Source organism: Cherax quadricarinatus, chromosome 15 (genome assembly GCF_038502225.1).
Source record: "Cherax quadricarinatus isolate ZL_2023a chromosome 15, ASM3850222v1, whole genome shotgun sequence".
Taxonomy (NCBI): Eukaryota; Metazoa; Arthropoda; class Malacostraca; order Decapoda; family Parastacidae; genus Cherax; species Cherax quadricarinatus.
In genome coordinates this window covers 9,232,650-9,450,149 of record NC_091306.1, presented here as the reverse complement: position 1 = coordinate 9,450,149, position 217,500 = coordinate 9,232,650, and the positions used below count along the sequence as shown (strand labels likewise).

At 42.7% G+C, this 217,500-nt stretch overlaps 7 protein-coding genes and 1 non-coding gene across 12 annotated transcripts in view; 4 read left to right on the top strand and 4 right to left on the bottom strand.

Moving 5' to 3' along the window:
• The window catches only part of LOC128692109 (uncharacterized), a 219,840-nt gene extending 162,958 nt beyond the window's left edge, over positions 1–56,882 (top strand). For both annotated transcript variants that reach the window (XM_070085132.1, XM_070085131.1), the window contains 19 exons: positions 33,462–33,707; positions 34,096–34,162; positions 34,733–34,841; positions 35,084–35,128; positions 39,665–39,806; positions 41,720–41,920; positions 42,755–43,101; positions 43,499–43,612; positions 44,839–44,976; positions 47,292–47,486; positions 48,410–48,626; positions 48,932–49,111; positions 49,678–49,896; positions 50,306–50,503; positions 50,621–50,732; positions 51,385–51,518; positions 52,853–53,097; positions 53,796–53,992; positions 54,819–56,882. In XM_070085132.1, the coding sequence (XP_069941233.1) occupies positions 33,462–33,707; positions 34,096–34,162; positions 34,733–34,841; positions 35,084–35,128; positions 39,665–39,806; positions 41,720–41,920; positions 42,755–43,101; positions 43,499–43,612; positions 44,839–44,976; positions 47,292–47,486; positions 48,410–48,626; positions 48,932–49,111; positions 49,678–49,896; positions 50,306–50,503; positions 50,621–50,732; positions 51,385–51,518; positions 52,853–53,097; positions 53,796–53,992; positions 54,819–55,000 (3,288 nt within the window). In that variant the 3' untranslated portion in view covers positions 55,001–56,882. The remainder of the gene's footprint in view (positions 1–33,461; positions 33,708–34,095; positions 34,163–34,732; positions 34,842–35,083; positions 35,129–39,664; positions 39,807–41,719; positions 41,921–42,754; positions 43,102–43,498; positions 43,613–44,838; positions 44,977–47,291; positions 47,487–48,409; positions 48,627–48,931; positions 49,112–49,677; positions 49,897–50,305; positions 50,504–50,620; positions 50,733–51,384; positions 51,519–52,852; positions 53,098–53,795; positions 53,993–54,818) is intronic.
• A 3,181-nt stretch (positions 56,883–60,063) lies between these two features.
• On the bottom strand, positions 60,064–62,720 carry LOC138852747 (uncharacterized). Its single transcript, XM_070085366.1, has 3 exons — positions 62,631–62,720; positions 61,769–61,856; positions 60,064–60,823 (listed from the first exon to the last, which is right to left on the bottom strand). Exons 1-3 carry the CDS (start codon positions 62,636–62,638, stop codon positions 60,611–60,613), a joined length of 309 nt encoding a protein of 102 aa, XP_069941467.1. The 5' UTR covers positions 62,639–62,720; the 3' UTR covers positions 60,064–60,610.
• Positions 62,721–94,209: 31,489 nt separating this feature from the next.
• LOC138852739 (uncharacterized) lies at positions 94,210–94,872 on the top strand (the record flags this gene model as incomplete). The annotated part of the gene is made up of 1 exon (XM_070085352.1): positions 94,210–94,872. A coding segment is annotated over exon 1 (663 nt), but the record flags the coding sequence as incomplete, so codon positions are not given.
• Positions 94,873–95,241: 369 nt separating this feature from the next.
• Positions 95,242–103,674, top strand: LOC138852738 (mucin-2-like; the record flags this gene model as incomplete). The annotated part of the gene is made up of 3 exons (XM_070085351.1): positions 95,242–95,263; positions 99,239–100,570; positions 103,028–103,674. Coding segments are annotated over exons 1-3 (2,001 nt in total), but the record flags the coding sequence as incomplete, so codon positions are not given.
• Positions 103,675–104,709: 1,035 nt separating this feature from the next.
• Positions 104,710–123,307, top strand: LOC138852737 (mucin-2-like; the record flags this gene model as incomplete). The annotated part of the gene is made up of 6 exons (XM_070085350.1): positions 104,710–105,674; positions 107,019–107,545; positions 107,947–108,053; positions 109,567–109,673; positions 116,107–116,243; positions 123,288–123,307. Coding segments are annotated over 6 exons (1,863 nt in total), but the record flags the coding sequence as incomplete, so codon positions are not given.
• Positions 123,308–130,739: 7,432 nt separating this feature from the next.
• Positions 130,740–183,967, bottom strand: LOC128692016 (transforming growth factor beta regulator 1). Of its 2 annotated transcripts, none has more exons than XM_070085129.1 (11): positions 183,699–183,967; positions 178,064–178,165; positions 175,917–176,058; positions 175,006–175,160; positions 173,549–173,686; positions 172,837–172,946; positions 164,647–164,815; positions 158,216–158,361; positions 151,252–151,374; positions 143,492–143,621; positions 130,740–131,016 (listed from the first exon to the last, which is right to left on the bottom strand). In XM_070085129.1, exons 2-11 carry the CDS (start codon positions 178,160–178,162, stop codon positions 130,897–130,899), a joined length of 1,332 nt encoding a protein of 443 aa, XP_069941230.1. In that variant the 5' UTR covers positions 178,163–178,165; positions 183,699–183,967; the 3' UTR covers positions 130,740–130,896. The 2 variants fall into 2 exon arrangements, with proteins under 2 accessions (XP_069941230.1, XP_069941231.1); XM_070085130.1 differs by lacking the exon at positions 130,740–131,016 and adding an exon at positions 131,041–131,146.
• A 4,718-nt stretch (positions 183,968–188,685) lies between these two features.
• TRNAR-CCU (transfer RNA arginine (anticodon CCU)) lies at positions 188,686–188,758 on the bottom strand. Its single transcript has one exon. It is a non-coding gene; the product is annotated as a tRNA-Arg (tRNA).
• Positions 188,759–208,853: 20,095 nt separating this feature from the next.
• LOC128692110 (single Ig IL-1-related receptor) overlaps positions 208,854–217,500 on the bottom strand; it is a 48,561-nt gene continuing 39,914 nt past the window's right edge. For all 3 annotated transcript variants that reach the window (XM_070085126.1, XM_053781109.2, XM_070085127.1), the window contains exons 10-11: positions 215,704–216,138; positions 208,854–215,303 (exon numbers count right to left, since the gene is read on the bottom strand). In XM_070085126.1, coding sequence (XP_069941227.1) covers positions 215,148–215,303; positions 215,704–216,138 — 591 coding nt within the window. In that variant the 3' untranslated portion in view covers positions 208,854–215,147. The remainder of the gene's footprint in view (positions 215,304–215,703; positions 216,139–217,500) is intronic.

Genomic DNA, 217,500 nt, shown 5'->3' with positions numbered 1-217,500 from the left:
CCCACTACTCTCACATCACCACCACTACTCTCACATTACCACCACTATCACATCACCACCACTACTCTCACATCACCACTACTCTCACATCACCATCACTACTCTCACATCACCACCACTACTCTCACATTACCACCACTATCACATCACCACCACTACTCTCACATCACCACTACTCTCACATCACCATCACTACTCTCACATCACCACCACTACTCTCACATCACCATCACTACTCTCACATCACCACCACTACTCTCACATCACCATCACTACTCTCACATCACCACCACTACTCTCACATCACCACCACTACTCTCACATCACCATCACTACTCTCACATCACCATCACTATTCTCACATCACCATCACTACTCTCACATCACCATCACTACTCTCACATCACCACCACTACTCTCACATCACCATCACTACTCTCACATCACCATCACTACTCTCACATCACCACCACTACTCTCACATCACCATCACTACTCTCACATCACCACCACTACTCTCACATCACCATCACTACTCTCACATCACCACCACTACTCTCACATCACCATCACTACTCTCACATCACCACCACTGCTCTCACATCACCACCACTACTCTCACATCACCACCACTACTCTCACATCACCACCACTACTCTCACATCACCATCACTACTCTCACATCACCATCACTACTCTCACATCACCACCACTACTCTCACATCACCACCACTACTCTCACATCACCACCACTACTCTCACATCACCATCACTACTCTCACATCACCACCACTACTCTCACATCACCATCACTACTCTCACATCACCACCACTACTCTCACATCACCACCACTACTCTCACATCACCACCACTACTCTCACATCACCACCACTACTCTCACATCACCATCACTACTCTCACATCACCATCACTATTCTCACATCACCATCACTACTCTCACATCACCACCACTATTCTCACATGTTGATAAATGAGACACTTGTGCAACATGTGGGTATCTTTATTCTGGAAACATTTAACCAACCAGTGGCTCCTTCAGTCCAGTGTACAGAACGGTAGAAGATGAGGAGGAGTTAGAGGTAATCAGTCCCTCAGCCTGGAGCCGATGTGTTCAGTCCATCAGTTTTGACAAAAAGCGCAGCATATTGGTAAGATTTATGAGGAATCAGGGTAAGTGTTTCCTGACGCGGGTCTTAGTCATATGTTGATCCGCCACTGAAGCTTTCGGTCATCTGACCGAGGCTTTCAGCTGGCTTACCGGTCCACCCCTTTAAAAAACATGGTCATGATTATAACGATTAGATAAAGTATATCTGTGTGAATAGGTTATATAAGATTTCGTTCGGATTTTCAACCCGGGAGAGTTAGCCACCCAAGATCACCCAAGAACGGCAGTGAGTCATCAAGGACTGTCTGTCTTATTTTCATTGTGGTCCTCAATCTTGTCCTCCAGGATGCGACCCACACCAGTCAACTAACACCCAGGTACCTACTTGCTTGCTAGGTGAACGGTGATAACAAGTGTAAGGAAACACGCTCAATGCTTCCACCCTTGCCGAAGATCGAACCAGGGACACTGTACTCACCTAATTGTGGTTGCAGGGATCGAGACTCAGCTACTGGCCCCGCCTCTTCACCGACCGCTACTAGGTCCTATCTCCCCCTGCTCCATGAGCTTTATCATACCTCGTCTTAAAACTATGTATAGTTCCTGCCTCCACTACATCGCTTGCCAGACTGTTCCACTTTCTAACTACTCTATGACTGAAGAAATACTTCCTAACATCCCTTTGGCTCATCTGAGTCTTCAGTTTCCAATTGTGACCCCTTGTTTCTGTGTCCCCTCTCTGGAACATCCTGTCTCTGTCCACCTTGTCTATTCCACGCAGTATTTTGTATGTCGTTATCATGTCTCCCCTGACCCTCCTGTCCTCCAGTGTTGTCAGACCGATTTCCCTTAACTTTCCTTCACAGGACATTCCCCTTAGTTCTGGAACTAGCCTTGTTGCAAACCTTTGCACTTTCTCTAATTTCTTGACGTGTTTGACCAGGTGTGGGTTCCAAATTGGTGCTGCGTACTCCAGTATGGGCCTGACGTACACACTGTATAAAGTCTTGAACGATTCCTTACTAAGGTACCGGAATGCTATTCTCAGGTTTGCCAGGCGCCCATATGCCGCAGCAGTTATCTGGTTAATGTGTGCTTCTGGCGATGTACTCGGTATTATATTCACTCCTAGGTCTTTCTCCTTGAGTGAGGTTTGCAGCCTTTGGCCTCCTAGCCTATACTCTGTCTGCGGTCTTTGCCCTCCTCCGATCTTCATGACTTCGCATTGTGGCGCGTGTTGCCTACCAGGCCACGGTTGCAGCATATTCGCATAGATGGGGCTTATATACTGCAGACAGATAAGGTGGAACAGTGGAGGGCGGAGTCACCAGTGGAAAAATCCAGTAGTGGAAGTAGGTCGTGCCTATAGGTTAGGTAAGCTGTGAGGAATTCCCTTCATCAGCATCTTGTGATTAGTTAATTACCGTAGTTACCCTCTTATACTCTAAGAAAGAAAATGTTGGAGCGATGAAGGGAGGACTAACTTAGTATATGTATATTTTATTGTAAACAATAAATTAATGATAATTCTGAGGAAGTGGAGGATTATTATTTATTATAATCATTGGGAAGTGCTAAATCCGTAGAGATTATACAGCGCATGTAGGGGGATGGATGGTAGTCAGACTTAATACAGAGAACTGAAGAATAGATCGGTGGTCTGGTGGCTAAAGCTCCCGCTTCACACACGGAGGGCCCGTGTTCGATTCCCGGCGGGTGGAAATTCCGACACGTTTCCTTACACCTATTGTCCAGTTCACCTAGCAGCAAATAGGTACCTGGGTGTTAGTCGACTGGTGTGGGTCGCATCCTGGGGGACAAGATTAAGGACCCCAATGGAAATAAGTTAGACAGTCCTCGATGACGAACTGACGTTCTTGGATTATCCTGGGTGGCTAACCCTCCGGGGTTAAAAATCCGAACGAAATCTTATCTTATCTTCCCTAGGTCAAGAGCCCCTCACCAGCGTCAAGGTACCTCCCCAGGGAGGCGAGGAAGTGGAGATATAGAAAAGGACGGAGGGGGATAGAGAAAGTGGGAAGGAACAGACAAGGAGAGGGAGGTTATGGATTGGTAGGGAGGAGAGAGGTCTTATCTGAGAGAGGAAGGGAAGAGTAACTGTCGGGGGAGGGAAAGAAATAATAATAATAATAATAATAATAATTATAATAATATTATCTTTATTCACTACAAGTACATGTACAAGGTATACAGTCCTGGCTGACATCAGTTTTGTCCCAGGATGCGACCCACACCAGTTGACTAACACCCAGATACCCATTTTATGCTGATGGGTGAACATAGACAACCGGTGTTTACCTGGAGTTTACCTGAAGAGAGTTCCGGGGGTCTACGTTACAAAGGAAACACGTCCGATGTTTCCACCCCTTCGCCGGGAATCGAACCCGGACCCCTCACCGTGTGAAGCGAGAGAGCTTTTGCCACCAGGCCACGGAATAAGTAAGTAAGTTTATTCAGGTATACACAAATACAGTTACATAGAATTATCATACATAGCAGCATATGTGTAGAGAACCTAGGATAACCCAAAAAAAGTCAGACAGAGTGACTTATTTCCATTGGGGTCCTTTTACCTTATTATTATAATATAAAGGTTATAATATTTTCTTATTATTCTATAATGAAGATAACATCTTATTATCATATTAAAAAGACTATCTACTACACGAGGGTCATTAAGACTATCTACCATACGAGGGTCATTACTAGGAATAAGGTAAAATTTACACGTATGTTAGCTAAAAAATAAAAAATCATTCCCCTCCCTTTCTGTAGCTACATACATCAGACACCTTTTGGCACTCTTCTTGAACTGGTTCATGCTATGACTGGCTTTGACATGTGCAGGCAGTCTGTTCCATTCCTTTATTGCTGTACAATAAAAGGTGTTTGAAGCCTGGCCACTGACTGTGGGTACTACAAAGTTGTGTTCTCTCCCCCTAGTACTATGATTGCTTTGGTTCCCAACCTTGACAAAATTGACAGCAAGATATTCTGGACACTGTTTGTGAGCAATTTTATAAACATGATTTAGCTTCAGTTTTACTCTGTCTTCAACATTCAGCATATCCAACTGCTGTAATTCATCCTGGCCTACATGTTCTCTTGGTCCCAGCCCCAGGATGAATCTTACGATTTTGTTCTGGGTGATTTGCAGTCTATCTTTCAGTTTTTTTGTCAAGGCAGAGTACCATGAAGAGCAAGCGTAATCCATATGTCATTGTATAAGGGCTAGACATAGGGTCCTGCGAGCCTCAGTAGGTAGACACTGTGCTTGTCTATACAGGAACTTCAGTCTGGCATTCGCTTTCTTTACTACACTGTTCCCTATCAGTTCTCTTGACATGCATGGGTCAAAGGGGATTCCCAGATATTTTACTGATGAAACCAAAGTGATGGGCTCCCCATTACACTGGACATTAAAATTATTTACCCTTCTCAGTTTATGTTTCGTGCCAAAGAGAATGGCTTCAGTTTTTCCCGAGGTGTAATGATAGTTTGTTGTCTACTAACCATTTGCTGCAGAACTCCAGTTCCAGTGTTAAAACATTAGCTATATCTTGTGGGTCTTTGCCTGATACTAACAGAGCACTGTCATCTGCATACAGTAGGAGTTTGCACTTGACACTGATAGGCATGTCATTGACATAACACAAAAATAATAAGGGACCCAGAATACTACCTTGGGGAACTCCACATGTTATCGGCAGGGGTTCTGATTCCGTTTTGTTGATTTTGACAATTTGTCTCCTGTTGCTAAGGTAGGACTTAACCCTTTCAGGGTCCGTCCCGTAGATCTACGGCTTTACGTTCAGGGTCCAAACCGTAGATCTACGCCATGAGCTCAGCTCACTCTGATAAACTGTGAGTGGTACATTTGGGCCTAGATATGAGAGAATACATCTATGTGGTATGTGTGCACCACATAAAACAGATCCTGCAGCACACTGTGTATAATGAGAGAAAAAAAATGAAATCATGATTTTTCGATTAAAACAGCAACTTTGCAGTGTTTTTTCGTATGTTTTTTATAGTTGTATTTGCGATTTCTTGGTCTCATTTGATAGAATGGAAGACATATTACAGAAATAGAGATGATTTTGATTGGTTTTAGCACGGGAAATGGCTTGAAACTGAGCTCAAAATAGCGGAAATGTTAAATTTTTGCCGATATTCAAGAGTAAACAAACGACCTCACACATCTAATACACGTCAGCTGGTGGGTCTAATATACATTCACAAATATGGTGATGATATTTATACAATTATTACAGTATTGCATAACAGTAAATCTTCTATTTTTTGGTGTGAATAAAAATTCATTATGTGAATAAAAAATCAAAATGGAATTTATTTGTAAAGCCTCAAAACATAACTAATGAACAGAGGAAATGTTAGTTTAGTGCCAGGAATGCCTACATTGTTCATTCTGGACCCTATTTTGAAATTGGAATATTTTGAACTTTGTGTTAAATTGGCCAAATTAACAATTTCCGATCACTTTATTTTGTAGTTGAAACAGTTGACTTGGCGATTTCTTGTGCTCAATCGATAGAATAGAAGTAATACTAGTGAAATAGCTAAGAATTTGGTTGATTGGAATAATGTAATTGGCCTAAAATGGGAGTCAAAGTCGGCAAAATCGCCGATTCGTAAATATCGCTGACACATCAAAATTCGCGAGAGCATAATTTCGTCAATTTTCCACCAAATTTCGTACTTTTTGTTTTATTACCTTCACAAAAAGATTCTCTACGATTTCATAAGAAAAAATAACAAATTTTTTTTTTTTAAATTCTTGGACACTGGTGCGTGACTCCAGATTTGGGCCTTGGACCCTGAAAGGGTTAAACCAGTCTACAGAACCTATACCGATAGCTTGAAGTTTCTTACATAATATATTGTGGTTGACAGTATCTAAGGCCTTTTGCAGGTCTAAGGTTATCATACCTATGAAGTTCCCCTTTGACATTTCAGTTCTCAGGTAATCCATCAGATTAATTAGGGAGGTGTCGGTTGAGTAGGATCTTCTAAAGCCCGATTGATAGATATGGAGAATGTTGTTGTCATTAAGGTATTTAACTACTTGACAGTACACCGCCCTCTTTAGAATTTTAGATATTATACTGAGTATACTAACAGGCCTATAGGTGCTGACATCAGACCTACTATTTTTCTTGAAGATAGGGGTAACTCTGGCCTCCTTGAACCCCTCCGGTACGGTATTAGTGGTGATGGACAAATTTATTATGTGAGCAATGGTGACTGACAATTCAGAAGCACCATCTTTTAGGAACTTAGACGGGATGTTATCAGGGCCTGTGCTCTTAGTTGGGTTTAACCTGCTTAGTTTTTTTTGGAATAAAGTCATGAGATACACTTACTAATTGACAACTGTTTGGAGTTACCCTTTTATTGGTATAGTATGTTTGAAACTTATCAGAGTCTGTGTTAAAGGTATTTGATGCAGCTGGTAGTTTACTTACTAGTGTTGATGCAACAGATGTGTAGTAGGAATTAAAACATTTTGCCACCTTAGATGTTTTGTGGCATACCTCGTTATCGATAGTGAGTACTATGTTAGACCTATCTACTGGCTTATCGCTATACCCCAACTGTTTTACTTGTTGCCAGAGCTTTCTGGGGTTATGCTTATACTCTTTAATTTTTGAGCAATAGTGCTTTGCCTTTGCTCCTTTTATAAGTCTTCGTATTCTGTTCCTCACCCTTTGGAATTCATTTAGTGCTGCAATATCCTGTCTGTTTGCTTTAAATCTTTTTAGCAGCTGGTCTCTGAATTTCATATTACCTAATATCTCAGTAGTCATCCAGGGTTCAGTTCTCCTAACCTCTTTAACTGGTGCAATATTATCAAGGATGGTAGTGAACATTGTTTTGAATTTTCCCCAGGCATCATTGACGTCCGTGCAACTTGTTATCTCTGTCCAGTCATAATTGTGTAGCCTATTTACCAGTGTTTCTTTACTGTAGTTTCTAGTTGACCTCATTTTTATTGTCCTGTGTAGGCCTATCCTATCCCTAGTGATTTTCCTGGTGCAGTAAATGATGAAATGATCACTAAGACCTGTGGTAATGACGCCTGACTGACTAATGTTCTCAGCGGGGTTACAAAGTATGTGGTCAATTAGGGTGGCTGAGAACTCTGTGATCCGGGTTGGTGTATATTAATTAGTTGAGTGTAACTATTTAAACCTAGAATTTGCTTATACCTTTTGCATAGCCCGTTATTTTGCTGCTGAAAACAGATATTGAAGTCGCCCAGTATTATTGTCTCGCAATTGTTTTCAAGTCCGGACAATTCTCTGGAAAAATCTTCTAAGAACTGGTCCTGGGTAGGAGGGCGGTTTGGTCTTGGGAAGCAGCACTTCAAACCATAGAATCTCCAGTTTATTGTTATTTAAATCAGGTCTTGGGTTGTAAGCTAAGTCATTTCTAATGTAGGCACATACTCCACCACCCTTACTGTTCCTATCTAAGCGTTTTATATTGTAACCTTCTATTTTGACCTCGTCGTCAGTCACCGTATCATCCAACCAGGATTCAGAGATGGTTATAACTGCCGCCCTAATTTTGTTAGCTAGAATCCTAATCTCTGCCAATTTAGGAAGAAGTGATCTTGCATTGACATGAATAAAGTGAAGGCCTGTTTTCATAGAACAATTATGATCATCAATATATGGCAATGGGTCATTTGTATTAAAATTAGGTAAATCAATGTCATCACTGCTAAAGGGTAACTGTGCCAAAGTGCATTTGTTACACACAAAATGAATTCTTGCACTGTTACTATAATTGTACATACATCCATCATGCACCCACCCCTTACACATTTTACATAAGGTGCTTTTTCTGTTTTTCATGCGTACTCTAGTACAGTGTATGCACCTGTTTAGTAGTGTTTGAGATAATAATGGGTGTATTGTCTCACATTGACCTATGTATGCATTACATATAGAGTTAAGGTTATCATTCCTAGCTACTAGACCGTCATTATCACCGTCATTTATCTGTCTGTTTTGCCTCTGCACAATAGTTTGAGGTCCTGCATTAATTTAGATATCACCACTTAAGAGCGCTACAATAAGAGCTGTGTGCCACTGTTTTTGTTTGGGTATGCTGTGTTGCCATACCTTGCGGCGATAGTGACATTTACTTTTCTGGTAGGATGGCAACTGTTGGGCTTTTACTGTCCAGGGTGCTGTTACTCCATTCACCTTTTCCAGCCCCCATGACCGATTTCTTTCTTCATGGAATTGAAGAAGAAAGATAAATATAATTATGGCAGCCTGTACCCCCCTAATGCCTGCCATTTTCACTCTTCGCTCTTTTACTCATATACAATAATATTTATTTCTCTTTTCCAGTCCCTAGTACACTTAGTATCTGCTTTAGCAATCACCACTGAATTACTAGTAAAATTTCTTCTTCAGAACCCTCTTCACTGCTCACTTTTCCCTTAACTTCACACACTCCCTTCAGGTAACCCCTTATTACACACTCCCCTTCCCACCTCGCTTCACAGTCCGGCTTCACCAATTAACTTCTAACTCCTTTCCATTCTGGTAGACCAGAAAGGTTTAATCAATGGTTTTATCCTTCCAAATCCCCCTCAATTCCATTTATCGGGGGTTGTGTCGTGCTGTTGACTGCCTGACCTGGTCTGCTGACTCTGCCATTTTTAAAACACTGAGGGGAGTAACCCACCTACAACCTGACTTTCCTTAAGTTTATAGATATATTTGGCGTTTTCTGCTATGATTCTCTCACTGTACACTGGTCAGCTGAATATAGGTCAGCTACTAAAACATTAACCTTGACTGTTTAACTATTCACTTCTTTCCCACGACTGTCACTGAGGGATAACCGTCCTATAACCTTGGAGTTTTGTACTGTTGATTTGACGATATCCCCTGTGTTTCCCTCTCGTTAGCACTGGTACAGGTGATATGATGGTGGTACAGGTAAGGAGGGAAGAGGTAAGAGGAAGAGATAAGGAGGGAAGGATAACTATGAAAGAGGAAGAGAAGTAACACTAACAAGCTTCAACACGGCAGTAATAACCACAAACCTCAACCTGTGTTTCCTTCTGAGTCACCCTCACATATTCTCCTTGTTTTTTCCCTCACTTCCCATTTGTTTTATGTTCTATTTCCTCTCTCCTCCTCCAGTTAGCCATTATCTGGTCTCTTAGTTTCCTTATCCCTCTTACGACCATCTTTAATTTATGCATTATTTCCTTCTCATTTCCTTCTCATTCATTCTATTTTGACTCTACCTTCCCCCCCCCAGCCTTCCTCTCACTTCCACTTCTCGTCTGTTCCATTTCTCTCTTTCCTCCTCAATTATTTCTTTTACTTCAGATTTCCATTCCTCACATCCTCATATCACATTCTCGCTTCGTCTTAATCTCAGTGTCAGACTTCGCTAAGTAACCAGACAAAGTGACATTTTCATTCGTGTTATTCTTCCCGTCTTCGTTCCTCACTTCTCTTCCTTTCAAACACATTACATCTATCCCTTCGTTTCAGAGAGAGAGAGAGAGAGAGAGAGAGAGAGAGAGAGAGAGAGAGAGACAGACAGACAGACAGACAGACAGAGAGAGAGACAGACAGACAGACAGACAGAGAGAGAGAGAGAGAGAGAGAGAGAGAGAGAGAGAGAGAGAGAGATCGTTGACAACGCTCTCGCCTCACATATTGGGTAATTGTGGTTGAGTACCCGGTACGGGTGGAAACGTTGGGGCGTTGACAACACCTGTTGTCCCTGTTTGATCAGGCTCTGAGCCAACGCGGGGGCGTTGACCCCCGAAACCCTCTCCAGGTAACTGTAGCACACGTGTCTTATCATTTCCATTGCTCTTCTTTTTAACGACAAAGAGATGTCGGCGGCCGTAATGGTATGCTTTAAGAGCAGCGTTCTCGAGGTGGTCCACGCGAGCGTTCTCGAGGTGGTCCACGCGAGCGTTCTCGAGGTGGTCCACGAGAGCGTTCTCGAGGTGGTCAACGCGAGCGTTCTCGAGGTGGTCCACGCGAGCGTTCTCGAGGTGGTCCACGCGAGCGTTCTCGAGGTGGTCCACGCGAGCGTTCTCGAGGTGGTCCACGCGAGCGTTCTCGAGGTGGTCCACGCGAGTCATCGTCGTGGAGAACCACGGCAACGACGGCTATTGTACCACAAGACCAACAAGACCAACCAATTTTCTTTTGACTGGCTTTTTTGGGACCAAAAGTCCATCGATCATTCGTTTCTCAGTTGAATTCCAAATAAAATAAGTTCTTGCAAGAAATAAATGTTCTGTATTATTATTATTATTATTATTATTATTATTATTATTATTATTATTATTATTATTATTATTATTATTATTATTATTATTATTATTAACTTCATGACGTAATCTGGCTTGCTGCTTGCTAATAATAAAAAATATAATAAGAGAGAGAGAGAGAGAGAGACAGACAGACAGAGAGACAGAGAGAGAGACAGAGAGAGAGAGAGAGACAGAGAGACAGAGAGAATATTTCACGAGTATGGCAGCGTAAGAGAGGAGACAGAGCAGAGTGTGGTGTAGTTCCGGGAGTTAAGGCGACAATTGCATACTGAAGTCACTCAAAGTCACCTCTAGGGACGGGGAGAAATATAATCATTATATGAGTCATTTCGTACTTGGAAAATACAAGGAAATCCTTGTAGTGAGCATGATATATGTACGTACTTGTGCGTTCACCCGCAGGAGCTGGCGTGCGTGCGTGTCCGTGCATGTACTTGCGTGGTACTCGCTTGTTTGTGGTTACAGAGGTTGAACCTCAGCTCCTAGCCCCACCCGCTGCTGGGTTCACTCTCTCCTGACTGCGTCAGCCCAGTCATACCTATTCTTAAAGCTGTGTATGGACTCTGCCTCTACCACTTCGCTGTCTGGGTCGTTCCACTTCCTAACACCACTGTGACTCATCTGTGATTTTAACTTCCGGTTGTGCCGTCGTGTACCTGAGACCCGCCTCTCAAACATACTTTCCCGCTCCATCCTGTCAGTTCCTCTCGGTATTTTGTACATCGTAATCATGTCACCTCTGGTCCCTTTGCCCTTTGATGCTACCAGGTTTAGAACCTTTAGTCTCTCCTTACAACTTACACCAATTATCTTCAGGACTAGTTTAGTTACAAACCTTTGTACTTTTCCATCGTACGTTTACGTGCTCGCAGGTGTTTATACAAGCAAACCACTACATCGAGAAGCCCCCACAAAGTTTGCAACAAAACTAGTCCTGGAGTTGAGGGATTTGAGCTATGAGGAGATATTACAGGAACGTAATTCAACGACCTGATGAGAGAGAATGAGCAGGAAAAACAACATTACTGCACATAAGAGTGAAGATTTGACACAGATGAGCCACAGAGATGTTAAAAAATATGTCCTCAATCTCATGGTGGTAAATAATGGAAGGCAAACATCACGCACAGTTTCAAGAACACGTATGATTAGGCCTGAGAGGCCAGGAATCAAAAATGCTGGCTGATCGAAACTTAAGAGTTGGCGTCAGGAGCTGAGACTCGACCCCCTAGTATTAGTACTAAGAACTGCGCTTCCCTGACATACATAAACTCCGCTGGATAAAATAGATACTTGAGGCACATGCAGAAGTTATAATTAATGTTTACATTAAATTATTATATATATTTAACTAAAGATTATCATGTCACACACACACACACACACACACACACACACACACACACACACACACACACACGTAGTGGAGGCAGGAACCATACACAGTTTTAAGACGAGGTTTGATAAAGCTCATGGAGCGATGGGGAGGCAGAGAGAGGGCCCAGTAGCAACCGGTGAAGAGGCGGGGCCAGGAGCTAAGACTCGACCCCTGCAACCACAAATAGGTGAGTAAATAGGTGAGTACACACATACATACACGCACACACACATATATACACACACTCAGACACACACACACAATATATATATATATATATATATATATATATATATATATATATATATATATATATATATATATATATATATATATATATATATATATATATATAATTATATATATATATATATATATATATATATATATATATATATATATATATATATATATATATATATATATGTATATATATATATATATATATATATGTCGTGCCGAATAGGCAGAACTTGCGATCTTGGCTTAAATAGCAACGCTCATCTTGCCATATAGGATAAGCGAAATTTTGTGTATGCAATAATTTCGACAAAATCATTCTGAACCTAACGAAAAAAATATATTTCACTGTGTTTGTTTAGTATTAAATTATTGTAAACAAATCTAAAATATATTTAGTAAGGTTACGCTAAAATAAATTGTTCTTGTTATAATAAGGTTAGGTAAGTTTTCTAAGATTCTTTTGGTGCAAATTATTTTTTTTACATTAACATTAATTAAAAAAATATATCTTTAAACGTGTAAGAGAAAATTTCAGAAAGGACTTAATTTTAAATGAGTTCTTGCTAATTGACCAGTTTTACATATTCGGCACGATATATATATATATATATATATATATATATATATATATATATATATATATATATATATATATATATATATATATATATATATATATATATATATATATATATATATATATATATATATATATATATATATGCGTATATGAATATTTTATAATGCCAGAGAAAAACTGACCTGGAGAAAAACTCAAGGTTGTCTGTTTATCTGGATGAGGAGAGAAGAAATATACTGTACATAAGAGTAGAAAGAGTAGATGGTTCCTCGAAGAGTCTGGGATGGAGTCTTAGTGTGTGGATCTCACTGCCCAGACAGTTTCTCGGGTCCTCAGGCTGCTCTGATGAAGTCTCAGGGTAGGACTGAGGACGTGTGGTTGTGAAGGAGTCTGGGACCTGCAGGGTTATGTTCAGTAAAAGAACACAAGTACAACTAATGTGGCATTTTACTGTGGTAACGTTTCGCTCTCCAGGAGCTTTGTCAAGCTGTTGCAGACAATACAGGGACACAGACAGGTATTTATATTGGTACAGAGCGAAGTAGTATTACTGTGGTGATAATCTAACAGCAACTATGTGATGGTGGGCTTTATTGTTTTGGGGAGAATTCTTGTTAATACTTCAGATATGATGAAGCTGCCTTTATTCTGTTTAATTGTTAGAAACAACGATTAATGATGATTCAAAGGCATTTACGTCTGCGGAAATTGGGTTCTTAAATCACTAGGCAGGCGTCGTTAAATTTCATTAGGTGGTTGTTGGAATTCCGGTGTTGTACGCAGGCATTGTTCAAGTTATCGTTTCTAAATGTATTAATGTGTTCATTGAGATATGTTTCAAGGTTTCTTGCTGTTTCACTTACGTATATTCTATCACAACCTCCACAGGGGATAGTATAAACCTCCCTGCGTTGATTGGTTCAATGTTTTTTCTCAATTTCGTCCTAGTCAAATCTTTTATGGGAGTACGTTATGTGATGGCGACTCTTGTGTTAGCTTGTGCGAGTACTTTAGAGACTTGTTTCAGACCATGTAACAATGCTCTTCTCCAGACTGAGGGACTGACCACCTCAAAACTTCTAGGGTAATAGACTGATTACATCGTCTTCTCACCTCTTCTGCTTCTATCAACTTTTCTGTACTCGACTGAAGAAGCCTACTGTGTAGGCGAAACGTTTCGAAATAAAGATACCTAACTGTTGCGTATGTGTCTTACGTAACAAAATACTACTTTAGAGACGTTCAGTGCAACCTGGCTGTAGGGAAGGATTATAATTTTGTTAGGAGTGGTGTTAATGAGTGGAGAATTGTTCTGAACGACTCTCTTCTTGCAGTCTTTGATGAAAAAGGAAGGAAAATATAGCTCAGTGAAGGTTTGGTGAATGTACATTCCTCGTCAAGAAACTCTGGACTGCAAATTCGGTATGCTCTTAGGAAAAATCCGATGATGATGCCTCTTTTGGTCTTAGTATCTTGACTGAAACAGAAGTATGTGAGATCGTTTTCGTTGGTGGCTTCCTGTAAACTTGAAACCTTAGAGTGTTATCTACTTTGTAAATGAGGACGTCTAGAAAGGGTAACTTGTCATTGCACTCTTCTTCAAGTGTAAACCGGATAGCTGGTTCAGCTGCGATGAGGCTTCCCTGAAGATTCCACACCTCAAAACGTTTGGGAGTTATTATTAGGACGTCGTCCACATAACGTAACCAAGTGACGCTGGTGGGGATAATGTTGACGAAGCTGATCGCTTCGTCAACAATTTTCCTTTCGAAATGTTAAGTTCGGTTTTTCTTCAGTTAACGCCGCTTCAGAGCCTTCGTAGTCTTTTAGTACCCTAAACACATCTTATGCCAAGTATATAGAGTATATAGCACCAGCATAAAGCCCACACCTGGTCAATCACGTTCAAAAGCTAAGTAGTCAAGAGATTTACGGCAAGAATACTTCCTAAAATAAGAAGGCTGACTCACTTATAAAGATAAATTAAATAAACCTTAGAATACAAAAAGAGAACCAGAAGAGACATTATCGTGAGGTACAGAATACTCAAAGCCCCTGATTGGGAGGACTGGGAAACCTTGAAAATGCATAGACTATTTGCAGAATAACACTATTAGGAAGTAACAAGGAAATGTGTTAAAGAGGATCCAGGAAATAGTAACTTAGGGTATTCAGGAAGGGGCGGACCTGCACGAGGAAGTGGTGAAGGTGGACTTCACCAACTAAGATGGAGATACAGTGCAGATATAATTTGGTATAAACACTGGTAGAGGATACCGTCAAGTGGCTTCAAGAGACTCGTCAGCAAGTACTAGGACATGTTTGTTTACCTGGAGTCTCTTCCGGAGGTCACCGCCTCCCAGCGGTCCGGCCCTAGACCAGACATTACGATCCTGGACCTGCGATCAAGGTCCCAGAACCGTAACGTTATTTTCTAAATAAACACACCTAAGAGTTTGCTTAAGTATCTTTTTAAGTCTAGATACAATGTAACCATACTTTAGACCAATCCTAGAACACCCAGGATGACCGTGGAAGCCACACTTAGAAAAGCGCTGAAATAACTAGAAAAAAATATAGAGGCTCATCAGCAAACTGAAACGGAAAAACTTCATAGGCTGTCTCTTATGTCCATAGAAAAAACGAAGAGACAGAAGAGACTTGATGAGGAGATAAAATGAAAAAAAGTTGCGTCGGAGCATGGATAAGGTGGATTAATTAAGACAGAAGGGCTTGCCAAGTATGGGGCTGTAGGCATGCTGCAGTGTTCCTCCTTTCTTATTTTTTTATGTAAGATCAGGAGTTTGAGGCAGTCAGTCTTTCAGCCTGGAGTCGATGTGATCAGTCCATCGTATCACAGAGTAAATTGCTGGTTAACAGAAATACCGACAATATGTTAGGTAAAAGGACACAAGTGCAAGGAATATGACAGTTTATCGTGACAACGTTTTTCTCTCCAGGAGCTTTGTTAAGCTGTTACAAATACAGGGACACAGAGAGGTATATACATATAGATACAGAGTGAGGTGCAAAACATAATACAATTGTTGTAGGTAGTAGTAGTAGTACTTGTGGTGGTGGTGGTAGTAGTAGTGGTATTTGTTTCGGTAGTAAAACGTGTCTAATATGTGCCAGTAGGTCTGCTGCAGTGTTCCTTCATTCTTATGTACTTATTTTTATTTAGGCGATGCCAGATAAGTTTATTTATACACATTTTTCAGCTATTTCACTTGAATTCAACTGAAGGATAACCTTGGGAGAGTTGAAGTGGGCAGGAAGAGGGAGAGACAAACAAGATGAGAGAAACAAGTAACGTGATAAGGGAGAGAGAGCGAGAGAGAGAGAGAGAGAGAGAGAGAGAGAGAGAGAGAGAGAGAGAGAGAGAGAGAGAGAGAGAGAGAGAGAGAGAGAGAGAGAGAGAGAGAGGACAGGGAGATGAAGAACAATTTAACTCTAGTATCAACATTGATATTCAACTCTTAGCTTGTGCTTGATTTAATGGTTTCAACTTAGTCTGTATTATTAATCTTGTTACCGTATCCATTTCTAAATTAAAATTTTGAACCTTTTTTCTTCAGTTCAGATCGCGAATTAGAGGAAGCTTCTAGGGAATGAGAAGCAATCAGACTTGATCCGAGGGACGAGACTCGTTCCAATAACTGTGACAGGATTCTAGGCTAGACTTTTCACCCCCTGGTCCACCAGGCTTGTTGACACTGACATTCTTTGTATTATTAAGAGCTACTCACCCACACCGAGGGAGAAGAAACAGGAGTGTTGCAACCAAGTTGTGGCAGGAATGTTCTGTGGATGTTAATAGCTCTTTTGTTTACTTCTACTTTGTGAAGGTCACTTTCCGGGCTTCTGAGACCCTCAGGCCCCTCAGTGACTACTAGAAGTCAGAGCGTTTTATTCTTCAGTCCAGATCTCGTAAGCAAAGATCAGATACGATTGTCCACAATGTTCCTAAAATCTAGATAGAAGTTAGACAGTTCTTTTCCTCAGACAGCCATGCGAGTCCTCTGCTGTCTGTCTTTCCCATGTATTTCCACGTACTCGCATGTACTTTCACGTATCAGAGTTCGACTCACGTTGCTTATTCTGCGATAAACTTTCAATCGCTTTACATTAATATCTTGCTTACTTGGTCTAGTTGGCAAGGATCGTTCTGGCAAATATGTTGAGAAATGTCAGCAGTGATGGACCATGATATTGAGCAATACCATCAGTGATGGACCATGATACTGACCAATAGCAGCAGTGATGGACCATGATATTGCCCAATAGCAGCAGAGATGGACCATGATACTGACCAATAGCAGCAGTGATGAACCATGATACTGACCAATAGCAGCAGTGATGGACCATGATACTGACCAATAGCAGCAGTGATGGACCATGATATTGACCAATAGCAGCAGTGATGGACCATAATATTGACCAATACCATCAGTGATGGACCATGATATTGACCAATACCATCAGTGATGGACCATGATACTGACCAATACCATCAGTGATGGGCAGTATTACTGACCAATACCATAAGTGATGCTTAAATTAAACAAGATAAACAATGCTAATCTGCGAAGGAAAATCGCAAGAAAGTATAACAAGAGAAGTACGTCACCAGCAGACCAGTTGATGGGACGGAAGGAAAACGTCAGTTTCAGAAGACATCAGTCAAGACGTCTTGACAACGTTGTCAACAACAACTTTCATCACTGATGGAAATGGAAATCTTGAGTTAATCCCCTCTTGTACACACACCTAAAATAGTACTTTTAAAAAATGCTCCCACAAACCGCCTTCGAGAATGTTTATATGCAACCATAATACTTTTAATATTCCCACAAAAAATCTTTATATTATGTCCACAAAAGAATGTATGATTAACATCTTGTGACATGCAAAGAATACGTTATAATGTATTCGGTGTATGTCACACTCCCATATAGGCTGCCTCCCAACTAGCGAACCAGGTGGTAAGGGTTTAACGATCAATAAAGTACCTGTCGTTAAATCAGTACCTTGGTTCATTGACCAATCACAGGCAAGCCCGCCAAAGCTGAAGAAACGTCGTTCACTTGCGGTAAGCATTGGCAGACTTGCTTACCTGCTGGTTGAGTACGGTGCATTCTCTCTGGCTTCTGCTTTGCCATCTGTCACCGTGGTGTACACTTATTCTATGTGTACATATTGTACATAGTATACATACCTGTATATAGTGGGAGAAGGCAAAATATACATAATCTTCTGCTGAGTTTGCTCCAGTTCCCATTACGGCCAGGTCTCACAGGTCATTCATTACCCGTGTTCGTAATACACTCCATACAAACCGTACTACCAGAGGTACTTATATCCTAACATTAGTCTAGCAGTAACATCTTGCAATATACTACTGACCTTGTTACCATCTCCTTAGATGTAATGTTTGACATGACGCATTTTGTAATGATCGTGGCCACAATACATGGACTAAACGTGCCGCAACACAGTAACTAAAAGCTAACCGTTACAAAACGTTTCGACTAAAAAGAACAACACTAGAAGGATTTGTTGCAACATGAGAGGCCACTTCCTGTGAGCCGGACGAACGTTCTGACAGAATTGACGAACTCGAGTGTTGAACCCCACCCTCGGCGACCACAGATGTTGTGAGGCCAGGGAAGACAGCAACAGCAACAACAAAAATAGCAGAAGCCACAGCAACAACGGCATGAGCAGCAGCAACAATAACAACAGCAACGGTATGAGCAGCTGCAACAACAGCAGGAACGGTATGAGTAGCAGCAGCAACAACAGCAACCGTATGAGCAGTGGCAACAACGGTATGAGCAGCAGCAACAACAACAGCAGGAACGGTATGAGTAGCAGCAGCAACAACAGCAACCGTATGAGCAGCGGCAACAACAGCAGCAACGGTATGAGCAGCAGCAGCAACGGAATGAGCAGCAGAAGCAACAACAGCAACGGTATGAGCAGCAGCAGCAGCAGCAACAGCAATGGTATGAGCAGCAACAGCAACGGTATGAGCAGCAGCAGAAACGGAACGGTATGAGCAGCAGCAGCAACAACAGCAACGGTATGAGCAGCAGCAGCAACAACAGCAACGGTATGAGTAGCAGCAGCAACAACAGCAACGGTATGAGTAGCAGCAGCAACAACAGCAACGGTATGAGTAGCAGCAGCAACAACAACAACGGTATGAGCAGCAGCAGCAACAACAGCAACGGTGTGAGTAGCAGCAGCAACAACAACAACGGTATGAGCAGCAGCAGCAGCAATAACAGCAACGGTATGAGTAGCAGCAGCAACAACAACAACGGTATGAGCAGCAGCAGCAACAACAACAACGGTATGAGTAGCAGCAGCAACAACAGCAACGGTATGAGTAGCAGCAACAACAGCAACGGTATGAGTAGCAGCAACAACAACAGCAACGGTATGAGCAGCAGCAGCAACAACAGCAACGGTATGAGCAGCAGCAGCAACAACAGCAACGGTATGAGCAGCAGCAACAACAACAGCAACGGTATGAGCAGCAGCAGCAACTAAGGCAGCAGCATAGCGGCAGCAATAAGATCATTATCATCATCAGCAGCAGCAATAGAACCACAAGCAGCACTACCACCAGCAGCTGCATCATCAGTAACTGTAACACTATCAGCAACATCATCATCCTTAGCAACAGCAAATAACATTAGCAGCAACAGGAATCGTAGCAGCAACAGGAACAGTAGCAACAACCGAAGCAATAGCAGCAACAGCAGGAGCAGTAACAGCAACAGGAAGCAGTAGCAGGAACAGAAGCAGTAGTACCACCAGAAGCAGCAGGAACAGCATGAGCAGTAGTAGCAACAGGAACAGTAGCAGCAACGGAAGCAATAGCAACAGCAACGGAAGCAGTAGCAAAACGGAAGCAGTAGCAGCAACAGAAGCAGTAGCAGCAACGGAAGCAGTAGCAGCAAGGGAAGCAATAGCAACAACAGAAGGAGCAGCAGCAGCAACGGAAGCAATAGCAACAACAGCAGCAACAGACGCAATAGCAACAACAGGAGCAGTAGTAGCAACGAAAGCAATATCAACAACAGGAGCAGTAGCAACAACGGAAGCAACCGGGTCGTTATTTTGAGATGAACAGCAACCATGGGTAAAAGATGTGTCTTTTCCGAAGTGGTGACTCTTCTGGTGCTCTGACTGATCTACCTGGGGCGACAGGTGGTGAGGTAAACACTGCGTTTGCGAGGAATATTTTTTTCGATGTTTCGCCGAAGACTGGATTTCTCAAGAGTACAAAAACTCTCAGATACACGACTCTGAAGATGCACCACTCTGAAGTCAGACTAAAGAAAGGTCACAAGTGAAGTCATGGAGAGAGAGAGAGAGAGAGCGAGAGAGAGAGAGAGAGAGAGAGAGAGAGAGAGAGAGAGAGAGAGAGAGAGAGAGAGAGAGAGAGAGAGAGAGAGAGAGAGAGAGAGAGAGAGAGAGAGAGAAAGACAGGTTGAACAATATACATAGCTGATGTCGATGTGTGGATGGGAGGGAGGAAGGGGGGGAGGTCGAGGGGTCCAGTACAGTATGAGTGATAGGACCGGCCTGTGTGTACATTCCCTTGTTTTGTTTGATAATGTCACTTAAATAAATAATGGCTGCCTCCAGAACCCCCTTTTCCTCCGGATACAACTACAGTGCTGCTCCATGGTTCATGACGTGAGTTTGGTGAACGACGGACGCGTTATTGATATCTTCCATCCTGTAAACAACTGTGTTCTTGTAGGCGACTCTGAAGGTCACTTCCTATTTCATCAATGTAAACCTTACTGAAAGATGTAAACTCCTGAAGCAGTAGAGCTCTTGGGTCTGCTAGGTCTGGTGTCGTTAGTGGTTCTATTGGTTTCGACAGCAATGTCCATGATGGTTATTCGAAAGATGAGGGGGTGGGGTGAAGGGGGTGACAGTGGTGGTAACCTGTCCACTGAGGATGACAAGGCGAGGATCAGTGTTGTTGTTTTCAGTGGGAGTTTTGTGGATGAGTAAGGCTTACTTTTTCGTAGGGGTGGATGATGTGTAGTGGAAGCTTAAGGGCTGTGAAGGTGTCCTCAGTGTATTTCTGTTCCTCCTCGAAAAATGATTTAATATGAACCCTTTCTGGATGTCATTGAGTTAGGTGTTAGTTCAAACAGAAATATGGCCCAGCAATGGGTTTACCGCTCAGCACCTTCCAGACCAACCTCTACCTCGAGCACCAGAGAAATTGCTTTAAGATCATTCCTCTCAACAACACATAACTGAGGTGTGTTGATGACATCTTGGTCATTGTCCCTCGATGCTTTCATCTTCACCAGTAAACTCGGCGGAACCCACAATAGAGTTTACTCTTGAAGAAGAAAAGAATAACTCATTACCCTTTCTTGTTGTCTTTCTCGTCAAGGAAGGAAACACTTCCAAGGTTTATCGAAAATCCACCAATTAAGATGATTTAGTACACCATTTTTTGCCCTTGAACTAAAAGAGGAGTCATAGCTTTTTTTTTCCTTCATGCTCTGGGGCTTACTAAGAAAGAATTTCTTTAGGAGAGACAGAAATATAATGAGGATACCTTCACAGCTCTTAACTTCTCACTGCATTTCATATGTTTCTGCAAAAAGAAAGTCTTACTTATCAACATCATTCATATTGAAAATGCCAACACTGATCATCGTCTTGTCCCCCCCAGAGGTCAGGTTACGTCCATCATCACCTCTCTTTCTCTCCCATCTTTCAGTCATCATGGACATTGCTGTGGTAGTCAGAAAAATACCAAAAACATCCCAAAACCTTGCAGATAGATGAGTACCACTGCTGCAGGGAATTCCAGCATTCCACGTGGAAGATGTAGTAATGTTTCCATTGGTGAGACAGACAGTGAATTCTAGACTTGACTGAATGAACGCAAACATGCTTACAGGACAGACGATATCAACAACACCTGCCTGGTTCACAGCAATCGACGCTCACACATTGTGAACTATGGGGCAGCACTATAGTTTTACCAGGAGGAAAACAACAAATGCAAGAATCTGAAAGCAGCCTCTATTTATTTGTCTGACACTGTTGTACAATACATAAATAACGCAAATAACGACCCATCATTTCCTCCAGAGGTCCTGTCTCTTATGTTCTTGCCTCTTGGTTGGGCAAAACTCTCACTCCTTTTCTTGGTTCCCTTTCTCTTGCTCACCTCCATCATTCCCAAGACTTCAAATGAACGTGTTTGGTCACATCCGACTTGTAATTTGCTAAGTTTTGACGGTGAGTCCCTCTTCATGATGTTTTCGGTTTTCTCAGAGTGAAGGCCAGTCATGGGCTACTTCATCTCCTATACTCACTTATGTTTTCTTTTTATTTTATTCGTCTTTGTGTGGCCTTGAACTCGTTTTCCTTTCAAGGTAAATTTTATTCACAAACCTTTGGTGTTGCTATGGGCTCTCCTCTATTTCCTGTTATTGCTAGCCTTTAAATAGAGTATTTCGAAACTGGTCTACTTCTTACCATTGTTGTGCGCTCTACCCTCTGGCTTAGCTATATTGATGATGTTTTTGCTAATCTTAGGCCACATGACTCGAGTCTCTTCCAACCTTTTCTCGATACTCTTAACAATCTTGCTCCTTCCATCAAGTTCAAAGTTGAATGGGAATGTAACTCTTTGCTTCCTTATCTTGGCGTACATGTTCTTCCCTCGACGACAGGCTTTTCTTTTTCCGTTGATCGCAAGCCAATGCACAGTGACATGTACATTCACCATATATCTTACCATACTCCCTCTGTTTCTCTTCCTCCTCGCCCTCCGAGTCTGTGACCCTCATTTTCTCGACTCAGAAATTGCCATTTTTTTGCAGCTCGTTTTCTCACCTTGGCTGTCCTTTCTATTTCATAAAATTTACCTATTCTTATGCTAAACTGATTTTCTTCTCTCCCAAACTTCCTTCTTCCTTGAAATCTCATATTCTTTGCCTTCCCTACATCTCCAGTCTTCTTAATCTTAGCATCACTCTCTGTCTTTTAGATACCAAACTAACATTCTTAATTTCAAGTTAGTTTATATTTATCCTGCCACTGAAGTTTCCGATGGTTACTCCATTTCCTGCTCCTATCCCAGTACTTTGGTAAAACTGGCCTCTCTCTTTCTGACGGACTTAAGGAGCATAAAAGAAGTGTTTGACTTGCTCACACTAATAATGCTCTTTTTCTGTCATGCTACAGATAAAAACAAATCCCCAGTCCATAAACAAGCACCAGAATGTAAAGAGGAAATGTCTAGGTGGCAGCTGTCACGCGGCTTTCGTCCGAGTCGACCGTGGTATTACAAACACACTAGGGGAGACGTCCCGAAACGTTTCGCGGTGGCCCAGACATTCGTAGAGGATGTGTGTATTTCCCAACCACTTTGTTGCGGTGTGTGTTCTCAGTTGGTATTAGAGAGATGCTCCTCACGCCAGGAGTTCAGTATCTCTCTGGCCCTGAGTGAAACATCAGCTCCTTTCCCGCTATCAGTCGAGTGATATTGTTTTTCCTGGAACTTGTATCTCTTTACTTAGCCCAATGGAGCAAATTATCATCGGCAGAGAGTTGCAGGAGTCCCGCATGGCCATCTTTGGCAGCTACCAACCCAGGCGCCACAAAAATGTTCATATAGACACCAGTGTGTTGAGGAGCACCTTCTACAGGTCCCCCAGCAAGAGAAACACGAGGAGGCGCAGTAGGAAGACCTTACACAGGACCTGCGGGCTGATCATGAGAGATGAAATGGACTTCATTGTGGTCGAGCAGGAGAAGCCACTCTTTCTCAGTGTCAAAGAACTCGTGAAATTCGACGGCGACGACGACGACGACGACGACAACAACAACAGCAACGACGATGAAAGCGACAAGAGTTTACGAAGCAGTTTAAGCAGCGGGTTTTTTGAGGGTAGCGATAACCACAGCAGGAGAAGCAGCAGCAGCACCGTCAGCAACGCCGTACTTGCATTCTTCGAATGTCAGGTATTTCTTTCATGTATATCAAGGTGGAACAGAATACACCGATGATGCTGTTTGTTGTTGCTTTATGGAACTGACAGTAGAATGTACAGTGGTAATAACTTACACACTGACTATATCATACAACTCAAGAATACATAGATTTCAATAAGCATAAATATACAAAGTGAATACAAGAGTCAAAGTTTATATTTGTATAGTTATGTATAAAAATTAAAACAAATATATAAGAGAAAACATAAAAGGTGAATAGATAACAACCCACAACCAGAGTCTGATAGATATTAGGAATAAAAAAAAATGCGGCAACCACCACCACCACCACCACCACCACCACCTCCCGTTCAATCATTACTTTTACCACCCTCACCTCTACCACCACAACCACCACCACCAGCACTACCAACATCACCACTCCTACCATTACCACCACCACTACCAACACCACCACTACCACCACCACCACCATTACCATCACCACTACCATCACCACTACCACCACCAGCACCACAACCAAAAACATCACCACTACCACCACAACCCCCCACTACCACTACAGCGAACACCAACATCACCACCACACCCACCACCACACCCACCACCACACCCACCACCACCACTACCACCACCAACACCACCACTACCACCACTACCACCACTACCACCACTACCACCACTACCACCACTACCACCACTACCACCACTGCCACTACCAACACCACCACTACTGCCAACACCACCACTACCATCACTACTAACACCACCACCACCTACCGTTTAGCCATTACCTTCACTACCCTCACCTCTGTCACCACAACCCCAGCCACCATCACCACCACTACCACCACAACCCCCACCACCATCACCACCACTACCACCACCACCACCACCACCACCACCACCACCACCACCACCACCACCACCACCACCACCACCACCACCACCACCACCACCACTACTACTACCACAACCACCACCACCATCACCACCACTACCACCACAACCACCACCACCATCACCACCACTACCACCACAACCACCACCACCATCACCACCACTACCACCACAACCCCCACCACCATCACCACCACTACCACCACAACTCCCACCACCATCACCACCACTACCACCACAACCACCATCACCACCATCACCACCACTACCACCACAACCACCACCATCACCACCACTACCACTACAACAATGACCACCGCCACCACCACTACCACCACCATCACCACCACTACCACCACAACCCCCACCACCACTACCACCACAACCACCACCACCACCATCACCACCATCACCACCATCACCACCACTACCACGACAACCACCACCACCATCATCACCACTACCACCACAACCACCACAACCACCACCACCACCATCACCACCTTCACCACCACTACCACCACCACCATCACCACCATCACCACCACTACCACCACAACCACCACCACCACTACCATCACCACCACTACCACCACAACACCCACCACCACCACCACTACCACCATCACCACCACTACCACCACCATCACCACCACTACGTGTCTGCTTTTCATTGTAACATCGCCAGCGTAGATGTCAAGGGATCAGGTACTACTGCAGTAGATCATATGAGAATCACGGTAGTAGTAGTAGTAGTAGTACCAGTAGTAGTACTACTACTAGTGGTAGTAGTAGCAGCAGCAGCAGCAGTAGTACTAGTAGTAGTAGTATTAGCAGTATTAGTAGTAGTAGCAGCAGTAGTAGTAGTAATAGTAGTACCAGCAGTAGTAGTAGTAGAAATAGTAGTAGTAATAATAGTAGTAGCAGTGGTGATGGTGGTGGTTCACTGCACTAGACAGAGTCAGAGGGCCCCAGCATTGCTATGATTGCTCTCTTTACAAGACCACTAAATTCACCCACAACCTCCCTTAGACCAGACCAACTCAACACGCATATGCCACTATCCCAGAGAGTAACTATAACCTCCTCTATCCCAGGGGATACCTACAACCTCCACAACCCCAGGGGTAGCTACTACTACCTCAAAGGGTAGTCGCAAGTACCCACTGGAGGACGGGTCGAAAGTAACGTCTGCGTCTGAATCTTTTCTACGTTAATTTGCGACGTGACGTAATGTTTATCTCTCGTATGTGACGGTATTATGTGACGGTGACACCACACACGTAACTAATGTGTGACTTTATCATGTGAAAGTGGCATATAATGATATCATGTGACAGCAATAGGTCATGGTGCCTTGTTATGGTCACGGAAGCCTGATTATGTCATTGCCTCGTGATTCATCTTTCTGTTGGGCTGTTGTTGTTCGCTATCAAGTGGTCGATCCGGCTGTTTCTGATGGCTCTCGTTGTTTGCTTGTTGTCTTGCGACTCTGCCATTGCTGTTGCTGCCATTCTTCGCTGTCATGTGTAGCTGATGTCTGCGTTAGCTTCCATCGCTTGCAAGTGATTGATGGTTCAGTTGCTCCTGTTGTTTGCTATCTTGTACGTTTCAGCTGGCTGCCATTTTTCACTGTCCTGTGGTCTTTATCGTCTGTTGGCTGTCGTTGTTCACTCACGTTGCTCTGTTGTTTTCTGTTGGTAGTCATTGCTCATTCACAGACCTCTGTTGTTGGTCTTGTAACTCTGAAGTTTGTTTGAAGTTTACAATTAAAAATAATTCAGTTAACCGAAAGGTGATATTAATGTGCAGAGAGAGAGAGAGAGAGAGAGAGAGAGAGAGAGAGAGAGAGAGAGAGAGAGAGAGACAGAGTGCCTAGTACAGTGTAAATGGCCCTCTCTATGGAAAGAGGCAAATGTAGTCCCTGTTCACAAAAAGAAGAGCAGAGCAGAAATCAGCAACTACAGACCAGTGTCACTCCTGTCAATCACTGGTAAGATCCTTGAGACAATAATCTCAAGACAAATGACAGAGTTTTTTGACTACCACTCACTACTTTGTGATCGTCAATATGGCTTCAGGAAAGGTTATTCTGCTGCTGATCTGTTGTTAAACCTCTCCACTAAGTGGCACCAGTCACTGGATGAATCCAAAGTCAGCTGTGTGGTAGCACTGGACATTGCTGGCGCTTTCGACCGGGTGTGGCACCAGGGCCTCTTAGCAAAACTTCAAGCACTGGGAATTGAAGGCTCTACGCTATGTCTCCTCAGTGATTACCTTCATGGTAGATCTCTAAGTGTAATTCTCAATGGAATGGAATCAGCAAGACATCCTATTGGGGCAAGTGTTCCACAAGGAAGCGTGCTGGGTCCATTGTTATGGAATGTCTACTTCAACGACCTTCTTCATCTCATCCCAGAATCACATGCATATGCAGACGACTGTACACTGACATTCACTTATCCAAGAGAAAAAATGCCAGCTGCTCTAAGCTACATCAATCACCAGCTGAGAGCTATATCAGCTTGGGGAAATAGATGGCAAGTAACATTTGCACCTGAGAAAACGCAAATGATGATCGTCTCTAGGCACCATGATGGTAATGCTGGTGCAGTAGTAAGGATGAATGGGAGGATGTTGGCACCTGGAGAAGAAGTTGATATCCTTGGGGTGAAATTTGACTCCAAACTAACCATGAAGAACCATGTTGTAAATCTTGCAAACAAGGCAGCCAGGAAGCTTACAGCACTTCGCCGTATCTCCCATCTGCTTGACAGTAGGGGTTGCAAGATCCTGTACGAGGCACAAGTACGCTCACACCTTGAGTATGCTCCACTTTCTTGGTTTGCCTGCCCCCCCTCTCATCTGCGACTGCTTGACAGAGTAGAGAACAGAGCAAGACGTCTCATCTCTCGCCTGGACCCATCCTGGATAGATCTGTCATTTCAGCAGAGCCTTCAACATAGGAGGGATGTGGGTGGCCTTACTGTTATGTACAAGGCCAATATTGTCAAAATACCACACTTGGATCCACTTCGAGGACAGCGTGAAACAAGCTTTTACGCCACAAGACGGGCAGAAAGCAGCAACTTCACTCTGGCTGTACCCTTCTCCAGAACATCACTCCATCTGAGATCATACATACCCAGGATGACTCGAGTATGGAACACATTCGTACAACATAATGATGTCAACGAGATAAAGTCAGTTGATCAAATGAAAATGCTGGCCCACAGATGGCTCCAACTTCATCCTGTTTCCTACTTGTATGTCTCATAACAATAAAAATGCTTTCAAATGAGCTGATGTAGGTAACAGCTCTTAGCTTGCCAATGAAGTTAGGAATCCTTAACCTGTAAATAGCTGTCAATAAAGCTAGGGATCCTTAACCTTGTCAAACCCTGTGTAAAAAGAGAGAGAGAGAGAGAGAGAGAGAGAGAGAGAGAGAGAGAGAGAGAGAGAGAGAGAGAGAGAGAGAGAGAGAGAGAGAGAGAGAGAGAGAAGAAAGAATGTTTAAATGTTTATTGGGAGTTTGAGCTAAGACAAAAAAAAAAAATGCGCCTAAACCGGTCTCAGAGCTAGGCACATGAACCTACAGTATTGAATTCAGGAACGAGCCACCAACTGGAACCTTGACGCCATGGATAACATAGCCGCCAGTTGCTAGTTTTAACACAGAACTCGGCTACAACTGTTCATTACGGTTATTTCCAAACTACTGATGACAGTGGGACAAGAGCTAATTCTGACACCCAAGACATGCAGGATTTACGTATGAATGGCTTCTCTCTCACTCTCCCTTCGTTTTCTTTTGTACTTCAGCCATATTTTAAAACCAATCCTGCTCATCTGACAACCATTTTTACTCAAGTTTTTATACACACATTATGCAGTTATCATGGTTGCATTCTATTGTTACATTATGAAAAAAAGGAACTAGCTTGGTTTCTCTGTCATATTTACGCAGGATGGCTTTGATACACCTGATAGTGATATCTGTCAACCTGTGCTGGGTGACTTCGCAGGATGTTAAGAATGCCTTCAGTTTACGGTGGGTTCAGTAGCTGCGGCACCTTTAAAAATAATCGTCTCAGTAATATAAAGTTGACATCATCGATTTTGTTTATTGTTTACTTTCAATTTCATATTGAATTTATTGCAAGAATCCACTGCAAATGTAAGGCGAAAAGTCTTGTTTAAAAAGACATATCTTTCAGAGCCGGTAAAGACCTTGATAAAGCTGACGAAGACTGATAGAGCTCAGTTTTGAGATTCATAAAACCATGGTTTCATAAAGCTCTTTAGCGAAGGAAATGTTGCTGGGATAAAGTCTGTGTTTCTTTACAATGGTTATCCGCCTCTTATGAGAGAGTTTTCCCAGCCTGACCTGCACCAAGGTAGCGTCAGTAATATCATCGCGGGGCAGTGTGAGAGTTGCAAGGTCACTTCGTGGTTACGTAAAAACACGAAAACGTAATGTATGGGGCGATGCCCAGATGCGGGCAGTAACAGGGAGGCCACCAGTCATCCTTGTCCATGGTCCTCATTGTTCGTGCTGACACTAGACAAGTTACGAGTCTCTGTCTACACTCCACCCTCTGTCTACACTCCACACCCTTCTCCTTCATCTTATTTTTTCTCCATTATCTCATGCACGAAGCAATTATTCTGTTTTTACAAAGTTCACTTTACTCGCAGAGACATTATTTACGTTCGTCAACCATAGCTGTCAACCACTAGGTTGATAGCTATGGTTGCTGGTGTCTTAAGTGGTAGCGCAATCGACTCGTAGGTGAAGATACCTGGGTCTGTACGTAGCATTAAGTAGACAACTGAATGCTGACCAGTTGGCGTGTGTCGCACTAGCTCTTCTTCATGGTATGATGGTGTCCCGCAGCATGCCACCCACAACAGTTGGTTACCGCCCAGATACAGTGGCAGTAGGTGTAAGGAAGCTTCATTATAAGTCTCCCAGGCCGGGAATCGAACCATTGTCATTATGCTTGCAAGACATAACAGCGCTACTGGCCAACTTTGTTCAGTATTTAGGTACCACGTCATTTGTGATGCTACCTTGCATCTTCATTCCTTTAGCTAATGGTTAATAAATGGTTAATAATGATTCATAAATGGGTAATAATGGTTAACAAATGGTTAATAATTATTCATAAATGGTTAATAAATGGTTGATAATGGTTAATAGTAGTTAAGGGTTAATGAAACTGAGTCAATATTATTTGGGTAAAGAAATCTGATGAGAGAAATCAATGTAGGATAGGGAAGGTGTCGCGAGAAACTGAGACTGGCAAATCTAAACGTCAGGAGTTGACTTCCTCTTCTCCGATCAAACCTGATTACCTCTCCGTTCCCAAGGCTCTGTATGACCTTTATAGGTCACACACACACACACACACACACACACACACACACACACACACACACACACACACACACACACACGATCAGTGAAGAGGCGGGGCCAGGAGCTGAGTCTCGACCCCTGCAACCACAATTAGGTGAGTACACACACACACACACACAGGCTAAGGAAGGAATGAGGAGAGACAACAAGAAATGACCGTGAAGTATGTGAGGAACTCAACAAGAGATTCAAATAAGTGTTCACAGAGGAGACAGAAGGGGCTCCAGAAAGACGGAGAGGTGGGGTACACCACCATGTGCTGGACACAGTGCACACAACCGAGGAAGAAGTGAAGAGGCTTCTGAGTGAGCTAGATACCTCAAAGGCAATGGGGCCAGATAACATCTCTCCATGGGTCCTGAGAGAGGGAGCAGAGGCGCTATGTGTACCCTTAACAACAATATTCAATACATCTATCGAAACAGGGAGATTGCCTGAGGCATGGAAGACAGCAAATGTAGTCCCAATCTTTAAAAAAAGGAGACAGACATGAAGCACTAAACTACAGACCAGTGTCACTGACATGTATAGTATGCAAAGTCATGGAGAAGATTGTCAGGAGAAGAGTGGTGAAACACCTAGAAAGGAATAATCTCATCAACAGCACCCAACATGGTTTCAGGGACGGGAAATCCTGTGTCACAAACCTACTGGAGTTCTATGACAAGGTAACAGCAGTAAGACAAGAGAGAGAGAGGGGTGGGTGGATTGCATTTTCTTGGACTGCAAGAAGGCGTTTGACACAGTACCACACAAGAGATTAGTGCAAAAATTGGAGGACCAAGCAGGGATAACAGGGAAGGCACTACAATGGATCAGGGAATATTTGTCAGGAAGACAGCAGCGAGTAATGGTACGTGGCGAGGTGTCAGAGTGGGCACCTGTGACCATCGGGGTCCCACAGGGGTCAGTCCTAGGACCAGTGCTGTTTCTGGTATTTGTGAACGACATGACAGAAGGAATAAACTCTGAGGTGTCACTGTTTGCAGATGACGTGAAGTTGATGAGAAGAATTCACTCGATCGAAGACCAGGCAGAACTGCAAAGGGATCTGGACAGGCTGCAGACCTGGTCCAGCAATTGGCTCCTGGAGTTCAATCCCACCAAGTGCAAAGTCATGAAGATTGGGGAAGGGCAAAGAAGACCGCAGACGGAGTACAGTCTAGGGGGCCAGAGACTACAAACCTCACTCAAGGAAAAAGATCTTGGGGTGAGTATAACACCAGGCACATCTCCTGAAGCGCACATCAATCAAATAACTGCTGCAGCATATGGGCGCCTAGCAAACCTCAGAACAGCATTCCGACATCTTAATAAGGAATCGTTCAGGACCCTGTACACCGTGTACGTTAGGCCCATATTGGAGTATGCGGCACCAGTTTGGAACCCACACCTAGCCAAGCACGTAAAGAAACTAGAGAAAGTGCAAAGGTTTGCAACAAGACTAGTCCCAGAGCTAAGAGGTATGTCCTACGAGGAGAGGTTAAGGGAAATCAACCTGACGACACTGGAGGACAGGAGAGATAGGGGGGACATGATAACGACATACAAAATACTGAGAGGAATTGACAAGGTGGACAAAGACAGGATGTTCCAGAGATTGGACACAGTAACCAGGGGACACAGTTGGAAGTTGAAGACACAGATGAATCACAGGGATGTTAGGAATTATTTCTTCAGCCACAGAGTAGTCAGTAAGTGGAATAGTTTGGGAAGCGATGTAGTGGAGGCAGGATCCATACATAGCTTTAAGCAGAGGTATGATAAAGCTCACGGTTCAGGGAGAGTGACCTAGTAGCGATCAGTGAAGAGGCGGGGCCAGGAGCTCGGACTCGACCCCCGCAACCTCAACTAGGTGAGTACAACTAGGTGAGTACACACACACACACACACACACACACACACACACACACACACACACACACATACACACACACACACACACACACACACACACACACACACACACACACACACACACACACACACACACATACACACACACACACACACACACACACACACACACACACACACACACACACACACACACACACACATACACACACACACACACACATACACACACACACACACACACACAGTGAAGAGGCGGGGCCAGGAGCTCGGACTCGACCCCCGCAACCTCAACTAGGTGAGTACAACTAGGTGAGTACACACACACACATACACACACACACACACACACACACACACACACACACACACACACACACACACACACACACACACACACACACACACACACACACACACACACACACACACACACACACACACATACACACACACACACACACACACACACACACACACACACACACACACACACATACACACACACACACACACACACACACACACACACACACACACACATACACACACACACACACACACACACACACAGAGACACACACACACACACACACACTCACACACACACACACACACACACACACACACACACACACACACACACACACACACACACACACACACACACACACACACACACACACACACACACACACACACACACACACACACACACACACACACACACACACACACACACACACACACACACACACACACACACACACACACACACACATACACACATACACACACACACACACACACACACACACACACACACACACACACACACACACACACACACACACACACACACACACACACACACACACACATACACACACACACACACACACACACACACACACACACACACACACACACACACACACACACACACACACACACACACACACACACACACACACACACACACACACACACACACACACACACACACACACACACACACACACACACACACACACACACACACACACACACACACATACACACACACACACACACACACACACACACACACACACACACACACACACACACACACACACACACACACACACACACACACACACACATACACACACACACATACACACACACACACACACACACACACACACACACACACACACACACACACACACACACACACATACACACACACACACACACACACACACACACATACACACACACACATACACACACACACACACACACACACACACACACACACACACACACACACACACATACACACACACACACACACATACACACACACACACACACACACACACACACACACACACATAAATACTACAGTTGAAACTTGAAATCAAGCCCTGGGGAATCCCTAGCTGACAGGAAACTAAGTTCTCTCTCTCTCTCTCTCTCTCTCTCTCTCTCCTTATGTATTACCTCTTTGTATATTTTGTAAATGCAGTGATTGGAAATAAGGAATCTAAATCTAATTTTTTCTTGCTCACCAACAGACAGAAGAGCTGCTGACCGATGTTCTGTACTCAGTCCACTTCCTGATGGGGTGCTCGGGTGAGGGTGTGTGGGCGGTAGGTGGGCCTGCGGTCACCGCCGCAGCCGCAACCGGTAGCCAGACCGCTGCAGACTCTTCTAACCGCACCAGCGTCTCCCTCGACCAGGTCCTGCACGTTTTACAAGAAGCCTTTCAGGTCAATGAGGAGGCAATAGAACGTCTCACTCAGGAAATTCAAAGGAAGCCTGTGAGTATCAGTGTGTGTGTGTGTGTGTGTAACACTGGAACGCATTAATGTTTGGAAGCTCATCCTGGCTTGTTGGTCCGGGAGTTGCCCTGATAAATACCTAGGCTCAAATAACTTTCAGTTTTTACTTACCTTTAAGCCTTATATACGTAGTTTATTGGTTAATGGGGTTTAAAGCCTATCAATTACACGAGGGTTATTCAGGCTGAACGTGACCTACTCACCATCAGTCAAGCAAATACATTAACTCCCAAAATAGGGTTGACTGGTGGTGAGTTGACTGGTGGTGAAGAGGCCACATACAACCTTAATAACTCTTATGCAGGAATTAACTTTCCGTGTTTCATTTTCTTGACCATGTAGTGATGGTACTTTACCTCCTCTGCAGGCACCTGAGGTCAACCTCCACCTAAGTGTCAAAGAAGCAAATGATCTACGACCGAAAACTGTTAAAGGTAAGCTATTGTATGTTTCTCTCACGTTGCTCTCATGCATTATTTCAGCAACTTCAGGGATTACATCAACAACTTCGTGCATTACTTCATCAACTTCATGCATTACTTCAGCAACTTCATGCATTATTTTAATTTAAAACTTCATGAATTACTTTAATAACTTTATGCATTACTTCAACAACTTCATGCATTACTTCAATAACTTCATGCATTACTTAAACAACTTCATGCATTACTTCAAAAGCCTCATATTTAGAGATTTACAGGTAGCCTATATATTAGAAATTATACATTTTCTTCCGTCCTGGATAATTTTTCATTGGTAATATCTAGAAAATTATTCAGCAAGGTCTGAAACATTGTCTGTTTTCCATTTTTAATATGTGGGGTAATTATGAATCAGTATAATGTTTCTTTTTCAAACCGTTTTTTTTCCTAATATATAGTTCATCGCGACTCTTTCAGTAAAAAAATCATCGAGTTTTTTTTAAATGAGATCTAACTTACACTTCGCTTTAATTCCTTATACTCTACTATGTTTTAATGTTATTGTGTTTACTCTCCCGTCAGGAACAACCAATTCCTATGTAACCATAGCCATTCCAAATTCGCGAGAGTCGCACAGAACGAGGCTAGAGAGGGACACTCTCAGTCCCAGGTGGAACCAAGACTTCATCTTGTGAGTACCAGCATCTTTACTCCTTATAGTTGTTCACTATTAAGCATCATCATTCAGCATTATGTATTATCATTCATTATGACTGGTCATCTTCTACATTCATTATTTCTTTTATTGTATTCATCATCAGTGGATATAAGCAAAATATTCCATCAATATTACCAAAATAATTGAACAAAAAGTATTATAACCAGTCTTCTGGAGCTCCAATTGTATAACAGCTTCTGAAATTTTCTTTCCAGACGAGTAAATAATCTGCAGAAAGACGTCCTACACCTGGAAGTGATGTATGTATTGGAAAATATCATAATCTTGCGTAATAAATTTTGAGATAAAGCTTTTGAACTTGAAAGAGAGAGAGAGAGAGAGAGAGAGAGAGAGAGAGAGAGAGAGAGAGAGAGAGAGAGAGAGAGAGAGATACCATATCTGAACTTAAATAAGATAGACTAACTTGGATTAAATTTTGCCTCAAAAACGGATGGTTTATTCTGCACCCCATGTCCATCCTATGGATGGACGCACGTGAACATATAGAAGCACTAAACACCTAGGAAGTAGACCCCAAAAAGGGTTACCATGAGTACATTTAAACACATGTATCTATAATTTATATTTCATCTGTTATAAGTAGATTTATGACATTTGTTAAAAATGCCTGGTATCATATTTTCATTAGAAAGATATCTTGACATATCACGTAGGTTATTTCTCAGTAAGTAGACAATGAAGCATATTGTTTTTAAGAAAGTAATCATAAGGATGACCACATACTTTTCATTTAGCTTGATTATCATCTGTGCGCCCGCCAAACTTAACAAAAATACTTGTAACTAAGCTAGAGCCTGGCTACGACATCAGCATGTCTGTCGCAAATGTGCTTCTCGACGTTCATCTTATTATAGCGAGTTATAGATCTTCTCAGGCTTGTTAGGTAAAAGACACGTATGCACTGGTCACGTCATTCATTAAGGAAGTGTTTCACAGTAAATGGCATCTTCAGTCCAAGTCTACAGGAAGCCACATATATGAATGATTTAGTATATTTACTCCCATCATGACAGCAGGTAATGAGAGGCGTTGTGATTTTAATAGGGCTATTAGGATCTGCCTACAATACTTACAAGAATGTGGAGATCTTAAATAGGCCTTCCTACAGTTTCACTTCCCTCTACACTACACCAACGACTGCAGAAAGTCATGCGCATCCTTAACATGTGACAGACGGACATATGAAAAGGCCAGAATCTTGGTTAAACGATTGATACACAGCATTAACACCGCCACTGGATATATCACTGCGCCATGGAACACCACAAAGGTCATTGTTTTAGAAATGAAGAAGTCACTTGTTTCTTTAATAAATATCTTGACCAGTGCACTCATGTCTTGTACCAGTAAGTTGTTGGTATCACCGTACCATTTGCACCTTTCTCAGGGTCCAAACTGTATTTTTTTGATATTCGGATACATTATTTATTTCTCTTCTAATATTACTTCTAGTACTGGACGGAGTTGCTGAACACCACAAATGAGGTAGTTGAAGTTCTATCAATAAAGATCGAGAACCAAAACCTAGTCATTGTGGTTGTATACAAGCCACCAGATGCAACCTCACAACAGTTCAAGGAACAGCTACTAAAAATCGATTACTGTTTGGAAAACCTTCCAGCTCCATCCCCAAACATCTTACTGCTTGGTGATTTCAACCTAAGGCATACAAAATGGAAGAATGTAGCAAATAATGTTATAGCTGAAACAATCCCCGGAGGTAGCGCAGATGAAAGGTCACACACACATGAGCTACTAAGTCTCTGCGAAAAACACACCTTAAGCCAGCATATAGTGGAGCCAACAAGACTAGAAAACACACTTGACCTTATCTTCACAAATAATGAGGACCTGATAAGAGACATAAGAATATCAAAAACAGCTAATCCCGATCACAATCTAATCGAAGTCCAGACGTACATGCATAGGGGTCCTGAACAGCAGAATGCATGTACCTGTGAAGGTGTCTTCACAAAATACAATTTCAACAACAAGAACATCAACTGGGACCAGGTAAACCATGTCCTAAACGAAACATGTTGGGAAGATGTCTTAAATGACATGGATCCAAACCAGTGCCTTGAAAGGATCAACTTCCTGGTAGCCGAAGCATGTTCTAGGCATATTCCCCTAAGAAAGAAAAAGAGCAGGAGTAAACTGGAGAGAAAAAGACGCTCCCTCTACAGAAGACGACGAAGAGTCACTGAGCTCCTCAGGAGTGCTAGAATATCTGATACACGAAAGGAGGCGCTGACCAGGGAAGTGGAAACTATCGAACTTAAGCTAAATGACTCTTACAGGAACCAGGAGAGGCAGGAGGAGCTTAAAGCTATTAGTGAAATTGAAAGAAATTCAAAATATTTCTTTTCATATGCCAAAAACAAGGCAAATACCACATCTAGTATCGGGCCCTTACTCAGACAGGATGGGACTTACACAGATGACAACAAGGAAATGAGTGAAATATTGAAATCCCAGTACGACTCTGTGTTTAGTGAACCACTAATCGGTCTGAGGATCGACGACCCAAATGATTTCTTCATGAATGAGCCTCAAAACTCCATAAATGTATGCCAGATTTCCGACATTACCCTAACTCCGATAGATTTCGAAAAAGCCATTGACAACATGCCTATGCACTCAGCCCCGGGCCCAGACTCGTGGAACTCTGTTTTCATTAAGAACTGCAAGAAACCCCTCTCGCGTGCCCTAAGTACACTATGGAGGAGGAGCTTGGACATGGGTGAAATTCCACAGTCACTTAAAACAACAGATATAGCCCCACTCCATAAAGGTGGCAGCAAAGCATTAGCTAAGAACTATAGACCAATAGCTCTGACGTCCCACATCATAAAAATCTTTGAAAGAGTGCTAAGAAGCAGGATTGCAAATCACCTGGATTCCCAAAATCTGCACAATCCAGGGCAACATGGGTTCAGGGCAGGTCGCTCCTGCCTCTCACAACTACTGGATCACTATGACATGGCCTTGGATGCACTGGAAGAAAATCAGAATGCAGATGTAATATACACAGACTTTGCAAAAGCATTTGACAAATGCGATCATGGCGTAATAGCCCATAAAATACGTGCTAAAGGAATAACTGGGAAAGTGGGGAGATGGATCTTCAACTTCCTAACAAATCGAACACAAAGAGTAGTGGTCAACAGAGTTAAATCGGAGGCTGCCATAGTGAAGAGCTCTGTTCCACAAGGCACAGTACTCGCCCCCATCTTATTCCTTATCCTCATATCAGACATAAACAGAGATATACACCACAGCACCGTATCATCCTTTGCGGATGATACTAGGATCTGCATGAGGCTGTCATCTGCTGAGGACGCGGTTAACCTCCAAGAAGATATAAACAAAGTTTTCCAGTGGGCAACGGTAAACAATATGATGTTCAATGAGGACAAATTCCAACTACTCCGTTATGGAAAACTGGAGGAGATAATAACTAGAACAGAGTATACTACTGACTCCGGCCATACAGTAGAGCGGAAAAATAATGTAAGGGACCTGGGAGTAGAAATGTCTGAGGATCTCACTTTCAAGGATCACAACAGTGCCACGATCGCACGTGCAAAGAAAATGATAGGATGGATAATGAGAACTTTCAAAACGAGAGATGCCAAGCCCATGATGATCCTTTTCAAATCACTTGTTCTCTCTAGGCTGGAATACTGCTGTACATTAACATCTCCATTCAAAGCAGGTGAAATCGCAGATCTAGAGAGTGTACAGAGATCCTTTACTGCACGTATAAGTTCTGTCAAGCACCTTAACTACTGGGAACGCTTGGAAGCACTTGACTTGTACTCGTTGGAACGCAGGAGGGAGAGATATATCATAATCTACACTTGGAAAATCTTGGAAGGAATGGTCCCAAATCTGCACACAGAAATCACTCCCTACGAAAGTAAAAGACTGGGCAGGCGATGCAAAATGCCCCCAATAAAAAGTAGGGGCGCCATTGGTAAACTAAGGGAAAACACCATAAGTGTCCGGGGCCCAAAACTGTTCAACAGCCTCCCATCAAGCATTAGGGGAATTGCCAATAAACCCCTGGCTGCTTTCAAGAGAGAGCTGGACAGATACCTAAAGTTAGTGCCGGATCAGCCGGGCTGTGGCTCGTACGTTGGACTGCGTGCGGCCAGCAGTAACAGCCTAGTTGATCAGGCCCTGATCCATCGGGAGGCCTGGTCATGGACCGGGCCGCGGGGGCGTTGATCCCCGGAATAACCTCCAGGTAACCTCCAGACAAACCAAGGAAAAAATGTATAATTATTTTTAGTTACACTCATCCATTACGTTTCTTTTGTAAATATAGCTAGCATTTGTACTGACAGTGTAATTCGTTCCGGCATACACTACGGGCATCCCCATAACGTGACTATAATACAAAATACATTAGCCGCATACAGCGGGTATTTACACCATAAAATCCTTGATTTAGAATTGGGTAGTCGTACACTGCGGGTATTTCCCTATGTAACCCGCATATAGAAAACGGAAGTCACACATTACGGTATTCTTACAATGTAACTCACGTATGGAATCAGGTAGCGCACACCACAGGTATTCCCACCATGCTATACTCATACAGAATAGGAAAAGTGTGCACTGCTGGTGTTCCCTCAATATAACTGCCATATACAGTAGAACATAGCAGCTGCACATTATCGTTGCATCTAGTGTTGTTAAGAAGAAAGTTTTTAAACATTTGTAATCATGCAATTTTCTTAGCGTAACGTGTTTATGCTCATGTTCAGGCACGAACACGACTCCGTGGGTGTGAAACAGCTGACGGCGGTGAGGGACATCAGAGCCTTCGGTCGACTGGTTAAAGGCACCACAGCCCAGGCTCAACACCAAGCCTCGCATCTCCTCGGTCAGGTCCAGATCAACATCAAGGTCAGTTGAGGATACATCATGCCCCCTTGCCTATCACAAACTCAGACCATAGTATTCTTTCTGTCACACGCGCACATCATGGTCCTCTGTATGTCTTCGTCAAATTTCTTAAGTACTAAAACTAGGTCTTACAGTGATCTTTTGTTATTCATTAGTTACTCTACAAGGATCATTAAGGCTACATCTCACCTGTAGACCGAAAGTCAAAAATTATTTAATCCCATATATATATATGCACACACACAATTGCCGACAAGCTATAAAAAACAGTACAGAACGACCACTAGGGTATGGAAAGTACTAACTCTTGGCCTTTCACACCGTTGCCAGTGTCTCTTCAGGGGTTGCAGTAGGAACATGCATGGGGTCTACCTTGGGTATCTCGCCAGTTAGAAGCCTCCACTTCTGACCCACAATATACCGTATAACATCATAGGTCAGCACTATATGATACTACTAATAAAATATAATAAGAGCTGGGAAAAATCTTTCCTCACGCTCTCACTTTACTGTAACTAACATTAATTCTCAACCAGGGGTAAATTTACTCCTTGGGGGTAAAAAATTACATGGTAAGGGGTAAATGCTTGATGTACCTGATAATTGAATAATAATTCAATTAAATTTCATTTTGTAAAATGTGTGTGTGCGTGTGCGTGTGAGTGTGTGCGTGCGTGTGTGCGTGTACGTGTGCGTGTACGTGTGAGTGCGTGTGCGTGTGCGTGTGTGTGTGCGTGTGTGTGTGTGTGTGTGTGTTTGTGTGTGTGTGTATGTGTGTGTGTGTGTGTGTGTGTGTGTGTGTGTGTGTGTGTGTGTGTGTGTGTGTGTGTGTGTGTGTTGCGAATGTATATTGTTATTTTCGTGCAAAACCTGAATAATTTATTTTTTTCTGACCTCGTTTTTCTGTCCGTTTATGATGGCGATAAATTTTTTGTATGGAAGTGAGGGCGTAAATGAAGAAATACATCAAGCCGAGGGAGTTAATGATGGAGGAAAAGTTGAGAATCCCTGTACTTAGAACATTTAAAAGCAGGAGTGGGTCTCCTAGGCTAACCAGAATTACCTTCGTCTGCTGGGTACCTAATTACCATACGTATGGGGCAAGCTCCCTCACATTCTAAATAGGTATATAAAGATAATACACAAAATACACGCCAGGGGTGAATGAGGTTATACAAGGAGTGAAGGGATAATCACTCGGGACTAACAATACAAATATTTACTTATAAATAGAATACAGATCTATACACACATAAAATTAAACTGTTTAGTACGAATGTTTATGCTAGTTATAATATTACAGTACACCCAGTGACACATAAATGAAAGTATTACTAGAAGGTGGAGATAATACAAAGCAACCAGACTATTCTATTCACCAAATAATAAGCGTTCAGAATCTACAGTTTCCACTCCATCAGCCTAGCCAGGCCACTCGACTGAAAATTTATTCCTCTGTACTGACTTTTATGCTGCCCTATTAAACTAACTGTAGATCCCCCCTTCATTCTATTTACGTGGAAGTGTTACCATGCAGAATCATAAGAGCGAAAATCAAGATCAGTGATCTTCACATCCTGTTCATAGAGGCTGGAATCCCTTGACAGAAATAAGATGCGAGGACCAGCAACTCTGAAAGACACACGTGTTCTCACAAGCAAGATGTCACATCCTCTAGTGTAAATTTGGCTACGAGAACAAATACTGAGAATTTTCTTCCATGATACACATTGCTCTCGGTATTTCGAGGGAGATGCACTTATTTTTTTTTTTTAATTTTAACTTATCTGTCAATTAGTACGTTGGTTAGTTGGGTTTAATAAAGCTTATCCAGGACACTAAGCTGTATGTAACCTGTCCACTACCAGTCAAGGATAACTGAAATAATCTTATTTGTGTTACTGTTAACTCAGGATGTGAGTGAGCGGGGCCTCAACGGATGGTATCCCTTAGAGAAGAAGAGCGAGGGAGAGGTTGCTAAGGATCGAGGAAGCTTACATCTTGTAGGCTCTGTCTCCTCCACAGCTCATCTTGAGAACAAAACTCGACAGTCTTATGATTCATTGTTGGCTCGTCTTGTTCACCATCATGTGAACACAGCTACAAACAAAGAGGTGAGCTTCTACTAAGTAAGAAAGTGAATTACTTTATAATACTTTGGTCTGGGATGAGCTTGTATTAGTTTTTAATTATTTTACATGAATTAACAAGCCCTACAAGTAGTTTATTGCATCATTTTACAAATATAAAATAAGTCGTGTAACTGAGTTGTTAATTGAAAATTTAATGAAAAAAGACAAATCCTTTTCGTTCTTCTATGCAAGACGACAAATTCCTCTCTTTGTCATAAATATGGGTAAAATATTTCAGCGAATCGGGATCGACACCATGCCCAGCCCTTCTAGGGTAGGGTAGGTGCCTGAGCCGGAGCTTGCAGCTCACAAGCCTGTCATTCCCATTAGCCCCCTTGGGGCGGGGATGGCAGACCAGAGAGGCCTAGCTTGTGGCTTGGCCTGGGGACAGTTGGTCCCAAAGATGAGGAGGTATTCGTGCCTCCTCCCATGGAAGACTTAGGTCTCAGACACTTCCAAGACAGGGAGCCAAGGCCGGGCCACCACTTGGAAAAGGCCCGGGCCGGGAGAATACCGGCGAATCTTTAATAATAATCAGCGAATCTGTTAAAATATTTTAGACGGGACATATCTACTGGACTCGACCGTTCAGGGAAGTAGGGGAGGAATGAGTATAGTTCCTTTATGCCGATGAAAGTCTCTTTGATCCAAGGAATTGGAAGGTTTCTCTCTTTCTTTGAATTACACCAGATTATCTCTCATTCCTCAAGTTCTGTATCACCCCTAAAGTAATGGGGCTTCCATGTGAAGAAAACGATACTAATGTCGTATTTATTCAACAGTTATGTCATACTTTTCGTTTCTGTGGTCCTTCAGGGGGACGAGTGGGTGTCACCTTGGAATGGTGTACTCAGTGGCAGTGCAACTGCAGCCTTGGCTCAGTACGCCATAATGTTGGGCTTTAACGATGAAACGATCCAGTTATCGAGGTGGTTGGTGGGCAGCCGTGTTTCCACGGTGGATGCTGCCTGGAGCCTCTCCCAGCTTCACCGGGTGCAGGCAGCCCTGGCCAAGAGTGCTTACCAAGGCAAAGACCTCGATGATCTGCGGTTGTCTTTCTCAAGCTTCGTGAGAGCCAGTGCTGAACGTATCAAAGACCTGCACGCCTCATTTCCACCATCGTCCGGAGTTTTGGCCAAACATCAGCTCACCTACACAATAAAGTGAGCAATAATTAGTAATATTTCAGAACTGCTAAGAAAACATTTGCAACTAAGTGCTGGTTGCAATTAAACTTTTATTTAGGTATTGCCTAACATATAGCTTTTCTTAACATTTACCTTGAAAGCACACATATGTTATTGGCATATATATTTTTACGTAGATTTAGCTTAGTATGAAGTCAGACAGCATGGCATTTCATTGGTTCCACAAGATTTCAATTATTATTATTATTATTATTATTATTATTATTATTATTATTATTATTATTATTATTATTATTTTATACTGTGCAAACCTCGTTTGCTATTATCAGGATCACTCAGTTTTGTATAGAGGACTTTTTTAAAAGAAGTAAATTAGTGATAAGCTTTTATTTAGTGTTGATATGAATTTCAGGGCTTTGCACAGTATGCAGAACCACAGTGAAAGCCGAGCACTGCTGGATGAGATGGAGCTTCCTCACCTACACGAGTTGGTCACCTCCAGCCTCGCAACTCACACCAAGACCTGGTGAGTCCAAGTCATGTTCACCTGGTGGGACATGTTAAAATCGAAATAGTTCCTTGCACTAACTACGAAAGCGAATTTATTTCTTGTAGTAAAACTATGCATTAGTGTTGGTTTTTCTGTATTTCTAGAAATAATCAGGAAAAAAATATATTTTCGAAAGAATTCTCTTTAAAATACAGGGTTAGAGGATGTATTCACCGAAAGTCTTTATTTAGCCTTTAGTGTGTGTGTGTACTCACCTAATTGTGGTTGCAGGGGTCGATACTCAGCTCCTGGTCCCGCCTCTTCACTAATCGCTACTAGGCCCTCTCTGTCTGTCTGTCTCTCTCTCTCTCTGCTTCCTGAGCTTTGTCATACCTCGTCTTAAAGCTATGTATGGTTCCTGCCTCCACTACATCACTTGTTAGGCTATTCCACTTCCTGACGACTCTATGACTGAAGAAACACTCCCTGTGACTCATCTGAATCTTCAGCTTCCAATTGTGACCCCTTGTTTCTGTCTCCCCTCTCTGGAACATCCTGCATCTGTCCACCTTATCTATTCCACGCAGTATTTTGTATGTCGTTATCATGTCTCCCCTGGCCCTCCTGTCCTCCAGTGTCGTCAGTCCGATTTCCCTCAACCTTTCTTCGTAGGACATACCCATGAGCTCCGGAACTAGGCTTGTTGCAAACGTTTATACTTTCTCTAATTTCTTGTGTGTGTGTGTGTGTGTGTGTGTGTGTGTGTGTGTGTGTGTGTGTGTGTGTGTGTGTGTGTGTGTGTGTGTGTGTGTGTGTGTGTCAGTGTCACTTGTCGTGTGTGTGTGTGTGTGTGTGTGTGTGTGTGTGTCCTAGGCACATGTCGTGTGTGTGTGTGTGTGTGTGTGTGTGTGTGTGTGTGTGTGTGTGTGTGTGTGTGTGTGTGTGTGTGTCCTAGGCACATGTCGTGTGTGTGTGTGTGTGTGTGTGTGTGTGTGTGTGTGTGTGTGTGTGTGTGTGTGTGTGTGTGTGTGTGTGTGTGTGTGTGTGTGTGTGTGTGTGTGTCACTGATTTTTTTTTTTAGGTTGACAGCATTTTTAGTGTGGAGTGAATTCCTCGTTAAATGACCCAGGTGCATTCGATGAACTTTAACAACAAAAGATTTTTCATAACGTCTAGAGATATTGCAAAATATTACACATCTTGTAGATATTAAGAGCAAAACTTACTTTAGCTGCTAACACGTGATGTGTGTATGGTGCCAGGTGGAAGACAATGGTTGAGGAACAACTTTCTGCGAAGAGGACCTCGGACGAGCAGATCGCAGGAGTCATCAACATTGTTGCTGAGTCCAACACCTTCCTCACTCACGCTGCCAACTTCTACAACAGCATCTTCTTAAAGTGAGGACGGCGTATAAAACCTACATTATGTTATGGTATATATTGACATAAGAGAACACACAGCGAGACAACAAAAGACGAGCATTTGACATATTCTTCCTTTGAGGCCCTCTTCAGCAGACTGAAGAGAGCCAAAATGTTCAGTGAAAACGTTCAGTACTCATATTGTAGAGCAATGACACTTAGATACAGAGTTTTATCGAGACATCTGACTTGAAAAGACCAGTGTGTAGTCAGTAACGATATCCACAACAGTTAAGAATTATTTGCTCCACCTTTCCTCTATGCGTGCGCGTGCGCTGAATAACCCGTACTGGTTTAGAGCTTGATGCTGGTGAAGAGCTCTTGTCTCGAAGTTTAGAGCTTTCCTTCCCTTGGATTAAACCTGACTGAGGTTTTCCCAAACACTGTAGGTCTCTTGTACATATAAAAATACCCCCTGAATTATTATTATTATTATTAAAGATTAGCCGGTATTCTCCCGGCCCGGGCCTTTTCCAGGTGGTGGCCCGGCCTTGGCTCCCTCTTTAGGGAGTGTCCGAGACCTAAGCCTCCCATGGGAGGAGGCACAAGTACCTCCTCATCTTCGGGACCAACTGTCCCCAGGCCTAGCCACAAGCTAGGCCTCTCTGGTCTACCATCCCCGCCCCAAGGGGGTTAATGGGAATGACAGGCTTTTGAGCTGTAAGCTCGGGCTCAGGCACCTACCCTACCCTAGAAGGGCTAGGCATGGTGTCGATCACCCCCTGAATATAATAATTCCCCCTGAATATAATAATTCCTCCTGAATATAATAATACCCCTTGAATATAATAATTTCTCCAGAATACAATAATTCCCCTTGAATATAATAATTCCCCTTGAATATAATAATTCCCCCTGAATATAATAATTCTCCCTGAATATAATAATTCTCCCTGAATATAATAATACCCCTGAATATAATAATTCCTCCTGAATATAATAATTCCCCCTGAATATAATAACAACGACTCGGGAACCCGTAATTACCTACTCTCAGTCTTTTTATATTGTGTCCGTCTAAGGGTTACGTGAAACAAAGAAATAATGAAAAAAATAGAGAGGATAATGCATAAGCAGTGAAAAAATAAATGAATTAAAAATGAAAGATGAGAAGGCAATATAGTATACTAATTCTTAAGACGGTAGCAGCAGCTTTAAACAAGTTGCCACCTCTGTCACTTAACAGGTTTATTGGATCGACACCATGCCTAACCCTTCTAGGGTAGGGTAGGTGCCTGAGCCCGAGCCTTTAGCTCATAAGACTGTCATTCCCATTAGCCCCTTTGGGGTGGGGATGGTAGACCAGAGAGGCCTAGCTTGTGGCTAGGCCTGGGGACAGTTGGTCCTACAGATGAGGAGGTACTTGTGCCTCTTCCCATGGGAGACTTAGGTCTCAGACACTCCCTAAAGAGGGAGCCAAGGCCGGGCCACCACTTGGAAAAGGCCCGGGCCGGGAGAATACCGGCTAATCTTTAATAATAATAATAATAATAATAAGGTTTATTGCTCAGTATATGGTAAGTGATTTTTTGAGATACAGGTTTACAATCACTTAGACTTCAACACTTAACTTGGTCAGATCATAAATGAAAATAATGTCACTCTTCGACACTGAAGTAAAACGAACATTCTGGAACAAACATTATTTCTCTCTAAAATACATCACTAGATAATCTAAATGAAAAACTGCATCAACTTTCAAAATAATATAATGTTTAATAAGGTGCATGTTACCAATAATATAACAGTTTGTGAGTCGACTGACAGGTATTAAATATGGCGATACTACCATAGTTAGCTACATATATTTACAGTAAAAAAAACACTACTAAACCACTACAGAGGTAATTTACACTGTAACAGCAAATATAACGTAAATGAACTACTGGTGCAGACAACTTCATAGGTATGGGGGGTTAAAGGTGGTGATTTCATTGAAAAACATACGTGCGTGTCTGGCACGAAACTTTTGGCAAACATATAATATCGTACAAAACAGTGTACGTTAAAAAAAAAAAGAGGTAGTAGGCTTGGTAATCTACCGCGCTGCACACCTCAAGGAAGGTTCCTTGATGTTGATCTAGGGAATTGGATCTGTGCTCCGGTTCCCTGAATTAATCTTGGAATACCATCCACATCCCCTCCCCCCCCCACAGGCGCTGCATAATCCTGCGGGTTTAGCGCTCCCCCTTGATTATAATAATAATAATAATAATACCGCGCTGCATTGTCGATATAACATCCTTTGCAGGATTATGTATCCGCTGACGAAAGATAATTTCTTCCCCTAGGGAGATGAACATCCCGTACATGCAGACAACGTACTTAGTGGTGAGCAAGAGAGTAAACCCTTGTGTGCGACCACTAGTTCTTAACATTTACAACCGCATGCCACCCATGCAGGAAGCTTGTGATAACTCCCAGTATGCCCTGGAAGTGGGCACGTCCCTGTGGCAGCTCTACAGAAATCTTAGTCTCTTGCACAAGTAAGTTCTCATTTGGGTGAATTTTCATAACTTTCTCCAGCGCCACAAACCCACATAACGGATGTTGTTTCTTTTATCTGCATTATTCTTTCCCGTCCATTACTGCCAGATGCCTCTACATCCTGTCAAACTTTGAAATGATAGCTTAGTGGGACTACCACTACCGACGGTCCCGGGATCATTCCCTAGCTGCTGGATAGTCCCTGACTACCCAGCAGGAAATAGGTACCTGAGTGTTTGATGACAGTCGTGGGTAGCATTCTATGGGATGACAGTATACTCGAGATAGGGCCAGGCTTTACGATTAGGTGAGGTAGGATAAAAACTCATCCTATTAGTATAAATGAACTGAGGTAGGATAACAGCTCAGCCTTTAAATGAGCTGAAGCAGGATAACAGCTCCTAGCCATTAAATGATCTAAGGCAGGATAACATATTTTTGCCTGTAAATGAGCCTTCGCTTATAAATTCAACTAAAATAAAAATCACTGATCTTAACCCGATTTTCTCCACATCGTTATAAATGTTCCTCCAGATGATAAGACTATTAAACATTGAATATTTATTTAACATTGGAGGTGCATGTATATAAGTGTAAATACAGTATTTATTCCTTTATCTATTAGTAAATGCCTAGTAGGAATGCTCAGGAGTATATACACAAAGAGGTATATGTCTCAGTGTATGTACACCGAGTTCACCTTATTCAGTGTTTTAGGGATTAGAATAAAATATCCTTGACTGGTGGGTGTACAGGTGAGATTCAGTCTTAATCCCAGTGTAGTCAATTAGGCTTTAAGCCAAATGTACAACTGAAAATTTTGCCGCCGAAAATGGCTGGTTTATTTTGCACCCATAACCTCCATGTGGACAGTAGAATCAAGGAATGCCTAAAACTTTTTTTTTTTTCTGATTGGCTACAGGTTGGGTGAGTCACTGCCTGCTGAGGTTCGAGTAGACTCAGGTGTTCGGGAGTACCACAGATGGTTCTCACGAGGGGTAATGAGGTGGCTGGAACTGGCCGTCTGTCGCGCACTGGATCTCATCAGAAGGGCCGTTGATCTGGACCGTTTCGAGCCTGTGGATGCCTTTTGCAACTTCAGTTCCTCAGCAACTGATACCATTGATATATTTCATGGTGTAAGTATATGTTTCTGTTCTCCTACATATGTGCCGCTACTTTTTTAATCAGTCTCCTGTGCGGAACTCTGTGAAGGCTTTATTGAAGTTCATATGCACAATATTGCATTCTTTATCTTGATATACCTCACACACAACTTGTGTGTGTATACTCACCTATTTGTGGTTGCAGAGTCAGCTCCTGGCCCCGTGTATGTGTGTTATATAATCATTATATCGACTTTCTTTGATTTAAATGGTGGATTAACTAACTGAGAGAGAGAAAGAGACGTTTTTCCACACGTTATATCTTGTTTGTTACGCAGGTGAAGGTGTGGTGGTTGAAGCTGGCGTGGCCGGACCCAGAGAACAGTGCCCTCCTGCTGGCTAAGATGCTCGAAGATATCTGCTCTTGTGGGATAACCTACTCTGACCTCCTCAGGAATAAAGTGGACTCTATGTACTGTAGACAAGACAATTCCAGTCGCATCTTCATCACCCCGCAGGTACACCATCATTCCCTGCTTCCGAAAGTAATTTGATATAACATTTTTATGGCACATCCGCTATGACCCTTAAGATTTAAGCGCTTTAATTTGAATTTAATAATTTACTCCACGTTTGCAAATGTCTTTGTTTGCTTCTCTTTTTATTAAATAATTTTAGGCACTTTATTTTTGTGAATTTACGAGATTGAAAATTGCTCAAAAATTTATTACTATACAGCCACTGTTGGAATATATTGGAAAAAACTAGTAAAATGGATTGCTTCAATTTCATTAGCAAAGATACGTGGCAGTTATATAAATAATTTATTAATGCATAACACAAAGAAACTAACTCATCATTTTAAAAACCCATTTGTTCAAGCATATTAATTAAAATTTCACTTACAGTGCAATTAAACAAGAGTTGATAGCAACGCTATGGTTCTCACAGGGTGACAACACAACAAACACAGCATGAACACTATATATTTCGCCCACAAACTAAAGCCTTCTTTTGTGTATGTTAAACTGCCTTGATTGCCTTTTTGCTTTTATATTAAGAAACATATTTTTTTCCTCCTCAGATCTGCATAGGGCTTAACAACATCGAACGAGTAAGAAGGGAACTCACTGGTCTTCCTAGCCACTTCGGCTTCGATTCTCTGCTGGAGGATATTAAAAACACCGGGAGTGGCAATGGAGCCGCAGCCCAACTTGAGTCCACCGTTGAGAGACTAATCTTCAACGCAGCGGAAAATATGGAAACTAAAGTCAACGAATTTATCGAGACCGTGATAGAAAGGGTAAGCTATTGATGAGACCGCATAGATGTTATTTATTGGCCCTGAGATGAAGAATGTGTATACATGCCACAAAACAATTTGAAACATGAAATACTTTAATAGGCAAATTAACCCCCAAGAAAGAGAAAAAAAAATCGAATCATTTTTGTATTGCATCAATGACATTCTTAAGACACATGAACGTACTTGAAATATGTTTTTCCTTTCACTGTAGTTAATTTCAATATAGTTGTATGTGTTACTGATTATTTCGTCATTGAAGTGTTCCTCATAAATGCAGCTGTAGTTATCCTTGCAGTGTTTTGTTCTTGTATGTAGTGGAGGTATCTGTATGTACTGGAGGTATCTTTATGTAGTAAATATACCTTTATATAGTGGATGTACCTTTGATGGCACCTTTCTCGAGCAGATGAGACCAACGCTGGACAAGGCAGTGAATGAGGCTTGTGATGTGCAGAGTGCAGCACCATTCCTGGAGGAGATGCTGGACCCTGCCATGGGGCTTCTCCGTGCTCACCTTCACTCATCTAACTTCAACAGGTTCATGTGGCGCGTGTGGGAAACTATTATTGAAATCTTCCACGAGACTGTTAAGAAAAGTACTGAGGTAAAAGTCTTAAAAAATTCATCTTGAAGAATTGTGGTTTAAAGCATTATGCATGTGATCCATACACCAGATTTAACTTTGATTTTATTGTAGAGTGTTCTATTATAATTTTTTCAGAGAAGAAGAGCACATTACTTTGGCGGAGTACACAGTATTCTGAAGGCAACGCTGAAGTTCTTCACACCAGATAATGGAAATGGCTTAGATGAGAAGGCAGCTGAAACTCCTGGTAAGCAATTTAACATTAATGTAATGAGACAGAAACACGACTTACTACATAATTTTCACATGACACATTGATCTCGGACTGCATTTTCACTATCTCCAGCCTCGTCGATATAACATTCAAAGACAATATCCCACAAGAATACATTTTCCTTTTTGCTTCCATTAACAAGCATTTTTCTTTCCGAAGATTTCTCAACACCTGCTACTTTGTATCCTTGTTTTATTGTATGATTCACTTCGTCTGTCATAGACCCATTAACCAGCGCATCACTTACAAGCATCTTGCCAAATTCACATTCTCAGTACCCTTCCCTTCCTGTCTAATCTCCAATATTTTATTCTTTAAACTTGTACTTTCATCACCATTTTCCCTTTTACAGTGTAAAACTTTTTTTCTGAAGCTTCCCGAAAGAGCATCATCAGCAAACAACCGTAAGGGTTCTTTCTTACTTTCATATCACATTCTTAACCAACACTTATATCAGATTCTCACTAACACTCTAATGCTTGCTTCTGTTTTTAAAACCCCATTCCTTTTCTTTTTCTCTACAAACTTTAACCTGAGCCATACCGTTCGTCTGTGAAAGTGAAATATTTTTACCTGCAGCTGAATTAAAGTCACACATTAATCCTTTAACTCTTCTCGTTAACAGAATACACGGATCTCATGGAGTTACTAGAGAGCCTCAGAATGTCTACAGAGGCTCTTATCTCTAAGTATTACCAAGAACGCTATGAAGAGCAGATGGAAGACATTCTGCCATGCAAAGCTCAGCTTGTTGCAAAGGTAAGATCACACTTTTTGTGTAGTAAGCAGGCGAATGACTGCCCACAATTTAAGGGAAATGGAGACGAATGGATTCACTTAGGACATCTTTAATGAAAACGTTTCGGTCCTTGAACCTTGATCACCTTGTAGTGATCGTGGTCCAAGGTCTGAAACACTTTCAGTAAAAGTGTCCAGAGCTAATGCATGTGTCTCTCCAGTTCCCTCGTACTTGTTGTGTACTTGTGTTACAAGAGTAATGACAGGACATGTATAAATAAGAAGTATACCTTACTTCTAAATCCATTCAAATTTTAATCACTGCATTGTATGTACAGCAGAAATATACCAAAAAATTCATAAATAACAATACGACACATTTCAAGGTTTCTGAAATGTAATTAACATTTTAATATAAATAAATTCATATGCTTCACAAGGAGTAGGAAAAAGTATATTATCTAATATTATATTTGTGATATTTTCGTTAATATCTAGAACGAAAATATCTTGCGTTATATTTACTTAGGTATGTAGGTAGGGTGTATGGAGGGAGGGGGTAAAGAAGGTTTTGTGGGCGAGGGGCTTGGACTTCCAGCAAGCGTGCGGGAACGTGTTAGATAGGAGTGAATGGAGACGAATGGTTTTTGGGACCTGACGAGCTGTTGGAGTGTGAAGGGATTCAGGGAAACTGGTTATTTTTATATAGCCGGATGAGTACTGGAAATGGGAAGTACAATATCTGCACTTTAAAGGAGGGGTTTGGGATATTGGCAGTTTGGAGGGATATATTACATATCTTTATATATGCTTCTAAACTGTTGTATCTGGTTGCCTCTGCAAAGACAGTGATTATGTATGAGTGAGGTAAAAGTGTTGAATGTTGATGAAAGTATTCTCTTTATGGGGATTTTCCTTCTTTTTGGGTCACCCTGCCTCGGTGGGAGATGGCCGACTTGTAGAAAAAAAATATGTAGGTAGGATGTAACAACTGCTCTATAGACCACAGTGCTCATTGGAAAGGAGTTTTGATTGGCTACCCATGCTACAAACTACCTGCTCATGTGTTTGATTGCTGGGCGTGTGTTAAGCTGTACAAGTCACCCGGCGTTGTATCTGGAGAACCACCTCTCTCTTACAGCTACTGGTCGAGGCAGCATCTCTTTACTCTGTTCTCCCTAGATCGTGTTATTTAAACTGTTTGGTAGTGTGTTTTTGTTAGTGAGCCAGAACATACATTTCATAACTCTGTGCAGTCTTTTCTACTTTCCATACAGTGTGTGTATGTGTGTGTGTGTGTGTGTGTTTCTGTATGTATGTATGTATGTTTTATTGATATGTTATATTTCCTTTAGATGTTATTCACTCGTCCTGGAAAGCTGATTGTGGAGGTGATCATGGCTCGAGACATCGTAGTGGAGAGTGACACCTGCAGCATCAGCTCCCGCGGGGGATCACATGGTGCTTATCACAACCAGTCTGTCGATTCCTACATCAAGGTGCAGCTGGTGCCGCAGGAGTGGTTCCCTACTGCTGGTGAGCGCAAGACGAGGACGCAGCGTAAGCAGGACCCAGCTGTCTACGATGAAACCTTCGAGTAGTGAGTATTGTCTTCCCTATCCTTTATACTCGAGGGGACACACTTTCAAGATGTAACTCAAACATATTTAATAAATAGCTGAAGTATGACATAGCTGATGGGTGGCAGAAAAAAGCCAAATAAACAAAAGATCTTTTATTAATAAGAGATTTAATCTACGTGAGGCTTTAACATGTACTTGATAAAGCCTCATGTACTATACAAGATCGTACTGTAAAGGTCTTATTATACTGTACATATGTCATTTTACCTCCCATAATAACAGTCATAAACATAATGCTTTATATTATTTTAAGAATTTTGCTTTACATTATTTTAGTATGTTGTTTAAAGAGTTTTATTGGGCAGGTCGTCATATATGAGGACCTGCCCAACAAAGGGTTTAAACTGCTTCAGGCTTCATGAATAAAAGTCACAGTAGAATTCCTGGAATAGTTCACCACTAACCTGCCATTTGGCACTGCAAACTGAACATTTCTCTCCTTCCTGAACTATTATCATTTATAAATTGATAATGGTTCAGGATGGACTGAAAGGTCATCTATTATACTTTTCCAATTTGAAAGTCACTTGTGAAACCTAAGTGTTCATAACAAGCTAAAAGAAATAATAGATTAAAATTATAATCTTGTGGAATTGTTAATTATAAATTTTAGTCTGTCTGCAACAAATTTTCCAAGGGTTATTTTTGCTTTCAGTGACATGAACAGTACTGACGATGGTGTCCGCGCTGGCTTCCTCTTGCTCACCCTCAAAGATTACAACCTGGGTCGCTCCAACACCTTCTTAGGGGAAGCTCTCGTACCCCTGGCAGACCTTCCATGTGTGGACTCCTCGGAAGTGTACACAGTCCAGAATACTCGCCTCAAGATGACCACTCCAGGCCTAGACATAGGTACGTCGAAGAATGTGTTAAAAATACCATGGATGAAACAATTTTCCGCTAATCCTAAATATGGAGAAGAAATGTTAAAGAATGTTTTGGTCCATTCTCGATCATTATTGTTCAGGATGAGCCATTTTCAAGGCAATGAATCATGAAGTATTGGGAAATTAAACGGCTAGAACAATTGGAGAAATTAACTGAATTTCTTATTGAGTTTTATATATATATATATATATATATATATATATATATATATATATATATATATATATATATATATATATATATATATATATATATATATATATATGTCGTGCCGAATAGGCAGAACTTGCGATCTTGGCTTAAATATCAACGCTCATCTTGCCATATAGGACAAGTTAAAATTTGTGTATGCAATAATTTCGCCAAAATCATTCTGAACCTAACGAAAAAAAATGTTTCACTGTGTTTGTTTAGTATTAAATTACTGTAAACAAATCTTAAATATATTTAGTTGGGTTAAGCTAAAATAAATTGCTCTTGTTATAATAAGGTTAGGTAAGTTTTCTAAGATTCTTTTGGTGCAAAATTAAAATTTTTTACATTAACATTAATGAAAAAAATGCATCTTTAAACGTATAAGAGAAAATTTTAGAAAGGACTTAATTTTAAATGAGTTCATGCTAATTGACCAGTTTTACATATTCGGCACGACATATATATATATATATATATATATATATATATATATATATATATATATATATATATATATATATATATATATATATATATATATATATATATATATATATTGTTAAACATAAATTTATATATACTTCTTTTCATGCAGGATACAAATCCCTGAGAGCATTGCAGTTCAGGACGGCAGACAAAGTTGCTTCGACATTCCTCAAGAAAATTTCAAAACGACTAGTAGATCCCAAATCCAAAATGAATACATCACTTCGACCAGACGAGGAGAAATCGAGATCGAAGAGTCCCACCCTAAGAGACAGACTGAAGTTTTCTTGAGGCTAAAGTGATATACGTTACACAGAATACCATGAGGTAATAGACGCTTCCCCAGTATAGGGAAGTTAGCAACGACTCAAGTTCGGATCCTCATAGTGGAATCTGAAACCAGGGCAGAGGCATTAAATCATAGCAGAAGGGGATCTGAATGTCTTGAAGAGTAACACTGTCACTAATGATTGGCGTTGGTCTGCTTGAGTTACCTCACAAAATCAAACATTTTATAACCCCTTGGATTTAGAATAAAGTGGCTCTTATTGAAAGTTGAGCTTCAAAATACGGTGTAAAATTTTTTAACACTGATTTTTGTATACGTAAATCCATTTTTTTACAAAATGCCCAAATTTTCTAAGCTTTCCTGTATGTCTATAAACAGAGGTGTGAGAACAGAGGTGAGCAGACAGGTGTGAGCAGCAGCTCTGAATAAGAGTGTACAATACTCAGGCTTGTACCCTTGCGTATAACTTAACATTAAGATGATTATCTTATCTTCTCTAGTCTCTCAGTATTACAAGAAAACCTGTTTATCCAAGAACACGTTTCTCTTACCATGATATAGGCAGAGAAGATATTTCCCGAGTGCTGTGTCATGTTTATAGATTTTTTTTTGTATAACATACATCAAATATTTTTCATAATGCATCACATTTAGAATTTCATTCTTGTATATATGTATATATATATATATATATATATATATATATATATATATATATATATATATATATATATATATATATATATATATATATATATATATATATATATATATATATATATATATATATATATATGTATATTAATAATAATAATAATGATTGGAAAGAGTACCACATCCTTACTTCAAACACTCAGCTAAGTTTGTTCCAGTAGGCTCTCAAACCAGGGAAAGTAGTTACAGGTTTATAAACAATATCTTGTGTCAAAAGAAGGACTTCTTCGCAAAATAACGTTTTAAAATGGCAGATTTAAACAAAAGGTTTCGATTTGAATATTTGTTTTTAAAGACTCTCTCCTGGGACTGTTCTTCCCGGGTGTAAATATGTATATTTTTTTAGTTGGTCATTGCATATATATATATATATATATATATATATATATATATATATATATATATATATATATATATATATATATATACACACAAACACTGATCTCTGGCTGAAGGAGACTCGAACCTACGAACCTTGGAGAAAGGTACGCAGTGCTTTACCAATCTACCCACACTGGACCAATACCTTGGAGTCCAGTTCACGCTAGACTTTGATCCAAGGCAGCCAGCTTTCAGGCTTACAGCTTTTCATCCCATCCCCTGCATGCATCAGCCTTACTAGAGATATTAACAATGCTGATGCATGCAGGGGATGAGATGAAAAGCTGTAAGCCTTCTCCCTGAAAGCTGGCTGCCTTGGATCAAAGTCTAGCGCAAGCTGGACTCCAAGGTATTGGTCCAGTGTGGGTAGATTGGTAAAGCACTGCGTACCTTGTTCCAAGGTTCGTAGGTTCGAGTCTCCTTCAGCCAGAGATCAGTGTTTGTGTATATTTCGCCTGCTCTTGCGAATTCCTTGCATATATATATATATATATATATATATATATATATATATATATATATATATATATATATATATATTAACATGAGCTTTAAGTCGTATGAGAATCTCACTTAGCAATTTTTTTTGTGACGTGCGCCTGGATGAGCATTGTCGTGAAGGTTTATCGCACTGGGCGATCTGTGCTTTATAATACTCTTTAGTATTCTAGGTGTTGAACTAGTCATATTGGTCCCAGATGCTCTGTGAATACATATCTGACTTATTTTAATGCTAAATATAACTCATTGTTTTATATGCTGTAAAAAATAAATATTTATGATATATAATGCGTGTTTTCTTGCAGCCTAAATCACTGGAACATAATTATATTTAAATTCTTTTGCAAATCTTTCGTCTGACCAATTCTGCCTTCATCAAGAACATCAGATTATAAAAACATATAAAAAATGCACTTATGACTTGAAAACATCCAGAATGTAGACATTATATATATTATTTTCAAAGTTCCAGTCCAGCTGATCAGTTTCTCTCATTCTCATGACAAATATTTCCATGACCACTTTAACAGCACATCACATGGCCATACTGCAAGTGCATGACAGTCTAAAAACCTACACTCGCCCATTAATTAAGCTCACTGGTTTCTGATGGATGTTCAAGACCGGAGTCTTGCAAAACCATCTTAACATCCACCTACGACCTACACACCTTCACAATGAATCTTCGCCTGTGCTAAGAGCCAAACTTTTCAACAACCTATCATCCGCTTCTTCGGTAATACCTTTTATACCACAACACAGAGAAGAAAAGACACAAGTTGCAGAACAAGCCTTTTTATTATTTGTTTCGCTCTACACGGAGCGAAACATCTTGTATTACAGCTTTTATGTTTCTTCACTGTTGTGGGTAGTACGTCATCAGGGGCACTACTACGCCGTCTTCTAGCTTCCTCGCTAGTTATTCCCTGCGCATTATAATCATAACTAAGCGCTAAACCCATAAGGATCCTAACAGCGCTGCTATTCTCTGCATAATATCCACACCACACACACTAGACCGGGCGCCATGATTTTTCTTATTCTTTTTATTCTTTTGCATTTTTCTATTCATGAGGAAACGCTAAACCCTCAGGTGTTATTCGAAGCCTTGGGAATGGCAGGTAGATCAGGTTTGATCCAAGAAAAGAGAGGATAGCTACAGTTCTTGGATCAAGAGCCCTTCAACAGCATCAAGGTCTCCTCAGCGACGGGTTATATATACACGACAGCGCTGGCACTGCTAGATACAAATTCCTCTTTTTTTTTTTTTGCTTTTATTGACAAATTTTGTTATTACCACACATAAATATTCACTCCAGGTACTCTCTCTCTCTCTCTCTCTCTCTCTCTCTCTCTCTCTCTTTCTCCTGTTATTCATCTCAACTTTCATAGATGCGTCTGTCTACAAACTTTCAATATCTAAACGCACTTATTTCCTCCATTCTAACTAATCTACTCAACTCCATTTTTTCCTTTCCCTGAACATGTATTTACTCTCATCTCCTTGCTCTAATTATTTGTGTATTTTTTTTAGCACGCTCTTTCAGACTTCTCCATTAGTTTCTCCAACTTTATGTTTTGATCCCCCATTCCCCCCCCCCCCCGCAAGAAAAAACAAACACTTCATCATCAGCCCACAGCAACTGCGATAACTTCCTTATTTTAAATAAGCCTGACACTGTTGCAGTTACTTATTTTACAATAATTTCTATAAATAAATCGCTGAAAGTATTATTTCACTTTTTTTTTCAACTGGTAGAATGGTTCACTCTGCCTGTTGAATATAGAGAAATCACACTAAAGATCGCTCGGTCGCTAACTCACTCAGCTCACACTCTGAGGTCCGGGGTTCGAATCTCCTCCGGTACTGCTGGAAAATATTAGGGACGTGTTTCGATAAGACACCTGCTGTCCCTGTCCCTGTTCACCCATCAGTTTAAAATGGGTACCTGGATGTTAGTCGACTGGTGTGGGTCGCATCCTGGGACAAAACTGACCTAATTTGCCCTAAATGCTCAACATGACAAGCGGCTAGAATTGTATACCTTGTACATGTACTTGTAGTAAAATAAATATATTATTATACTTAGTTTGGTTCTAACTTTGCTAGCTATATTCTTGGTATTTTCTGTATTTATGTAGCTCATTTACTTATATATTTATCAAACTCCTTGTTAATTAAGCTGGAGAGAACACAGTGAAATATAATTGGATTATTATTGGGTACAGGCGGTGGTCATTTTTTTTTTTTTTGTCAGGAAACAAGACAATTGTCTAACCAAACAATACCACGGGTGGGGTTTGAACCCGCTGTCAGGGAGTCTCAAAACTCCAGACCGTCGTGTTAACCACTGGGCCAGCTAGCTTGGACGAACCTTATTGAAGGTAGCTGGCCCATTGGCTAACACGACGGTCTGGAGTTTTGAGACTCCTTGACCGCAGGTTCAAACCCCACCCGTGGTATGGTTTGTTTGCAATCGTGTTATTACGATTTCGTGAGCCAAGACAATTACTCGTTAAGTGGTTAATCATTCGCTGGTCTGCCGTTGCCAAGACTTCACCCGTGTTTATACAGCAAAGCTTCGCTACACAGTAATAACCTAACTACAGTCAGTAATATAGAGATACGCTATACTCCTGTCGACTATTATATAAGAGGTAATTAAAAGGCTATCAACTACACAGGTCATTAAATGGAAATCAAGGTAAACTCTTAGCATATATTGTCATGGTTTGAGGCAGACATGATATACTGTCATGTCTGACCGTATCTGTCAACATATTCCCAATTTCATAAAATAATATCGTGTTATTGATGATATACAGTACTGACACGTTGATGAATAAGATACATGTGCAACACTTTGGTATCTTTATTGCCAGAACGTTTCGCTTGCACAACAGGCTTCTTCATTTAAATACAGGAAAACACTGGAGACAGTACAGGTGACGGCGGTCAGTCCGCTTACCAAGGCTGACGGACTAATCACGTTAAAACTACTGTTTCTACTGTCTTCAGGCTGGTGGTGCTATACTACGTAGTGGAAGCACCTTAAGAAGAAAAGCGAAAAAAGTAAGTTGAGCAGAAATGTGATTGTACCTGAGCAATTGTGTGTTCTTGGGAATACTTAAGTCTTCATTATTTCATCGCCAGTTATCAAGTGCTCAAGACTGAAATTTTTCGTTTAGGAAACATCGGATTAGTAATTTTAATAATTTTCTATCATGATTTTTTTTTTGGCTGAATCAGGTGAAAGAATTTATTTTCTGTCATACAGTATCGACTTAAATTAAGATTTTAACAACTTTTTAAATACCCTTACCTTTGAGGCTGTCAGTTATTTAGACATATAGGACAAGTATACTCATACATACTCCTTTCAGTGTATATAACCAATGGAGAAAAAAAAATGGGGAGGGGATTAACTAAATAGTTGAAGGTAGACTAAATTCAGGAAAAAGATACACACACAATTGATGTTTTATTAACTTTAGCCAAAAATATTTAGTACTAGTGAGAGAAAATACACATTTTTAAAGCATTAATAGAACATTAGTTCTGCCAGAATAAATAAATTTTGAAATAATAACCTTCCTATACAACCGTTCAAAATAGAATATAATAAATGTTAGTACAGGTGATTACACCTCTTCCATACTAATGTCCCTCAAAAATCATCGACACCATGCCTAACCACCATGCTTTTAGCTCATAAGACTGTCATTCCCATTTGCTCCCTTGGGGCGGGGATGGCAGACCAGAGAGGCCTAGCTTGTGGCTAGGCCTGGGGACAGTTGGTCCCAAAGATGAGGAGGTACTTGTGCCTCCTCCCATGGGAGACTTCGGTCTCAGACACTCCCTAGAGAGGGAGCCAAGGCCGGGCCACCACTTGGAAAAGGCCCGGGCCGGGAGAATACCGGCTAATCTTTAATAATAATAATAATAATAATAACTAATGTCCTATTCACAAACCAGTTCATTTAAAAGTGATCTAAGGCTGCTGTAGCTGTTCCTTTTACATCACGACGTGTGCACGGTAAAGAGCCTTTCCTGGACTGCTGAGGATCTGATACCCAAAGCTTGAAGTGCTAGGCGTTGAGCTAGGTAATCTGTAAATGGAGCTGTTGCTGCTGAGCGAACCGGGGACACTGCTGGAGGAATCCCAGGGCACTTTGCAGTAACATCGCTGACCATCTATTGAATGTTGTCGAATGACGAAGCCAGGTTTCTGTAGCAGGAAATGAACATTGAATCATACGTTCTCAACTAGTCACAATGTAGAGTGAATGACTTACGTACAGTGGATATCTTTATTAGCAACGTTTCGCCCACGTAGAGGCTATGTGAAAGCTCCTACCTGAACGAAACGTTGCCATTAATAAAGGTATCAACTGCATCTGTCACTTCCTATGCACTGCAGGTATTTACTAACCACTGCGGATCCAGTTTCACTATTCCGTGGCTGGGACAATTCACAACTAACACTAGAGTTAGAAATGTAAACTAGACGACGTTTCGGTCCGTCCTGGACTTTGTAATGGTCCAGCACGAACGAAAGACTAATCTAATTTAGAGTTTTAACTTGTGTATATCACGCGGGAGCTCCCCAAATAAGTTAGTTCTCACTTGTGAGATGAATAAACCAGTGCTTCTGCATTTCCTTAAACACATGAACTACTTACACACATGACAGTGTCAGGTTTTATTCGTCAGGAAAATAAAACAGTGCCTCCTGACACGGGTCTTAATCTGTTGCTCCCATAAGACAGCTTTCATCTGTAGCCTAACTGAAGATTTTGAATGCATATATTTGTCTTCACTGATATTTCAAAGAAATGTAAAAGAAAGGTAATGGATATATCCTTATTAAAATTTCTTATCCAATAAGTAGAAGTGGGTTCTAAACTGTTTTGATTTTTTATTAATATATTATTATTTAAGTAGCGTTAAAACGAAGGCGTGTGTAATGTTATTGCATATTCCCTGGAATACTGTCTCAGAGCTGTACTCACCTGTATGTGGTTGCAGAGATCGAATCACAGCTCCTGGTCTCGAGTCACAGCTTTGTGTGTGTGTGTGTGTGTGTGTGTGTGTGTGTGTGTGTGTGTGTGTGTGTGTGATTGTGTGTGTGTGTGTGTGTGTGTGTGTGTAAGGAATACCTTCATGTACGTACCAGATCAGCAGCCCAGATCTGGTAGCGATCAGTATGGATGAAATCTGCAGTGCCACCCACCACCGCCAGGGTCATCATCAGTGCCATCCTGAGAACACACACAAAAAACTTCGCAACTTCAGATGTATTACTATTCTTGTTGCATTCATGGCGGAGGGCTAAAGCCACAAGGGTCACCCACGGTCTGGAAAGGAAGGGAGACAGTATCACTCCAGCAACTCCTTGACATTCCTCCCTCTCTCCTTGAAGGAAACTGCTGAAGGAACTTTTTTTTTTAACACGGGTTCAACATTTGCAGAGATGGCAATTAACTAGTTAACTTTGAATTAGTTAGGATGGTTAATGGGGTTTAAAACCTCTCGACCAAACGAGGGTCTTAAAGGCTACATGCATAACTAGAGAAATAGCTGTAGGAATGTGCCAGCTGTCTGTATTTTTCACTTCCACTCTCCTTCTTTTTTTCACTTCAAGCTAAAAGTTCTCGAGTCAGCTGTAGTTCATGATCCCATTTCGAACTCTTCACGGGACTGGTGGAATAATTTCTTCCTGACCCTAACTTGGTTAGTCCACCTGACCTTGCTCCACCTGACTTTGTTCCTGGACGTGGGTCAGTAGCTTGTGTATATTCTGTATCTTCTGTGCACACTTCTGTATCCTTTGCACACTTCTGTATCTTTTGTCTGCTAAAGAGGACTTCAGCTGTGGTGTGTGCGTTCATGCGCGCGCACCTACACACGTACATACATCAAGAGTCTACACGTATGTTGGCAATACCTACCTTTGAACAAGGAAACTCTGGCTATGAAAAATTGCTATCCTCTCCCTCTACATCATGGAGTACTATAATACGCTTGGAACTCACCTGTACATCGTGGCGTACCGTAGTACCGTGGTCTTGTGCTGGACACGACCACCGGACAGCGACCAAACTCCCACCCAGCCACGCTGCCAGGCTGACCATCACTGCCACCTGGTAAACCATAAAACTCAACAAGGCGCGCGCACACGCACAGGTGTTTGCAGTTTTTCACAATTTAAAAAAAATTGTTGTAATGATATACCTTTTAAACACCAGTTAAGCATTAACATCTTCACCTCACGTGATTAATGAGTTATAGCGTTGCGGCTTTGTATGTTACAATTTATTCGGCGTATGTCACACTCCCATATAGGCTGCCTCCCAACCAGCGAACCAGGTGCTAAGGGTTTAACGATCGATAGGGTATCCGTCGTTAAATCAGTACCTTGGTTCATTGACCAATCACAGGCAAGCCCGCCAAAGCTGAAGAAACGTGGTTCACTTGCGGAACATATTGACAGATTTACCTACCTGCTGGTTGAATACGGTGCACTCTCTCTGGCTTCTGCTTTGCTATTTATCACTGTGGTGTACACTTATTATTCTATCTGTACATACTGTACCTAGTGTACATACCTGTACATAGTGGGTTAAAGCAAATTACGCATTATAGTCTACTGCTGAGTTTTTTGCTCCAATTCCCATTATGACCAGGTCTCGCAAGGAATTCATTACCTGTATTTGTAATAGGCGTATATGTACACTGGTGCACATGTACACTGATATCGACTTTCCTGATACTTCATATTAGTACTCTTTCAATTTATCCCGCGACAGGATACAATAATATCATCCCATGACGACCCTATTACTGCATACAGTCGTAAAAAAATGTTTCACGTGAAATCTAAAACATAACAGGTAAGTTTGTGACTCATTAGCGTCAAGCCTCACTGTATTAAAGTCAAATCGTTGTATTAAATATACAACCAATAAAACTTAAATACATTTGAAATTTACCTGCTCAATGTGACCGGTGATCCTGCCTGTTGCTTATTATGGACCAATCTGGCTGACATGATAGTGTTGCACGTGTATCTCCTGCAATGTTGACTCTGTTTCTTTCTCTGGATTTTAAACTTGTCAGAGAAGAAAATCTAGTTTACACGTGGAATTAGTCGTAACAAAAAGCTACACCAACACACTCATCTTAAGAGTGGGTATTCTTTAATACCCTGATCAAAAATGAAGAAGTTAATGCCTGTTTCTGAGTCATGACGTACTGACACATTGTGAGATGAAGCACAGTATCGTGTTCAGGTATCGGGTTCAAACCTACACAACATATTTGGGAATCTCAAAGGAGAATGCATTTTTTTTAACCAGTGCTGTTCCCACAAATCTTCAAACTTCTCCTCCAGAAAAATGAACAAAATTTTCAGACAAAGCAGAAAGAGACAACTTCGTAGTAACTTTAATTCTATTCAGACCTCCTGTGACGCGATTTTTTTCAATGTTTTACGAAAGTGTTTGGAACATATAAGTCTGGCGCTGAACCAGATGTCAGGCATGCCACATAAATAATTATTTTTAAAATGCTCTTTAAGTGCTGGACCATTTTTTTTCTTTGTAGTTAATCTAGACATTGAGAAAAAAGTTTGGTAAATGACAACATCACTAATTAATTGTCTGTGATACCCAGTGAAAAGTATCTCACTACCCAATATTGGATCCCGAACTGTATTTTGAAAAACCTTACCGTAGTTGACATGCTCGGGGTATTTAAACTACGCTATCAAAAATCAGTTGATTTTGAGTTATGTTACCTGTATACCTGGCTTGTGAGACCAGAGGAAATTTCCATTATGGAAAAACAAATTTCGAGTTGGGATTCTTCAGGATTTCTGTGATCAAATGAAGGGCCTTTCCTGTTATTCCTACTTGCTGTTGCAGTTTGTGGACCAGCATCTAATGTAGTTCACTGTCAAATGCTGTATTAAGAAATTGCAGTCAATGTGGAAATTTTTTGATAATTTTCCTAAATTCAGCATGTGTATTAAAATGTGATGCTGATTTGACCCTTCAAGAAATTTTGTGTGAAGGAGGTAGTGCAGCGGCCGCGGAGTGATACAGAGGAGGATGCCATAGTGAATTAAGGTGTGAGCACTGGTCTGTTAATACTGAAATTTAATCTGGCGTCATCGAGGCCATTAGTGGGTCTTTCGGCCCGAATTTGTAATAGGAACCAGTGTTAATGTCCCCTGCTGAAGAATTAGGACAGGAAATTTCCGGGACCTCCGAATTGTGTGTGGATGATGGTAATACCCTTTACACCTCATGCAGGAAATGTCTCACAGTCAACTCATCTTTTTTTTTTTTTTTTCATTCTTGGCTCCTGTATGTTATATAACTTCAGTAGATTTGTGAGCCAAGATTTTTTTCCTTCTCTAAGTTCGTGTTTTTCGTCGTTTAATCCTCTCATCTTGAGGTCCACCACCACTCCCCTTTATTTAATGTCTTTCATACTCTTCGCTTTTCCAGAATTAAACTTTGGAACCTGGTCCATTGTCCGAATTATAAAGTAGCAGCTCGAAGAGAGGGAGACTGTGCCTAATTCCTTCTCAAGTGTAAACGGAAAGGAAGGCTCGACCTGGTTTACTCTGGTAGAGGGAATGGAATTCAAATTTTGTAGGCGTTACGATGAGTATATCATCAACGTAACGAAGCCAAGAGACTGAGGGAATGAAAGATAAGAAATCGTTCGATTTCACTATGTTCTATGTAGAGATTCGCCGGAACAGCACTCAGTGGGGACCTATAGACAGGCCGGAAATCTGTTGAGAATCTTAAAAAGAAAAGAAGTGAAAACCACCACATACTTTACTGAGGTCTCCCCTTAAGGGAGGTTCCTTGACGCTGGTGAGGGGCTCTTGATCTAGGAAATTGAATCTGTGATCCAATTCCCTAAATTGAGCCTGAATATCTTCCATCCTCCCCCCTCCCCACATGTGCTGTATAGTCCTATAGGTTTAGCATTCCCCATGATAATAATAATAATAATAATTCACTGAGGTCTGCAAAGTCGCTAGCAAGAAGGAAATTAAGACATCAGGACACAATAAAGTAATAATTCTAAGTGACTTTAATTTTAGCCAAATTAGCTGGAATTTTTTGACTGGTAATTTAGTTCAACGACTCAAAATTACCAGTTTAGAGTCCTGGTTAGCAGAAATTTAAGCCTAGGCTGCAGTGCATAAGCGTTCGTAATAAAGCTAGAAAGTGGGTCCCACTTACCTGTGATGAATCCATCAACTGCTACACCTCTTTTGGATCCAGTACACAGGTGCCTTTGTTGCAGATTGATCAAGGCTTTGGGACTGAACACCTACTAAGGCTAAGGGATTGATTGCCTTATCTTCTACTGTGTCCGGTTTATAAAGCTACAGGTTAGCGAAACAATATTAGTAAAGAGGATTGTCCTCATCGCTCTTGGGCCGTGTGGACAGGCTGCGCAGTCGCTCCTGAATCAGCTGGTTTTCTGCACAGTTTTCCTCAGTACTTTCATAATGGCGGAAGGTGGACACCGACGTGTTAACACTGTTTGTCTTGAACTTGTGAAGGGATCGCTGAATAGTCAGTACACCCATCTTTTGCTGACGGCGATATTAAGAGACAAGTATGGCATAGCAAATGAGGAGCACTATGGCGTGTCGTTGAATGGTAGTTCAAGGCTTTTCATCAAATTCCGGCAGAGCAGCACCTATGAAAATATGGTGGCCAAGTACCAGGATGTGGTTAAGCCGGTTAACCCTGGTGTTAATGGATCAAGGTGCGTAATGATCCTTTTGAAGCTGATGAGAGTGATTTAAGGAACGTTTTTGGGCGTTATGGTGCGATACATTTGGCGACATTGGGACGTTGGTGTGATGGACCGCTTGTTGGTATGCCGGAAGGGTCTTTGTCCCTTAAAATGTCCCTAAAGCTCCCTATACCATCGTACGTGGTGATGGAGGACTTCTGTACTCAAGTCTTCGTTACGTACACGGGTCAGAGGCATACGTGTCGACTATGTGGGACATATGACCACATCGTGGCGCAATGTCCTACGCGACGAGGTAGATCAACGAATGATGCAACGAAGCAGCAAACATACGCTATGGCAACGCAGCGTGAGTCTCTGGCATGGGAGACATGGAGTGAGGAGGTAGAGAGGGAGACAGAGTTGTCTTCTACATTTGTGACCCTACCTGGAGTTGGAGAGGACGTAGGCTTGGTATCATGTGGGAGTTCGATACGTGGATAGGGTAAAGTAATACTCACGTAGGCTGGTAGTACGTATAATTACCTATCTCCTTGCTCACTCTCGTATAACTGACTGGCCGCCCACAGTACCCATATGTGAGGGGGTCTTTGAATACTGCTGTGGTCAGCACAATATGAATACAGACAGTGACTCAGGCAGAGACGGTTGGTAGTGAGTCAACTACTGGTACACTGGTTACTGGTAACTAGTTACTACTACTGAGATTGGTGTCGGCGATGGGTGAGGAGGATTCTGCAATTGCTCAGGATGTGATGGAGGCATCCATTCAGGAGGGTCTGCATGAATTGCTGGACATTTCGGCGTCTGCGATGACCCATGCTGGGCTGGAAAACGAGGGTGTAGAGGCAAGGGCAGGAGGCCCCAACGTGCAGGTCGCGTGTGTGGAAGCAGAGAAGGTTGTAGTAGTGGACGTCCACAGGGATACCAGTCTAGAGGAGGATATGGTTGCAGATCGTAGCTCTCCCAAGAGAGCTGCTGTGATAACCGATAGTGATGACGTTTTGACTCCTGGGCAAAGGTCTGGAGAAAAAGCATGGTACGATGTGCCCCGTAGGGGTACGGGTGGAACAAAGAGTGTTGAGCATGTGAAAGGGGAAGGCACGGGGGGGTGTGGGGGGGAGAGGGGGGTGCTTGTCTAGGATCTAAGAGTATTAAGGTGTCTAAAGGCAAGCCTCCATTAAATCCTTCAAGTGTATTACTTTAAATATTAACGGGTTGAAGTCAGTAGATAAATGTAAGAGTCTGGAGGTATTTTTAAAGAGATATGCACCTGACGTCATGTTCCTGCAAGAACACAATTATAAATCATTGGGAGAGTTAATGATTGATGGATACAATGTGTACATGGGTTGTTCTGCACGATTGAAAGGTGGTGTGGCATTGTTAATTAAAGAAGCTAGCCCGTTTTCTCTGCAAAGATTTGAGGTGGGGGAGGAGGGGCGGGTGGTTCGGGTGGATGGCGCATGGGGTGGGGTTCAAGTGGGTTTCATAGGGGTGTACGGGTCTGCGGAAGGAGACATGGGTGTCAAAAATAGGTTCTTTAGGGATGTCCTTGTTTACCATTTAAGATCGCTGCCAGTCGTAACGATTCTAGGAAGTGATTGGAACTGTATTGTTTGCCGTAAGGACGTAGAACCTAGAGGAAGGGTTTTTTTCTCAGGGTATTTAGGGGATCTGTTGCGAGGTGTGAATGTAGTGGACGTGGGAGGGGAGGAGGTGGGTGGGGTCATGCATCCGTTCATTAGGCGCGATTATGCGGCGAGGCTGGATCGAATCTATGTTTCTCGGGGGGTGAGGGTAAGCAGCGTTTGTGCATTGATTGTGAGCTTCTCTGCTCATAGAGGGGTTCTGGTAGACTTGGATTGGGAGGGATTGCCAAAGCGTTTCAGGGGTTATTAGAAGTTGAATGTTGGGTTATTGCACAAAGGGGATGGGAGGGAATCTTTTGAGAGTGCTTGGGGGAGATGGTGGGCAGATGGTTGGGGGGGGGTAGACATCCTTGAGTGGTGGGACACTGTCAGTAAGGGGAAGGTGAGGGATTTTTATCAGAAGCAGGGAAAGGAAGAGTGGAGATATTAATATGGTGTTTCACATTACCTTGAAGGTCAACTGCAGGAATGCTATATGGGAGAGGGGGTGAGTATCCAGTGGTTGAGATTGAGGGTTTAAAACAACTGATTAGGGACATTCAAAATCGTGAATTTGATGCGGTATGAATAGTGGGAGGAATCGATGAGGTTTTATGGGGCGACTGTCCTTCGGCATATGTCTTGAGAGAGCAGGGAAAACGTCGCAGGGTGACGGAAATAATGAGCTTGAGTGTTCAGGAGCAAATGGAGGGGTATCGTCAGGGGCAGGTGCTCATGTCAACAGAGGGTATGGGTTGCTACGTGGATGCATGGTATGAGATGCATGGCAAAAGAGTGGGGGTTAATGATGAGGTGCTAGGGGAAATGGGTGAATGGGTATGTTGTAATCTAGAGCATAAGGATCGGATGAATCTGAGTGGACCTATAAGCGAGGAGGAGGTTAGAATGGCAGTGGAGGGTATGAGTGTGGGAAAATCGCCGGGGATTGATGGTATTCCTTGTGATTTTTATAAGGAAAACTGGGAATGTTTGCGTGAATTTTTAGTGGTTTTATTTAATGCTATGAAAACCAAAGGTAGATTGGGGGAACAGCAACGTACGGGTGTGGTGGTCATGGTTCCGAAAAAGAAGTCTTGTGATTACGTACACGATTATTGATCGATATCTTTAATGTGTGGTGATTACAAGATCTTTGCTAAAATGTTAGGGAACAGGATGAAACGAGTTCTTGACAAAGTTTTGGATGAGGGTCAATATGGTGTGCCTGGGTGATCAATGTGTGTGGGGCAAGGGATCATACGTAGGTTTATAGACGAAAGTGGGGGGGCAAATAAAGGTGGGGTATTAGCATTGGATTGGCATGCGGCATATGACTGTGTGGAGCATGAGCCGCTGTGGAAGTTAATGCAGTGGCAAGGGTTTGGGAGGGAAATCGTCAGTTGGGCAAAGGTGTTGTATGAACAGGCCATGGTATGGGTGCAGGTAAATGGTAGGCTAGGAAAACTAGTTAGGATGGAAAGGGGCTTGAGGCAAGGGTGCCCTGTGTCACAGCTTCTCTTTGCGTTGATTCAGGATCCGTTCTATAGGGCTGTGCGAGGGAATGTAAGGGAGGGAGTGAAGAGAGATGAAGTGGCTGTGGAACCAGGGATCGTGGGTTATGTGGATGATACCACGGTTCTATTTAGAAGGTCAAAGGATTTACGAAAGGTGGGTGAATTGGTGAAGCGTTTTGGAAGGGCAACAGGGATGACTGTTAATAGGGAAAAGTCTATGCTTATGAGGGTGGGGGATGGCGTGGGTGGGGCTCTAGGACAGGAAGAAGGCTGGCCCCTGGTGTGTCAAATTAAGGTGTGTGGGGTTGTTCATATGGGAAATCTTCAGGAGGCGAGGGAGGCGAATTCGAGAGAAGCTGTGGATAGGGTTCTGGGTAGATTGGCGGGATTGCACACAGGAGGTCTGACGTTACATCAGCGTGCTATTGTGGTGAATGTGCTTTTGTATGGTACGCTGTGGCATGTGGTAGGTATTTATCCCTTGAATACGTGCGATGAGAAGCATCTGTTGAAGCGTGTATATCGATATATTTGGGGTTCGGGATGTGACTGGTTATCGAGAGATGTGTGTCTTCCGGCATGCCGGGGAGGGCTGGGGTTAATGGCGTTGCATCAAAGGATGTTGGGCATGTATGTTAAACAGTTATTTGAGGAAGGGTAGGGTTGCAGGCACAGGTTTGGCATGGGTTCGAAGGGATTTGGAGTGTTGGATGACGGGTAGAGATGTCCAGATGTGTGAGTGAATGTTGACCCACGCAGGGTCAAGATAGGACGACTGGCTCAGGTGGGTGGTATGGAGGTGGTTGCTAAGGTTGAAGGTATATATCCGATGTGCGTGGAGTGATATATGGGGCCGTTTAAAAGGGTTACGATTGAAGGCAGTGGTAAGGGAGGTAATGTTTAAATTTCTCCACAATATATTGCCGTCTGGAGAAGTGTTGGCAAATAGGCGTGTGCAGGAGGGTGGGGAGTGTTGTGTGTGTGGCGACATTGACACTGTCTTTCATGCGGTATTTTTTTGTGCGAGGTTGGAACCAGTGAGGGAGTAGTTTAGTAGGGTTTTACGTATGGTGGGTGGAGGTGGAATTAGTGTTTTAAGAGCGTTAAGCTTAGATGTGGGGGGTGGGGGTGCCGGTGCAGAACACAATGGGTTATCTAGTCACAGACTTTGTGTATACGTCATGGGTTTACAGACATGTGTCAGTAAGGGAGAGAATCAGGGCACTGGCAGCGATATTTTATGGGACGCAACGGAGAAATAAGGACATCACTGGGAACAGGTGGCATTTAACCTTTTCGGAGGGACATCGTAGCTTCCGCGTCAGGGACTTATGGGCGTTGCAAGCTTAAGGGGTAAAATGAAGCTGGCTTCTTGAGGTATGCGTGGGCGTGAGTGATGCTTTTGATAAATAAAAGTGTGGTGTACGGTGTGATAGTTCAGTAAGCTTGGTCAGTTTCAGAAGACTGCTTAGTTAAGGTTAATGAGATATAATGCTGTAATGATATAATAATTAGTTAAGCATTTGAGACTGTTCAGAGATTACTTCCAACAAAATTCACTGAAATGTATCAATTCAGCCATGCGTTAGTAAGAGTCCAGTTATTTTGTAATAATGAATATTTCAATATGAGTATGTTGTGACTTTTCTCGTGTACTGCATAAAGTTTTTGAGGAGATACATTACAAATTCATTATTTTAAAAATAATTGGATTTCTCCTAATATAAATAGACTTAACCATTATGTGGAATCTGCTGTGAGTAATTCGTCTGTGATCAAAAGGTTCCAAGATTATACATATGCTGTATAAATTTTGCAGTTGACGATTTATATGATCATGTAATTTGTATAAAGCTTATTTTTGTTATGGAGTAATGTTTTAGGATAATTACCAGAGTTTGTTTTTAAGTAAAATCTCATAAACAGTTGCATGTCTATCTAAAAGTTACATAAATTAATGTTTGATCACTGCTGTGATCATTAAGTGTGCGAATGATGTGGATGTATTTATAGATGGGTTTTAATGGGGGGGGGCTCCCCCCCCCCAACAGTTTTGTGTGTATGTGTCAGATATTTTATCATTTGGTATAATGTGTGTCAGTGAATGGTATGTATGTATTTTGCGTGTTTGTTATACATTCTTATTTTGTATTGGGTTTTCAAATTTTTTCTGCACTTATGATATGATTCTTAGTAATCTTGTTCAGATCCTGTATTGTGGTGTTATTTAATATTTTACAAAACCTTGTAATTTATAATGTTTTAAATAAAATATAAAAAAAAAATATTAGTAAATATAGTACCTATATATTACATATATCTTAGTCATTAGACTTTAGGATGACCTTGGCTGATCGCGACCTAATTATTCACACTTGTCAGCCAGGGCCATACACGTCTTGTGTGTAGGAGTTAACGATGAAAAGTTGTTTATGTATAAATTTTCACCTGTTACAAAAATTCTTGTTCAGCACCTGGGTCTCCCATACCTGGTACGTTAGTGAACTGGCTGCTATCAACGAGTGACTTGTTGAACTTCTTCAGTAAGACCTGGAGTACGTCTGCACCGGCCCAGTGAGGCTGAAGTATCCTGGCGACGCAGACGAAGGTATCTCTTCTGTCAAGACTCCACGGTGACGCAGACGAAGGAATCTCCTGTCAAACCACTTCGGGCAGCAAGATGAGGTAATTGTCTCAAGATTGCAAAAAAACTGAGAAAACGTGACTGTAATTTACCGACGGTCTTGAGTCATAGTAACATACCAACGTTCACTCAGGACGCTCCCAACAAGATATTTCAACAGTTAGAGAGTTCGGCTTACAACTGAAAGGACATGGGTTCGATTACCGGGTTGGGTGATCCGTTTGTGCCAGTCTCCTTGTGTATGCTGCTCTTGTTCACCTAGCAGTCCATAGGTTTCCGGGAGTTAGTCAGCTGTTGTGGGATGCATTCAGAGGGAGGACCCAGTTTTCGCCCTCCTGAGCCATCCTGAGTTAATACCAACAAGAACGTCTTCATCTTCGATCAATCGTCCCTTCAAATGACAAAATATTTGAAGTATACTGCTGGTTTAAATTACATAGAAACTCAACTTGTAAATCAAATTTCATTTTTTTTTTTTTTACAGAAACGTAACTTTATTAGTAAGATTCAGTATCATTTTACGATGGAAAGTCGTCAGTGTTCCCATGCTTCATACCTCTGATCGCACATCTGCATATTCCGAAGGTCATTTTTACAATATATTCTGTATATATTGAATATTTTAGGTGACTGCATTCATTAACTCGCGTACAGTCCGTGTTAGATGATATATTGCTAAAAAAAATGTAGTCACATGTCATTTCACCAAAAAAATATGCTGAAGCCAAGTAAATTTATTGGAAAATTGCCACAGTTTGATAAGCAACGATATGCTGAACGCACAGCAGAAGCAGACTCATGTTCTTGAGTATTTACTTTACTAACAGGCAAAGAATAAATTAATAGAGTAATATTATATTCAAATAATTATTAGTACAGCTTTGCATGACGACCTGGAAACAGTGAAGAAGATAATTTTATCGGTTATATATATAGTGAATGGTGTGTGAACTGTATAAACGAAGAATTAACAGGTTTATATCCTTTATATGCAGCATATGTAGGCAGAACATACAATATACTAAGCAAACATAACGTTATACCTCTTGGGCTCAAATTCTCGCCCAAATTTTATTTGTGTGGCAGGTGGAGAGAGGCTCTGATTGCCTTCAAAATTTCAACACTGGCGTACATTTAATGGGGTACATGGATGCCATTTTCCCACTCTGATCTTGAAATGATGTACTATTAATTTACATTATTACATTACTTTATCTTAATGCAGGTGAGGGGCTCTTGATTTTGCGCTCTCCTCTGATTAAAATATAAAAAGTGTGAACGGCATCAATCTTCAATGGCTGATGCAGCGTGTGAAATGGATGGGATGATTTATGGGTGTAAGCTGTGTTGGCACAAATTTGGCTCGATTCTTTGTAATAATGGGAAAATGCATCTTCTGATGAGCTTTAAACTTTTGGTGTTGATGTATTTTTCTCGTGATGTTAGGCTGTGTAAGTTATGATGAGCCAATTTGATTAGTCAAAGAGATTTCTGTGAAATAACTGGAGAATGTCTCTTCCGATCAGAAATAAGTCAGTGAAGTTATTTAGTGTTCCTGGGTAAATCAAATTAATGTTCTTTTATGTGCCTATAACATCTATGTGCTCCTCAGACCATTGTTATTTTTTTTTTTAAATTAAGCCAGCAATCTTACATAAAGCTTGCTGGCATATGCACTGTAAAGGCGGGCCCTGCTTATACAGCAGGTTAGGTTCTGGTTTACTGCTGTAAAGTGAAACATGGCCTTTTTTTCACTTTCAAATGCATATAAAAGCCCGATAACATGTTTACACTGTCATATATTAAGTGAGCAATAGACTTAGGCCTAAAAAATGCATATTTTCTTCCTTAACTTATAGTAAGTAGTGAATATATTTCTTGTAGGAAATCTGAATACATGAAGAATGAGTTAATTGAAAACTGCTGTATTAGCAAAACGGTGTAAAGCGAAGTGCTGAAAAGTGGGGCTCTCCTGTAATTACTTTTTCAAAAGGATGACGGCCAATCTTCCTGGGAGAAAAGTCTGGAATGATTTTGGCGTGTAGGTCATTTTTTTTATCGCGGGGTGGGGGACGCCTGGAAAAATTTAATTACTGTTTTTTCAAGTGATGTGTCTGAGTGTCCATTTGATTAGCTTTAACCCTTCCAAGCCGATAACTTAATACAACTTCTGAGCTTCCTCAAGCTTGTACATACTAGGATAATGGTCTGTTCGGTCTCTTTGAAAGGGTTGAATTGAATCTAGGCTGCGTAATATCCTAATCCGTCATTTTTACTGAAAAAAATTGACTATTGGTTTTCTTATGATGAATTGTGAATGCCACTGCTCATTTCCTTTATATCTTCAAAGAGAAAGGAGGGAAGGGAGGGTGAGAAAGCTACAAGTCTCATTTTTTTTCACATTAATGATTAAGAGGACGATGACCACTCCTGTACTGGCGAGACTACAATAAGTTTTGTTGGTGACAGCAGTGTATTGGTGGTGGTGTTGGTGGTGCTGTGTTGGGGTGCAGCTGCTGCCACCACCTGGGAGGAAACATACCAAGCATGGGCTGCAGATCTGGTCAGTAAAACTTGCTTTGTATGTAAATATAAAAAAAAATACGTATATAATATCAAATAAAAAATGCTGATGTATGGGTTACAACATAGATGTAAGAAAGGATAAAAAAGTAAACTTGTAACGGAGATTAAATTGAAATTTTATTTGGAAATACAATGAGCTGAACTCCGTACGGTATCCAAAGGGCCCAGAGTTCAAAAACAAATGTGGTGTGGTTCACTTAGGTTCCATAAAGACAGTGTAAGGTTCACAACTGCCAACACTAATACTTTTATCTGATTCCTGACACCACAGGTGGCTAGTTACATTAATTCATATATATCCTCGACCCAGAACGGCTAAGAGAGCAAGCATCATTAAGATGCCCATTTAACAATCTTGTGTAGAATCCCAGTATCACATCAGTTTTGTGGTGAGACATTATAATTTGCCAGACGACCTAATCACTTTAAATTGAATTGTAGACTGAGAGTTTTTCAATGCGCGTTATACCAGTTTTTAAAGGTACTTGTCTATAGACACTTCCTTGCTTTTTTTTTTTTTTTTGTTTGGTACGTTTGTGTGTGTGTGTGTGTGTGTGTGTGTGTGTGTGTGTGTGTGTGTGTGTGTGTGTGTGTGTGTGTGAGAGAGAGAGAGAGAGAGAGAGAGAGAGAGAGAGAGAGAGAAAGAAAGAAAGAAATTATGATGAATTGAAATCTCTTAGCGCTGGTACTAGGTTAAGTCATGCTAACAACTACACTACGAGTGGGAATGCAGGTTGATTCTGCACTGTTCCTTCTACTTCCACATTGCTACATTCAAACAATGTCATTTTTCTTGCCTTAAAACTTATATTTATATACGTATTTAAATACTCCTAATAACATTAAGTGATAGTTTTAGGCCATGAAGCAAATGACTGGAACAGAAGAAACATAGGTAGAAACATATGTTTATTTCAGTTTCGTCTGAAGGCCCTCTTCAGCAGATGAAGATGGTCTCCTTGTTTCATTTTTATATCAGTGGTTTTTTACACTTCACAGGTCAGGTTTTATGACAAATAAAACAGAGAAAATTAGCTATATAAGCTGGCGGTAATTAATCCAATATATATATATATATATATATATATATATATATATATATATATATATATATATATATATATATATATATATATATATATATATTTTGTTCTGTTACGGTGTACTGGGTCCTGCTGGGTTGGTGGTGCACATGGCGGTGTGACGGCGGTGGGCGGCGGTGTAGAAGCCAGGGTTCATGATAGAAGTGCGGAGGAACGGCAACGAGCGCTGCCACTGCAAGGTTCCTGTCAACTCCTCCTACAGTAAGTGTAGTTGACACTTTTGCCACATTGTTCGTGACTCTAAAACTTCCCCGAAAAATGTAAAACTGGGGTGAACACCTCATAAGAAATCTTAAAATATAATTTAACCTGAAGCTGATTAAAAAAGAGAATATTCGGAAAATGTTATTCCCTCATGAAATTATTATTATAACAATAAAATATACGGAAAATTATAATATAAATTCCTATTTTAAGTCCACAATCACAAAATGCAAGAAGGTTATTGTGTTGGCAGTGGGGAGAAGAATAGATAAATTAGACATGTATCAAGCCAGTGTCTGATACATGATATAAACTCGTCACTGTGACAAAAATCACGCCATTAAAAACCCACCCGAGTGGTCAAGCCACTTCAATCCAAATTTTGATTTTTATGATGTACAGGGATAATGTAGTTTAAATGTAATAAAACATTGTTAAGCACAAAAGAAAGCCACTAGTATGCAAATGCATTTCGGGCAACCATTTTTGAAACCTTTCTTTGCCTTTTATCCAGAACTTTTTTTTCTCTGCCAACTAGCTGGATGTTCCTCACTTTTAGTCTCGTTGTCTCAGCTGTACTAGGCTCCACCTGCAGTATGTTTGTCGAACTGAGCACATGTACTATGGGAACCAGAGACTTTTTAAATCACCAGCTAGACACCAGCTACGTTATAAGTCTATCATAGACTTGAGAAAACCTTGAAATTCCAAGTGAAACCTTGCCTTGGATATGCTGAATGTTGAAGACAGAGTAAAACAACTGAAGTTTAATCATATTTATAAAATTGCTCACAAACAGTGTCCAGAATATCTTTCTGCCAGTTTTGTCAAGGTTGGGACCAAAGTAATCATAGTAATAGGGGGAGAGAACACAACTTTGTAGTACCCACAGTCAGTGGCCAGACTTCAAACATCTTTTATTGTACAGCAATAAAGGAATGGAACAGACTGCCCGCACATGTCAAAGCCAGTTATAGCATGAACCAGTTCAAGAAGAGTGCCAAAAGGTGTCTGATGAATGTAGCTACAGAAAGGGAGGGGAATTATTTTTTGTTTTTTTAGGTAACACAAGTGTAATTTTACCTTATTCCTAGTAATGACCCTCGTATTGCAGGTTTAATGACCCTCGTGTAGTAGTCTTAATGACCCTCGTGTAGTAGATAGTCTTTTTAGTTTCTTAATAAGATGTTATCTCCACTATAGAATAATAATAATATGTTATAACCTTTATATTATAATAATAAGATAAAAGGACCCCAATGGAAATAAGTCACTCTGACTTTTTTTGGGTTATCCCAGGTTATCCCAGGTTCACTACACATATACTGCTATGTATGATAATCTAAGTAACTGTATTTGTGTATACCTGAATAAACTTACTTACTTACTTGCCTAGTGTCCAAACTTGCTTATCTATCTTAATTAAACTGTTGACCTCATCAACTTCTGTCCGTTTACAGGCACGACTGTCAGCACTACCAAGCCGGCTACTGCTACCACCACCACCACCACCACCACCACCACCACCACCACCACCACCACCACCACCACCACCACCACCACCACCACCACTACCACCACTACCACTCTCACGCCAAGACAATCAAGCAACAGTACAAATGAAGAAACCACCACAAGCTTACCATCCACTACTACAACTGTCACACCCACTACAGCCACAACCACGCCAGAGACCGCTACAGCAACACCAACTACCATTATAAATACCACATCCACACCAACCACTGCTATACCAAGCACTACAATCACACTAAATGTCTCTACAACTACACCAAATCCAAGAAACAGTACAATTATCCATGCAGTTACAACTACAACCTCACCAGACACAACTACAACCACAACAGCAACCATATCAACCATTACAATTGTCAGAACCACGCTCACTACAACTACACCATATCCTACAACAACATCAGTCACTACATCTACCACAACCACACCCATCACCTCCACACCTATCACACCCACCGCCATTACACCTACCACAACCTCACCAACCAATACCACTACAACTACCGCAACCACACCAACCACCACCACTATATTTACAGCAACCCTACCAACCTCTACAGCTACCACACCCATATCCCCCACCGTCACATCGTCACCTACCATACCCAATACCACTACATTTACCCCAACTACACCAGAGAACACCACTACAACTACCGCAACCATACCTAATACTATACCTACAACAACCACACTCACCACCACCACTGCACCTACCACAACTACATTCACTACCACCACCACCACGACACCTACCTCGGCCACATACAACATCACCATTTCTACCACAGCCACACACACTACCACTACAGCTATCACAAACACACCAACCAACATTACTACAACTACCACAATCACACCAACCAACACTACTACAACTATCACAACACCACCCACCACCACTACAAATATCTCAACCACACCTGCTACAACCTCATCCACCATCATTACAACCACACCAACCACCACTACACCTACCACAGCCACACCAACCAATACTACTACCGCAACCACATCAACCAACACCACTACATCTACCGCAACCACTTCAACCAACACCACTACATCTACCGCAACCACGCCAACCACCACAACTACCCCACTTACCACCCCACCTACCACAGCCACACTCACCACCACCACACCTAAAACAACCTCACCTACCACCACCACTACAACTACCGCAACCATAGTTACCACTACAACTATTGCATCCCTACCATCCTCTACACCTACCACAACCATATCCACCACCATTACCTCGTCACCTATCACACCCGCCACCACTACACTTAACGCAACCACACCAGCCACCAACACTACAGCCACCGCAGCTATACTTACCACTACACCTACCACAACCACACTCACCACCACTAAACCTACAACATCTACACTCACCACCAATACACCTACCACAATCACACTCACCATCACCACACCTACCACAGCCACCCTCACCACCACCACCACCACCACACTTACCTCAACCTCACTCACTACCACTATACCTACCACAACTACACAAACCATCACTACACCTACCACCACTACATCGATCACAAGCACCCCTACCACCAATAACACAACCACACAAACCACCACCACTACACCTGCTACAACGACTCCCACACCCACCACAACTACACCCACCACTACACCTGCCACAACCATAACCGTCACCACCACTACATCTGCAACACCCACCATCACCAGTACACCTACAACACCCATCACCATCACTAGACCTGCAACACCCGCCACCACGACACCTGCAACACCCGCCACCACGACACCTACACCAACCACACCAACCACCAGCACCACACTTACCACAACCACATCCACCATCACCACTACTACCACAATTACACCCACCACCACTACACCTACAACAACCACACCAACCAATATTACAACTACCGCAACCTCACCAACCACCACCACTACAACTACCACAGCCATACTGACCACTACAACTATTACAACCCTACGATCCTCTACACCTACTACAACCATATCCTCCACCATTAAATCGTCACCAACAACACCCACCACCACTACACTTACCGCAACCACACCAGCCAACACCACTACAACTATCGTAACGACACTAACTACCATCACTACAACCACTGCATCCCCACCAACCACCACCACTACAATCGCCGCAACCATACGTACCACTAAACTTACTGCAACCACACTCACTACCAATACACCTACCACAATGACAATCACCAGCACTACACCTACCATAATCACACTCTCCACTACACCTACAACAACTATACTCACCACCAATACCCCAACCACACCCTCACTCACCACCACTACACCTACCACAACCACACCAACCAACACTACTGCAACTACCACACCAACCAATACCACGATAACTATCACAACCGCACCAACCACAATTACTACAACTACCGCAACCATTCCTACCACTTCAACTACAGCAACCACATCCACTATCATCATCTCCTCGCCTACACCTTCTACACCTACCACACCCACCACCACTACCCCTACCACAACCACACACGCCCCCACTAAATCTACCACAACCATACTTACCACTTTAACTACAGCAACTGTATCAACCTCTGCAATTACAACAAGCACATTAAAAAAAATCACTTCTTCACCTACCAGATCCATAACCACTACATCTGTCACTACCACACCCACCACCATTGTATCTACCACAACCATACCCACCACCACACCTACCCCAGCTACACGCACCGTCACCACTTCTAGCACAACACCCACCACTACGATACCTACAACAATTAAATCAACAAAATCCACTACAGCTAAAGTAACCATACTAACCAACACCACTACAACTATTGCAACCACATCAACTAACTCCACTACACCTACCGCAACCACACCAGCCACCACCACTACAAACACCGCAACCACACCGACCACTGCCAGTACACCTACCTCAATCACACCAACCAATACCAATACATCTACCACAATTACAGCAACCACACAAACCACTACAACTACTGCAACCACACAAACCACTACAACTGTCACAACCACATCGAATACCATCAACCCTTCACCTACCACCTTTACACCTACCACACCCACCACCGCTACACCTACCACAACCACTACTACACCTTCCACAATCACAACCATATCCACCACCATCACCTTTTCACCTACACCACCCAACACCACTACACCTAATACAACCACCAATACCCCTACCACAATCGTATCCACCATCGTTACTACATCTACCACAACCACACCCACCACCATCTTTACACCCACAAGAACCACACCCATCAAAACCACTTCACCTACTACACCCACATCCATCATCACTATATCTACCACAACCATACAAAGCACCACACATAGTTCAGCCGCAGTCACCGTCACCACTATCACTACTGCAACCGCACCAACCAACGCCACTATCACTACTGCAACCGCACCAACCAACGCCACCATCACTACTGCAACCGCACCAACCAACGCCACTATCACTACTGCAACCGCACCAACCAACGCCACTATCACTACTGCAACCGCACCAACCAACACCACTATCACTACTGCAACCGCACCAACCAACACCACTATCACTACTGCAACCGCACCAACCAACGCCACCATCACTACTGCAACCGCACCAACCAACACCACTATCACTACTGCAACCGCACCAACCAACGCCACTATCACTACTGCAACCGCACCAACCAACACCACTATCACTACTGCAACCGCACCAACCAACGCCACTATCACTACTGCAACCGCACCAACCAACGCCACTATCACTACTGCAACCGCACCAACCAACACCACTATCACTACTGCAACCGCACCAACCAACACCACTATCACTACTGCAACCGCACCAACCAACGCCACTATCACTACTGCAACCGCACCAACCAACACCACTATCACTACTGCAACCGCACCAACCAACGCCACTATCACTACTGCAACCGCACCAACCAACACCACTATCACTACTGCAACCGCACCAACCAACGCCACTATCACTACTGCAACCGCACCAACCAACACCACTATCACTACTGCTACCGCACCAACCAACGCCACTATCACTACTGCAACCGCACTAACCAACACCACTATCACTACTGCAACCGCACCAACCAACGCCACTATCACTACTGCAACCGCACCAACCAACACCACTATCACTACTGCAACCGCACCAACCAACACCACTATCACTACTGCAACCGCACCAACCAACACCACTACAGCAACTACACCAACTAAGAGCAATACAGCAACTACCCCAACCAACAGCACTACACCCACACTCACCCCCTCTACAAATACCGCCACCACGCCAACCACCACTATCACACTTACCACAACTACAATCATTACCACCACACAAACAATCACCCCTACCACCACAACCACATCCACCACCAGTACACTTACCACAAGCACCACAACCACATCCACCACCAGTACACTTACCACAACCACCCCAACCAACACCACTACAACTACCATACCAACCAACACCACTGCTATTACCACAATCATATCAACCACTGGAACTACGGCAACCATACCAGCCTCTGCAACTACCACAACCACATCCATAACCATCACCTCTTCACCTACCACATCCACAATCCCTACACCTACCCCAACTCCACCCACCACCACTACTACACCTGAAACAACCACACCCACAACCACCACTATACCTTCCATAACTATCTCTGCAGCTATCACACCCACAACCACCTCAATCCCCACGACAGTAACCGCACAAACCATCCCCACTACACCTACCATAATGATATTCGCCTCCACTACACCTACAACAACCACACCCATCACCTCCACACTTACCTCCACTAGAACTACCACCACATCACCTACCGCCACAACACTAACCACCACTACACCAACCATAACCACGCCTACCACCAGTACAACACCACCCAGCACTACCACCAACACCACCGTTTCACCAGCAACAAGCACTCCCACACCCACCACCACTACACCTTCCAAATCCACAGCAACCACCACCGCTACACCTTCCCCAACCACACCCACCACCACTACACGTTCCAAAACTACAGCAACCACCACCGCTACACCTTCCCCAACCACACCCACCACCAACCCTACACCTTCCACAACCACACTCACAACCACCATTACACCTGCAACACCCACCACAACCACCATTATACCTGCAACACCCACCACAACCACCATTGCACCTGCAACACCCACCACTACGACTCCTGCAACACCCACATCCTCCACTACCACTACATTTGCAGCATCCGCCACCACCTGTATAACTACCGCAGCTATGAAAGCCACTACAACTACCATAAACACATCTACTCCCATCACCTCTTCACCTGCCCCACCCACCACCACTACACCTACCACAACCACCAATGCTATACCTACCACAACCACCCCAGCCAATATCACTACACCTGCGACAACCACCACCACTACATCTACTACAGCGACGCCCACCACCACACCTACTACAACCACGCCCATCACCTCCGCACCTACCACCATTACAACTACCACACTCACACTTACGACGACTGTATCTACAACACCAGGTACCACTACACTTATCACCACCAAACCTACCACCAGTGCAACTACCACGACAAAACCTACCACCACTATTACACCTACCATAACCACGCCTACCACTAATACCACACCCACCACCACTACGCCTGCCACAACCACACCCACCACCACTACACCTGCCCCGACCACACCCGCCATCACTACACCTGCCACAACCACACCCACCACCACTACACCTGCCACAACCACACCCACCACCACTACACCTGCCACAACCACACCCACCACCACTACACCTGCCACAACCACACCCACCACCACTACACCTGCCACAACCACACCCACCACCACTACACCTGCCACAACCACACCCACCACCACTACACCTGCCATAACCACACCAACCACCACTACACCTGCCCTAACCACACCCGCCATCACTACACCTGCCACAACCACACTCACCACTACGTCTGCAACAACTACCACTACAACCACTACGCCTGCAACACCCACCACTACCACTACGCCTGCAACACCCACCAGTACTACCACAACACCTGCAACACCCACCTCTTCTACCACCAGGCCTGCAACACACACCACTACTACCACTACGCCTGTAGCACCTACCACTACAATCACTACGCATGCAACACCAACCACTATTACCAGTACGCCTGCAACACCTACCTCTACAACCACTACGCCTGCAACATCCACCACTGCTACCACTACTCCTGTAACACCTACCACTACAACCACTACGCTTGTAACACCCACCATTACTACCAGAACGCCTGCAACACCTACCTCTACAACCAATACGCCTGCAACACTCACCACTACTACCACTACGCCTGCAACACCCAACACCACTACCACTACTCCTGCAACACCTACCACTACTACCACTACGCCTGCAACACCCACCACTACTACCACTACGTCTCCAACACCTACCACTACTACCACTACGCCTGCAACACCCACCACTACTACCACTACGCCTTCAACACCTATCACTACTACCACTACGCCTTCAACACCCATCACTATTACCACAACGCCTGCAACACCCACCACTACTACCACTACGCCTACAACACTTACCACTACTACGACTACGCCTGCAACACCCACCACTACTACCACTACGCCTGCAACACGCATCATTACTACCACTACGCCTGCAACTCCTACCATTATTGCAACTACGCTTTCAACACCAACTACTACTACCACTACGCCTGCAACACCCACCACTACGTCTGCAACACTCACCAATACTACAACTACGCCTGCAACACTCACAACTACTACCACTACAGCTGCAACACCCACCAATACTACAACTACGCCTGCAACACCCACAACTACTACCACCACAGCTGCAACACCCACCACTACTACCACTACACCTGCAACACTCACCACTACAACCACTACGCTTGCAACTCCCACCACTACCACAACTACGTCTGCAACACCCACCACTACTACTATGTTTCCAACACCCACCACTACTACCATTACACCAGCAACACCCACAACTATTACTACTTCTGCAACACCCACCACTACTGCCACTACACCTGCAACATCCACCACTACTACCACTACTCCTGCAACACCCACTACTACCACTACGCCTGCAGCACCAACCACTACTACTACTACTACGCATGCAACACCCACCACTACTGCCACTACGCATGCAACACCCACCACTACTACAACTACGCCTGCAACATCCACCACTACTACCACTACGCCTGCAATACCCACCACTACCACTACGCCTGCAACACCCACCTCTACTACCACCACGCCTGCAACACACACCACTACTACCACTACGCCTGTAGCACCTACCACTACAACCACTACGCATGCAACACCAACCACTATTACCAGTACGCCTGCAACACCTACCTCTACAACCACTACGCCTGCAACACCCACCACTGCTACCACTACGCCTGTAACACCTACCACTACAACCAATACGCTTGTAACACCCACCACTACTACCACTACGCCTGCAACACCCAACACCACTACCACTACGCCTGCAACACCCACCACTACTACCACTACGCCTGCAACACCCACCACTACTACCACTACGTCTGCAACACCCACCACTACTACCACTACGCCTGCAACACCCACCACTACTACCACTACGCCTGCAACACCCACCACTACTACGACTACGCCTGCAACTCCTACCACTATTACAACTACGCCTTCAACACCAACTACTACTACCACTACGTCTGCAACACCCACCAATACTACAACTACGCCTGCAACACCCACAACTACTACCACTACACCTGCAACACCCACCACTACTACAACTACGCCTGCAACACCCACTACTACTACTACTTCTGTAACACCCACCACTACTACCACTACACCTACAACACCCGCCACTACTACCACAACGCCTGCAATACCCACCACTACTACCACAACGCCTGCAACACCCACCACTACTACCACTACGCATGCAACAACCACCACTACTACAACTACGCCTACAACATCCACCACTACTACAACTACATCTGCAACATACACCACTACTACCACTACCCCTGCAACACCCACCACTACTACCACTACGCCTGCAACAATTACCAATGATACCACAACACCTGCAACACCCACCACTACCACAACTACGCCTGCAACACCCACCACTACCAAAACTACCCCTGCAACACTCACCACTACTACCACTACGCCTGCAACAATTACCAATGATACAACAACGCCTGCAACACCCACCACTACCACAACTACGCCTGCAACACCAACCACTACTACAACAACGCCTGCAACACCAACCACTACCACAACTACACCTGCAACACCAACCACTACTACCACAACGCCCGCAACACTCACCACTACTACCACTACGCCTGCAACAATTACCAATGATACCACAACGCCTGCAACACTCACCACTACAACCACTACGCTTGCAACTCCCACCACTACCACAACTACGTCTGCAACACCCACCACTACTACCATTACACCAGCAACACCCACAACTATTACTACTATTGCAACACCCACCACTACTGCCACTACGCCTGCAACATCCACCACTACTACCACTACGCATGCAACACCCACCACTACTGCCACTACGCCTGCAACACCCACCACTACTACAACTACGCCTGCAACACCCACCACTACTACCACTACGCCTGCAACACCCACCACTACCACTACGCCTGCAACACCCACCTCTACTACCACCACGCCTGCAACACACACCACTACTACCACTACGCCTGTAGAACCTACCACTACAACCACTACGCTTGCAACACCAACCACTATTACCAGTACGCCTGCAACACCTACCTCTACAACCACTACACCTGCAACACCCACCACTGCTACCACTACGCCTGTAACACCTACCACTTCAACCACTACTCTTGTAACACCAACCACTACTACCAGAACGCCTGCAACACCTGCCTCTACAACCAATACGCCTGCAACACCCACCACTACTACCACTACGCCTGCAACACCCAACACCACTACCACTACGCCTGCAACACCTACCACTACTACCACTACGCCTGCAACACCCACCACTACTACCACTGCGTCTCCAACACCTACCACTGCTACCACTACGCCTGCAACACCCACCACTACTACCACTACGCCTCCAACACCTACGACTACTACCACTACGCCTGCAACACCCACCACTACTACCACTACGCCTTCAACACCCATCACTATTACCACAACGCCTGCAACACCCACCAATACTACCACTACGCCTTCAACACTTACTACTACTATGACTACGCCTGCAACACCCACCACTACTACCACTACACCTGCAACACTCACCACTATAACCACTACGCTTGCAACTCCCACCACTACCACAACTACGTCTGCAGCACCCAACACTACTATTATGTTTTCAACACCCACCACTACTACCATTACACCAGCAACACCCACAACTATTACTACTTCTGCAACACCCACCACTACTACAACTACGCCTGCAACATACACCACTACTGCCACTACACCTGCAACATCCACCACTACTACCACTACGCATGCAACACCCACTACTACCACTACGCCTGCAACACCCACCACTACTACCACTACGCCTGCAACACCCACCACTACTACCACTACGCCTGCAACACCCACTACTACTACGCCTGCAACTCCTTCCACTACTACCACTGCGCCCGTAACACCCACCACTACTACCACTACGCCAGCACCACCCACCACTGCGTCTGTAACTCCTACCACTACGTCTGTAACTCCTTCCACTACGTCTGTAACTCCTACCACTACGTCTGTAACTCCTACCACTACTACCACTACGCCTGCAACACCCACCACTACTACCACTACGCCTGCAACACCTACCACTGCAACCACTACGACTGCAACACCCACTACTACTACTACCACGCCTGCAAAACCCACAACTACTGCCACAACACCTGCAACACCTACGACTATTTCAACTACGCCTGCAACACTCATCTCTACTACCACTATGCCTGCAACACCAACCACTACAACCACTACGCCTGCAACAACCACAATTAATACCACTACGCCTGCAACACCCACCACTACTACCACTACGCCAGCAACACCCTCCACTACTACCACTACGACTGTAACTAATACCACTACTACCACTACGCCTGCAACACCGACCGCTACCACAACGACGCCTGCAGTACCTACAATTACAACCACTACATCTACAACACCCACCACTACTACCACTACGCCAGCACCACCCGCCACTACGTCTGTATCTCCTACCACTACGTCTGTAACTCCTACAACTACTACCACTACGCCTGCAACACCCACCACTACTACCACTACGCCTGCAACACCTACCACTGCAACCGCTACGACTGCAACACCCACCACCACTACTACTACTACCACGCCTGCAACACCCACAACTACTGCCACAACACCTGCAACACCTACGACTATTTCAACTACGCCTGCAACACTCATCTCTACTACCACTATGCCTGCAACACCAACCACTACAACCACTACGCCTGCAACAACCACCATTAATACCACTACGCCTGCAACACCCATCACTACTACCACTACGCCAGCAACACCCTCCACTACTACCACTACGACTGTAACTAATGCTACTACTACCACTACGCTTGCAACACCGACCGCTTCCACAACTACGCCTGCAGTACCTACCATTGCAACCACTACATTTACAACACCCAACACTACTACCACTACGCCTGCAACTCCTACCACTACTGCCACTACGCCTGCAACACCCACCACCACCACTACTACTACTACGCCTGCAACACCTACAACTACTGCCACAACGCCTGCAACACCTACGACTATTACAACTACGCCTGCAACACTCATCTCAGCTACCACTACGCTTGCAACACCAACCACTACAACCACTACACCTGCAACACCCACCATTAATACAACTACCCCTGCAGCACCCACCACTGCAACCACTACGCCTGCAACACCCACCACTACTACCACTACGCCTGCAACACCCACCACTACTACTATGTCTGCAACACCCACCACTACTACCATTACACCAGAAACACCCTCAACTATTACTACTTCTGCAACAAACACCACTACTGCCACTACACCTGCAACACCCACCACTACTACCACTACGCCTGCAACATCCACTACTACCACTACGCCTGCAACACCCACCACTACTAATACTAATACTAGGCCTGCAACACCCACCACTACTACCACTACGCCTGCAACACCCACTACTACCACTACGCCTGCAACACCCACCAATACTAATACTAGGCCTGCAACACCCACCACTACTAATACTAGGCATGCAACACCCACTAATACTACTACTATTACTACGCCTGCAACTCCTTCCACTACTACCATTACGCCCGTAACACCCACCACTACTTCCACTACGTCTGTAACTCCTACCACTACGTCTGTAACTCCTACCACTACGTCTGTAACTCCTACCACTACTACCACTACGCCTGCAACACCCACCACTACTACCACTACGCCTGCAACACCCACCACCACTACTACTACCACGCCTGCAACACCCACAACACCTGCAACACCTACGATTATTACAACTACGCCTGCAACACTCATCTCAGCTACCACTACGTTTGCAACACCAACCACTACAACCACTGCACCTGCAACACCAACCATTAATACAACTACCCCTGCAACACCCACCACCACTACCACTACGCCTGCAACACCCATCACTACTACAACTACGCCTCCAACACTCATCACTGCTACCACTACGCCTGCAACACCCACCACTACAACCACTACGCCTGCAACACCCACCACTACTACCACTACGCCTGCAACACCCACAACTACTACTATGTCTGCAACACCCACTACAACTACCACTACACCAACAACACCCACCACCACTACTACCACTACACCAGCAACACCCACCACTATTACTACTTCTGCAAAACCCACCACTACTGCCACTACACTTGCAACACCCACCACTATTACCCCTACGCCTGCAACACCCACCACCACTTCCACTACGCCTGCAACACCCACCACTACTAATGCTAGGCCTGCAACACCCACTACTACTACTACTACTACTACTACTACTACTACTACTACTACTGTGCCTGCAACACCCACCACTACTACCACTGCGTCTGTAACACCCACCACTACTACCACTACGCCTGCAACACCCACTACTACATCCACTACGCCCGTAACACCCACCACTACTACCACTACGTCTGCAACTCCTACCACTACTACCATTACGCCTGCATCACCCACCACTACTACCACTACGCCTGCAACAACTACCACTACAACCACTACGTTTGCAACACTCACCACTACTACAGCTACGCCTGCAACACCCACTACTACTACATCTGCAACACCCACTGCTACTACCACTACACCTGCAACACCCACCACTACTACCACTACGCCTGCAACAACTACCACTACAACCACTACGCCTGCAACACACACCACTACTTCCTCTATACCTTCAACACCCACCACTACTACCACTACGCCTGCAACACCTACCACTGCAACCACAACGCCTGCAGCACCCACCACCACTACTGCAACTACGCCTGCAACATCTAACATTACAAACACTACGCCTACAACACCCACCACTACTACCACTACTCTAGCAACACCTACCACTACTACCACTACGCCTACAACTCCTACCACTACTACCACTGCGCCTGCAACACCCACCACTACTACCACTTCGCTTGCAACAACTACCGCTGCAACCACTACGCCTGCAACACCTACCACTATTACTACTTCTGCAACACCCACCACTATTACCACTACGCCTGCAACACCCACCACTACTACAACTACGTCTGCAACACCCACCACTACTACTATGTCTGCAACACCCACCACTGCTACCATTACACCAGAAACACCCACCACTACTACAACTACGCCTGCAACACCCTCCACTATTACTACTTCTGCAACAAACACCACTACTACCACTACGTCTGCAACACCCACTACCACCACTACGCTTGCAACACCCACTACTACCACTACTCCTGCAACACCCACCACTACTAATACTAGGCCTGCAACACCCACCACTACTAATACTAGGCCTGCAACACCCACTACTACTACTACTACTACTACTACGCCTGCAACTCCTTCCACTACTACCACTACGCCCGTAACACCCACCACTACGCCAGCACCACCCACCACTACTACCGCTACGTCTGTAACTCCTACCACTACGTCTGTAAATCCTACCACTACTACCAATACGCCTGCAACACCCACCACCACCACTACTACTACTACGCCTGCAACACCCATAACTACTGCCACAACACCTGCAACACCTACGACTATTTCAACTACGCCTGCAACACTCGTCTCTACTACCACTATGCCTGCAACACCAACCACTACAACCACTACGCCTGCAACAACCACCAATAATACCACTACGCCTGCAACACCCATCACTACTACCACTACGCCAGCAACACCCACCACTACTACCACTACGTCTGCAACTAATACCACTACTACCACTAAGCCTGCAACACCGACCACTACTACAACTACGCCTGCAACACCTACCATTACAACCACTACATCTACAACACCCAACACTTCTACCACTACGCCTGCAATTCCTACCACTACTGCCACTACGCCTGCAACACCCACCACCACTACTACTACTACGCCTGCAACACCTACAACTTCTGCCACAACGCCTGCGACACCTACGACTATTACAACTACGCCTGCAACACCAACCACTACAACCACTACACCTGCAACACCCACCATTAATACAACTACGCCTGCAACACCCACCCCCACTACCACTACGCCTGCAACACTCCACTGCCCCACTACCTACTACGCCTGCAACACCCACCACTACTACCACTACGCCTGCAACACCCACCCCCACTACCACTACGCCTGCAATACCCCCCACAACTACCACTACGCCTGCAACACCCACCATTACTACTATGTCTGCAATACCCCCCACAACTACCACTACACCAGCAACACCCACCACTATTACTACTTCTGCAAAACCCACCACTACTGCCACTACACCTGCAACACCCACCACTATTACCCCTACGCCTACAACACCCACCACCACTTCCACTACGCCTGCAACACCCACCACTACTAATACTACGCCTGCAACACCCACTACTACTACTACTACTATGCCTGCAACACCCATCACTACTGCCACAACGCCTGCAACACCTACGACTATTACAACTTCGCCTGCAACACTCATCACTACAACCACTACGCCCGTAACACCCACCACTACTACCACTACGTCTGCAACTCCTACCACTACTACCATTACGCCTGCATCACCCACCACTGCTACCACTACGCCTGCAACAACTACCACTGCAACCATTACGTTTGCAACACCCACCACTACTACAGCTACGCCTGCAACACCCACTACTGCTACATCTGCAACACCCACTGCTACTACCACTACACCTGCAACACCCACCACTACTACCACTACGCCTGCAACAACTACCACTACAACCACTACGCCTGCAACACCCACCACTACTTCAAATACGCCTACAACACCCACCACTACTACTACTTCTGCAACACACACCACTACTTCCTCTATACCTTCAACACCCGCCACTACTACCACTACGCCTGCAACACCTACCGCTGCAACCACTACGCCTGCAACACCCACCACCACTACTACTACTACTACGCCTGCAACACCGACCACTACTGCAACTACGCCTGCAACACCTTACATTACAACCACTATGCCTACATCACCCACCACTACTACCACTACGCTAGCAACACCTACCACTACTACCACTACGCCTGCATCACCAAACACTACAACCACTACTCCTGCAACCCCCACCACTAATACCACTAAGCCTGCAATACCCACCACTACTACCACTACGCCTGCAACACCCACCACTACTACCACTACGTCTGCAACTAATACCACTACTACCACTACGCTTGCAACACCGACCACTACTACAGCTACGCCTGCAACACCTACCAATACAACCACTACGCCTGCAACACCCACCACTACAACCACTGCGCCTGCAACACCCACCGCCACGATTACTTCTACGCCAGCAACACCCACAACTACTGCCACAACACCTGCAACACCTGCGACTATTACAACTTCGCCTGCAACACTCATCTCTTCTACCACTACGCCTGCAACACCAAACACTACAACCACTACGCCTGGAACCCCCACCACTAATGCCACTAAGCCTGCAACACCCACCACTACTACCACTACGCCTGCAACACCCACCACTACTATCACTACGCCTGCAACACACACCACTACTACCACTACGCCAGCAACACTCGCCACTACTACCACTACGTCTGCAACTAATACCACTACTACCACTACGCCTGCAACACCCACCACTAATACCACTACGCCTGCAACCCCCACCACTAACACTACGCCTGCAACACCCACGACTACTAGCACTACGCCTGCAACACCCACCACTACTACCACTACGCCTGCAACACCCACCACTACTACCACTACGCCAGCAACACCCACCACTACTACCACTACGCCAGCAACACCCACCACTTCTACCACTACGCCTGCAACTCCTACCACTATTACCACTGCGCCTGCAACACCCACCACTACTACCACTACGCCAGCAACACCCACCACTTCTACCACTACGCCTGCAACTCCTACCACTATTACCACTGCGCCTGCAACACCCACCACTACTACCACTACGCCTGCAACACCCACCACCACTACTACTACTACGCCTGCAACACCCACAACTACTGCCACGACGCCTGCAACACCCACCAGTACTACCACTACGTCCACAACTAATACCACTACTACCACTACGCCTGCAACACCGACCATTACTACAACTACGTCTGCAACACCTACCATTACAACCACTACGCCTACAACACCCACCACTACTACCACTACGCCTGCAACTCCTACCACTACTACCACTGCGCCTGCAACACCCTCCACTACTACCACTACACCTGCAACACCCACCATCACCACAGCCACTACGCCTGCAACACCCACCTCTACTACCACTACGCCAGCACCAACCACCCCTACTACCACAAGTCCTGCAACACTTATCACTACTCCCACAACGCCTGCAGCACCCACCACTACTACCTCAATGTCTGCAACACCCACTACTACTACCACAACGCTTGCAAAACCTACTGCTAACACCACAACGCCTGAAACACATACCATTTCTACCACAACGCCTGCAACACCCATCACTTCTATGATAATGCCTGCAACACCCACCACTACCTCTTCTACTACCCCTTCAACACCCACCACTACCTCTACTACTACCCCTTCAACACCCACCACTACCTCTTCTACTACCCCTTCAACACTCACCACTACCTCTACTACTACCCCTTCAACACCCACCACTACCTCTTCTACTACCCCTTCAACACCCACCACTACCTCTACTACTACCCCTTCAACACCCACCACTACCTCTTCTACTACCCCTTCAACACCCACCACTACCTCTACTACTACTACCCCTTCAACACTCACCACTACCTCTTCTACTACCCCTTCAACACCCACCACTACCTCTGCTACTACTACCCCTTCAACACCCACCACTACCTCTTCTACTACCCCTTCAACACTCACCACTACCTCTGCTACTACTACCCCTTCAACACCCACCACTACCTCTACTACTACCCCTTCAACACCCACCACTACCTCTTCTACTACCCCTTCAACACCCACCACTACCTCTTCTACTACCCCTTCAACACCCACCACTACCTCTTCTACTACCCCTTCAACACCCACCACTACCTCTTCTACTACCCCTTCAACACCCACCACTACCTCTTCTACTACCCCTTCAACACCCACCACTACCTCTACTACTACCCCTTCAACACCCACCACTACCTCTTCTACTACCCCTTCAACACCCACCACTACCTCTACTACTACTACCCCTTCAACACCCACCACTATTACCCCTTCAACATCCACCACTACTACCACAACGCTTGGAACAACAACTACTACTACCACAACGCCTGCAACACCCACTATTACTACTACTACAATGCCTGCAACACCTACTACTACAACCACAATTCCTGCAACACCCACCTCTATTATCGCAACGCCTGCAACACCCACCACTACTACCACAACGCCTGCAACACCCACCACTACTAACGCAACGCCTGCATCACACACTACTGCTATCACAACGCCTACAACACCCTCCGCTAATACCACTACGCCTGCAACACCCATCACAAGTACCACTATGCCTGCAACACCCATCACAAGTACCACTATGCCTGCAACACTTACCTCTACGCCTGCAACACCCACCACTACTACCACAACGTCTGCAACACCCACTACTACTACTTCCATAACGCCTGTAACACACGCCTCAGCCACTACATCTGAAACTCCCACCAAAACCACACCCACTGTCACACGTACCACAACCACACCCACCACTGCAACCATACCATCCAACACCACTACAACTGCCAAAACCACACTACCCATCACTTCTATAACTACTGAAACCACAACAACTACCACAACCTTACAAACCACAACCACACCTATCGTAACTATAACAACCACAACCTCACCAACCACACCCACAGCAACCGTAACCCTAACAACCATTATAACTACCACAATCACATCTACCACTGTCACCTCTATACCAACCACCTCCACTCCCACCACTACATCTCCCACAAACACACCCACCATCACCACTGCATCTACCACAACCACAACTACTATCACAACATCTACCACAACCCCATCCACCACTACATCTACCACAACCACAACCACCATTACATTTACCCTAACCCTACACACCACTACACCTACCTCAACCCCACCCACCACCACCAGTACATCTACAACAACACCCATCACCTCTACATCGACCACAAGCACGCCCGCTATCACCATTACATCTTCTACAACCACACCCACTACCACCACTACATCTACCACAACCACACCCGCTACCACCACTACATCTACAACTACACCCACCACCACCACTACATCTACACCACCACCATCACTACATCTACACCACCACCATCACTACATCTACACCACCACCATCACTACATCTACACCACCACCATCACTACATCTACACCACCACCATCACTACATCTACACCACCACCATCACTACATCTACACCACCACCATCACTACATCTACACCACCACCATCACTACATCTACACCACCACCATCACTACATCTACAACCACACCCGCCATCATCACCACATCTACTGCAACACCCACCTCCACTACATTTACAACCACAATCACCACTACTATATCTACCACAACCACACCCACCATCACCACTACATCTACCACAACCACAACAACCATTACATCTACCACAACCCAACACACCACTACATCTACAACTACACCCACCACCACTACATCTACAACCACACCCGCCATCAGCACTACATCTACCTCAACCCCACCCACCACCACCACTACATCTACAACCGTCTCCACCATCGCCTCTACATCTACCACAAGCACGCTCCCTGTTACCATTACATCTTCAACAACCACACCCGTTATCACCACTACATTTACAACCACACTCATCACCACATCTACGACAACCCCACCCACCACCACTACATCTACCACAACCCCATCTACCACCACTACATCTATATCAACCCCACCCACCACCACCACTACATCTACGACCACACCCACTATCACCTCTACATCTACCACAAGGACGCCCCCTATCACCATCACTACATCTACCACAACCACAACCACCTCCACCACTACCACTACCACAGCCACACCCACTACCACCTCAACATCTACCAAAACCAGACCCACCATCACAACCACATCTACCGCAACCACACCCACCACCACATCTACCACAACCACACCCACCACCACCATTACATCTATTACAACCACACCCATCACCACCACTATATCAACCATAACCACACCCACCACCACCATTACATCTACCACAACCAAACTCACCACTACATCTACCATAACCACTGCCACCACTACATCTACCACACCCTCTACCATTACATCTACCACACCCTCTACCACCACTACATCTACCACACCTACCTCTACTACATCTACCACACCGTCTACCACCACTACATCTACCACACCCTCTACCACTACTACATCTACCACACCCATCACCACCACTACATCTACCACACCCTCTACCACTAATACATCTGCCACACCTTCTACCACTACTACATCTACCACACCCACCACCACCACTACATCTACCACACCCTCTACCACTACTACATCGATCACACCCACCACCACCACTACATCTACTACACCCACCGCCACCACTACACATATCATACCCACCACTATTACTTCCACAACCACACCCACCACAACACCTACGACATCCACACTGACAAGCACATTCACCACCACTACACTTACAATAACCACAAGCACCACTACCGTTGCACGTAACACAACCCCACCTAGCATAACCACTACACCTACCACACCCACTACCACCATTACTACCACACCCACACCCACAGCCACTACCGCTACCACAACCACACCCACTACCACCACTACTCCTACCACAACCACACCGATCACGGCTGCAAGTACCACAATCGCACCTATCACCGCTACACCTACCACAATTGCACCATTAAACACCACTGCAACTGCCAGAACACTACTCACCACGTCTGTAACTACCGCAACCATATCACCAACTGCCATTATAAATACCACAAACACAACTACCGTAAAAATAACAACCACTATACCTACCACAACCATATCTTCCACTATCACCTCAATACCTACCACACCCACCACCACCACTACATCTACACCCACATCCAACATCACCACTACTTCTACCTCAACCACACCCATCATCACCACTACATCTACCACAACCCCACCAACCACTACATCTACCACAACCACACCCACCATTACCACTACATTTACCACAACCCCACCCACCATCAGCACTACATCTACCTCAACCACACCCATCATCACCACTACATCTACCACAACCACACCAACCACTACATCTAACACAACCACACCCACGATCATCACTACATCTACCACAACCCCACTCACCACTACATCTACAACCACAACCACCACCACCACTACATCTACAACAACCACACCCACTATCACCATTATATCTATTACAACCACACCCACCATCATCACCACCACTACATCTACCACAACCCCATCCACCACCACCACTACATTTACAACCGCACCCACCACCATCACTACTACGTATACTACATCCTCACCCACTATCACCACTACATCTACTGCATCACCCACATTTAGTATATTTACAACCACACCCACCATCACCATCACCACTACAACTAACACAACCACACTCATCAATACGACCACTACAAGTACCTCAACCACACCCACCACCACTACACCTACCACAACCACACAATCCAACACCACTACAAATGCTAAAACCACACTACCCACCACTATTATAACTACCACAACCACAACAACCACACCCACAACTACCGTAACCATAAGAACCACTATAAATACCACAACCACATCTACCACTGTCACCTCTATACTAACCACCTCCACCCCCACCACTATATCCACCACAACCACACCCACCTCTACCACTACATCTACCACAACTACATCCACTATCACCACTACATCTACCACAACCACACCCACCACCACCACTACTTCTGCCACAACTACATCCTCTATCACCACTACATCTACCACAACAACACACACCACCACTTCTTCTACCACTACCACACTCACCATCACCACTACATATACCACAACCACCATCGCCACTACATCTACTACACCCACTACCACCACTACATCTACTACACCCACTGCCACCATTAAATCTACCACACCCTCTACCACCACTACATCTACTACACCCACTCCCACCACAACACCTACGACATCCACATTCACAAGCACATTCACCACCACTACACCTACCACAACGACACTCAACAGTACCACCACTACAAGTACCACAACCACACCTACCACCACTACAAGTACCACAACCACACGCAGCACCACTATACCTACCACAACCATACAATCCAACACCACTACAACTGCCAAAACCACACTACCCATCTCTTCTATAACTACTGAAACCACAACTACCACAACCTCACCAACCACAACAGCAACTATAACAACCACAACCTCACCAACCACAACCACAACAATCATAACCATAACAACCACTGTAACTACCACAATCACATCTACCACTGTCAACTCTATACCAACCACCTCTACCCCCACCACTACATCTCCCACAACCACACCCACCATCACTAATACATCTACCACAACCATACCCACCACCATCACTACATCTACCACAACCACATTTGCATCTACTCCAACCCTATACACCACTACATCTACAACTACACCCACCACCACCATCACTACATTTACTACTACACTCCCCATCACCACTACATCTACCTCAACCCCACCCACGACCACCAGTACATCTACAACAACACCTACCATTACCTCTACATCGACAACTAGCACGCCCGCTATCACCATTACATCTTCGACAACCACACCCACTATCACCACTACATATACCACAACCACACCCACTACCACCACTACATCTACAACTACACCCACCACCACTACATCTACTACTACACCCGCCATCACCACTACATCTACCTCAGCTCCACACGCCACTACATCCACAACCACACCACCCATCACCTCTACTTCTACCACAAGCGCGCCCCCTATTACAATTACATCTTCTACAACCACACCAACTACCACCACTACATCTACCATAACAACACCCACTACCACCACTACATCTACAACTACACCCACCACCACCACCACTACATCATCTACTACATCCGCCATCACCACTACATCTACAACAACCCCACACACCACTACTTCCACAACCACACCAGCCATCACCTCTACTTCTACCACAAGCACGCCCCCTATTACCATTACATCTTCTACAACCACACCACCTACCACCACTACATCCACTACAACCACACCCACTGTGACCCCTACATCTACTAAAACACCCACCTCCACTACATTTACAATCACACTCACCACCACTACATCTACCACAACCACATCCACTACCCCCACTACATCTACAACTACACCCACCACCACCACAACTTCTGCAACCACACCCGCCATCAGCACTACATCTACCTCAACCCCACCCACCACCACCACTACATCTACAACCATCCCCACCATCACCTCTACATCTACCACAAGCACGCTTTCTATCACCATTACATCTTCCACAACCACACCCGTTATCACCACTACATTTACAACCACACTCGCCACCACATCTACCACAACCCCACCCACCACCACTACATCTACGGCAACTCCACCCACCACCACTATATCTACCACAACCCCACCCACCACCACCACTACATCTACAACCATCCCCACCATCACCTCTACATCTACCACAAGCACGCTCCCTATCACCATTACATCTTCTACAACCACTCCCGTTATCACCACTACATATACTGCAATACCCACCTTCACTACATTTACAACCACACTCTCCACCACTACATCTACCACAACCTCACCCACCACCACCACTACATCTACAACCATACCCACCATCACCTCTACATCTACCACAAGGACGCCCCCTATCACCATTACATCTTCTACAACCACCACCACAACATCTACCCCAACCACACCCACTTCCACCACTACATCTACCACAACCACACCCACTGTCACCACTACATCTACCACAACCACACCCACTACCACCACTACATCTACCCCGACCACACCCACTACCACCGCTACATCTACCACAACCAGACCCACAATCACCACCACATCTACTACAACCACACCCATCACCACCACTACATCTTCCACAACCAAGCCCACAACTACATCTACCATACCCACTGCCATCACTACATCTACCACATCCTCTACCATTACTACATCGACCACACCTTCTACCACCACTACATCTGCCACACCCTCTACCACCACTACATCTACCACACCCTCTACCACTACTAAATCTACCACACCCTCTACCGCTACATCTACCACACTCTCTACCACTACTACATCTACCACACCCACAACCACCACTACATCTACCACACCCACAACCACCACTACATCTACCACACCCTCTACCACTACTACTTCTATCACACCCACCACCACCACTACGTCTACTACACCCACCGCCACCACTACATCTACTTCAGTCACACCCACTACCACGACACCTACCACACCCACCACTACTACTTCCACAACCACACCCACCACAACACATTCGACATCCACATTGACAAGCACATTCACCACCACTACACTTATCATAACCACAAGCACCACTACCGTTGCACGTAACACAACCCCACCTAGCATAACCACTACACCTACCACACCCACTACCACCACTACTCCTACCACACCCACAACCACCACCACTACATTTACCACAACCACACCCACTACCACCGCTACTCCTACCACAACTACACCCACCACCACTACAACTACCACAACGACACCCACCACTACCACTACATCTACCACAACCACATCCACCACCACCATTACATCTACCACACCCACCACCACTACAATTACCACAACCACTCCCTCTACCACCACTACATCTACCACAACCACACCCACCATCACCACTTCTCTATTCACCATCACCACTACATATACCACTACCGCACCTTCCATCACCACTACATCTACTACACCCACTACCACCACTACATCTACCACACCCACTGCCACCACTAAATCTACCACACCCTCTACCACCACTACATCTACCACACCCTCTACCACCACTACATCTACCACACCCTCTACCACCACTACATCTACCACACCTTCTACCACTACTACATCTACCACCCCCTCTACCACAACTACATCTACCACACCCTCTACCATTACTAAATCTACCACACTCTCTACCACTACTACATCTACCACACCCACAACCACCACTACATCTACCACACCCTCTACCACTACTACTTCTATCACACCCACCACCACCACTACGTCTACTACACCCACCGCCACCACTACATATACTTCAGTCACACCCACTACCACGACACCTGCCACACCCACCACTACTACTTCCACAACCACACCCACCACAACACCTACGACATCCACACTGACAAGCACATTCACCACCACTACACTTACCATAACCACAAGCACCACTACCGTTGCACGTAACACAACCCCACCTAGCATAACCACTACACCTAGCACACCCACTACCACCACTACTCCTACCACAACCACAACCACCACCACAACCACCACCACTACATCTACCACAACCATACCCACTACAACCGTTACTCCTACCACAACTACACCCACCACCTCTACAACTACCACAACGACACCCACCACTACCACTACATCTACCACAACCACATCCACCACCACCATTACATCTACCACACTCACCACCACTACAATTACCACAACCACTCTCTCTATCACCACTACATCTACCACCACCACCACTACTTCTACCACTACCCCACTCACCATCACCACTACATATACCACAACCGCACCCACCATCACCACTACATCTACTACACCCACTACATCTACCACAGCCACTGCCACTACTAAATCTACCACCACTACATCTACCACACCCTCTACCACCACTACATCTACCACACCCTCTACCACCACTACATCTACCACACCTTCTACCACTACTGCATCTACCACACCCTCTACCACCACTACATCTACCACACCCTCTACCACTACTAAATCTACCACACCCTCTACCACTACTACTTCTACCACACTCACCACCACCACTACGTCTACTACACCCACCGCCACCACTACATCTACTTCAGTCACACCCACTACGACGACACCTACCACACCCACCACTACTACTTCCACAACCACACCCACCACAACACCTACGACATCCACACTGACAAGCACATTCACCACCACTACACTTACCATAACCACAAGCACCACTACCGTTGCACGTAACACAACCCCACCTAGCATAACTACTACACCTAGCACACCCACTACCACCACTACTCCTACCACAACCACAACCACCACCACTACAGCTACCACAACCATACCCACTACCACCGCTACTCCTACCACAACTACACCCACCACCTCTACAACTACCACAACGACACCCACCACTACCACTACATCTACCACAACCACATCCACCACCACCATTACATCTACCACACCCACCACCACTACAATTACCACAACCACTCCCTCTACCACCACTACATCTTCCACAACCACACCCACCACCACCACTACTTCTACCACTACCCCACTCACCATCACCACTACATATACCACAACCGCACTCACCATCACCACTGCATCTACTATACCCACTACATCTACCACAGCCACTGCCACCACTAAATCTACCACACCCTCTACCACCACTACATCTACCACACCCTCTACCACCACTACATCTACCACACCTTCTACAACTACTACATCTACCACACCCACTACCACCACTACATCTACCACACCCTCTACCACTACTAAATCTACCACACCCTCTACCACTACTACATCTACCACACCCACAACCACCACTACATCTACCACACCCTCTACCACTACTACTTCTATCACACCCACCACCACCACTACGTCTACTACACCCACCGCCACCACTACATCTACTTCAGTCACACCCACTACCACGACACCTACCACACCCACCACTACTACTTCCACAACCACACCCACCACAACACCTACGACATCCACATTGACAAGCACATTCACCACCACTACACTTACCATAACCACAAGCACCACTACCGTTGCACGTAACACAACCCCACCTAGCATAACCACTACACCTACCACACCCACTACCACCACTACAATTACCACAACCACTCCCTCTACCACCACTACATCTGCCACAACCACACCCACCACCACCACTACTTCTACCACTACCCCACTCACCATCACCACTACATATACCACAACCGCACCCACCATCGCCACTACATCTACCACACCCACTGCCACCACTAAATCTACCACACCCTCTAGCACCACTACATCTATCACACTCACCACTACCACAACACCTACGACATCCACGTTCACAAGCACATTCACCACCACTACACCTACCACAACGACACTCTTCAGTACCACCACTACAAGTACCACAATCACATCTACCACCCCTACAACTACCACAACCACACCCAGCACCACTATACCTACCACAACCATACCATCCAACACCACTACAACTGCCAAAACCACACTACCCATCTCTTCTATAACTACTGAAACCACAACAACTACCACAACGTCACCAACCACAACCACAACAGCCATAACCATAACAACCATTATAACCATAACAACCACAATCATATCTACCACTGTCACCTCTATTCCAACCACCTCCACCCCCACCACTACATCTCCCACAACCCCACCCACCACCACCAGTACATCTACAACAATACCCACCATTATCTCTACATCGACCACAAGCACGCCCGCTATCACCATTGCATCTTATACAACCACACCCACTACCACCACTACATCTACCACAACCACACCCACTACCACCACTACAACTACACCCACAACCACCACCACTACATCTACTACAACCACACCCGCCATCATCACCACATCTACTGTAACACCCACTTCCACTACATTTAAAACCTCACTCACCACCACTACAACTACCACAACCCCACCCACCACCACTACATATACCACAACCACACTCACTACCACTACTACATCTACACCCACCACCACCACCACTACATCTACTACAACCACACCCGCCATCACCACTACGTCTACTGCAAAGCCCACCTCCACCACAATTACAACCATACTCACCACTACTATATCTACCATCACCATCACCACTACATCTACCACAACCACAACAACCATTACATCTACCACAACTGCACACACCACTACATCTAAAACTACACCTACCACCACCACCACCACTACATCTACTACTACACCTGCCATCACCACTACATCTACCTCAACCCCGCACACCACTACCACTACATCTACAACCACACCAGTCATCACCTCTACTTCTTCCACAAGCACGCCCCCTATTACCATTTCATCTTTTACAACCACATCAACTACCACCACTACATCTACCACAACCACACCCACTAACACCACTACATCTACAACTACACTCACCACCACCACCACTACATCTACAACCACCCCCACCATCACCTCTACATCTACCACAAGCACGCTCCCTATCACCATTACATCTTCTACAACCACACCCACCATCACCACCACAACATCTACCACAACCACACCCACTACCACAACCACACTCACTACCACAACCACACTCACTACCACCACTACATCTACCACAACCACACCCACTATCACCACTACATCTACCCCAACCACAACCACTACCACCGCTACATCTACCACAACCAGGCCCACCATCACCACCACATCTACCGCAACCACACCCGCAACCACAACTACCACAACCACACCCATCACCACCACTATATCAACCATAACCACACCCACCACCACCATTACATCTACCACAACCAAGCCCACCACTACATCTACCATACCCATTGCCACCACTACATCTACCACACCCTCTACCATTACCACATCTACCACACCCTCTAATACCACTACATCTACCACACTCTCTACCACCACTACATCTGCCACACCCTCTACCACCACTACATCTACCACACCTTCTACCACCACAACATCTACCACACCCTCTACCACCACTACATCTACCACACCCTCTACCACTACTACATCTATCACACCCTCTACCACTACATCTACCACAGCCTCTACCACCACTACATCTACCACACCTTCTACCACCGCTACATCTACCACACCCTCTACCACCACTACATCTACCACACCTTCTATCACCACAACATCTACCACACTTTCTACCACCACTACATCTACAACACCCTCTACCACTACTACATCTACCACACCCTCTACCGCTACATCTACCACAGCCTCTACCACCACTACATCTACCACACCCTCTACCACCACTACATCTACCATACCTTCTACCACCACAACATCTACTACACCCTCTACCACCACTACATCTACTTCAGTCACACCCACTACCACGACACCTACCACACCCACCACTACTACTTCCAGAACCACACCCACCACAACACCTACGATATCCACATTGACAAGCACATTCACCACCACTACACTTACCATAACCACAAGCACCACTACCGTTGCACGTAACACAACCCCACCTAGCATAACCACTACACCTACCACACCCACTACCACCACTAATGCTACCACAAACACACCCACCACCACTGCAGCTACCACAACCACACCCACTACCACCACTACTCTTACCACAACCACACCCACCACCACTGCAGCTACCACAACCACACCCACTACCACCACTACTCCTACCACAACCACACCCACCACCACTACAGCTACCACAACCACAGCCACCACCACTACAACTACCACAACGTCACCCACCACTACCACTACATCTACCACAACCACATCCACCACCACCATTACATCTACCACAACCACACCCACCGCCACTACAATTACCACAACCACTTCCTCTACCACCACTACATCTACCACAACCACACTCACCACCACGACTGCATCTACCACAACCATACCCACCACCACCATTACATCCACCACAACCATACTCACTACCTCCATTACACCTTTCTCAACCACACGTACTACCATCACTTCTACATCTTCCAGAACTACAAGCACTACCACCACCACACTTACCATACTCTCCACCTCTACGTCTACCATAACCACGCCCACCCCCACTACACCTACCTCAACCACCATCACCGCTACACATACTACATCCTCACCAGTCACCACTACAACTTTAACTACAAAAATGTCTGGTACTACAACCACACCAACCACAAGAACTCCACTAACTACAACCACATCACCTGTAACGTCCGCTGCAGCCACCAGTACAACCATTCCAACTCAGAGAACTACTAATGTAAAAACTACTGTCTCTAGTACCAAAACTACCTCTAAATCTTCAGTTAAAACTACCACCAGTAAATCTACCACAACGACAAAAACCACTACATCTACTACAACCACACCCATCACCATTACCAGAACTACTACAACCAGACTCACACCCATCACCACTACCACAACCACACCCACCACCACTACCAGAACTACTACAACCACACCCACCACCGCTACATCTACCACACCTGCCACAACTACTGTTGCTAATTTCAGCGCAAGTATGTCCATACGTTATTGTGTGTATTTCCTGAGCTTCCTAAAATAGTGGAATAACCTTTTTTTTTTTTTTTTTTTTTTTTGGGGGGGGGGTAGGGGCCGATTGAAAACATCAAAATAGATGATTAATATTTCACTATATAAATCCAACTATCAATATTTTATATTTGTATAGATTTCCACTGAATGGTTTTTAAGCCTTTGCAATGGTGCGTAGTTGCTATGGTCCTATGTCTTCGATTGCCTGATGTTACTACGTAGGTACCGGATTTACAAGGGATTACAATGCTTTACGAACCAAAGGAATTGCTTGTTGTGCCTCTGGATATGCGGGTTTCATTTGCCGGTTCATGTCACCCAGAGAGAGACACTAAGATATTAAGAGGTGTTGCTTCTTCTGCAGACTGCAACATGGCTGTGTTGGTGTCCAGTGGCTCCCAGAGTTACTGGAGCACCCCGGGCTATCCCACCCAGTACCCAAAGGGCATCACCTGTACCCTCACTGTGACGGTAAGTGAAGGTGTAGTAACTTTAAGTGACTTCTATGTAAGAGGTGGAGGGAATGTCTAAGTAATCTCCCACTGCTATCTACAAGATGCAGATGATGACAAATATAAATTTGATGCAAAGAGGAACCCACATAGTATTCACCAACTCTATTCTGTCCTTAAGATCGTGTCATTCACGCAGATAATGCAGCTTCCATGATAGCTAGTAGTTGATCAATGAGACTCGTGTGTAAATTTTGGGTATCTTTATTCTGGAAAATTTTCTCCAGCCAGATACATCCAAAAGTTGCACAAGTGTCTTATTTATCATCTTGTCGGTTTTATAAACCATTTGTCCCATACCTGGTACGTGGTAGTGCAGGCTAGCGCACCCGGAGGCTCACATACCTGGTACGTGGTAGTGCAGGCTAGCGCACCCGGAGGCTCACATACCTGGTACGTGGTAGTGCAGGCTAGCGCACCCGGAGGCTCACATACCTGGTACGTGGTAGTGCAGGCTAGCGCACCCGGAGGCTCACATACCTGGTACGTGGTAGTGCAGGCTAGCGCACCCGGAGGCTCACATCCTAGAAGACATGGGGTCGACCCCCACTTATTAACTACCAGTATATAGACACCTGGGAATTAGTTGACTGGAAATAAGCCACAATGATTGGCTTTAGTGGGTTATCCTGGATTACTAATCCTTCGGGGTTAATAAGCCGAATGAAGTCTCCTTCTTAAGCCGTTCTCCTCCTAAATTATTGTGTCTTTCATGGAGATAATATAATGGAGAACACACACACGCACACACACACACACACACACACACACACACACACACACACACACACACACACACAGTAGCAACCGGTGAAGAGGCGGGGCCAGGAGCTAGGACTCGACCCCTGCAGCCAAAGATAGGTGAGTACACTTACAATTTATTAGATATATCTCTCACTGCTCTGATAAAGCCTATCTTTTACTACCCTGTGCGGGCGAAACGTCTTAGAATAAAGGTACAACGTAACTGCACGTTTTCCCTACCACTGTATCGGTATCTCATACCAACACAAACCCAACAGGATAACCAGTGCACCTTCCATGGTAACGTATACAACTGACAGTGTATAATAGATTGCGAAATATGTCACATACTTGTACAAACAAGAATATATTACTCAGAAATAATTTAGAATACATTACAGACTACACGAAGAGTTAATATTAATTACTGAATATATTACATAGAATAAGTAACATATGCAACTTTGTCCCTCTCAATGCAGGATATATAGTATACACTGAGAGTTGCATTTCTCTCACCGTATATATGCTGAGAATTTTATCCCTATTTTAGGGATGATAATATTCTTTCACCATTACTGTTTCCTTCCGATCAGGTATTCCTTGATCTATTGCAATGCTTTTCCTGTTATTCCTGCCTGCATACGTACAGCCTTAATGACCCTAGTGTAGTCGATAAGATTCAAACCTCCCCCCGTCCTCATTAACTAACCCATCTGACGGTGCAGGTACCGTCTCTGTTGGAGATGGTGTTCGCTGTGGTGAGCGTGGTGGGCCCCGGCAGGATCTTCCTCACTCCAGGCTGTACAGGAGACAGACTTGTCAAGGACATAAAGTAAGCTCTTTAACTTGATTCAACACCTTGTGCTCTGACTTGGTGCCGGTGACAGGTTTATGCTTCCCAGTTCGCTGGTGATGTTTGACCCTTTACAAGTTTAGCGCTTCCTCGTGATGACAGTAATGATGATAATAGTAATCTGGCAGACTGGTTGTAGGAAAGTGTATAAGCAACCAGCAGGGGTCGATTCACAGCTGGTACTCACCTATTTGTGGTTGCAGGGGTCGGGACTCAGCTCCTGGCCCCGCCTCTTCACTGACCGCTACTGAGTCCTCTCTCTCCCTGCTCCATAAGCTTTATCATACCTCTTCTTAAAATTGTGTATGGTTCCTGCCTCCACAACATCACTTGCCAGACTATTCCACTTCCTGACAACTCTATGACTTAAAAAATACTTCCTAACACTCCTTTGACTCATCTGAGTCTTCAACTTCCAATTGTGTCCCCTTGTTTCTGTGTCCCATCTCTGGAACATCTTATGTCCACCTTATCTATTCCTCGCAGTATTTTGTATGTCGTTATCATGTCTTCCCTAGCCCTCCTGTCCTCCGGTGTCATCAGGCAGTTTTCCCTTAACCTTTCTTTGTAGGACATTTCCCTGAGCTCTGGAACTAGTCTTGTCGCAAATCTTTGCACTTTCTCTAATTTCTTGACGTGCTTGACCAGGTGTGGGTTCCAAACTGGTGCTGCATACTCCAGTATGGGCCTGACGTATACAGTGTACAGTGTCTTGAACGATTCCTTACTAAGGTATCGGAACACTATTCTCAAGTTTGCCAGGCGCCCATACGCTGCAGCAGTTATCTGGTTAATGTATGCTTCCGGAGACGTGCTCGGTATTATGTTCACCCCAAGATCTTTCTCCTTGAGTGAGGTTTGCAGTCTTTGGCCACCTAGCCTATACTCTGTGATCTTCTTTGCCCTTCCCCGATCTTCATGATTTTGCATTTGGCGGGGTTAAATTCTAAGAGCCAGTTGCTGGACCACGCATCTAGCCTGTCCAGGTCTCTTTGTAGTCCTGCCTGATCCTCATCTGATTTAAATTTCCTCATTAACTTCACATCATCTGCAAACAGGGACACTCCTGAGTCTACCCCTTCCATCATGTCATTCACATATGCCATAAATAGCACTGGTCCTAGGACTGACCCCTGTGGGACCCCGCTCGTCACAGGCGCCCATTGTGATACCTCATCACATACCATGACTCACTGTTGCCTCCATGTCAGGTATTCTCTGATCCATTGCATTGCCCTTCCAGTTATATGTGCCTGATCCTCTAGCTTCTCTTGTGAGGAACTGTGAGGATCTTGTGACGAACTGTGTCGAAGGCCTTCTTGCAGTCCAAGAAAATGCAATCAACCCATCTATCTCTCTAGTCTTACTTCTGTTACCTTGTCATAAAATCCAGTAGGTTTGTGACACAGGATTTGCCTTCCATGAATCTGTGCTAGTTGGCGTTTACAATCTTGTTCCATTCCAGGTGCTCCACCACTCTCCTCCTGATAATCTTGTCCATGACTCTGCATACTATACACGTCAGTGGCACTGGGCTATAGTTTAGTGCCTCGTTTCTGCCTCCTTTTTAAAGATGAGGACTAAATTTGCCGTCTTCCATACCCCAGGTAGTTGCCCAGTTTCAAGGGATGTGTTGAAAATTGTGGTTAATGGCACACACAGCGTCTCTGCTCCCTCTCTAAGGTCCCACTGCCTTTGAGGTATCAAGTTCACACAGCAGCTTCTTCACCTCCTCCTCAGTTGTGTGTATTTCATCCAACACTTGTTGGCATATCCCTTGTTGGTGTACCCCTCTGTTTTGTCTTCTCAGTGTCTTTTCTGTCTCCATTGTAAATATTTCCTTATATCTCATGTTGAACTCCTCATATACCTCTTGGTCGTTTCTTGTGAGCTCCCCACCTTCTTTCCTCAGCCTAATTACCTGGTCCTTGACTGTTGTTGTGGCATGCAAAGAGTACATAGCCATTATTCGGCGCATGTACACACCCTCATTGAAAGGCTATCTCGCCATCCAGTGAACTAGTACTAGCGTCGAACGATGGGGCCTCATCGTTCGATCAGTACCCCAGGTTCAACCTCTACCCTTGTCATTTCCATACTAGAGCTGGTTGAGCATCGTTGTCCATTCTGCCTCCAGGTTGTGTCTTGGCCTTGCCTTAACCGCATTGTACACATACATTTCCAACTGTATATTGTGTACACATGTGTAAATATCCACATTGCTCTTGGTGAAGGAAAATATATTTCAAAGTCATTCAGCTGTGTTTGTTCTGCTCCTTGTTCCCCTTTACACCCAGGATAACAGGCCTTATTATCCCTGGGTAGTAATAGTTGTCTTCCTCCTAATGTGGCTATAAAACAGTTTTGGGTTAGACTTGACTTTCGATGCTATGTTGTTTTCGTACTGTCGCTGGGCCTCCCTCGTCTGGTTCTTCGACTAATCTCTCTATTTTCCTGGGTCCTATGCCTTCTGTACTTTTTCCATTCTCTAGTGCACTTAGTTTTTGCCTCCCTACACCTTCAGGTAAACCAAGGACTTATTCTGGTCTTCCCATGATTTCTGTTGTCCTTGCATCTTGTTGTTACGTAGTCCATCATTCCGTTTACTGACTTTCCTACCAATTTTCTTTCCCACTGAACCTCCTGTAGGAAGTTCCTCATAATTGTGTAGTCCCCCCTTTTAAAGTCTGGCTTGTCCCTTTCTATCCTGTTACCCTCTCCACTTGCAACTATGTATTCAAAGCTCAGAACTGCATGATCACTAGGTCCAAGGGGCCTTTCATATGTGATGTCCTCAATGTCTGAGCTACTCAGGGTGAACACAAGGTCCGGTCTTGCTGGTTCAGCCTCCCCTCTCTCACTCTGGTAGTGTCCCTAACATGTTTGTGCATAAGGTTTTACAGTATTACATCCATCATTTTGGCTCTCCAAGTTTCGGGACCCCCATGTAGCTCCAGGTGTGCGTACTCACCTAATTGTGTGTGTGTGTGTGAGTGTGTATGTACTCGCTTATTTCTGGTTGTAGGGGTTGATTTACAGCTCCTATGTGATGATATTTAACTATTAACCTATCTCCATATACCAGTTCCTCTAGTTCTGGGACTGACTTGTGGCAAATTTTTAAACCACCTTAATTTTTTTTGTAGGCTTGAGGGGATGGGGGGCTCATGTTGGGATCGCAAACTTCAATACTGTTCTTATGTATGTATACAGTTTTCTGCCTCCTTCAGAGTTCTGAAGTTTTTTTTTTATATGCCAGCGTTCAAGTTGTGACAGATATTTTGTTGTGTTTCTTAGACGAGAGAGTTGGTACCTACCTCCAGGTCTGATGTGTCTTCCTCTCGTGTGATGTGCTCCCTCTGTCCTCCTACCGTCTATTCACGTGCTCACCATCCTAAGTATGCTGGGATTGATATCCACTAGTCAAATGTTTAACCATTCAAGTAGCTTTCTCAGGTCTTCCTGTAGCATCTTGTAGTCCTCACCTCTCCTCATTTTTCTCATTAGATTTGCGTAACTCGAAGATATGAGCAAGATCTTCCTTCTCTGGAGACAGTTTTTATTTTTATTTTTTTTTGGTTAACACTTGCTTTCCAGGTGATTTATTAGCTTACTTATTATTTTCTTAAATACTTTTTGCATGATGTAGATGTTAGTGATAGTGGCCTGTAGTATAGAGCCTCTTGTGTTTCATTTTTTGGAAATTTAGTACAACATTTAGCAAATCTTATGTATCCTGTGACATGTAGATCCTGGTTTGTGGCATACGCAGTACCTCGGCTACTTCTGTGGTTCCATTTCCTTTGATGTGCCTAATTCTTCAAAGTGCTTTCCCACTTCTTCTGTCACAGCTATATAGTTTAACACCTTGAGTTAAATTATGCTTTTATGATTCTGAATAATAATTTAATCTTTCTTCACAGGTTTTCCTGTCATTCTTCATGATGTCTGTAGATTGTGCCGAGTGCAATTGTAGGGTGTTTCTGACAGTTGCAACTTGCTCTAGCTTTCTGTTTAGAGACATTTGTCTGGTATTAGACATGTCACGCAACCACTTTCCCGCACACTTTCACGCAACCACTTTCCCGCACACATCCTGGCCGTGCCTTAGGCACGGCCAGGATGTGTGTAGCACCTTGGCATGGGACTGTCTGATGTTTTCAGTCTGTGGATGGCCTGGGTGAGGTTACCTTAGATGTAGGAACATCCTAGATGTGTAGACCTTCACCTGCCTTAGGCTGGCTAACACTATACTAGAACTGTCTTTCTGTACGAGTGTGCTATAGCTGTAGGGGTGAGTGTTCTCATACTTATCCCAAACTCTATTCACTAATAAGTTTTAACTGGTCTCTGTTTATTGTTTATAATTGTACATACGTCCTGGCAGTGGGTATACATATTAAACCAAAACCATACATTACTGTAATCTTCGTTTGAATTACCTTTTGACTTCACTGTTAGCTGGTTCATTGGAGTACTTGTGATCATTATAATCCTCTTTATTCTTCGAGGGATTTTTCGTTATTCATTAATTTGTTTTTGCTGGTATTTTAATCTAGGATACTCGCCAATTTTTATTTACAGGGATGTAGTATATTGTATTTATAGGGGGAGGTCTAAACCCGTAGGGGTCATACAACGCCTAGGGTAATGGAAGGTATTGATGCTCGATTAAAGGAATTGGAACACAGGTCCAATTTCTTAGATCATGAGCCCCTCACCAGCACCAAGAAACTTCCCTTGGGGGAACTGGGGGAAGGGAGCCAAATTTTGGCTCTTAGCCCCGTCTCTTACTATATTTCTGGTTAAATGCTAAACCCGTAGCAGTCATGACCCCTTCTCTTAGGTTTGTACTGCAAGAGTTTAGCCTTTTGGCCTTTATCATAACCATTTTAAATCATGTGTGGCACGTTCCTTACTATTATATTTAGTTCGTTTCACTTTCCTACTGTCATTAGGCTGAATTAAAGGACTGTCTAACATTCCTGTGACTCATCTGCGTTTTTAACTTGAATTGGTGCTACTTTACCGTGCTGTCTGCCGCAGTATTCGTAGTCTACGCTGAGAACTGACATTTAATGTGCGGTCTACCTAACCTTACCCAGTTAGGTTAAGTGTAAAAGTGCTGGTAGACCGCATGCTAAAGTGTAAATAAGCTGCTAGACAGCATGCTAAAGTAGCACCCTTTAATTTATATTTCCTTGCTTTTGATCCTTGCATTTTGAAGTTTGTTCCTTGGTGGTGGTGGAGATGGTTGTTAGATTCATCCAGAAACAAGACGCTAGTCTTTTGGTCATATGACCAAGACCTTTAGCTCCTCTCTCCTATGTGTGGATTATTTGTGTATTACCACTTGTTATTGCTGTTCTTGCTGCTGAACAGCGGTTAGTGCCGATGAAGGTAGCGTAGGTAGCAATGATACGGCCGTGGACTAGTTTGGCTTTAATTGGATAGGAATGAGTACACAACGGGCAGTGTGAGGGAGTGACCGCAAGCCAGTCCGTGGAGGGGGTGCACTTGTGTCTATCAAGTGGGTCGGCCTAGGAGTGAGAGCGAATGGGCTCAGCCTCCCACTGACCTGGGTGAGCCTACAGAGGGCAGCACCTAAATGCCGCGAAATATGAACTAGTCAGAGCAGACGGCTAGGCTGTGTGTTCTGACAGTACAGGCTGTCTACACACTCCACATAGTAAAAAAAATAATGAATCACACTGTGATTTTTTTTTCTATTGTCCCCATCAGTTCTTTTACGTGTCTTGTCAATCTACATCTTGTCTTCACTAGTACTCCTCTCTTTAAAAATCGCCAGGTTCAGCTCATCTAGTGACTGTGTTGGGACTAGCCTGTTTACAATACTATACATCTTTTCCAACTTCTGATCATTCTTGATTAGATGACATACATGTAGAGTACACATGTGTATGCATGTACCAATGGAGTACATGTCTGCCATATCTGTTAAGCTTTAACTGCAGCCAGAATATGTATTCCATTTATCATATAAGAAATAATATACTAGCTTAAAGAATCAAGTCAGTGTCATGGCTGGAACAATTCACGAATTACTACTACTACTACTAGTACTACCTCTACTTTTACCACCATCTTTCTCCTCCCAGCCATCTCCTAGTGTCTTATGTCGTCTACTTTTTCTTGCCTAACTTTTGACTTGACAGTGATAGGATGGCCCGAAACGTGATAATAAGGTTCCTTTTCCAAGTGCGGATTGTTCGTAAAATACAATACCAGCTTAAAATTAAAGTTTTTGGGCATTACTACTAAAACACACATTACAAAAAATATAGCTATGATTCCATTTAAGTTTCAAGAGGTTTCTGTTAATTAACTCATTTATTCACAGTGGTTATACTAAAATCTAACTCTACTACTTCCTGTTGTGTTATTCCTACAGTGAAAAGCTGTGCGGTAATATTGGAGGAAGAAGCTGGACTCTGTTTAACTACTACAGCATTCCTCTGACCAGTCAGTTCGTCTTCACATCTACAGCTAATGGTGGCACTGATATTGGTTTCCAGATGTCAATTACAGGTTGGTTACATTTCTGGATGGTTCCGGAATCATTGCTCTGGAGGCCCAGTGTGATTATTATTATTATTATAATCAAAAAGAAGCGCTAAGCCACAAGGGCTATACAGCGCTGCAGGCCCAGTGTGAGACTAGGCCTTCTGAGTTGAAAAAAAATGTCTGAATATCTTTTAAGAAATACAGGTTAGCAAGACTGATCTGCCATTTTCCACAGTCATGAGAAAGAGAAAACAGATCAACAACTGGGTTCATAATCAGATATAAAGAGCTAGTTTACTCTTCTGTGCAGTTTATACATCACTAAATATTTTGGATTATGGTAATTAACAAATGCTTATTAGAATGTCAGTTAGTCTTCACAGAAAACTTCTGAACTAATAACAATCACTAAATAAACAATAGTGTTAGACTATATTTTGCAGAGAAATATTTATTGTGATGTTTTGTCCAGATTAGACTTTCTAGATTTAGATTTAAATTTTTTATTTTGACAAATTACATGGTTGTACAGATGAATATAATAGTTGGGTGTACATGCCAAGAGCCCCTCTGTATGCTGAGAATTTTGGGCAAACTTAAAGATTAACTTAAGAATAGTAAGGCAATAATGCATAGTTCATTTGGTCATTAGATGAGTTAGAGTGAGTACAGGAGAACTGAATATTATATCAGGTGATGCTATATGGTTTTGATAAGTCTAGTAGAGAATTTTTACACTATTGAATTAGTTAATAAAGATTACAGTATTACAATGTAACAATTTAAAACAATTTACAATGTGATGTATTACAGTTTAGTACTATTTAAAACAATGAAATTTGGTATTACAGTGGAACAATTTACATTATGATGTACTGTATTGCAATCTACTACTATTTAAAACAATGAAAAGAACAGACATCGTAATTTCGAAGTAGTAAACGGTTGAGCACCACCAGCACAATGAGTCGCTTTTGAGAAACTGGTAGTGATTAGGTATGGTTTGTCTGGTTAATTTTGGGTAATGAGGTGATTTCTTGTTTGAGCCTTAAACTGATTTGCAGACAGGGGTCCTTTAGTTTCTTCTGGCAATGAATTCCAGATCTTTGGGCCTTTTACGTGCATAGCATTTTTGCATAGGGAGAGATGAACACAGGGAATATCGAAGAGTGATCTGTGTCTCGTATTATTGTCGTGTGTTCCGTTATAGTTATCGAGGAGGAGTTTGAGAGGATGGTTTACATTAGAGTACAGTGTTCTGTGTATGTAGTGGGCACAATAAAAAGTGTGGATGTTTTGTATATTTAGCAAGTTAAAGACTCTTGAAAAGTGGTGAAGTGTGTTGTCTAATGCAGGAGTTAGTAATCAGTTGCACTGCAGCTTTTTTGCTGGGCTTGCATTTCGGTGAAAATAAATGAGAGAATTACAAAGCTAAGAGTGATTTAGCACCATATCTTTGCTGTGGATTTGTAAGGTGAACTGAGGCCCCATGCACAAATACCTTCGGTGAGGTAAGGATAAATGAGAGAATGGTACAAAGCTAGAAGAGCTGATTGGGGCACATAGCACCATATCTTTGAAAGGATGCCTACTGATGCACTGATTTGTAAGGTGAACCAGCACACTAAGGTCAGGCTTGGGAGAGGTCAAAGGTGAAGCCATGAGGGAGAGAGGTCAAACAATAACTATATTTTTTTGTTCCGATGTGCCAGGGATGAAGTGCGGGATCAGGTGCATAGGAAATATGTAGATGAACAAATATACACGAAGTTTTCACCACCATTCAGTTAGTTGCAGATTTATCTGACTTTTGTGAAACAACAGACAGCATCAAGTTCATGAGATAAATGTTTATTATTAGTTTAGTTCGTCTCTGTTTATGTGAATGTGTTAAATCGGAGTGGAGACGAATGGGTTTTGTGGCTTAACGTTCTGTTGGAGTGTGAGCAAGATGACATTTATGAAGGGATTCATGAAAACTGGTTAGCCAGACTTGATTCTCAGAGGTGGGAAGGACAGTGCCTGAACTCTGAAGGAGGGGTACTCACCTATTTGTACTCACCTATTTGTGGTTTCAGGGGTCGAGTCTTAGCTCCTGGCCCCGCCTCTTCACCGGTTGCTACTGGGCCCTCTCTCTCCCCGCTCCATGAGCTTTATCAAACCTCGTCTTAAAACTGTGTATGGTTCCTGCCTCCACTACGTCATTTTCTAGGCTATTCCACTGCCTTACAACTCTATGACTGAAGAAATACTTCCTAATATCTCTCTGACTCATTTGTGTCTTCAACTTCCAATTGTGGCCTCTTGTTTCTGTGTCCCCTCCCTGGAACATCCTGTCTTTGTCCACCTTGTCTATTCCACGCAATATTTTATATGTCGTTATCATGTCTCCCCTGACCCTCCTGTCCTCCAGTGTCGTCAGGCCGATTTCCCTTAATCTTTCTTCATAGGATATTCCCCTTAGCTCTGGAACTAACCTTGTGGCAAACCTTTGTACTTTCTCTAGTTTCTTGACGTGCTTTATCAAGTGCGGGTTCCAAACAGGTGCTGCATACTCCAGTATGGGCCTGACATACACGGTGTACAGTGTCTTGAACGATTCCTTACTAAGGTATCGGAATGCTGTTCTCAGGTTTGCCAGGCGCCCATATGCTGCAGCAGTTATCTGATTGATGTGTGCTTCCGGAGACATGCTCGGTGTTATACTCACCCCAAGATCTTTCTCCTTGAGTGAGGTTTGCAGTCTTTGGCCACCTAGCCTATACTCTGTCATTGGTCTTCTGTGCCCTTCCCCTATCTTCATGACTTTGCATTTGGCAGGATTAAATTCGAGAAGCCATTTGCTGGACCAGTTGTCCAGTCTGTCCAGGTCTCTTTGAAGTCCTGCCTGGTCCTCATCAGATTTAATTCTCCTCATTAACTTCACATCATCTGCAAACAGGGACACTTCTGAGTCTAACCCTTCCATCATGTCATTCACATATACCAAAAATAGCACTGGTCCTAGGACCGACCCCTGTGGGACCCCGCTCATCACAGGTGCCCACTGTGATACATCATTACGTACCATGACTCGTTGTTGCCACCCTGTCAGGTATTCTCTGATCCATTGCAGTGCCCTTCCTGTTATATGCGCTTGATGCTCTAGCTTCTGCACTAATCTCTTGTGAGGAACTGTGTCAAAGGCCTTCTTGCAGTCCAAGAAGATGCAATCAACCCACCCCTCTCTCTCATGTCTTACTTCCGTTATTTTATCATAAAACTCCAGAAGGTTTGTGACACAGGATTTACCTTCCGTGAATCCGTGCTGGTTGGCATTTATACTCTTGTTCCGTTCCAGGTGCTCCACCACTCTCCTCCTGATAATCTTCTCCATAATTTTGCATACTATACACGTCAATGACACAGGTCTATAGTTTAGTGCCTCTTTTCTGTCTCCTTTTTTAAAAATGGGAACTACATTTGCTGTCTTCCATACCTCAGGTAGTTGCCCAGTTTCCAGGGACGTGTTGAAGATTGTGGTAAGTGGCACGCACAACATATCTGCTCCCTCTCTAAGGACCCACGGGGAGATGTCCGGTCCCATTGCCTTTGAGGTATCGATGTCCCTTAGCAGTTTCTTCACCTCCTCCTCATCTGTATGTATGTCGTCCAACACTTGTTGGTGTATTCCTTGCTGGTGTCCCCATCTGGTCTGTCCCCCCCAGAGTCCTTCCTGTCTCTACTGTAAATACTTCCTTAAATCTCGTGTTGAGCTCCTCACATACCTCTTGATCGTTTCTTGTGAGTTCTCCACCTTCTTTCCTCAGCCTTATCACCTGGTCCTTGACTGTTGTCTTCCTCCTAATGTGGCTATACAGCAGTTTCAGGTCAGATTTGACTTTCGATGCTATGTCGTTTTCATACTGTCGCTGGGCCTCCCTCCTTATCTGTGCATACTCGTTTCTGGCTCTTCTACTAATCTCCTTGTTTTCCTGGGTCCTATGCCTCCTGTACCTTTTCCATTCTCTGTTGCACTTAGTTTTTGCCTCCCTACACCTTCGGGTAAACCAAGGACTCGTTTTGGTCTTCCTATTATTTCTGTTTCCCTTGGGAACAAAACTTTCCTCTGCCTCCTTGCACTTTGTTGCCACATATTCCATCATCTCGTTTACTGATTTTCCTACCATTTCTCTGTCCCACTGAACCTCCTGCAGGAAGTTTCTCATACCTGTGTAGTTCCCCCTTTTATAGTTTGGCCTGTCCCCTTTCAGTTCCTGTTACCTTCTCCAATTGTAACTCTACTATATAATCATAACTCAGAACCACGTGATCGCTAGCTCCAAGGGGCCTCTTGTAAGTGATGTCCTCAATGTCTGAACTGCTCAGGATGAACACAAGATCCAGTCTTGCTGGCTCATCCTCCCCTCTCTCTCTGGTTGTGTCCTTGACATGTTGATGCATGAGGTTTTCAAGTACCACATCCATCATCTTGGCTCTCCATGTTTCGGGACCCCCATGTGGCTCCAGGTTTTCCCAGTCGATCTCCCTGTGGTTGAAATCGCCCATTACCAGTAACTTTGCTCTGCTCGAGTGAGCTCTTCTTGCCACCTCAGCCAGTGTGTCCACCATCACCCTGTTGTTTTCTTCGTACTCCTCTCTTGGCCTCCTGCAGTTCTGTGGTGGGTTATACATCACTCCAATGACTACTTTATGTTCTCCGGACTGAATTGTACCTACAATGTAGTCTCTTTCTCAAATCATGTCCATGCCTTCCATTTCCTCAAATCCCCATCGGTGTTTTATGAGCAGTGCAACCCCTCCTCCCCCTCTACTCCTTCTATCTTTCCTCAGGATCTGATATCCCATTGGGAAGATTGTGTCTGTTATTGTCTCAGCGAGTTTTGTTTCTGTGACTGCTATGATGTCTGGGGATTTTTCACTGATCAGTCGTTCCACTCCTCATGTTTATTCGTTATTCCATCCGCGTTTGTGTACCAAACTTTTAGTTTCTTTTCTATCATTGTGGTCATGCAAGAATATTGGGGTTGGGGGAGCGAGAGCCTTGGTGGGGGCCTATATGGGGCTGTGGTGTAGGTGGGGTTTGTGATGATGGGGGTGGGGTCAGAATGCCCATAAGGGACAGCTGTTGGGGTGAGGTTTTTGATATGGGGGTTGGTGGCAGAGGGAACAGTGAGTGGGTTGTAGTATATGTTGCTCAGTTGCGTTGGGAATGTCGCGGTTGGAGTCTTTTGGTGGGAGATTCTGTGGGGTGTGTTTGCCCTTCCTCCTGTGTCTGGGTCCTGCTCATTTTCGTCATTGCCTCTCGTTCCTCCTTGCGTCTCTGTACCCTCTCTTTCAGTGTAGTCCTTTCTTCTTGTGTTCTGTCGCGGTCGAGGTATACTCTCTGGTACCCCTGTTTGTCCCTCAGTCTTGCTTTCTCTTGTGAGCATCCTTCTAGGAAGATGGATTGAATGAGTGATGATGAATGAGTTTTCCTCTCCACCCTACCTTGCTGAAGATGGCCGGTGTCTGAGGGCAGTGTGTGGCATAAATATTATGCAGAGAATCTGTAGCTTGGAGATAGGTGGAGGTGTGGGGTTTGTAAAAGTATTATCTAGAGGGCTGAGGGGTTGTTGAGGGTTTCAACATTTAGAGAGGATGGAACAAATATAATGGCTTGGAGGGCACATAAATCTGTAGTGGAAGGAAAGCAGGGTAGGGGTTGACCTAGGAAAGGTCGGAGGGAGGGAATAAAGGAGGTTTTCTGTGCGAGGGGCTTGGACTTCCATCAAGCGTGCATAAGCTGGGAGACAGAAAAGGCAAATGTTTTTTATGACTTCACATGCTGTTGGAGTGTGAGCAAAGTGACATTTATAAAAGAAATCAGGGAAACTGGTTAGCTGGACTTGAGGCCTGGAGGTGGGAAGTACAGTGCTTACTCTCTGAAGGAGGGGTGGAGATATATTAAGTGCAGTGTCAGCACTCCTCAGGCAAGACAGTGATGGAGTGAGTGATGATCAAAGTGTTTCTTCTTTTTTGGGTCACCCTACCTCGATGGGATACAGCCAGTTCGTTGAAAAAAAATACAGTACATGTTTACCTGGAGTTTACCTGGAGAAAGTTCCGGGGATCAATGCCCCCGCGGCCCGGTCTGTGACCAGGCCTCCTGGTGGATTAGAGCCTGATCAACCAGGCTGTTACTGAACATTAAAATGGTATAAAATACCGACAGGTTGTTAGGTAAGACACATATGCAACAGTTAGGTATCTTTATTATGAAACGTTTCGCCTACACAGTAGGCTTCTTCAGTCAAGTACAGAAAAGTTGATAGAAGCAGAAGATACTTGAAGACGATGTAATCAGTCCATCACCTCAAAACTTTAAGGGTGATGGACTGATTACATCGTCTTCAAGTATCTTCTGCTTCTATCAACTTTTCTGTACTTGACTGAAGAAGCCTACTGTGTAGGCGAAACGTTTCATAATAAAGATACCTAACTGTTGCATATGTGTCTTACCTAACAGGCTGTTACTGCTGGCTGCACACAAACCAACGTACGAGCCACAGCCTGGCTGGTCAGGTACTGACTTTAGGTGCTTGTCCAGTGCCAGCTTGAAGACTGCCAGGGGTCTATTGGTAATCCCCCTTATGTATGCTGGGAGGCAGTTGAACAGTCTCGGGCCCCTGACACTTATTGTATGGTCTCTTAACATGTTAGTGACACCCCTGCTTTTCATTGGGGGGATGTTGCATCGTCTGCCAAGTCTTTTGCTTTCGTAGTGAGTGATTTTCGTGTGCAAGTTCGGTACTAGTCCCTCTAGGATTTTCCAGGTGTATATAATCATGTATCTCTCCCGCCTGCGTTCCAGGGAATACAGGTTTAGGAACCTCAAGCTCTCCCAGTAATTGAGGTGTTTTATCTCCGTTATGAGCGCCATATATATATAAATGTTATATATTTTTTTATTTGTAGGTAGTAATGTATTTAACTAATAGGTTATATGCTCAGCTAATAAATTATACACTTACTGTATTATACATTCATCCAATGTATTATATACTATGATTTATTGATTTATTTCAGGAATGAGCTATGGCAGATAAACACAAGTGGACATTTTTCCCTGGTTGATTAAAATTTAAAAATCTTTAACTATAGTCACCACGAAATTCTTAAATGTCTACCTCCGACCGAGCATAGCTAGCAAGACGTGAAAATTAACCATCACACTGTAATGGTTAATTACAGTGTAATGATTAAGTTATCTTAGTATTATATTCATGTGGACGTGTTGAACTTGTAAGAGTTGTACAGCACTTGGGGTATTCTAGAGCATCACATCAAGTTACAGTAAACCCTCTATCTGATGGATTTTGGAAATATGTAACAAAATCCACTGGGTTAATGGATTTGGATACAATGGACTTTGGTCGTAGAATCGTTCATTATCGTTACAATCACAACAAAACAATATTTTCTCTATCCACTACAGTTGTCATCACTGACCACCTACTTCTTTGCCCAATTAGTCCATTAGAAAGGTTTATTATATGAAGAAAAGTCTCTGAAGACCCTAATAGTAATCTGTAATGCCTTAGTCATCTGCCAAGTTCAAACCCCAATCAACTCATCGTGACCCAAACATTCCAGTATGACCTATTCAAATTAACATGTAAGAGACCATTCAATAATAATAATACAATCAGATTATGTTCTAAACCTACATGGGTCATACAGCATAGCAAGGATATTATGACAAAAAGCACGACTGAAGACTACACAATACAATCATGTTTATTTGGATAAGGACAGGACAGCGATAAAAAGAGAACTGAGGGAGTATACATGAAAACCCATCAAACATGGAGAAGAGCAATGGATGACAGGCCAAAGAGGTAGGGGAGCACCCAAACTTGTGGAGCTCCTGTCGATGCAATTCCAACCTCTCCCAGTTAGCCCAACTCTGGGCCACTTCCCCAGCAACAGCTGGGGAAGACAGAAGGACCAGGGAAGACATCATACTCAGAGGAGCATGAGGGCAGATGGGGACAGGCTGTGAGGTGGGAAACAGGTACTCAGGGACACAGGTGGAAGTTCAAGACAGATGAGCCACAGGGATGTCAGAAAGTATTTCTTTGGTATAAATGGTAGTGGAATGATCTTGACAAAGTGGCAGAAGCAGACTCAATACATAGTTTCAAGAATAAGTATGATAGGGCCCACGAGGCTAAGCAAGTTGAGAGGCAGGGCCATTAGCTAAGACTCAACCCCTGCAACCACACATAGGAGAATACATATAAGTGAGTACACATTAGTCTCCTTTATTTTTTTTTTATTCGCCGGTACTCTCCCGGCCCGGGTCTTTTCCAAGTAGTGGTGACCCGGCCTTGGCTCCCTATCTGGGGAGTATCTCGAGACCTAAGTCTCCCATGGGAGGAGGTACAAGTACCCCCTCATCTTTGGGACCAACTGTCCCCAGGCCTAGCCACAGTCCCCACCCTCACGGGGCTCGTAGGGAGAAGCTAGGCCTCTCTGGTCTGCCATCTGCCCCGCCCCAAAGGGGCTTGTGGGGATGGCAGTCTTGTGAGCTGCAGGTGGTCTCTTTTACTGTAAGTATTTTAATACAGTGGAACCTCGAGTTTAGAACTGCACCCAACGTGACCAATTATGTAAGTGTATTTTTGTAAGTGATTTTGTAAGTGTATTTTTGGGGGTCTGAAACAGATTAATCTAATTTACATTATTCCTGATGGGAAAAAATTTGTTCGGTAACAGCACTTGAACAGCCGTCTGGAATGAAATAAGTTCTAAACTCAAGGTACCACCGTATATGGGATTTACTTTTGTTCTGAAAAGTGCAGAACCTGTATGGGTTTATCTGTGTTCGTATATGGGATTTACTTTTGTTCTGAAAAGTGCAGAACCTGTATGGGTTTATCTGTGTTAAAAGGATGTCCGAATTACCAGACAAATAATTTTGGTGATGGTTAATTCACTTTTTTTTGGTTAATACTGTGTTCATAAGAGTGTTTCATATCTTTTAAGTACCATGACTGTATATAGTGATTTTTTTTGTACTGATATGTAGTAAGAATTGGAGTTTAAAAATGAAGTTGAAAACTACTATATTTAATGTACTAAACCCATCAGGGGGTCATACAGTGCCTGGGGATAGTAGGTTTATTCCGAGGGCACTCAAGGGTTTATTACACAATAGACAATGGATCAAGTGAACTGCCAAGAAGACAATAAAACAGTACAAGAGTGCTGCATATTTCAACAGATTAAAATCTATATGCACAAAAACAAGAAGTTATAAAGTCAGGTTACATGACCTTACATGCAGGAAAATGTGAGGTTAAGGCTGAGGTCATTACAGTACAATATCATCAGGTTTCCATCTTCTCCCCGGAGAAGATGGGAACCTGATGATATTGTACTCTAATGACAGGAGCACTTGATCCAAGAAATTGGACCAGTTTTTTCATTCCTTGGATTAAGCCTGATTGCCTTCCAATTCCCCATGCTCTTTATGACCCCTATGGGTTTAGGTCTCCTCACTGAATGTAATAATCAGGTTACCATAGGCCAAGTGAGATGCTGAAATTGGGATGAGACAAAATAAAACTCAAAACTTGCACTGATGCATACACTTTGTTCTTTCAATGCACCAGCTGTATCCCACTGAGGCAGGGTGGCCCAAAAGGGAAAACTAATGTTTCTCCTTTTACATTTAGTAATATATACAGGCAAAGGGGTTACTAGCCCCTTGCTCCTTGCATTTTAGTCGCCTCTTGCAACGCACATGGCTTACAGAAGAATTCTGTCCCACTTCCTCATGGAGAATACACTTTTTTTTTTTTTAACAAATTGGCCGTCTCCCACCAAAGTAGGGTGACCCAAAAAGAAAGAAAGTCCCCAAAAAGAAAATACTTTCATCATTCAACACTTCCACCTCACTCACACATAATCACTGTTTTTGCAGAGGTGCTCAGAATACAACAGTTTAGAAGCATATACATATAAAGATACACAACATATCCCTCCAAACTGCCAATATCCCAAACCCCTCCTTTAAAGTGCAGGCATTGTACTTCCCATTTCCAGGACTCAAGTCCGGCTATATAAAAACCGGTTTCCCTGAATCCCTTCACTAAATATTACCCTGCTCACACTCCAACAGCTCGCCAGGTCCCAAATACCATTCATCTCCATTCACTCCTATCTAACATGCTCATGCACGCTTGCTGGAAGTCCAAGCCCCTCGCCAACAAAACCTACTTTACCCCCTCCCTCCAACCTTTTCGAGGATGACCCCTACCCCGCCTTCCTTTCCCTACAGATTTACACGCTCTCCATGTCATTCTACTTTGACCCATTCTCTCTAAATGACCAAACCACCTCAACAACCCCTCTTCAGGTCTCTGACTAATACTTTTATTAACTCCACACCTTCTCCTAATTTCCACACTCTGAATTTTCTGCATAATATTTACACCACACATTGCCCTTAGACAGGACATCTCCAATGCCTCCAAATGTCTCCTTGCTGCAGCATTTACAACCCAAGCTTCACACCCATATAAGAGTGTTGGTACCACTATACTTTCATACATTCCCTTCTTTGCCTCCATAGATAACGTTTTTTGTCTCCACATATACCTCAATGCACCACTCACTTTTTTTCCATCATCAATTCTATGATTAACCTCATCCTTCATAAATCCATCCGTTGACATGTCAACTCCCAGATATCTGAAAACATTCACTTCTTCCATACTCCTCCTCTCCAATTTGATATCCAGTTTTTCTTTATCTAAATCATTTGATACCCTCATCACCTTACTCTTTTCTATGTTCACTTTCAACTTTCTACCTTTACACACACTCTCAAACTCGTCCACTAACCTTTGCAATTTTTCTTTAGAATCTCCCATAAGCACAGTATCATGAGCAGAAAGTAACTGTGTCAATTCCCATTTTGTATTTGATTCCCCATAATTTAATCCCACCCCTCTCCCGAACACCCTAGCATTTACTTTTTTTAAACCCCATCTATAAATATGTTAAACAACCATGATGACATTACACATCCCTGTCTAAGACCTACTTTTACTGGGAAGTAGTCTCCCTCTCTTCTACACACCCTAACCTGAGCCTCACTATCCTCATAAAAACTCTTTACAGCATTTAGTAACTTACTACCTATTCCATATACAGTGGACCCCCAGTTAACGATATTTTTTCACTCCAGAAGTATATTCAGGTGCCAGTACTGACCGAATTTGTTCCCATAAGAAATATTGTGAAGTAGATTAGTCCATTTCAGACCCCCAAACATACACGTACAAACGCACTTACATAAATACACTTACATAATTAGTCACATTCGGAGGTAATCGTTATGCGGGGGTCCACTGTACTTGCAACATCTGCCACTTTGCTTCTCTATCCACTCTATCATATGCCTTTTCTAAATCCATAAATGCAATGAAAATTTCCCTACCTTTATCTAAATACTGTTCACATATATGCTTCAATGTAAACACTTGATCTACACATCCCCTACCCACTCTGAAACCTCCTTGCTCATCCGCAATTCTACATTCTGTCTTACCTCTAATTCTTTCAGTTATAACCCTACCGTACACTTTTCCTGGTATACTCAGTAAACTACACTTTTTACAATCTCTTTTGTCCCCCTTCCCTTTATATAAGGGAAGTATACATGCTCTCTGCCAATCCCTAGGTACCTTCCCCTCTTTCATACATTTATTAAACAAAAATACCACCCACTCTAACACTATATATCCCCCCTGCTTTTAACATTTCTGTCATGATCCCATCAGTTCCAGCTGTTTTACTCCCTTTCATTCTACGTAATGCCTCACGCATCTCCCCCCCCCACTCACATCCTGCTCTTCTTCGCTCCTAAAAGATGGTATACCTCTCTGGCCAATGCATGAAATTACCGCCTCTCTTTCTTCATTGACATTTAAAAGTTCCTCAAAATATTCCTGCCATCTACCCAATACCTCCATCTCCCAATCTACTAACTCCCCTACTCTGTTTTTAGCTGGCACATCCATTCGTTCCCTAAGCTTTCTTAATTTGTTTAACTCACTCCAAATTTTTTTCTTATTTTCATTAAAATTTTTTGACAGTGCCTCTCCCACTCTGTCATCTGTTCTCCTTTTGCACTCTCTCACCACTCTCTTCACCTTTCTTTTACTCTCCATATACTCTGCTCTTCTTATAACACTTCTGCTTTGTAAAAACCTCTCATAAGCTACCTTTTTCTCTTTTATCACACCCTTTACTTCATCATTCCACCAATCACTCCTCTTTCCTCCTGCACCCACCCTCCTGTAACCACAAACTTCTGCCCCACATTCTAATACTGCATTTTTAAAACTATTCCAACCCTCTTCAACCCCCCACTACTCATACTTGCACTAGCCCACCTTTCTGCCAATAGTTGCTTATATCTCACCCGAACTTCCTCCTCCCTTAGTTTATATACTTTCACTTCTCTTATACTTGTTGTTGCCATTTTCCTCTTGTCTCATCTACCTCTTACTTTAACTGTAGCTACAACTAAATAATGATCCGATATATCAGTTCCCCTCTATAAACGTGTACATCCTGGAGCCTACCCATCAACCTTTTATCCACCAATACATAATCTAACAAACTACTTTCATTATGTGCTATATCATACCTTGTATATTTATTTATCCTCTTTTTCATAAAGTATGTATTACTTATTACCAAACCTCTTTCTACACATAGCTCAATTAAAATGCAAGAAAAAGTGCTCAACTGTCTTCATGTATAACAGGACTTTTGTTACTTCATTAATTAGCAAATTGTATTAGTAATAAAATACTAATCATGCAGTACCTGGGTTTGATCTGAGGAGGAAGTGTTGTGATTAAATTTCTACCCAATTTTCCACTATATGATTGTAGTCTCCACAAGGAAGGATTGTAACTCGTGCCAGAGTTTATCAAGGGTGATTTGATTTTTGAAACTACGAGGGACATAATTACTTTCTTAGGGTTATTATTTTTATTTGAAGTAGGCATTAGGCATAGATGTATGATGCCACCTTGGTTCAGTGTGTGTATAGAATGTTAACTAAATTTTGATGAAGTCCAGAAGTTAATTCCTGGATTTTATACTTTTAACCTTTAAACTGTCCAAACGTAGATCTACGTTTTTTCAACATTTGAAAGTATGTAAAAAAAGTAGATTTTATTTTTTTACATTTGAAAACGTGTAAAAAAACTTGGATCTATGTTTTTTTTTTTGTTATATTTGAAAATATGTAAAAAAAACGTAGATCTACTTTTGGAGCACTACGCATGTGAACGTAGATCTGCTTGGACAGTTTAAGGGTTAAAGGTAACAAAGCACTTGTGAAACAAGAGGTAAACATATTTGATCCAAATAACAGGAGGGTATCATAATCAATGGTAAGTGTTGAACCCATGGGAGGTCATAAAGCTCCTGGGGAATGAGATATAGTGATACAATCATTGGTAAGTGCAAAACCCATGGAAAAATGGGAGGTAATGAGGTTTTGACTCACGATGTTGTAATGATATGATTGCAAACAAACCATGGTACTGGCGGGGATTGAACTCACAACTAGTGAGTTGTAAAACCCCAGACCAGCCTATTAGCCACAGGGCCAGCTGAATCTTATTGTAGCCAGCTGGCCCAGTGGCTAACGTGCTGGTCTGGAGTTTTACGACTTACTAACCGCGAGTTCAATCCCTACCTGTACCATGGTTTTAATGAGGTTTTATGCAAGGGAAGGCTGGGTCCAGTGTTTTTGAATCAACAGTCCTTAATCAAGGATGGCTCCCCCTACCCCTCATAGTTCCCTTTCCTGCAACTCCAATTTCTTGGAACAAGATTATATTTTTTTTTATTTCTTTTTTAATATTTAGAGCTCATCATATTTAAAGTATGGACAAATCGTGGTAACTATGAAATCCACAAAAATCCTGAAAGTATTTAAGGGATACATTTGCCTTTTGTTAAAAGGCTTGAGATTTGAGATAATGGAAAATATTCTTGGATGTCAGTGAAGGCAAAATATGACTTAAATACTATATTTTTTCTTTCTAGCTAAACAAAACCATCATTACTTCTCACCATTTGTATGTTAATTTGTATAATAAATATCAACTCTGATGTGTATGATTTACCATCCTAACTTATCCTGTGTAAAATAAGAACTGTATTTACTATGGTAATATTAATGACCAGTCAGACTACTGCAAAGAAGACCAACAACTACCACCTACTATGACCTTCTACTACTACTACAAGCATTTCTGAGAAGCAGCTACCAATTCTTTTGATAACTGTGGCTGAACTAAATGTTATAAGAATAAGCTTCAAGTCGAATTGTAGACTTAGCTAAATATATTGGAAGTAGAGCAAAATGTAGGGATTGCATAATGAATTATAGAAATTTTTTTAAGTTTCATATAAAAAAAAAGGAAAATATAAACAGGAACATATTGCCTACATTTATTATTAATCAGTTTAGCACTTTCTTTGATTTTAATAATAATAATAATAATACATACATACATTTATTGTTCATAAATATCTATGTACTGTACTTCATTATATTATTTTCCAATATCTGTTGTCCTGGCATAATAAAAAAATATTAAGGTGATGCAACGTGGTGTCGAGCAAAGCGAATGTTACGCAACAGTGCTTCATGGCAGAGTGAGGCTTCCTTCTCTGCTTCAAATACACTTTCAACTTCAGCTTCACTGCGACACACCTGTTAGGTGAAAAGAAAACGTGGTCGATGGCTTGAAATGAGTGTTCCACCTCCAATGAGGACTATATGACCCTTGTGGGTTTAGTACTTAGTGTTGATTATAATAATACTCCACCTCCAAGGACAAACTCTGCAAGAAAAAGAATTAAACAAAAAAACTGAAATTACCACAGAGAAAAGAAAGGTAGGACTAAATGTAACTGGCCCTCAGACACTGTATAACACTGTTGGACTGAGCGCTTCCTCGAAATATAATACATCACTACATTTTTGCAAGATACAACAGTTTCATCAGCTAGTATTAAACTCAAACTTGCATGTTTATTTTGGTGATGTTTGTAAAGGATGATATGAAGCTGTCCATATCTGTTATGAAGAGAAATAGTAATGGCACCAGGACTGTGTCTAGGAGTACTGTACCTTTTTTTTTTTCACTTAGCTTTATTTACTACTACAGTGGACCCTTAGTTATTGGCCGTAATCCATTCCAGAAGGTCGGCCTAAAACCGAAATGGCTGAAAATCGAAATATTTCCCATAAGAATTAATGTATATAATTACAATTAATCTGTTCCAGACACCCAAAAATATTAAAAAAAAAAAATACATTTTTAAAGATTAATTATAGTTTTACATACAAAAAACAATGAGAACTAAATAAAATAAATAAATGAAAATTTAAATCACTATTACATACCTTTACTGAAGACTCTTGTTGGCTTATAGAAGACAGGGAGGAGGAGAGAGGGATGACCGATTATTGTTTGGAAGGGGAATCCCCCTCCATAAGGACTTCAGGTATCAAAGCCCTTTCTGGGGTTACGTCCCTTCTTTGTCTTTTACTGTCACTAGGACCAGCTTGAGTTACTGCACCCCTGTCACACAAAGAAACTGTCCAGAGAGATCTGTTTCTAGCGTCTCTAAGATTTCCCAGAAGTGGGACAAGGTTTCGTCACTGAATATGTTGCAGATATGGCTTGTTTCAGCTTGGTCAGGGTGATATTTCTCCACAAAAGTTTGCACCTCCCTCCACTTTGCACAAATATCCATAATCACTGAAGAAGGCACATTCTCTCTTCTCTCTTCCTACTCCTGTGAAGCAACTTCCTCAGCTGTGGTCTGTTGCTGTTGCAGATGAAGCTCTTGGAGCTCTTTAGTGGTTAGCTCTTCCCTGTGGTCCTCCACCAACTCTTCCACATCCTCACCACTAACCTCTAACCCCATGGACTTCCCCAAAGACACAGCGGATTCTACAACAGGCATAAGGTCCTCAGGGTCAGCCCTAAACCCTTCAAAATCCTTGTCAAGGACACATTCTGGCCACAATTTTCTCCAAGCAGAGTTCAAAGTCCTGGAAGTCATTCCCTGCCAAGCTTTACCTATAAGGCTTATGCAATGGAGGATACTGAAGTGATTCCTCCAGAACTCTCTTAGGATCAAGTCAGTGTCCAAGGTCACTTCAAAGCACCTTTGAAACACTGCTTTTGTGTAGTTTTTTGAAGTTAGAAATGACCTGCTGGTTCATGGGCTGGATGAGAGGAGTGGTGTTAGGAGGCAAGAAGTTTACTGTTATAAAACTTAAGTCCCTAAACAATTGATCTTCCAAGTCTGGAGGATGAGTAGGAGCACTGTCCAGTACTAGAAGACACTTGAGTGTCAATTTATTTTCCTGGAGGCATTTTTTCACACTGGGGCCAAACACTTCATGGACCCAGTCAATAAAAATGTGCCTTGTGACCCATGCCTTATTATTAGCTTTCCACAACACACACAATTTACTCTTGATGACATTGTTTTTCTTGAACACTCTGGGATTTTCAGAGTGATACACCAGTAAAAGCTTCACTGAAATCCCCACTAGCATTACCATAGAACAAAAGAGAAAGCCTGTCTTTCATAGGCTTGTGTCCTAGCAGTGCCTTTTCCTCCTTTGTGATGTAGGTCCTCTTTGACATTTTCTTCCAAAAGAGGCCTGTTTTGTTACAACTGAACACTTGTTGGGGAAGGAATCCTTCAGCCTCTATGTACCCCTTGAATTCACCAACAAATGCTTCGGCAGCACGTTTGTCAGAATTTGCTACCCAAGAAATAAGCTCTGATGTGAAAGTCCCACTCAAATCCAACCCTTCCCACTCATGTACTTATCCAACCTAGATTTGAAACTACCCAAAGTCCTAGCCTCAATAACCCAACTAGGTAGACTGTTCCACTCATCAACAACCCTATTTCCAAACCAATACTTTCCTATGTCCTTTCTAAATCTAAACTTATCTAATTTAAATCCATTACTGCGGGTTCTCTCTTGGAGAGACATCCTCAAGACCTTATTAATATCCCCTTTATTAATACCTATCTTCCACTTATACACTTCGATCAGGTCTCCCCTCATTCTTCGTCTAACAAGTGAATGTAACTTAAGAGTCTTCAATCTTTCTTCATAAGGAAGATTTCTGATGCTATGTATTAATTTAGTCATCCTACGCTGAATGTTTTCTAACGAATTTATGTCCATTTTGTAATACGGAGACCAGAACTGAGCTGCATAATCAAGGTGAGGCCTTACTAATGATGTATAAAGCTGCAGTATGACCTCTGGACTTCTGTTGCTTACACTTCTTGATATAAATCCCAGTAATCTATTTGCCTTATTACGTACGCTTAGGCATTGCTGTCTTGGTTTAAGGTTGCTGCTCACCATAACCCCCAAGTCCTTTTCGCAATCTGTATGGCTAAGTTCTACATCATTTAATTTATAAGTACTAGGGTTATGGGCACTCCCAAGCTTCAGAACCTTGCACTTATCTACATTGAACTGCATCTGCCACTTTTCTGACCAAGAATAGAGTTTGTTTAAATCCTCCTGAAGTTCCCTAACATCTACGTTTGAATCAATTATCCTACCTATCTTTGTGTCATCGGCGAATTTGCTCATATCACTAGTAATTCCCTCATCAAGATCATTGATATATATTATAAACAACAACGGGCCCAAGACTGATCCCTGTGGAACGCCACTTGTTACAGATCCCCACTCGGATTTAACCCCATTTATGGACACTCTCTGCTTCCTGTCAGTGAGCCATGACTCGATCCACGAGAGCACTTTTCCCCCAATGCCATGGGCTGCCACTTTCTTTAACAGTCTATGGTGCGGAACTCTATCAAAAGCCTTACTAAAATCTAAGTAAATAATATCAAATTCTTTATTGTGGTCAACAGCCTCAAAAGCTTTACTGAAGAAAGTTAATAAATTAGTTAGACAAGACCGGCCTCTTGTGAATCCATGCTGAGTATCATTAATCAAGCTATGCTTATCGAGATGGCTTCTTATAATCTCAGCTATAATTGACTCTAGTAATTTGCCTACAATTGAGGTCAGGCTTATTGGGCGGTAATTTGACGGTAACGACTTGTCCCCTGTTTTAAAAATAGGAGTTACATTAGCCATCTTCCACATATCAGACACTACACCTGTTTGAAGAGATAAATTAAAAATATTAGTTAATGGTTCACAGAGTTCCATTTTGCATTCCTTAAGAACCCTTGAAAAAACCTCATCAGGACCCGGCGACTTATTTTGCTTCAGTCTGTCTATCTGCCTCACAACCATCTCACTAGTGACTGTGATGTTACATAATTTATCTTCTTCTAGCCCACTGTAAAAATTAATTACTGGAATATTGTTAGTGTCTTCCTGTGTAAAAACTGAGAGAAAATAATTATTTAAAATCAAGCACATTTCATTCTCATTGTCAGTAAGGTGCCCATAGTTATTTTTAAGGGGACCTATCTTATCTCTAACTTTTGTTCTATAGACCTGGAAAAAACTTTTTGGGTTAGTTTTAGAATCCCTAGCAACTTTAATTTCATAGTCCCTTTTAGCTTTTCTTATCCCCTTTTTAATGTCCCTCTTAATGTCAATATCCTGATTCATAAGATGACCCTCACCTCTTTTGATACGCCTATAAATTCCTTTCTTATGCCCTAGTAGATATTTGAGCCTATTATTCATCCATTTTGGGTCATTTCTATTTGATCTAATTTCTTTATATGGGATAAACGCTCTTTGAGCAGCATGTATAGTGTTCAGAAAACTGTCATATTGATAGCTCTCTTCGTTACCCCAGTCAACAGATGATAAGTGTTCTTTAAGCCCATCGTAATCTGCTAAGCGAAAATCTGGGACTGTTACTGAGTTATCGCTACTATCGTACTTCCATTCAATGCTAAATGTAATTGATTTGTGGTCGCTAGCACCCAGTTCCTCTGAAATTTCTAAATTATTAACAAGGGATTCATTGTTTGCCATAACTAAGTCAAGCAGGTTATTTCCCCTTGTAGGTTCTGTCACAAACTGCTTCAAAAAACAATCCTGAAATACTTCTAAGAAGTCGTACGATTCTAAATTCCCAGTCAAGAAATTCCAATCAACATGACTAAAGTTAAAGTCTCCTAGAATTACTACATTATCGTGCCTTGTGGCCTTAACAATTTCCTCCCATAGTAGTTTCCCTTGGTCCCTATCTAAGTTAGGGGGACGGTATATCACTCCTAAAATCAGTTTTTCATGCCCCTCTGAAAATTCTATCCAAACAGACTCTGTATGTGTTACTTCAGACTTAATACCCGTTTTTATGCAACAGTTCAAGCGATCTCGGACGTACAATGCCACCCCACCCCCCCTCCCAATACTTCTATCTTCTTGGAACAATTTAAAACCCTGAATATGACATTCCGCAGGCATGTCCCGACTTTTTGAATTAAACCACGTCTCAGTTAAGGCAAATACATCAATGTTACCTACACTAGCAACTAATCTCAACTCGTCCATCTTATTCCTAGCACTACGGCAATTAGCATAATAAACATTGAAAGACTCTCCTTTCTCTTTACCCTTCCTGCTCATTTCTATTTTTCTACTAAACCTATTACCGTCTTTATCACCCAAGGTCCCTGGCTTTTCAATATCTATCTCGTTCTTATTATTACTAGTTCCCCTAGAACTCGTAATATTACTACACTGGGACTTCACTGTTTTCCTGCCAAAACCCATACCACTAACTATTCCTAGTTTAAAGTCCTAACTGCTCCCTCCACTGCAGTTGCCAGTGCTCCCACCCCACACCTAGATAAGTGAACCCCATCCCTAGCATACATGTCATTTCTGCCATAGAAGAGGTCCCAGTTGTCAATGAATGTTACCGCATTTTCCTTACAGTATTTGTCCAGCCAGCAATTGACACCAATTGCCCTGGACAACCATTCACTTCCAACTCCCCTCCTTGGCAAAATACCACATATGAGAGGGTTCCCACCCTTACTTCTAATTATTTCTATTGCTGACCTATACCTGCTAATCAGGTCCTCACTCCTACGTCTGCCAACATCGTTGCCTCCAGCACTGAGACAGATAATAGGATTGCTCCCATTACCTCTCATGATGTCATCCAGACGGCTAACAATATCCTCCATCCCAGCCCCAGGAAAGCAAACTCTCTGTCTCCTACTCCTGTCCTTCAAGCAGAACGCCCTATCCATATACCTAACTTGGCTATCCCCAACAACAACAATATTCTTACCTTCCTTAATGTCCTTCGTCGTGTCGTTCCCAGTAGTCAACTCACATTCGTCGGGTAGCACTGAGAATGTATTGGATGTTTCCACAACAGTTTCCACGGCAGTCTCTTTCTTCTTCATCGTTTCTACCTTTCCATTCGTCTTCTTGATCGTCAACTTCTTTCCCTGCTGTCCAGCCACTGACCAGTTTCCCTTCTTGACCTGAGGACTCAAAACAGGAGGACTACTACGAATCTTCTTGTTCTCCTCGGTCAATCGCCGAATTTCCAAATTCGCCAACCTCAATTCTTCCTTAAGCTGTTGGTAAAGTTGCTCGATGGAGGGCATCTTGCTTCAATTCTAGAGAGCGCGCAAACAGGTCTTCACAGAGCCAAGTACACGTCAACACTGCGCAAATGCCAACTCAATCAGGAGCTACTGCGCAGCACGTCCGCACGGCCCAATAGCCTCGCCATGCCTTACAACACTGTGTATGCCACTACGCTTCTTAAATCTCTCGAACCAGCCTTTGCTGGCCCTAAATTCAGTAACAGCAGTCCTCATTCCAGGCATTTTCTTAATGAGATCCGCATACAACTGCCTAGCCTTTTCACAAATGATCGACTCCACAACACTATCTCTCGCTAATTGTTTTTTGGTGATCCATAAGAACAATAACTTCTCCATATCTTCCATATCTTTGTTTTGTTAGCACATTTACCCCTTTTGCAACATTAGCTTCCTTGATTTCTACTTTCTTTGCCAGGATGGAAGTGATTGTTGATTTGGATTTCCAAAACATCCTGGCAAGCTCCAGCACCTGCACACCACTCTCATATTTTTCAATAACTTCTTTCTTAAATTCCATCATGTTTCTCACTTTCTTTACCAAAGGAACTTTGCTAGGAACTTTCTTTGGGCCCATGGTTGCTTATTTCGCAGCTGCACTCAATCAATAACCACAAAAAACAATAGATTATAGCGAAATGTTTGGATGAATGAGCAGAAGCTTCCTTATTGCCCAGAGACACAGCCAGACTGACTCACAAACGTGTGAGCGGTGGTGGGCAGGTGGACGCGCCCAATATGGCAGATAAACGAAATAACAGCCGATAACCGGAATAAAATTTCAGCCAAAAAACCAGGTGATAACCGAGTTGGCGGATATCCAGAACAACCGATAACTAAGGGTCCACTGTACTCTGTATTCTCTTAGTTTGAAAATTTAATATTAATTTTCCCACTTTTCCCAATATATCTACTGATGTTATTTTATGGGCTATCACTCCATGATTGTATTTATCAAATGCCTTAGCAAAGTTCTTGCAGACCATTTTTTGTGATTTAGTTTTCTTTCAAAGCTTATTAAATAATTTTGTAATGATGGTCTAACAGTTGCAACAGGAATGATCTGCTCTAAATCCACGTTGATCTGTAATTATTTGTCAGAGCTCTACTACTACCTTTGTGCAGAAAAACAATTTCTGCACTCTTAAGAGGCCCCTTGATGTTGATGAGGGGCTCTTGATCTAGGGAACTGGATCTGTGCTCCAGTCCCCTGAACTGAGCCTGAATGCCTTCCATCCCTCCCCCACCACCTACAGGCGCTGTATGATCTCTATGGGTTTAGCACTCTCCCATGATAATAATAATGCACTCTTAAGAGCTCTGTGACTTCATCTAAATGTTAGTTCTTTCTTAAAAAGAAGAGTGAGTGCTTACAATATTTTTTTACTTTGCTTTTAAAAAAAAATTCCATGATCAGGCCCTAGTGTGTTTTTTTCTAAGAATTCTGGACAGTGCTGTATGACCCTTCCGAGTTTAGCACTTAGTTATCATTGTATTAGTATTAATATTCAGGAGAATTTGTGCTTATGTCAGATATGATTTGTAAGTTGGGCAGAGATAATGAAAAAACTATATGGGGCTTCCACCTTCCTGTCATTCAGGGGACTAGGACATCAGTTCATACTGGTCTTTCAAAAATTTTTTAAATTCTTTTTTTGTTATTGGTAAACCAATTCTAAAGGACTTTTTTTCAGTTAGGCTTTAATGCAATTTCCTAAACAGCTTTTTATTCCTTTTACTTCTTCTATCTGGTACAATTTTTTTTTAATTTTTACTCTGTAATCTCCTGGTGTAGATTACCTTTCATTTTTTGTAATACAAGTACAGTGGACCTAGGTAGTAGGTTGGTAGACAGCAACCGCCCAGGGAGGTACTACCGTCCTGCCGAGTGTAAAACGAAAGCCTGTAATTGTTTTACATGATGGTAGGATTGCTGGTGTCCTTTTTTCTGTCTCATGAACATGTAAGATTTCAGGTATGTCTTGCTACTTCTACTTACACTTAGGTCACACTACACATACATGTACAAGCGTACATATACATACCCCTCTGGGTTTTCTTCTATTTTCTTTCTAGTTCTTGTTTTTGTTTATTTCCTCTTATCTCCATGGGGAAGTGGAACAGAATTCTTCCTCCGTAAGCCATGCGTGTTGTAAGAGGTGACTAAAATTCCGGGAGCAAGGGGCTAGTAACCCCTTCTCCTGTATATATTACTAAATTTGAAAGGAGAAACTTTTGTTTTTCCTTTTGGGCCACCTCGCCTCGGTGGGGTACGGCTGATGTGTTGAAAGAAAGAAAGAAGTACAGTGGACCCCTGCCTTACGATATTAATCCGTTCCTGAGAGCTCATCATGAGCCAAAATTATCGTAAGGCGAATTAATTTTCCCCATAAGAAATAATGGAAATCAAATTAATTAGTGCAAGACACCCAAAAGTCTGAAAAAAAAAAAATTTACCACATGAAATATTAATTTTAATACACACAAACTTAAGAAGACATGCACAATTAATACTCTACTAAGAATAGAATACATGACACCTACCTTTATTGAAGATCTTGTGATGACTGATGGGATGGGAGGAGGGGAGAGTGTGGAAGTTGTTATTGTTTAGAAGGGAAATCCCCTTCCATTAGGACTTGAGGTATCAAGTCTTTTTCTGGGGTTACTTCCCTTCTTTTAATGCCACTAGGACCAGCTTGAGAGTCACTGGACCTCTGTCGCACAACAAATCTGTCCATAGAGCTCTGTACCTCCCGTTCCTTTAAGATTTGCCTAAAATGGGCCACAACACTGTCATTGTAATAGTCACCAGCACGGCTTGCAATAGCTGTGTTAGGGTGCTTTTCATCCATAAAGGTTTGCAGTTCAACCCACTTTGCACACATTTCCTTAATCTTCTCAGGGTTAGACCCAAACCCTTCAAAATCTTTCTTAATTTCCATACTAATTCTCACCCTTTTTACCACAGGGTTGGCACTAGAAGCTTTCTTGGGGCCCATGGTGACTTATTTTGCAGTTACAAAAAACACTGGGATAAGGTGAAATGTACCGAATATATGCGTGGATGCGACCGCACTGGCTGGCTTGTAAACACTGACGCTGAGGCCACACTTGGGATGTGTCCCGGACGAATCTCATGAGGCGAGTTTCTTAGCGTGAGGCAAGGCAAATATTTTGCGTTCAAATGTATCGTATGGCGGATTTAACGTAACGCGATGCCATCGTAAGGCGGGGGTCCACTGTACATTCATATTTAATCAGTTCTTCTGAATGTTCTTATACCTTATTTTTCAATAATTAAGCTACCTGCAGGCTTCTGCAGTGCAACATCTTTCATACAGACCTTGTATACATCTGTATTCACCTTTTCCATGAACTGGTGTGAGTTAAGGGTGGCCAAGACCATTTTTCAGGGAATGTCTGATAATTCTTTGTCCTTCCACTTACTTGGACTATCGTTCAATGCTCTCTCACCATCTCTGCTACTGCTGGTAACAATGTTGGTCGGCATTAGACCACAACAAATTGTTTTCCATCAAAGCACGTTTTGGATTTTGGTTGTCTTCCCATCATTGCTGGGCTTGGAAGACCAAGTATTGGACATATATGACTCTCTCACAGATACCACATGGAGAAGCAACTGGCACCTCTCTGTGAGGATTCTCAGGTCACAATGTCTGTCTGACTTACTGTATAAGAATGGTATACAATACCGACAAGATGAAATTAAGACACATGTGCAACATCTGGGTTTCTATATTGTAGACATTTCGCCATCCAGTGACTTTATCAATACAAATTCCAGGACATAACTTGAAGACAGTAGAACTATGTACAGAAGATGAGGTAATCAGTCCCTAAACCTTGGAGTAGGTGTATCTATATAGATACATAGGGTATAGGGTATCTATATAGATACCCAAATGCTGCACATGTGTCTTAATTTCATCTTGTCGGTATTGTATACCATTCTTATACAACTTGTCAGACACTGCAACATCATGGAGTCTTGATTCTGAGGACATCTACATAACCTTCACGACTACGACAACTACTACTACAACTAACCCATCTCTTTGGGTAGGACCTACTTCCACTGGGGAATCCCGCCTACCAGTGACTATGCCCTCGTCTGCTACCCGTCCCATTTCCACCTGACGTTAGTATATAAGCATCAGGCTCCTTGCTTCTGCTTCAGAATCTCTATGACTACGGTGCTCTTCGCACCTACTCCAAGGTTGAGGGACTGATTACCTCATCTTTGGTACATAGTTCTACTGTCTTCAAGTTATGTCCTGGAATTTGTATTGATAAAGCCACTGGATGGCGAAAAGTCTACAATATAGATACCCAGATGTTGCACATGTGTCTTAATGTCTGACTTATCTTGATGGAGTGCCCTGATTATCAAGTGTACACACAATTCACTTTCTGACATTTAAACTGCCCCAACACACTCACTCACTGACCTCCTTGCTTAAAGTTCCACCACTGACACAGTCACTCCGAATTTTTAACTAAACTAACCTATTACACAAGCTGTGATTTCAGTTTTACTTACACTAACTCCCCACTCCCACTACCCCTAACTTGAAAGACCCCCTACCTCTCGCTCACTTTTAACTTTCACACATCCCTCCCTGCAGTGCTTTATGACAAAGATTTAGCACTTTTCTTTCTTCTTTCAACACACCGGCCGTATCCCACCGAGGCGGGGTGGACCAAAAGGAAAAACAAAAGTTTCTCCTTTTACATTTAGTAATATATACAGGAGAAGAGGTTACTAGCCCCTTGCTCCCGGCATTTTAGTCGCTTCTTACAACACGCATGGCTTACAGAGGAAGAATACTGTTCCACTTCCCCATGGAGATAAGAGGAAATAAACAAGAATAAGAACTAGAAAGAAAATAGAAGAAAACCCAGAGGGGTGTGTATGTATGTGCTTGTACATGTATGTGTAGTATGACATAAGTGTAAGTAGAAGTAGCAAGACATACCTGAAATCTTGCATGTTCATGAGACAGAAAAAAGGACACCAGCAATCCTACCATCATGTAAAACAATTACAGGCTTTCGTTTTACACTCACTTGGCAGGACGGTAGTACCTTCCTGGGCAGCTGCTGTCTACCATCCTACTACCTATAATATTAAATATTAACTGTAAATGTGAACTAGGCTGCTAATTTTTGGAAAATTTTATTGTTTTGCAAAAATAAATAAAATGAAGAATGATTTGCTAGTTTGGTTGTAAGCTGTGAGTAGTTAATATGAAACCTTAATAGGAAATTAAATTTTCTGTTAGCCTTTCCTGGCTTCTATATTATTCACTATATTTTTCCAGGTTGTCAGACAGTTTACTTGGCTCCATTCACCCAAGGATAAATGAAACTATCCTGTTTTTCTCCAGCCTCTAAATGTCCACACCAGTTGAACAATCTCTCCTTTTTCCTCAGAAGGTATGAGGGATTACCAAAGGTATTCCTTTGGCAATCAAAATAGAAAAGATATTCCTTTGGTAATCCCTCACACCTAATCTCCATGCTCCAAATTGTTTGCATAATATTTAAACCATATATTGCCCTCAACTAGGTAGTAGATTGGTAGACAGCAACAGCCCAGGAAGGTACTACTGTCCTGCCAAGTGAGTGTAAAACGAAAGCCTGTAATTGTTTTACATGATGGTAGGATTGCTGGTGTCCTTTTTTTCTGTCTCATGAGCATGCAAGATTTCAGGTATGTCTTGCTACTTCTACTTACTTAGGTCACACTACACATACATGTACAAGCACATATATACACACCCCTCTGGGTTTTCTTTTATTTTCTTTCTAGTTCTTATTCTTGCTTATTTCCTCTTATCTCCATGGGGAAGTGGAACAGAATTATTCCTCCGTAAGCCGTGTGTGTGTAAGAAGCGACTAAAATGCTGGGAGCAAGGGGCTAGTAACCTCTTCTCCTGTATATATTACTAAATGTAAAAGGAGAAACTTTCGTTTTTCCTTTTGGGCCACCCTGCCTCGGTGGGATACAGCCAGTGTGTTGAAATAATAAAATTATATTCTCTTGGTTAATTCTCTAACTGAAGTTAAATTTATTGAACTTTCATTAATCTTGTTTATTTCCTAGGCTCTCTACATGAACAGAATTGATGAGGGAAAAAAGGTGAGTGGTGCGTTGAGGTATATGTGGAGTCAAAAAACGTTATCTATGGAGGCAAAGAAGGGAATTTATGAATATCTGTATTTCAATGAATGCTAAGTGTTATTTGGGAATCATACCTTGAAAGTCTGGCATTGGAATGCAGAAAGCAACAAAGGTGTAAAAAAAAAAAAAATCCTCCCAAGTACGTGTTTAATTACTGCTATTAGTTTATATGTGAAACCTCGTTTTACCTTCTAAAATGAATGGGCACTTTAGGCATAGAAATTAAAATCCTAAAATCTGCTCCCTTCACAAAAACAAAATATGTAATGCAAGGAAAAGTTGATACAAGGAACATAATTCATGCAAAACATTTCTCATACACCAAGTCAGTTATGAACTTTGATATAAAAAATATGGTAATTACCTCAAATTTCACCCACTTGTACCGCGCACACTTTCTTGCTCCTGGGCATGCCTGCAGAACATTTTGTACACTAGGGTGAGTTAATCCAAAAAAGCGGCAGCCCCTCACTTCACTGTCAATCCCATCTGTTCTGTAATATTTGAATATTTGTGAGATGCAAGTCATCTATGTAAAGCAATCTTAATCCTAAATGAGATGAACAGATATACCAATCTTCAAGAAGTTTAAAAATATATTCTCAATTACATCCAAAAGAGGAACCATGAGCTGTCTTACTGATTATGACAACTAATGCTTTTTTATTTGTCATTTTGTTTATTCTTGCAAACAAAACAGAGCTGAAAAAGTTTCATGACCTGGTCACAATTCATGGACACTTATATAATATTTCATAGCCATTACTTGACAACAAATGCCATAGACAGGTCTACCTCAATAAATGTTTAGAGTCAATACCAGAAAATCCTAATATTATGGAGCAGTTTTTAACCCTTTGAGGGTTTTGGACGTACTAGTACGGCTTACGACCTAGGGTTTTTGATGTACTAGTATGCCTAAATTCTAGCGCCCTCAAATCTAGTGGGAGAAAGCTGGTAGCCTCCATATGAAAGAATGGGTCTATGTGGTCAGTGTGCATGGTATAAAAAAAATCCTGCAGCACACAGTGCATAATGAGAAAAAAAAAACTTTGACCATTTTTTTGGAATAAAACCGACTTTGCACTGTATTTTCGTAGGTATTTATTGTTGTATTCTAGTTTTCTTGGTCTCATTTTATAGAATGGAAGGCATATCATAGAAATTGAGATGATTTTGACTGGTTTTACAATGAAAAGTACCTTGAAATTGAGCTCAAAGTAGCAGAAATGTTCAATTTTTACCAAAGTTCAAAAGTAAACAAATCATGCCAAGCATCCAATACACGTCAACTGGTGAGTCTAATATTCTTTTGCAAGTGTGCCAATATGATTCATACCATTTTTTACACTAATGCAGTAGTCTGCATAACAGTAAATCTTCTATTTTTTGTGAGAATAAAAATTCAAAGTGGAAAGCAAAAGAATGTAAGAGGGGCCTTGAGACGTGACTAATGAACAGAGGAAATGTCATTTTAGTGCCAGGAATGTATTTCTTGTTTGTTCTGGACCCTATTTGGAAATTGGCATCTTTTGAAATTTGTGTGCAATTGGCAAAATTGCTAAATTCTGACCACTGTACTGGATAGTTGAAATTGGTAAATGGATGGTTTCTTGCACTCATTCAATAGAAAAAATGGAGTTCTAGTGAAATATTCATGTTTTTTGTCGACTAGTACAGTGGAACTGGCCGAAAATGGGGCTCAAAGTGGGCAAAATAGCCGATCCGTAAACATCGCCGAGACCGCTAACTTCGCGAGAGCATAATTCCGTAAGTTTTCCATCAAATTTCATATTTTTGGTGTCATTATGATTGGGCAAAGATTCTCTATCTTTTCATAAGAAAAAATTATTTTTTTTTTTAAATTTGGCCGACCATGAGAACGAGTCTCAGATAGGGCCTGTCGACCCTCAAAGGGTTAATAGAGCCTTTACAATCTTATGTGAGAACCAACTGCTTAAAGTAAAAATCCTCATATCTATACGTATTTATTCACAAATATATTACAAGTCTTTGAACATTAGTTCAACAGCTATCCATGCTTGTAACATTTGCTATACATAAATTAGGTAAACATACTGAATGTCATGGTGATGTTGGGAAACATGATGGAAACTTGGTTAGCACTAAGTATATATGAGTGGAAATGGCTAGGCATAGGTCAGCAGGCTCACTGTAACATTCATATTTTTATGCTCTTATCTTGCTAAAACTTAAAAGAAAATAACTCTGAGATACGTATTAGTAATGAGGACATCGGTATCATCCAGCAAAATAATTATGATACAAATATTTGCTTCTTCCTGCCATTAGCTTTGATGGCAGGAGGGAGGGAAGGGTTGGTGGTGGGTGGGATTACGGAGGGAGGGTGGAAAGGAGTGAAGATGGGTAGGATGAGGAAGGGAAAGGGTGGTGGTGAGTGGAACTAGGGAGAATGGGAGGGAGGGAAGGAGTGGTATACCACAAAGGCCCTAAGCAGCAGGAGGGGGCAGAAAGGAAAGAGATGGTGAAAAAAAAAAAAAATCCAAAATTCTATCAGAATCAATCTCTATCTTTCTATCTATATCTATCTCTATCTCTCTATCTCTGTATCTATCTCTATATCTATCTATATCTTCTAGGTAGTAGGTTGGTAGACAGCAACCGCCCAGGGAGGTACTACCATCCTGCCAAGTGAGTGTAAAACGAAAGCCTGTATTTGTTTTACATGATGGTAGGTTTGCTGGTGTCTTTTGTCGGTCTCATAAACATGCAAGATTTCAGGTATGTTTTGCTACTTCTACTTACACTTAGGTCACACTACACATACATGTACAAGCATATATATACATACCCCTCTGGGTTTTCTTCTATTTTCTTTCTAGTTCTTGTTCTTGTTTATTTCCTCTTATCTCCATGGGGAAGTGGAACAGAATTCTTCCTCCATAAGCCATGCGTGTTGCAAGAGGCGACTAAAATGCCGGGAGCAAGGGGCTAGTAACCCCTTCTCCCGTATAAATTACTAAATTTAAAAAGATAAACTTTTGTTTTTCTTTTTGGGCCACCCTGCCTCGGTGGGATACGACCGGTTTGTTGAAAGAAGATCTCTATATCTATCTATATCTCTCTCTCTTTTTTTTTTTTCAACAAGTCGGCCATCTCCCACCAAGGCAGGGTGACCCAAAAAGAAAGAAAATCCCCAAAAAGAAAATACTTTCATCATCATTCAACACTTTCACCTCACTCACTGTTTTTTGCAGAGGTGCCCAGAATACAACAGCTCAGAAGCATATACAGTGGAACCTCAAAAATCGAACTGCTCCCAACACAACCAATTATGTAAGTGTATTTTTGTAAGTGCTTTTATAAGTGTATTTTTGAGGGCCTGAAATGGACTAATCTAATTTACATTATTCCTGATGGGAATAAATTCATTCGGTAAAGGCACTCGAACAGCCTTCTGGACCGAAGAAAGTTCGATATTTGAGGTTCCACTGTACGTATAAAGATACGCAACATATCCCTCCAAACTGCCAATATCCCGAACCCCTCCTATATCATATGTCTATCAATATCATATATCCCTATCTCTCTCTCTCTCTCTCCACGCTCCCTCACCAACCAACCAGCCGATTTTTGTCTGGGTTCAGCCTGTTAATATCTTCCTACTTCTCTTTCTTCTCTCCACCCCTAATCCTGATTACACAACCATGCCAACTAAGGCATGTCCCCATTTTCTATTGACTTAATGCAAAACAAGCTAAAAACCAACCATAGAACTTCATTCAGAATATGCTAATTGGATTTTCCATTCCTAACTCTGCTTTTTCTGTTATTCTTTCCTATAAATGTCAATATAAACCAGCTTAGAGTGATATTTATAAAGAATGGGCTAGTAACCTCTTCTCCTGTATACATTACTAAAGTTAAAAAGAGAAACTTTTGTTTTATTTTTGGGTCACCTTGCTTTGGTGGGATACGGCCGGTTTGTCAAAAGAAAGATAATAATAATAATAATACAGAATATAGTAAATTACCAGTTTTTAGTAATGGGATCACCACATAAAAGCAAATTCACAATGAGGGAAACTGCATAAAGCAAGGGAAACTTGTACCCGGGTATTAGCTGGGTACGAGGTCATTTCAAGTAATATTATCAAGAGGTAAACCCGAAGGATCGTACAGCACCAGAAGTGTGCAGCCACAATTCAAATTACCTTCTGAACTGCAACATCCTCACCACTCCTTCAAAGTACAAACACCATTTTCTACCAGCTTTATTCAACCCTTTGTGGGCCCAAGCAGTAGTTCTATGCCTTGTTCATAGGGTCCAAGCTGTAGTTCTACGCCAAGAGTTCAGCTCACCCAGATAAGCTGTGAGCGGTAAATCTGAGCCTAGATATGAGCGAATGGATCTATATGGTAAATGTGCACCATATAAAACAAATCCTGCAGTAAGCAGTGCATAGTGAGAAAAAACTGCAAGTGTTTTGGGATTAAAACAGCGACTTTGCGGTGTATTTTTATATTGTTTTTATGGTTGTACTGGCAGTTTCTTGGTCTCACTTGATAGAATGGAAGGTATATTACAGAAATAGAAATGAAAATAGCTTGAAATTGAGCTCAAAGTAGTGGAAATGTTCAATTTTTGCCGATGTTCAAGAGTAAACAAAGCAGAAGCGATATAAGAAGAGTAGAGTATATGGAGAGTAAAAGAAAGGTGAGAGAGTGCAAAACGAGAGCAGATGATAGAGTGGGAGAGGCACTGTCAAGAAATTTTAATGAAAATAAGAAAAAATTTTGGAGTGAGTTAAACAAGTTAAGAAAGCCTAGAGAACGAATGGATTTGTCAGTTAAAAACGGAGTAGGGGAGTTAGTAGATGGGGAGATGGAGGTTTTGGGTAGATGGCGAGAATATTTTGAGGAACTTTTAAATGTCGACGAAGAAAGGGAAGCGCTAATTTCATGCACTGGCCAGTGAGGTACGTATACCATCTTTCAGGAGTGAAGAAGAGCAGGATGTGAGTGTGGGGGAGGTGCACGAAGCATAACGTAGAATGAAAGGGAGTAAAACAGCTGGAACTGACGGGATCATGACAGAAATGTTAAAAGCAGGGGGGATATAGTGTTGGAGTGGTTGGTACACCTACCATCCAACTTACAACCGAGTTCAGTTCCGAGAAATCGGTCGTAAGTCGAAATGGTCGTAAGTCGAACTTTACTACCGTGTATCAACAAAACATTTTTGTAATGACTTTATTTTATTGTTTTATTTTGGTATTTCATGTTTTACTTTACTTTTTATGTTGTTAGTACTGTATTTTATACTGTAAGGTTTAGGATAAACACTGTGTACAACACAAATAGTTGTTTATTTCCCAGAAATTTGGCATAAAAAACACGGTCGTAAGTCGAGCAGGTCGTAAGTCGGATGGTAAGTGTATTTTTGTTTAATAAATGTATGAAAGAGGGGAGGGTACCTAGGGATTGGCAGAGAGCGTGTATAGTCCCTTTATATAAAGGGAAGGGGGACAAAAGAGATTGCAAAAATTAGAGGAATAAGTTTACTGAGTATACCAGGAAAAGTGTACGGTAGGGTTATAATTGAAAGAATTAGAGGTAAGACAGAATGTAGGATTGCAGATGAGCAAGGAGGTTTCAGAGTGGGTAGGGGATGTGTAGATCAAGTGTTTACATTGAAGCATATATGTGAACAGTATTTAGATAAAGGTAGAGAAGTTTTCATTGCATTTATGGATTTAGAAAAGGCATATGATAGAGTGGATAGGGGAGCAGTGTGGCAGATGCTGCAAGTATATGGAATAGGTGGTAAGTTACTAAATGCTGTAAAGAGTTTTTATGAGGATAGTGAGGCTCAGGTTAGGGTGTGTAGAAGAGAGGGAGACTACTTCCTGGTAAAAGTAGGTCTTAGACAGGGATGTGTAATGTTACCATGGTTGTTTAATATATTTATAGATGGGGTTGTAAAAGAAGTAAATGCTAGGGTACTTGGGAGAGGGGTGGAATTAAATTATAGGGAATCAAATACAAAATGGGAATTGACACAGTTGCTTTTTGCTGATGATACTGTGCTTACGGGAGATTCTAAAGAAAAATTGCAAAGGTTAGTGGATGAGTTTGGGAGTGTGTGTAAAGGTAGAAAGTTGAAAGTGAACATAGAAAAGAGTAAGGTGATGAGGGTATCAAATGATTTAGATAAAGAAAAATTGGATATGAAATTGGGGAGGAGGAGTATGGAAGAAGTGAATGTTTTCAGATACTTGGGAGTTGACGTGTTGGTGGATGGATTTATGAAGCATGAAGTTAATCATAGAATTGATGAGGGAAAAAAGGTGAGTGGTGCGTTGAGGTATATGTGGAGACAAAAAAGCGTTATCTATGGAGGCAAAGAAGGGAATGTATGAAAGTACAGTAGTGCCAACACTCTTATATGGGTGTGAAGCTTGGGTTGTGAATGCAGCAGCGAGGAGGCGGTTGGAGGCAGTGGAGATGTCCTGTCTAAGGGCAATGTGTGGTGTAAATATTATGCAGAAAATTCAGTGTGTGGAAATTAGGAGAAGGTGTGGAGTTAATAAAAATATTAGTCAGAGGGCTGAAGAGGGGTTGTTGAGGTGGTTTGGTCATTTAGAGAAAATGGATCAAGGTAGAATGACAAGGAGAGCATTTAAATCTGTAGGGGAAGGAAGGAGAGGCAGGGGTCGTCCTCAAAAAGGTTGGAAGGGGTAAGGGAGGTTTTGTGGGCGAGGGGCTTGGACTTCCAGCAGGCGTGCATGAGCGTCTTCGATAGGAGTGAATGGAGACGAATGGTATTTGGCACCTGACGATCTGTTGGAGTGTGAGCAGGGTAATACTTAGTGAAGGGAGTCAGGGAAACCAGTTATTTTTATATAGCCGGACTTGAGTCATGGAAATGGGAAGTACAATGCCTGCACTTTAAAGAAGGGGTTTTGGGATATTGGCAGTTTGGAGGGATATGTTGTGTATCTTTATATGTATATGCTTCTAAACTGTTGTATTCTGAGCACCTCTGCAAAAACAGTGATTATGTGTGAGTGAGGTGAAAGTGTTGAATGATGATGAAAGTATTTTCTTTTTGGGGATTTTCTTTCTTTTTTGGTCACCCTGCATCGGTGGGAGACGGCTGACTTGTTAAAAAAAAAAAATGATATTATTTATACAATTATTACAATACAGTGGACCCCCGGTTAACGATATTTTTTCACTCCAAAAGTATGTTCAGGTGCCAGTAGTGACCGAATTTGTTCCCATAAGGAATATTGTGAAGTAGATTAGTCCATTTCAGACCCCTAAACATACACGTACAAACGCACTTACATAAATACACTTACATAATTGGTCGCATTCGGAGGTGATCGTTATGCGGGGGTCCACTGTATTGCATAACAATAAATCTTCTGTTTTTTGTGATGAATAAAAATTCTTCATGTGAATAAAAATCAAAATGGAATTCATCTGTAAAGCCTGGAAACATAACTAGTAACAGAGGAAATATTATTTTAGTGCCAGGAATGCCTGCATTGTTTATTCTGGACCCTATTTTGAAACCGGAATATTTTGAACTCTGTGTAAAAATGGCCAAATTACCAATTTCTGATCACTTTACTGAGTAGCTGAAATAGTTGATTGGGCAGTTTCTTGTGCTCAATCGATAAAGTAGAAGTAATACTAGCGAAATAGCAAAGAACAATGTAACTGGCCTAAAATAGGAGTCAAAGTGGGCAAAATCGCCGATGAGTAAATATCACTGATGAAGTAAAATTCGCGAGTGTAATTTTGTAACTTTTCCATCAAATTTCGTACTTTTTCTTTTATTACCTTAGAAAGAGATTGTTCCATTTTATAAGAAAAAAAAAAAAATTTTTTTTTTTGAAAATTCTTGGATTCTGTGGGCAAGGCATAGAACTATGGCTTGGACTCTCAAAGGGGTCTTGAACTGAACAAAAAGTAGGATAACAGCTCTTACCCTGTAAATTCAATAATGTGGGTAAAGTACATACTGTGAACATGGCATCTATGAAGTCTACCAAATGCTAATAGGTTTACTGATGACAAATAAGCAATCTGAAATAATGTATAACACACATATAAGGCAATGCTCTCTACCTGATGGTTAGAAGATCCATGTCAAGGACAAGGTTAATGGTTTGTAGGATATGGTTGTGGCACTCAGCTGGAGAGTTCCCAACCACTACTGCATCCTCCTCATCATCACACACTACTTCAAATCTATAATTAAAAATAAGAAATACTTATTTCAAGCCTACAATTATATTCATATAGGTAGTAGGTTGGTAGACAGCAACCGCCCAGGGAGTTACTACCGTCCTGCCAAGTGAGTGTAAAACGAAAGCCTGTAATTGTTTTACATGATGCTAGGATTGCTGGTGTCCTTTTTTCTGTCTCATGAACATGCAAGATTTCAGGTACGTCTTGCTACTTCTACTTACACTTAGGTCACACTACACATACATGTACAAGCATATATATACAGACCCCTTTGGGTTTTCTTCTATTTTCTTTCTAGTTCTTGTTCTTGTTTATTTCCTCTTACCTCCATGGGGAAGTGGAACAGAATTCTTCCTCCGTAAGCCATGCGTGTTGTAAGAGGCAACTAAAATGCCGGGAGCAAGGGGCTAGTAACCCCTTCTCCTGCATATATTACTAAATGTAAAAGGAGAAACTTTCATTTTTCCTTTTGGGCCACCCTGCCTCGGTGGGATATGGCCGGTGTGTTGAAAGAAAGAATTATATTCATTATGTTTTTACCCAAAAAAAAATGATTTGCCAGAAGTAAAAATTTATCTGGATTAAGAAGTAACACATATTGTCATTAATGACAAAGAATTTGGGTGACTTTATACAAAAAAAAAAAAAAAGAAATATTTATTGATTCTTTTCTGCTGCATCACCTTTCAAAAATCTGAATAAACATGTGCAAGTGCTAAGTATTTCCCTCAATTTATATTACCTGTACATTTGAGTCTTGAATGTTTTTTTGCCTTTCATTGTTTTATATGAACAATGCAGCAACAAAATAACAGAATAATTTAATTTTTTTTTTATCACACTGCCTATCTTCCATGAAAAAGAAAAAATTCTTCTTTCAACAAACTGGCTGTATCCCACCAAGGCGGGGTAGCCCAAAAGAAAAAACAAAAGCTTCTCCTTTTAAATTTAGTAATATATACAAGAGAAGGGGTTACTACCCCCTTGCTCCTGGCATTTTAGTCACCTCTTATGACACAAATGGCTTATGGAGGAAGAATTCTCTTTCGTTTCCCCATGGAGATAAGCGGAAATAAGCAAGAACAAAAACTAGTAAGAAGATAGAAGAAAACCCAGAGGGGTATGTATATACATCATCTTTTCTTTCAACAAACCGGCCGTATCCCACCGAGGCAGGGTGGCCAAAAAAAAAAAAAAAAAAGTTTCTCTTTTTAAATTTAGTAATTTATACAGGAGAAGGGGTTACTAGCCCCTTGCTCACGGCATTTTAGTTGCCTCTTTCAACACGCATGGATTACGGAGGAAGAATTCTGCTCCACTTCCCCATGGAGATAAGAGGAAATAAACAACAAGAACAAGAACTAGAAACCTAGGTAGTAGGTTGGTAGACAGCAACCGCCCAGGGAGGTACTACCGTCCTGCCAAGTGAGTGTAAAACGGAAACCTGTAATTGTTTTACATGATGGTAGGATTGCTGGTGTCCATTTTTCTGTCTCATAAACATGCAAGGTTTCAGGTATGTCTTGCTACTTCTACTTACACTTAGGTCACACTACACATACATGTACAAGCATATATGTATATACACACCCCTCTGGGTTTTCTTCCATTTTTTTCTTACTAGTTCTTGTTCTTGTTTATTTCCTCTTACCTCCATGGGGAAGTGGAACAGAATTCTTCCTCCGTGAGCCATGCATGTTGTAAGAGGCGACTAAAATGCCGGGAGCAAGGGGCTAGTAACCTCTTCTCCTGTATATATTACTAAATGTAAAAGGAGAAACTTTCATTTTTCCTTTTGGGCCACCCTGCCTCGGTGGGATACGGCCGGTGTGTTGAAAAAAGAAGAAGAAGAACTAGAAAGAAAATAGCAGAAAACCCAGAGGTGTGTGTAGTATATATATGCTTGTACATGTATGTGTAGTGTGACCTAAGTGTAAGTAGAAGTAGCAAGACGTACCTGAAATCTTGCATGTTTATGAGACAGAAAAAAGGACACCAGCAATCCTACCATCATGTAAAACAATTACAGGCTCTCGTTTTACACTCACTTGGCAGGACGGTAGTACCTCCCTGGGCAGTTGCTGTCTACCAACCTACTACCTAGGATGTATATATATCTTTCTTTCTTTCAACACACCGGCCGTATCCCACCGAGGCGGGGTGGCCCAAAAGGAAAAAACGATAGTTTCTCCTTTTACATTTAGTAATATATACAGGAGAAGGGGTTACTAGCCCCTTGCTCCCGGCATTTTAGTCGCCTCTTACAACACACATGGCTTACGGAGGAAGAATTCTGTTCCACTTCCCCATGGAGGTAACAGGAAATAAACAAAAACAAGAACTAGAAAGAAAATAGAAGAAAACCCAAAGGGGTGTGTATATATATGCTTGTACATGTATGTGTAGTGTGACCTAAGTGTAAGTAGAAGTAGCAAGATGTACCTGAAATCTTGCATGTGTATGAGACAGAAAAAAAGAGACACCAGCAATCCTACCATCGTGTAAAACAATTACAGGTTTCAGTTTTACACTCACTTGGCAGGATGGCAGTACCTCCCTGGGCAGTTGCTGTCTACCAACCTACTACCTAGGATGTATATATATATGCTTGTATAAACATGTGTAGTGTGACCTAAGTGTAAGTAGAAGTAGTAAGATGTACCTGAACCCTTGCATGTTTACGAGACAAAAAAAAATAAAGCCAGCAATCCTACCATCACGTAAAACAATTAAAGGCTTCTGTTGCACACTCACTAGGCAGGATGGTAGTACCTCCCTGGGCAGTTGCTGTCTACCAACCTACTGCCTAGGAAAGAAAAAACTATCCACCATTACTCGTTCAATAACTGTCTTGCCAGATGTGCGCAAACATCACAATTGAAATTACACTCCAAACTGCAACATCCTTGCCACTCCTTCAACATAGACACTATTTGCTACCTGCAAGACTCAGGCCTGGCTAAACAGTTTTCTGGAATACACAAATAACCTGCACATAGAAGAGAGGAGCTTAAGACGATGTTTCGGTCCGATTTGGACCATTTACAAAGTCACATGGTCTAAGTCGGACCGAAACGTCGTCGTAAGCTCCTCTCTTCTATGTGTGGGTTATTTGTGTATCGTTCCAGTCATGGTATTGTGTCTTTTTTTGTTATTAAGTTTTCCGGAATCCTTTCAAAAGTGGTATCTTGCTCATACCCCAACAGCATGTCAAGTCATAAAACTACTTGTTTCCATGACTTGTGAAATTGTAAAACATGACTGCAAACAAACCATGGAACGAGCGGGGAGTGAACCCACAGCAAATGAGTCCTACAACTCCAGGCCAGTGCGTAAGCCACTTTTTCCACTTGTCTCCACTTTGATCTAACATGCTCACAAAACCCAACTGAACAATGAAACCTCAAGCACTCAAACCTTTTTTACCTAATCAATTCAACTTTTCCGAGGATAACCCGACCCCTCCTTCCATCCATTCTGGATTTATACCCCTTTTTGTTACACTATTCTGTTTCATCCTCTCTAAAAGCTCAAACCACTTCAAGAATCCATCCTCAGCCCAATAAATCATACCTTTGGTAATCCACACCATCTTCTAATTTATACACTGAATTCTCTGCGTAATATTTACAACACACATTGCTCTCCTTGCAGAAATATTTAAAGGCTATACCACACATCTATTTAACCCTTAAACGGTCCAAAGAAATCGACGTTCAAATTCGTAGTGCTACAAAAGTAGATCTACTTTCTTTTACATATTTTCAAATATAACAAAAAAAAAATGTAGATAAAAGTTTTTTTTACACGTTTTCAAATGTAAAACAAAAAAGAATATCTACATTTTTTTACATACTTTCAGATGTTGAAAAAACGTATATATACGTTTGGACCATTTAAGGGTTAAAGGTGTTGGTACCGCTATACTCTTTGCTCCCACAAATAAGCTTCTTTCTTTTTGTCCACAATGCCTCAACATTTTACTCTCCATTTTACCCTCGCCTATTCTTGTCTTTCATGTACCGATCTGTCAACACGTACACTTCCAAATATCTGAATACATTCACTTAATCCATAACTCCTCCCTCCAATCTGATATCCAATCTTTCATCACCTAAAGTTTTATGCTCTTTTCTAGATTCACTTTTAATTTCTTTTACATAACCTCCCAAATTCATCCACCAATCATTGCAGCTTCTCCTCTGAATGACCCATCTTAAAAAACTGGCAGCTTAAAAGGTAATGAATAGAATGGTTGCTGTTCTTGCTGATGATCAAATTCTATGGTTAATTTTTTTCTCAACAAAAGGTGATCTGCTATATTCTGAAGAGGAATGACATCATTCCAATTTTCTTTTTCTTTTTTTTTTTTTTTCTTTTTTTCAACAAGTCGGTCGTCTCCCACCGAGGCAGGGTGACCCAAAAAAAGAAAGAAAATCCCCAAAAAGAAAATACTTTCATCATCATTCAACACTTTCACCACACTCACACATTATCACTGCTTTTGCAGAGGTGCTCAGAATACAACAGTTTAGAAGCATATACGTATAGAGATACACAACATATCCCTCCAAACTGCCAATATCCCAAACCCCTCCTTTAAAGTGCAGGCACTGTACTTCCCATTTCCAGGACTCAAGTCCGACTATATGAAAATAACCGGTTTCCCTGAATCCCTTCACTAAATATTACCCTGCTCACACTCCAACAGATCGTCAGGTCCCAAGTATCATTCGTCTCCATTCACTCCTATCTAACACGCTCATGCACGCTTGCTGGAAGTCCAAGCCCCTCACCCACAAAACCTCCTTTACCCCCTCTTTCCAACCCTTTCGAGGACGACCCCTACCCCTCTTTCCTTCCCCTATAGATTTATATGCTTTCCATGTCATTCTACTTTGATCCATTCTCTCTAAATGACCAAACCACCTCAACAACCCCTCTTCTGCCCTCTGACTAATGCTTTTATTAACTCCACACCTTCTCCTAATTTCCACACTCCGAATTTTCTGCATAATATTTACACCACACATTGCCCTTAGACAGGACATCTCCACTGCCTCCAACCGTCTCCTCGCTGCTGCATTTACCACCCAAGCTTCACATCCATATAAGAGTGTTGGTACTACTATACTTTCATACATTCCCTTCTTTGCCTCCATAGATAACGTTTTTTGACTCCACATATACCTCAATGCATCACTCACCTTTTTTCCCTCATCAATTCTATGATTAACCTCATCCTTCATAAATCCATCCGCCGACACGTCAACTCCCAAGTATCTGAAAACATTCACTTCTTCCATACTCCTCCTCCCCAATTTGATATCCAATTTTTCTTTATCTAAATCATTTGATACCCTCATCACCTTACTCTTTTCTATGTTCACTTTCAACTTTCTACCTTTACACACATTCTCAAACTCATCCACTAACCTTTGCAATTTTTCTTTAAAATCTCCCATAAGCACAGTATCATCAGCAAAAAGTAACTGTGTCAATTCCCATTTTGAATTTGATTCCCCATAATTTAATCCCACCCCTCTCCCAAACACCCTAGCATTTACTTCTTTTACAACCCCATCTATAAATATATTAAACAACCATGGTGACATTACACATCCCTGTCTAAGACCTACTTTTACCGGGAAGTATTCTCCCTCTCTTCTACACACCCTAACCTGAGCCTCACTATCCTCATAAAAGCTCTTTACAGCATTTAGTAACTTACCACCTATTCCATATACTTGCAACATCTGCCACATTGCTCCTCTATCCACTCTATCATATGCCTTTTCTAAATCCATAAATGCAATAAAAACTTCCCTACCTTTATCTAAATACTGTTTCTACAAATCACTACTTTTATATGTTTTCCCTTCTTTTAATCTATTTTTATCTACTATTTTTTTCATCTACACTAGTTTCATAACACAAATTTCATTTCACAAAACTGCAGCAGTCAAGTTAACACACAGATCAGTATATGTTGTGAGCATGGCAGTTCAGTCAGACAGTAACTGAATGAGTGATAATGAAAGTGTTTTCTTCTGTTGAGTCACTCTACCTTGGTGGGAGACAGCTGGAGCATTAAAAAAAATCTGTTTTAAGTTAATGAGAAAAGTACTTGCACTCGTCTCAAAATTGTGCACTTCTAAAATGATCAATATGACAGTTACATTAAAACAGATGTACAGTACATAGATAACATGCACATAGGAGAAAGGACCTTACGAAGACAATGTTTTGGTCCGAAACGTCATCATACGCTCCTCTCTCCTGTGTGGGTTATTTGTGTATTGTTATAGTCATGGTACTGTGCCTTTTTGTTCTTTCTAGATGTACAGTACTTCTGTTTCCCCCACAGAGAAAAACAAAGTACCACTTCTCCCACTTTTGGCTCTACAGTTTGAATACATCCACAATGCAGTCTTATTTAGTTTAATACAATTTCTCAATATTAATAAAGTACAAGATCTAATTTTAAAGTTCTAATTTCTGAATTCTGTTTTTTTTTTCACATTTACTCTTCTATTTCCCTTCATAGGCATACATTATAAGACAACCTTGAATCTTACTGAAGAAATGGCAGGTGCCTAATGTTGCAGATAATTCAGTACACAAACCATACCATGGGTGGGGTTAGAGCCCATGATCAGAGTCCTAAAACTCCAGTACACAAAATTCTCCACCATGTTTCAAATATTGCTCAAGAAATTTTAAATCAATAATTATACTGATAGTTAAGCGACTGAAATTCACCGAGAGAACTCTATAAGTAGTTGCTACTCAAAGAGAATTTCTGGAGGAAATGAAGATACATTGCACAGTAAATAACTACCGTGGGACAACACCTCCATCCAGGATCTTGCAAGTGTATAGCACTGGGTTGAGTGGATCTCTGAGACTTGCATATATTCTAGAAGAACAAAACCCAACTGGGAAGATGCACTGTTCTCTATGATATGCCTCACGTTCACTCACAATCTGTAAGAAATTAATGAAGAAGTAAAAAACCAGAAGGCATCATACAATGTCCAGAGAATGGGAGGTAATCAAGTTTGCTGAGGAATGGGGAGGGTGGCTTCAATTCCTATGATCAAGAGCCCTTCATCAGCATCAAAGGCACGAAATGAACTAACCACAGAAAAGGTAATTTTCTCTAACAGAAAGAAATAAAAAGGATGGTAAAGGGGAGGGGTGATACTTAGGAAAAAGCATTTGACAAAGGAAATGGGAAAGGGACTGCAGCTGATGAAGCAAATTGGTGCCACTTAAGAAATCATAGAAAAAGGCTGCATTAAAGGTAGGACCATCAGAGAGAAGGATAGTCAAAGTATGCATACCAGTTAGTTAGAGAAATTTTCTGAAATGAAGCCAGCATGTTAACATAAATCGGAGAGAAAGTATTTAGTTTTCAGCATCACTTACAAGTAAACTTAACTTAGAATCAATTAGGTTTAAATCTTTCACTATCTCCCATGCAGATATATATCAATGGCACCAATGTTGCCCATATAGAGCTATGTCTTAGTTGCAGTGTCCTTAAACATACTATGATCGGCAAATTTGGTCCTAGACATAATTCTGTAAAATAGGCCTCAAAGTGAGAAACTGCCGATAGGCAAACCGTGCCCAGATCACCAACTTTGTGCCTGCGTATTTCCATGAATTTTCTATTAAATTTCTCACCTTTGGTGTCATTACGTCCAGAAAACTTTCAGAAAAAGATTCTCTACCATTTCAGAAGATAAAATTATTAAAAAAAAAAAAAAAAATCACAACAATCAGTACTTTTAATTTCGGATGACCCCTGTGATGACCCCTGTGATGAACCCTGTGATTACCCCTGTGATGACGCCTGTGATGACCCCTGTGATGACCCCTGTGATGACGCCTGTGATGACCCCTGTGATGACCCCTGTGATGACCCCTGTGATGACCCCTGTGATGACCCCTGTGATGACCCCTGTGATGACCCCTGTGATGACGCCTGTGATGACCCCTGTGATGACCCCCCTACCCTTCCTACCTTACACCTTAAATTTATAAGCCCTCATCATCCTAACTCTCTCCATCCTCTGTAAATGCCTAAACTGCTTCAATACCCAGTACAGTCTCTCCTCACTTAGCAACGAAGTTCCGTTCCTAAGACCACGTTGGTAAACGAATTCATCACTAAGTGAGGAGCATGCTATAATGGTAGTGGGCTTGTCAGCCATCTTTGACATTGTTTTAATGTCACCTTTGCACCATTTATAACATTTCTGGTATATTTTTAAATGTTTGTACAGTAGTTTACTGTATAAATGTATATGTGGGGGCACTGAGTGCCCCCACTTATGAGTTTTCCGAGTTACAAGCCATTGCTTGGTTGATTTTCTGCTTTGAGCTGCGAGCCAAAATCCAAGTTACGAGTGAGCTTCAGATACGCTGCCACTAACTGTTGCAGCGAATGCCATAACATCCACCCAGCATCCCAGCGTTTTGTGCTTTTTCTGCAGATATTTTGCCAAATTTCTTTTTTCCGACCATGGGTCCTAAGAAAGTAAGTGCAAAGGACAGTGCTGAGAAGCAGAAGAAGAGGATGATGTCCATTGAATTAAAGCATGAAATCACAGAAAAACATGAGAAAACTGCTTTTGTTTCAGTGTTTTCCTTATGAAACTAGTGATCTAGTGCAGTTAGCCTCACAAACACTGTTTTCTCTTGTAATAAGACCTCAGAAGGGCAAGAATGGGAAGATATGGTCAGAGCAATAATTATTTTTACCTCAGGAGTGGCTGCCATCACTCACCACATAAGGACATATTTTATATTCATTCTAGAGTATATACATGTATCATGTTTCTATGTTATTTATATTGTTTATTATGTCATATTAGATCAACTGTGATAGATAAATAAGCCTTACAGTTGATATTAGTGTTATATTGAAGTATTTTCTCCTGCCTCCTGAGAGCCAGGAATTCCGCTGGAACAGATTAATGGCATTTCAATTAATTTCAATGAGGAGAATTGATTTGATATACGAGCAAATTGAGTTACGAGTTCGGTCACGGAATGAATTAAACTCCTAAGTCAAGGTACCACTGTACATGTATTGTAATGAACAGAATAGAGGAAATTAGTTCTATTATTATTTTTTTTTTTTTATTATCACACCGGCCGATTCCCACCAAGGCAGGGTGGCCCGAAAAAGAAAAACTTTCACCATCATTCACTCCATCACTGTCTTGCCAGAAGGGTGCTTTACACTACAGTTTTTAAACTGCAACATTAACACCCCTCCTTCAGAGTGCAGGCACTGTACTTCCCATCTCCAGGACTCAAGTCCGGCCTGCCGGTTTCCCTGAATCCCTTCATAAATGTTACTTTGCTCACACTCCAACAGCACGTCAAGTATTAAAAACCATTTGTCTCCATTCACTCCTATCAAACACGCTCAAGCATGCCTGCTGGAAGTCCAAGCCCCTCGCACACAAAACCTCCTTTACCCCCTCCCTCCAACCCTTCCTAGGCCGACCCCTACCCCGCCTTCCTTCCACTACAGACTGATACACTCTTGAAGTCATTCTGTTTCGCTCCATTCTCTCTACATGTCCGAACCACCTCAACAACCCTTCCTCAGCCCTCTGGACAACAGTTTTGGTAATCCCGCACCTCCTCCTAACTTCCAAACTACGAATTCTCTGCATTATATTCACACCACACATTGCCCTCAGACATGACATCTCCACTGCCTCCAGCCTTCTCCTCGCTGCAACATTCATCACCCACGCTTCACACCCATATAAGAGCGTTGGTAAAACTATACTCTCAGACATTCCCCTCTTTGCCTCCAAGGACAAAGTTCTTTGTCTCCACAGACTCCTAAGTGCACCACTCACTCTTTTTCCCTCATCAATTCTATGATTCACCTCATCTTTCATAGACCCATCCGCTGACACGTCCACTCCCAAATATCTGAATACGTTCACCTCCTCCATACTCTCTCCCTCCAATCTGATATTCAATCTTTCATCACCTAATCTTTTTGTTATCCTCATAACCTTACTCTTTCCTGTATTCACCTTTAATTTTCTTCTTTTGCACACCCTACCAAATTCATCCACCAATCTCTGCAACTTCTCTTCAGAATCTCCCAAGAGCACAGTGTCATCAGCAAAGAGCAGCTGTGACAACTCCCACTTTGTGTGTGATTCTTTATCTTTTAACTCCACGCCTCTTGCCAAGACCCTCGCATTTACTTCTCTTACAACCCCATCTATAAATATATTAAACAACCACGGTGACATCACACATCCTTGTCTAAGGCCTACTTTTACTGGGAAAAAATTTCCCTCTTTCCTACATACTCTAACTTGAGCCTCACTATCCTCGTAAAAACTCTTCACTGCTTTCAGTAACCTACCTCCTACACCATACACTTGCAACATCTGCCACATTGCCCCCCTATCCACCCTGTCATACGCCTTTTCCAAATCCATAAATGCCACAAAGACCTCTTTAGCCTTATCTAAATACTGTTCACTTATATGTTTCACTGTAAACACCTGGTCCACACACCCCCTACCTTTCCTAAAGCCTCCTTGTTCATCTGCTATCCTATTCTCCGTCTTACTCTTAATTCTTTCAATTATAACTCTACCATACACTTTACCAGGTACACTCAACAGACTTATCCCCCTATAATTTTTGCACTCTCTTTTATCCCCTTTGCCTTTATACAAAGGAACTATGCATGCTCTCTGCCAATCCCTAGGTACCTTACCCTCTTCCATACATTTATTAAACAATTGCACCAACCACTCCAAAACTATATCCCCACCTGCTTTTAACATTTCTATCTTTATCCCATCAATCCCGGCTGCTTTACCCCCTTTCATTTTACCTACTGCCTCACGAACTTCCCCCACACTCACAACTGGCTCTTCCTCACTCCTACAAGATGTTATTCCTCCTTGCCCTATACACGAAATCACAGCTTCCCTATCTTCATCAACATTTAACAATTCCTCAAAATATTCCTTCCATCTTCCCAATACCTCTAACTCTCCATTTAATAACTCTCCTCTCCTATTTTTAACTGACAAATCCATTTGTTCTCTAGGCTTTCTTAACTTGTTAATCTCACTCCAAAACTTTTTCTTATTTTCAACAAAATTTGTTGATAACATCTCACCCACTCTCTCATTTGCTCTCTTTTTACATTGCTTCACCACTCTCTTAACCTCTCTCTTTTTCTCCATATACTCTTCCCTCCTTGCATCACTTCTACTTTGTAAAAACTTCTCATATGCTAACTTTTTCTCCCTTACTACTCTCTTTACATCATCATTCCACCAATCGCTCCTCTTCCCTCCTGCACCCACTTTCCTGTAACCACAAACTTCTGCTGAACACTCTAACACTACATTTTTAAACCTACCCCATACCTCTTCGACCCCATTGCCTATGCTCTCATTAGCCCATCTATCCTCCAATAGCTGTTTATATCTTACCCTAACTGCCTCCTCTTTTAGTTTATAAACCTTCACCTCTCTCTTCCCTGATGCTTCTATTCTCCTTGTATCCCATCTATCTTTTACTCTCAGTGTAGCTACAACTAGAAAGTGATCTGATATATCTGTGGCCCCTCTATAAACATGTACATCCTGAAGTCTACTCAACAGTCTTTTATCTACCAATACATAATCCAACAAACTACTGTCATTTCGCCCTACATCATATCGTGTATACTTATTTATCCTCTTTTTCTTAAAATATGTATTACCTATAACTAAACCCCTTTCTATACAAAGTTCAATCAAAGGGCTCCCATTATCATTTACACCTGGCACCCCAAACTTACCTACCACACCCTCTCTAAAAGTTTCTCCTACTTTAGCATTCAAGTCCCCTACCACAATTACTCTCTCACTTGGTTCAAAGGCTCCTATACATTCACTTAACATCTCCCAAAATCTCTCTCTCTCCTCTGCATTCCTCTCTTCTCCAGGTGCATACACGCTTATTATGACCCACTTCTCGCATCCAACCTTTACTTTAATCCACATAATTCTTGAATTTACACATTCATATTCTCTTTTCTCCTTCCATAACTGATCATTTAACATTACTGCTACCCCTTCCTTTGCTCTAACTCTCTCAGATACTCCAGATTTAATCCCATTTATTTCCCCCCACTGAAACTCTCCTACCCCCTTCAGCTTTGTTTCGCTTAGGGCCAGGACATCCAACTTCTTTTCATTCATAACATCAGCAATCATCTGTTTCTTGTCATCCGCACTACATCCACGCACATTTAAGCAACCCAGTTTTATAAAGTTTTTCTTCTTCTCTTTTTTAGTAATTGTATACAGGAGAAGGGGTTACTAGCCCATTGCTCCCGGCATTTTAGTCGCCTCATACGACACGCATGGCTTACGGAGGAAAGATTCTTTTCCACTTCCCCATGGACAATAGAAGAAATAAAAAAGAACAAGAGCTATTTAGAAAAAGGAGAAAAACCTAGATGTATGTATATATATATATGCATGTGCGTGTCTGTGAAGTGTGACCAAAGTGTTAGTAGGAGTAGCAAGATATCCCTGTTATCTTAGCGTGTTTATGAGACAGAAAAAGAAACCAGCAATCCTACCATCATGCAAAACAATTACAGGTTTTTGTTTCACAGTCATCTGGCAGGACAGTAGTACTTCCCTGGGTGGTTGCTGTCTACCAACCTACTACCATTATTAGAATTATTAGAATTAGTTCTAATATACATTATTTAGGTATGCATGCTGGTCAGAAAGCCCGTTGTGAGTCTGAGTTGTCGGTAAACGAGTACGCCGATAAGTGAAGAGAGGCTGTACATACTCTAATGGATGGCTAGTGAGAATTATTTTAAATAAAGGCTATGCAGCAATCTGGAGATTCAATGAAATGTTTAACAAATTTGGAAAGTTATACTGCATTAAAAAAAGGGTATAAATTATTTTTTGTTGACCTAAGGAAGAACAATTTTTTTTTTAACACATCGGCCACTTCTTACCTAGGCAGGGTGACCCAAAAAGAAAGAAAAACCTAAAAAGAAAGAAAAAAACTTTCATCATCATTCAACACTTTCACCCTCACTCATACATAATCACTGTCTTTGGAGACACGCTCAGATATGACAGTTTAGATATCCCTCCAAACTGCCAATATCCCAAATCAATACATTGGCTGTTTCCTACCGAGGCAAGTAAGAGGAAGCATTGTAAATAATTACAGAATATCACTCACCTCTCCAAGACTATGAATAGTAAGTGGCCCTAGAATAATGGGGAAGATAGGTCTTCCTGCTGAATCTAGAGTGATAGGCGGACAAAGACGCTTAGGTTTATTACTCCCACTCTTCCGAGATTTCACAATTTTTTCTGATGTCCCAACTGGAGACGTGGTGGCACTAGGACTACCTGCCGAGAATTTAGCAAAATTTAGAATTTAAAAAAGGATACTTATTGTTCATGATTGTATAATTTAAAGCATAAAGGAACTCACATGAAGAAAATAAAATAGAAGGAGGAAGTAATAAACAGTATATTTCAGACTCACAAAGGCTCACTGCAACAGACTGAAGTGTTAGCTAAAGAAAAGCCATAACATGTACTGATTTCACTATATTTTTTTCAACAAACTGCCCATATCCCACAGAGGCAGGGTGACCTAAAATGAAAAAACGAAAGTTTCTGTTTTTAAACTTAGTAATTTATACAGGAGAAGGGGTTACTAGACCCTTGCTCCCAGCATTTTAGTCGCCTCTTAAGACATACATGGCTCACAGAGGAAGAATTCTGTTCCACTTCCCTATGGTTTTAAAAGATACTGTAACAACAACCTTCTCCTCAAACTATGAATCAAGAGACCACACATAATACTAATATACTCACTGATTATTACTTTAATGGCAGGCACTAATATGTAACTGAAAGCTGTATATTTTCTTCCACTCCACAAATAAAAATTGGCATTTGTTAAGACAGCATCCTAAGTCCACTTGTGTCTCTACTTTATATCAATGACTTGTCATATGCCACTTAAAAAACTTAAACTAGTACTCTTTGCTGATGACACTAACTTCATTACCTCAAATACTAATCTGACTGTAATGAACAATATAGTGAATGAATACTAGATGATGACAACTTTCACATAACATATGTGATTGCTATGTACCAGTGGGAAATAAAACAACATCAAAATTGTAAGATATATGATAAACAGCCTCTCCCCACTTAACGATGGAGTTCCATTCCCAAGACCACGTTGGTAAACGAATTCATTGCTAAGCAAGGAGAATACTATAATGGTAGTGGGTTTGTGTCTACTATCTTTGATATTATTTTAATGTCACTTTTGCACCATTTATTACATTTTTAGTATATTTTTTACAGTAGTGTACTGTATATTGTAACAAACAGAATAGAGGAAATCACCTCTAATATGCATGTACATTATTTAGGTATGCATACTGGTCAGAGCCCGTTCTAAGTCCGAGCCGTCGGTACATGAGTATGTAACTAAATGAGGAGAGGCTGTAGAAACAAAAAAGAATGAAAGAAAATTTCAAGGCCTGCACACTGATAAAATAAAGCTTAACAGTCATAATCAACTCACAGGTATTTGTGCACGGCAATCCATAAAGACAAAGTATTTACATCCAATCATTTTTTTTTAACAAACAGGCAGGGTGATCTAAAAAGTAAAATGAAAGTTTTTGTTTTTAGACTTAATTTATACAGGAAAAGGGGTTACTATTATACAGTAGAACCCGTTTTACGGTGTTTTGCTTCATGGTGTTTTGCTTTACTGCATTCCACTAAAATGGATATTTCAAACAATGACCAAAACTCACTATACAGCTCCCCCCACCTGTCTTTCTAATACGGTTACTGCGCTCCACCTGGTTTGTTGACATTCTCCATGAGCACATCTCTCTATTATGTCTGGAAGCTTTCCAAAATTTCAAGTATTTTAAGGTTAGTGTATATATGTAGTGAATATTTTATATAAACAGCTATTGGAGGATAGATGGGCAAATGAGAGCATAGGCAATGGGGTCGAAGAGGTATGGGGTAGGTTTAAAAATGTAGTGTTAGAGTGTTCAGCAGAAGTTTGTGGTTACAGGAAAGTGGGTGCGGGAGGGTAGAGGAGCGATTGGTGGAATGATGATGTAAAGAGAGTAGTAAGGGAGAAAAAGTTAGCATATGAGAAGTTTTTACAAAGCAGAAGTGATGCAAGGAGGGAAGAGTATATGGAGAAAGAGAGAGAGGTTAAGAGAGTGGTGAAGCAATGTAAAAAGAGAGCAAATGAGAGAGTGGGTGAGATGTTATCAACAAATTTTGTTGAAAATAAGAAAAAGTTTTGGAGTGAGATTAACAAGTTAAGGAAGCCTAGAGAACAAATGGATTTGTCAGTTAAAAATAGGAGAGGAGAGTTATTAAATGGAGAGTTAGAGGTATTGGGAAGATGGAGGGAATATTTTGAGGAATTGTTAAATGTTGATGAAGATAGGGAAGCTGTGATTTCGTGTATAGGGCAAGGAGGAATAACATCTTGCAGGAGTGAGGAAGAGCCAGTTGTGAGTGTGGAGGAAGTTCGTGAGGCAGTAGGTAAAATGAAAGGGGGTAATGCAGCCGGGATTGATGGGATAAAGATAGAAATGTTAAAAGCAGGTGGGGATATAGTTTTGGAGTGGTTGGTGCAATTATTTAATAAATGTATGGAAGAGGGTAAGGTACCTAGGGATTGGCAGAGAGCATGCATAGTTCCTTTGTATAAAGGCAAAGGGGATAAAAGAGAGTGCAAAAATTATAGGGGGATAAGTCTGTTGAGTATACCTGGTAAAGTGTATGGTAGAGTTATTATTGAAAGAATTAAGAGTAAGACGGAGAATAGGATAGCAGATGAACAAGGAGGCTTTAGGAAAGGTAGGGGGTGTGTGGACCAGGTGTTTACAGTGAAACATATAAGTGAACAGTATTTAGATAAGGCTAAAGAGGTCTTTGTGGCATTTATGGATTTGGAAAAGGCGTATGACAGGGTGGATAGGGGGGCAATGTGGCAGATGTTGCAAGTGTATGGTGTAGGAGGTAGGTTACTGAAAGCAGTGAAGAGTTTTTACGAGGATAGTGAGGCTCAAGTTAGAGTATGTAGGAAAGAGGGAAATTATTTCCCAGTAAAAGTAGGCCTTAGACAAGGATGTGTGATGTCACCGTGGTTGTTTAATATATTTATAGATGGGGTTGTAAGAGAAGTGAATGCGAGGGTCTTGGCAAGAGGCGTCGAGTTAAAAGATAAAGAATCACACACAAAGTGGGAGTTGTCACAGTTGCTCTTTGCTGATGACACTGTGCTCTTGGGAGATTCTGAAGAGAAGTTGCAGAGATTGGTGGATGAATTTGGTAGGGTATGTAAAAGAAGAAAATTAAATGTGAATTTATGAAAGAGTAAGGTTTTGAGGATAACAAAAATATTAGGTGATGAAAGATTGGATATCTGATTGGATGGATTGAGTATGGAGGAGGTGAATGTGTTCAGGTATTTGGGAGTGGACTTGTCAGCAGATGGGTCTTTAAGAGATGAAGTGAATCACAGAACTGATGACGGGAAAAAGGGTGAGTGGTGCAATTAGGAGTCTGTGGAGACAAAGAACTTTGTCCTTGAAAGCAAAGAAGGGAATGTATGAGTGTATAGTTTTTCCAATGTCTTATATGGGTGTGAAGCATGGGTGATGAATGTTGCAGCGAGGAGAAGGCTGGAGGCAGTGGAGATGTCATGTTTGAGGGCAATGTGTGGTGTGAATATAATGCAGAGAATTCGTAGTTTGGAAGTTAGGAGGAGGTGCGGGATTACCAAAACTGTTGTCCAGAGGGCTGAGGAAGGGTTGTTGAGGTGGTTCGGACATGTAGAGAGAATGGAGCGAAACAGAATGACTTCAAGAGTGTATCAGTCTGTAGTGGAAGGAAGGCGGGGTAGGGGTCGGCCTAGGAAAGGTTGGAGGGAGGGGGTAAAGGAGGTTTTGTGTGCGAGGGGCTTGGACTTCCAGCAGGCATGCGTGAGCGTGTTTGATAGGAGTGAATGGAGACAAATGGTTTTTAATACTTGACGTGCTGTTGGAGTGTGAGCAAAGTAACATTTATGAAGGGGTTCAGGGAAACCGGCAGGCCGGACTTGAGTCCTGGAGATGGGAAGTACAGTTCCTGCACTCTGAAGGAGGGGTGTTAATGTTGCAGTTTAAAAACTGTAGTGTAAAGCACCCTTCTGGCAAGACAGTGATGGAGTGAATGATGGTGAAAGTTTTTCTTTTTCGGGCCACCCTGCCTTGGTGGAAATCGGCCAGTGTGATAATAATAATAATAAAATGCCTGTACCTAAATATACTTACACACTGTGCTGGCATGCAGGTACACATTAAAATCACTAAGAGTCTCTCTACTCTTGAAGATGCCATAATAATAATAATAATAATAATACTCTTGGGCGCATTAAATGTCACATATTACGTTAATATAGACATTTCCATTAATCCACCTATGATATTTTTTCAAAATAATATAAGAAACACGTTACATAACACATAAACATGATATGTACATACACCCACTAAGCGGCTTGTAGGAGTGTCGGAAGAATTATGTTTTCTCTAGTCCAATACCAGCTACTGGGGGATAACCATAGAAAAATATTCCTTTCGTATGCCTTCACTCTATCTAAAGCTATTCATGACCCTTGCGGGTTTAGTGCTTCTTTTTTACTATGATGATAATAATAATAATAATAATAATAATAATAATAATAATAATAATAATAATAATAATAATAATAATATCATCATCATTCACTCAAAATGGTGTGTTGCATGAGAATGGGAGTGTTGCTGTTTATTTATTCTCATGTACTAACTTGTACAACTTGTACACAATGTAAGAGTACAGTGGTACCCAGAGTTTTGGTCATAATTCATTCCAGAAGGCTGTTCGAGTGCCATTACCAAACGAATTTGTTCCATAAAGAATAATGTAAATTAGATTAGTCTGTTTCAGACTCCCAAAAATACACTTAAAATAATACTTACATAATTGTTCGAGTTGGGAGCTATATGAAACTCGGGGTACCACTGTATTTGTATTGTGAGGTAATTACTATTATAATAAAAAAATATTGTGAGATAAAAGTTTCACAAACTCTTACAAATATACATGAATGAACTAAAATTGGACACGTTATAATATGCGTTTATTTCGCTTGACCGAGTGATCGCCCACCACCTGTTCAGTTTCTGTTTTTACATTGTCTGAACTCCGTGTATCTCGTTCTCTCTTGTTTATTATTTTGTTAATTAGTTGGCTCTCATTGATGATGGCATCTAAGCCTAGTTGTGATAAAAAGAAGAGTCAAAAGCCTTTTACTTTAAGTGCCAAGTTAGTGAAGTGACATTTTTGGGTTATCCTAGGTTCTCTACACATACATGTATGTACATATGATAATCTTTGTAACTGTATTTGTGTATACCTGAATAAACTTACTTACTTATTTACTAACGAGATATGTCAACGGCTGAGATAGCCATCAAATACACTTACATATAGCAGCATATGTGGAGAGAACCTAGGATAACACAAAAAAGTCAAAGTGACTTATTGCTGACATGGAAAAACTTTTACACTGCTGCTCACCTCTCACACAGTCATATTAATATTTTAGGGTAAGTAAGAAGTGTACTTTGTGTGCATTTTACTTTTCACTGTGTTTTTTAATGCCTAGTTCTATAGCTAGCTTAATGTATGTTAGTGTAAACCTGTTATCTAGCATTTATATTTATGTTTTGTTTAATAAATGTATGAAAGAGGGGAAGGTACCTAGGGATTGGCGGAGAGCATGTATAGTCCCTTTATATAAAGGGAAGGGGGACAAAAGAGATTGTAAAAATTATAGAGGAATAAGTTCACTGAGTATACTAGGAAAAGCGTACGGTAGGGTTATTATTGAAAGAATTAGAGGTAAGACAGAATGTAGGATTGCAGATGAGCAAGGAGGTTTCAGAGTGGATAGGGGATGTGTAGATCAAGTGTTTACATTGAAGCATATATGTGAACAGTATTTAGATAAAGGTAGGGAAGTTTTTATTGCATTTATGGATTTAAAAAAGGCATATGATAGAGTGGATAGGGGAGCAATGCGGTAGATGTTGCAAGTATATGGAATAGGTGGTAAGTTACTAAATGCTGTAAAGAGTTTTTATGAGGATAGTGAGGCTCAGGTTAGGGTGTGTAGAAGAGAGGGAGACTACTTCCCGGTAAAAGTAGGTCTTAGACAGGGATGTGTAATGTCACCATGGTTGTTTAATATATTTATAGATGGGGTTGTAAAAGAAGTAAATGCTAGGGTGTTCGGAAGAGGGGTGGGATTAAATTATGGGGAATCAAATTCAAAATGGGAATTGACACAGTTACTTTTTGCTGATGATACTGTGCTTATGGGAGATTCTAAAGAAAAATTGCAAAGGTTAGTGGTGAGTTTGGGAATGTGTGTAAAGGTAGAAAGTTGAAAGTGAACATAGAAAAGAGTAAGGTGATGAGAGTATCAAATGATTTAGATAAAGAAAAATTAGATATCAAATTGGGGAGGAGGAGTATGGAAGAAGTGAATGTTTTCAGATACTTGGGAGTTGACGTGTCGGCGGATGGATTTATGAAGGATGAGGTTAATCATTAAAGGTAGTAGGTTGGTAGACAGCAACCATCCAGGGAGGTACTACCGTCCTGCCAAGTGAGTGTAAAACAAAAGCCTGTAATTGTTTTACATGATGGTAGGATTGCTGGTGTCCATTTTTCTGTCTCATAAACATGCAAGGTTTCAGGTACACCCCATCTTACTACTTCTACTTACACTTAGGTCACACTAGACATACATGTACAAGCATATATATACACACCTCTCTGGGTTTTCTTCTATTTTCTTACTAGTTCTTGTTTATTTCCTCTTACCTCCATGGGGAAGTGGAACAGAATTCTTCCTCCGTAAGCCATGCGTGTTGTAAGAGGCGACTAAAATGCCAGGAGCAAGGGTCTAGTAACCCCTTCTCCTGTATATATTACTAAATTTAAAAGGAGAAGCTTTTGTTTTTGCTTTTGGGCAACCCCGCCTCGGTGGGATACGGCCGGTGTGTTGAAAGAAAGAAAGAAGAGGTTAATCATAGAACTGATGAAGGAAAAAAGGTGAGTGGTGCGTGAGGTATATGTGGAGTCAAAAAGCGTTATCTATAGAGGCAAAGAAGGGAATATATGAAAGTATAGTAGTACCAACACTCTTATATGGGTGTGAAGCTTGGGTTGTGAATGCAGCAGCAAGGAGGCGGTTGGAGGCAGTGGAAATGTCCTGTCTAAGGGCAATGTGTGGTGTAAATATTATGCAGAAAATTCGGAGTGTGGAAATTAGGAGAAGGTGTGGAGTTAATAAAAGTATTAGTCAGAGGGCTGAAGAGGGGTTGTTGAGGTGGTTTGGTCATTTAGAGAAAATGGATCAAAGTAGAATGACATGGAGAGTATTTAAATTTGTAGGAGAAGGAAGGCGGGGTAGGGGTCGTCCTCGAAAAGGTTGGAAGGAAGGGGTAAGGGAGGTTTTGTGGGCGAGAGGCTTGGACTTCCAGCAGGCGTGCATGAGCGTGTTCGATAGGAGTGAATGGCGACGAATGGTATTTGGGACCTGACGAGCTGTTGGAGTGTGAGCAGGGTAATATTTAGTGAAGGGATTCAGGGAAACCGGTTATTTTTATATAGCCGGACTTGAGTCCTGGAAATGGGAAGTACAATGCCTGCACTCTAAAGGAGGGGTTTTGGGATATTAGCAGTTTGGAGGGATATGTTGTGTATCTTTATACGTATATGCTTCTAAGCTGTTGTGTTCTGAGCACCTCTGCAAAAACAGTGATTATGTGTGAGTGAGGTGAAAGTGTTGAATGATGATGAAAGTATTTTCTTTTTGGGGATTTTCTTTCTTTTTGGGTCACCCTGCTTCGGTGGGAGACGGCCGACTTGTTGAAAAAAAAAAAGTGAAAAAAAAGAAAAAAGAAGAAAAAAAGGATGTTCCACTTCAAGGCAGTAGCCTGGAACCTAACCTGCTGTATAAATGGGGCCCTACTGTATTTGCTTGTAAATGCATGTGCAGCGTGACCTAACCGGAAGTAGAAGTAACAAGATATCCCTGTTATACTGCATGTTTATGAGACAGAAACAAAGGCACCAGCAATCCTACAATCACGTAAAACAATTACAGGTTTCCATTTCACACTCACTTGGCAGGATGGTAGTACCTCCCTGGGTGGTTGCTGTCTACCAACCTACTACTAAAATCCAATTATTATACTGCAAATATTAAGAACCCCAAAAGAGTATTGCCTGGCAAGCAGCTGAAAATTGCCTTATTCCACACTTGCCTTGACTTGGATCTGAGAGTTTACGCTTCAGCAATGCTTGCTTGGGCTTTTTGCTGTCCCAATTGTCCACGCTGCCACTACCCAAAATAAAGTAGCTACTAGTACTCTGTAAATAATAAAATTGACTTTAACAAATGTTATCCACCTTTTTACATAAAAAAAAGAAATGAGTTTAGCATTTCAATATCCAGAGATAATACAGCACATAAACCTGTTGGGGAAGGAAGGCAGGGTAGGGGTCATCCCTGAAAAGGTTGGAAGGAGGGGGTAAAGGAGGTCTTGTGGGAGAGGGGCTTGGATTTCCAGCAAGCATGCGTGAGCGTGTTAGATAGGAGTGAATGGGGACGAATGGTTTTTGGGACCTGATGAGCTGTTGGAGTGTGAGCAGGGTAATATTTGTGAAGGGATTCAGGGAAACTGGTTAGCTGAACTTGAGTCTTGGAAATGGGAAGTACAATGCCTGCACTTTAAAGGAGAGGTTTGGGATATTGGCAGTTTGGAGGGATGTCTCAGCTTTCGTATCTGAGTGCCACTGCAAAGACAGTGATTATGGCTGCCCCCCACCAAAGCACCATTAAGTAATTTATGCAAGAGAAGGGGTTACTAGCCCCTTGCTCAATCAGAGATACGTATTGAAAATGTAAGGTCAAGTATGAAACTACTGTATAATCACAAATTACACATTAAATTTTTCTTCTTTGTTTTTACTTTGGGGTTGAGTTGATTATGCTGATCGGTAATGGTTTGGTGCTGACACAGTCTCTTCAGAAGGAAAGTCCGCTCTTCCGCTGCCACGACCACCTGCTGTTGTGCCTCGGCTACTTGATCACATAGAGCTGCATTTTCCTAAATACAATGAATTGTAAAGAGTATGTGAATCTGTAGGGTACTGCTGATGACTAATACTTGCAATACTATTTTTATTAAAGCTTATAACAAAATATTAGCTTCAAGAGCACTCTTATATATCATCCAAATAATAAGACAACTAAAGTTAAAAGACCAATTATTTATGCATCATTAACTGTTTAGCTCAAAAATATAAATGCTTATAAATTTGAATGGTCATTTCTGCATACAGTGGTAACAATTTAACAAAAGTGGCATCTGAAACATTTACTAAAGTAACTATGAATGCTAGTTTGGGCAAACATATACAGTACATACAGTTGAACCTTGGAATTCCTGAGTGCTAGATTTCTGGAGGCCTAGTGAATCCTTAAATCTTTAAGTGTATTTAACTAAATTTAAAAAAACAAAATTTTAGGGGTAATCTCTCCTTAAAAAATGTTTTAATCTTTTTAATATTAACATTCATAAGGAAGAATGGTCAGAAAGACGACAGAATTGGGATAGGAAATCCAATGAGAGCATTCATAATGAAATCTATAAATTAATTTTAAATTTAGGGCTCATTTGCCAAGTAAAATGAAACTGGCATTAAAAAAATAAGTGAATAATCAAAGCATTCCACAAAATGAGCAATAACAACAAAATCAAAATCACACAGATTATGAAGCATGTAAATTCAAAGCGTTTAACTGTATAGAAAGTACCTAGCTAATAACTGTAAAGGAAGTATTTTATTAAATGAAGAACCAAATGAAAAATGACAGTACAGTCGCATCCCCAAATTCTCCTCCTTCATTTATCAAGCGCTTTTCCTGAAAGATCTCTTGCAAACAGCTTTAATCGAACATTTTATTTTTTTTGCAAGGCCCATTTTATTTTTGCTTGGAATATGACACCTAAACCAAACAAAGGATTTCAGCCAAAATGCTCACCTGATTTTCCCATGCTTCAAGAAATTTTTCTCTTGAATATCAATATTAACAGGTTAAGGCAATATGTCTTCTGAAACAAAATGAGCTCAAATGTAAAACAAAAATTTACATAGACACAATTTAACTGCATGAGTGGGAGCTCTAGGAACCTTATCCCCTTGAATTTGTGGGTTCAACTGCTACACAGATGAAAAAAAGAAAAAAAAGCTAAATGGTAACTGAAGTATGACACTATCTACAATCTAGATTTTAACATACTGTGTTAACAAAGAAAAATAATCATTATAGAGAAAGGAAATAGTCTTCTTCCCTGCCACATAGGTCAACATCAAGACTAGTCATGTACAGTATGGCCAAAAAAAAGAATTTCGTCAAACTCACAAATACGAGCTCTCTGATAACACGTTTAAGATGCCTAAGTTTCCGTTTGTAAACCAGTTGTTCCTGCGCTTTATGTCGAGCCAGTCTTTCTGCAATTGCTGGTGGGAGACTACTCACACGGCCCCGACATTTATCAGTTAACACTCGACAAAAGCCTGATGAAAAAGAGTGTTAAATTATCCATTAAAAAATATTTATTTAATCAGGGAAAATCACTTTCAATGTAATCAAAATCTGACCAGTGTGTGACTACAATGTAACATGTTGAAAAACAAAAAAAAAGTATTTTTTGTGAAAGGCTCCAAGAGCCACCATAGGAAGAGCAACTTTCTTGTTTAATCCCAATAATGCTAGTAATAAACTCAAATTGGTTTTACACTCAATATCTTCTTGTTTACTGTCTCCTGTGTGCAGGCTCATTGGCACCCACTCTGGTATCAATAACAGACACTATGCTGGTTCCCAGCTCCTTTCAGCTAAACCTGTCAAGGCACAACTGTCAAAGAGAGGGGCAGAGATTGTGGTTCACAAAATCAAAAGAAAATATAAGATCTAGAAGAATGAAAAATTACTTTGGCGAAGGGTTCCATAAACTGGAGTGTTTTTCTTTCCTTTCTGTGTCTTGACTGGTTATACTGAATAGGGCTGGAAGTCTTTGCAATGTCTGATGTTGACACTAGCACTGGCAGTATGCTTTGTGCACAGAATAACAAACTGGTTGCTAAAATATTTTAGTCCATTGTTGGTGCTATAGAGGCTAAATGGGCAGGTTGCTATTCCTATACTGGTTCATGATAACACAAAGAACACTACAATTCAGTGAATTATTTAAAACTTGTACCAACATTCCCAATTTAAATATATACTTGTTTTGATATATCCTTTGAATAAGGTTATTTAACATCATATACCTGGAGGTGTGCTTGCTGGGGAAGATCTGCCAGGTAAGTTTACAACACTGACTTGTGGATTTGTTACTGATGTTGCTACTGCAGCTGCTGCTGCTGTTGATGGATTTGCCAGTGGCAGTATATCTTCCTCTCTATCATCTATCTGTGTAAATATTAACATGAGAGACAGAATAATCTGTTAATTTTGTCTTGTACATCCTAGCATTTATTAAAGTATTAAATCAAACATTATATTAAGTCTTGGCCAAACTGCTGATCGTATTATGGATTTTGTAACATGCTCTTACTCTTACATTGATCTTTACCTATGTATGTAATCAATTTTGCCAAACAAATATTGAATTTTGGATGTAGGTAACCTTCACTTTATGCAATAGTTGTGTTCCTACGCAGCTGCTGTTTTCTGAATTTTGTCTCTTTTTAATTTAATGTTAAAAATCTAACATGCATGTTTTTTTTACAATTATCATCTCCCACCAAGGTAGGGTGACCCAAAAAAATAAACACATTCCCCATCACTTATTCAATAATGTCTGCACACTAATGACATCACAAAACAAATGACCCTCATAAGTGCAATATCACTACATTGTCAGAGAGTAGGTGCTGCATCTCTCACCTCCAGGACTCAAGTCCAGCTAACTGGTTTCCCTGAATGCCTTCGTTTTCATAAATGTTCCTTGCTCATTCTCAACAGCACATAAAGTCATAAAAATTACTTGTCTCCACTAACTCTGATCTAACACACTCAAATAAGCCTGCTGGATTCTTAAGCCCCTACCACTTAAAACTTCCTTTACTCTCTCCTCCCTCCAACCTTAATTATAATTAAAATTAATTATTACAATAAAGTATTATTTAAAATCAAACAGAATTACAAATGAAGATTGAACAACTTTGGAGAGTAGTGCAAAATTGTTACCGACTTGTGCAAAATATACAGTTACAGATATCAGGTGAAGCATGCCATTTAGCACAGTTCTTTCCTCAATTATGATACAGCAAGACAATGAAATAAAAATGGCAATAGTGATAAACTGATGTTACATGACATAGCAGAAGTTAGATTACATCCTATTTAACCCTTTGACTGTTTCGGTTGTATACGTCTTACGAGCCACCGTGTTTGATGTATATATACTCATAAATTCTACCGGCTTCAAATCAAGCAGGAGAAAGCTGGTAGGCCCACATGTGAGAGAATTGGTCAGTGTGCACCACATAAAAAAAATCCTGCAGCATGAAGTGCATAATAAAAAAAAACTAGGATTTTTTTTTTAATTAAAATGCCGACTTTGTGATCTATTTTTGTATAGTATTTATGGTTGTATTCTCGTTTTCTTGGTCTCATTTGATAGAATGGAAAACATATTATAGAAAAAAAGGTGATTTTGATTGGTTTTACTATAAAAAGAACCTGGAAATGCAGCTCAAAATAGGAGAAATGTTTGATTTTTGCCGATGTTCAAAATAAATAAATGTCCAATTAGCCATTCTAATATGCAGTCATGAATGGGTTGACATTATTTATACAATTATCACAGTATTGCAGTAGTCTGCATAACAGTAAATCTTCTATTTTTGTTTGAATAAAAATTCAAAATTGAAAGCAAGAGTAATATCAGAGGGGCCTGGAGACATGACTGATGAACAAAGAAAATGTTATTTTAGAGCCAGGAATGTCTGCGTTGTTCATTCTGGACCCTATTTTGAAATTGTCATATTTTTTAATTTTTGTGAAATTGGCCAAATTGCAAATTTCTGACCATGTTATTGGGTAGTTGGAATCAGTAAATGGGCAGTTTCTTGTACTCAATCGATAGAAAAAATGGAGTTCTAAAGAAATAGCTATGAGTTTGGTCGACTGGAACAACAGAATTAGCCAAAAATAGGGCTCAAAGTGGGCGAAATCGCCGATTCGTAAATATCGCCGAGGTCACTTACTTCGCGAGAGCGTAATTCTGTAAGTTTTCCGTCAAATTTCGTACTTTTGGTGTCATTACCATTGGGAAAAGATTCTCTATCATTTCATATGAAAAAATAATTTATTTTTTTTTAAATTTTTGTGACACCAGGAGAGACCTCAGGATTAGGGGTTGTGACAGTCAAGGGGTTAAATTAAACTGAAGAGGTAAACAGACACTTACCCTACGTGTGACTTCTGATATATGGCTGCCCCTACTCCTTGCCGAGTCCATACTGGGCCCGAGAAGTAGGTTTTCTGCTGTGTTCCACACTGATGACATACTCTGGAGAAGTTTAGGTAATGCAATCATTTGTAAAAACAGTAAGCAAACTGAAATAAAGTGGACTTGCAAGAAGAACATAAGGATAATTTTGAACATGTAGGCAGTAAAAATCATGATTATTATCTTCAATGATAAATACAGGTGCTCCTTGACTTACAATGGGGCTATGTTCCAATGAATCCATTGCAAGTTGAAAATATTGCTAATCAAATATGAATATGATAAGTAAATAAATAACTACTGTCACTGAATAAGTAAATAAACAAATAATTACTTAACTAAATACCAGTACTGAAAAGTAAATAAATAAATGCAAGTTTATCCTGTCAATAAATGTACAGTACTGAGCGTGCATCGCTATCGTACCATTGTAAAGTCAAAATATTTTAAGTCGAATCATCGTAGAGCAAGAAGCATCTATATACAAATTTTCATTGTAAAAAATACTATTTCATTTTTATAATGGTTATAATGCATGAAGAAAACAATTTTTTTAAATCATAATTCATAATTCAAGAATTGTACAGTTAGCAATAAGACAAATAAAAGCACCACTGTTTTTCTGAGGAAATCATTATGGTAAGCATTGAGAAGGCTGTACAATGTCAGACTGTGAGGGCTATGTGGGCTTAAGAGTTGCTAGCAGCCTTGTTAATCAGGCAATCAACAAAGAATTCTGGCCTCAGGTCAGACTGTGAGGCTAGAAGAACCCTTAAAAATAATCACATGCATTTTTAATCATGGATAAGCTTCCACTAAAATAAAAGTTAAAAATTAAACAGAAGTAACTGTGCAACTTAGTACATTACTGTACATTAAGCATTAAAACAAAATACCTATTGCTGATATATGACTATTACTTAAAGCAGAAATTTCAAATTCTTACACTGTTTATGCAGTGTACTTATTTGCTAGACAAGCAGTTAATCCGGTTCCTTCTTTTAAATTTTTATACATATGTCAACATTAAGCTGAAGTAACATCTGACATTTCTAAAGACAAATTTTTACATACTGCATTGTTGTCATTATTTACTCACACCCAGCAGATACAGTACATCCACAGCTGAAGTAAAATTTTATTAACTCCATTGTGATGCTGTCTAATGTGGGAGAAAGGTTTGTACACAGACTGAGTAGTGGAGGTCATGCTGTTTACATGACCTCCACTGTATCAAATGCTTTCCATAGGTCCTGCTTTACAGTGCTTTCCTTTACAGCGTTTTGCTAATACAGTACAGTAGTTTTCAATTATACCCATTCTTCATTTGTTCAGACTTCCTACAATACTGTAAATATATTCCCCACTCACTATAAACTAAGGATGAAAATATTTTAAGGTAGGTAATATGTGTACTGTATATGCATTTTTTAGGCCTACCTCTATTGTTCACTTAATACAGTGGACCCTCACCTAATGATATTAATTGGTACCCGAGAACAAATATCGTTAGGCGAGTTTTTTAGCGTTAGCCGAGGCAAAATGTTAGCGTTAAAATGTATTGTTAGGCGAATTTAACGTTATGCGATGCGTTCGTTAGGCGAGGGTCCACTGTATATGATAGTGTAAACACGTTATCGGGCTTTTATATGTGTTTGAAAATGAAAAGAAGGCTGTTTTACTTTACAACAGTAACCTGGAACCTACCCTGCTGTATAAGTGGGGCTTGCCTGTACTGTACCTCAAAGAGGTTGTGGTTTTGCAACAAATATCTTGTGTTTTAATGTGCTATCTGAGGTCATAAACCCTTTTAGACTTAGCAAGGAAGAACAATGGAATAAAAGCTGCAAGTTGTGACTGTATACATGGAAAAAATACAAAGATAAATGTCAAATGTTCTAACTGTACTGAAAAACAAACATGAAAAGACATTCTAAGCTAGCCTACCTGACATATATATTGGGTGAAACAGCCTCAATGGAAATAAGTCACTCAGCCTGACTTTCTTGGGTTATCCTAGGTAATTTACATTAAAACCTTGCTTACATAGACAAGCAAAACAAAATGTAAATTGGTTGAAGACCAATATAACACCAGCATTACATAAGTATGGGCATTTCCATGCAAGATAAAAAAATTTTGTGGAATGCCATGGAAAATAAACATTACAGCACCATCAAAAAATTAAATATATACATATACTAGAACCTGAGGAAGTATACTATCACCAAGAGAGAAATAACACTGAAAACACAGAAAAACAGAATAGCCACAAAAGAAGCAATTAAACTAAAAAAAAATGCAAATACTATTCTTGAGGCTATGCAAAGTCTGGGAAGCCATGCAGAGATGCCACCTACTTTTCAAATGAATGACGTCAGTGAGTTATCCAGGTGGCAATTTTGAAGATTTGTTAAAAGATAACAATATAATTTATAAATAACTAAAGTATAATGAACATTTGTCAGTGCTCAGTAATAACCCACATGGAGACAAACTCGGAAAATTAATTGGTCCATATATTTTGATCCCAGAAGGGGATGGAAATATAATTTATGTTTAGGTTAGGCTAGGCTAGTTCCTGCCAATAGTTTCACTAAATTTTTATATGGAAGAACTTGCCAGTAGGATAATATTGAAGACTTCTGACTAATTGATGACTTGGTAACATAAATGAGATTAAAGGCATTTTCTAGTACCAGCTGGCCTATGGAGGAGGTATATTCAGCATACAGTCTAGCCATCACTTCTTCAGGGCATTACTGCTCTTGCCTAGAATAACATCATGCTCACAGCTTTCAAGGTAAGCGAGATATCAGAGATTTAAAATACAGACCATTTACTATACACAGAGAATCAATGAAACAATGACCCCAGGGGTTACTGAGCTTCACTCAGCCTCCCTCAAAGGAGGGTCCTCGATCTAAGGAATTGAACTGTGATCCCTTTCCTTGGATTGAACCTAAATGCCTCCCAGTCCCCCAGGCAACTGTACAAAACCTCTGGGTTAGTAAGTTAATTCAGGTATAGGTAGACATAAATACAATTATCATAGTGTAAATTATCTAGGATAGTCCCAAAAAAGTCAATGACTTATTTCCATTGGGGTCTTTATAATATCTTATTTAAACCTTAAAAAGTTAAAACAGCTCAGTAACTCAACTGTGTGAAAATCAGTTACAATATCATAGGTAATTTATATACTCATATGTTAAACTGTGTATGATAATTGCATTTGTGTGTATCTGTACCTAAATAAACTTTCTAACTTAATTCCAGTTTAGCACTCTCCCTCTCCCCCAAGAATGTAATACTGTAATAATAATTATTCTCTTAAGTCTTTCCTATGCAGTAAGGTACAGAAGAAAGTTTAATGACCATCACCTTGCATAGAAATACTTATGGAAGCCCACACAGCTTATCACCACACTCGATGCTTCAGCAACTACTACTGTCCTAGATATAATACTTACTAAGAAAGGTTACATCTTAGCTTGAAAATGAAAATGAAAATATTGATTTCCTTGCAAAGCTTACAATGTGTGGTTTACATATAAAATATTAATTACAAAGAAGGCCACTAGCATGCCTAGGCATTTCAGGCAGACTAATCCTAATTCTTAATTCTTACTCTATATTGACACAGGTTATGGAGGAGTACATAAGACATAAGCTTACATAAGAACATAAGAAAGGTGGAGCAATGCAGCAGGCCTACTGGCCTATGCTATTTGGATAAAATGTCACCTGTGCATATCTGTAATGATTCTATTTAGAATGCCTCTCAAGGGAGGTTCCTTGATGCTGATGAGGGGCTCTTGATCAAAGGAAGTGGACCAATACCCCTTGAATCAAGCCTGAATGCCTTCCATTCCACCTGGCACTGTATGACCCCTATGGTTTTGGCACTCCCCCATGGAAATACAAACACATATGCAGTATAATGTGATCCTTTATTGACAACATTTCGCCTACACAGTGGGCTTAATCAAATCACAAACAGATCTGTTTGTGACTTAATAAAGCCCACTGTGTGGGTGAAACGTTGTCAATAAAGGATCACATTATACTGCACCAATAACTCATTACAGTTGTGACCGGGTGTGGAAGTGTGAATTGCTCATTACTCTATAATTTGTTCATGATTGTAGCCAAAGTATAAACGTAAGTAACCATTCTACAGAATTCATTACCTTTGTAACTTGTGAGCTCATTACCTTTGTACCTAGTTCAGCTATCAAAACTTTGGGGGCCCAGTCCCTGGACCCATTACGTACCTCTGTAATCTGTAAATACCTTTGTAACTTGTCATGATTGTGACCAGACTTACCTGGAGTTCATTACCTTTGTAAATTGTGAGTTCATTACCTTTGTAAATTGTGAGTTCATTACCTTTGTAAATTGTGAGTTCATTACCTCTGTAACTTGCTCAGCTATCAAAACTTTGGAGTCCAGTCCCTGGACCAATTATGTACCTCTGTAATCTTTTGACTACCGCCCACAGGATGGGTATGGGGTGCATAATAAACATATTAAACTAACTAACTAACTATACTGCACATATGTTTATATTTCCATTGTGTCGGTATTTGATACCATTTATTTCCATCGCACTCCCCCATAAATGTAATAGCAATGTAATATATTTAGTAGCTCTGTGATTATTAAATTCAAAATATAAATACTTGTACTGTACTTCATAGATCAGTGGGTGAAGTTACTTCATAATTCAGTGGTAGAGCATTGAGCTCATAGTGTAAAGAACCTAGGTAGAAGTTTAGATATTTAATAATAATAATAATAATAATAATAATAATAATATCTATATTTCTACATGTACAAGGCATACAGGCCTAGTTGACATCGATGACATACTACTATATAGAAAGCTGCTTGTTATGCAGAGCATTTCAAGCAAATTAGATCAGTTTTGTCCCGGGATGCGACCCACACCAGTCGACTAACACCCAGGTACCCATTCCACTAATGGAGAATATATACAACTGGTGTAAGGAAACATGCCCAGTGTTTCTACCCTTGCTAGGAATCAAACGCAGACCCTCGCCGTGTGAAGTGAGAGCTTTAGCCACCAGGCCACGGGGCTATCCTAGAAAATTTACACTATGATAATTGTACTAATGTGTACCCATACCTAAATTAACTTACTAACCCAGGGGTTTCATAGTGCCTAGGGGAATGGGAAGCATTTAGGTTTGATCCAAGGAAGGGAATCCCAATATAATTCCTTAGATCAAGGACCCTCCCTAGAGAGAGGCTGAGTGAAGCTCAGTAATCCCTGGGGGAAGCACTAAATCCCTAAGAGTAATGGGCGTTAATCAGGTATCCCCCAAAGAAGGAGAGGATAAGCTTAATTTCTTGGATCAAGAGCCCCTCACCGGCACCAAGCACTTACCTTGATGGGAGTAATTGACCCCAATGGAAAACCAAGCCAAACTGCTTGACTTTTGTGCTATCCTGCCTTAAAGCTACATAATATATTATATCTATACACGTTCCCATAGCTCTTGTGTGCCTATAGCCCCCCCCAAAAAAAAAAATTAACGTAACAAATGAAAGGAAAAAAAAAACTTACTAATTGTATTCTCTAATCTAGTGGTTGGTGGAGTGTCTACTGGCAGCCAAGACTCATGCTTTCCTCAGTACCTGCAGCTATTTACTGAAAATTTTCTCTTTTTTTTTGATGACTGGATGGGTTGTAGTGTGGCTCTAGTTCTCCATACGTGTAGAATGACTAAATATATAGTTAAATAAATAAATAAATAAATTAATGAGAAAATTCTTTTCGTTTTCCTTGTTGGGGTTGTTAAGGACCACTATAACGTGCGCCTTAATGTGCCAGCCTCCCGGGAGTCAGGGAGGAATGTAAGTAAGTTTATTCAGGTATACACAAATACAGTTACATGGAATTATCATACATAGCAGCATATGTGTAGAGAACCTAGGATAACCCAAAAAAGTCAGACAGAGTGACTTATTTCCATTTGGGTCCTTTTACCTTATTATTATAATATAAAGGTTATAATATTTTCTTATTATTCTATAATGAAGATAACATCTTATTATCATACTAAAAAGACTATCTACTACACGAGGGTCATTAAGACTATCTACAATACGAGGGTCATTACTAGGAATAAGGTAAAATTTACACGTATGTTAGCTAAAAAATAGAAAATCATTCCCCTCCCTTTCTGTAGCTACATTCATCAGACACCTTTTGGCACTCTTCTTGAACTGGTTCATGCTATGACTGGCTTTGACATGTGCTGGAAGTCTGTTCCATATGATGAACAAATGTGGACGTGAACTAAAAACAAATACAATAATATAATACAATACAATTTTTATTTCTTTGCAGGTTTACACTGAGATTCTGTAGTTACAGTAATGAGTTGCAGTGCAAAGAGAGCCATTGTCATGCCAAGTCATTATAGGCAGACTAAATTAATGGCTTACAGACTACTTAATACTAGAGAAATTGATCATAGTTTGTTTAAGTTATACATCCGTTTTTTATTTAAAGCAGACAGTAAGTTTCTTTCATAAAGAGAAACGGGAACATGAGATGCCCAAGTTAGATCAGGTGGATACCAGGCATAAAAGCGTCTCACTCCCTGAGTAAGCATGTCTTCTGTCCACCAATGGAAATAAGACATTCTGATTTTTTGGGGTTATCCTAGATTCTCTACAAATATGCTGCTGTGTATGATAATTATCATACATATCAGTAAGTTTATGGTGCTACTTTAGCGTGCGGTCTACCACAGTATTCGTAGTCTGCGGTCTACCCTTTATGTTATAATTTTTTTTTTATCTGTGCTAACCTCTTTTACCTAACCTAACCTGGTTAGGTTAAATTAGGTTAGGTTAGGTAAGGTTATGTTATGTTAGGTTAGGTTAGGTTAGGTTAGGTATGTTATGTTATGTTATGTTATGTTATGTTATGTTATGATATGTTAGATTAGGTTAGGTTAGGTTAGGTTAGGTTAGGTTATGTTATGTTAGGTTAGGTTAGGTTAGGTTAGGTTAGGTTATGTTATGTTATGTTATGTTATGTTATGTTATGATATGTTAGATTAGGTTAGGTTAGGTTAGGTTAGGTTATGTTATGTTATGTTATGTTATGATATGTTAGATTAGGTTAGGTTAGGTTAGGTTAGGTTATGTTATGTTAGGTTAGGTTAGGTTAGGTTATGTTATGTTATGTTATGTTATGTTATGATATGTTAGATTAGGTTAGGTTAGGTTAGGTTATGTTATGTTATGTTAGGTTAGGTTAGGTTAGGTTAGGTTAGGTTAGGTTAGGTTATGTTATGTTATGTTATGTTATGTTATGTTAGGTTAGGTTAGGTTAGGTTATGTTATGTTATGTTATGTTATGTTATGTTAGGTTAGGTTAGCATGCGGAGCTGGTAGACCGCACGCTAAAGCAGCACCAAGTTTATTCAGGTATAGGTACACATAAATACAATTACACAAATTATCACACATAGCAGCATATGTGTGGATTACCTAATTAAGGTCACTACAGCCTGAGCTGTATTATACATCAGCAGGTTTTTATTTGGGTTTTGAAAATATTATATACAAAAGCTCTCTTTTTTAATGGGGTTGAGGGGACACATGCTCTATACATATAAAAATGTACATTATTATTATTATTATTATTATTATTATTATTATTATTATTATTGTTATTATTATTATTATTATTATTATTATTATTATTGTTATTTCTACAAGTACATGTGCAAAGTATACTTCTATATAGAAAACCCCTTGTTATGCAAAGCATTTCGGGCAAATTAGGTCAGTTTTGTCCCCAGGATGCGACCCACACCAGTCGACTATCACCCAGGTCCTTATTTTACTGCTAGGTGATGACTCAAGAAATCGTAATTACACGATTGCAAACAAACCATACCCCCGGCCGGGATTGAACCCGCGGTCATAGAGTCTCAAAACTCCAGCCCGTCGCGTGGCTAACGCGACGGGCTGGAGTTTTGAGACTCTATGACCGCGGGTTCAATCCCGGCCGGGGGTATGGTCTGCTAGGTGATTAGGGACAGCAGGTCAGCTAGAAACTACGGTAAAGAAACATTGGTAAATAGGCCACATAACTGTGACTGGAGTGTAATAATAATTTGCAGGGACGTAATGATGCCTCGGCAAAATTCAAAACCATGTTCACTGCCATCCTTGATAATATTGCACCGCAGAGGTTAGGATTAAATGAAGAACTGAACCCTGGATTACTGCTGAGATATTAGATAATATCAAATTCAGGGGTACCTGGAGTATACCTGGAGAGGGCTTTGAGGGTCAACGCCTCCGCGGCCCGGTCCGTGACCAGGCCTCATGGTGGATCAGGGCCTGATCAACCAGGCTGTTACTGTTGGCCGCACGTAAACTGACGTACGAACTACAGCCCGGTTGGTCAGGTACTGACTTTAGGTGCTTGTCCAGTGCCTGCTTGAAGACAGCCAGGGGTCTATTGGTAATCCCTCTTATGTATGCTGGGAGGCAATTGAACAGTCTTGGGCCCCTGACACTTATTGTGTTGTCTCATCGTGCTAGTGGGACCCCTGCTTTTCATTGGGGGAAGCAATATTCAAGACAGACAGAATATTGTAGCGCTAAATGAATTCCAAAGAGTGAGGAACAGAGTGCAGAGGCTTGTAAAAGGAGCAAAGGCAAGGCACTATTGCTCAAAAATCGGATACAAGAATAACTCCAGAAAGCTCTGGCAACACCTAAAAGAGCTAGGGAATAACCGTAAACCCGTAGATAGATCTAACATAGTGCTAAATATCGATAACGAGGTATGCCATGAACAACTAAAGTGACAAATTGTTTAAATTCATACTACACAACTGTTGCATCAACACTAGTAAGTAAACTGCCCGTTGCCTCAAATACCTTTAACACAGACTCTAATAAGTTTAAAACATACAACACTAATAAAGGCTTCACCCCAAACAGTTCCCAAGTAGTTGGTGTATCTTATGACTTCGTGCAAAAAGAACTAAGTTAAACCCAACTAAGAGAACCAATTCAGATAATCCCACCTAAGTTCCTCAAAGAAGGCGCCTCAGAATTGCCAGTCCCCATTACGCACAGAATATATTTGTCCATCACCACTAATACCGTACCGGAGGGGTTCAAGGAGGCCAGAGTTACTCATATCTTCAAGAAAAATAGTTCTGATGTCAGCAACTATAAGCCTGTTAGTATACTCAGTATGATATATTACAGAATGAATATAAATGCACTGGAAAACGTACAAAGGAGGATGACAAAGTTGATCCCATGTATCAGAAATCTTCCCTATGAAGATAGACTGAGGACCTTGAATCTGCACTCTCTCGAAAAGCGTAGAATTAGGGGGGATATGATCGAGGTGTATAAATGGAAGACAGGAATAAATAAAGGGAATGTAAATAGCGTGCTGAAAAATATCTAGCCAAGACAGGACTCGCAGCAATGGTTCTAAGCTGGAAAAAATTCAGGTTCAGGAAGGATATAGGAAAGCATTGGTTTGGTAATAGAGTTGTGAATGAGTGGATCAAACTCCCGAGTACCGTCATAGAAGCTAAGACGTTGTGTAGTTTTAAAAATAGTTTAGATAAACACATGAGTGGGTGTGGGTAGGTGTGAGTTGGACCTGATTAGCAGGTGCTACTGGGTCAGAAGCCGTGCTCCTTCCTTAAGTGGAGGTGACCTGACTGGGTGGGCCATTGGTCTAAGCTGGGGGATGACATGGAACTGTCCCGCATAGGCCAGTAGGCCTGCTGCAGTGTTCTTTATTTCTTATGTTCTTAAAATTCTAGAGAAGGCGGTGTACTGTCAAATACATTGCTCGCTGTATAGCCCTTGTGGCTTAGCGCTTCTTTTTGATTATAATAATAATAATAATAATAATAATAATAATAATAATAATGTCAAATGCATTCTCCCTAGTTACCTGTCAAGTTTTATGAGATCCTACTCGACCGACATCTTCCTAATTAATATGATGGACTACATGAGAACTGAAATGTCGCAAAGGAATCTCATAAGCATGGTGACCTTAGACTTGCAAAAGACCTTCGATGCAATCAACCATAATAAATTATGTAAGAAACAAGTTATCGGCATAGGTTCTGTTGAGACTCTCTGATCGCGGGTTCTATTCCCGCCCGTGGTATGTTTTTTTTTCTTTTTCTGTAAAGTGGTTTAAGTCCTACCTGGGCAACAGGAAACAAATTGTCAAGATCAGCAACACCGAATCAAAACCTTTATCGACAGTATTTTTAGAGTTACTAGCTGTTTTCAGTTTTAAGCTCTAAAAAATATATTACAAGGATCCCAGTGGAAATAAGTCATTTTGTTTAACTTTTTGGGGTTATCCTAGGTAATCTACACATGCTGCTATGTATTAAAATTTATACAACTGTATTTATGTGTATCTATCTTTACCTGAATAAAGTTTCTAGGTGTCTTAAGGAAACAACGTTTTAATGTTGACACCCACACTGGGGATCAAACTATAGCAATCGAGGTACGGGACACCTATAATGAACCCCTGGTGGGACTCGAACCCACAATCCTTGGCTTAGGAGGCCAATGCCTTATCCATTGGGCCACAGGGGCTTGACGGATGAGATTTTGTTTGAATATTTACCCTGAAGGATAAGTAACCCAGGATAACTATAAAGTCAGTGCATCATCGGGGACTGTCGGTCTTATTTTCATGGGGGTCTTTTAAGCTTCTTCCCCAGCCTGCGACCCAAAACAGTCTACTAACACGGGAGCGTTGACCCCCGAAACCTTCTCCAGGTAAATTCCAGGTAAAACACCCAGGTACCTACTTATTGCTAGGTGATCAGTGGTAACAGGTGTAAGGGAACAAACACAAGGTTTCACCTATGCGATCCCTGGTCCCTCATGGGATAAGATGGGGATGTTATCATTTACATCATTCGAAACTGTTACAGTAGCAAATTATGTAGAAATATGTATTCCCGAAGGGAAACCTGTAAGTGGTTGCCAGATTTATTTTTTCCTTTTTCCCCTCCTCCAACTTACAATTTTTATTTCACTCATAACACGAGGAAGCCTCAGCAGATCAGCTTAAAACTCTCAACGTTGGTGTACGGTAACTAGGGCTACATTCTATGCATAACTGACATGTGTAGGTGCCCTATGACCAATGTTATTGAACCCATTTCCAGCACCCTGGAATGGTTCCCATAACTTAAAAAAAAAAATAGTGCGTTGACAAATGAAATCTGGAATCGTTAGAATCTATGCGATAACTGAAGAATGCTTCTTCCGAGCGGCTTCAAATTTTCAGCCCATGGTATGTTTCTTCGAAAGTAAAGTTCACGTTGTTACTGGGGTCTATACGTCCCAGTTTGTTAAATAAAAAGTGATATTGATTTCCATTCATAAAGTACAGAGTGTCTCATTACCTTCAAAATATTAAAGTTAATAGATTTCTTAAGAAAGAAGAGATTATAAATTTACGAACACTGGTAAAGGAACTTGAAATCGTTGGATTCCAAGCAATTACTCTTTTGATCCCCTCAAGGAAGGTTCCTTGATGTTGGTGAGGGGCTCTTGATTTAGGGAATTGGATCTGTGCTCCAGTTCCCCGAATTAAGCCTGAATGCCTTCCACATCCCCCCCCCAGGCGCTGTATAATCCTCCGGGTTTAGCGCTTCCCCCTTGATTATAATAATAATACTCTTTTGATAGGCTTCAAACTTTCATTGATGATGGCCTTTGTTTAAATAAAGCTTCTCTATCACTTTAACTTATGTACATTTTATATTTCTAATTTTATTAATTATTTTTTATCTAATAACACTTCATTGTTGGTGAATTTATAGATTAGATTTAGATTAGGTGAATTTATATATAGTTATAACTGTAACCATAATTTTTAGAGGGGAAGACCGGTAAGCCAGCGGAAGGCCTCGGTCAGATGACCAAAAGCCCCAACGGCGGGTCAGGCAACACTTGTCCTGTTTTCTGACGAACCTTATATAACCTTTACCGGAAGAATTTTTTTAAAATTGAATTTTGGCTTTATAGGCGCCTATTTACATATTTTATAGAATTTGTATGATTTTTTTAAAAAAACAAAATCCTTATTTTTTTTCCTCAGAGGATTGTAGAGAATATTAAAAAGAACAAAACTTCAAAAAGAAAATAGAGAAATATTGAAAACTCCTGTTATTTCTATTTTTTTTCCAAGGCTTTTGTTTATATGTTCAGAATACCTTAATTAATCCGCTTCAAAATTTCAACCCAGGACAACCATTATTAAATGAAGATTCAGGAACAACTGACAAGTAAAAGTGACCCTCTGTCCTAATTTACATAAACCATTACTAAAATTTATCGCTTTGACATAGAGCCTAGTCTGTCTGGTAGGCTTCATAAACTTAACAGTCGTGTATCATACCTGGGAGGTTGGTGTTCTTATCTTTATTTCTACAAGTACATATACAAGGTATACAGTCCTGGCTGACATCAATGACATAGTACTATATAGGAAACCCCTTGTTATACTGAGCATTTCGGGCCAATTAGGTCAGTTTTATCCCAGGATAAGACCTATACTAGTCGACTAACACCCAGGTACCTATTATAACTGATGAGTGAAGGGACAACTGGTGTAAGGAAACATGCCCAATGTTTCTACCCTTTCCGGGAATCGAACCCGGATCTCAGCGTGTGAAGCGAGAGTGCCTTCCAGGCCACGGGCCACCACTACTGTGTATATCTGCCACTTTTGATCTCTAAATTGTATATTATTATTTTTACATTATTGCATTATTTTGCCTTGATGCTGTTGAGTGCCGCTTGAGAGAAGGAACAGCACTTATCTTCACCTTCCTTGGATCATATCAGAATGTTTCCTATTCCACAGGCGCTATATTTCCCCCTTGCTGGCTTAGAGCTTTCCTCTAGTTAAAATAAATCTTTAATGGCAGATTCATCTAAATGAGTTAATTTTTTTTATGGACTTAGCCTCTTAGATGCAAATTTTGTTAGATTCTGCCAACTAGAGAATGCATCTTCTGGTCGAATATAAACTTCTAGTGTTCTTGTGTTTCCCTCAAAGGAACCTTCATTCTAAGTCGTGAAAATTTTTACATGTCAAATTATTTATCAAATTGATTTCTGTAAATCAAATGAAGAATGTCTCTTATAATCAGAAATAAATCAGCGTTTGACTTTATTTCATTATGGCTAAATCTACGTAATGTACTTATATATATATATATATATATATATATATATATATATATATATATATATATATATATATATATATATATATATATATATATATATATATATATATATATATATATATATATATATATATATATATATATATATATATATATATATATATATATATATATATATTTTTACAGAGACAATTTCTTCCGTGTCAAGAAAATTCTAAGCCTTTGTATAACCTGGAAGGTTGACGGCTATCAAGAGGGGGGTTAGAGACACCTCCTCAGAACACTAAGGTAGAAACACCTCCCCAGGACACTGAAGTAGGAACATCTCCCCAGGACAATGAGGCTGAAACATCTCCCCAGGACACTGAGGCAGGAACATCTCCCCAGGACACTGAGGTAGAAACACCTCCCCAGGACACTGAGGTAGAAACAACTCCCCAGGACACTAAAGTAGGAACACCTCTAAAGGACACTGAAGTTGGAATACCTTCCCAGGACACTGAGGCAGGAACATCTCCCCAGGACACTGAGGTAGAAACATTTCCCCAGGACACTGAGGTAAGAGCACCTCCAAAGGACAGTGAAGTAGGAACACCTCCACAGGACACTAAGGCAGGAAAATCTCACCAGGATACTGGGGTAGGAACACCTCCCCAGGACACTGAGGTTGGAACACCTCCACAGGACAATGAAGTAGGAACACCTCCCCAGGACACTGAGGTAAGAGCACCTCTAAAGGACACTGAAGTAGGAACACCTCCACAGGACACCGATGTAGGAACACCTCCCTATGACACTGATGTAGGAACACCTCCCCAGGACACTGAGGCAGGAACACCTCAATATCTCCCCAGGGTATTGAGGTAGAAACACCTCACCAGGGCACTAAGGTAGGAGCACCTCCCAGGAGAGTGAGGCAGGAACACCTCCCCAGGACACTGACGCAGGAACACCTCACCAGGGCACTAAGGCAGGAAAACCTCACCAGGACACTGAGGCAGGAACACCTCCTCAGGACACTGAGGCAGGAACACCTCCCCAGGACACTGAGGCAGGAACACCTCCCCAGGACACTGAGGCAGGAACACCTCCCCAGGACATTGAGGCAGGAACACGTCCCCAGGACACTGAGGCAGGGACACCTCCCCAGGACACTGAGGCAGGGACACCTCTCCAGGACACTGAGGCAGGGACACCTCCCAGGACACTGAGGCAGGAACACCTCCCCAGGACACTGAGGCAGGAACACCTCCCCAGGACACTGAGGCAGGAACACCTCCCCAGGACACTGAGGCAGGAACACCTCCCCAGGACACTGAGGCAGGGACACCTCCCCAGGACACTGCGGCAGGGACACCTCCCTAGGACACTGAGGCAGGGACACCTCCCCAGGACACTGAGGCAGGGACACCTCCCCAGGACATTGAGGCAGGAACACTTCCCCAGGACAATGAGGCAGCAACACCTCCCCAGAACACTGAGGCAGGGACACCTCCCCAGGACACTGAGGCAGGGACACCTCCCCAGAACAATGAGGCAGGAACACTTCCCCAGGACACTGAGGCAGCAACACCTCCCCAGGACACTGAGGCAGGAACACTTCCCCAGGACACTGAGGCAGCAACACCTCCCCAGGACTCTGAGGCAGGAACACCTCCCCATGACACTGATGTAGGAACACCTCCACAGGACACCGATGTAGGAACACCTCCCTATGACACTGATATAGGAACACCTCCCCAGGACACTGAGGCAGGAACACCTCCCCAGGACACTGAGACAGGAACACCTCCCCAGGATACTGAGGCAGGAACACCTCCCCAGGACACTGAGACAGGAACACCTCCCCAGGACACTGAGACAGGAACACCTCCCCAGGACAATGAGGCAGGAACACCTTCTCAGGACACTGAGACAGGAACACCTCCCCAGGACACTGTGGCAGGAACACCTCCCCAGGACACTGAGGCAGGAACACCTCGCCAGGACACTGAGACAGGAACACCTCCCAGGACACTGAGGCAGGAACACCTCCCCAGGACACTGAGACAGGAACACCTCCCCAGGACACTGAGACAGGAACACCTCCCCAGGACACTGAGGCAGGAATACTTCCCAGGACACTGAGACGGGAACACCTCCCCAGAACACTGAGACAGGAAGACCTCCCCAGGACACTGAGACAGGAACACCTCCCCAGGACACTGAGACAGGAACATCTCCCCAGGACACTGAGGCAGGAACACCTGCCCAGGACACTGAGACAGAAACACCTCCCCAAGACACTGAGGCAGGAACACCTCCCCAGGACACTGAGACAGAAACACCTCCCCAGGACACTGAGACAGGAACACCTCCCCAGGACACTGAGACAGGAACACCTCCCCAGGACACTGAAGCAGGAACACCTCCCCAGGACACTGAGACAGGAACACCTCCCTAGGACACTGAGACAGGAACACCTCCCCAAGACACTGAGACAGGAACACCTCCCCAGGACACTGAGGCAGGAACACCTCCCCAGGACACTGAGACAGGAAAACCTCCTGAGGACACTGAGACAGGAACACCTCCCCACGACACTGAGACAGGAACACCTCCCCAGGACACTGAGACAGGAACACCTCCCCAGGACACTGAGGCAGGAACAACTCCCCAGGACACTGAGACTGGAACACCTCCTTAGGACACTGAGGCAGGAACACCTCCCCAGGACACTGAGACAGGAACACCTCCCCAGGACACTGAGGCAGGAACACCTCCCCAGGACACTGAGACAGGAACACCTCCCCAGGACACTGAGGCAGGAACACCTCCCCAGGACACTGAGACAGGAACACCTCCCCAGGACACTGAGACAGGAACACCTCCCCAGGACACTGAGACAGGAACACCTCCCCAGGACACTGAGACAGGAACACCTCCCCTGGACACTGAGGCAGGAACACCTCCCCAGGACACTGAGACAGGAACACCTCCCCAGGACACTGAGACAGGAACACCTCCCCAGGACACTGAGACAGGAACATCTCCCCAGGACACTGAGGCAGGAACACCTCCCCAGGACACTGAGACAGGAACACCTCCCCAGGACACTGAGGCAGGAACACCTCCCCAGGACACTGAGGCAGGAACACCTCCCCAGGACACTGAGACAGGAACACCTCCCCAGGACACTGAGGCAGGAACACCTCCCCAGGACACTGAGACAGGAACACCTCCCCAGGACACTGAGACCGGAACACCTCCCCAGGACACTGAGACAGGAACACCTCCCCAGGACACTGAGAATGGAACACCTCACCAGGACACTGAGACAGGAACACCTCCCCAGGACACTGAGACAGGAACACCTCCCCAGGACAATGAGACAGGAACACCTGCCCAGGACACTGAGACAGGAACACCTCCCCAGGACACTGAGACAGGAACACCTCCCCAGGACACTGAGGCAGGAACACCTCCCCAGGACAGTGAGACAGGAACACCTCCCCAGGACACTGAGACAGGAACACCTCCCCAGGACACTGAGACAGGAACACCTCCCCAGGACACTGAGGCAGGAACACCAACCGAGGACACTGAGACAGGAACACCTCCCCAGGACACTGAGACAGGAACACCTCCCCAGGACACTGAGACAGGAACACCTCCCCAGGACACTGAGGCAGGAACACCTCCCCTGGACACTGAGATAGGAACACCTCCCAAGGACACTGAGACAGGAACACCTCCCCAGGACACTGAGACAGGAACACCTCCCCAGGACACTGAGACAGGAACACCTCCCCAGGACACTGAGGCAGGAACACCTCCCCAGGACACTGAGACTGGAACACCTCCCCAGGACACTGAGGCAGGAACACCTCCCCAGGACACTGAGACAGGAACACCTCCCCAGGACACTGAGGCAGGAACACCTCCCCAGGACACTGAGACAGGAACACCTCCCCAGGACACTGAGACAGGAACACCTCCCCAGGACACTGAGACAGGAACACCTCCCCAGGACACTGAGGCAGGAACACCTCCCCAGGACACTGAGGCAGGAACACCTCCCCAGAACACTGAGGCAGGAACACCTCCCCAGGACACTGAGACAGGAACACCTCCCCAGGACACTGAGGCAGGAACACCTCCCCAGGACACTGAGACAGGAACACCTCCCCAGGACACTGAGGCAGGAACACCTCCCCAGGACACTGAGGCAGGAACACCTCCCCAGGACACTGAGACAGGAACACCTCCCAGGACACTGAGGCAGGAACACCTCCCCAGGACACTGAGACAGGAACACCTCCCCAGGACACTGAGACAGGAACACCTCCCCAGGATACTGAGACAGGAACACCTCCCCAGGACACTGAGACAGGAACACCTCCCCAGGACACTGAGACAGGAACACCTCCCCAGGACACTGAGACAGGAACACCTCCCCAGGACACTGAGACAGGAACACCTCCCCAGGACACTGAGATAGGAACACCTCCCCAGGACACTGAGACAGGAACACCTCCCCAGGACACTGAGAAAGGAACACCTCCCCAGGACACTGAGGCAGGAACACCTCCCCAGGACACTGAGACAGGAACACCTCCCCAGGACACTGAGACAGGAACACCTCCCCAGGACACTGAGACAGGAACACCTCCCCAGGACACTGAGGCAGGAACACCTCCCCAGGACACTGAGACAGGAACACCTCCCCAGGACACTGAGACAGGAACACCTCCCCAGGACACTGAGACAGGAACACCTCCCCAGGACACTGAGGCAGGAACACCTCCCCAGGACACTGAGGCAGGAACACCTCTCCAGGACACCTCCCCAGGACACTGAGACAGGAACACCTCCCCAGGACACCTCCCCAGGACACCTCCCCAGGACATTGAGACAGGAACACCTCCCCAGGACACCTCGCCAGGACACTTCCCCCGGACACCTCCCCAGGACACCTCCCCAGGGCACTGAGACAGGAACACCTCCCCAGGACACCTCCCCAAGACACCTCCCCAGGACACCTTTCCAGGACACCTCCCCAGGACACCTCTCCAGGACACCTCCCCAGGGCACTGAGACAGGAACGCCTCCCCAGGACACCTCCCCAGGACACCTCCCCAGGACACCTCCTCAGGACACCTCCCCAGGACACCTCCTCAGGACACCTCCCAGGACATCTCCCCAGGACACCTCCCCAGGACACCTTCCCAGGACACCTCCTCAGGACACCTCCCCATGACACCTCCCCAGGACACCTCCACAGGACACCTCCTCTGGACACCTCCCCAGGACACCTCCCCAGGACACCTCCCCAGAGCATCTCCCCAGGACACCTCCCCAGGACACCTCCCAGGACACCTCCTCAGGACACCTCCCCAGGACACCTCCCCAGGGCACCTCCTCAGGACACCTCCCCAGAACACCTCCCCAGGACACCTCCCCGGACACCTCCCCAGGACACCTCCCAGGACACCTCCTCAGGACACCTCCCCAGGACACCTCCCCAGGACACCTCCTCAGGACACCTCCCCAGGACACCTCCCCAGGACACCTCCCCAGGGCACTGAGACAGGAACGCCTCCCCAGGACACCTCCCCAGGACACCTCCTCAGGACACCTCCCCAGGACACCTCAGGACACCTCCCCAAGACACCTCCCCAGGACACCTCCTCAGGACATCTCCCCAGGACACCTCCTCAGGACACCTCCCCAGGACACCTCCCCAGGACATCTCCCCAGGACACCTCCCCAGGACACCTCCCCAGGACACCTCCCCAGGACACCTCCTCAGGACACCTCCCCAGGACACCTCCCCGGACACCTCCCCAGGACACCTCCCCAGGACACCTCCCCAGGACACCTCCCCAGGACACCTCCCCAGGACACCTCCCCAGGACACCTCCATAGGACACCTCCTCAGGACACCTCCCCAGGACACCTCCCCAGGACACCTCAGGACACCTCCCCAGGACACCTCCCCAGGACACCTCCTCAGGACACCTCCCCAGGACACCTCCTCAGGACACCTCCCCAGGACACCTCCCCAGGACACCTCCTCAGGACACCTCCCCAGGACACCTCCCCAGGACACCTCAGGACACCTCCCTAGGACACCTCCCCAGGACACCTCCTCAGGACACCTCCCCAGGACACCTCCTCAGGACACCTCCCCAGGACACCTCCCCAGGACACCTCCTCAGGACACCTCCCCAGGACACCTCCCCAGGACACCTCCCCAGGACACCTCCTCAGGACACCTCCCCAGGACACCTCCTTAGGACACCTCCTCAGGACACCTCCCCAGGACACCTCCCCAGGACACCTCCCCAGGACACCTCCCCAGGACACCTCCCCAGGACACCTCCTCAGAACACCTCCCAAGGACACCTCCCCAGGACACCTCCCCAGGACACCTCCTCAGGACACCTCCCCAGGACACCTCCCCAGGACACCTCCCCAGGACACCTCCCCAGGACACCTCTCCAGGACACAGCTCTCAACTTTAAAATGCAAAAAAAAACCATGGAGGTTAATGGAATTTTTGGGAACTTCCCCGTGTTGGTATTCCCCGTGTTGATCTTCCCCGTGTTGATCTTTCCCGTGTTGATCTTCCCCGTGTTGATCTACCCCGTGTTGATCTTCCCCGTGTTGATCTTCCCCGTGTTGATCTTCCCCGTGTTGATCTTCCCCGTGTTGATCTTCCCCGTGTTGATATTCCCCGTGTTGATCTTCCCCGTGTTGATCTTCCCCGTGTTGATATTCCCCGTGTTGATCTTCCCCGTGTTGATCTTCCCCGTGTTGATCTTCCCCGTGTTGATCTTCCCCGTGTTGAGCTTCCACATGTTGATCTTCCCCGTGTTGAGCTTCCCCGTGTTGAGCTTCCCCGTGTTGATCTTCCCCGTGTTGATCTTCCCCGTGTTGATCTTCCCCGTGTTGATCTTCCCCGTGTTGATCTTCCCCGTGTTGAGCTTCCCCGTGTTGAGCTTCCCCGTGTTGAGCTTCCCCGTGTTGAGCTTCCCCGTGTTGATCTTCCCCGTGTTGATCTTCCCCGTGTTGAGCTTCCCCGTGTTGAGCTTCCCCGTGTTGAGCTTCCCCGTGTTGAGCTTCCCCGTGTTGAGCTTCCCCGTGTTGAGCTTCTCCGTGTTGATCTTCCCCGTGTTGATCTTCCCCATGTTGAGCTTCCCCGTGTTGATCTTCCCCTTGTTGATCTTCCCCGTGTTGATCTTCCCCGTGTTGAGCTTCCCCGTGTTGAGCTTCCCCGTGTTGAGCTTCCCCGTGTTGAGCTTCCCCGTGTTGAGCTTCCCCGTGTTGAGCTTCCCCGTGTTGATCTTCCCCGTGTTGATCTTCCCCGTGTTGAGCTTCCCCGTGTTGATCTTCCCCGTGTTGAGCTTCCCCGTGTTGAACTTCCCCGTGTTGATCTTCCCCGTGTTGATTTTCCCCGTGTTGAGCTTCCCCGTGTTGAGCTTCCCCGTGTTGATCTTCCCCGTGTTGATCTTCCCCGTGTTGATCTTCCCCGTGTTGATCTTCCCCGTGTTGATCTTCCCCGTGTTGATCTTCCCCGTGTTGATCTTCCCCATGTTGAGCTTCCCCGTGTTGATCTTCCCCGTGTTGATCTTCCCCGTGTTGAGCTTCCCCGTGTTGAGCTTCCCCGTGTTGATCTTCCCCGTGTTGATCTTCCCCGTGTTGAGCTTCCCCGTGTTGATCTTCCCCGTGTTGATCTTCCCCGTGTTGATCTTCCCCGTGTTGATCTTCCCCATGTTGATCTTCCCCGTGTTGATCTTCCCCGTGTTGAGCTTCCCCGTGTTGATCTTCCCCGTGTTGATCTTCCCCGTGTTGATCTTCCCCGTGTTGATCTTCCCCTTGTTGATCTTCCCCGTGTTGATCTTCCCCGTGTTGAGCTTCCCCGTGTTGATCTTCCCCGTGTTGAGCTTCCCCGTGTTGATCTTCCCCTTGTTGATCTTCCCCGTGTTGATCTTCCCCGTGTTGAGCTTCCCCGTGTTGATCTTCCCCGTGTTGATCTTCCCCGTGTTGATATTCTCCGTGTTGATCTTCCCCGTGTTGATCTTCCCCGTGTTGAGCTTCCCCGTGTTGATCTTCCCCGTGTTGATCTTCCCCGTGTTGATCTTCCCCGTGTTGAGCTTCCCCGTGTTGATCTTCCCCGTGTTGATCTTCCCCGTGTTGATATTCTCCGTGTTGATCTTCCCCGTGTTGATGTTCCCCGTGTTGAGCTTCCCCGTGTTGATCTTCCCCGTGTTGATCTTCTCCGTGTTGATCTTCCCCGTGTTGAGCTTCCCCGTGTTGAGCTTCCCCGTGTTGAGCTTCCCCGTGTTGATCTTCCCCGTGTTGATCTTCCCCGTGTTAATCTTCCCCGTGTTGATCTTCCCCGTGTTGATCTTCCCCGTGTTGATTTTCCCCGTGTTGATCTTTTCCGTGTTGATCTTCCCCGTGTTGATCTTCCCCGTGTTGATCTTCCCCGTGTTGATCTTCCCCGTGTTGATCTTCCCCGTGTTGATCTTCCCCGTGTTGATCTTCCCCGTGTTGAGCTTCCCCGTGTTGTGCTTCCCCGTGTTGAGCTTCCCCGTGTTGAGCTTCCCCGTGTTGAGCTTCCCCGTGTTGATCTTCCCCGTGTTGAGCTTCCCCGTGTTGAGCTTCCCCGTGTTGAGCTTCCCCGTGTTGATCTTCCCCGTGTTGATCTTCCTCGTGTTGATCTTCCCCGTGTTGATCTTCCCCGTGTTGATCTTCCCCGTGTTGATCTTCCCCGTGTTGATCTTCCCCGTGTTGATCTTCCCCGTGTTGATCTTCCCCGTGTTGAGCTTCCCCGTGTTGAGCTTCCCCGTGTTGAGCTTCCCCGTGTTGAGCTTCCCCGTGTTGAGCTTCCTTGTGTTGATCTTCCCCGTGTTGAGCTTCCCCGTGTTGAGCTTCCCAGTGTTGAGCTTCCCCGTGTTGAGCTTCCCCGTGTTGAGCTTCCCCGTGTTGAGCTTCCCCGTGTTGATCTTCCTTGTGTTGATCTTCCCCGTGTTGAGCTTCCCCGTGTTGAGCTTCCCCGTGTTGAGCTTCCCCGTGTTGAGCTTCCCCGTGTTGAGCTTCCCCGTGTTGAGCTTCCCCGTGTTGAGCTTCCCCGTGTTGAGCTTCCCCGTGTTGAGCTTCCCCGTGTTGAGCTTCCCCGTGTTGAGCTTCCCCGTGTTGAGCTTCCCCGTGTTGATCTTCCTTGTGTTGATCTTCCCCGTGTTGAGCTTCCCCGTGTTGAGCTTCCCCGTGTTGAGCTTCCCCGTGTTGAGCTTCCCCGTGTTGAGCTTCCCCGTGTTGAGCTTCCTTGTGTTGATCTTCCCCGTGTTGAGCTTCCCCGTGTTGATCTTCCCCGTGTTGAGCTTCCCCGTGTTGAGCTTCCCCGTGTTGAGCTTCCCCGTGTTGAGCTTCCCCGTGTTGAGCTTCCCCGTGTTGAGCTTCCCCGTGTTGAGCTTCCCCGTGTTGAGCTTCCCCATGTTGATCTTCCCCGTGTTGATCTTCCCCGTGTTGAGCTTCCCCGTGTTGAGCTTCCCCGTGTTGAGCTTCCCCGTGTTGAGCTTCCCCGTGTTGAGCTTCCCCGTGTTGATCTTCCTTGTGTTGATCTTCCCCGTGTTGAGCTTCCCCGTGTTGAGCTTCCCCGTGTTGAGCTTCCCCGTGTTGAGCTTCCCCGTGTTGAGCTTCCCCGTGTTGAGCTTCCCCGTGTTGAGCTTCCCCGTGTTGAGCTTCCCCGTGTTGAGCTTCCTTGTGTTGAGCTTCCCCGTGTTGAGCTTCCTTGTGTTGAGCTTCTCCGTGTTGAGCTTCCCCGTGTTGAGCTTCCCCGTGTTGAGCTTCCTTGTGTTGAGCTTCCCCGTGTTGAGCTTCCTTGTGTTGAGCTTCCCCGTGTTGAGCTTCCCCGTGTTGATCTTCCCCGTGTTCATCTTCCTCGTGTTGATCTTCCCCGTGTTGATCTTCCCCGTGTTGATCTTCCCCGTGTTGATCTTCCCCGTGTTGATCTTCCCCGTGTTGATCTTCCCCGTGTTGATCTTCCCCGTGTTGATCTTCCCCGTGTTGAGCTTCCCCGTGTTGAGTTTCCCCGTGTTGAGCTTCCCCGTGTTGAGCTTCCTTGTGTTGATCTTCCCCGTGTTGAGCTTCCCCGTGTTGAGCTTCCTCGTGTTGAGCTTCCCCGTGTTGAGCTTCCCCGTGTTGAGCTTCCCCGTGTTGAGCTTCCCCGTGTTGAGCTTCCTTGTGTTGAGCTTCCCCGTGTTGAGCTTCCTTGTGTTGAGCTTCTCCGTGTTGAGCTTCCCCGTGTTGAGCTTCCCCGTGTTGAGCTTCCTTGTGTTGAGCTTCCCCGTGTTGAGCTTCCTTGTGTTGAGCTTCCCCGTGTTGAGCTTCCCCGTGTTGAGCTTCCCCGTTTTGAGCTTCCCCGTGTTGCGCTTCCCCGTGTTGAGCTTCCCCGTGTTGATCTTCTTCGTGTTGAGCTTCCCCGTGTTGAGCTTCCCCGTGTTGAGCTTCCCCGTGTTGATCTTCCCCGTGTTGAGCTTCCCCGTGTTGAGCTTCCCCCGTGTTGAGCTTCCCCGTGTTGAGCTTCCTTGTGTTGATCTTCCCCGTGTTGAGCTTCCCCGTGTTGAGCTTCCCCGTGTTGAACTTCCCCGTGTTGAGCTTCCTTGTGTTGATCTTCCCTGTGTTGAGCTTCCCCGTGTTGAGCTTCCCCGTGTTGAGCTTCCCCGTGTTGAGCTTCCCCGTGTTGATCTTCCCCGTGTTGAACTTCCTTGTGTTGAGCTTCCCCGTGTTGAGCTTCCCCGTGTTGAGCTTCCCCGTGTTGAGCTTCGCCGTGTTGAGCTTCCCCATGTTGAGCTTCCCCGTGTTGAGCTTCCCCGTGTTGAGCTTCCCCGTGTTGAGCTTCCCCGTGTTGAGCTTCCCCGTGTTGAGCTTCCCCGTGTTGAGCTTCCCCGTGTTGAGCTTCCCGATGCGGATCTTAATACAACCGATTGCGAAAAGGATTTAGGAGTTCTGGTTAGCAGTAATCTAAAACCAAGACAACAGTGCATAAGTGTTCGCAATAAAGCTAACAGAATCCTTGGCTTCATATCTAGAAGCATAAATAATAGAAGTCCTCAGGTTGTTCTTCAACTCTATACATCCTTGGTTAGGCCTCATTTAGACTATGCTGCTCAGTTCTGGTCACCGTATTACAGAATGGATATAAATGCTCTGGAAAACGTACAAAGGAGGATGACAAAGTTGATCCCATGTATCAGAAATCTTCCCTATGAGGATAGACTGAGGCCATGAATCTGCACTCTCGAGAAAGACGTAGAATTAGGGGGGATATGATTGAGGTGTAAAAATGGAAAGCAGGAATAAATAATGGGGATGTAAATAGAGTGCTAAAAATATCTGGCCAAGACAGGACTCGCAGCAATGGTTTTAGGTTTACCTGGAGTTTACCTGGAGAGGGTTTCGAGGGTCAACGCCCCCCTGGCCCGGTCTGAGACCAGGCCTCATGGTGGATCAGGGCCTGATCAACAGGCTGTTACTGCTGGCTGCACGCAAGCTGACATACGAACCACAGCCCGGTTGGTCAGGTACTGACTTTAGGTGCCTGCCCAGTGCCTTCTTGAAGACAGCCAGGGGTCTATTGGTAATCTCCTTTATGTATGCTGGGAGGCAATTGAACAGTCTTGGGCCCCAGACACTTATTGTGTTGTCTCTCTGTGTACTCGTGGCGCCCCTGCTTTTCATCAAGGAAATGTTGCATCTCCTGCCGAGTCTTTTGCTTTCATATGGAGTGATTTTCGTGTGCAGGTTTGGTGCCAATCCCTCCAGGACCTTCCAAGTGTTTATTATCATGTATCTCTCTCGCCTGCATTCGAGGGAATACAGATCAAGAATCTTCAACCAGTAGTTTATGTGCCTTATCGCACTTATGTGTGCCGTGAAAGTTCTTTGTACACTCTCCAGGCCTGCAATGCCGCCAGCCTTGAAGGGGGCTGTTAGTGTACAGCAGTATTCCAGCCTAGAGAGCACAAGCGATTTGAAGAGAATCATCATGGGCTTGGCATCCCTAGTTTTGAAGATTCTTATTATCCATCCTATCATTTTCCTAGCGGATGAGGTAGATACATTGTTGTGGTCTTTGAAGGCGAGATCTTCTGACATTATCACTCCCAGGTCCTTCACATTAATTTTCTGCTCTATTGTATGGTTAGAATTTGTGGTATACCCTGACACATTTTTAATTTCTTCAAATTTTCCATATATGAGTAGTTGAAATTTCTCCTCGTTGATCTTCATATTGTTTTGAGTGGCCCATTCGAAGATTTGGTTGACGTCCAGTCGGAGTCTCGCGGTGTCTTCGATGGAGGTCACTGCCATGGTGATCCGGGTGTCATCCACAAAGGAAGACACGGAGCTATGGCTTACATCTCTGTCTATGTCAGAAATGAGGATGAGGAATAGAATGGGAGCGAGTACTGTGCCTTGTGGAACAGAGCTTTTTACCATGGCTGCCTGGGACTTTACTCTGTTTACTATTACTTTTTGTGTTCTATTTGTCAGGAAGTTGTAGATCCATCTACCAACTTTTCCCGTTATTCCTTTATCCCGCATTTTGTGTGCTATTACACCATAGTCACACTTGTCGAAAGCTTTTGCGAAGTCTATGTATACTACATCTGTATTTTATTTATCCTCTACAGCACCCAGGACCTTGTCATAGTGGTCCAGTAGCTGGGACAGGCAGGAGCGACCTGCTCTAAACCCGTGTTGCCCTTGGTTATGTAACTTATGGGTATCTGGGTGGTTGGCTATCTTACTTCTTAGAACCCTCTCAAAGATTTTTATAATGTGGGATATTAGTGCTATCGGCCTGTGGTTCTTTGCAATTCCTTTACTGCCACCTTTGTGGAGTGGGTATATGTCTGTTGTTTTTAGTGTGGGTGGGATGACCCCTGTGCCCATGCTCCCTCTCCATAAAATGCTGAAGGCACGCGATAGGGGCTTCTTGCAATTCTTGATGAGCATGGAGTTCCACGAATCTGGGCCTGGGGTAGAGTGCATGGGCATGTCATTAATTGCCAATTCAAAGTCTTGTGGAGTTAAAATAATATCCGAGATTTTTGGGATGACCAAATATTGGGTTTTGTTCATGAAGACTTCATTTGGATTGTCGACCCTTAGAGTGGGCAGTGGCTCGCTGAACACTGAGTCATATTGGGACTTTAGTATCTCACTCATTTCTTGGCTATCATCTCTGTATGTCCCATCCCGCCTAAGCAGGGGCCCAATACCGGATGTTGTTTTTCCCTTAGATTTGGCATAAGAGAAGAAGTATTTTTTTTTTAAATTTCTTTTATGGCTTTTAGTTCTTCCTGTGATTCGTGTCTCCTATAAGATTCCTTCAGCTTAAGTTCGATATTTGCAATTTCATTGAATAGTGCCGCACTTCGTATTTCAGATATATTGACCCCATTCAGTGTCGGCATAGTTGCTGATCCCCTGTATATGTATATGTTATCTGAGTATCATAGTACCATCCATATGTTTTACATAGTTGACCCCTTGCTAGGCTCAGTGATGCTGTATGTGAGCGCTGCACTCCCAGCTTGCTCCTTACTCTGTGCTTAGGTCTACGAACAGGCAACACAGGCAGTCTGGGCTTCCCTTTCACACTCTGCTAATATAAGTGTTACCATCCAACAAGTGTGTTTAACTCCAACCGTCACATCTCCACGAACCCTCCCAACAAATGGTGCCAGCGGCGAGCACGTAAATTTGATATTTACGCGGTTGTATGGAGATTAACTTTCTCTCATCCATGGTCATTGTGTGTGTGACAGCATGGCGGCCTAGCCTAGCAGCCAGGCACCCCGCTCAAGTGTCCACCAGCTTGTTTGCTTTCTACTTCCTGGTCAGTCTTTGTATCTTAGTGTTTCATTTGCTTATTTGCATTACTTCCGAGGGGTTGACCTGAGTTTGCAAATTAAGCCAAGCCGCCAAGCCAGTCTGTGGGAAGGAGTCAAGCCCTACACCATCCAGCCTGTCTTAAGTACCACCCTTTCCTGCTAGCCAGCTTTCCACCCCTGCTGTGCTCATCGTTACAAGTTCTCAAGCCAATCTGGGTGATGGGTTAAGCCAAGCAAGCCAGCCGACTAACCCAGGTGACTAACCCAGTACTCAAGCAAGCCACGTGAGTTCCAGCCTTCACCGTCGCTTTGTGCTTCCAGTTCTAAGCTATTCTGAGTGCTTTACCATCCCTGTGGTGTTGTGGTATTTTGTGGGTTTTTAAACCAGCCTGGCTTAGAATATTTTCGTGCCTAATGTGGATGTACCCAGAGCACATGGGTTACGCTGCTTATCCAGTAGGCCCAGCCACCACATGCAGTGTCCCAGTGCGCTGCCTCAACCACCTGCACCTTCCAACACCAGCACTGTTTTTTTTTTTTTGTACCTTTATATCGGGTTCTCTGTGACTCTTCGCCTTCGTCTGTATAGGGAACGTCTCTCTCTTTCTAGTTTACATCTTCTCTTTCTTTTCTTAATTTAATGTGTCTTGAGCAGATCACAAGTACCATAGAATTCATTTTTTCAAGGCAAATGTTCGGATCTGTATTGTTTAGGATATCTTCCCAGCTTGCTTCATTTAGGACATGGTTTACTTGATCCCATTGTATGTTTTTGTTATTGAAATTGAATTTCGTGAACAGACCTTCATGACTGCTCACATTTTGCTGGTCTGGAGCCCTGTGCATACATGTCTGTACCTCTATTATGTTGTGATCCGAGTGTATTGTCTTTGATACAGTTATATTACGTATCAGATCGTCATTGTTAGTGAAGATGAGATCCAGCATATTTTCTAGTCTTGTAGGCTCTACTATTTGCTGGTTTAAGGTGAATTTGCTGCAGATATTTAATAGTTCATAGTGCAGAGATTTAATAATTCATCAGAGCTGCCTCCCGGGGTGATCTCTGCTAAAACATTGTTTGCTATACTCCTCCATTTTAGGTGTCTCAGGTTGAAATCTCCTAGTAGTAAGATGTTTGGGGCAGGAGTTGGGAGGTTTTCCAGACAGTGGTCAATTTTCTCAAGCTGCTCCTGGAATTGCTGGGAAGTTGCATCTGGAGGCTTGTATACCACCACAATGACAAGGTTTTGGTTTTCGATCTTTACCGCCAAAACTTCAACTACATCATTTGAGGTGTTTAGTAGTCCTGTGCAAATGAGCGAATCTGTGACATTCAGTTGGAAAAATTCAGATTCAGGAAGGATATAGAAAAACATTGGTTTGGTAATAGAGTTATAGATGAGTGGAACAAACTCCCGAGTACCGTCATAGAAGCTAAGACGTTGTGTAGTTTTAAAAATAGTTTGGATAAATACATGAGTGGGTGTGGGTGGGTGTGAGTTGGACCTGACTAGCTTGTGCTAATAGAGCTGATGCTGTGCTCCTTCCTTAAGTAGATGTGACCTGATCCGACTAGGTGGGTCATTGGTTTAAGCTGGGAGGTGGCTTGGGCCTGCCTCGCATGGGCCAGTAGGCCTGTTGCTGTGTTCCTTCTTACTTATGTTCTTATGTTGAACTTCCCTATGTTGAGCTTTCCCATGTTGAAATTTCCTATGTTGAGCTCTCAGATGCTAAGCTTTCAGATATTGAGCTTCCCCATGTTGAAGCTTCCCCATGTTGAAGCCTCCCCATGTTGGAGCTTCCCCATGTTGAAGCTTCCCCATGTTGAAGCCTCCCCATGTTGGAGCTTTCCCATGTTGAAGCTTCCCCATGTTGAAGCTTCCCCATGTTGGAGCTTCCGTATGCTGGAGCTTCCCCATACTGAGGTTCCCTATGTGAACATTCCCATATTGAGCTGCCCCATGATGAGCTTTTCCAAACTGAGTTTTCCCACGTTGAGCTTCACCAAGTTGAGCTTCCCCCATGCTGGAGCATCGTCATGCTGGAGCATCGTCATGCTGGAGCATCGTCATGCTGGAGCATCGTCATGCTGGAGCATCGTCATGCTGGAGCATCGTCATGCTTGAGCTTCCGATGTCGAGCGTCCCCTTGCAGAACTTCCCCATATTAAGCTTTCCCGTGTTGGAGCTTCATGTTTGAGCTTCCCTATGCTGGAGCTCCTCCATGTTGAGCTTCCCTATGTTGAACTTCCCCATATTAAGCTTTCCCATGTTGAACTTCCCTATGTGGAACTCCCCCACATTGGAGCTCTCCCATGTTGGAGCTTACCCATGTTGGAGCTTTCCCATGTTGGAGCTTCCCCATGTTGGAGCTAACCCATGTTGGAGCTTCCCCATGTTGGAGCTTACCCATGTTAGAGCTTTCCCTTGATCGTCATTTATTCCATGGTGATATCTGTAACAGTAACCTAACATCAGGGTAACTATCCACTGTTGGGTGAACAAGGACAGCAGGTGTAAAAAAAAAAAAAATCTCATAAATACGTCTCGACTTGCCCAGACTAAAACCCGGGCCCATTGGTTGTAAGCCGAGCGCGATACCACTCTCTCAGACACCTCTGTATCAGTGCTGCTGGACACATGAAGTGAGAGATCTTAGTCTCCTAGATCAAGGAGTTAAAATTACTGAATTTAGAGCAGTTTATCTGTAAATTTCTGGAGCGAATGACAGAAAATACGACATCAAAATGGAGGAACTATGCTATTTTGAAGTGATTTCTTTTCAAACAATTGAATGATAATGATAATAATAATAGTAGTAATAATAATTGTAATAATAATAAGTAGTAGTAGTAGTAGTAGTAGTAGTAGTAGTAGTAGTAGTAGTAGTAGTAGTAGTGGTGGTGGTGGTAGTAGGACTTTCAGCTAACACCCATGCTATTGACTTTGTTTTATACCTAACTATTTTCTTACAAGTGAACTACATTACCTGTAAACTGTAGAAAAGAAATACATTGTTTGTTTTGTTTGTTGTTGACAGACCCTACGTCTCGCCCGTCCCGGGAATCACTGGGTCACACCACATGGACGAGACCCGGGCCGGGTACGCCACCAGTGAATCACACACGATACAGCCCGGAAATAAACCCGAATTATCTCTGTTGTGAGCTGAGTGTTGTACCACTGAGCTACGGGGGTACAATTTGACCTTTCATACAATACCATCAAGCATGAAGAAACTAAGGTTTTCGACATTTCACCCGGAATAGTACTTGAAAACGTCCCAGTGAGGGTGAAACGTAGATGAAAAGGTGTTCTCTATTTTAAATGGCTTTGAGTTATCCCACGTCATCTGGTGTCATTGCCACAGTCAGGACCCTTGTGGAAATAAGTCACTTTGTCTGACTTTTTTTTGGGTTATCTTAGGTTCTCTATGTAACTATATTTGTGTATACCTGAATAAACTTACCTGTCTGGCCTAGCTTCGCCAGGTGAGAGCAAAAACATTCTATATCCCCCCAAGTTGCATCACGATCTGCCAAATTTAGTGGAAAGGTTTGTTTTAAATGAATAATCTCATCTCTCTTGAAGTAATATTCTTAATTAAACCCATATAAAATATTAAACAATGCTCTTACAATATAAATATATATAAATTTCTAATTCTAAATTTCACTTCACTGAGGCATAAAAATTACACTATATATATATAAAAAAATAAATTTTACATCTAAAAGAATCACATTGGCAGTAATTACTGATATGTACGAAATCTTATATACCCCATCTTTATGAGGCGGGGCCAGGAGTTGGGACTCAACTCCCCGCAGACACAACTCGGTGAGTATATATTTATATAGATACAACACTATATATGAGACTCCAGAACCCTTATGAAGACACAAGTTTTTCTGACTCTGTGTTTCCAGGTGGGTAATAAATTCTCAATGATAAATGGTCGTTAGACTTCGATGCCTTAAAATAGAGTTTATTTTATTTTAATCCCTATTTTAGGGATTAAAGTTCTCTTAAAGTTAGTGTTCAGGTGAACTGTAGGACACCAATGGAAATAGGTCACTCTGACTTTTTTTTTGGGTTATCCCAGGTTCTCTACACATATGCTGCTATGTATGATAATCTATGTAACTGTATTTGTGTATACCTGAATAAACTTACTTAAAACTTAAGAAAGAATACATTGTTCAGAAGCCCCGACTCAGTGAGTCCCCCCTCCTACAAGCACATCTAGCAAAGCACAGACCACAACTAACAGAGCACAGACCACAGCTAGCAGAGCACAGACCACAACTAGCAGAGCACAGACCACAACTAGCAGAGCACAGACCACAACTAGCAGAGCACAGACCACAACTATCACAGCACAGACTATAAAGACAATCTGCCACTTAGTTCCTACTGTATCATCATTCGTTTCACTCAGAAACACATATAACACTTCACTATTGTAACGATATCAGACGCATTCCATATCTTAATGAAGCAATAAACATTGGCCGGTTCATACTTTCTCAAGGCATCATAGACTGATTCATTCTCCGCCACTCACTCTGAGCAAATAAAAAATGCAAGTGATTGTAATTATGAATAATGGCCCACTGAAGGAGTGATATACATTTTTTTTATTTCAAGTATGAGTTCTTAAAACCAAGAACATCGTTCTAGGTCACTCTTGGATCCCATGAAAGTGTCCGGGATAGCGGTAACTGTTGGCTCCTGGCCTGTGTACCTAGTAATTCAGACTCGTTACTTTAATTCATAATAAAAAATTCCTCTGATTGACCAACAGTCAAAAACCGAAAGATAAGTAGTTAATAATATACGAGACAAATCAATATTTAATAAATCCAGAAGAAATCTTTCAAATTTTTGAGTACTGTTGATACAGGCGGTTACCTAAACATTTTCAGATCGTTGTTTCGTACCGATGACGAAGATAATCAACACATAATATAAACATCTAGCATCCTTTAGGAAAACACTAAACATTCCCAAAAAGTTTAGAACTCTTCATAAATAAACTGCTCACAGAGGTCAGTTCGTATAAGTGAATGATGTCCTCACTACCTGGAGTATACCTGGAGAGGGTTTCGGGGATCAACGCCCCCGCGGCCCGGTCTGTGACCAGGTCTCATGGTGGATCAGGACCTGATCAACCAGGTTGTTATTGTTAGTCGCACACAACCCGACGTACGAACCACAGCCCTGTTGGTCAGGTACTGACTTTAGAAGCCTGCCCAACGCTTTCTTGGAGACAGCCAGGGGTCTGTTGGTAATCCCCCTTATGTATGCTGGGAGGCAGTTGAACAGTCTTGGGCCCCTGACACTTATTGAGTTGTCTTCAGTGTACTCGTGACGTCTCTGCTTTTCATTGGGGTGATGTTGCATCGTCTACCGAGTCTTTTGCTTGCATACGGAGTGATTTTCATGTGCAAGTTTGGTACTAGTCCTTCTAGGATTTTCCAAGTGTATATAATCATGTATCTCTCCCGCCTGCGTTTTAGGGAGTACAGTTTAAGGAACTTTAGGCGTTCCCAGTAATTGAGGTGTTTTATCGCAGTTTTGTGTGCCATGAGGGTTCTCTGTACATTTTCTAGGTCAGCATTTCATCTACCTTGAAATGTGCTGTTAGTGTGCAGCAATATTCCAGCCTAGATAGAACAAGTGACCTGAAGAGTGTCATCATGGGCTTGGCATCCCTAGTTTTGAAGGTTCTTATTATCCATCCTGTCATTTTTCTAGCAGATGCGATTGATACAGTGTTATGGTCCTTGAAAGTGAGATCCTCTGACATTATGGCTCCCGAGTCTTTTACATTAATTTTTTCGCTCTATTGTGTAGTTGGAATTTGTTTTATACTCCAATACAGTTTTAATTTCCTCATGTTTTCCATATCGAAGTAATTGAAACTCCTCATCACTGACCTTCATATTTCTATCTGCGGCCCACTTAAAGATTTGGTTGATGTCTGCCTGGAGTCTTGCAGTGAGTTCAACGGATGACACTGCCATGCAAATTCGGGTGTCATCTGCAAAGGAAGACTAGGTGCTGTGGTTTACATCCCTGTCTGTGTCAGATATGGGGTTGAGGAACTGGATGGGAGCGAGTACTGTGCCTTGTGGAACAGAGCTTTTCACTGCAGCCGCCGCAGACTTTACTCTGTTTACTACTGCTCTTTTTGTTCTATTTGTCAGGAAACTATAGATCCATCTACCAACTTTTCCTGTTATTCCTTTATCACGCATTTTGTGCACTATTACACCATGGTCACACTTGTCAAAGGCTTTTGCAAAGTCTGTGTATAATTCATCTGCGATTTGTTTGTCTTATAGAGCATCTGGGACCTTGTAATAGTGGTCCAGTAGCTGGGACAGGCAAGAGCGACCTGCTTTAAATCCGTATTGCCCTGGGTTGTATAACTGATGGGTATCTAAATGGGTGGCGATCTTGCTTCTTAGAACCCTTTCAAAGAGGTTTATAGGATGTTAGTGCTATCGGTCTGTAGTTCTTTGCTATTGCTGTACTGCCACCTTTGTGGAGTGGGGCTATGTCTGTTGTTTGGAGCAGCTGTGGGACGACCCCTGTGTCCATGTTCCCTCTCCATAGGATGTTAAAAAGCACATGATATGGCTTCTTGCAGTTTTTGATAAACACGGAGTTCCATGACAAAAGAATCATTAACATTCTTCAGTAAAAAAAAAAAATACATGCATAACAAGCTTTTGTTGTGACAACGTTTGGCTTAAAGTAACACTGAGCGTTGTCCCAGTGTTAACTTCACCAGTAAATTCGTGTTTTATTCTTTTGTGTCGGCATCTCACCAGCAATAAAGAGTAATAAGTGATAATACCGTGGCTGGAACGATGCACCAGCACCCTGCACTAAGGAGATCGGAACCTTTAACGATGTCTCTTAAGTGCGGGTTATCTGTACATTCAACATTCTTCGGCAGACTGACCATACAATAGAACATGGTAAACTGAATAGGTAAAATTCGTTAATTAGCAAGAACTCATTAAAAATCAAGTCCTTTCTAAAACTTTCTCTTATACGTTTAAAGATATATTTTTTTTCGTGTATATTTATGTAAAAATTAAAAATTTTGTACCAGAGAACCTTAGAAAGCTTACCTAACCTTATTATAACAAGCACAATTTAATTTAGCCTAATCCAGCTAAATATATTTTAGATAAGTTTACAGTAATGTAACAATAAACAAACACAATAAAATATATTTTTTTCGTTAGGTTCAGAATGATTTTTGCGACATTATTGTAGACACAAATTTGTGCTTGTCTGAAGCTCGGTTCGAAATGACTATCATGGAACAGGGCGTCTGAAATTTGATAACTTCTGTAACTACCTTTCAGCAATCACCTGTTTGCTGAATATACTGCAGAAGTAGGGCGAAACAAAAATTTCAAGGCGTTTGTGAAATGTTACGAAGTGAAGTGAAAAATAAACCCAGTCAAAGACTCTTAACCTGCTACCAGCAGATATCAGAAATATTACCGGAGCAAATGTTGATGTCTTCTAGAGGAAACCAGACTACTCCCTCGGCCAAGTGCCAGATCAGCCAGGCTGTGAAAGCTATGTGGGCCAACGGGCAACCAAGAGCAACAGTCAAGTTAAAAGGGCAATCACCAAGGAAGTCTGGTCTCAGGCCGAACGGCTGCAAAGGTAGACAAACCCTAGAAACCGGCTACAGGTATATAATTGGTATGCATGGGTCCCACCCTCTCCCTCCTTTGTATAGCTACTTAACATTTACTCTTGTTCATTTTCTGAGCGTAATAAAGTCAGTCAGTCCTAGGTGATGTACACTATGTATAATAACTATACTTATGTGTACCTGTGCCTAAGTAAACTTACTTCTTTAATGACTGTAAATTTAAACTCAACATAAAAAACTCACATATTTTGCTTAAGTCAGTAACACAGGTGTTATCTCAGGTACTTTGACAGATGTCCCCACAGAGTGTAATACCAACGATAGTTTTCAAATATTTGCCAAATGGGACCATAGTGAATCAGAAGATGATAACCTTTTTCGATCACAAGAAAAAGCACAGTATGGTTGTTCAATTGTTCAACTGTTCAAGGGTTCAATTGTTCAAGGGCTCCGTCCTTGTTCAACTAACACTACATGTTAACCTACTAGATTTAGAATGTTGTAAGTTAGGGTCTCCAGAATTAAGGTTAAGGCAGCATTTTACGAGCATGATGACCTAACCATACCTTGTACTCTAACTCACCATTTCCTGTACTTGGCTAACCATACTCTGTACTCTCACTCACCATTTCCTGTACTTGACCTAACCGGTGCCCCGTGGCCTGGTGTCTAAAGTTCTCGCTTCACACGGCGAGTGTCTGGGTTCGATTCCCGGCAAAGGTAGAAACATTTTGCGTGTTTCTTTACACCGGTTGTACATGTTCCCCATCAGTAAAATGGGTACCTGGGAGTTAGTCGACTGGTGTGGGTCGCATCCTGGAATAAAACTGACCTAATTTGCCCGAAATGCTCTGCATAACAAGCGGCTTTCTATATAGTAGTATGTCATTGATGTCAGCTAGGATTGTATACCTTGTACATGTACTTGTAGTAAATGAAGATATTGTTATTATTAACCATACCTTGTACTCTAACTCACCATATCCTGTACTTGACTAACTATACCTTGTACTCTAACTCACTATATCCTGTACTTGAGTTAACTATACTGCGTACACTTTAACTCATCATACCTTGTACTCAAACTTGTACTATTTTGTTACTTCTGAGTAAATATTTCTAAGTTTATTCACACAGGTCAGAGCGCGATTGCTGAGACACAATAGAATACATTGATCGAGGCAGGACTCTAAACAACACACGATGAAGGTTAAATTTCTTCTCACGAAAGTCCTTGAAAGATCTGCAAGATTCGTGATGCAAATAACATAATGTCCTTGCTAGGAAGGGAAAAATGTTACAACACATATGATGTTTATTCTTGTAGATATTTGAATACCAGTTTCTTGCAACAACTTCAACACTGACACTCATCAGCCTCAGGCTGCATAATAAGCCGAAGGCACTCGATATTTTTTTTTCGTAAACACTAAATGCTCGTAGCCCCACTGTTTCTCGAGCACATTGACTACATTCTCACCTTCTTAGTGTATTGTATCTCTGTTATATGCAAAACAAGGTTTCTGTTACCCTTCTGAATTTGAAGTTGTTCTCTCTTATCCTTTCCGTGGTTTGTGGCCGTCAAAGTATTTTAGCCACCTCGTTTATATTATCTTGTTGTTCTTAAACGAGATGATCACAGGTGCCACTTAAATTCAACTAGAACACAAGAGGTTAGTATATCTATGAATTTCGTCACTCATCTCTTGTCATCCGAAATTTTTAATATGATATAAATGCTACATGATATACACTCAGCAGATCATACATCAACATGGATTTCCTCCCACAAGGTTTCAGCTTTGTCAAATGTTGTAGATGGGTTTTCCCTCCAGAAAGCTTTGTAGGCCATTCATGGATTTTTCTCAATGAAGCCTTCTAGGAGGTTGTACGTGAGTTTCTCTGAAGCCTTGTAGGAGTTTGTTTACAGGTTTCCCTGAAGCTTTGTAGGAAGTTGTATGTAGGTTTTTCCCCTGGAGGCTTGTAGGAAGTTGTTTATGGGTTTCCCTCCATAAGCTTTGTGGGAGGTTGTACAAGAGCTTCCTTACTGAAGCTTCACAGGAGGTTTTACATGGGTTTTCTTGCTGAACCCTTTTAGGGGATTCAACATGAGCTTCCTCCGTGAAACCTAGTAGGTTGTTCATGGGTTTCTTTCTTAAAACTTTGCAAGATGTTGTACATGGGTATCATCCTTCAGGCCCTGGAGGTTGTGGTGTCCAGGTGGTGCACAGGTGGTCTCAGATGGTGCACAGATGGGGGCCCCAGACGAAGACGGACTGTCTGCCAGAACAAGTGTTCCGGATCCCCCACACACGTCACCTGAACGCACCTGCTTACTGACTGACACGTCTGTCACAAAGAGGAGAGACGGGTATTATTATTATAGGTTGTAGTAGCAGTAGTAATAATAATAATAATAATAATTAATTAATAATAATAAAATAATAATAATTAATAATAATAATAATAATAATAATAATAATAATAATAATAATAATAATAATAATAATAATAATAATAATAATAATAATAATAATAATAATAATTACCGTCTGTTGGCAACACCTGAATATTACTCTCTATTGGTCATATTATTCAGTCTTATATGTTTGAGTTGTAATTTCTAAATGGAATAAGTACCGTGTACTTTGATGCAAATGCGCAGGTTCGAGTCCTGCTCTGGTCTGAAATAATGTTTGTCAATAATTTCACAAGTCTGCGAATTGTTAAGCATACATTGACCATTTACCATGGCGTTGGTGGCAGCTTTGCGGGTTCGGTCGTCAGAGGGCAGGATGAACGGCGTGACTGAACAAGGCGAACCCGGGTCCGGTAAGACATAGTACTCGTCTTCTGTGTAGATGACCGGACCTCTGACCTCCTGTTTCTTCTCCTTGTCGACCTCTAGGTCCTCCCTGGAGGCGGCGTTGCTCCCAGTGATCATGTTGGACAGTCGCTGGCTCTTCGGAGAGTCAGACCAAGAGCCTTCCACCATGATCTCTGGAATATTTAGTTTCAGTTCGGAGCGTCGGGGTTTTTCCTCCAGTCTGATGCCGATTGTGTCAACCATTTGGCTCTCTGCCATCTGCCAGCCACACACAGCAGGCACACGAACCTTCCTAACCACCTTCAAGATCCCCAGCAAGTTATTTCTCTCTGGAGATGCCAACTGCATCGTCGCTTCCTGTTGGTAGAAAGTGAATTAAATAAATGCTTCTAGAGATATCCCCAGTGCTGCCACCCACAAAAGAAGATTAGTAACTCATGTACCTATTTACTGCTGGGGAGTGGAACGTCGAGAGGAGCTTCTAGGCGCTGAAGCCCTTATAATTTCCTTCAACCCCCAAGCTGCCTTGATGAAAGTCATGTTATTTTTTCATAGGTATAAATGTCCTCCTATACTTGTCAGAAACAGTTTATTCAACGAATTAAATAGGCGATTTGAAACAATACATGGAGTGTGCTGAAGAGTTCATCAGCACTGAATTGAGATGTTTAATGTCTAGAGAAATTTTACGCTCTGGAGATGGAATTTAACCATGGTTACGAAGAGGAAAGTTTAAGTGTTGAGCTTCATTAAGTGTGATGTTTCCTCGGAAGATAAAAACAACATAGTCATACCGTCACTGCACTCGAATCCGCTTCTCTGGTCAAACCAGTGATGCTGTCACAGATTTATAAAAACTGGCGTCCGACAGTGTCACTGTTTTAGTAAATTCTGCAGTATGTGAACACAGTTGTTCCTGTGTGCTAATGACAGAAGCATCTTGAAGAACAGCAATAGCGATAGCAGAACTAAGGTATATAACAGTTTTCTGTAAATCTGAAAATAGCCCAGAGTCTGACGTTGAAAGGCACCAGAAGCATCACGCAGCTACATTACTACAGTTATCCCAAGTCTCTCATCTGAGAGTAGAGTGAAAATATTACGATCTCTGTTTATCATTACAAAAATAAAGCCCAGGTGAATATTATTATACTGATGGCTCACACAGTGATGCAATTTCATGCAATCGTTGTCACAATTTTTGATATGGGCCTTTGTTTTCTCTATTATAAACTGTGTATAATAAAAGGCTCTTCAGAAAAAAGTTGCAGTTTTTATTAATCTGTACTATACACTCTAAGAAAAACTAACGTACTTTCTCTGTAAAAAGTGTCTCCTAGATCCTCACTCTGCCTGATAGCCCCATTAAACTCCGTAGACCCTGGAACAGAAATTCTGGAGCGGCTGCTGCTGCTAGGTGAAAAGAGGCAGCCAGTACATATCTACGTGCATAGAAGTGTGTACGTAGGTATGCGTGAATTCACAGTAGCATTATTGACAAATGAACACACAAGTGTCTGCAAGTGTAGGGAATTTATTATCAGGAACAATTATGGGATGCATATAATTACGAAGGCGGCCGGGGAATCCCAACTTAATTGAACGCCTCGGTGAACACGTAACTGTATATATATATATATATATATATATATATATATATATATATATATATATATATATATATATATATATATATTATATAATATATGTATATATATA

Bases quoted from the DNA above. Each gene is read 5' to 3' on its own strand.
- LOC138852747 (XM_070085366.1), bottom strand. The intron at 60,824-61,768 runs GTACGTACATGA...TTCCTGCTACAG, and splicing joins AGATCTGGGCTGCTGATCTG to AAACCTGGCTTCGTCATTCG.
- LOC128692016 (XM_070085129.1), bottom strand. From the start codon at position 178,162: ATGTCATCAGTGTGGAACACAGCAGAAAACCTACTTCTCGGGCCCAGT. The intron at 143,622-151,251 runs GTAGAGAGCATT...CAAATATTACAG, and splicing joins ATGGATCTTCTAACCATCAG to AACAGATGGGATTGACAGTG. The intron at 131,017-143,491 runs GTAATTACCATA...TTCACCTAACAG, and splicing joins ACAAGTGGGTGAAATTTGAG to GTGTGTCGCAGTGAAGCTGA.